This window comes from Equus przewalskii, chromosome 15, assembly GCF_037783145.1.
Source record: "Equus przewalskii isolate Varuska chromosome 15, EquPr2, whole genome shotgun sequence".
In the NCBI taxonomy this organism is placed as follows: Eukaryota; Metazoa; Chordata; class Mammalia; order Perissodactyla; family Equidae; genus Equus; species Equus przewalskii.
In genome coordinates this window covers 68,202,911-68,479,402 of record NC_091845.1, presented here as the reverse complement: position 1 = coordinate 68,479,402, position 276,492 = coordinate 68,202,911, and the positions used below count along the sequence as shown (strand labels likewise).

The window sequence follows — 276,492 nt, the reverse complement described above, 5'->3', positions numbered from 1 at the left end:
TCTCATAAGATAGGAGGTGAGTCTGAACTTGAAATAGATTTTTTTAAATCTCATTAGTACCCAAAACATGTAGACAATTAAATAAAGATCAGAGAAGAGCCATAGGGGCAAGAATTCATGTCCTTATTACTTGTTATTTGTCATCCTAATTACCATCAATATTGTTTAACAGGTAGCCTGATCTCTTAGGGAAGCAGGGTGACTGCATTCTGACTGGAAGTGGAAGAAATGTTCACTCCTGGGAGGTGTTATTTCTTTCGGCTCCCAAAGAACCAGCTGGTGCTATGAAAACAGTTAATTGGATTTTTCCACCTCCCTCAGAAAAAGCTTCTAAAAAAGCTCATTCTCTTTTCATATGGGAACATTTTATTCACAAAAATCTCCTTTTAGTATCCATCTATTCTAGTCTTTCAGAAGAGTTTGATACTCCATCTACTGGATACCCATGTGCCATTTTGACCAGAATGAATGCAAATGATTGTTGAATAATTTTTTGTGTTGGGAGGGAGAAGAAATGCTTTCAAGAAAATAAATACAGGGCTTTTTTTTTTTCGAGGAAGGTTAGCCCTGAGCTAACATCTGCTGCCAATCTTCCTCTTTTTTGCTGAGGAAGACTGACCCTGAGCTAACATCCGTACCCATCTTTCTCTACTTTATATGTGGGATGCCTACCACAGCATGGTTTGCCAAGCAGTGCATAAGTCCACATCCAGGATCCAAACCGGTGAACCCCGGGCCGCCAAAGTGGAACATGAGAACTTAACCCCTGAGCCACCACGCTGGCCCTCTTTGTAGTTTTTTTTAAGGTGGTTACTGGAAATATTTAAATTACATACGTGGCTTACATTATGTTTTCACATGTGTATTCCAAGCTTTACTGACATCTATCAAAACTACTACAGGGTATATGAAAACAGGTTGGCTGTAATTTTGTTTGAAGATAGTGGACTTTAAAGTTATTATGCTAATCTTGAAGCCTTTTTTAGTAGTGACTGTCTGAATCAGGCACATTTTAAAAAAATTATAGTGAAATATTTTGGAATTTGTCCTAAGAAAATATCAAAACACAGAGAAAGTTTTATGTAAGATGAAATTCATGGTAGCTTCATTTATCATCAGGAAAAATTGAAAATAATTTATATGTACAATGAAGAAAAATAGTTGAGGGGCCGGCCTGGTGGCACAGCAGTTAAGTTCCCACGTTCCCCTTCAGCGGCCTGGGGTTCGCAGGTTTGGATCCTGGGTGTGGACATGGCACCTCTTGGCAAGCCATGCTGTGGTAGACGTCCCACATATAAAGTAGAGGAAGATTGGCAGCAGATGTTAACTCAGGGCTAATCTTCCTCAAAAAAAAAAAAAGAAAGAAAGAAAAGAAAAATAGTTGAGTAAGTCATAGAATATTATCTTAATTTAATATGAAATTATTAAAAATATATATGATGTTCACATAGCAATATATAAAATGTCTATCACCCAATGTTAAATGAACCAGTACACAAAATTGTATTTGTATTAAAATTAGAACAAATTTTAAATTATATCTACACATAGACATGAATTGGGAAGGAACATGAAAAAAGAAAAATAGTTGATTTATTAGGCTGGTGGAAATGTGTGTGTGTGTTTGCTGAATGAAAGGGGGACATTGTTTTGTATAATTGTTATAAAATAAACATTATAATTGTTATGTTATAAACATAATAACTTATAATATTTGTATAATAAATATATGGTGGATCAGGAATATGATACAGTAAACAAAAATACTGTAAAATTTCTTTTAGTAATTGAAAATTGTCCCAGTAAATCACAGCATTTGGCTTGAATTGACTGGGTCTCTCCATGCAATATAGGATAAGCTTCTTTTCCTTCTAAAAGTGTACCAAGGCCAAATGTTCTTCTCAGGGTCACATAACAGGCAGAATCCTACTTACTGTATATTCTGTTGATGGTTTCAGAAAAAAAGAGATCAAAAAGACATTTGAGAATGTAAGGCTTTGATTGTTAGAAGGAAGGCCGGTTGAGACTGTCAGAAACATTTGCAAATGTGTGAAGAGCAGCATTCCCCTCAAAGAGAGAGGAAAAAGAATGTCACCAAGAGGATAATTTTGTGCTAATATAGGGTGACAGCACCATGACGCCTCCCTCTCTTTTCCTGACCAGATTTTTCATTTTTCCTGTTCCAGTTCATTCTGACAGTGGTGTGCAGCCTAATTACTTTTTTTGGCATGGCTTTAATTGAGGCTCTTTATCACTTAAACTCAACATTACATAATTGTTTGCATTTTTTTCTTTTTAACACTTTCCAATAATTTCTTTAGTCAGTGAGTTTCTATTGACTTTGAAAGCAAAGGGTATTCATTTTCTCATATTTTGAAATGTAAGTAACCTTGTCCAAAATCAGTTAATCGGCAAGACTTGAAGTAGAGTTATAAAAATTTAATTAGCATATGCAAATAACTAATCATTTCTCTATTGTAATCATTTGACCCATATCACTTCATAAATCTGGCTTTAGAGGAGAATTAAGTGACTTGGGGGGACACGTTTGAATACTGAAGGAACATAGTTTAATATATTAACTTGGAATAATTTTCAAATGACTGGCTTTCAGATACTGATGTTTATTCTTATATTTACATATTGTGCAGGAATAATTTTTATTCACCAAATATACTCAGCATTACTCAGGCTAGACTATTAGTGTTTTAAGAGGCAGGTTGGCTTAATGGAAAGAAAGTAGGCCTTGGAATCAGTGAATCCTCTGTTCTAATCCAATCTCTGCTGTGCCAAGTTGCTTAACCTCTTTGAACTTCAGTTTCCTCATGTTTAAAACATGGGAAATAACACATATCTCAATTTGTTGTTGTGAGCATTAAATTATCTAAAGTATGAAAACACACAGACTCTCCTGGCACACAATAGCTTCTCAATTATGGTGGCTAGAACAAGCATCGGGCTCCACTGACATTGTTACTCTGCATTAACAAGACTTCGAGAGCACTGAAGAGCATGTAAAGAAGAGAAATAAAAATCCTGAAGTAGAAAAATAGGCAATTCTCCAGCAAGTTTTAAGAAATAAAAGGAATTCAACTTATTTAAAATGAATGTATGACAATTGCCAGCATTATCTAATAGCCCTCTTCAAATACATGATGGGGTGCTATGAGGGAAAAAAGGAGTTCATGTCTTTCCAGCTCCATTCTGAATAAAAGAAAAATAAATCAGCTTAAATTGCAACAAGTGATGTTTGCTCAACGAAATGACTACCATTCTAACTGCGAAATGTTAGAACCAATCCCAGGAGAGATTTCAGATTCTTCCTGGTACATGGGTAGTTGCCTACACAGTGCTCATTTCCCGTGCCCCCTTCTTTAACAGTACCCAGATTCTCCTTTGCTTATCTACCCTTCCTTCGTGCAGCCCAAGAGTTTTGGGGAGAGAATCTCCCTCTTCCTCTAAGGGTGGATTCATAATTGCCTTATGTTAATGAACACATCCATCACACAGTGGTCATGGGAGTTAAGATACCCTATCAAAGTGAATTTTTTTTTTTTTTTTAAGGAAGATCAGCCCTGAGCTAACTGCTGCCAATCCTCCTCCCTTTGCTGAGGAAGACTTGCCCTGAGCTAATGTCCGTACCCATCTTCCTCTACCTTGTATGTGGGACGCCTGCCACAGCATGGCTTGCCAAGAAGTGCCATGTCCCAACCCGGGATCCGAACTGGTGAACCTCAGGCCGCCGAAGCAGAATGTGTGAACTTAACTGCTGCGCCACCAGGCCGGCCCCCAAAATGTGTTTCTTTGGCTTGATTATTTTTAGGAACAAAAGACTCAGGAAGAAACTTTGAACTTCTCCCTAACTGCCTAAAAGAATTTAAGATAGAAGGCCTGTTCCAGGAAGGAGCTGTCACCATAGATAACTATAGTATAATATGAACTAGGTGTGGTAGACAGGGAGGAACCTAGCAAGGCCCATTTATTCCATCAAAGTCCTTTCCACGTCCCATTATCTCTGCAGGACATGGCAAACGTTTGTTTACCAACCATTTGCTTTTCCATTGCCATGTGAATTGCCTTTATTCCCTTTGAAGTCCCAAAGCACTACCCCCAACATCCTCCTTTGTCTTTAGATGAAGATGGTATTTAAGGTGGTGGTTTCAACCATTTTGATGAGTTAGTTTTCCTGGGTTTCTCCCATGTATACATTTTACTAAGCTTTGATTTTTCTCCTGTCATTCTGTCTTACGTCACTTTAATTCTTAGATCAACCACAAGAACGTAAGAGGGTAGAGGAAAATTTCTTCCTCCCCTACAGTGGCAACCATTTCAGGATTATGAGAGAAGTCAGCCTAAGGGAGGGAGAATGGAAAGAGACCAGAAGAAATTAGGACCTTGGTGACATTGTAGAGCTGAAAAGTTAAACCAACTGTAGCCCACCTGATCTTTGAACTTTCCAGGAATATGAGCCCAAATCCCCTGTTTTGTTTGAATGGTTTTCTCTTATTGCAACAGAGAGAGTGCTATAGACACACTGCAGCCATCCATTCTGACATTTTGTCTCATATTCAAGTGTGTTTGTGTTTCTTCTCCCCCAAAGGGGCTAGAAACATTCTCAGGAGTAGCAGTTATGAGTTCTGTTTATTTTGGATCTACTACCAGACCTACCATCACGCCCTTTGTGCAGTAGACCCTCTGGAAATGTTTGTTTACTGAGAATCATGGCTGACTGGCCCATCTTCAAATCATATTGTATCATAGGAATCTCAGCAGGAGCACAGATTGGTTTTTAGGTTATCTTCAAACCCTTTTCCCATGCTGGGTTATCACTGTCATTATCTTTCAGACCGGGAAAATGGTTTCAGCAAATGAGTGTGCTACCTTTCATTTAGTTCTCTGCCACTCCACTCTTAGCCAGAACCCAGAGTCTCTGGGAAAAAAAATAAAAGGCGTTAGGGGAATTCTCCTAAAACCATCACAGCAGTTATAGCTCATTTTTAGGATGTACTAAATATCTATAGAAATAAAACTTGCAACTCCCAGAACTCTTGGAAAATTAATATTTTAATTCAACTTTATGCATGGCTTGTTCTTACAATATTACATATAATAGAAAAACTGAACCGTTAACTAATTCTCCTTCAAATAGCTCGCGATGTTAGCATTTGAAATGTGACTATGATAGGAAAAATTATGCATGGCATAAATGTGATTAGCATAGTTCATCACATGCCATGGGCTTCAAAAATCAGTGTTGGGTGAATATCAATTCCTGATCCTGTGTGCAATCCTACAGCGTCCTGCTATTCCCAGATGCTCGAGCATGCCTGCCATTGTTAAGTTTCTCCCAACTTGTCTTCTCATGAAGAAAAGCGATGAGAAGGCTTTCTTTTTCTCCTCTCAAATGAAAGCTCCTGACCAAAAGCTTTTGTAATTAATTTATGCACATATGTAATAATAATTTAGCTAATTCTTTTTGTTTCTCTGAATCCACTTTGGCATAACAAAAGCTTGTCTCCATCATTTCCCGTTGAAAAAGACAAACACGGTTTAAACCACAATTCCATCCTTTCCCCAAGTAGGAGGGGCATCTAATTCCAGGGAGGCGGCTGTAAGACTCAGGACAGGTTACAGAAAATGTCCTGGTTTGTAGGACTCATGGTATTAATAAAATTGAAGTTCTTTGTGTTTGCACAGAATAAATAAAGTGCAAGGGCTGACAAAGTGCAGGCTTATTGCCAAGTTCCTGACCTTTTAAAAACTTGCAAAGCCGGGAATGTGTTCTCAACATAATGAGGATTCAAGGCCACAGAGAAAAGTGAAGCCATCAAATCTGACTGATTTTTCATCACCATGTCTGATGCTGGCTTAGCTAGTCCAGGAGTCGAAAGAAAGATTATTTGGACTCTCAAGGTCTGGCAGTAGTGCTCTTTTATTCAGGGAATAGCATGGAGTAGCATGGGGACAGGACCCATGGGCAGTAAAGTGCTGCAGCATGGGGACAGGACCCATGGGCAGTGAAGAGTTGCAATGGGTTGAGGGTAGGGCTAGATTTAAGGCATAGGTATGTGAGTTATCTCTTTACAACCCAAAGGAAAGATTATGTAAAAACGTCATTAAAATGGTATCAGTGTAGGTGGAGTCTGGTTATTGGGTGGTCCTATAACTTTTAGATAAGAATCAGATGGGATCAGGTCAGGATGTCCTATGCTTCAGGAGGATGATATGGATCTGTATGTAGAGCAGGACGCCTTGGGCTTTTCTCCCTGGGGCAGCCTTGATCCTCATCCATGTCCACATCTTTTTCTGAAGCCGTCTAACAGCCTCTGGTAAGATACTATATTAATTCTCTTCTTAAGCATTTTTCTTAGCTTCCCATCTGTAATAACCTGCCTACCTTTGTGGCCACCTAGCCCCTCCACCCATACCAGTTGCAGCCTCCACTCTAAATAACTGTTGACACTTACATAATGTTTACCATGTACGAACCACTCTTTTAGCCACTTGGCATATATTAGTTCAATTCTCGTGGTAACCCTATGAAGTAGATACTATTATTAGCCCCAATTCACAGATAGGGAAACTGATGCATATGTCTAAGATCATACAGCTAGCAAGTGGCAGAACCAGGGTTGAACTCAGGCCGACTAGCTCTGGGAGTCTATACTTTTAGCCACTGTGCTCCACAGTCTCACAGCTGACCTCAGGGTTTGGGATCAAACTGGCCAGCAAAGAGGAAAAATTATAAGACCAGATCAGCAGCCTATCAGGCTTGCAGCTCAGACTTGATCTGCTTTGCCTTGGACCTCAATTTCCATGGCTAGTTCAGCATCTCAGTGTCACCTCTTGCTCTCCCATGCCATGGTCCCAACCCAATATAGCTAATCCTTTGGAACTAATGTCTGGGATGGAATCCCCAGGACCTGGTGTTAGAGGTGCCTGATCCTAGCCTGCTGAGCACTCTTTGCCTCCTTACAAGCTTGTAGACTCTTGGCTTGCTTCTGCCTGCTGCACATCACCGGACCTCTCTGGGCCTGCCTTGTCCCAGTCTTCCCCAGTTTCTTCGTTATCTGCCTTTCCCAGGGTTGGCAGGGTAGCTCTCCGGACTTCTTTTATGCCTGTGTTGGGACTGTCTTAGTATGTTGCCTGCCTAATGAGTCTGTATTGTTTATGGTCTTTGTCACCCTCGAAACTGACCCACCAGCCTCAGTTCTGACCCTTCCTACTATTTCTCATTTCTCTTCATGTGGGGGTCTTTACCCCCCTCCACTGAACTTTCTTTTCTCCACCTTTCCACCTTTCTTACAAACCACATCATTTTCTGTCTTCTCTCCATTTTGCTTACTTTCACAACTCTTCATAACATAAACTTCTTTGGTTTCTCCTACAAACTTCCTATTTTCTCTTTGAATATTCTCTTCTAATTCTCTCTGTGTCTATTTTCACATGCTCTTCTCCTACTGCTAACTATCTGGTTTGGAATCACCAGTTTTCTTAGGGAACAGATCTTTTACCAACTCTCTGTGTATATACTAGAGAAACATCCAGAGTTTAGAGTCATATTTGTCTTATTTGCAACTTTCCGAGCTTCAGTTTCCTCATCTGTGAAATAGAGACAATAACACTACCTCACAGAGATATTGTAAAAATTGCAGAAGATCATGTATTGGAAAGTGCTTTGAAGACTATATTACACTAAACAGATTTTCAGCATTGTTAGTACAAGGAACACTGTGGAGTCTTTAAAATATGGAAAGAGTAAGTGATTTCTACTCTGCATCATAAACCAGCCCAAGAATTAACCACTCTGTTCCCGTTCTCTAATCTTTATAGCAGCTGTTGATATATAGAGCAGAAAGAACCAAATGCATTAGGAAACCTAGGAGCTGAGAATTGCCAGGGGCATTAAATATACAGGTCTCTGGAGTCTCTCAACATCTTTGTCAAATTTTTCAGCACCTTCTTCAAGTCTCAGCTTTCTTCACTACATTGGAAATAAAACTTTTTCTTAGACTAAGCCCGAATTGCAAACTGATGGTTTACTGGCTAAATTTGGTTCTCTGATATAATTTGTTTAATGAATAATAGCCTTATTTAAAAGTTGTATGTGAATGCAGTTAGACAGTATTGTAGGTTGAGCTCTCCCAGAAGCAGAGTCTGAGCTAAGGATTCAGGTGCTAGTGATTTATTAAGAAAGTGCTTCCAACAAAAACTAATAAAGGGGTTGGGAAGCAGAATAAGGCAGAAGCAGAAGCCAAACAATGGTGTGATTTCCGGTGACATCCTGGACTCAGCCCGACACCTTAGGGAGTCCTAGAGCATAACTGATACCTCAGAGCTTATCCCATCTAGAGGTGGGGTAAGGACGTGGGCTTTTATACCCCTACCCCATTGGCTACGGATGGCCAGGAAATGGGGAAGACCTAATCTCTAGGCACTTCTCCTGTCTTTATCAGGGATTAACTCTAGGGCCCAAGAATAAACCTCTGAAGGTCACAGGAGTGAAACAGCAAAGCATGTAGGAGCTGGAAGATGGGCACACAGAGCTGCTAAAAGTGATCTGAGGGTTCCAGTTGGGGTATGAACCATTACAGATAGGGTACATGCTTCCCAGTTGGCCAAAGTCCAACCACTCCCAATACTTGTCCTGGGCTAGCTGCCGCTCCAGGGTTTCTATAACGGAGGGGCTCAGGCATGGCACTGTGGTTAGAAGTGGGGTGCTGGGGCCAGGGACCCTGACTTGAGGCTATGCTTGCTTAGCACTTTATACAAGATGAAAAAACATCAATTGTTCATATCTGAGAATGGGGAATGTAATGGAGATTATGGCAGTTGGTATTAACGTCCTCCCTTCTCAAGACTTCCCTTGTCTTCACCACCATATTTAGCCGCTTCATTTATTTGGCCTGGCCCTTGTAGGCATTTCAGTTTGGCAACTATATAACTTATGTGATGGAAGATTAATAGGATTATGGAATGTCAGCTCTGAAAAGACTTAGAGTTTTGGACCCCTTCCTTAACTTTACAGATCGTGAAAAGAGGCCCCAGGATGTTGTGATTCTCATAAGGCCACAGAGGTAGTCATGGGAGAGACTGCGGTAGCACGTGTGTCTCCTGTCTCCCGTGGGGTTGCTTAGTCTGGAGGAGATCAGCTTCATCTAGTTCTTCCACATGTGAGTTACTAGGCTCACTCCACAGGGAGACCGAGTTGGATAAACCTTAAATTGTTAGAGTGCAATGTAAACATTTAAGTGTGGTTATGACCTCAAGAAATATCTTGTCCTGCTGAAACTGATGAGTTTCGAGAGGCAGCAGCTACAGGTTATTACACAGAAAATGGAGGGCATTAAACCTAATTGTTGCTGTGAAGCCTTCCTAATATCTCCTAAATGTGTTTCATATCCTTAACGTTTCCCACAAACTCACCCACAGATGTCTCGCTTGAGTTTCGTCCACTGGAGGTGATGACTGAAGTAGCTTAGGAAATCGGCTTATACTTCACATTTTAAAAATGTAAATCATTCCATAGTTGTAACTTTTGGAACTGTTCCAAGCATGTATTGTTGAGGATACAGCCTTAGAAACATGGAAATGCCAATTCAATGAGATAATGCCCAAACTAACCTTTAGCACTGTGGTTGGCATAAAGAAAGGAGCCAATAAAAATTTTTTTTTTTTTTTGAGGAAGATTAGCCCTGAGCTACCTACTGCCAATCCTCCTCTTTTTGCTGAGGAAGACCGGCCCTGAGCTAACATCTGTGCCTATCTTCCTCTACTTTATACATGAGATGCCTCCCACAGCATGGCTTTTTGCCAAGCGGTGCCATGTCCGCACCCAAGATTTGAACTTGTGAACCCCAGGCCACCGAGAAGTAGAACGTGCGAACTTTTAACCGCTGTGCCACCAGGCCGGCCTCAAAGCCAATAAAATTTTTAAGCAACAGCAAAAATTATATAAAGGGCTGAGGACTTCTGATTTAGGTTGGAAGAATATCTTGAGATGCTTTTCATTTTAGTATTTTCCAGCATCTACATGGGCACAGGAAACTTGACTGGCTGCATATTGAGACAATTCTTTTTTTTTTTTTTTTTCTGCTTTATCTCCCCAAATCCCCCCTGGTAAATAGTTGTATATCTTAGTTGCAGGTCCTTCTAGTCGTGGCAGAGGATTCTTGAGAGGACATCCAGGAGGTGAGGCTGACTGGTGGACATTCTTAGAACCTGAACCAGAGCAGGGAAGACTGGTGACGAACTAGAAGACAAATCTGTGGGTTGAAGTATGAGGGTCCAGGTTGGGCTGAAGCTGGAGAGTGAGGGCACATGAGAACCTAAAAAGGCATTGCAGGGGATCAGAGAGAAAGGCAGAGTAGAGATTGGAGGTAGAGACTCAGAACTCTGAATTTCAGCTGTTTTGTAGCATGGCGGACCTGTCCTGCTCTGGGGAGAAGGCTAAGAGCAGCAGGCTCTAGCCTGAGCAATTGAGAATCATGCACTTTGAAAGCCTGGAAGTTAAGTGCAAACCCCAAGGTTTTCCCCGGCAGCTAACAATTAGCCTGGCATAAAAAGCTCTCTTACTTATCTATCTTCATGATTGTCATGTGATGGAGCCATTTGATTCACATCAAGCTCTTTGACAAATGATGGTGGGTATGATTTATTTGGCTCTTAAACAATACAAGTACGATTCAGATGTATGGTCTCCCTCCCTTCCCCTTTCAGAAGGCAGTATCCTCTTAGCTACAGGGACAAGCAGAAGATTTCACATTGCCAGGGCTGCCCTCTGCATCCTAGGTCTTTCCTTCTGTTCTGTTAGCCACTCTCCTCCACCTGTGCACAGTGCCGATGTTTTTGAGGTTTGGTGCACGTGATAGGCTGAGCCAGCGTGAGGATGGGGTGACACAAGCCTCCATTTATGGCCCCGTGGATCATTCATTTGTCCTGACACCATCATACCACGCCAATCAGGTGAAGGCAAGTTTCGTTTATGAAAGGGCTAAGCAATTTAAACACAAGTTTATAAGGAAGGAAGGTGAAGAGTCAATTTCTGCCTCCCTGGATGACAGGGTAATGGGAGGGAGTGGCTTCCTTTTTGCAATTTCCTGTTGAGGTACAGACAGACCACTTCCTTTTGTTAATAAGCCTATTATACCAAGTGCAGACATACCTCCCAAACACAGACATTCTCTTTCCAGCCTTAAAAAAACCCATTCTTAGGAAGGAAAGATTTCTTCAATTAGCATAGGGTCTTGTCCAGCTCTCGGAGTCAATAGGCCCCACTGACTGTGCGGAGGTGCATTTGATTTCTGTTCTGCTCTGTTCCCAGACCTACCAGAATAGAGAAGCCATCTTATTAGTCTTTAATGACTAATTTCTTTTTATGACATAAAGGGCTCTGGATTAGATTAAATTCTTTTGCTTCAGTGGTGGGAAGCTATTTTAACTCTTCTTTGCATCTGCACCACCCAAACGCAGAAAAGCTTCCATAACTGTTGCCTATGATGACAATGTGTAAGGGAGACTGACTGGGGTCTCTTTCAGTGATCGCATCTCTCATTTTGCCGCTAGTCTCTTTCTGGAGTGCATTGGTTCTGGATTGAATTGCAAAACAGATCAAGATGTCCTAAGCCATCTTTGCTCTCTGTCCTTGTTGCCTCCCAGGATCAGTGACAGAGGGGTCTCCTTCCTCAGACTCCAAAGGTTCTATTCCTCTCTAGTCAAACCTACTCTTGGTTACCTGTAATAGAATTAATAAGAGCTGAAAGAATTACCTTTCCCAAGCCTGTGGTTAGAACAGAGGTTACCAAATAAAATTTCCACTGGAGACAGACAGATGATGATTTGAATGAGGAAAGCTCCTACTCAGCTCCAGTCAACTGAGACAATGAAGTGAATACTGACCCAGTATTGCCAAATCTTTCAATTTTTCAAGAAAAGCAAGAAAACTCAATTTTATGTAAAATCTCCAGATTTTTTTTAAGTGAGATATACAACATGATACCATTTAGATAAATTAGACTACAAACACACAAACCCACTCCTAGCTATCTGCTTAAGAGAAATGGGTGGATACGTATGTACAAATCATGTACAAGAATGTTCACAGCAGCTTTATTCGTAAAAGCCAAAAATGAGAAACAAACCAAATGCCCCTTGTTGAATGCTGGCTCCCTAAGTTATCACCAAAATCCCCTGTTGGTAAGACAAAACTGAGTCAGGAACTACCTTGACAAAGTCTTTGTAGTGTCAGAGTGGGAAGGGCAAAGTTGAGATATTTATTGAAGTTCTTTTTTTTCCCCTTCCCAAAGCCCCAGCGCATGGTTGTATATCCTAGTCGTAAGTCCTTCTAGTTCTATTTGAGCCGCTGACACAGTATGGCAACTGACAAACGGGTAGCATGTTTCTGCGGCCAGGAAATGAACCCAGTCACCAAAGCAGTGAGAGCACTGCGCTTTAACCACTAGACCATCAGGGCTTGCTCTTTACTGAAGTGCTGCAGTCTGCTTTAAGGGGAGTCTTTCAGTGTAAGGGAGTGGGTGTTGGTTAGGACTGGGTAAGGGTGATGATATAATGGTTTAGGATCAATGGCTACAACAAGGCTAGGCAAAGGGTTTAAAGAGATTAGGAGTGTAAATTATTGTTCGATAAGTTTCTTTCAGGGAGTTCCCGGAATGAATAAAAAAGTGGTTTGCAACTTTTATCTTCCTGGAAAAAAGGTTCCTAAAATAGTAAAATTATACTGATGATGCCAATGGAATAATAAAGTCATGTTAATGTAGATAGTAAGCTGTGTGAATGTAGATGGTGTGGGTTCAACCCTCAACAAGAGAAGGGATAAATTATGGTATACTGATAAAATGAATACTATTCAGCAATAAAAAATAAACTACTCCTACACACGATGAATGAATTTTATAGGCATAATGATGAGCGAAAGAAAGCAGATGAGGAAGAGAACAGACTATATGATGTGTTTAAGAACATATAAAAAGTTCAAGAATAGGCAAACCAATCTATAGAGATAGATGCAGAATAGTGGTACCTCCGAGGGGGAAGGGCGGGTGATAGTTGAGGTATTGCCTGGGAAGGGGCACAGGGGAACTTTACAGGTGTCGGAAATAGTCTATATCTGGGTGGTAATTACCTGGAGATTCATTGAGCTCTATTCCTAAGATTAGTATACTTTATGCACTTTAATATATACGTCTTACCTCAATTAAAAAATGTATGAACACATTCAAAGAAAAAGATATGTATTATACACATCAAAATAATTGTCCATGGTGGAAGTAGGGAAAGAATGGGAATGAGATATGGGGGTAAAATGAAATTAAGAAACAAACAGGGGCTGGCCAGGAACCATGGCAGTTAGGTTCGTGCGCTCCACTTCAGTGACCCAGGGTTTGCCAGCTTGGATCCCAGGCATGGACCTACGCACTGCTTATCAAGCCATGCTGTGGCAGGTGTCCCACAAATAAAATGGAGGAAGATGGCCACAGATGTTAGCTCAGGGCCAATCGTCCTCAGCAAAAAGAGGAGGATTGGTGGCAGATATTAGCTCAGGGCTAATTTTCCTCAAAAAAGAAAAAGAAACAAACAAGAGAGGGATCTTGCAAGAATCAAAGATGACAATGTATCATGAACTACAATTGTGTATTCACTCAACTGTCTCCTCTTAAGATCCAAAAATATGTGTATTTAAAAGAAAATTTTTTAAAAAAGGTAAAATCAACTATAAAATGTACGTGTCAAATATTTTGTTTAACTCACTCATGAGGTAACCAGTAAGATGTTACAATCAGTTCAAAGGACAATTTAAAGCACAGAGACTTAAAGGGAATAAAGAATTTGGAAATGAATTTCCAGATAGATGCAAAATGGATCTATCCACATAATGGATCTATCTTTTCATCTATGCAGTAATCGATTGCATTTCATTGGAACACAATTAATTTACATTTCTCTGGACACAAAAAATTTATCTTATCAGTTTTCTACAACTAACAGAATTATAAAAAAGACCAAAGATAACGAAAGGAAGAGTTAACCTGGATGGGTGAGCTAGAGAGGATATCACCATCCAGTCTTTTCTACTTTTTTCTGTGTATATATATATAAATTCAGAAAAAATATACGCACAGAGACACATACACACAAATTTAACACTAAACATATATACAGAACTCTTTTAGTCTGTAAACTTCTAGTCTGCAAGTGCTGATTTAGAATATAAAAATGTTCTGGTGCAAAGGCACCTTAAAGGTTACCTATTTTAAAAATGCCTTAAGCTACAGGAATGGCACTTTATTGTAGCTTCTTGGCCACCAGTCAGCACGAGGGATATATTTTAAGAGGCAACCTGTTCTTCCAAATGTCCAGAAATCATCCCACTTCAGCCACATATCTTCCTGCTGGTGTGGCTGGCCCTGATTCTGAAACCTGGTTTCATTGTGTAATTAAAAAAAAAAAATCTTACATGAGAGGTGCTCATATGGATTTCTGATAGACCATCAAGATATCTTTTTCATGGTCATTTGTCTTGTTAGGTTTCTGTCTCAGGTGGTGGGAGAAGATGCAGCCCAATTCTTGATCCTGAGCCAGGAGGAAAGGCAGAGAGCTCTCAATTTCATGAAAGGAACAAAGCCTCATTTATACCACACCACCGCGCACGATAGAATTTCATGAGTCAGTTGATAAAGATAATTAAACAGCATAGGTCAAGGAATAGACACAACCATTCACCTCCTGAAAATCCATTAGGTAAAAGCTTGAGAAACGTTATTTAAAAGCTGCAATATTTAATTGTTGATGCATTTTTAAAGGTGTATTATTGCTGCTAATCAATGTTGAGAAAATAATAAAAGCCCAAATTCTCGGTAACATTACTTTGTCAAAAAAATCAGCTTCAAAGCATAATAATCCCTCCCCACCACCACCACTGGTAAATTCCCTACTCTTGTGTTTTGCTCCTGTGGTTTCTGGGCTGGCTTCTCTCCTCTTCAAAATCCTGGTTCCAGGAAGCCCTCTCTGGGGACAACAGCCTGCGCATTTTCCCCCCATCCTAATTCCTGAATCCTTTTAGCTTTTTTTTTTTTTTTTTTTTTTGGTGAAGAAGATTTGCCCTGAGCTAACATCTGTGCCAAACTTCCTCCACTTTGTATGTGGGATGCCACCACAGGGTGGCTGATGAGTGGAGTAGATCCACGTCGGAGATCTGAACTAGAAAATCCAGGCCACCGAAGCAGAGTGTGTGGAAATTTAACCACCAGGCCATGGGGCCAGCCCCTTTTAGAACTTTTAATACATAGTTTCTTCTAGTACTTAGAAAAAATCAACTTTATTGAATTATAATTCACATATAATAAAATGTACCCATGCTAAATGTAAGTTTGATGGGTTTGGACAAATGTCTGCACTGCTATAACCACCACCACAATCAAGACAGAGAATATTTCCATCATCTCAAAAAGTTTCCTCATGCCCTTTGCAGTTAATTTTCCCACCCCACCGCCACTTTGTTGCCAGGCAACTGCTGATCTGCTTTCTCTCGCTATACATTAGTTTTGCCTGTTCTAGAGTTTCATATAAATAGAACCATACAGTACATACTCTTTCTTGTCCAGCTTATCTGCCTCAGCATAATGTTCTTAAGATTTATCTACGTTGTCGTGTGTATCAATATTTTGTTGCTTTTTTTTTTTTTTAAAGATTGGCACCTGGGCTAACAACTGTTGCCAATCATTTTTATTTTCTGCTTTATCTCCCCCAATCCCCCTGTACATAGTTGTATATCTTAGTTGCAGGTCCTTCTAGTTGTGGGACATGGGACGCCGCCTCAACGGGGCCTGACGAGCGGTGCCATGTCCACGCCCAGGATCCGAACCCTGGGCTGCCACAGCTGAGCAAGCGAACATAACCACTCGGCCACGGTGCTGGCCCCTATTTTGTTGCTTTTATTGCTGGGTTGTAGTCTATTGTACAAATATATCACAATTAGTTGATCCATTCACCTGTTGTTGGAGATTTGGATTATTGCCAGAGTTTTGATACTATAAATAAAGCCAATATGAACACTTGTGTACAGTCTTTGCATAGACATAGTTTCATTTCTCTTTGGGATATACATACACACAAGTATATGTATATACATGTGCATACACACATACATATATCTGCACACATGTATGTACACACATGCACACACACATTTATATGTACACATATACACGTGTGCATATCTATACATATACATACATACCCATGTATATGATTGTATGGTAAATGTATGTTTAACTTCATAAGAAAACTGCTGAGCCGTTTTTCTAAGTGCTTGTACCATTTTACATTCCCAGCAGTTGCATATGAGAGTCTCAGTTGTTACACATGTCCATCAACACTTGATATTGTCAGACTTTTTGACTATTTGACTCTGGTGGAGGTGTAGTGATATCTTATTGTGGTCTTAATTTGCATTTGCCTCACTGCTAATGACGGTGAGCATGTTTTCATATGCATGTATCTTTTTTTGTGAAACTCTACATCTGTTCTGATTTGCAGTCTGGGGCCTTTTTTCCTGCTTCTCAAACATGACTAGCCGGTTCTTCCTCACCCCCTGATTTGCTGTGCATTTGCTTTGAAGTTCTCTCCCCAGATTGTAGCAGACCAGCTCCTTCTCACCGGTGAGATCCCGTCTCAAACGTCGCCTCTTCAGAGAAGGCTTTAATCACTCTGCATCACCTGGCTCTGTTTGGTTGCCTTTATAACACTTTTATAACTGTCTGAAGTTATCTTATTTATGTATTTTTTTTCTTTCTTATCATCTGTCTGTCTCCACCAGAATGTAAACTTCACAAAAGCAGAGTCTTTGGTTCGTGGTCAATAAGGATAATTAAACAGTATAGATCAAGGACTAGACACAACCATTCAACCTCCTGAAAACCCGTTAGTTGAAAGCCTGGCAAGACTATTGAAAAGCTGCAACGTGAGATGGTTGGTGCACGTTTAGAACCGTGCACGGAGCATTGTGAATGCTCAGTAGGTATTTGCTGAACAAACAGCAGTGTCGATTTCACAAAGTGCTCTCATGAGCCGCACTTCAATCATTCACATATTCAATGCACATTTACTGAAACCTATGGAAACGCACCAAGCATTGCGAGGATATGAAGAAGAATTATTCCTACTCTCAAGTCGCTTATGATCTTTTTAAAATGTTTTTATTGCAAAATTAATACATGTTAGTGAAAGGCAGTTAAACAGCACAAATGAGAAAGTCACTGCTTCTCCAAGCTCAAAGCTTCTTGGAGATAACCATTATCAGTAGTTTCTCTTGCACAGTTTAAGTTGTTTATGATCTTATGGTGGAGACTAGGGCTGTCAGATTTAGCAAATAAAAATACCGAGATCCTAGTCAAATTTGAATTTCAGGTAAAGAAAAACAAAAATCTTTAGTATAAGTATGACCCAAATATTGCATGGGACATACTTTTACTAAAAAAGTTACACGTTGCTTATCTGAAATTCAAATTTAACTGGGCACTCTGTCTTTTATCTGACAACCCTGGGTGGAGACAGATGTTCAAAATGATCGATAACAATACGATACTGTATTTGCAGTAACAGAAGTCAAGACACAAGTTGAGGAAGCACAGAGGTGAGGTTGACTAACTCTGTCAGGCAAAGTCAGGAAAAGCTTATAAAGCAGGCATTTGAATGGGGACCCAATATATGAATATGAGTTTGACAGTTGGAAGTAGAGAAGAGTGGCAGGAAAGAGCATCTGCAAAGCACAGAGCGGTGGAAAGAGTGGGCGGGTTTGGAAAATAGTATGACATTTAGTGTCATAGAGGTTTTAGTGCCCAAAAAGTTTGTGGGGATAAAATAGCTGGAGTAGGAAGAAGTTAGAGGGTTGGGGTCAGATTGTGAAGGATCTTATACACAAACTAAGAAGGGGAGTTATCATTCTATAGACCAGCATTTGCCCGACTCCTCCTACCTCTGCCTTCAAAAAAGAAATTCTGGAACCCCTTTCACAGAAATACACAATCTTGCAAATCCTTTTTGGATTTTTTAAAATCATTTTTATGGTGTATTATAATTGAGTGAACTGAAGCAAAAATATGTAACTATTGTATCATAAAGTTTATTTTAAATGCATTCCTTAAACTTAATGTTGGTAATATAGGAAGACAAATCTTGAATATTTCCCAATTAAGGATGAATGCATACTGTTCAATTTACTTTTAACTCTGTAATGTGTGACTTGTCAACTAATAAATTAGGATATGACATATTATACAGTGTTTGGTTTTGAGGCCAAGCATATACTAAAATGTGGAAGTGAAACAAGTTTGTTCTGTGGTGTCAAAAAGAGTTCAAATTTTTTTCATGACCTAACGTTTGGAATTCTTGCATTTTTGCAATTTATGATATCCAGAGATTTGTGTTTATCTTTTTATGTTTTGCTTCTTAATGACATGATAGGAGACAAAATTTCAGACTTCTCTTGGTAAATAACACATGGCTGGTATGCATGGTGTTTACATCCAGCAAATTAAATTACATCTCAGCCAAATGGAATATAATTGCCACTATACTCTCTCTCTCTCTCTCTTTTTTTTTTGGTGAGGAAGACTGGTCCTGACCTAACATCTGTTGCCAATCTTCCTGTTCTAGCTTGAGAAAGATGGTCGCTGAGCTAACATCTGTGCTCATCTTCCTCTATTTATATGTAGGATGCCTCCACAGCATGGCTTGATGAGCGGGGTGTAGGTCTGCACCTGGGATCTGAACCCGTGAACCCCAGGCCGCTGAAGTAGAGCATGTGAACTTAACCACTATGCCACAGGGCCAGCCCCCGTATATTTCCTCTTTTTAACACTGTTTTTGTAATTACTTGATGGGCTATCAGAGCTTTTGATAAGAAACATGCAATTTACTGATCTATTGAAGCTCCACTTGAGGCAAATTAGCAGTATTATTATTTTTTCTCCTCATGATTTGTTATATTTCAATATTTATGTTCTGTAGGCTTTGTGTCTTCCACCAATGGTCCATACAGCTTAATGAATTATTATAAGGCTAACAGCCTTGAAGCCACCAATCATGTCAGAAGACAGAGACTTTCCTACACATGTTCTGTCCGAGTCTCAAGCCATCCTTCCCGCCAGAGCGAGCACTATCTTGACTTTATAATAGTTACTTCCCTATCTTTTACAGTTTCATAACTTGTGTGCTACAATCTAAACTCAACTCTGTAATTCAGTTGTTTATTTTTAAGGTTTGCCTTTCGAGTCTCTCAGTTTACAGGTTTCCTCTTGATCTCTTTTTTTTCCTTGCAATTATTTGTTGTAGAAACATGGTGATTTCTCCTGTAGTTGCCCACAGCCTGGATTTGCTGGTTATACCCTTCCTTTAAGATGCTCCTCTGCCCCCCATATTCCTGTACATTGGTATTTGGATCCCGAGGCTTAGTCTGATTCAGATTTGATTGTTTCAGCAGGATTATTTCATTTCATAGGTGGAGGGATGGTCTTCATCAGGAGGCACACAATGTCTGATTCTCCCTCCTTTTGTGCCCTGAGCAGCTATGGATGCTTAGAGTTCAGATGGTTTCATTCTCTAGGGGTTGCAAAATGGTATAAGGTTTCCTTCTTCATTATTTATTGGAAGTCATTTATAAAGAGAAATTTTGCCTCATCTATAATTTGATTATTCAGTGATACAGTTCATATAGGAAAAGCAGGAGAAACAATTCTTTCCTTTTATTTATCAATTTTCAAAATGAATAGCATCTCCAAGGTGACCAGCTAGCTGTGTGTGTGTGTGATAACGAACACATGGATTTAAACACTATTTGAAGTGTTTAGATGTCCTACAGATATTACCCTTATTCCTACAAAAATTGTCCCATCTATGGGGCAACTCTTCATGTTGGCTCACGGGTCCTCAAAAGATACATTTTTAAAGTTTTTTAAAAAACAAGAATCTGGATGCCAGAAAAGACCACAAAGGAAATAAGAATTTTGCACCAAAAGGATTTGGTTTGGCTCACTTAAGGAAATCTGTTTTGTAGTGTGTGCATAACATATTTTACTGGAAACTGAATTTTCTTTAATATTGTTAGTCTCATGCTTGTATGGGTGGCAAGATTTACCAAACAGAAGCTATATTAGAATGTGAATCAAAGAAACTCTGATTTTAAGAGAAACAAAAGGTCATCTGATAGGTCCAAACTACCTTTCTTGCTGGGAAATAACCATGGCTGGCCTTGAAGAGGATCCTCCCTCTGCTCTAGGTGATGTATAACCGAGCTTTGACAATAATCCACTGTCTCAGGAGCACTGGTGCCATCTGGGTCCATTTTTGTCCTCAAGCCTCTTTGTCCTTAATTGCAGCTTCCCCTACTAGACTCTGTGCTTAACTCCTTTGAAACTCCTTAGTATAGGGAAGTATTTGGTATTTTACTGAAATATTTTAAGCATACAGAAAAACAAAAAGGGTAACATTACAAACCTCTGAATGGTAACTTCTGGAATTCACAAATTTTATTATTTTGTCATATTTACTGCAAGTCATTTTTAAAAAGAAAGAAAATATTAAACATATGACCCCTTTGTTCTCTTTATTAGTTCTGTTTACCTCCCTGACTGTAGAGAGAACCATTATTCCAATGTTGATGTATAGCCTTTCTCTGCATATTTTTATGCTTATGTTCCATGTGTACATGTCTATGGAAAATATTTAGAATTGTGTGTTTTCCAAGTTTATCTAAATGTTGTCATACTGTATGGCATCTCATCCCCAACTTGCTTTTCTCGCTGAACATTTTGTTTTTGGAATCTATCTATGTTGATATATCAAGTTTATTGACTTCACTGCTACACAGTATGGCATCGTTTGAATATATGTGAATTTATTTATCCATTCTCTTATTAATGTACACCTATGTTTCTAATTTTTCCCTATTATAACACAGCACTTCAAATAACATCCTTGAAATACATGTGGGAGAGTTTCTCTAGGGATATACGTAGAGGCAGAATTTCTGGGTCATAGAATATCATAAATCTTCCACTTCATTCAAGATTGACAAGTTGCTCTCTGATGTGCTTCTATTAATTTACACGTGCCCCAGCAGGGGCTGAAAGTTCTTGTTTCCCCTACTTAGTGTCATCAGACTTCAAAATTTTTGCCAATCTGATGGATATGAAATGGTACGTCACTGATGTTTTATTTGCCCGATTACTAATGAATTTGATATATTTTCACACGTTTATTGGCCATTCTTTCTTCTTCTTCTTCTTCTGTGAGTTGTAGGGCAGTTGCCTTCACATTGTCGGGGGTGATGACTGTACCGGGGATAGTCAGGGACAGGAGGCACTGACACACTGGCAGTCGTGACTATCCGCCTCCCCAGTTGACATCTTTTCCTTAAATCTATGTGTCTCTCCATTCTCCTGTGCATTTCTTGTGTCAGGGATCTGAGAAAATAATATAAGGCAGATGAACTAGAATAAAAGGGAAAATTAAGAAAATAAGCTCAAGGTGGACAATAAAAAAACAGATAAGAGAAACACAGGAATCCGCTTGCGCTTAAGCATTATAAGGCTCTCTCGCCCTCTATTTTGTCCACTGGATTGGGAAGACCACTAGGACAATTTTAACTAAAGAACTAGCAAGGGAGTCATAGAATTTAGATTTTAGGCTTTACTTTTACACTCCACAGCTTTGCTTTTCGGGGTCTTCACTTGTCTCTTCACAGTCTTTGAAGGTATGTCTTCATTGTTTTGGGTAGCTGGACAGTTTATTCCCTGAGGTGGGCTTTACTGTGGGTAAGAATGGGCCTCTGGAATCAGGTACTAGGTTGATTGCTGGCTCTGTCACTTATTAGCTGTGCCAACCTGGGAAAGTTTCTTAACCATTCTAGATGTAGTTTTTCAAGATAACAATAGTACCTACTTCATAGGGTTGTAGTAATGATTTATGGAGGTAGTACGTGTAAGTACTAAGGGCAGTGCCTAGGATGCAGAAAGTCCTCAGTGTCAGTTATAATTAATCATCTCAAAATATAGCACATAAATGAAACTATGCTATATAAATTCAACATTCTTATCTTCAGTGGAGAACTCTGAAAGTTCGTATGACATTCATAGAAGTATTGTGGATATTTTCCATCATAGATAGACATACCAGTAACTTTAGAGTGATTTAAATGGAGATAACTCAACTGCCAATTGAATTTCAGCTTGATGTTGGGGAAACGATGACGATGTTACGAAAGCATTCATTCATTCATTCATCAAGCATTTATTGAAGACTTACAACGTGCCATGAATGCCCTGTACAAGACAATAGGGAAATAAATTAAATGAGACTTAGTAACTGCCATTAAGAAGTTGAATAGGAGAAATAGCCACATAATTAATTAACTCAACAAATTTTACAACAAGGGTACAGTGGGAGCACAAAGAAGGGAGTGCCAATTCTACATGAACATATTAGGAAAGCTTCTATAGAGAAGTGAGTACTGAGGAAGGGGACCTCCCCAGTGCCTTTCAAATTACATCAGGCAGTTGCTGTTGGGCAGAGCCAGCGGGGAGCTCCATGGTGAAGGGTGGTTTTGGGAGGAATAGCCCGGGAACATAGTCAAGGTAGGAGGGTGCTTGAACCAGGTAGTCTGTGGATTTGTTGCCAGGCCAGAGATGCAAGGCAGTCATTGGGAGAATCCAGTTGTGACTAAGAATATGAAATCGTGGTTAAGTTCAAAGCAGTGCCAAGACCTACCTGGAAAATAATCAGAGAAGTTGGAAGTCCAGCCTGGAGACAGAAGAGGTTTGTTGTCCAGATCTAGCTGGAGATTCAGGCTCGTTCAATCAATGAGCCTCTTTGGCTGTGCCAAGTGCCAGCCTTGGATAGTGTAAAGTTATTTCAAGGAGTCCTGCCAAGATGAACAGATGCTGCCTAATTTGCCATCTCATAAGTCTGGTTTTCTGATTATTTTTCCTCTTCATTCTAGTTAATGTGGGTACTCTCATCCTTAGCACGATTTTTGCTAATATGTCCTAAAATTTTAAAATCCTGCTTAAAAAGAGTTTCATCTCCATTGAGCCATATTCAGGCAGTAAAATATCTGACTTATCTGTATTATGTGAAATGTGTCCTATGGAAATTGTGTTTAGTGGATTAGATATAAAATTACATCATCCCATTTAAGGGCTTACTGAGAGATTCCAGGAGAAGGTGACCAAACTGCGATGATTCAATGTAGAGGGTGGCCCCAAAGAGTGTGTTGCTTGATGTCCCAGCTATTGGATTAATGGGTCAGATCTAAATGCTGAAAGCATGTCCAGTACCGACATGTATCACCAAATGCATGCCAGAGCAGTGGCCCACTTGGCAAATAACTCGCATCATATGCCTTACCTTCCTACTTGTGCTATTAATTTGCTTTCCGTGGATCAATGAGTAAAGTGTGATGAGAATTCTGGCCAGATCAAGAATGATTTATCAGTCTCTACAGGAATGGCCAACTTTCTGGCAGGGCAGTAGCAGTTCTGTAACTTTGCCAAAGTTCACAACTAGGGAGAGATAATTCAACCCAGGCATGAATCTCAGAAGTCCTTGAAACTTTTGGCCTCAGGATTTGAGGCTGAATTCAAAGGTCGTCCTCTGAAACATCAGAAATCATCCCAACCAGCACATTTAAAATACTACTACTGATATAACCCCAAGACAGCTTTCTTATCATTAATTCAAGGGACATCTGTCCATCTCCCTTCACATCTTAATAAATTACTTTTGCCCCTAGACAAAGATATCCTCTGTCACTCTGCCAAGTTCTTACCTACACACTGGATCCACATTAATAGAGGAACACAGATGGATTTTAATTGCTGCCATAAGAGAGCTTAGCCTTCCTGGATATGAGGAAATTAGTTCCTTTGTGGTTTAGGTCTTTCCTGGAATTCATAGACACAATACAAAACTACCCTGAATCTAAGATATTAAACTGGGCAGGAAGAATCTTGCTCATACTAAGCATAGTCTTAAAGTTCTATATTTTCAATTTCTACCTGTGACAAAAAAGCTTAGGAGGGAAGAGCAAGGCCAGCCCAACTTTTTTAAGTCCCTATGACCTGAAAGATGGAGGCAGGTGGTGTATGTGCGGGTAGCGGGGGGCAATGGAAGGACATGATGTGGTGCTCAATGTAATTGAATGAGAATCCAGAAACAAAGAGGAGGATCTAAGTAAATGTCATTAGCAAGCATGTGAGAGGACATTACAGGAAAATCTTGAGGTATGTTGCTGCCAGTTGTGTGCTTTCCTTGCCCTCTGTGGGGCACAGGTAAGTCAGACCCATCTAAAGGGACAGCACGGGATGCATTTCCTTTGATTCCCTCTGTTCATTTGGCTTTACATGGTCTGTAATATTCTGTTTCCAAGGTGAAAGGCAGAATTCCATGATTGTTCTCTCAGCCACTCCCATACTAGTGAACCGAGCACTGGGTAAGCTTTGATGTCCTTGGAAACCTACTACGTCTTCTCAACCTTGGTTCACTGGGGCTTGGCACTGGAGTATGAAGCAGAGGATAGGATCTTCGCGGCCAGGAGAGAAGAGAGAAATTTTGGTGGAAGAGGGGTGCTGGAAGGAGGCAGACTACTTTTGCTATTCGGAAGTGTTCCTAGCAGAGGTCTTCTGGTCTTTGGCATTGGAGGATGTATTAGCAATGGAAGGGGAGTCAGATGGAAGCAACCAGCTTGAGTTTCTCTATGCCTGTTGACATGTTCTTTGGCATGCAGGACTTCTTGAACTGTAGGTATCTCATCTTGGTACAGACTGGCTCCTAATTTTTGTGGCAGGTAACAGTTACGGGCAGAGGTTGCTATAAACTGTATCCAAAGGTCATAGTAGTTAGATGAGCCTTTAACTCTAGGAGTGTTGTCTGAGCAGCTGTAGAAATGGAGGAACTCTGAACTCAAATTTTGTGTTCTATTAGGTTAGGTGGGAAGTGGGAAGGTGGATGGAATTTTCTGAGATCTTTGAGTACCATCCTACAAGATAAAAATATAAAGAGGCTGATCGAGTCAGTGATTGTGTGGTTGGCTCTTCCATGGATTCCCTTGATGATATAAGAGGCAGTAGCTGGTACATACAATGGAGGAGGACAATGGTGGAAAGGGGACATCTCCATTCTTTTTGAGGATAGTCACAAGTAGGAGTGTCCTTGTATTGGGGGTACAGTCTGAAATGAAGTTCATTGCCAGAAGGTCCCCATTTAGATTTAGAACTGGGAAAGGATATATCAGATCTTTACATGACTTTGCCCTATTCCTAGTTCCCAAAGTCTTTGGCGACTAGGTTAAGGTTTTACATGGAGTCATCTAGGATAGTTCCTGGATGAGAGTCTTTCAGGCTATGAAACAGAGCAGATCATCCTTCTAGATCAGAGGTCTTTGAAGCCCTTGACCCCTGGGCCTCCTTTGCTTTGGAGCCCTAATAAGAGCTACTGCATCTTCTTGGTCAGCTGAAAATGGGCTGGATGGCCGAAGATTTCTCATGCCAACTATTTCCCAGGACCCAATGGCCTCCTATCATCATCTAGTTTACATTGAGTTTTCTGCCTGGTGGGCCCAGATCTGGGAAAGGAGAAGCCAGGGATTCCACCCTAGGCTCTCAAGGACTTATTTCCTGGTCTGGCCCCACAATAGTCAGAGTGTCAATCAGTCAAAGAATAGTCAAGTCAGGGAGTTTTGTGATGTCAGGATTGGTGACTGTCATCTATGTCCCGTGGTGCTCAAGAATAGAGAATCATCAGAATCACCTGGAAGAGTTTTTATTTTATTTTTAAAGATTTTATTTTTCCTTTTTCTCCCCAAAGCTCCCCAGTACACAGTTGCATATTTTTTAGTTGTGGGTCCTTCTAGTTGTGGCATGTGGGATGCCGCCTCAGCATGGCCTGACATGTGGTGCCGTGTCCACACCCAGGATCCTAACCGGCGAAACCCTGGGCCGCTGAAGTGGAGCAGGCGAACTCAACCACTCGGCCATGGGGCCAGCCCCCAGGAGTTTTTAAATTCCAAGCTTCTGGAAATTGTTTTGTAAAAACAAAAAATTAACTTTCCTCAGGTGGTTCTTATTATCAGCCAGATTTAAGGAACCACTGTGTGCAATAACTTTTGGATCCAGAATATTGGGCAGAATCTTGTAATTTAGCACATTAGTGTTCTTGCTAAACTGGTCAAGATTGTTGGTGGCCTGGAGGTCCAGCTTTATGTAGGTCAGGGCTGCCAGAAGGGCAGGGATCAGGAGGTGATTAAGTTGAAGCTACTGAAATATTTTATATACATCAAGTTTCATATTCTTCTTGATACTTATGGGGCCCTTGTTTTCTAGAGTACACCCTAGTGATGAGAACTTGCCTTAGGATCCATTGGATCCCATTTGTAGTGGGCGAGTGCCTGGGAGGACAGCTCCTCAACTCCCTGCTCTGATGATATTTCCTAGTGGTGGTTGAGAGCCTGTTGTTCCAAGAGACTATCCTGTTTTAGATATGGAGGTGATTACCTGCCATCTGTGCCATCTGTAGTTTGATAAGAATATATTGCCATTTACACCTGAGGTTAGAATACAACAAGGTATGGGAAATCCCTAACCAATTTCCTTCCTCTCTGTTAACTGACCAGGTGGGATCAAATAAGTAGGGAGATGAAAAAAGTGTACAATGAGTTAATTAAGGCAGAGGAAGTGATGGTCATGGGGAAGATGTTGGTGATGGTGGGAATGGTGATCAGCTTGGTGACACTGGTGATGTCCCGCTGGGAGAATGGTAGTTATAATCTAGGCAAAAGCCTGGGATGGCAGCTTTGCCTGGGGCTGGCTTTTATTTGATGATCTTTTTTCACATGATGGGTGGTGGTGAGTCAGCTATTTTTAAAAGGCTAAGAACAGAATGAAAAATATATAAATCAAAGTTTTATAAATTAAATATTTCTAGTTTGACTCACACTATAATTTCAGAGGCATTAAATCTTTATTTCTGAATGACCTTTCACTGTCAGTGATAGACTATTTTAGCCTTAAGTTACTCTACCCTATTTGCCTTGGGAACATACAGTTACTTTGAAAAGGAACTCCTAAATGATTGCTGGAACTCATCTTTAAAGAATCATTTTGTAATGAGTAATTGGCGTATGTGACAATCTATTAAATATTTCTATTTTTCATCAGATAAAATTTTTTTATACTGAGAGTTCTAAGAGAAATATATTTTACCATCCCTGAGGGTACACAGCTCATGAGGAATAATATTTAAAAGGATTAGAAGACGAATTATCTATATATTCCATTTTTTCCTTGGGATGTTGGCAGATTAGTTAGGAAATGGAAATAAATAGCAAAAATGTGATAATGATATTCTAGACATTAAAATGACAAAAATAACATGTTGTAGCAACAGGAAAATTTTTCTCTTTGAAATTAAAAGTGCTTAAGATAGGGTATTAGAAAAAACAGAATGCTAATCAAAGAGAATAATTCACTCAAAGTCAATTAAAAATATATTCCACCACCAACTCTCCAATGTAAATTTCAATAAGATAAAACTATTCAACAAACCTAAAAACAACTCAGTCCAACAACTAAAATTACGTTAATTTTTCTACACTCTTTCAAAGTATTTTTTGTCATTATCATCATCATCCTGTTATTTTTTGTTATTGTTGAGCAATATTATATGCTTGGCGTCACATTAGATCCCTTTTATGCTCACAACAGTCCTATGTGGTTTCTATAATTGTGTCCATTTTACAGATAAAGAAACTAAGGCTCAGAGGTTTTTAAGCAACTCATTCAAAGACACATAGCCAGTAAGTGGTGATGACAGGGATGAATCCAAGATCTGAATAAGACGAAGATTGAATTCTTAACACTATGCGATACTTGTCCACAAACATATATAAGTTTTACAGAGTATCTGAATTCTAATTTTTTTCCCCCACTTAACACTATATCAACATTTGTCGTGTTTACTACATAATCTTAATCCAACATTTTGGGAACATTAGTCACGATCCTGCACTGGGATACACTGCCCTCTAGTGGAATTCTGTTCATAAAGAGCTTTCCCCCTCTCCCCAGCTCCCAGGGCGAAAAAGGATTTCTTATTGCGTACTGTCTGTTTTCATTATTTTATCTTAAGATAAAATGTTAAAAGATCTTTTTTTCCTATCTCCTTTAATGTAGAGAGATATGATTATTTCCAATTATGGGGGGGGGGGCGGTGGATCGAAAATAATGTGAACCCCAGATAAGTTCAGAAATGCACTCCAAGGAATGAGAGAAGAATCCATTGTTCTTGGCGTTGAAATCAACATGGCTGCTCTGTTCCCTGAAGTAACAGGATATTTCAAGCATCTCCCTTCAAATTAAGTTTAAAGGCTGAGGATACGTCACATTGTGTTAGGACCACCTCTGAAAGACAAAGTAGGCTCTCCTGGAATCCATAAAGAACTTGAAAATATATTTAAAACACAGAAAATTCAAACAGATCAGGATTTGTTTTCCTCCAAGCTTATATTAATTCCTCAGTTTTAAATATTTTTCTAATGAATCTTTTCACTTCGATATTGTTAAAAGTCATCATAGTGTTAAAGTAGGTAATTCGATGGCTATGGTTTAATCAGGAAGGACTTCAGTTAATACTGGATTGTTTTGGATAAAGCAAGAGGGATAGGTTTTTTTTTTTTTTAAAGTGAATTAGGCCATTATTTCTGCAATTGTTCATCAAAAGAGAAGCCCTGAGCAAAATTGCTGATGGTATCACATGGAAAAGGGCTGACGGGTGAGTTGTAATTGCTTTGTGTGCAGCCAGTGGGGCATACTGTGGAGAGGACAGAGAAACCTGCCAGTTTCATCTTTATTAGAGTGCTGGGGTCTTAAAAATTAGATCTCTTTTTATGCTTAGTGAATGATCAATATGAAAAAGGAGAAGCAGCAAAGACAGGCTTACATGGCATGTATAGTATTTAATAAGAGACAAGAGTTGTCCAAGGGTTCTTAAGGAAATTACATCTCTTCGTGCCCCACATTAAAATTGTTGATTTCCTCTGAGCTTAGATTTCAGGATAGGAGAGAGGATGGTCAAAACCAAACAAAAAACAGTTCTTAAGACAAATACTCTTCCAGATAGTACACAAATAAATTACCCACACAAAGAGAAAAAAAAGTCCATGACAAAAATGTCCTTTGAGTGTAGAAATATAAGATAGATATCCATAGATATCCGTAGATAAAATCATGGAATATGCATTTAATAAACTCATTTTGTTCACTGAGAGTCTTTTTTTCTTTTCTAGCTTTATTAAGATATATTTGACATATAACACTGTACAAGTTTGAGGTGTACCAGGTGTTGATTTGATACTGCGAATTGGTTACTTCCGTAGTGTTAGCTAATACCTCCATCACCTCACATAGCTACTATTTCTTTTTTGTGGTGAGACCATTTAAGATCTCCCTTAGCGACTTTCAAGTACATAACACGGTATTGTTAACTATAGTCACCATGCTGTACGTTAGATCCCCAGAACTTGTTCCCCTTATAACCAAAAGTTTATGCCCTTTGACCAACATCTCCTCATTTCCCCAAGCCCCTGGTAACCACCATTCTACTCTTTTTTTTTTATGAGTTCAGCTTTTTTAGATTCCACATATAAGTGATATCATACAGTATTTGTCTTTCTCTGTCTGACTTATTTCACTTAGCACAATGCCCTCAAGGTCCATTCATGTTGTCACAAATAGCAGGATTTCCTTCTTTCTCATGACTGAATAGTATACTATTGTGTGAATATACCTCGTTTTCTTTATCCATTCATCCATTGCCAGACACTTGGGTTGTTTCCGTATCTTGGCTATTCTGAATAGTGCTGCAATGAATATGGGGGCACAGATATCTCTTCAAGATCCTGGTTTCATTTCCTTTGGAAATATGCTCAGAAGGGATTGCTGGATCATGTGTTAGTTCTCCTTTTTTTTTTTTTTTGACAAACTTCCTTACTGTTTTCCATAGTGCCTGCACCAATTTACATTCCTACCAACACTGCACAAGGATTCCCTTTTCTCCACATTCTCACCAACACACACCTGCCTTTTTTTTTTTTTTTTTTGATGATAGCCATTCTAACAGGTGTGAGGTGATAACTCATTGTGGTCTTGATTTACATTTCCCTGATCATTAGTGCCGTTAAGCATCTTTTCATGCACCTGTTGGCCATTTTTATGTCTTCTTCGGAAAAATGTCGATTCAGTTCTTCTGCCCATTTTGTAACTGGATTGTTTGGTTTTATACTATTGAGTTGTATGACTTCTTCACATATTTTGGATATTAACCACTTAGATATATGATTTGCAAATACTTTCTCCCATTCCACAGGTTGTCATTTCATTTTGTCGATTGTTTCTTTTGCTGTGCTGAAGCTTTTTAGTTTGATGTAGTCGTGCTTATTAATGTTTGCTTTTGTTGCTTGTGCTTTTGGTGTCACATCTCAAAAACCACTGCCAAGACCAATGTCAAGGAGCGTTTCCTCTATGTTTCTATCTAGGAGTTTTATGGCTTCAGGTCTTATGTTGACATCTTTAATTCATTTTGAGTTAATTTTTGTGAATGGTGTAAGATAGGTGTCCAATTTCATTCTGCCTGTGTTTATCCAGCTTCCCCAACATTGTTTATTAAAGAGACAGTCCTTTCCTGATTGAGTCTTCTTGGCTCCTGTGTCAAATATTAGTTGACATGTATGTGAGGGTTTATTTCTGGGCTCTTGATTCTGTTCCATTGGTCTATGTGTCTATTTTTACGCTAGTACCAAACTGTTTTGATTACTATAGCTTTGAAGTACAATTTGAAATCAGGAAGTGTGATGCCTCCAGCTTTGTTCTTTCTCAGGATTGCTTAGCTATTCAGAGTCTTTTGTGGTTCCATACAAATTGTAGGATCGTTTTTTCTATTTCTGTGAAAAATGACGTAAGAGCTTTGATAGGGGTTGCATTGAATCTACAGATGGCCTTGGGCAATATGGACATTTTAAGAATATTAATTCTTCTGACCCATGAAGAGGGCATATCTTTCCATTTATTTGTGCTCACTGAGAGTTAATGTTCAATATATCATATTTGAAATAAAAATTTGCCTAAGTAATGACCTTTATTATTTGTAGACCATAAATAATACAGAACACCAAATATCAAGTACAATCTTTCTGTTGGAAGACTTTTAAGATTTTAATGTTTCCATAGGTTCCCTCTATCCTCTGTCTAATTATTCTAGATATTTGTAGAGTGTTAATACTCTGAGACAGCATTTCTCAACCTCTGTTGAGGCTAATTCTTTCTGTGTGTGTGGCTGTTCTGTGCATTATAGAATGTTTAGTAGCATCCCTGGCCTCTAACCACTAGATGCCAGTAGCAACCTCTGCCTCTCCTCCCCATGTGACAATAAAAAATATCTCTGGGGCCAGCCCCGGTGGCCCAGTGCTTAATTTTGGCACACTCTGCTTTGGGTGGCCTGGGTTCGGACCCTGGGTGTGGACCTACATCAATCGTCCGTTAGCGGCCATGCTGTGATGGTGACTCACATAAAAAAGGAAAAAAGAGGAACGTTGGCAATGGATGTTAGCTCAGGGCGAATCTTCCTCAGGAAAAAAAAAAACCACCTCTTGACATTGTCAGTATCATCAGAACACTTGTACATATGGCATGGCTATTCATTAAAGAGATGATGTAATAGTATAGTATGGTAGATTGTGTTTTCCAAAGATGCTTGCCCAAAATATATATATATATATATCCCATCCCATTTGCTCTTCTTATAATGTGACCTTGCCATGCCTCCACTGGGAAGTGCATGGACAGTGGAGGGGGCCTCTGTTCCTTTCCCTTGAACCTGGGTGGACTTTTGTAACTGCCTCACCCAATGTAAGTTGGTGGATATGACATTGCGCCACTGAGGCTAGATCATAAAAGGAAACACAGCTTCCCCTTGGCTCTATCCGGGAGCCTACCCCTGGAATCTATCTACCACGTTGTGAGGAAGCCCAGGTCACATGGACAGGCTGTGTGTGGGGATTACCGCTGACCACCCCAGCTAGGCCACCACCATGGCCAGCTCCAACTCCAGACACCTGAGTAAGGGAGCCATCAGATGATCTCAGCCCCGAGTCTTCAAGGCTTCAGCTGGGGCCCCAGATATCGTGGAGAAGAGACAAGCTGTCCTTGTCTGAATTCCAGATCCACAGAAACCGTAAGAGATAGTAAATGCTTTTTATTTTAAACCACTATGTTTTGAGGTAATTTCTTATACAGCAATAGATAATTAAAACGTATAGGTTAAATCAGGTACTTCCCTCTGATATATATGTAAATATATATAGATAAATAATAAAGAGAGTTAAATAGGATAGGATTAGCCCATAATACCGATGTTACCCCATCATTCCTTGCAATGCACAGGTATTCCAAAAAAAAAAAAGAAGTCTCAATCTTCCTGAGTTCCATTAAAAACAAACAAAGCAGAGCTGGCCCGGTGGTGCAGCAGTTAAGTTCGCACACTCCACTTCTGGGTGGCCCGGGGTTTGCCGGTTCAGATCCCAGGTGCAGACATGGCACCACTTGGCAAAAGCCATGCTGTGGTAGGCATCCCATGTATAAAGTAGAGGAAGATGGGCATGGATGTTAGCTCAGGGCCAGTCTTCCTCAGCAAAAAGAGAAGGATTGGCAGCAGTTAGCTCAGGGCTAATCTTCCTCAAAAAAAAAAAAAAGTAATAAAAACAAACAAACAAAACAATCAAAACAACCATACTTGTCCCATAACTACCAGATTCTTCCCTATAGCACTATCTTTATCACTAGTTCCCCAAAACATCATGGTATTGATTTATGGTATAGCAAGCACTGTCAAACTGAATCAATTAACATTTCAGGGGAATTTTCATTCCTACAAGCAAACTGCATTCAGCTGCTAGAAGCATATGAAGTAAAGGCCATGGGTTTAGTTTTATTTTTCAAGCCACATGGGCATATCCACCTGCTACAAACAAGAGACCTGTAAAGGTCAGACTGTAATAGAAAAGTCATCGCCAATATAATTGCAAACTCTGAACAGTGATGTCCTCTGGAATTAGGCGACTTTAAAGTTCTAGAGCAAGATAAATTAGTTAATTTTTTACAGTACTTTATCAGTTAAGGAAGGTTTTGCTTACAAGTAACAGAAAATCCAACCAACAATGGCTTAAACATGTTTATTTTTCTCTTGTAGTAAAAAATTTGGAGACTGAGGCTGGTGACATTGGTTCAGAGCCTTGACGATGACCAGGGCCAGCATTTCTGCGATCCTCCTTACCTTTTCCTCATGCCTCTTCACTCGTGATCACATTATGGCTACTGCTGCTCTGGACCTCGGTCACATCTGTGATCAAGGGTGGAGGAAGGTCAAAGGGAAAAGGATGTGTCAGCGGATTTCTTCTTACATCTCATTGGACAACGTTGGAGGAGGTCATCGAGAGGAGGTGACCACTGGTTGATCTGTGAGCTAGACCCAGGCAATCAGAGGCTCCTCACCCCCTCCTCTGTCCTTGCAATGTACGTCCACCTACCGTTCCCACAGTGGGAGCTGTTTTCAAGGACACAGCCTTGAGAGAGTAATGTATTATTGAGACCATCTGGAAGGTATACATGACTGAAGCCAGTTAAGGCCTCTAGATAAACTTTTAAGATTCTGGCAGCAGGTGTGGAGATCTACTCATCTTGAAGCCACTCAAGATAAGCCTTGTATATATGTTCCCTTGCTTATTAATTACTAAACCTGCCACCTACCAATCTGGAGTGGCCTGCCTCTTTCTTTGGTCTCTCCTTGCCCTCTATGTATGGAGGCTGTTTTCAGGTTTCACCTGGAGAAATTCCCCAGGTTGCACACCAACAGACAAAACATCCTGTGGCCGCTCCTAGTGGAAGGGAGACTGGAAAAACAAGTATTCAGCTTTTACAGCCTCTATAGAAGAGGAGGCAAGGGAGAAGGTGATTAGAACCGGGTGTTGGATGAGCCTGCTGTGTCTGAAATTACTACAAAAATGACAATTTGTCTTGGTCAAAAATTCATTAAGGGGGCTGCCTGGTGGTGCAGTGGTAAAGTTTGCATGTTCTGCTTCAGTGGCCCAGGGTTCGCCAGTTTGGATCCCAGGTACCGAACTACGCACCTACAGCTTGGCAAGCCATGCTGTGGCAGGCGTCCCATTATAAAGTAGAGGAAGATGGGCATGGATGTTAGCTCAGGGCCAGTCTTCCTCAGCAAAAAGAGGAGGATTGGCGGCAGATGTTTGCTCAGGGCTAATCTTCGTCAAAAAAGAAATTCATGAAAGCATTGACCAATGGAATGTATAGATCCATAGGGCCTTCTATACCCTCATAAACTCACCCATCTGATTATAACCTATATACATATATGTCTTAGTTTCGAAAACTGTGTGGATTTTTCATTGGTTGGTTAGTATGTACAGTATGATTCCATTTTTGTGAAACATAAATATGAACAAATAAGCATTTAAAACAATGTGGAAGGATACACACATACTAAAATATTGATGGAATAGTGCATCTTTCCCCATTTTATATTTTCTCACTTTTCTACATTAAAATATATTAACTGTGAGTAAGAAAGAAGAGTGATACATATAGAGAATTAGCATTTACAATTTTAACTTTTAAAAATACAAACTAATGAGAGATAACCTCTGTTAACAATGGTATATAGTCAAGTGGATGCACACACACATTTAAACATTTAATGTGTCAAAATCCTAATGTATCTTAGTATTATTTCATTTAATCTGAACAATTATGTTTTAAAGTTACTTCAGAGAATCTTCATTTTCTATGTATTTTTTATTTTTTTTAAAGATTGGCACCTGAGCTAACAACTGTTGCCAATCTTCTTTTTTTTTTCTGCTTTATCTCCCCAAATCCCCCCCGTACCTAGTTCTATATCATAGTTGTGGGTCCTTCTAGTTGTGGCATGTGGGATACCACCTCAACGTGGCCTGACGAGTGGTGCCATGTCTGCACCCAGGATCCAAATCAGCGAAACCCTGGGCCGCCGCAGCAGAGCGTGGGAACTTAACCACTCCGCCAAGGGGCCGGCCCGTCCTATGTATTTATTATCTAATGTCCAAAGTTACAATGTTGAACATGACAGCAACAATCGTTAAAAATTCAGGGGCCAGCCTGGTGGCGCAGTGGTTAAGTGTGCATGTTCTGCTTCTCGGCGGTCCAGGGTTCGCGTGTTCGGATCCTGGGTGCAGACATGGCACCAATTGGCAAAAGCCGTGCTGTGGTAGGCGTCCCACGTATAAAGTAGAGGAAGATGGGCATGGATGTTAGCTCAGGGCCAGTCTTCCTCAGCAAAAAGAGGAGGATTGGCAGTAGTTAGCTCAGGGCTAATCTTCCTCAAAAAAAAAAAATCATTAATGAGCAGACCACCAGTGAACTTACTGCCTGGTGAAATATTGCTCTCCACTCCACAACTAGCACATATTCTTGTCTAACACATCAATATCTTTGTGTTTCTCATTTTCTACCTTTGACTTACTAAGAACGTGATCTTAGGTAAGTTATTTACCTCTCTGTGCCTCTGTTCTATCATCTGAAAAATGGGGACATAAAGATATCTACTTCATGGAATTAATGGGCGGTTTAAATGAATTAATATCTGGCATATTTTAAGCCCCATACAAGTGATAGCTTTTAAAATCGATATTACATGCTCAAGTATAAAGGTCAAATAGATATTGGATACATGTGCTCAGGGGCTGGGTAAAAGTTCAAGGGGAAAAAATTCGGCATTTTCAGCAGACTGGTGATATTTAAAGCCATAGAACTGGAAAAATGTCACCTAGAGAGGAAGTTTAGAGGGAGATCAAGGACCTAGAAAACAGAAGATGCTACAAGGACATTATTGAATCGGTCTCAAGTGGTAGGCACCATATTTTCCAAACCATTTACCTAACTCTATAAAAAAACTCTGCTCATGATGCTTATGTAACGTGTTAACCAATGTCTTTTCTGTAAAGATTCAACTGAAAATATCCCACCTTGAAGTTGGTCTAGGGAAAAAGATTTCTTTCCATATTTATCAGTTTATTTCCCTTTACTGGACAAGAACTATGTAAGCCACAAATTTACCTTTGAGATTAGTTGCCGCAATTTCAAAGCTAAGTTCAAAATTCATCTGAAGTTCAATTCACTAATTCCAAGTACTATTTCTCTCCTCCTTTTAATGAATATTTATTGTTTCCATTTTCATTGTCCGATTAAATTTTGTAAAATCACTTCAGATCCTTTGTGGAAGAGCAGGTGGAGGAGCAGCAGTGGAAAACAGTGGCAGAGGCGGGGAAGGCTTTGGTATGTGGATTCTGTTTGCCCACCTGCCCCATCATAGCTGGCGTCACTCACGGTCCCTCTCAGTCCCCCACACTGGACTTCTCTTCATTCCTAACCTGTCAAACTTCTCCCCACCACCAGACCTTCACATTTACTCTTTCCTCTGCTCACAATACTCTTTCCTCTACTCTTTATGTAGCCAAAACCTGCTCATCTTTCAAGTCTCAGATGACGTGCCAACACTTCAGGAAGGTCTTCTCTGAATGCTCCCTGCTCCCCACCTGCCCACCAATTGTATAATCTCACAGACTCTGTCCTTTTTCTTCATAGCACTTATTATCGTTGAAATTGTTTGATTTGGGGCAATTATCATCTTTTTAAAAAAACCTTCATTAGTCCTTGCATTCTCATTTACAAGAACAGAGTTTCACCCAAGATTATACATTCAAAGATAACCGGAGTCTAGCTCTCTCTACTCCTTGCCCACCAATCCCTTAGTCTGTAATGGTGGAACAGCTATAGGTCAGGCAGCTTTGGTGTTTTTAAAGGACCCATAGAAGTGATAGCAGAATGAACTAATCACCAATTTTAAAAACGCTTTTGCCATTTCTTTCTCTCTGAGATATTCAGTCCATATTCAAACTTCCCCAATCATAGGAAATGCCTTTTACAGCTGTTTCTAATTCTGGATCACGTTGAGGTTCACATATTGCATTTAAATTTCTTGTCTTTTTAGAGTCTTTTGGTCTAGAAAAGTCTCTCCATTTTCTTCAGAGTATTGACTTTTTGAAGAATCCAGGCCAATGTTCTGTTTTCCGGATTTGTCAGATTGTTTCCTGATGGTATTGCTGAAATCACTCCTCTATCTCTTTTGTTTTTTATAAACTGGAAGTTAGGTCTAGAGCAGGGCTATTTAGTAAAAATATAGCATGAGGCACATATGTAATTTAAAACTATGTATTAGCCGTATTTTAGAAAGTAAAAAGAAACAGATTAAATTAATTTTAATATGATGTTTAACCCGATATATCTAAAATATGATTTCAACATATGATAAATATTAAAAAGACATCAATGAGACTTTTTAATATATTTTTGGTACTAAGTTCTTCAAATTCTGTGTTTTTTATAGTTAAAGCACATCTCAATTTGGAGTAGCCACATTTCAAGTGCTTAGTAGTCAAATGCGGCTAGTGGCTATCATATTGGACAGTGCTGTCTAGAGACTTGATTAGATTGATTCTTGGTAAGAATATTTCATGGGTGATATTGTGTACTTCCCATTGTGTTATATCAGGAGACTCATAATACCTGTGTTCTACTGTCACTGATGTTAAGTTTATCATTTGGATAAAGGGTTTAATGCCAGAGTTTTCCACTATACAAGATTCATTTTCCCCCCATTATTGTGTAGAAAGTAATCTGTAAGTATTCCTTGGGCGCCATGAGTCTGTCTTGTTGACCCACAACCTTTTGTGCAATGATTTTAGAATCCATTGACCATCCTTGTGGGAGCCAATTATTACACTGCAGTTTACAAAATGGTAATTTCTTATAATTCCTTTCACATCTATTAGCTGGCAACCTTCTACAAAAAGAGAAAATATTTACTATTAACTGGAAGGTGTTTACATTAGGGATTCTCTTTGCTCATTTTCTTTAGGATGCAGGGATTACAGAGAGTCCATGTGGACAGCTCCCAGGATTGGGAGTGCACTGGTGAGGTAAGCAGCCCAGGAGAGGTAGGGAGTGAGTAGAGATCAGGAAGATGATGCACTTGTTAAGGTAAGGCCAACTACTGTAGCAAATAACTGTCAACATGGCTGAACACATAGGAGTTTACTTTTGCTCATTTGAAAGTCCTATGTGGGTGTTTCTGCTTGACGGGTAGCCTTTCTCTACACTGTGATTCAGGGACATGGGCTCCTACCATCTTATGGCTCTGGCATTACCTAAGGCCTTGAAGTCCCCTGCATCTAGGCTGAAGAGAAAGAGAGAGTGAAGAAGGTCCTTCACCTCTTAACTGCCTTGACCTGGAAAGTGAAACACATAATGTCCACTTGCACTTCGTAGTAAGAGCTAGTCAAATGGCCCCACTATAAGCAAGGGGTGGGGTTGGGCTGGGAAATACAGGTTCTCTAATACAGTTACTTTCCAGAAACATCTATTTTCTGTGGAACAGACAGTAAGCTATCACTGCCACACTGCAGCTGAGAGGCCACTGGCCAGAGGATGGAAGAGTGTTTGCTGGCTCTTTCTTCTTTTTACTCCACTTGTGGCAGGCTAATTGTGTTTTTTTTATTTAATCTGAAAAGGACCACGTGAGATTCTTTTAAAAAAGCCTCCATGGGCAGCCATGATTGCTATTTAAAAATAGAAAAAAGAAAGAAAATCATAGAGCTGAGTATAGAAGGCATTGAAAAATACTTTATGAGTTATTTCACAAAATGTAGTGATAGGGAAAAATGGATGTAGGGAAAATGCAAGAGTAATATAAATTGAGACAGATTTATCACATTTCTACAGCATGAGTTTTCTATGGGAGAAGTGTTTAAAGCATTTACACACATGGCCTTCAGAGTCTGAAGTATAAACATAATCTTAAAATATTATCTGCTAAATAGCTGTGTGTGTGTACTAATTCATACATATATTTTAGACATTCCTAGTCCTGGGACTCATGATCTTGGCCCTAATGGTCACAAATGTGACAAGGCTACATCTATTGATTCAACAAATATCTGTTGAATGTCTACTATGTGTCAGATACTGTTCCAGGTGTTGAAGATGAATACCTGGTGACTAAGAATTACACAGTCACTCCCTTATGGAGTTTATGGTCCGGTGGGAAAACAGACATTAAGAAAATAGTTACCACCTCCCTCCCCAAATCAAATGAATTCAATGACAACAAGTGTTCTGAAAAAAACTTGAGGGTCCATGAGATTATATAATGTGGGGGGGAGGGGGGAGGATTCAGGGAAGATCTCCCTGAAGTGTTGGCACTTAATCTGAGATTTGAAAGATGAGCAGGTTTTGGCTATATAAAGAGTAAGGGAAAGAGTCTTCTGAGCAGAAGAAAGAGCAAATGTGAAGGCCTACTGGGGAGAAGTTTGACAGGTTAGGAACAAAGAGATGTCAAGTGTGGGGGACTGAGAGGGACCATGAGTGATGCCAGCTACAATGGGAGAGGCGGGCAGGGGTCAGATCATGCAGGGTCAAGCTAAAGATTTTTAACTTCAGCCTGAAAACAAGGGGGTAGAATCTGAAAGAATATAAACATAGGTGTCTTACGATTGTAGTTGTATTTCAAAAAAGATTGCCTTAGTAGTAGCCATGTTAGAGATTAAAATATTTTACAATGATTAAAACAGCACTGGCAGATGAATTAAATGGCAACTTAATGAATGGAGGAGAAAGTCCAGCAGAAGACCAAAATATATATAGTAAATTCATACATGGTAAATATGAAATTTCAAATAAGTGGGAGGGAAATGGTTTACTTGTTAACATTTTTGGATACCTGAGTATGCCTCTAGAGAAAAAATAAACTTGGACCAATAATTCAGAAATTTAAGAACACAAAATGAAGTTATAAAAGAACTAGAAGAAATCATGGTAAAATTATGAAAAATAACATTGTAAGTGGGGAATACCTTTTCTCAGTAGGTTTCAAAATCGAGACATCATAACAGTGATGGTGGCTTGGCCTAGGCCCTGAAGAGATGGCAGTGGATGGCTTCAAGGCATATTTTGGAGGTGGAATCAGCAAGAGCAGGTGATTATTAAATGGGGTGGACAAAAGAGGGAAAAAGCAGAAAGATGTCAAGGATGATTTTAGGGGCTTGCCCGGTGGCGTAGTGGTTAAGTTTGCGTGCTTAGCTTTGGCGGCCTGGGGTTTGCAGCTTCAGATCCCGGGCACTGGCACTGAACTAGCACCGCTCATCAAGCCATGCTGTGGCAGGATCCCACATAAAATACAGGAAAATTGGCATAGATGTTAGCTCGGTGACAATCTCCTTCAAGCAAAAAGAGAAGGATTGCCAACAGATGTTAGCTCAGGGCCAGTCTTCCTCACACACACACAAAAAAAGGATGATTTAAGGACTTCCAAAGTTTGAGGAATCCAGTGAGCGGAGTGCTGCCTACCAAATGGGAAAGAGGGAGGAGGGGATATTGCAGAATGATAAAAAAAAATTCAGCTTTGGATTAAAATATTTTGTGTTTCGAAGGACACCAACAAGAAAGTGACAAGACAACACAGCAAAACCCTTGCAAATCTCATAAGTGACTTATACCCAGAATATATACAGAACTCTTAAAACTCAATAATAAAAAGACAACCCAATTTAAAAATGGGCAAAGAATTTGAATAGTCATTTCCCCCAAGATATATGAATGGCCAATAAACACATGAAAAGATGCTTGACGTCATTAGTCATTAGGGAAATGCAACTAAAAACCACAATGAGATACTACTTCACATCCGCTAGGATGACTATTATCTAAAAGATAGATAATAATGTCAGTGAGGATGTGGAGAAATTGGAACCCTCATACATTGCTGGTAGGAATGTAAAATGGTGCAGCAACTTTGGAAGACAGTTTGGCAGTTTCTCAATATGTTAAACATAGACTTACCATATGACTCCACAATTTCACATGTAGGTGTTTATCCAAGAGACATGAAAACATATGGCCACACAAAGGCTTCTCTGCGAATGTCCATAGCAGCATTATTCATAATAAGTAGAAAGTGGAAACAATCCAAATGTCCATCAACTGATGAATGGATAAACAAAATGTGGAATATTCATGCAATAGAATATTTGGCAATAAAAAGAAATGAAGTACTGAAACAAGCTACAACAGGGATAATCCTCAAAAATATGTGAAGTGAAAGAAGTCAGTTACAAAGACCACATATTGTATACTATATATACATAAATGTCCAGAATAGGCAAGACTTAGGAAAAGAAAGTAGATTAGCGCTGGGAAGGAGAGGAGGTACGGGAAGAATGCAGAGTGACTTCCAGTAGTTACAGGGGTTCATTTTGGGGGTCATGAAAACGTGCCAAAATTAGATCATACGGATGATTGAACAACTCCGTAAATGTATAAAAAACCATTGATTTGTGTACTTTAAACAGGTGAACTTTATATTATGTAAATTATAGCTCAATAAAGCTCTCAAAAATTCAACTGGGGATATATTAACTTTCCTATATAAGTCTGAATTCTCTTAAAGAACTCCGTTCTGGTGTACTTGGGTTGAAGGGGTGTCTGAAGAGGTTCTGGGAGATGTCAGAAGCCTCAGAGTTTAGGTAACGATAGGTAGAAGGACAGGATGGGGAATAAATTGTTATCAGAGCATCTTATTTCCTTCCTCCTGTCAGCCGGAGCGAGGCCACGCCCCTCCCTCGTTTCCTAGCAACCAGCTCCCTACTGGTGCACTTCCTCCAGCCTCTCTCCTTCGTCACTTCCGCTCCGCGACGGGAAGTGAGGTCAGAGCCGGCAGCTTTCCCGGGAGTTCGGCGTTTGCGGTTTCTGCAGCAGCTGAAGGAGCGGCGTTTCGCTGGAACTGGCGGGCTCCCCTTCACTCTGGAATTCCACCTACCCCTCTGGGGGCGAGGCCCTCGAGGACTCTAGAGGGCTTCGAGGGCCCGGAGCTTCGCGCGAGAGGCAGCGAGGCCCGGGAACGCGTGGCTCCGCTGGCGGAGTAGGGGGCTGGCGGGGGCAGCTCCCTGGGCATCTGGACTCTTCAGCCTGGCGGCGTCTGCCTGCTCCGGCCCCGAGCGCTTTCCCCCTCCCCCCCGAGGACCACCGCGGGTTCTGGAGGTTGGGACTTCCCTGCGTCCCTCCCCCAACATCCCACATTCTGCCTTTGAAGGAAGACCCCTCAAAGAGAAGACTCACCTGGCCGCTGACCCCCTTCCCCGGCCAGCCCCTGAAGTGACCCGCCATGACCTTAGTATGAGCTAGTGACCGGCTTGTGACACTTTCCTGAGTCTTAGGGTAAATGTTTATACGTGCGCGTGGCCGTGTGTGTGCCTTTTATTTCCTGCAAAATCTGGGCTAGGAGAATTCTGGGCTATGTTTGCAAGCCCGATATTTGGGTTTAGTTTTCTTTAACGTTTCTGCCGGGTTTCTTCCCTCTCGTTGTTGCAAATGAGACAGCTTTATGCCTTCTGTTAGCCGGGTGGGAGGGCCCGGGAGATACTGATATTACGGATCTTAGTCTGACCTTTGAGGAGTTCAATTACCTATTTGTAGTAGGCGATTCTTAGTTTTAAGTGTTTAATGTGTTTGTGTCGTAAATGCAATACTGCAGGTTCTTCTTGGGTCGGATAGCAGTGTCCTGACCCTCATAGCCCTAAGCACTATGCTGAACACAGTAAAGGCTCGTTAATTTTTAAATTTAAATATCAGAAAATACACAATCTAACATTTTCAACTTAATGTTGAAGGGGCCTACTTAAATATAGCTCACCTCGTGGAAAGGACAACGTAATAAAATCTTTTTAGATAAATGTGTCTGAAATTTAGAGGCTGCCTAGAAGGCTAGGTACAGTGCTCTCAGTAGAAGAGAAATATGGTGCATCTCTCTTTTAGGAAGAGACCAAATAGTTGTGTTTCATTGCGTTTTTTCTTTTTCCTTTTGTTCTTTCTTTCCTTTTTTATTTTTTAATAGGTGTTGTATCTTAACTTACTGACCCAGAGGTGCTTGTTGCCATTATGGGAAATCAGCTCGCTGGCATTGCGCCTTCCCAGATCCTTTCTGTGGAGAGTTATTTCTCAGACATCCATGACTTTGAATATGATAAGAGCCTGGGGAGTACTCGGTTTTTTAAAGTTGCTCGAGCGAAGCACCGAGAAGGCCTGGTGGTTGTCAAGGTCTTTGCAATTCAGGATCCCACATTGCCTTTAACCAGCTACAAACAAGAACTGGAGGAACTGAAAATCAGGCTTCATTCTGCGCAAAACTGCCTGCCTTTCCAGAAAGCCGCAGAAAAAGCATCTGAGAAAGCAGCCATGCTCTTTAGGCAATATGTACGAGACAACCTCTATGATCGCATCAGTACCCGTCCATTCTTAAATAACATTGAGAAGCGTTGGATTGCTTTCCAGATCCTGACAGCTGTGGACCAAGCACACAAATCTGGAGTCCGTCATGGGGACATCAAGACTGAGAATGTAATGGTCACCAGTTGGAACTGGGTCCTTCTAACTGATTTTGCCAGTTTTAAACCCACTTATCTTCCAGAGGACAACCCAGCAGATTTCAACTATTTCTTTGACACTTCACGGAGGAGAACTTGCTATATTGCTCCTGAACGTTTTGTTGATGGTGGATTGTTTGCCACTGAGTTAGAATATATGAGAGATCCTTCGACTCCACTTGTAGACTTAAATAGCAATCAGAGAACAAGAGGAGAGTTGAAGCGAGCAATGGACATCTTTTCAGCAGGTATTTGAGTTGGTCAAATTTGCTAAGGGGGAGGCGCATGCATTTTAACTCTTGAACGTAAACGTAGCTTTTTTTAGATCCTCATATGTTGAAAAGTTAATTTCTTGATATGTCCTCATACCCTATTTCAGATAGATGAAGCTTGCTTTCATTGGACATTTTTAAGTGCCTAGAAAATGCAAAGAGCAGTTCATTTATTCAAACATTTAAGAAATATTTGAATTCTTCTGTGTGTGTCAGGCACTCTCTTAGGCACTAGAGACGTAGATGGGTACTTATGTCCCTCTTTTCAAGATGCTTACACTTCAATGTGGAGATTATGATATTGAAAAAGGACATTTTGATGCGGTATGCTTTGCTAAGATGGTGATGAGCATAGGGTGCTGTTATAGGAACATGTAGGCACTTAAATTAGTCTCCAAGGTGGTGATGGGTGGAGAGGCTGGATCAGGAAACACCTCTTTATTGCAAAGATGATATTTAAACTGAGACGTGAAAGATGATTGGGAGCTAGCTATGGTAAGGGGAGTTGGTTTCAGGCAGAGGGTGTTGCTGATACAAAGACTTGAAGACCAGAGCATGGTGCATGATTGATTAGGGCAGTTTAAGTAGTTTAGTGTATCTGGAACATAGGTGCGAGCTAAGCCAGGCCCAGATCGAAAAGGGTCTGGCATGGCCATGATGGTCTACAGGGACATTAATCAGATAGGTGTTTTAGACAGAACGCTGACTTGTGGCATGGAGGGTGGATTGCAGGGCACTACACTGGAGACGGGAAAAACAGTAAACTGCCACAATCCAGGTAAGACATGATGCTGACTGGCTTAAAGTTGTGACACAGTTGGAGAGGGAGTGGAGGGAAGTAATGCTTAAGAGGGAGGAAGTAGAATTGTTAGGACTTGGTGACTGATTGGTGTATGAAGTCACCAGTTTTTACCCCTTCTTGGAAAACTGGCTGGATGGTGATGCTGGTCCCTGAGATAGGAGACTCAGGAGGAAGAACAGGTAGGGGGTGGGAAGATGATGAGGTCTGTATTAGATATGCTGACTCGAAGGAGTTTGGGGGCTATCCAGGAGAAGATGTACAACAGGCAGTTGGTTATAAAGGTTTGGTGCATAGAGATCTAGGATGGAGGTGGAGATTGGTAGTTATCAGGGTAGGTATAAGGGAATGAGTGTGGAGCTAGGGAGAGTTCATAGAGAAGTGATTCTTAAGATTTTTTGGATCCCATTAAGGATTTTGATGAAATCAGTGGCCTCCTTCCCTGGAAATAAGTACCATGCATTCATATACATTCTTTCACATACACTGAGCACATGAAGCTGGGCCACGGATTCCAGATAATATATGAACTTCCCGGAGAAGTGGGCTGAGGATGGTATCCTAAGGAGTACCGTATAAACTCTGGCATCATTGCGACTTTTTGTAAATTTTGCAAAGGTTGAGTTTATGGGTTTACTACAAAGAAAATATAAATTGCACTGTATTTTAGATTACTTAAGAAAAGTAACATAATTAATGAAAATGTTTATTTCATCTAAGGGAACAAAAAATAATTGTTACATAGGATTGCACCTCTCTTGGGCTCACTAATCTGTGTCCCAAGGTAATACTGAAGGGGGTTTCTGTTAAAATAGAGTCAGCCTCCAGGCTGTAAATATAACAAGGTCGGAAATGTAATCCATCAAAGTCCCAACTTTCTTGATCAGTGAATTTATGTAAATTTCTCTTGAAGCATTTTTACATTTTAAACTTACTAACTGTTCTGTCAATAGAACTCCTTTAACTTAGAAATGTGACCACTTTTTAGCTTCAGGGCATCATTTATAGGTTTTTTTTAAAATTGAGGTATTATTGACATATAGCATTATATTAGTTTCAGGTGTACAACATAATGGTTTTATATTTCTATGTATTTTGAAATGATCACCACAATAAGTCTAGTTAACATCTGTCACCATACATAGTTGCAAAAATTTTTTTTCTTGCGATGAGAACTTTAAAAATCTGCTCTCTTAGGAGCTTTCAAATATGCAATACAGTATTATTAAGTATAGTCACCATGCTGTACATTGCATCCCCAGGACTTATTTTATACTGAAGTTTGTTAGGGTTTTAAAACTTCAGGGATTGATGAAGAGTTTATATTTATCCTTTCTGTTCTCATTATAGTATGGTAAAAACTTAACCAAATTCTTATCCAACATTTGTTTTTCCGGACTAAAGAGCCCTACCCTGTTTTGTCTGAAGATAGGCCCTTTCATTCCTTTGAAAGACGTGGGTGGGATCTGTCCACCTCCCAGGGCTCCCAAGATTTGATTTAGGCTCTTTTCCCCATCTTCATGCATATCCATGATTCCTGGCTGCTAGTTTGGCAGAAGCGTATATAGTCTCTCTCTCTGGTCACAGATATGGGCAGGGCCCTGTTTGCTGGAGATCTTTCATTCGTTCACTTGAAAAATATTTGAGGATCTTTTATGTGTGAGACACTGTATTGTGTAGATGTTGGGAATACAATTGTGAACAAGACTGACAAAATTTTTGTCCTCATGGAGCTTTCGTTCTAGTGGAGGACAGATAGAATAAACAAGTAAAAAAGTAAGAAAGTTAATTTTGGTTAGTGATAAGTGCTGTGACTTCTCGGTGCTCTGACAAAGGCTAGTAGGGGACTGCTTTAGATAAAAATGGTCAGAGAAGGCCTCTCTGAGAAGGTAACATTTGAGCTGAGATCTGAATGATCAGAAGGACTCAGTCAGGATAGAGGTAACTTGAACAAGGTGTTCTGTAGGGAAATACCACCCACTAACACCTCCTCCAGAATAACATTCTAAAAGTTGCAAGAAAAAAATCCTACATTCACTTCTGTATTAGTCTCCTAGGATGCCGTGACAAAATGTGTGAGACTGGATAGCTTTAACAAAAATTCTGGAGGCAGGCAGGCAGTCCCAGGTCAAGGTGCCCGCACGGTTGATTTCTCCTGAGGCCATTCTCCTTGGGTTGCAGGTGGCTGCCTTCTTGCTGTCTCCCCACATGGACTTTTCCCTGGTGTCCCTTCTTATGAGGGCACCAGTCATAATGGATTGAGGCCCCAGCTTTATGACCTCATTTAACCTTAATTGCCTGTTTAGAGGTGTTATCTCCAAATAGAGTCACATTCTAAGCTACTGGGTGTTAGGGCTTCAGCATATGAATTTGGGATGGGGTTGGGGATGACGCAATTCAGTCCGCAACAACCTCCATTTAGTTTAAATGGTCATGTGTAGCTATATTTCTTTCTGACTTTTTATTTGGAAATAATTTCAAATTTATAAACTTTAAAAACTTGCAAAAATAACTATAGTACATAGAGCACCCATATACCTTTTACCCAGATTCGCATGTTGTTAACATTTTACTCCAATTGCTTTATCATTTGTACCTTTTCTCTGCTCTCCCCACCCCACTCCCCCTACAGTCCTCCACCCCCCATGATTTTTTCCTGAATAAGTTACATACATCATGGCCGTTTACCCCTAAATACTTCAGTATGTGTTTCCTAAGATTAGGGATGGTTTCTTATGTAACTCTTATGTAACTGTATGTTGCAATTACCAACTGCAGCAAATTTAACATTGATACAGTGCTTTAATTTACACTTTTTGTTTTATTTTTTCACTTGACCCAGTAATATCACTTACAGCATTTTTCCTGCTCCAGGACAGGACTCAGTCTAGGGTCAGGTATTGCATTTAGTTGTCATGGCTCTTTAGCCTCCTTTAATCTGGAACATTTCTGTAGCCTTTCTTTGTCGTTATGACAGTGATATTTTTTGAAGAATACTTTTCCTTTAAATTTTTAAAATTATTTTTATACTTTTTATTTTGAAATGATAGACTCACAAGAAGTTGCAAAAATAGTGAAGAACGCTTCACCCAGCTTCCCTCAATGGTGACATCTTATATGGCTGTAGTACTATATCAAAATCAGGTATTGACACTGGTGCATTACTGGTAACTAGACTATAGACCTTATTCAGTTTTTATCGTCTTTTATCCGCACTGTGTAAGTGTGCACGTGACACCCCATCCCTTTGTTTTTTAATAGAATGTTCCTCATTTTGGATTTGCCTGCTGTTTCCTTGTGGTTAGATTCAGGTTATTTGTTCTCAGTAGGAATACTGCTAGCTGGTGATGTGTCTTCACATTATCACATTTGAAGGCAAATAGTGTTTGTTGGTGATGTTAATTTTGATCACCTGGTCAAGGTCTTGGCCAATTTCTTCCCTCTATAGTTACTTTTTTTAAAAAAATCCCTTGCAACTAATAAGCAGCCTGTGGGAAAAAACTGAAAAACCATGCAAATACCCTGCCAGTCATCATAATTTCCTCCTTGATTTGGCATCCATTGATGATTCTTACCTGATCCAGTTTTACTATGGCGCTTGCAAAATGAAGATTTTCCAACGCCAGTGCTTCCTCCACATTTACTAGCAGGCCCTCAGCAGTCGACTATCCTCAGCTGTTCTCTGTTTTCCCACATTTATTTATTTATTATTGGTATAGACTCATTAATTCCTGCAGTCAGTTTGCTAATTTTTTGGGGGGGGTTTGTCTATATTCGTCAGAAATATTGGTCTCTCATTTTCCTTTCTTGTGATGTCCCTGTCTGGTTTGGCATCACGGTAATATTGGCCTCATAGAATGAATTGGGAAGTGTTCCCTCCTCTTCTGTTTCTTTGGAGAATTTGTGCAGGATGGGTGTTAAGTCTTAACGTTTGAGAGGTTCCCCTGTTAGGCCATCGTGGTTCAGGCTTTTCTTAGAAGGTGTTCATCACCAGTTCAGTCTCTTTTTTTTAAATAAACGTTGGCACCTGAGCTAACAACTGTTGCCAGTCTTCTTTTTGTTTAAATTGCTTTTTCTCTCCAAATCCCCCCAGTACATACTTGTATATTTTAGTTGTGGGTCCTTCTAGTTGTGTCATGTGGGATGCTGCCTCAACATGGCCTGCTGAGTGGTACCATGTCCACACCCAGGGTCTGAACTGATGAAACCTTTGGCCGCTGAAGTGCAGCGCATGAAGTTAACCACTCAGCCATGGCGCTGGCTCCATCAATCTCTTTGTTTATAAGGTCCGTTCAGATTTTCTGTTTCTTTTTTTAAAAATTTTTAAAATTAATTAATTAATTATTTTGAGGAAGATTAGCCCTGAGCTGACATCTGCTGCCAATCCTCTTTTTGCTGAGGAAGACTGGCCCTGAGCTAACATTCGTGCCCATCTTCCTTTACTTTATATGTGGGATGCCTACCACAGCATGGCTTGTCAAGCAGTGCCATATCCGCCCCAGGCATCCACACCAGGGAACTCCGGGCCGCCGAAGCGAAATGTGCGAACTTAACTGCTACCCCACCAGGCCTGGCCCCTAGATTTTCTATTTCTTTTGAAGTCAGCTTTGGTAATCTATATCTTTCTAGGAATCTGTCCCTTTCATTTAGGTTCTCTAATTTGTTGGCATACAGTTATTCAAAGTATTCCCTTATAATTCTTCTCATTTCTGTATGGTTCTTAGTAATGCCCCCCTTTTCATCCCTGATTTTAGTGGTTTGAGTCATCTTTCATCTTAGTAAAAATTTGTAGTTTTGTTGATCTTTTCAAAGCACCAACTTCTGAATTCATTGACGATCTTTATTGTGTTTTATTCCCTATTTCATAAATTTCCATTCCAATTTTTATTATTCCCTTCCTTCTGTTTGCTTTGGTTTTAGTTTTTCTTGTTTCTTAACGTTAAGGTTAGGTTATTGTTACGAACTCTTCCCTTTTAGTATAGGTGTTTATGGTTATACATTTCCTCTAAATACTGCTTTACTTGCATGCCATACATTTTTATATGTTGTGTTTTCATTTTCATTCATCTCAAAGTATTTTCTAATTTCCCTTTGATCCGTTGGTCATTTAGATGTGTTGTCTAATTTCTACATATTTGTGAGTTTTTCAGATTTTCTTCCGTTATTGATTTCTTATTTCATTCCATTGTGTTTTGAAGGACATAATTTGTATGATTTCATTCCTTTTACACTTACTGAGACTTGTTTTATGGCGTAGTGTGTGGTCTGCTCTGGAGGATGTTTCTTGTGTACTTGAGAAGAATTTTGTGTTCTGCTGTTGTTGAGTGGAATGTTCCTTCGATGTCTGTTAGGTCCAGTTGGTTTGTAGTGTTGTTCATTTCTATTTCCTTCTTGCTTATGGTGTTTTTAATAGCTATTTTAAGTCTTTTTTTCTAAAACTTGACACTATATAAGTAGACATTAATTTAAGAGATTTATTGAGTGTTTATCATGTGTCAGCAGCTGTTTTAGTTGCGGGAGATTTTTCAGTGAACAAAAGAGGCAAAAAGTCCTTATCCATGGAGTTTGCCTTCTATTAGGCATATAGACAATAAAGAAATAAATACATAAAATAATATAATTTGGCAGTTGGTGCTGTGGGGAAAAACAGCAGGAATAGAGGAAAGGGAATCTGCCAGATGAGTATGGGGTAGTCGTGGTGAGGCTTGGAATTTTAAACTGGACTGTTAGGAAAGGCCTTACTGCTAAGATGACATTTGATTAAAGATCTGAAGGAGGTGGAGGTGTAAGGCACATGGATACTTGGGGGAATAGTATTCTGGGCAGAGGGACCAGCAAACACAAAGTCTGTGAACTAAGGTTATTTAAGGGTCTTTTTAAGTCTTGTTATATAGTGATTCAGTGAAACTGCATTGTCCTTTTGGAAATGTAGACACTTTTTTTATTCCTTTAAAGGAATAAAAAGGATTTGAAGATTATGTAAGTGCAAAATGATTGGGTTAGCTCTCCTTTGCTCTCTCATCCCACACTTCTTAGCACTTCTCATTTTATAATTGTATTTGTTCACTGGTTTATTTTATGTTTCTCTTCCTAGAATGAAAGCTTCATGAGGGCAGGGATTTTATCTGTTTTATGCACTGTTAGAGCCTAGTGTATAGTAGGCATTTAGTAAGTTTTTGTTTAATGATCAATAAGTGAGTTGTCAGATATGACTGTCAGTAGTTCCTTAAGAACTTAATGTCTATAAATCCATACTTTAAAAAAACACTGATGTTTTCCTGTGGCTTCTAATCTAGCTGTCTCTATATGTATGTGTATATATTACATACACACATACTCATTTTAAATTATAGAACTAGGAAGTAATTTTATTTATTTTTTTAAGAGGGAAAAATTAACTGGACCTTTTTTAACTTTACATTTTTAGAAACTGATGATTAGACAATAGACGTTTTCTCTAGCTTGCTTAGTTGTAGATGTATGTTGTATCAAAAATTTTGATTCAATTTATTTTGGGTTTTGCATTTTGAGTTTTATGAATTCTTGATCTATATTAGTGATATCTTGCATTTCGTTTTTAATGGAATTATGTCTGCTCTTTTCCAGGTTGTGTGATAGCGGAGCTTTTTACAGAAGGTGTACCACTATTTGATCTCTCTCAACTTTTGGCTTATAGAAATGGACAATTTTTCCCCGAACAAGTGCTAAATAAAATTGAAGATCGCAGTATCAGAGAACTGGTAACTATGCTACAAATGTTGGCCATAAGGTTTTTAATAGAATTATGTTCTCACTTTTGCATTAGTCAGCTCTCCGTAATGCAGTGAATTTGGAACAAAGCAATAAAGCCCCATAGACTAATACAAATAGCCTATTGTTTTGACTTTGTTAGGGAGAAATGTACAGTTTTTTTCCCCTTCTCAGACACAGGGCTCATTCGACTTAATTCTGTATACACACACACACACACACACATCTTCCCATTATAATCTTTAGCTCTGCTTTGGACAGTTTTGGAAGGAGGTAATACAGTGCTTGGGGGCTAGAGAGGTTGTGCAGGACAGAGCTTGCTAGTAAGAAGTGAAGACATATATCTAAAATGAAGGAGACAGGAAACATCACCTTGAATATAATACAGAAGTATAGGGTCATTTCATATAGAAGCAGTTAGCTTTGTAGCCTCCCTTGACCCAGATGGCAGTTCTGGAAGGGGAGAGAGAGAATCACAAATTAGTGTAGCGGAACAGATAGGAGGAATTCTGTGGGAGGTCACATAAGCCATATATCCACATTACTGTTTGAGGGGATCTTTTTTCAGTCAGTCAGTACAGTAACTGATGCTTATGCTGATGACTCTGAGGCATGGAAAGGTTATGGTATATTTAAAATATTCTTTAGTAAGGTGGAGAAACATGTAATACATTTTCATTTCTCTTGCAAATGGCGAATGTTAAAAAATAAGCTGCTTCAGAAGAAGCCAGTTTAGCTCATGTTCGATGAACAGTACACTGGTTTAGGAGTTGGCAACCCTGGCTGTTCTGCCTTAGGATGTGGCACTCATTTGTCATGTTACATTGGCTGAGTAACTTCATCAATTTGGGCCTACATTTTCTTAACTGTGAAAGGAGTGAATTTGACTAATCTTAAGGCTTAATCCAAATGTAAAAGTAGTTCTCTTAAGTCACAGTTCCTTGTTTATTGTACATTTGATTTCCCCAAGTTCAAGGCTAGGCTCCTATTGAGAATATAAACAGAAAGCTCAGATAACTAGGTATATTTTTATGATATTTTAAGTATAAATGTATGATGACTAATAGACTATATGAGGGTCTAGGAGAGATTAAACTATACTCTGTATATTAAAAAAAGTGTTTCCCTATGATGCTGGAAGACAAAAGATAAATTCAAGTTAGGTATATCATTTTCAGTGTTTGCAGGATTTAATGTCTCTTTAACACTACTTGAAAATTTTAAACGACTGATTTCCTTTTTGTCTTGGCCCTAGAACTACCATGTATTAAACCATGTATTTCCTTGGATTTGTGAAAATAAGGCTCTAAACCAGAGCTTTGATATGTAAACAGATTTCAGGGGTTCTGTGATTCTTTTCAGAATTGTGTATAATTTTGTATGCAAAAAGTATGTGTATACTTTTTTCTCTGAAGAAAATCCCATTGCTTTCCTCAGATTCTTGCTGGCATCTCCTGCTCAGAAAGTTTAAGAATCCGTGGGTTGTGGGCAGCAGTATGTCACTCCCCTGTCTCGATAAGAGGAGAATGGTGAACAGGGTGGACCTCCGCTTTATGTGTCTGATCATCTGTGATACATTAATACGTAATCTCCTTTCGCTTTCTAGGACAATAGTAGAGTCACATATTACTCAGTAGTCAGGTTCTGCAACTAGTGTGAAAGGTGAAGATTGAGAAGAGTCAGAATTACCTCAGAAATCCTTTAAATCATATGTAAGTTGCCCTGTTGCTTTCATCTGATTTAATTTGCTTTTCTCAAATCTGTCTTTTACTCCCCTCTCCCCTTGGTCTAGGTAACTCAGATGATTCACCGTGAGCCAGATAAACGTTTAGAGGCAGAAGATTACTTAAAGCAGCAGCGTGGCAATGCCTTTCCTGAAATATTTTACACTTTCCTTCAGCCCTACATGGCCCAGTTTGCCAAGGAAACATTTCTTTCTGCAGATGAGCGTATTCTGGTTATACGAAAGGATTTGGGCAACATTATTAACAATCTCTGTGGACACGATCTGCCGGAAAAAGCAGAAGGAGAGCCTAAGGAAAACGGGCTGGTTATCTTAGTGTCTGTTATAACGTCCTGCCTGCAGACCCTTAAATACTGTGATTCCAAACTTGCTGCTTTGGAACTCATTCTTCATTTGGCTCCCAGATTAAGTGTAGAAATTCTTTTGGATCGTATTACACCGTATCTTTTGCATTTCAGCAATGACTCTGTCCCTAGAGTGCGGGCTGAAGCCTTGAGGACGTTGACCAAAGTTCTTGCTCTTGTCAAAGAGGTTCCTCGCAATGATATCAATATCTATCCGGAGTATATTCTGCCAGGCATAGCCCACTTAGCCCAAGATGATGCTACTATTGTTAGACTAGCCTATGCTGGTAAGAGTTTATTGTCCAAGTAATAGCCACTCATATTTTTGAAGTTAGCCACTGTAATACCTCTTGTTTCTCTGATTTCTTTGGGAATTCCAAGAGTGAACTTTGGTCTTTGAATTGTTTGTGTACATTTTATTAATATTTATAGCTAGTTTGTTCCTGGGGCTCAGGTTTTGCGTTTATTCTCATTTTGAAGTGATCAGAATTACTGAGTGAAAAGTGTAATACGGAATCTTATGACTTGACTTGGAGTATTACTTTCAGTTTGGGGTTAGACTAATGTTCACAAGTATGTGCTTCAGCGGTAGTGTCTTTAGGTCTTTATAGAGTTTCTCTAACAAATACGCTTGCTTGAATAACAGTTTTAGGATGCAACAGTCTGTTGATGTTGAGAAAGATTAATTTTGCTGGGTAATTTGGTGCTTAAAGAACCTAGCCTACTAAGTTACTGAATTTTAAGATCCTTTCAGTCACTATAGTGTTTAGGATGTGTGGCTTCTTTGTGATGAGGTGGGTGTGTTGTATAACACACCCTACCTCTTTTGCTTGTGATTCTTACTCATAAAATCAAGTGATACAGATTCTTGTTTTTAGCTTCCCAAACTAATTCTGAATGCTTATTTCTGCATGAAAAATGTCATTGAAACACATAATTTCATAATTTATTTCTAAAATGTAATCTGATGGAAATCAGGGATTCTGTTTTGAAATCTGTGTAAATAGTACAAAATGTATGCTTGGTAGTGATATTGTCACTTTTAAAAGATTCTTGCTTAGTTCCTTGATTTTACAATTTGCTTGTCATTATTGTAACGGAACATGTGAAAAATGCCGTTTGGACTCTGGCCTTATCGCTGGGCGCATTCACAAAGTGATTGGTAGCTGTTGTTATTTTCCCTCTACATTTATTTTTATTTATATTCATCCATCTGCCTATTTACTTATTTGTGGTTTCTGGTTTCCATAACAGTATAGGTGTAAATTTCAGGCTTAGAAAATCCAGAATTTCTCTAGGACATATCCAAGTTTATCATTTGTAACAAGACATGTTTATAACTTACTTGACAAATATAAATAATTGAACCAGATAAAATTAAATAAAAGAAAAGTTTATAGGTTTTTAAAACAAGCTGTATCTTTCTTTAGAGTTTCATGACCTCCTTTTGGCTGAGTATATCTTAGTCTGTTCTCAATTGTGTTAAATAGGTAAGGTTCTGATGTGTAGGTGCCATATTAACTTACTGAAATTCAATTATTAATAGTCATAACATAAAAATAATAGCTACTGTTTATTGAAAGATCTGCTGTGTGTCAGGGCACCTGCTGCTCAAGGTTGTTGCAAGGGTTAGTTGCAAGAGATCTATAGATTCTAAAATAGATTCTAGATTCTAAGATACGTAGATTCTAAGATTTCAAGGTCTGTATATCTCTCACAACTAACCCTTGTAACAACCTTGAGCAGCGGGTGTTATACTGCCTTCGTTTTACAAGTGAGGCGGTTGAGAATAGGAGAGGCTCGATAGCATGATCCAAATGTGTTGACTGCTTCTTTCTCAGTTCTCAGCGCTGCTTGTCTGGACCTTGATTTTGAAGCACCTCTGCTTTTCTTTGGTCTTCCAGGTCTTTATGGGTGAGAGTCCATGATAACGTTAGCAGGGTCAGTGCCAGTACCTTGAAGTGTCCCTTCATCGTGGCTTAGTGCGTGATAGAGCTGCCTTTATTAATAGAGCCATAAGTCTGTTTGAACTTGTATAATTAACCACACATGTCAGTAATTATAAATGTTTAAAATCAATTTTTAAATTTCTTTTTTGTTTGTTTGTTTAAAGGTTGGTTCTGAGCTAACATCCACTGCCAATCCTTTTTTCTTCTCCCAAAGCCCCCCCCAGTACGTAGTTGTACATTCTAGTTGTAGGTCCTTCTGGCACTGCTGTGTGGGATGCCGCCTCAGTAGTTGCTTGATGAGCAGTGCCAGGTCAGCGCCCAGGATTCGAACCAGCAAAATCCTGGGCCGCTGAAGCAGAGCACTCCAGCTTAACCACTTGGCCCCTCAATTTTTAAATTTCTTTTATAGTGTTCTTTTTTAACTCAGAGATGCTGGTATAGATTTGTATCTTGTGTAAACTTTTGAGTGTCTTGTGGTTTATGAACTTAAATGGGATAATAAGCATAGATCTACTTAGACTTTAGAGGTGCTAGGAAAGTAAGAAACTTTTCCTAATGAAGATATGTTCATTAAAGTGGAAATTTCATCTAGGATTTTGACTTATTATCAGAGGATAGCCCATGTTTAGGGTGAGTGGGCATTACAGGGTATTAATATCTTGCTTACGTAGAGGTAAATTTTTGTTCTATTCAGAACAATGTTGAACCTGGCAGGGGTGGAGGGTGGAACTCCAAAATGAAAGGAATCACTGCATTTGATAGGCTCAAAAATCTCAATCATTTATTGTGAGATGCGTCTCAATTTCAGAGATACTAAAAAACAAAGAAAATGGGAGTCTTACAGTCAATAAAATAAGGTGGTTAAACTATATGTTCAGTGTTATTCACTGTGAAGAAGGAAAAGAGTGCAGTCTTTGGCTGGTATGGTCATATGTTAAGATGCACAGACATGGGAGAGAAAGAAAGAGACACAGGAGTAAATAAAAATGGAAGGAAGAAGAAAGTGTAAGCAAAGAGCACATGGAATTGATAGCAAATGTGACAGCAGAAATTAGAAATAGATATTTTCAGTGGCCAGGAGTGTCAGATAGTCTGAATAGATGATCAGAGAGGGAGAGAGGAGAAAATATAGACAACTGCAGAAGTGTGGCAAACAACCTCACACTTTGGTTCACTGAGAACTTCAGAGTATCACTTGTAAAGCAGTCTAATAATGGTGATTTAGTTTGGTAATGGCTCTTTGAGGTAGATGTGACTCATTGATGTGTGAAGAAACTGAGACTCAGATAGGTTAAGCAGCTAACCAGTGAGTATTAGGGTTGAAAGTTGAACCAAGACCTGTGTGATTCCAAAGCCAGCTTGATCTGTTATTTTAATGTGAAAATGTGTTTCTCTGTTAGTCTCATGCATTTCTCTCACCTGTTAAGATACTGTTTAAAGGGTAGGTCTCTGGAGAAGGATTAAGCTTTTTTTGTCTCAATAGATTGAATGTTGTATTTTGGGTTATTTTTGTATTTTTTTCCAGTTTTATTGAGATTTTATTGACATACATCGCTGTATAAGGTGTACAGCACAATGGTTTGATGTACATATATTGTGAAATGATTACAGCAATAAGTTAGCATCTGTCATCTCATCTATAGATAGAAGAAAAAGAAAAAGAAAAAGCAAAGAAAACAAAATTTTCTTTCTTGTGATTGAGAACTCAGGATTTATTCTCTAAACTTTCATATATATCATATAGCAGTGTTAATTATAGTCATCATGTTGTACATTTTTGTATTTTCAAAGAAACTTATGTTTTATTATTAAAACTTTGTTTGGGAATAGTTGTAGATTATCAGATTAGTTATGGAAAAATCTGATTAAGTGCCAAATTGTAAAGTCCTACTTTGCCTCCTTAGTTTTATGATTATTATTTATCTGTATAAAGACTTAGGGAGGAAAAGTTATAAGCATTACAAAAACTTGTGATTATAATTATTATAAATTTTCTCCTTTTTATAGAAAACATAGCTCTGTTGGCAGAAACAGCTTTGAGATTCTTGGAATTAGTACAGTTAAAAAATCTCAATATGGAAAATGATCCAAATAGTGAAGAAATAGATGAAGTTACACATCCCAATGGAAATTATGACACAGGTAGTATAATTTTCTCTTCCTGATTGCCTATTATTTAGATAAACTGCTAATGTGAACTTGAAACAAACTGTCATTTGTAATTTTCATGTAAGATGAAAGAGTACCAGATAGATAGATGGGAAGGATCCCTGGTGTCTGATTGTTCTCTCTATTCTCGTACACTGTTACCTACATAGAAAATGATCAGTTTGTCACCACGGATTCTAAACTCAATTGTTTTTAAGCCAGAATGGAGTTGTGTCAACAGTAAAGCTATCTGAATTATATAATTCTTGTAAGATAAAAAAAATTGGAAACATCATAGCTAAAGAATCTAAACCTTTTCTCCTCATGTGAGTATAGTCATACCTCAGTATTTTAGGGGGATTGGTTCCAGGACCCCCGTGGACACCAAAATCTGCAGATGCCCAAGTCCCTTATATGAAACGGTGTAGTATTTGCATATAACTTATGCACATCCTCCTATATACTTTAAATCATCTCCAGATTACTTATACCTAAGACAATGTAAATTCTTTGTAATAGTTATATTGTATTGCTTAAGGAGTAAAAGCACAAAAAAAAATCCATGCGTGTTCAGTACAGACATAACCATCATAGGCCTTTTGATCCGTGGATGCGGAACCTGCAGGTATGGAGGGTTGACTGTGTATTATGAGTATCCTCAATCAAAAACTGTGTTTATTTCGTATTATCTATGATTTACATACGAAAACCCACACCTTTTACTGTAAAGGAACAGATATGATGGTAACCTCTTTGAGGTCAGAGTCCCTGTCTTAAGTTTCTTCACATCCATACAACTATTAACAGGCTTTCAGCTGACGCTTATTGAGGTAAAGATTTAGAAGTAAAATAATATATTTAGACCTGTTTCAAGATGTTTCTAGTTCAGAAAAACTAGAGAAATCTGGTTTTCAGATTTTTATGCTATAGCCAACAGTAATGGCTCTATTACTTGTTAGAATGGCATCATTTTATACAGCATATATTATCTGGAATTGAAGACAGTGGAATAATTTTGAATTTATAGAAGCTTGTATCAGAAAGGAAATCCTTGCTTTTTTCATGGAATTATGTAAAAAATAATACTGTCCTACATTCTATAACCGTATAATTGGACCTTTTTAGATAAAGAATTTAGGCATTAAAACTTTCTAGGAGTTAAAGTTTTTCTTAATATGAGCATAGAGTTTTGCATATCAGACCACCTTTTCTCTTGACAGTGGCTGCATCACTAGTGGCCTCTGCCCTCATTCATTTAGCCAATGGCTAATTGTTAAGCATAAGCTCTGCATCAGGCTCTTGTGTACCTGCTCTGAGCAGTAAGGATATGGTGGTGAATAAGACAGAAGAGATCTCTGCTTTTGCACTTCATTTTAGTAAGGAAAGGACAGGCAACTAAGTAAATAAATAAATGAAAAGGGCAGGGTGGATAGGAGGTAAGGTCAGAAAAGAAGGTGGTAGCCAGATCATGTAAAGCCTTGAGAGGACTTGTAGTTATTTTCTGGGTTTCTAAAAATAAAATAAACTGACCTTTAAAAATGCTCTCTAAAACTATTGCCCTGTACCCCCTGATATATCCTGAACCTATCTAGTATTTCCAAGTCCTTGATTAGGTTAATCTTATTGGGGCAGTGTGATCTCCTTTCTGGTGTTTCCCCATAGTTTTCTCCTTCACCCTCATGAATAGAGCCATTTATTGAGATAGTAACTGTGCTTGTGGCATCTGTTTATTAGGATGTTTTCTAGTTTCTATTTCATTTTCCCATTTATCCTTCAGTTCTTTGAATAGTGGAAAAACTTGGTGATTATAGACTTTCTATGGTAGCTTCTGTAATCATTTTATTTCTCCAAGGAGTAAGAGAAATCTGGGTCTGTACAGATGGGGGAAAAAAATGATCCTATCTTCCTTTTTGTTTTTAGAGCTCCAAGCCTTACATGAAATGGTCCAGCAGAAAGTTGTCACTTTGCTAAGTGACCCTGAAAATATCGTGAAACAAACCTTAATGGAAAATGGAATAACACGGCTGTGTGTATTCTTTGGACGTCAGAAAGCCAATGATGTTTTATTGTCCCACATGATCACTTTCCTAAATGATAAGAATGATTGGCATCTGCGTGGAGCCTTTTTTGATAGTATAGTTGGTATGTTTTTTTGTTTTTAAATTCGTCTGTAAGATTTTGAATTATTCTCTCAAACAAATACTTCCATGCAACCTGAAAGGTGATACCACCAAGTTTTATTAATGATAAAATGAGTTCCTAGTATTTCTGTCTGTTTTCATGATGCTTGTAGGTGATAGAAGTATGTTAGCTGATCAAGGGATTGGTTAATTACACTGTGATACATCCATATGAAGGAATACCATGTGGTCATTGAAAACTTTGTGTTAAAAGAATATTTAATGACCTGAGAAAGTACCATGAAATGTTATTAAAGTGACTAAAGTAGGTTGTAAATGTACCTAGAGTATGGTCCCACTTGTGTAAAGGTAACAGTGACAAATCATAAATGTTTATAAAAAAAGACTGGAAGATACTATGAAGTGAATAGTGATTATCTCTGGGGCTGGGATTGCATGTGATTATTTTCTTTATATTTTCCATATTTGTCGAATTTTCTACAATAAACATGCATCACTTTTAAAATCAGAAAATAAAGTATAACTATGATTGAATGTCAACGTACTTGGAAAGAAAATTAAAATTCATAGACTTTGCTTTGTATAAACTGAAAATTTGTGAAAAATTAAGCAGCTTTTTTTGCTGTGTTTTCAAAATGTTGCAATTCTTGATTTTTAGATTTATCTAAGGAAGAGGGACATCTTATATTTTATCTGCATGACTTCTGTTACATTTAGATTCAAAATTAGAAAGAAAGGAAGTGGACTTTATTTTCAGTAGATTCTCATGTTTGACATGGGATTTAATATTTTCCCTTTTGAATAACAACTTAGCCTTTCCACCTGATCGTACTGATCTTTTCAATTTTAGATTTTGTCAGTTATGAAATATTATATGCTAAAACCATGTTATTATGATTAAACACTAATCCTTTTTATATCATTTCACACATGATCGTAACAGCTTGTCGGTTAACTCGAGGTTTAAAGACTCTTCTACGCATTGGAAAGCTTTGGTGGTGTCTGAACTTTCTCATGTAGTAGCAGAAAGCTATAGGGTTTAGATTTTGATTCCCAATAATCTGGGAAAGTAACTGCTGAAAGATTTGCTGTTGCATGGTTTTCCTAGAAAATAAAAAAAAGGAAAGAAACTCATATGGCAGCAGTATTGGTATTTCTGTAAACGCTATCATATAATGTTTTGGAGAAAAGGGTAGTTCTTACTTTGGAAAGCTTTGAAATTGTCTGCTGTTCTTGCTTTGTCATGACTGGAGATTACTGTACCTCCTCTTTTCCAACATCTTTACTTGGTTTTTTTGTTTTTGCATTAGTTTATTCATTTCATTCTTGCATCTCGGACTCCATCTAACTCAGTTCCTGAATTTAGCATACTTTACTTCTCACATCTTTTTGTCTTTCTTGTTCTCTTGTTCTTTCAAATCTGTTTTTATTTCTTTTCTTGAGAAAAGGTGGTTCTTAGAACTTCCTCCATCTATTGGTCAATTCATGTGTATTTTGAAGCATGCCTTTATATTAGTTCTTTTTTCATTTTAAAATCATTTTCATTGATTTTTTGTTGTTGTTTATAAAAGTAATACATGCTTGGTGTAGAAAACTTGGAAAATACAGAAACCAAGAAGCATCTCTAATCCTACAACCCATGTACAGTAACCTCTCTTAATGTTTTGGTCATTCTTTTCCTGTAGGTCCTCTTCCCTCCCATCTGTCCCATTCTGTCATATATGCTGAGAGGCACTATGGTGTACTGGTTAAGAGTAGGTACTCTGGAGCTAGACTGTTGGGTTCAAGTTCTGGCTTTGTCACTTAGTAGTTATGGTTTTTGGGGAAAAAATTGAATCTCTGATTTGTGCCTGAGTTGGCCTGTATTTAAAAAGAGAGTAACAATAGAACCTGTCTCACTGGTTGTTGTGAAGATAAAGTGAATTAACATGGAATAGTGCCTGGCACTAAGTGCTATGTATATATTATATTACCTCTTAATGTTATTTTATTATTTCTTAAACGTTTTTCTTGTAACATATGCTAAGCATTTTCTCATGTTATTAAAATTCTTTGAAACTATATATATATATATTTTTTTTTGAGGAACATTAGCCCTGAGCTAACTGCTGCCAATCCTCTTCTTTTTGCTGAGGAAGACCGGCCCTGAGCTAACACCCGTGCCCATCTTCCTGTACTTTATTTGTGGGACACCTGCCACAGCATGGCTTGCCAAGTGGTGCCATGTCTGCACCTGAGATCCTAACCTGCGAACCCTGGGCCACTGAAGCAGAACATGTGAACTTAACCGCTGTGCCACCGGGCTGGCCCCTGAAACTATAATTTAATAGATCAAATATTCCATTATATAATTTTGCCAAAATTTATGTAACTCTTCTTTTGGATATTTAAATTTTTTCTATCAGATAAACTTTTACCTAAATATTTTTTTCTGGTTATTTTCCCAGGATAGAAGTCTGAAATTTTAATTACTGAGTTAAAAGAATAAAAATACATTTTAAAAACTCTTGGCACGTTATAAGCTTTTCAAAAAGATTGTATCATTTTCCAGCCCAGTCACCATTGTTTGACAGTACTGTACCCCCTTCCAGCGTGCAGCAGGCTTCAGTTCATCTTTGCCTGTTGGTAGGATAAAATAACTTGTTTTGATGTATATTTCTATGCTTACCAGTGAAAATGAAAAACTTTCTTATGTTGATTACTTATTTGTATTTCTTATTCTCTAAATTTCTTTTTATTATTTTGGCCCATTTTTTCTGATGATGTTATGCTTTTCCTCTTGATATTTTTGAGCCTTTTATATCTTTATATTAAGAACATTAAATAACTTTTTATAATTTCTGTGGCAAATACTTTTCTCAAATAACTTGATTATTATTTTTTATGTATTTTTAAACAGTTGTTATGTTGTCTATTTGATCTTTTGCATTGTGATTTTTTTACTTTTGTGCTTAAAGTTTTTTCCCATTCCAGAATTAGGTTAATAATCTACTGTGTACACATCTTTTTCTTTTTTTTTTTAAATATTGGCGCCAGAGCTAACATCTGTTGCCAGTCTTTTTTTTTCTTCTCCCCAAAGGCCCCCAGTACATAGTTGTATATTTTAGTTGTGGGTCCTTCTAATTGTGGCATGTAGGACGCTGCCTCAGCATGGCCTGATGAGCGGTGCTAGGTCCGCACCCAGGATCTGAACCGGTGAAACCCTGGGCCGCTGAAGTGGAGTGCGTGAACTTAACCACTCGGCCACGGGGCTGGCCACCACATCTTTTTTTCAATACTTTATTTTTCACACTTAACTGTTTAATTTGGGCTGTGGTGTGAGATGAAATCTAAATTTTTCTCAGAAATATAGCCAATTTTCCCAACACTGTTTATTAAACATTTTATTTCTTTTCGATTGATTTGTGAAGCTTCTGTTGTGATCTGTTGCATGCTTATGTCTTTCATAGTTTTCTGGGTATTCTATTCCATTATTTCTCATTCTTATGCTCAATATTATACTTTCTATTCTTATAGCTATATCATTTTTAATTATTATATATTTATAAGCAACTTTAGTATCTGGTAGAATAAGTTCCCCAGATGTCACTCGTCTTTTCCAAAATATTTTGAGCTATTTTAGTTCATTATACATTTCAGTTTGTGAAGTTCCTAAGTATAATCCACTGGAATTTTTAGATAGTATTTTTCCTTTTATTACAGAAAAAATTCTAAAATTATTTTTCAATTATATGGTAAATATGCTTTTGTAAATGATTTAAAATTTATTCAGAATTTAGAGAGTAATGTATGGAAAGCAATAGTTGTATTTTCTAGAGGAAACTACTCTGATTTGTGTTTTTGGTTTGATGTCTTTAGGTGATTATTGCCATCTCTCTAAATAATATGTTCATATTACTATTTTTTAGAATTATCACCTTTAGACTTTATTTCTTGACTTTTTTCTATGACAGATGAAGATTTAACTCACTTGTATCATGCCCTGATCCCACTTCCCTTCTGTTTTTGAGATGTAGACCACTATTTTCAGTGCTTTACTTTTTAGTATGTAGTTTTTATAACTTTAAATAATTAAACCTGTTTCTTATTGATCTGCTTCGATTTGGACTACAAAATTCGTACTCCTTTCTCTCTACCTCTCCTTTTTTTTTCGGGGGTGGGTGGGTTGGTTGATCACTCAACTATTAATTGACAATTTAATTAACAGTTGCATTGTGATAGTTGATAATATTTACATTCTGTTCTGCAATCATAATAATGACTTGTTCTTTGTATAGACTGATTCTGAAAATTCGAAACAAAATTTACATGATTATGAGTGTGTAAACTTTTTAACTGTAGAGCCAAGTAGTGTACTGTTTATGTTTGCTTCACCACAATTCCAGTGCTGTGACTCCTTTATCACTTGAAAATTTTTATAGTTTAAAGGTCAATGAATTCTCCTTTCTATCCAAATTACTAAGTACATTGCACATTTCATTTCATATTTATGCCGTGTCTTCCTTCAACAATCTTTTCTTTGCCCTGGAGCTTCAGATTCCTTCGTTTTCCTTATAGAGAGAAAAGTTATATACCTTCTTCACCTTATCTATAACATCCAGCTGATTTTATCTATTGCTTGTAATCTATTCCATTTTTCTTCTTGATAACATTTTTGAAATCTGTTGGCTTATAGTTCTAATTTGGGCTGACTGATTTCTAGATCTTTGCTAGCTGGGGTTCTCTCTTTCTTGCCCTTGAATTCCTGGGTGATATCTACCATTTTGTATACTCTACATCTTTATTTTGCTACAGTGTGTCCTCAAGAAACTTTATCCGAAAGGCCTGCAGGGTAGGTAAATTTGTATAGTCTTTGCATGTCTCAGAATGACTTATTTTTCTTCTCTTGTTTTACTGACAGTTTGGGTATAAAATTTCTTTCATAACTTTGCAGGTCTTGCTGTGTTGTGTTCTAGCCTCCACTGTTTCTGACGAACATCTGATGCCAGTCTGATTCTCTTTCCTTTTTAGCAGACCTGTGTTTTTCTTTTTGTAAGTTCATAGGATCTTTTTTCCCCCTTGGGGTTCCAGAGTTTCTTGATGATTTGCTTTGGTGTGGGTCTTTTTCATTTATTGTGCTGGGTAGGAAATGCGATGTCCTCTCCTGGATTGTTGCTCAATGTATTTCGCTTTTGATTAATTTTATTGTTTTACTTAATGGCATTTGTACTTTCAGATGTTTCTACAATCATGTAATGTTGCTTCTCTTTTTCAGGTGTTGCTGCCTATGTTGGCTGGCAGAGCTCTTCAATTCTGAAACCCCTGCTGCAACAAGGTCTTAGTGATGCTGAGGAATTTGTTATTGTGAAAGCTCTTAATGCCCTTACCTGTATGTGCCAGTTAGGGCTGCTACAGAAACCCCATGTGTACGAATTTGCCAGTGATATTGGTAAGTTTCTGTTTCTTAAAATTAGGTCGGGAAAGTTAGGATGTGGGAAGAGAAATAATGACTGATACAGCATGGTAAAACTCCTAGGCAATATAGAGTCAGGTTTTCAACTTTATTGTCCCTAATGTGTGTGTCTATGTGTATACGTGTATTTGCATGCTTATGCTTGCATGCTCGTATGTGTGTGAGAGACAGACAGGCAAATAAGCAGGATCATTTGGTCCTCTAGTCCAGGGGAAATAGCTCTGTTTTAATCTGTAGTTAAGTCTTTGTGATCCTTGAAAAATGAAGATTTTGTTTTGAGTTTTGTTTTTTAACACAATGTGGATAAAGTCTTTAACTGCTCTGAATGGTTAACTTAGTTTTTTGGACACTTGACCACTAGTCCCGTTAAAATTGGATGTGGAGGATTGTCTGTGACATCTGTCATTGCACTGATTGACAGGAATTCACAGTATTGAAATTACTAATCTTAGTAATTTTATTAACTAATGAAAGGAATTAATTCCTTGATACCTTTATATGCTATTTCCCTCAATTTAAATTCAGAATAAGAGCAAACAAGTAAATATGACACATTCTAAAATTAAGACTATCTGGAACTTCTAGTCTTCTTAGCACTTGATTTTAAGAAAGTGAGCAATGTAAGATTGCAAGTTGGTTCTGTACTGAGAGGGCATGAAATCTTAGAAAATCACCTTCTAGGTAAAATACTTAGTTGCTGCTAAATGCTTTGCCAAAGAAAATTAATAGAAAGCCAAAACTGGTTAGATTTGGTTAATAGGTTTTCCTTGAGGCAGTCCTCAGAGAAAAAAAGACAAAGAGGAGTTATTGGTTATTTTGATCATTGAGACACTAGATGGTAGCTAGTTGAGATGTGTAAAATTTCTGGAAATTTTTTTTTTCCTGAGGAAGATTCTCCCTGAGTTAACATCTCTTGCCAATCTTCCTCTTTTTTGCTGAGGAAGATTCACCCTGAGCTAACATCTGTTGCCAATCTTCCTCTAGTTTGTATGTGAGCCGCTACGACAGCACGCTCACCAATAGACGAACAATGTAGGTCCTCACCGGGAACCGAACGCGGGCCACTGGAGCAGAGTGCACTGAACTTAACCACTAGACCACCAGGGCTGGCCCATAAAATTTCTGGAAATTTTTAGGACATGAGTGTAGCTTTTAAAAAACAAAATTGTGGAAAATTTAAGTATATGTAGGTTTCTGATTTTGCTCTCATATCTATAATCATTCTTTTAGTTTATAACCCTAATTTGGTTTGAATTTTTTGATGATTATGTTAACAATTATTGCAAATTTAATAGAATCTTGTTGAATATTGGCAACACAATCATGATGAGAATCTGTTACATTGAAATGTTTTGGATTTTTCATATAAGCCACAGAGTGCTGAAACTTGAGGGATTTGTTAGCTAATTTTTTCCGTTTGTTAAATGCTAATAACTAATTTTTTCCATTTGTTAAATGCTAATAATTTTTTCCATTTGTTAAATGCATAATTATTAACATTATAATGAAACAAAAGATATTAGAATATTTTTTGAATTTCTGGTCCTATGTAGTGTAAGGCAGATATAGAAAGCACCCATTTTCATAATAATAACAAGAAAATGTATCATCTTAACACATCTGTCTTGCCTGGAATGTTTTCCTACTCATTCTCATTTTCTGGATTCTCACCTCAGTGCTTTCTTTTTTCTCCTGTGAAAGTGGCATTACCTCCGAAGGGTTGTGTTTTTCTTGCTTTTGACTTTGGTCTTCTTAATTTTAATAAATATACTCTGTATATAAATATGGACTCTTTTTTTTTGTCTGAGGAAGATTCTCTCTGAGCTAACTTCTGTGCCAGTCTTCCTCTATTTTGTATGTGGATCGCTGCCGCAGCATGGCCACTGATGAGAGGTGTAGGTTCCCGCCTGGGAACTGAACCTGGGCCGCCGAAGTGGAATGTGCCAAACTTAACCACTAGGCCATGGGGCCGGCCCCTATAAATATGTACTTTTATATTCCAGTTTCACAGAATACATTCTTTCTGTTGCCTAATTATTGGATATTATTTTTGAGATTTAATGTAGCTTATAATTAGCATTTTATTTATCTGAAAAATAGATGTCCATTATTTTTAAGCAAAAATCATCATAAAGATAGTTTTTTACCCCTCAAATTTTGCAGAGATTTTTCTGGGCCCTGCTGTTTCTAGTCATTGATCATGGGTTGAACTTATGGGGTACTCATCTATCTTTAGAGTCAAAATAAATTATTATCTTTAGGTATAGAGTAAACCCAATGTGGTAAAACTTCTTGGATGGGGAGCTCCCTTAGAACTGGAACTGAGGTTAGTACCAGCTATGGGGTGGAAAAAGCCTTGCTGACAAAAAAATCAAGTAAACAGTCATTTGTTGGCATTTTAAACTATTTAAAGAAAAAAGTTTTTAGTAACTTAGAAACACTTAAGACAAATGATAAATTGTATACATCTCTCTCTTGTTCTGTCTTTCTGCATAGTCTGTGGTAGTGATTCTTAAAGGGAATGGTGGTGATGGTGATTATCATTATTTCTTTGGTAGTTCTTTTAAAAACTACACTGTTCCTACTTAGATATTATGAACACTCGCCTTCCCGTGTGCTTGCCCCAGATGATTGGAATGTATCGGATGGAGAAAAGACTTGAGTACACTGTTTTATAGGAAATCCTCTTGGTTCTGGTTTCTTGTTTTTTGAGTGTCTGAGTGTCTTTGTGTCAGTTAGCTACTTATTGATACAGTAATGCTGTACAACCATCAACCACAGAATCTCAGTAAATGCTTCAGTAAAGTTCTCATTCTGCATCTGCAGGCTGTATGGGTGACTCTCCTTTAGGCTTTGCATCTCCAGATTGTCTGTGGTGATTGTGACCATGTGTTTCATTCTGGGGCCCAGGTTAGTTCTGGGTGATGGGAGAAGTATGAGAAAGCCAGCCTAACTATACAGCACGTTTCAAGCTTCTGTTTGTGTTATATCCGTAACCTCCCATTGGCCAGAGCCGGTAGCACAACTGAGCCAAAAGAAAGGGGCAGAAAGAGTCCTTTGCACACCATGAGTGCAAGGCAAGAGTGTGGTTGTATAATAGAGATAACAAAGAATTGAGACCAGTAATTCAGCCTTATACTATGCCTAACTTCTACCAGGTCATTTTGGGTTTAGTTACTTTTTGGAAATTTTCCAATGTTTTTCCAGTCCTTGTTTTTCTCTGTTGTTAAAGGGAAACTACCAGTCCTCCTTTGTTGGATGTATCAGAAGCTGAAAGATGTTTATGAAATAATCAAAACCTTCTCCATGTGTAATTAGAAGAATTGGAAATGGGAGAACTTTGGAGACACATATTTTGAACAAATCTTTTCTCCTTCCTCTTTTTTATATAAGTAATATTAACATGTGACAGTATTCTTATTTCTCTCTTAGCATGGATTTCTTATAAAATTAGTATCCTCTAAATGCTGTTATTTTTGCATACTCAGAACTAATACACTTTTTTATTTTTGCTTTTAGAATTTGAATTTTATTCCAAATGAAGTTAGTTTAGAAGTTTGAATTTTTTCCTGTCTTACTTGGATTAGTTGAAATCATTGGTTTTAGGTGTAATACACAAAATAGTTAAGAGGGGTGAAAGATGTTCGTTTAATTTTCTTGTTTAATCTTGTATTTTAGACTCTCTAAGAATGGGCACTATGTTTTCTGCCTTTTAGTTTCCATTCATGATACCTTGTGAATGAATTTATGAGTATTGTATTAGATTTGATCAAACCTTTGCATTAAAAAGAATGTCAGTTAGGTGATATTGTTCCCTTAATCTTAATGCTATGGCTTGGAGGAGAAACAACTTCTCAGTGTCTTTGGCCCTTATGTGGTAGATGGTATGTCCTTGGAATTCTGTGCGTTAGTGGGTGGGAGAGTAATAATTTGCTATGTACTGTTGGATTTTTTATGTCTCTGTTCAGTGGTTTTTAACCCAGTCTTAAAATGAGTAGATGCCCACCCGTCTTCAGCCCAGACTGAAAAATATATCTTTAAATTCTCAGAAAGGAGGCAACTTTTTGTTCTTTTATGGTATTGCTGATATTTATGATAAGGCATATTATAATATCAGTATGTTCCGTTGGTTGAGTTTATGACTCAGGATAATTGAGTATTTGAAGGCACATGATGGTAACATTTGGTAAAATCCCTTTTTCAATGTGTTATAAGGTCAAAATTTATTTATCTTGATGGTTTGAAACTATTTATGTACATGATTTAATACATACCTTTTTTTTTTTTTCCTCTTTAGCCCCCTTTCTGTGCCATCCCAATCTCTGGATACGCTATGGTGCTGTGGGATTTATCACAGGGGTAGCTGATCAAATTAGCACGGCTGATGTCTACTGCAAACTGATGCCTTACCTTCACCCGTATATTACTCAACCAATAATACAGGTACGGTCTTCCAACAGGGAGTCAATCCTCTCTCCAAACTGTGTCCCTTTAAAAAAAGGTTGAGAGAGTCCTATTTTTGTTTAAACTTTTAAAGATTTAAACTGGGCTATAGCATTTTCACATTCCTTTCAAGTTAGTTAATGTTAAGGGAACAAATGCTTTTGAAGGTGAGAAAAGTTCGAGAGACTTTTAGTCTCTTGCATGGTATATGCATAGTATAGCACTCAGTAGTTCATACTTTTTTTTCTTATGTGTAATGTTATAAAGTGTCTGCTGTTAAAGTGAAGTATAGCAGAAATGTATGTTGATAGACCTCTGCTTTTATTGTAAAAAGTATGTCTGATTTCAGCCCAAGTCAGCATTTATAATAAATTAGAAAAAGCCTTTTTCAAATGTTTGTTTTTCAGACCGCTAACTGATTCTTTTCTTTTTGTTAAAATCTAGTGACCCGCCCCTTCCTCCCCAGCGGTATAGCACTTGATAAATTTTGGGTGTTTGTTTTTTAGACCACTAACTGGTTCTGATTTCTTTTCTTTTCTTTTTTTTTTTTTAAATCTAATGACCACTCCCTTCCTCCCCAGCAGCATAGCACTTGATGGTAAACTTTGGGTCTTTGGTTTGCACAAAGCAATTGTTTACCCAACTTGTCAGTATTTATACCCTTCATTTTGCTGGACAGCCAACCATCAAAATAGACATTTGAATGGAATGGACTGTTGAGAGATTATCCTGGCTGTGAAAACATCCTGAAAAATCCTATTTTTACTAAAACTCTATTTCCCTTTTGCAAATTGACGTCCCTCTCTGGCTTCCTCCTCAATTTCTATCTGTGTGCCTTCTCTTTGGTTGGAGTCAGTGGCCTTGGATGTCCTCTGGAAATGAGGAGGCTTTGGCCATGTCTTCAGTCCTTACTTTTCCCCACAGATTCATCCATTTCTGGGTTCATCATTCTTTATTTCACAGAGTTTGTTCAATTTTTTGTTTTTACCCCAAGAACAATTTATATATATGTGAAAGATGGATAATATTACTAGGAAATATGCCCCTTTTTTTGAAATTTATGAAAGCTTTCTTGGAAATCAGGTCTAGGGATGCTACTACTTTTGACTCCTTATTCTTTTGGAAGTTTGTTTATTAAACTCTTTTATAACACAATGTGGAGAAAGTCTCCCCGGGATTTAAAAATTGCATGCGTTTGTAATAACTTTTAATTGTGGTTTGCTAAAATAAATCTGACATATAAATGGTTTGTTAGATATCTGCACCATTCTCTTTGTTTTGTCAGAAATTATTTCTGTTATTTTTTGTTTTTATCATTGTTTTATATTTTGAAAGGCCAGGATCAGGAGTTGAGAGGCTAATTATCCATATGCTTCATAAATCTTATCTTTCTACAGTTTGGATTAGACAAAACATACCCTTTTCTGCTGTTTTCTCTGGCCAACTCACCAGGCAGTTAAATATATCTAAAGAAAGTCCTCTTGGTTGCTGTTAGTAGTGCTCATCCTTTTTATTATGTATGCGTTGACAAGGGGAGTGCTCTTAGGGGAAGTGTAAGGAAGGATGTTATGAACTCTGTGGAGACAGTAATGTTTTTTAGAAGTGTTTGAAGCTACTGGAAAAACCTGATGACTGAAGGGAAGCCCTGTGGCTGTTGAGCGTCTTTTCTCCTTCAGTACCGATGGGCTGTGTAGACCCGTGAACTGCAGGTACCTCTTAGATCTAGGAAGTCAGATGGCGTTTTGGGATCTTGAAAAGGCTCTTTTTTCTTTTTCTAAACTTTTCTAGCCTGGGTATTTATTATTTGTCTTCCAGTATGATAAACACAGATGTCTGTGACACAGATGTCAGATGCTGACAGTGAAAAGAAGAAATACCTTAGCTCTTTAAAGGGTGCTAGTATTCTTTTTTCTTCTAGGCAAAAATTGCAGATGTTGATATCTCCCATTTTCTTAGAGAATAAGTACATATATTAACTTTACACAGGTTGTGTTTATTGAATTTGAAAATAACTGTACTATATGTTGTATCTTTGGCTGATTCTTTTTATTTTTCTAATATAGATTGAAAGAAAACTTGTTCTACTCAGTGTTTTAAAAGAACCAGTAAGTCGTTCTATATTTGATTATGCTCTGAGGTCTAAAGATATTACCAGCTTGTTCAGACATCTTTACATGCGTCAGAAGAAACGAAATGGGTCTCTTCCTGACTGCCCTCCACCTGAGGACCCTGCTATAGCACAGCTTCTGAAGAAATTGCTCTCACAGGTTGTCTCACCTTTGAAATCTTACATTTAAATGCAAATTTCATAAAAATGTTGAAGCATCTATGTGGCTATTAAAAATATTTTTGGTTGATTAGGGTGCATCATAACAAATGAGTAAATAAATCTGGCAAATATGTTATGCATTTGCTTTGGTATCTAGGAGATACTAGGATGATAAGGCATTGGGTTGAGCTAAATAAGGAATCTTGGGAGACTTGTTAAGGTTCTTTTGATTACTGGCTATATAAATGAGGGAAAGTAGATGTAACTTTTGATTTAAGTAGTATTCTTGTTTTTTTTACAAGATATGCTGTTATTGGTGAGGAAGATTGGCCCTGACCTAACATCTGTTTCCAATCTCCCTCTCTTTTTTTCTCCCCAGAGCCCCAGTATGTAGTTGTATATCCTAGTTGTAAGTTGTTCTAGTTCTTCTATGTGGGATGCCACCACAGCATGGCTTGATGAGTGGTGTGTAGGTCTATACCCAGGATGCAAACTGGCAAACCTTGGGCTGCTGAAGCAGAGTGTGCGAACTTAACACTCAGCCATGGGGCCAGCCCCTAAGTAATATTCTTGATTCATTTCCATATTTCACCAAAAATATAATAAAATTCAATGAGAAGAAACATTACAAAGCGCAGATATGATACAGGAAAATCCTGGTTTATTCAATCTAAATTTAGAGTTTTCTTACTAGATGCAAACAGCTAAAATACCTGAGATTTGTAATACATCTTAGATTGAATATACCAAGAGTTTACTGCTATATCGTAAAAGCCTATGAATTTGGATCAATTAAATCTTATTAGAACTAGGATGTAATCTTTTTATTTTTTAAAATTTTTTTATTTATTTTGTTTTTTTTGAGGAAGATTAGCCCTGAGCTAACTGCTGCCAATCCTCCTCTTTTTGCTGAGGAAGACTGGCCCTGAGCTAACATCCATGCCCATCTTCCTCTACTTTATATGTGGGATGCCTACCATAGCATGGTGTGCCAAGTGGTGCCATGTCCGTACCCGGGATCCGAACCGGTGAACCCCGGGCCGCTGAAGTGGAATGTGCGAACTTAACTGCTGCGCCACCAGGCCAGCCCCCAATCTTTTTATTATACGTGATATTTATAAGGCCTCTTTAGAAATATTGTCTAGGTTCAGCATCCTGTTTTAAGAGGGATGTGTGGAATCTAGAGAAGTCAAGATGGGAATTAAAATGGTTATTTTTATTGTATAAAGAAGACAATTTCTGAATAAATGCTCTGTGAGCCATAAAGCAAATACTGAGAGACAACTTTCATGACTGTCTTTAAGTCTGCAGGATATTTAGTTAAGAGAATGCTTGTTGGGGCCGGCCCTGTGGCTGGGTGGTTACGTTTCCACACTCCACTTTGGCAGCCCAGGGTTTCCCTGCTTCAGATCCTGGGCATGGACCTAGCACTGCTCTTCAAACCATGCTGAGGCAGTGTCCCACATAGCAGAGCCAGAAGGACCTACCACTAGAATATACAACTATGTACTGGGCGACTCTGGGGAGAAGAAGAAGAAGAAAAAAACGAAGATTGGCTCAGGTGCCAATATTTAAAAAAAAAGAGAATTCTTGTCAGTCATATCTTGCCTAAGAAGAAAAGATGAGAAAATGCTTCAGTTGTAGGGAGAGAATTTGATCAGCTTTGGGATGTAGGTCTTTTCATGTATTTTACTTGTTAGTAAATATCCAGTGCTGTTTGATGCCCAAACATTGCTTTGAGTTATTAAATATTGAAATAGGTTCCTATGGGAGGCTGGTCAGTAACCATTTTGGTTCTTTTAGGTCTTAAAATTTTCCTGGAGGCTAGAGCTGCCTCTGAATGTCCCTTCTAGGCCAGTGGTTCTGTTTCCTATATTTTAGAAAACTTAATTTGATGTGACTTGAATTGCCACAGAGCTTTTTCTTTGGATTTTCTTTTAACCTTAGCTTGTACATGAGATGTATTTTATATTTTAGAAAGTAATTTATGGAAAATTGTGTATTGAGTCACATTTTTCTGTTGTTTCTCCTGAGTAAGTAATCCTTATCAAAAAGATTTCAGCATACAGTAAAAACCTTCCAGTTTAGATGTTTCTTCAGGCTTGGTTGGTGTGATTCTTTGTATTCCTGTCTCTCCTTCAAATCCTGTGTATTAGATAAAAAGCCCCTCTACTGAACTTTCCTTTTCATTCTGTCATTAGTTACTTCGTGGAGCCACCCTAGCCCCTAGTCCTTACCTTTCCCCTTGCTGTGGGTGTAGGTTTGCCACTGCTGTGGGTAAAAGGAGGGGGAGGGATGGAGCAGTTTCCACAGCCTTTCTCCTTCCTCCTTTTCTCCCAAATGCTTCCACGCTGGCTGCTCCACCAGTGCCAGCCTCCGTTACTGGCTGCCGGGATGAAATCACTAAAGCTCACTGACTTGTATTCCTCTGAAATGTCAGTGCTTGAAGTATTCATTTGTCTTTCATTTCTCCCTTCATTTATGTGAGTGGGAAAAGAGGAAAAGATAATCCCCTGTTTTATGTTGTTTGTGGAAGTAATAGTTGTAGAGATTCCTAAGGGTTAGGAGTCCCCTGTTTCAAGGGACAGGTGCTGCTCGTAGAGGGGAGAGCAGGCCAGAATCTCTGAGGTTTTCAGAGGAAGTAACAGCAGAACAACACCAGCTTCTGTTTTGCGAGGACCTGCAACAAGTCTACCACTGTAATTAGTGCTTTACATGTGTTATGACTGCCCTTAAAATAAACTGGAACAACAGGTGTTGTCCCCTGTTTATAGATAAGGAAACTGAGACTCAGTGAGGTAGTTAACTTGCCTGTGCTCACACAGTTCAGTAAGTTTCAGAGCTGACATGGGAACCTAAACCTGTCTGACTCCAAAGCCCATGCTCCTGCACTGGGTCTTTTTGCCTCTCAAAATAAACAGGGGAGGAAGAGCTTGCTTGCGTTTTATATCGACTTAGGAAGAAGTCCGTGTGCAGCTCATCTCCTCCAGCTCCTTGCAAGCCTTTTCTCTGCCTTCACTTCTTTTTGGTCCTTGTACTACTGGAGTTTCTTGGGATTACTAGCAGGAACTTGGAGCCAAGGGAGGCTTTGGAGGTAGGAACTGAGTCCTTGTTCTTAATGTCAGGGATACAGAGGGAAGAGATGTTTTTAGCCTTTGCAAGTGGGAATTCTGAACACTTGTACAGAATTGTTTTTTTCTTGAGATTCTACAGTGCTGTTTTATAGGACTACACTTGAGATACATCATGGGTAGAATAGGCTTTTCTAGACCAGCCTAACATTGTTTCCATGGGAAGATATGTTCAGAGTTCCAGATAATAGACTTAAAGTACACTTTTGGAACATTATCCATGTGGATGTTGGAATCTGCCTGAAATCCAGATTCTCAATAGGACTTACCATCTGGAGATGACACATGGCAGGGCTGTTTTAAATAGATATCATCTGCAGGAGCTGCCTGTTTTATTTGTATCCATTTAATCAGACACTAATACAGAATACAAGATGATTTCACTCCCTACTTTAAAAAATGACATACATTTTAAGCTTTTTGGTGATTTTTATTTTAATAATTTTTGACTGAGTAATATAGACACAAGGCGTAAAATTGAAAAGGTATAAGAAGCTATATAGTAAAATGTAAATTTTTCTCCAGTCTTTGCTCCCTAGCCACCCAGTTTCTTTCTCTGTTGATTGTGAATTTTATGTCGTTAGGTGCTGAATTCTTATAAATTTATACGTATAGGATTTGTTCTGTTGTATAGTTAAATTACTTGGAATCAGTTTGATTCTTTAAAGCCTCGCTTTTAGGCTTTGTTAGGACAGATCCAGAGCAGCCTTTGGTCAATGGCCAGTTTAGCCCGGCTGCTAGGGACTTGTGAGGACGTGATGCTCTGTGTAGTAAGAGGTCTTTCACCTCTGGCTGGTGGGAACATGAATGATTTTCAGCCCTGTGGGAGCTCTAGGAATTGTTTGGTTTACTGCCTTCTGGTTGCTTTTTCCTTGCCCTCACGTAATTTCCTCTCACACATACGAAGTTCGATATTCAGTCAAAGACTTGAGGAGACCCCTCTCTAGTTCTTGCTGTGTACCAGATCCCTCTTCTCCAGTTCTCTGCCCCACACATTTAGCCTTTGTGACTTCCGTGAACGCTGATGTGTCTCTTGAATTCGGCTCTACTGGACTCTGTTTGAGTCTTCTCCTTGTGCCATGGCCTGGAGACTCTCCAGAGGATGCTGGGACAGTCGTAGGGGATCACAGCCCTGTTTGTTTTCCAGTGCCTTAAAAGTGTTGTTTCATGGTTTTTTGTCAAGTGTTAAAGTTGTTTAAAGTGGGAGGGTAAATTTAGTCGTTACTACATCATGGCCAGAAGTAGAAGTGTGTGGATATGTTTATGGACTTACGCTAGTATTGCCCTTTCTTAGGCTTCATCTCTGGTTAGAGCAAAATCTCTGAGCTTATTTTTCTTTTTCAAGATTGTCTTGGCTATCCTTGGTCCTTTGCATTTCCATCTACATTTTCCACATGATGTTTCTAATTCAGCTTGTCACTTTATACAAAAAGAATTTTTTTTGGTATATTGGTTGAGATTGCATTGGAACCTTTAGGAGAAAATTGAGGTCTTGACAATATTGAGTCTTCTAGGCAATGAACATGGTATGTGTCTTTATTTAATTAGATCTTTAATTTATTTTAGTAATGTTTTATGATTTACTTTGTAGAGTTTTATACATGTTTTATTATAAATATTTTGGGTATTTGATTTTTTAAATACTATTAGAATTGATATATATAAAAAGTTATTTTTGTAGCTGGTATATAGAAAACATTTTTTATACTAATCTTGTATCCAGCAACCTCATAAAACTTACTTATCAATTCTAATAACTTGCTTGTATGTTTCTTGTGAATTTGTACATTCACAGTCATATCATGTCTGAATAGTAACAGTATCATTCATTTTTTTCCATTCTGAATACTTTTGTTTTCCTTTTCTTATTTAAATGACTAGATCTTCAGGATAATGTTAAATAGAATTGGTGATAGTGAGCATCCTTGTCTTGTTTCTCATCTCATTGGGAAAACTCTCAACATTATACCATTTAGTGTGATGTTTACTAATAGCTTTTTTATACAATCTTTTTATCAGATTAAGGAAATTGCCCTCCATTTCTGGCTGGCTAAAAGGATTAGTATGGAAGAAAGTTAAATTTTATCAAATGTCTTTTATCTCCTGAGAGCATTGTGTAGTTTTTCTCTTCTGTTAATGTGGTGAACTATACTGATTGATTTTCCCATGTCATCAACTTTTTATTCCTGGATTTTTAGGCTAAGTACAACTTTATCATATTGTATTTATATTTAAGTAATTTTTATTATAAAATACATAAATATAAAATCTAGAAAATACAGGGATATAACTATTATATAAAATTCATTTTCATTTAGGCTAGATTTGGTTTGCTGCTACTTTATTGCATTTTTTATTTTTGCATTTAGGTTCATGAATGATTTGTCCTTCAGTTTTCCTTTCTTGTAATGTCCTTGTCAGTTTTTTTGATGGTACATTTCTAACATTTTTTATTGAGATATAATTCACATATAATAAAATTCACTGTTTTAAAGTGTATAATTCATTGGTTTTTAGTATATTCACAGAGTTGTGAAACCGTCACCACTATCTAATTCCAGAACATTTTCATCATCCCAAAAAGAAACCTCATGCCCCTTAGCAATCATTCCCCGTTTGCTTCTGCCCCCCCCCCCCCCCGCCCCCCCGAGCCCCCGGCAACCACTGAATCTGCCTTCTGTCTCTACAAATGTGCCTGTGTTGGATATTTCATACGAATGGAACCATATAATATGTGGTCTTTTGTGTCTGGCTTCTTTCATTTAGCAAAATATTTTCAAGGTGCCTTCATGTTGTGGCATATGTCAGTAGTTCAGTCTTTTTTATGGCCTTTATGATGGCCTTCCCTTTTGTGGACTGGAACAGCCTTTCTCTTGTGAACTAAAAGCTACACTAACAAAAAGAATAGAACTCTTAACTATAGCTATAAAATTGTCTACTTTAAGCAAATTTTAGGAGGAGCAGTGAAAATAAAAGAAAAATTTCAGGTTAATATTGGAAAAAATTCATTCAAGAATTCTATGATTATTGTAGTTTAATGCAATTTTATTTCATTATTTCTTAGCTTTCTAACTTTCTAGGGTTTGTGTCCTATTGTGCCTGAGGATTGTGAATATTAATTTAAATTCCAAGGAGATTCTAGATTGAGGCCTCAGGGGAATTGCCATTTTCTTAATTTCTTTTCATTTGCATAATCACATTCTAGAGGATTCTGTGGATGATTGGAAAGTTAAGAAGAAAATGCAGAAATGTTCCGTTTACCAGAATATTTAAGTGCCACCTTGACTTATTTAGTATTTATTGGCTGTCAATTTCAAGTGTTCTAAGTCTCTTAGGTGGATTAACTTATTAAAATTTTATAATAACCTTATAAGACAGTAATAATTCTCATTTTATAGATAAATAAAATAGAGATACAGAGAAATTGGGTAACTTGCTCAAGGTCCTACAGATAGTAAGTAATGGAGCTGGAATTTGAACCTAGGCAGTCTGACTCCAGTCATGCCATTATCTTAGACTGCTAGTGGGTGTGTTGCTTACATTTGCAGTTGAGCCAGCATGCCCATTGATTCCTGAGGCGTATAGAATGTTTTATATATCATATGGCGCCTTCACACACAGCGTCTCATTTAATATTCTCGATACATCTAGGAACAAAGTTGAAGTAGGTAAACTTCCTTTTGCTTAATATTGTATTTCCTCAATTTTTGTTTATATACTAATGTTTGTTTATTCTAAGTTATATATTAAAGATCTCCTAGATACCATGTCCTGTATTAAGTTCTTTGAATATTTTGAAGATAAATTATACCTTAATGCTCCCATTTAAAACGTTCAGATGTGAATCATGATCCAAAGTAGAAAGTGCCCTACTGGAGTTCAGGGAGATCAGAGCAGTGAGATGTTCTCTATTGATGCTTTCTTTTTCTCTTGCCTTTGCTTGCTTCGTTTTGCCCTTCTGACTCTTAGAATTTTAAATTGGGTGATTTGACCCTTCGTTTGTTAGTCATCCTGAGGCTTGTTGTTTTTACTTGCGAAAGTAACCCAGAACATACGGGGTTTTATTTGGTTTTAGGGAATGACGGAAGAAGAGGAAGACAAACTTTTGGCACTGAAGGACTTCATGATGAAATCTAACAAAGCCAAGGCCAATATAGTGGACCAGAGCCATCTTCATGATGGTAGTCAGAAAGGTGTAATTGACTTGGCAGCCTTAGGCATAACCGGGAGACAAGTGGATCTTGTTAAAACCAAACAGGAACCAGATGACAAGCGAGGTTAGTATTTGTGTGTGTCTGTTTAGCTTGTTATTATTCATTATTTCATAAGGCTGGTTTTAGCTAATTAGTAGTAAAATAAAAAATCACATTTCCCAGATATAGAACTTTCAAAATACAGTGAGTGACTCCATTACATAGCAGGGAGATTTGGGGGAGGAAAAGTGGAGAAAAGAACTAACAGTTAAGAGATTAAGTAACCTGCCAAAATCATGGCTCTGTGTCTGTCGGAATCAGGATTCAAACCAAAGCCTGACTCTAAGGCCCTCCTCCTATAATAAAATCGTGTTGCCTCTGTGGAGGTGTATGATTGAAGATGAAATTCTATTTTTTAATCCTTTAAATGCTGACCCAAGGCCAATAGCCTAAGTAAAATGAGATAAAAGTTTTCTAGTTTGTTATTGCTAGGTAATGCCTAGTGAATTGAAAAGATTAGTCTTGTTATTATGAAATACAAAAGAGTAGAAATCAGAGAAACCTTAACCATTTGAAATCTCGAGATTTAGAACTGACAGCTCTTATGACAGTGACATTGACATTGATAGTGTGAGGATTTTAAGATCTTGTGTTTTCCTCCTTTAACCCTTTCTGGAGATGTACTCCCTTCGAAATACATGCCTTTATAAATCCCCCTATTCCAGTATCAGATTTTGAGGGCAACTGATGAATTATATTTAAAATAAACCTCTGCCAAACTGGGCATAAAGTATTTGCAACTTATCAGTGGTTTACACCCATAATATGTAAAGCACGCATACAAATTATTATTAAGAAAAATACAAGCACCCCAAAAGAAAAATAGTGGAGGATTTGAACGTACAACTTATAGAAGAGTAGAAATGCAATATTTGAAAAGGTAAATAAGTGCAAATTAAAACAATGGATGCGATTTTCTGCCTATGTGGATTAGCAAAGACTGAAGATACATAGTGTTAGCAATGTTTTAGGGAAATAGGGATTTTCATACACTGTTGATGAGATTATAAATTGAATGTATTCTTTTTAGAAGGCAATGTCCTTACTCTTTGACTCGCTGTTTTCAGTTCTGGAATTTTCTCCTAAAAACACTGACAGGAATGTGTAGAAATATGTATAAGAATATTCTCAAAGAAAACAAAGGAAATACAGTAATTCCCCCTTGCCTGCGGTTTCCCTTTCTCTGGTTTCGATTACCCACAGTCAGCCGTGGTCCAAAATAATAGATGGAAAATTCCGGAAAGAAACAATTCATAAGTTTTAAATTGTGTGCCATTCTGAATAGCAAAATGAAATCTCTTGCTGTCTTGCTCTCTCCCACTCAGGATGTAAATCACCCCGTCGTCCAGCGTATCCACACTGTATATGCTACCTGCCCATTAGTCACTTAGTAGCCATCTTGGTTATCAGATTGACTGTCCTGGTATTGCTGTGCTTGTGTTCAAGTAACCCTTATTTTACTTAATAAATGGCCCCAAAATGCAAAGTAGTGATGCTGGCAATTTGGATATGCCAAAGAGAAGCCTTAAATTGCTTTTTAAGTGAAAAGGTAAAAGCTCTCTACTTAATAAAAAAAGAAGAAAATTGTATGCTGAGGTTGCTAAGATCTATGGTAAGAACGAATCTTCTATTTGTGAAATTGTGAAGAAGGAAAAAGAAATTCATGGTAGTTTTGCTGTTGTACCTCAAATATGTACATATAGGATAAAACATAGTATATATAGGGTTGGGCATTATCTGCAGTTTCAGGCATCTGCTGGGGGTCTTGGAATGTGTCCCCCTGTGGATAAGGGGGGACTACTGTAATTGTCCCTTAATAGGGGAATGGTTAAATAAATGTTCAGCATATTTAGTTAGGTAGGAGAAAAAGCAAGTTATGAAACAGTATATATTATTTTATTTTTGGAAAACAATACAGTAATAAAGCATTAAACTACTGTGTATTTTATGAGGTGTACAAAGTTATGGGGGCAGTTTGTGTTATATTTTAGTAATGCTAGAACTTTGTGTTACTTGATGTACTTTTTGTAATTAGACAAAGATTAATAAAATAAAGGATTTCTCATCTCTTTATAGTCAGGAGGTAGCTGTATAGCAATTGCTATTTTATTTCTTCTATTTTTTTGTTTGTTTCCCATGTAACTAATACTGGAAATAGAGAGGTCCTACTTAGCATTGTGGTCAGCAACATTTGAAAAAGTTGTTTCTGTTGTTGGTTCTTCAGACAAAGAGGTTACATGAGATGGTGCTAGCCTTGGGAAACTAGGAAGCAGTTATGTCTAGTTATTAATACCATTGAAAGTGCATCTGTTTCATCTGCCCTAGAGATGCAGTGAGAGTTAATGAGTTGATATATAAATATAGATAAATTGGAGATCATAAAGAACCAATAGGATGTGAAGTCCACTGCTGTTCCTCTCCCACCAAAAAAAAAAAAAAGCAATAAAGGTTTTAGAGGCTTCCTACAGACTAACTATTCTGAATCTGTTTTCATAGCTAGAAAACATGTAAAACAAGACTCAAATGTAAATGAAGAATGGAAAAGCATGTTTGGGTCATTGGAACCACCAAACATCCCACAGGCCCTACCTAAAGGGAGTGACCAGGAGGTGATTCAGACTGGGAAGCCTCCTCGTTCTGAGTCCTCTGCTGGCATTTGTGTCCCTTTGTCAACTTCTCCGCAGGTACTATCATCTAGGCAGTAGTGTTCCTTTCGTCTTTCAATCCCGTTCTACTGTTTTGGACTTTTAAAGGCTGTGTTTATACCAGAAAAATCAATATAGTGACTTGTCCTTTAGGGAGGACATGTTTCTTTCTAAGGCAGGTTTATCTTTAATTTTATAGCCAAATGGATATGTAGTTATTGAAAGAACCAAAAAAGGTCTCATTTTCGGGGCTAGCCTGGTGGCATAATGGTTAAGTTCACATGCTCTTCTTTGGCGGCCTGGGGTTTGTGGGTTTGGGTCCCTGGTGCGGACCTACACACCGCTCGTTATGCTGTGCTGTGGCGGTGTCCCACACACAAAATAGAGGAGGATTGGCACATAGCTCAGTGATAATCTTCTTCAAGCAAAAAGAAGAAGATTGGCAAGAGATATTAGCTCAGGGCCAATCTTTCTCACCAAAAAAAAAAGAAAAAAGTAAAAGGTCTCATTTTAGAGTACTCATTGATAAAGTGATCTGAACAGGGGGTTGAAGACTTCATTATGAATTGTGATTATAATTAGGCTACAGTGAACCTTTTAAATTTCATTTTATTCTTCCTCTAATATAGTTATATCTGTAAAATAGCAGAAATACTTCTGGAAAGAGAAGTCCCAAGTTTGCCTTGTGTGAGAAATGTCATGATGACTTTGATATATTTGAAATAAACTTGTAATTTAAGGTAACTCTTCCTTAGCAAATCATATTTTAAATGAAAAATATTAACTCAACCAAGTGATAAATTTGTACTTCTTTCACTTAAATTAATGAGGATTTTTGTTTAATGTTATCGATGCACTGATAATTTTTTTTAATAATGTAGAGGTATGGAAATATAATGTTTGTGGTTAAGCTTCATTTTAACTAGGTTTTCATTGAAAAAATGTCATTGTATTTAAATGGGTTTAAAAATGAATACATTAATAAGGACAGAAAGTTGATATAATGAGTAGAGAGAGCAGGAATACATTTTTATCATCAAATATACTTTGCTTGTGACATAAATGCCTATAATTCGATTTGTTTTGCAGATTCCAGAAGTGACAAATGTCCAAAATAGAAAACCAACAATACAGGTTTTAAGTAGTACAATTTTACCATCCACCTACCAGATTCGGATCACAACTTGTAAAACTGAACTTCAGCAGCTCATACAACAAAAGCGGGAGCAGTGTAATGCTGAGAGGATAGCTAAGCAGATGATGGAAAACGCGGAGTGGGAGAGTAAACCACCACCACCTGGTAAAGAGCTGTTGCTAGGTAGTTGTATCCCAGCCTGGGGGCCGGAGCCTAGGATACCAGGCAGAGGAAGTCAGAACAAAACTGTCACTTTGGAAGCCCAGAGGAAGAAGCAAAATAAATGAGAAATCTTAAGTCATTATTTCTGGAATTTGGATCTTCTTAGCTCTGGGGGCAACTTGCAGTGTCTTGTTTAGACCACTTACTATTTTGTATTTTAGCCTGTCTCTGTCCAAAAATGGACCCATGTATAGTGCTTAGTTTTACCTGCCTGCTTAGTGTCATGTCACTTTCTCATTGAATGTCAGGCTTCTTGGAGTAAACTCTGGCTTTTAATTTCTGAAGGGTTTAACATCTATTAATTTCCTTTAAAAAAAGATAAATTTAGAAAATAATGGATACTTTTAAAAAGAAAACAAAATCATCTATAAACCCACCATCAACAATTATCAACATTTTGGGGAAAATCTCCTACTTTCTGAGAAAATTTAAAAGAAATTTAGAGGTATTTAAGATGAAGATGTGGCTCAGCTGTGTTAACAGACTTGCTCAGTGTAATGTGGTAGAGTTAGTCTCTGATACTTGTAGATTTTGAAAAACATTTTAATGAGTTTCTGTATATAGATTTTAATAATAAAAATTTAGCTTGAAAACTCTGAGGGGAAATGCATAGTGTGCCTATGCATAGAGATTTAAAAATTATGTGAATTCCCATGGGCTTCTATTGTGAACGTGGGGAAAATGCTGATAGAGATCAGTGATTTAAAGATTTAGAAAATGTAAAGCGGTAAGTGTCATCTCTAGTCACATTCTTTCTTATCAAAATAAATATCCTGGAATATTTAAATTGTTTCTGTAATATAGTTTGATATTATTTACCAGCCCTGCTTTAAAAACAAAAAAAGTTGACCACAAACTGTCTACTTTATTTTATGATAGAGTCTGTCTTCATAAGTGGCATTTTATACTTAAGTGGAGCTATACGTTTTATTCAGTAATCACAGAAAAGGTGTCAAATTTTGTGGTTCAAGAAATGTGCAATGACTGTTGGACTCTTGATTTTTTCTTTTTACACTTGAGTGATTGCATGAAATTGGTTTTCTCTAGAGGGAAGTGTTCAACCTAGCCTGGTGGATTATCTAGGCTTCATGGCAAAGTGTTTTTGATCACTTTCAAATCCAGCATATCCTCCTTAAAAATTGTATTCAGCTGTTCTTCCCACACATGTGGGCTAGAGATCCAAGAGGAAACAATGTATTTTTTTATCTTAGAGTAAGCCATGCTTGGCTGTAGTCTGGGTTTCAAAAATGTTTCTTGGTGAAAAATAATTTCATCCTAAAATGATATTGTTGTCACTTAGTTAGGCACAGTGCTGACTCCCAATATAGTATTATCTTCAGCATAGTTTTCTGTTTTGTTTTAAAATAGATTAATATTAAATATGATTAAATGTTACACAATATAAAAGTTTATTCAGCAAACATTGAAGACAATTATATGCAAGGACATGCTAGATAATCAGAATGGATAAGACATGGTCTCTGGTCTCAGGGAATTTATCATAAAGGAAATTAATCATATACAAAAATAATATGCATAATGAAGCAGAAGGGTATAGATGTCATAAAGAAAGTACTAGAAAATCCATGGGCATTCTGAGGCTGTAATTTGTAATACCATTTATACCAACATACTGATACCATAGAATAAATGATGGCAGATAGGGAAGAAATAAACATTTGGGTGTTTACTATGGGCCTGGGACAATATGAGACTCTTTATACATCTAATTAACCATGTAGTCACTCTTTGGGTTAAGTAATACTTTCATCATTTTACTTTTGAGGAAATTGAAGCTCAGAGAGTTTCAATAAGTACCCCAAAGTCACACATTTATGGTGTGGTGGATCTGGGTCTTTGAGACTTGGAGCCTCTGGCTGCTTCCCTAGCTCCTGCTTTCTCTAGGTCAGGATAGTCATCACCTCTCACTACTGAGCAAGTAGTCAGGGTTTTTCTGGCTAGCAAGTGACTATTGTGCCTTCTCAGATGCTAGAGAAGGTCCCAGATTCAGTCTTTCTCAGTCTATTTGAGCAACAGTTAATTGCTGTCTTGGATGTCTTGCTCAATAGATAATAGTATCTGTCATGGTTCCAGTAGACCACTCGGTATTGGCTAGCTATTGGTACCCTTCATTTAGTTCTTATAATTGTTCTCGTGCTGGTTATTGGTGACTGTAGCTGGGAGGCTGAGGGGAAGATTGTATTTGTAAACTATAGTTTAAGACACATTCCTTTGCTTTTGCTTAGGATGGCGTCCTAAAGGGCTGCTTGTTGCACATCTTCATGAACACAAATCTGCTGTAAATCGAATTAGAGTCTCTGATGAACACTCACTTTTTGCAACATGTTCAAATGATGGCACAGTGAAAATCTGGAACAGTCAAAAGATGGAGGGGAAAACCACCACTACCAGGTAACATATGCTTACAAGGAGAATCCATTCATTCAGTCAGTCAACAAATATTTATTCTTAGGTGCCAGGGGTACAGCAATGATAAATGGACAAAAATACCTCTTCTGTGGAGCTTTCCTTCTAGTGGGAGATGACAGACAATAAACAATATAAATAAGTAAATCATATATGTTAGATGGTAAATGTTATGAAGAAAACTATAGCAGGAAAGAGGGATAGGGAATGCAGTATGGTAGAATTTCAAGTGAATTGGCTAGAGAATGCCTCACAGAGAACATGTCATTTGAGGGAAGACCTGAAAAAGGTAGAGAAAGAGCCATGTGGATATCTTGGGGAAGAGCATTCCAGGAAGAGGAAACAGGGATTTCAAAGGCCCTGAAGCAGAAGGATGTTAGGTGTGTTTGAGGACTAGGGGAAAGGTCTGTGTGGCTGGAGCAGAGTGAGCAAGAGGGAGAAGTAAGAGAGGCCAGATGACCGAGGGCTTTGTAGGCTGTGGTAAAGGACTTTGACTTTTGCTCTGAGTGAGATGAGGAGCCTTTGGGGAATTCTGAGCAGAGAGACATGATCTGAGTTAGATTTCAACAGAATTGCTCTTGGCTTTTGTGTTGAGAATAGACAGAAAAGGGGCAGGACAGAAGCGCTAGAGGAGGCTGCTACAGTAATTCAAGCAAGGGGTGGAGTTAGTGGGAAATGATCGGATTCTGGATGTGTTTCAGTGGTGGAGCCAGCAAGATTTGTTGAGTGCATTAGATGGAGTATGAGCAAGAGAAAAGTAAACAAATGATAGAATGGCTGACTGTGTAAGGAAACACATACTATACTGTTGCCCCACTGTTTTGGTCAAGATGGAGATAATTTGTGACTTGAGATCTCTAAGACTCCTTAAATACGCATAATGTGATTTTAAGTGTGATTATAAGAAGTATTTTAGATTTGTACAACTTTATAGCTATGTCCCTACTTGATATGCAGTCTACTTGTCTGCCCCCACCCCATTCTCCCTGTCCCCACCATCCCTATCAATTCTACCATATTTATATTTATTCTGTGCCTAGTTTGGTCTGAGTCTGAAAGGAAAGCTACTAGAATTAAAGCTGAATCTCATGGACATAAAATGACATGGGGGCTCTCTGGTGCTTTTCTTGTTACCAGTTCATTGACTGTAGTTAACCACAAAATTGTTAAACAACAAAATATCTTTGATAACTAAAATAATTCAAAAGTATACTCCTTACTTACCAACTTGATATGATTTTTGCTGTTTATTTTTTAAAAGAGCTCTATATTTTTACACCATGCTTAATTACTGTTTTCACGTTCATTCTCTCTTGGCATTGCATTGGTCAAAAACTAAATCAAAAACTAATGAAAGAATCCTGGCTCCATGTAGCAATTTTTTGTCAACATTTTATTATGAAATTTTTAAACCTATAAGAAAAGTTGAAAGAGTTTCACAGTGAACACCCATGTACTTGCCACACAGATTCTATTATTAACAGTTTTACTGTTTCGCTGTGTCATGTAATTATCCATCCTCCTATCAATTCATCTTTTTAAAATGTATTTCAAAGTAAGTTGCAGACATCAGTACACTTCCCCTAAAAACTTCAGCATGCATATCATTAACTAGAATTCAGTATTTGTTTATAGTTATTTTTTTCTTTTTTGGCATAAAATTTGTATGCTATAAAGTACACAGATCTCAAATGAACCATTCTATGAGTTTCAACAAATACATATACCTGTGCAACTTAAACCGCTCTCAAGATACATAACATAACCATGACAACAGCATGTTCGCCTTATATTTTTTCATGTAAAATCCTTGCCTCCTCCCTGCTTGCAACCATTCTTTTGATTTTTTCCCACCCTCATTAGCATTTTGATAAGTATTTTAGACACCTCTTCTGATAATTATTTTCCAAATGGTTCTTTGTTATCATCATCATTGCATTCATCCTTTCTTTTATTAGGAGAAGTTTAATTGATACGAGTAAACTTCTCAAGTAAGAACTTGGAATCCTCTGTTAGCTTTGCAAAAACCTCACTTGTTAATTCTCCAATAATTTTTGTCATAGAGTCATGCCTTCTATATCCCAGTGTCACATTTCAGACAGTGGTATCCCAGAAAATGTGGCAGTTTAGCTGACTGTATTGTCTTTGAGAAGTTTGTGTGATGATCAGGAGATTGGATTTCCTCTGGATGCAGCTGCTGTCTTATTGTGGGGTGCAGTAGGCCTTGGCTTGGAGGTACTTCATTCCAGGTCCCAGGGTGGGGAAGAGGAGAAGGGAACAGAGTATGTTCCCCTCATCACATGCCTTCATGAACTGATGAGGGGAGAAGGAGGCCATTATTATTGCCAGAACCAAGTGGGAACAGTTGGTGACTGGGAAAAAGCAGCAAAACTGATGTGTTTTCCTAGGAAATGTTACTAGTACATTCTGACTACTGATGCCCTTCCCGTATGTATTCAAAACTGATGTTGGAACTGGCTGACCACGCAGTTCCAAGTCCTAACTTTCTCATTGACTTATGATGGTAATTTAGGCCATCTGGATTTGGCTCTGCTATTTTATTCTTTCTTATTTGAGGTAAACTTTTAGTTTGTCCATTGGGAACTAGTTCTAGAGAAATTGCTGTTTTTCTAAACTTTCACAAAGATTTTTCAACTTTATCTTTTATAGTATTCTAAATTATATCTTTCACATATGCTTTTTATGCTACCCTATTTTTGGCTTATTTAGCATCTCAATTTTAGGGGAGATTGGTGCATTTGGTACTTGTTGAATTTGATGGTAAAACATCTAAGTGGAGTTTTGTCCCAATGAAGAATTGAAACAATATGAGAAGTGTGCAAGAAAGTCGTTAGTATTAGGGTTACATATTTTAGAGTGACTGATAGTCTCGGAAGTCAGAGTCTTTGAGTAGTGAGGCTACTCTGAAGAAAAGGGAATGTAAAGGGTTATAAAGGCTTGAATCTTGGGAAATTGAATTTTGGGGACCGGAAAAGAGAGGTCTGAAAAGGAGAGAGAAGAGACTATTAGACTTCAACAGAAGAGAGAGTTTTGAGAAACGGACTTATAGGCAGCTCTTAAATGCAATAAGAAAAGCCAAGTATCCTGAAAACCTAGTAGGGCTGTTGGGCATTCTCATACATTGCCCTTTGGTGGAATGCAGTTGATGATACATCCGTCATCCCTGGAGGACTTTTTGATGATATGTATCACGAGCCTTTATGATGTCCATATCCTAAGGAAATAACTAAGAATAAGCTCATATATTTAGTTTTAAGGCTGTTCAGATTGGCTTTTTTATAATAGTAAAAAATTAGAAGCAAACTAAAGGTTCAGCAGTTAGGAGTGTAGTTAGATAAATAAGTGATGGTGCAAAAGTAAAACTGATGTTGAAACATATATATCAGAGACTTCCAAAAATCTTCTCTTCCATAAAAACAATGAGAACAGTGACAAAAACTGTCAAAATCAACTTTTTCAGAACTCTAGAAATTAACTAAAGTCCTGCATCAATCCGAAGAATGTTATTCAAGAAAAACAGCTGACTCACAGAACAGTGAGCCCTGTGGTCCCTAATTCCATCCTCTTCTACCAAGCTCTCTGGTAGCTTTGAAAACTACCAGTCTCACAACTGAGAGAGCCATGAAAACCAGCAGCTTAGTAACCACTGGAGGGGTCATTAATGGGCTTGGAACTCCCCAAAAGCCCCATCTCCAGAGAATTTTCATTAGTTGACCTTTTGCCAGCTTGCTGAAAAGTTCCATTATCAGGGCTTGTATTTATTTAACCTGACTCATACCTTGTTCTTTGAGAAAAACTCTACCACAGGACATTTGTTGAAATTGTCAGTGTTCTTTACTTAACATTGCATCTGCCAAAGGTGGCATTAACAGTTGTAACTAGCAAGATGCTGACAAAAAACTTAAAAGGAGGAACTAGGGAATGAGGTGGCCATAGGGGCCTTTGAAAAGTTTGGATGTATTCATAGGCATCTGCAAGGCTACATGCATGTGCAGGGTTGTGCACATGTTCAGGAAACTGAGAAGAACCTGAATCCTCACTTCTGGCTAACCTTGAGACTCTGCACAAGCAAGAAATAAAGGATAAGGCAGAGTTGTAAGCTGCTTTGTTGAAGGTGCACCACAACACAAACACAGAGAGCCCCAACAAAAACTGGAACACTCAGTTCGAGGCTTGTAAGGAAACATCTTTTCAGTCACTAGCTGACCACCAAGCTAATTGAGCAAGGACTTCAGTGGTGACACTGAAGAGAAAGAATACAGTCTTTATGGAAGCAATCCACATGTGAGAAAGAATGCAGATTTTATAGAATTAGTCCAGGAAAGTCACTAAACAAACAGCAGCAACACTAGAATAATCTTATTTCTAAAATTGACACGTATTAATTAGAATGTCCAGTTTTGAATAAAAAATTACAAATTGTGCAAAGAAACAGGAAACTATGGCCTATACACAGGAAATAAAACAATCAATGGAAACTGAACCTCAGTAATCTCAGACATTGGATTTACTAGATAAACACTTTAAATTAGCTATTAAAATATGGCATAGTGGTTAAGTTTGTGCACTCTGCTTCAGTAGCCTCGGGTTCGCAGGTTCAGATCCTGGGCATGGACCTATACACCACTCATCAAGTCATGCTGTGCTGGCATCCCACATGCAAAGTAGAGGAAGATTGGCATGGATGTTAGCTGAGTGACAATCTTCCTCAAGCAAAAAGGGGAAGATTGGCAACAGATGTTAGCTCAGGGCCAATCTTCCTCACCAAAAAATAAATGAGTCCAAAGAATTAAAAGAAACCATGTCAAAGAATTAAAAGGAAAGTATGAGAAAAATGTCTCATCAAATAGTATCAATAAGGAGATGATAAATAGAAATTCTGGAATTGGAAAGTATAATCACTGAAATGAGTCACTCGAGAGGCTGAACAGCAGATTTCAACTGGCAAGAAAATAAAACAGAGACCTGAAGATAAATCAATTGACATTATTGTTAGAGGTACAAAAACTAAAAAAGAATAAAGAAAAATGAACAGAGCCTCAGAGACCTGTACACCACCATCAGGTGTACCAGTGTACACTTAATAGGAGTCCTAGAAGGTGAGGAGAGGAAAAAAGAAGCAGAAAGAATATTTGAAGAAATAATGGCTGAAAACTTCCCAGATTTGATGGAAAACATTAATCGGCACATCTAAGAATCTCAACAAATTCCAAGTAGGATAAAAATCAAAGAGAGCCATCCAGACACACAATAAGCAAACCATTGAAAGACAGAGAGAGAATCTTGAAAGCAATGAAAGAAATGTGACTCATCATGTATGAGGGATCTTCAGTAAGATTAACAGGTGACATTTCATCAGAAACGACAGAGACTGGAAATCAGTGAGATGGCATATTCAAAGAGTTGAAAGAAAAAGACTGTCAACCAGTAATTCTATATCCAGCAAAACTGTCCTTCAAAAACAGAGGCAAAATCAAGACATTCCAAGATCAATAAAAGCAGGGGATTTATTGCTAGCAGATTTTTCCTGAAAGAAATACTAAAAGGAGTCTTTTGTGTTGAAAGAAAAGGACATGAGTTAGTAACTTGAATCCACATGGAGAAATAAGGGCACTGGTCAGGGTAAATACATAAGTAAATATAAAAGACAGTACAAATTGCTTTTGTTTGAAACTGTTTTTATGTGCTGTCTGATTTAAAAGATAACTTATAAAGAAATAATTATAAAACTCTTTTGATGGGCTTATATAAATATGTCATTTGTATGACAATAATAGTACAGACAAGGGAGGAAGGGAGAGAGAGATTGAAGCAAAGTTTTTGTGTATTATAAGTTTGTATTAATCTGCTCATTTTTTGATGTTGTTTGTATTTCCCAGGGCAACCACTAAAGAAAACCCTTAAAAACGTTTAGTAAAACTCAAAAATAGTAAAAGAAACAACAAGGGAATTAAAATGGGAAAATATCTTTTTAACACAGAAGAAGGCTGTAATGGAGGAATACAAGACGAACAAAAACCTGCATAAGATACGGAGAAAACAAGTAGCAAAATGTCAAACATAAATCCTATCTTATTGGTAATCACATTAAATGAAATCAAAAGGCAGAGTTGGCAGACAGGATGAAAAGACACAATATAGCTATGTGTTGTCTACAAGAAACATACTTTAGATTCAAAGACACAGATCTAACAGATATCAACAGAGTACTCCACCCAACAACAGCAGAATACAAATTCTTCTCAAGTGCATATGGAATACTTTCCAGATTAAACCATATATGAGGCCATAAAAGAAGCTTCAATACATTTAAAAAGATTGAAACATACCAACATGTGTGTTCTCTAACCACAGTGGAATGAAACTAGATAACTGTAACAGAAAGGAATTTGGGAAATCTACAAATGTGAAAATGAAACAACACATGGCTAAATGACCAATGGTTCTTTAAAGGGAAATTAGAGAATACTGTGAGATGAATGAAAATGAAAACCAACATACCAGAGCTTATGGAATGCAGCTAAAGGAGTGTTGAGAGAGAAATTTATAACTGTAAACATCTCTATTATGTAAAGGAAGAAAGATCTTAAATCAATAACTTACCTTAACCTTAAGAAACTAGAAAAAGAAGAGCAAAGTAAACCTAAAGCAAGTGGAAGGAAGGAAATAATAAAGACTAAAGAGGAAATAAATGAAATAGAGAATAAGAATAAAGGAGAAAAATCAACAAAAGCAAAAGCTGGTTCCTTGGAAAGATCAAAATTGGCAAACCTTTTCTACAATAACCAATAAAAAAAGGAAGAGGACTCAAATTACTAAAATTAGGAATGAAAGAGGGGACATTACTACTGACCTGACAGAAATAAAGGAACTATGAAGGAAATACTATGAATAATTGTATGCCAACAAATCAGATATGCTAGATGAAATGGCCAAATTCCTAGAGAGACACAAGCTGTCAAAAATGACTCAGGAAGAAATAGAAAATCTGAATAGACCTAGAATAAAAAGAGATTAAATTAGTAATTTAAAAAATCTTCCCATAGAGAAAAGCCCAGGCTGAGATGGCTTCTTGATGAATTCTATCAAATGTTTAATGAATTAACACTCATCCTTCAAAAACTCTTTCAAAAAATAGATGAAAGAACACTTCCTAACTCATTTTGTAAAGCCATTATTACCCTGATACCACAATCAGACAAATACATCACAAGAAAACAACAGACTAATACCTGTAACTATAGGCATAAAAATTCTCAACAAAATACAAGTAAACCAAATCCAACATGTTAAAAGGATTGTATACCATGACCAAGTGCAATTTATCCCAAGAGTGCAAACCTTGTTCAACTACAAAAATAAATGACTGAATATATCATATTAAGAGAATAATGGATAAAAACCACATGATCATCTCAGCAGACTCTCAAAGCATTTGATAAAATCTAACACCCTTTTATAAAATTAAAAATAACCAACTGGTAAAAGATGAGAAGTGATAAAGAACATCTACAAAAAACTCATAGCTAGTGTCATACTCAATGGTGAAAGACTGAAAGCTTTTCCCCTAAAATGAGGAACCCGGTAAGAATGTCCACTCTAGACACTTCCATTCAGCATTGTACTACAGGTTCTAGCCAGGGCAGTTAGTTAAGGAAAAGAAAGAAAAGGCATATAGGTTGGAAAGGAAGAAGAAAAACTATATTAGCAGACAGCGTGATCTTGTATATAGACTCTCTTAAGCAATAAAATAACCTATTATAACTAACAAATGAGTTCAGCAAAGTTGCAGAATATATCATGCTGTATTTGTGTATACAAAAACCAATTGCATTTCTGTATGCTAACAATGAAGAGTTCAAAGATGAAATTAAGAACACAATTCCATTTATAATATCAAAAAGAATAAAATATATAGGGATAACTTTAACAAAAATGTCCAAGATTTGTACACTGAAAACTACAAAACATCATTGAAAGAAATTATAGAAGACCTAGATAAGTGGAAAGATGTGCCATGTTCACTTCAGTGGAATGCTCGACATTGTTAAGATAGACATACTCCCCAAATTGATCTACAGATTCAACACAATCCCTATGAAATTTCCAGCTGCCATTTTTCCCCCAGAAATTGACAATCTGATACTAAAATTCGTAAAGAAATGCAAAGGACTGAAATAGCCAATACAATATTGAAATAACCAAGTTAGAGAACTCACACTTCCAGATTTGCTACAAAGCTATAGTAATCAAGACAGTATGTTACTGTCATAAGGATAAATGTATGAATCATTGGGATAGAACAGACCTGCAGAAATACATTTATGGTCATTGTTTTTGACAAGGGTGCCAGGACAATTCCATGGGGGAAGGAATAGTGTGAACAAAGGGTGCTGGGATTACTGGGTATCCACAGGCAGAAGGATAAATTTCCAGAGAATTTTTTGGAATGGATCATAGACCTAAGTGTAAGAGCTAAACTATAAAACTTTTAGAAGAAAACATAAGCATATAACTCTTCATGACCTTGGATTAGGGAAAAGTTTCTGAGATATGCTATCAAAAGCACAAGTGATAATAGAAAGAATAGGCAAATGAAACTTCATCAAAATTATAAACATTTGTGCTTCAAAGGACACTATCAAGAAAGTGAAAGGACAACCCACAGAATGAGAGAAATATTTGTAAATAATGTATCTAAGTACCCAGAATATCTAAAGAACTCTTTCAACTCAACAATAAAAAGACAACTCAATTAAAAATTAGACAAAGGACTGAAATAGATGTTTCTCCAAATAGGACCAATAAGTATACAAAAAGATGCTCCACATTATTAGTCACTAGAGAAATGCAAACCAAAACCACAATGACATGCCACTTTGAACCTACTAGAACGGCTATAATCAAAAAGACAAAATGACGTGTTGGAGAGGATGTTGAGAAATTGAAATCTTTGTACCTTGCTGATGGGAATGTAAAATGGTGCAGCAATTTTGGAAAACAATTTGGTGGTTTCTCAAAATGCTAAACATAGATGACCCCACAATTCCACTTGTAGGAATAAACCCAAGACAGTTGAAAACGTGTTTACACAAAATCTATACACTAGTGTTCATAGCAGCATTATTCATAATAGCCAAAAAGTGAAAACCAGAGTGTCTTATCAGCTGGTGAATGGATGAACAAAATTGGTGGTATATCCATAAAATGGGTTATTATTTAGCCGTAAAAACGAATGAAATACTGATACATGCTACAACATGGATAAACCTTGAAAACATTATGCTAAGTGAAAGAAGCCTGATCCAAAAGCCAGTGAGGGTATTGTATTATTCCATTTATTTGAAATGTCCAGAATAGACAAATCCGTAGAGACAGAAAGTAGATTAGTAGTTGCCAGGAGCTGGGGGGAGAGAGCATTGAGGAGTGACTGCTAATGGGTACAGGATTTCTTTTTGGGGTGATGAAAGTGTTCTGGAATTCGATAATGGTGATGGTTGCAAAATTTAGTGACTATACTATAAATCCCTTTAAAAGGATGAATATTATGGTATGTAAATTATATCTCAATATTAAAAGGGGGGGGGGGGGAGAGAAAGCAAGCAAGCTAGAGAGACCAGGCATACTGGCATTCTCATCTCTCCCATTGCCTTGTCCCTGGTACTCATCTGCCATACTGGCTGGGCCCTTGTAGGCAGTGTGTTTGAGACATTTGTCCTCTTAAAGACTTATCTAGAAATGTTTATAGCAGCATTATTCGTAGTAGGTAAAAGGTGGAAACAGTACAAATGTTTATCAAGTGATGAATGGATACACAAAATGTAGTATATCCATACAATGGAATGATATTTGGCCATAAAAAATGGATGAACCTTGAAAACATTATGCTAAGTGAAAGAAGCCAGATACAAAAGGCCACCTAATGTATGACTGCACTTATATGAAATGTCCAGAATAGGCAAATTCATAGAAAATTTAAATACATTAGTTGTTTCCAGGGGCTGGGAGGAGGGGAAAATGGGGTGTGAAGGCTAATGGATGTGAGGTGGGGGTTTTTTTTTGTTTCTTTGGAATGATGAAAATGTTCTGGAATTAGATAACAATATCTATGCAGAATTATGTTAACATACTAAAAATCACTGAATTGTATACTTTAAAATGTTTTTATACTTTGTTATGTGAATTTTATTTCACCAAAGCTGTTATTAAGAAAAAGTGAGCTAGAGAGAGATGATTAATAAAGAATATAAAATATGGTTCCATATTTATTTAAAAAGCAAATATGGATATATATGAATATATTATAATATGCATAGAAAACCCTTTGAAAGGATATGTAATAAAATGTTGAGCCAGCCCTGATGGCCTAGTCATTAAAGTTTGGTGCTCTCCTCTTTGGTGGCCTGGGTTTGGTTCCTGGTCACAGAACCACACCACTTGTCTGTCAGTAGCCATGCTGTGGTGGCAGCTTGCATAGAAGGACTAGAAGGACTTACAACTAGGTACTGGGGCTTTGAGGAGGGAAAAAAAAGGAAGATTGGCAATAGTTGTTAGCTCAGGGCAAATCTTTCCCAGCAAAAAATAAAATAAAATAAAAATAAAATAAAATGTTAATGGTGTTTCTCTCTGGGTGGTAGAATTATAAATGTTTTTGCTTTTATATATTCTTTTTTGTATTTTTATAATTTTTGTTTATTTAATGAATATTAACTTGTATACTAAAATGAAATCAGTTACACAAAGTAGAGATTAGGGGCTTGTGACCTTTTATAGGTATGACCCCTTGAAAGGGTGAGTATGCAGCTTGTGTGGAGGGTAGTGAAGGAGGGAATTGATGATAATGGGGGGCACCCTGTGTAGATTATATATTCAAGAAGTTTGGCAGTGAATTTAAGGAAGGAGAATAGACAGCTTGAGAGGTAAACGTGTGTGAGAGAGACTGAATATTGTATAATATTTTGCATTTATGAATATTTTATGATTTATATATTATTTGAGCTTCACTATGTCCCAGTTGGAGAAGTTGGGCACTCCTTGTTTTATAGATGAGTAAACTGAGACACAGAGGAGGTGAAGTGCCTTGACCAGGATCATATAGGTAGTCAGTAGTAGAACTCAGCTCTTTGGTTCCAAAGCCAGTGATTTTCCTGCTGTGCTAGGCTGCATCTTAGGGATTATAGAATAACTGAAGGGCGTAAGAGTAGGCTTTAAGGTTTTGCAAAAGTGGAAGGAGAACTGGATCAAAACCACAAGTATGGGAGTTCCAGCTGGAAAGGAGGATAGACCATCTTTCTGTGATAGGAGAGAAGTTTGTGAAGATGGCCATTTGAAAATAGAAGACAAGATGATTTTGTACCAGTGCTTTTGAGGGAGATTCTTGTTTTCCTTATGAGACCAAGGAGATGAAACAGACCTCCTAGTAGTAATTTTGTTTTTTAATAGTCATGAGGATATTTATTTAATATCAGCAATAATAATGCTCTTCTGGCCCTTTCAGAAATGCAATCTTATTTTTCTTTTGTGCAGATCTATTCTCACATATAGCCGAATTGGAGGACGTGTCAAAACTCTTACATTCTGTCAGGGTTCCCACTACTTAGCCATAGCGTCTGATAATGGTGCTGTCCAGCTTCTTGGAATCGAGGCTTCTAAGCTACCCAAGTCTCCAAAAATTCATCCTCTACAAAGCAGGTATCTATCTTTTGTGTTTTTTAAACTGCATTTAGTGCACTAGGCTAATTTAATCCCCACCTCCTCCATGTAGTTGGGATCAACTGAGGGCCTATTACATCGTGCTTCTTTTTTTAAACATGTGAAATGAATAAAGCTGCATTTCCAACTCAAATCTATCACATGTAGTTTCAGAAAGCTATGTCTGTATATCTCATTTTCTGCCAATTTGTCAGTAGGTCAGAAGGGCAGCTTTGAACTTGTGGCTCATTCCAGTCAGGAACCTGTCTGAATGACTTAATTATCAGTTATATCTTCTGTCTCAACTACTAAAAAGCACAACTCTGGCTGGTTGATTTTGAGAATATGTGTGTTCTTCATTAAAGAAAACTCAAACGTTGTCAGCATTTTGTCACTTGGCATTAAAACCTCTAAGTTGACAGGAAATGGAGTGGAGCGTTTAGTTAGATGATTTGCTTATCATTTTAAAACAAAATACTGGCTGGTTTTATTTAAGAATTTCCTTCACTTCTTACAAATTGTGGTTGCCTACAGATTAAATGCACACAAGGTAAGATATTTAAAGATAAAGCAGAACAGATCTTCAGCTGACCAGTATGTGCTACACACCGAGGATTCCAAAGGCAGATAAGATATGTTATGCTAAGAAACTACAGTCTAGTGGGAGAAACAAGCCGTGATGATTTCAGTGCGGTGTGATAATGTGCCATGTTACGGGGAGAGGGGAGCCAGCTAGCAGGGGGTAGAGAAGAAGGCCCGGAGGAGGGGAGATCAGCTGTAAGTCAGTGGGCTGAAGTAGAGCAGTCAAGTAGAGCGTGGCGGGCAGAGGCGGTGGACCCCACAGGAAGAAAGCAGAATGAGCAGATGCTGATAGTTAAGTGGATTGTAAGTCGTGGCCATTGGGTAGCTAAGGCAGAAAAGGATGTTTGTTGGATCACCTAGAATTTTATTATTTGTTTGTATTGTTTGTTTATTATTTTGTTTTGCCTTTGCAATTAAAAATGTGTTATTTTTAACACATTCACTAAATAGATATGGGCAGCTTTTGTCCAGGTCGTATTATGTATGGCTTTTAACTAAAAAACCAATACCTGCCAGTTTTCTTTAAAATTGTTTCAGCAGAGGATGACTGTACTGTCTCTATACCTGTTGAGTTCCATGTAAATTAACAAAGAGCTATTGGCAAAATTGTTGTGTGGTGACTGCTGGCAGGACACACACACACTCAGACGTGCACCTTCTGTGCATAGGTACCTCTCGGGTGACAGCGCTTTTCACTATGGATGTTATTATCTTTACCCTAAGCAAACATTGATTACCTAGATTAGGAACCTGCGCCAGGATGATTAGATTTTGCTCTGAGTGAGCTTCCCATGGCCAAATTTGAAACAACTTGAGCAACAAAATAAATAACAATAGTATTGGGTTATAACTCAAAGAATAAAATAAATATCTGAGTCCATACTGATATATAAATAAGTAAATGAATAAATAAATTCATGGAGAAGAGGTGACAACTCGTTCTTACAGAAGAATTCTAATAAGTGTAGAAGGAATGAGGGAAATAGAAAGTGACCATTAGAACGCCACAGGCATGATCTGTCAACAGATCCTAAAATTAGTGAACAGAAGAGTAATCAGAAACAGGATTTTTGCATAGTCTGAAAAGTATTTCCCCTAAATGTTGAGTATTTATAAATGGAAAGATAATGAGTTTACAGTGGAGAATTCTGGCAGACACCACCTTAACCAAGTGATCAAGGTCAACATCACCACTAATACATTTACGAGGGCGTGCATACCCTCATATACGCACTGAGGAATGCTCGTCACTTCTGTGGTCTCCTTCTAATTAGGCATAAACTCAGTCTGTTTGTGAGAACACATGAGGCAAAACCAAATTGAGGAACATTCTGTAAAATAACTAACCCGTACTCTTCCAAAATGTCAAGGGCATGAAAGACTGAGGAACTGTCAGATGTGAGGAGACTGAAGAGACTTGACAGCTAAATGCCATGTGGTTTCTTGGTTTGGATCCTGGAACAGTAAAAGGACACTAGTGGAAAAACTGATGAAATCTAATGTCATAGTTTACTGGTATTGTACCAAGGTTAATTTCTTAGTTTCAATAAATGTTCTATGGTTATGTAAGGTGTTAACATGAGGGGAAGCTGGGTGACACGGATATACAGGAATTCCATGTACCATTTTTGCAACTCTTCTGTAAGTCTAAAATAATTTGAAAAAAATGCCTCAGCTATCATTGTCTTGATGGGTCACAGAGTTTTTGTTTCTTGACCATGATTAGAATATAAATGCATCTTAAATGGAGACTGGTGCTCTGTTTTCAGTGACTAGAAAAGTCTTTGCCTTTTGCTTTGTGTATTTCTTTAGAACTCTAGACCAGAAGGAGGATGGTTGTGTCGTGGATATGCATCACTTCAACTCTGGGGCGCAGTCTGTTCTGGCCTATGCCACTGTGAACGGCTCTCTGGTTGGCTGGGACCTCAGGTCTTCAAGCAATGCGTGGACATTAAAGCATGATTTGAAATCGGGTCTCATAACTTCTTTTGCTGTGGACATCCACCAGTGCTGGCTCTGCATTGGTAAGCTGACTTTCAAGTCATTGACCGGGTTTTGAATACCATTAATGCCTGGAATTGCCTTCTTGTGAAAGCTTTTCCTTTTTCTTCATTGGTAATTTTTTCCCATCTCCTTTTTTTTGTATTGTTGTAATCACTTGCAGTTTAATTTTTTTTCATTAAAAAACAGATTTGGAAGAGTGAAATTAGCATCCCGATGCATAAAACAGTTTTGTCTTTCTCTTGTTCTTAAATGAGCCTCTTTACTTTGTAAGAATTATAGTGATCAGATTTGCTGGCATTCTCTTATTCTGCCAGGGAAACAGCAGGCTTGGTTTATGGATGAGAGCATTTGAGTTTGGGCAGACTAACTTTTAAATTCCTGCCCCTTGAGAAGGTACCACATCTTATTTTTTTTCTACTTGGCATTCTTTTTCAGAAGCATTATAATCTGTGTTGCTTGAATTTTGTTTTCTAGATTCCTTAACTTGTATTTGTGACTTTGTGTATAGTTATATGGAATGTATTATTTTTTGCCTTTTGTGTGAATAAACTGCAGGAAGGTACAGGAAGATGTAATGCCAGGCCTAGAAGAGTAGATATTATACATTTAGCAAATTAGCAAATGGCAGTAATGGCTCTCAGGGCCCTTGATCAGCTTTGAGGAGGGCAGCCGGTACTACCTGTGGGTTTTGAACCATTGTCCTGGAGTGGGTCAGGGTGACAGAGGGACCCTGCTGCCCCTTTTGTCGTTTCCCACTCCCAGTCTCTCCAGTGGAATTGGAGACCAATCCAAGAACATGCTCTGTGCCTCGGTCACAACCAGCTGCTCATTGCTAGGGTAGGTATTATTCTTTGGGGATGGAGGGCCTTCTCTCTGTGGGGTTTCAGTTGTCATGGGCATGTGTGCAGGTACTCACCCCAGTTCCTGCTTTGATTTGGCACCCATGCCTGTCTCTAGAATGTTTTGGAGAAAAGGGCACACAGAAATGATTGAAATCTGTTGATACCTACAAAGCTGTTGCCAGTTGAGATTAGTAAAGTGATCATTGAATGTCAGTAAAATATCTCTGGTTATTTAAGGCATTCTGAACGTTTTTGACTTGTCAGATTCAATTTATGTCTTCTCTTGACCTTTTGTTTTTTGTGGCTGCCTTTGGCAATTAATAACAGTGTCAGTAACTAATGAATTATTCATTTTCAATTTCCATTTGTTAGACACTTCTGTAGTAGCATTGTGATAAGCACTTTATATCTTTGTTGTTTAACAGCTAGAGGTGCTGTTTGAAACTGGGGAGACAGCTTCATGAGAACAAAGGCTTTTTCTAAGTGACTAAGTCAGTTTTAAAATACATTCATATAAAGCTAATGCTGTTTACTGTTTGTATCAATGTAGCCTGATGTGCTTTAATCATTAGATGGTAATCTTTTTACTTTTTTTTATTCAAGGTACAAGCAGTGGTACCATGGCTTGTTGGGACATGAGGTTCCAGTTGCCAATTTCCAGTCACTGTCATCCTTCCAGGGCTCGAATCCGACGCCTCTCCATGCACCCTCTGTATCAGTCCTGGGTGATTGCAGGTAAAGTGGAGGGCTGGCGTTTTCCGGTGTTGGGGGATTTTCTTGGAAAGTGCATAATATTCTGCTGCTGAGATTCATATTCTTAGGGTTTTTATCCTACATATGAACCGAACACTTGATTTTGTTCTGTTCTTATCATGGAAGTTCCCATTTCATGTTTATTCTGTTTAAAAATGATCTCATCAGTCACCACCATCACATTCCATTCCTGTCTACCACCGTTTCCCCTTCCATTTGTTTCTTTCTCCTGTATTCCATATTTTTGTTAAAGCTGCCACCACTTCCTAGAACTCTAAGTTAGAAACCTTGACTCATCCTTGTCAGTTGCTATTTCTTGTTGATCTGTCTCTGTTGTGTTTCTTGGAAGCTTCCCTTCCTTCCCCTCATTGGCCATTCACATTTTCTTGTACAGATTCTTGGGCAAGACACTTGGGCAAGTCTTCGAAACTCACTTTCCTCATTTGTAAAATGTGGTTAAAAATACTTACCTAGCAGAGTTGTAAAAATTTAAGGTAAAACATACAAAGCACATGGCCCAGCACACCATTAGTGCTTGATAAATAGTAGCTGTTGTTGTTCTTATGTTTCCTCATTGGTCCTCTTGCCTCTAGGCTCTTTCTGGTCCTGTCTCAAACACATAGTCCATCTCATGCACTGCTGCTGTCAAAGTCAACGTGTTGCCAAATTTGATGGCCAACACTCAGCCCACTCCTTATGTGACTCATCATTTGGTCACTTGATTGTTTCCTCTTTCTGACATACTTTCTTTACCTGATTTCCAGGATAGCACTCTCTTGGTTCTCCTATTTAGTGATTTGCTGGTTCCTCCTCATCGTCTGACTTTTCACTTGTGGCCTGCCTCAGGGCTCAGTCTTTGGTCTTAACCTCTTCTCCGTCTACACTGGCTTCCCTGTATGATCTCATCTAGTCCCATGCTTTAAACACCAAATTTATTCATATTTTTATGTCTACTTAAAATCTCCCCTAGAATGTCTCATAGCCATCTATAAACCTGGCATATCCAAACTAAACACTTGGTTTCCTGTCTGCCACTTCCTTCACCACTTCTTCTTATCCCAAGACAAACCTGCTCTTCCTACAGTATTCTCTAGTAAATGGCAGCTCTTTTATGCTGGATGCTCAGGAGGAAGCCTGGTGTTGTCTCTGATTGTTGTTTCTCTCTCATCCCACTTCCAGTCCATCAGCCAATCCTATATGTCCTATCTTAAAATATATTCAGAATCTGACCACTTTTTACTATCTCCATCACTGTCTCCCTAGTCCAAACCACCATAATCTCTTGTCCCTATTAATGCAATATCCTTTTAACTCGCTGCTTTTATCCTTAGGTCTTAAGACTGTTCTTTCTTCTGCTCAGTTCCTGCCAGTGTCTTCTCATTCCAAGTGGCAGCTGAGCTCCTCACTATGACCCAAAGGCTTTCTGAGATCTGCCCCTCCTACCTCTCTGACCACCTTTTTCAGTCGTGGTTCCAGCAGTAAACAGATGGTGTACCCAAGATAGGATAATTTGAGGAGGATTTATTTTCAGAGGAACTATTTACAAAGATGTATCATCATAAAAGATAGTGGCATCATAAGAGAGAGTGCAATAAAATACAGCTAGTACCAGCAGTGGAAGGCAGGAGGGGAGGGATGGTGACTGGAATTTAGAAAGTTCAATAGAGAAGGCCACCTTGAGGGGAGCAGTGATTCTGAGATGAGGGACACAACCAGCCTGAGGTGACTGACTTGACTTTCACCTCTCTCGTTAATCTCCTACTGGGCCTTCCACAGGCCCGTATTAGTTCCTATGACTACTGTAACAAATTGTCACAAACTTGGTAGCTTAAAACAACACAAATATATTCTGTAATAGTTACGGAGCCCAGAAGTAGGAAATAAGTTTTGCTGAGCCAAAACCAAGGTGGCAGGAGGCCCACATTGTCCCTGGAGGCTTTAGGGGAGAATCCCTTCCCTTGTCTTTTCCTGCTTCTAGAGCTGCCTGCTTGGGCTCATGGCCCCTTCTTCCATCTTCCAAGCCAGCAGCATAGCATCTTGCTTCATTGTTACATTGCTTTCTGCTGCTGCCAAATCTGCCTCCCTCTTATAAGGACACTGGTGATTGCAGTGAGCACTCACCTGGACAATCCAGGATAATCCCCCCAAACTCAGGGTCCTTAGTTAATCACACCTGCAGCGTCATTTTACCATATAAGGTGATATTCACAGGCTCCAGAGATTAGGACCTGGTTATTTTGGGGGGGACATGATTTAGCTTACCACAGGCCAAACCCATCTAGAAGCCAGAGGGCACAGGAGCCTGTTGATGTGGTCCATGTGCGTCAGCCTTAGAGTAGCGAGTGGAAAGCAACCAGCCCTGCTGCCCTTTTCCCGGCTACTCGCCCTTGCTCAGTGTGCTCCAGCCACACTGGCGTCCTGGCTTTTTCCTTAAACTAAGCACATTCCTGCTGCAGGGCCTTTGCAGTTTTGGGTTTGTTGTCCCCACTAGAATGTAAGTTCCATGAAACAGGAAATTTTTTGGCATTGTCTTCTTTTCCTCAGTGCCTAGGACAGTGACTAGCTCACAGTAAATATTGTTGGTTCAGTAAATATTAATGAAGGAATGAAGCCTGGGGTATTGTTACTCCCCCTGCTCAAAAATACCTAAGAGATAATGTCTCTGTCTCTCAGGCCTGCAGTTTGTATTTTCGATAATCTTTCCCCACCCTTTCCCTCTCTCTGCCTTCATCTCCCACTCCTCCCTGTCACAGATAAGCTTCGGTCAGACCAACGACTTGTTTCCCCAAAACAGCCACAGATTTTTGTTTTTGTGTTTTTGTTCATTCCATTCTTTCTGCCTGCAATAATTTACCTGTATGCCACCTGTATCTGTCCAGTGTACTTGTTCTTTCAGTCCCAGTGCAAACATCTCCATGAGGCCACCTTGCTTCTTACCCACTGGCTGTGCGCTTTCCCTCGAGTTCAGGTGGAGCTTTGCAGTTCCCTCCTTTTGCTCTCTTTGTCTTAGACTTTATATACTTTTTCCCCCCTGCTTCCAGATTGTCGGTTTCTTGAGGGCAGACTCCATTTATGATTTGCTTTCCACCCCACAGTTCTCTCCAGGTGGTTAGACACCAGCAAATATTTACTGGTAGGCTATTAAGAACATTTCTTTTTTGCCCTCCAGTGTGGTGACAGGGTCACAAATGTTACCTAAAAGTATTAGTGAACATTTCTTACGGGATGGGAAGAAATGGAAATGGGTATAGGTAAGTTGGATTATCTAGCAAGATGTGAAAGCTCTGAGAGCAGAGTTCTTGACTGAGTAATGGTTCGGGCCTTGCTTTCCCTTAGCTGTTCAGGGCAACAATGAAGTGTCTATGTGGGACATGGAGACTGGTGACAGAAGATTCACTCTCTGGGCCAGCAGTGCACCACCACTTTCTGAGTTACAGGTTTGACTCTGGTTTTTCTTATAAAGGCCAATATAATTTCCCACATCCCAAGCACTTTCAGGCATTTTACCAAACATGGTATCTGTTGGGCTTTTGGGTTATGTTTTAAATAAGTACTAGGTGGCCCTTGCTGCACGGGTGCTTTCCAGTTCTTACTAATGTCTACTTCATTGGGTGTTCTGGTCTCTGGCTCCATGAGGTTTGTGATGTCTCTTTGGAACCTCAGTAAAAATCTGGGTTAATTAGGAAGAGCCCATATTGAAGTTTAGATCGTAAACAGACAGAACATGACCCTCTTACATTCTCTTTTGAATTGTCATGTTACCAAAGGTGCTTCATTGTGGCAAAAAGTAGGAAAGATTGTTTTCTCCTTTAGTTGGGGTATTTCTCATTGCAAATAGAAAATTTTAGGAAGCTGAACTGGCTTTGCCTCTTTTTTCAGAATGATATAAAGCAAATGCATTTTAAAGTCCCATAGAAGGAAGTATATCAGACCTACGTAATCACACTCTCAGTTTTCAGTTAACCGGGTGCCCCTAAAGTCACTGGCAGTTAACTTGTCTTTAGAAGTGGCACCATCATTTGTGGAATACATTGCTCTCTTTTGACTCGGATTTCTTTCTTTTAAGCCTTCTGCTCACAGTGTCCATGGTATCTACTGTAGTCCTGCAGATGGAAATCCTATCTTGCTAACAGCTGGCTCAGACATGAAAATAAGGTACAGTATCTAATAAAGAATACTTAATATGTAACACTTAAAAGTAGCAGGATAATAAAACGTGGATGGATACTCCAGTTAACACTAGGGTGTTATTTATTATCGATATTAGCAATGTAGTAATGTTTACAATCATCCATCTTGCAGGGACAGCTGATATTACTTCATTTGTAACTAATTTTATGCTAGTTTAGAAAAATCTCTTTTCCTAATGTAAAAGAAAATAAGCTGTGCATTGATGAATGTAAGCCAATGATCATTAGTTCCTCCCCGCCTCCTTCAGAGATTGTCACCATGCGTTTCCTCTTCCCCAGGTTTTGGGACTTGGCTTACCCAGAGAGGTCCTACATTGTTGCAGGAAGTACCAGTTCTCCATCCGTGTCCTACTACAGGAAAATAATTGAAGGCACCGAAGTCGTTCAGGTATAAGCAGTCTTTTTGCTTTCAGCTTTTATAGGCACAAAAATGCCTTTCATAAACATCGAGTTGATTAAAATAAATGGCTTTTGTCAACAGTGGCAGTATTTCTTTGAGGTTAAGAAATATGTTTATTTTATCTTGGCTTTTCTGTATTTTTTAAAGTTAACTTATATGTGCACTTTATTATATACCTTAATAAAAGTACAACTCTAAAATAATTACATTATACATTTGCTCAGTCCTTAAAACTATTTTATAAGGAAGTACTTTATTATTTTCCTTCTACAAATAAGAAAGTTAAGCACAGTGAAGTGAAGTAACTTGTCTAAGATCACCCAGCTGGTAAGCAGCAAGCTGGGATTCACCCCTGGCTGTTGGGACTCTAAAGCTGTGATCTTGAGTTTGGCAAAAACTTCAAATGAGATAACCTACCTGAAAGTGCCTGGGCCGTGTAAGTGCTCAGTAGATGAAAGCGCACATCCTTCATGACAAATAACAATGCACTTTAGAAATGCTAGACCATCTGATATGTATTTACTTCCATATTCTGGTCATTTATCCCTCTAAATTACATGCTTTCTTTTCTTTTGATGTTAACAAAAGGTAATTTGTATGGATTATTGGCCAACTTTTAAATTTTCCATATTTGTAAGTGGCTCCTCATGGAATCCAATAATTGGAAACCTAGAATGTCATTTTGGACTCCCTCTTTTTATTCCTTTTGCTCAGTGTATTTGTGGAAAGCACGACTACTTCACGAGAGGTGTTAGCTTAATAATAACATATCCCAGAATCAAGAATACTGACAAGAGGTAGAATGTGGTACAAGTTTTTAACTTCTGGCTTTCTCCTTTAATTTTAACCATGAAACAGGAAATTCAGAATAAGCAGAAGGTGGGACCAAGTGATGACACCCCTCGGAGGGGCCCAGAGTCTTTGCCTGTGGGACATCATGACATCATCACGGATGTCGCCACGTTCCAGACATCACAGGGCTTCATCGTAACTGCTTCTAGAGATGGGATTGTTAAGGTGTGGAAATGAAAACCTAGTGATTTGTATAATTTGTAATAAAGTTATAAGTATACTATAACTCAAGAGAAAAGGTATTTTTAGAGAACAGAAGTGAGGACAGATTCATTTGCTTTATTTTCAAAATCATGTCTCTATATTACTGTTTCATGATTGAACAGATCCCACTGACGGTGGTTAAGGAAGTTGCACTCGACTGGTACGCTTGTGCATATCTCTGCGCGAATCAGCCAGATGACAGAATCTGGGACTTTTTTATTGTGTATGTCACAGAGGTGAGGAATTTAAAATGCTAAGACTTATATCATCCCAGTTTACTTTGTATTGAAAAAGATGGTTGTAAGCTATTATGATGTAAACACATTTTTGCTATTAAAAATGCTATTCAAACCAGCCAATAAACTGTACTCAAGCGTCTAAAGGGGTTTTTTTGGTGTTTTTAACAGTAAACTTTAGGAGAAGAGTAAACTCTCCAGCAGCATTTGCTCTGAAGAAATGGACTCAGTGTCACAAATCAGTGACAGAACTAGGCCTTATGCCCAAATCTCTGGACTGCCAGTATTATGCTCTTTCAGCCTTATCTTATCTTTCTTCCTGTGTGTATTGCAGTCTGCCTTAACACTGGGGAATTGATCTCCTGTGTATCAGTTTTGGCCATCATTACTCATTTTTATAGGCTCAATTATAAATTCTGAAACTTGGCCTATCAGCTTGCTTTTATCCAGTGTAGATTATTTATTAAATGCATGAAAAAGAAAAAAGGATTAAGCTGTTAAAAAAATGCCAAAAATTTATATTTTCAAAAGACCAAAATTGGCCTTTCCTACTAAAACAAAACAAACCCTTCAAGGTTATCACTTATTGTTGGTACATAAACGTAATTCTCCATATTTAATTGTCATCTACTTGTGGAAGGGTTTATGATGTTCAAAATATTTTAGTTTGAAATTAGTTACATGAGTCTATAGAACCAAAAAGTTGAATAGATAATCTGAGCCTAATTGTTTAAGAAATACTCCAAAAATTTAATTTTCTGAGCACCAGCCTGGTGGTGTAGGGGGTTAAGTTCACATGCTCTGTTTCGGGGGCCCAGGGTTCGCTGGTTCGGTTCCTAGGCGCCCACCTACACACTGCTCATCAAGCCATGCTGTGGCGGCATCCCACATAGAACTAGAATGACTTACCACTAGGATATACAACCATGTACTGGGGTTTGGGGGAGGGAAGAAAAGAGGAAGATTGGCAACAGATGTCAGCTCAGGGCTAATCTTCCTCACCAAAAAAATTTAATTAAAATTAAAAAAAATTTAATTTTCTGTAATATTCAGTTACGGTACATGACAGTTTGCAATGCATATATCTGGCTTCATGATTCAGTACACTTATGTTTAGACAGGTAAACAACAAAACTATTGAAAAAACCCCATCATTCAGAAAGGGCCAATCAGGAGTGAGGGACTCTGACTAGGCCACGTAGCTGAGTGGATGAGTAGAATTTGAAGATTTGACATTGACATTGTGGTGTTGCATTGCCTCTGTCTCCCTTAAAGTCTGCTAAGACCATATTGAGAGAGTTTGTAGCTACTCAGTCAGGTTTAGAGTCTGCAGAGGTTGGGGGAAATCTTTTTGAAACAAACTCTTATGCTGAAAATGGGCTTCAAGCCTGGAGCCATTAGATAAGCCACAAGCCTGATAACCATGGAAATAGCTGAGGGAAAAATGTAGTGGGCTGAGGGAAGCATATCCTTTTCTGCTCTTATCTTCCTAAAACCCATTCTTCTCTCCCTAAAAAAAGTCCACCCCCTTGAGAGGTCATTTGGTTGAATTGTTACCAAGTATTACAATCTGATGCCGTGTTGAGTTGCAGCTCTTTTTGACTTAAATATTGTTTTTCTTTAACACAGTTGACTTGTCGTTCAGTGCAGAGATAATAGGAACGTCCTTTATAAAAGTCAATTAATTTACCTTTTTAAACCAAGAAGCATCACTGCTTATTTGTGTGATTCTTGATTTAAATAGGTTTTCATTTAACTTACACTCAAATTTTGGTTCTTTCCCCTTTTAGGAGAAAGGGATTTATTTTTTAAAAGGAACTTAATATTTGAAGCATGCTTCAGGCCTCTCACCTACTAATGATTAAAAAGATGACCCAAAATGCTAACATAATCTCAGTCACCAAGGGAGTATTTGTTTGGTGTACTTTACTTACCAATGCAGAAGAAATAAAAATAGACAAACACATTTTCAAAGTATTTCCAACAGTAAACAGGGAGTTTTTGCTTAATCCAAAGTTAACCAGAAAAATCCCTTTTACTAAAATAGCTCCTAAATATTGCTCAATTTCCTGTCCTGGAAACGTAAATTTTTCCTGAAGCCCTAAGCACCACTTAGGATACATGAAGAAACCTGATGTGCCGTTCTTCTCATTACCTGAGTATGCATGGGACATTTTAACTCCTTGCTCCTCCAAAGACCTTGGGAGCTCGCTCTCTGGAGTTGCCTGAGTAAAGATGGCAGAAGTGGTTTAAAAAACCACTGCAGATGGCCCTTGTTTGCTAGATTTTATGAAGAGAGGTATAGAAAAGAAAATCAGGCCATACCTCCTGGTCTTTAGTGTCAGCAACGATCTGCCCGTGCATCCAGGCAGGGCGTCCCTTCCTTGCTGAAGAGAAGGGGCTAGCAGGGCCACGGCTACCAGCTGTGGCGCCAGCTCTTTGAATTTGGGGTAAGGTCCAAACATTGTGTCTAAAGTGAATAATGCTGCTTTGGTGTTTAGTTGTTGAAAATAGCCCCATCATAAGATTAAAAATTACTCACTTGATTGGATGGGGGTGAGGAGAGAGAGCCATCACTGAATGCTTCCAGAAGTTAGGCATTTGAAGACCTTTCCTGCTTTAACACTCTGATCTCTTTTGCATCTCTGCAACCTTAATTTGTAGATTAAAACATAGCAGCTTTCTTATCTTTTCCAAACTCAGTGTGCTTTTAAGGCTCTGTTTAGAGCTCTGCCAGTCCTGTTTGGTGCTATTCTCTGTTGACTAAATAGCTACCTGATAGATAAAAGTCTCAGAGCTTCACCCATGACAAGTTTTGTCTTTGCTATCCTTGTCTAAAGAATATATGGATTAGTACATAATAATAAACGACAATAATGGGAAAGAAAGAATCAAAGTCCATCAAAGTAGCCAAACAGGAGGCTCTATATATTGATGAAAGAGCTTCCAGCTCAAAAGCAATGATTTCTGTTCTGGAGGGATTAATGACTTTCTCAGCGAGCTAAGGAGGATTTGGAGCTGGGGAAAATTTCCCTCTGCTTCTCCCCTCACCTGTCTGAGCAAACAACTGCAGAAGGTGGAAGGAAACCTTCCAGCATGAGCCATTAAGTAAGTTCTGGTCAGTCCATACAGAGAAAGTCATGTGTTTAAATGGAATCATCATGGAAGGTCAGATTTTCAAAATTACGACATACAAACAGCATCAGTTTCTAGGGTGAATGTTGGGGTTTCCCTACACATGAACCTTTGGTTGAACAGATGAGCATTAAACAGTACTAAATTGAGAAAGAAATTTGGTTTGCAGCAAGTAGACTGGACAGAGACCTACAATCACATGTATACACTATATAAATTTACCTTCAAATTATATCTCCATTAGACTTTTCAAAACATTTCTTTCATTCTTCCATCTTTTAATGATAACAGTGCTTGAACATATCAGTCTTAGAGTGCTGGAATTGTCAGGAATGTTCAAATAAATGGACAAGATATATCTTAATACCAGTGAGTGCAAGGGGTCAACTTGCCTGATAATCTACAACGTGTGGCTTGTTCAACCCTCCAGAGTGGACCTCTGGATACAGGCAGATATCCAAATAAAAGTTGCCCATAGTTATGGCAGTGAATTTATTTAAGTCCAGAGTCTTACCGTGGTTCCTAAGGCTAAATTCTTTGAGTACTTCCTTTATCATGTTGTCTGGGAGCAGTTTTTATCACCTTTCTTCCATTTTTAAAGGTGTAGAATGTATTTCTGGTAAAAGTTTGAACAGTATGATCTCTGCTGACTCTTGCTACACTTGAAAGATATTTTTTATCTTGAAAGAATTTTGCCTTCTGTAACACATCTTCTTTGAGGGCAGCTCTGTGTGGTCCAGGAACAAAGCTATACAACAAAAGAGAGAAAAATCATAGAAAATAAATGCCGTTTCAACTTTAATAGACTGTCTGTCAGTCTGTCTTTCTTCCTAAATTGATTGTTACAACCATTCCTTGTCGGATCCTTCCTTCAGGGTAATTAAGATTACTAAACTGGGGATTTACTCTGGGCAGATACACCAGAAGCTGACGAATAAGACATCTTGTCAAGGTATGCAAAAATATAACTTCTAACAGCAGAGTTTCTTCTTCACAGAACATGTTCCACCCAGAACTTCATATGGTTGGCTCCTAATTATTTCAGATTTTGGTTCAAATGGTACTTCATTAGAGAGCACCATATCTGTAGTTTTCTCAGTCCCGCTCCCACTTCCAGTCACTCGGCACAACATGCTTTTATTTTTTTTCTCAACACATCACTATTTGAATTTTTGGTTACTTATAAACTTTTTTGTGATCCATTCTCCACTCTTCCACCCTCTCAGACAAAAAGTAAGTTTCACGAGACCATGTATGGTCACCGCAGTAATCCCCGGAACCTAGAAGAATGGTTAGCACATAGTAGACACTCCACAAGTGTTTGTCTAATGAAAGCATGAATGATTGCCACTCCCTTCTTTTCTCCCTCCCTCACTTTCACCCATCCATCTATCCATCCATCCATCCATCCATCCATTCTTCTATGCATCCATCCAAATGTTTACTATCTGCTCTGTGGAAGGCACTGTGTTAGGTTCAGTGGGGGACACAGAAATAGTGCCCAGTCTGGCAGGCACATAACAAGTTTGATTAGGAGTCATGAGTGACCCAATAGTAAAAGAGAGCTGGAGTCAGACTCTGGAAGGCCTTGAATGTCATACTGAGAAATCAGGGAAACATAGAAGCCAAGTGCTGACTAGAAGTTCTAGCCTGTACAATAAAACTTTCTGTGCTTATGGAAATGTCCTGTTATCTTCACTGGCCAGTATGGCAGCCACTAGCTTTCGAGCACTTGCAATGTGGCATGACTAAAGAACTGAATTTTTAGTCTCATTGAATTGAAAGCTGCTGGCTACTGTGTTGGACAGCACAGGAAGAAAGCCGTCTCAGACAACGTTATTGCACAGGGAGGTGGTGGAAAGAGCTTTGCGTCCCAAAACATTCTTATATTCCAGCCCCTCTACTTAGTGGCTGAGCAGCTCTGAGTAAATCACTTGAGTGAGCCTTGTTTCTTTAGGTATAAAATGGGGATAAAAACAACTTATGTTGTTGTGAGCAACAATTGAAGCCCCCTAGACTAGTTGCCATGGTGCTCTGTTGGTTACAGATGAGGAAACCGAGGAGCATGGGGGTGAAGGTCAGTGACAGAGCTGAGACCATTACCCAACTCTTCTGATACTAAGAGTCCAGTGTTACTTCCATTGAATGAGGTTTTTATTCAGGACACTGTGGAGAACTATCAAGATACCTGGAATAAGAAAGTACAATGATAAATGCCACACTATCAGAAGCAGCTGGATCTGGGTGCAGAGCCACAGGAAGGCAGATGGCCGGGGGCAGGACAGTTAAGAAGGATGAGGAGCCTGGCACATAAGCTTTCCATAAATATTTTTAGAAGAATGTGTGAGAGACTGATGGCAAAGGAAGAGAAGGTTTATTAATACTGATAAACCTCAGAAATTTGCTGAATTGTGGTCAAGGGAAAATTCAAGAGAACTCCAAAAAGTTGAGACCAGGAGAACAGGGATAATCTCCACCATGATCTGTTTCTTCACATTTGGATTTTTCTGCTTTCACCAGCAATAAATCTGATCTCTCTCACAAAAACGTCAATGCTTAGAAAATGAGTAAGTGAGATATACAGGAAGAATTTAAGTTATTTCTCGTCTCTTTCATGCACACGTGTACATACATGCACACATTCACACGTCACATATTCCTCTTTCATCTATAAAGAGAGTTAGGGGTGAAGGAGACATCAAACCAAAAAAGAGAACCATGTCATTCATGTTACATAGACCCTGAAGCCTCCGTGCATTATATACTATATGTCTGAGCTTCTGAAACTCAAATCCCAAAGTGTATCTCAGTTGACTTCCGTCAGTGCTATCAGGAATGTGCTAAGTTGATCAACAAACTTCTCCTACTTACCAAGAGCAGCAGCCATGCATGGCTAAATTTCAGTGCAAATATGATTTCCTCACATCTTCCTCCATTTTTGTTCTTCCCTGTTTTTTCTTATAATTTCCAGACTAAATATGAACTCAAATTCTCCAAAGTCCTAAGTGTCTGTAAGCACAGAACATGGCTCCGCTGATCATGGAGAGTGCATTCTTTTAGGTCTGGAACACACTGTTTTCATGGCTTGAGTTTATCTCATCTATACTGGTCTCTTCCCACCCCCCACGCCCAGCCTCTTTTCCATTGGATCCTTTTTATGGTAAGCTTATATCTTTAGATATCTATAGCATGGCATTGCTAACTTTTTTTTCCCCTCAAATATTTTTCTCAAAAGTGTTGAACATGATAAAAACCATATCTGAATTTCCCTTTTCTCTTTTCTTTTTTTTTTTTTTTTTACCATGTTGTAGGTAAGAGTTTGTACTTGATAAGCATTTGATAAGAATCCTTTGATTACCCTGTTTGGGAATCATATAGACTTTATATTGTTCAGATACTTCTTTGCTGACTGGTAACTCCAACAATAGGTAGTCAAGAGAAAGAAGCAGCAATGAAACTCAGTCAATTCGTTTTGCAACTTGTGCCCAGCCCCAGAAAAGCTTGTGGAAAGAAAGATGTGGCAAGTAGATAAAATGAGGTGGGTGGGACTAATTGTCCATTTCAGTTCTCTGTGCTCACAGATTTCTCTGTCTATGCAGATAATCAGGAGTCAGCCATGCTGCATTTACTGGTTGACTGAATGCACTTGAACAGAAAATGCAGGCAAGATTGTTTCTATTTCGAGAATTCTTTTTATCTTAATACACATTTTGTGTATCCAGAAAACACACTTTGGAAAGCAGAATTACAACAGATGTATTATTCATATGGCATTGGTGACTGTGTCCATTTTTACAATTCAGTTGTTCTGGCCTGTCACCGCTTTAAAGTCTGGCACAAGTGCTCTCCCGGCTGGATGAAGCAATAAGCAGGTGGCTTTCTGTCTTTTATCATCTCTGAGTAGATCTAAGTGCTCACAAAGAGGCTGCCCTGCGATCTCACCCTCACAGGCCATCTGTCTCCTTGGTTGCTTGTGGTTTGGTTCAGTTCCTTTCTTTTTAATCTGATAAGAACCAGCTTCTACCTGTAATTCTCAAAATATCACCATGGAATAACCTAGTTCTTTTGCAAGTCACTCGGAGGACTTGGCAAGTCACCTAATGGCCAGGCTCTTGCCTAGCAGGCATTCTCACCTCCCTCAATCCTGTGTACTCAGTTCTGCCTCACTTCTCTTGGAAGGCTCAGGCAGGGAGTTTCAGAAGTGGCTGTGTGGCATGTTACCTGTCATTATAGCCCTTGGTCACTTAGAGAAGGCCTGGGGAGTCCAGCCTAGCACACCATCAGGGAGTTCACTGTCAGCGGTATGGATTTCACGTCTCAATTTCTGGTGCCCCAGCCATTTCCTGACATTCGGCCATTTCAGATACATAGGAGAAGCTGAGCCTCCGGCATATCCAGAGCAATGTGGAGAAGAGGGAAGAAACTTCCCGTCCCAAAGCACTGTGAATTCTCTCCCCACTCACTGCTCTTCAAACAGAAGGCAGGGTGGGAGGGGTTTCCGAAAATGCCTTTTAATTTGTATAGGCTGGCTCCCGCATCCGCCCTCGCAGCCAGGGCCCGCTACATAATCTGTGAACCCCATGCAAATGCAAATGCAAATACGAGGCCCCCTTCCACGCTGCCAGACACCTGCGGCAGGGGGAGCCCTGCTCTTTGTAGACCGACCACGCGGGCCTGTTTTACGCTTGACTTCAGGCAGCATTTGCTGCTGGACAGTTCCCTGCCTCGCAGCAAGGTGAGGAGCGAGATTCCAGGCAGAGCTGGGCCTTCTGCAGCGGGAGTGCTTCTCCGGCTCTGACCACCACATGGAAGTGCACACGCTGCGCAATAAAAGTAGGCACGCTGTCAAAGGCATTTGCCTAAGTGTGATTCCCGGGGGCTGGCGCACGTCTGATTTCAGTCAGCCGTGGGACACATACGTGTGTCTTAGTATAGCATGACTTACCACTGGAACGAAAACACTCTCCTAACTACTTGATTTCAGTTATTTCTACTTTTAAAAAATACAAGTAATATTCATACATGCAAAAGATAGGACATATTTATATTATTGTTTTAAAAGAACAAATTTTTGCCTTTGTTGATACTGTTTTATATCTTAGTTTTAAAAATATTAAGTTCTACTCTTATTCCTCTCTTTGGGTATATTCTGGGTTTTTTTTCCCCTATAGTACCTTGAGAGCTATGTTTAGAGTTTAAAAAATTTCCTTAACACAAGGCTTAAGACTATAAACTTTCCTAAATTACGAATTCTAACGCATCCCACAAGTTTTGACATAAATCATTTTGATTATTATACAGTTCTAAGTATTTTTGTTTCCATTATGATCTTTTGTTCCATTAGTTATTTAGAAGTGTGAGTTTAATTTTAAAATGTATGAGCTTTAAAAATATTGTTTTTATTCATTTCTAACTTAATCGCATTGTGATCAGACAATTTGGATTGTATGACATTGGTTCTTAGAGATCTGTTATACCTGCTTTATAAGTTAAAAATTATTACAAATCAAATTAAATTTTAATTGAAAATTAAAACAATGAACACCTGTAAACTCTCCACCTTGATTTGAGAGTTGTTACTGTTCCACGTGTTCTTCAGAAGAATGTCTCATTTTCCTGTGCAGGGTTCTATATGCGTCTATTAAATCAAGTTTGTTACTTGTGATTAAATTTTATATCTTTACTAATTTTTGTCTGCTTGGCCAACCAACATTCAAACTGGCGTAGTGAAATCTCCAACTCTGATGATAGTTCCGTGGCAATTTCTCCCTGTAGTTTTTCACTTTCCACTTTGTATATTTTAAGATTATTTTATTACAATGTTATAAATTTGGAATTGTTATATCTTCTTCATGAATTGAACACTCTGTCATGATGTAGTGGCATGACCCTCTTTAACTCTACAAAATGGTTTCATTTAAAAGTATATGTTATCTGATATTAATACAGCTATTGCAGCTTTCTTTTTAAAATATTTGTGTGGCATATTTTTCCATAATTTTACTTTCAACTTTTCCATTTCCTTATTTTTTAGCTGTGTCCCTTGAAAACAATTATAGCTAGATTTTATTTCCTTTCTTAAGGCCATCAGTCTCTGATTGTAACTGGCATGTTGTCCATGTATTTTCATTATGATTTCTGATATATTGAAATGCATTTGCTTCTGCTGTCTTACTTGGTGCTTTCTGCTTGTCCTTTTTTCCTTTCTTGCCTTTTTATTTAAAAAAATTTATTATGTTTGTTTTTATCCCATTTTCCCCTCACTACATCTTTGGTAGTTGGCTACCTTCTATCTATTTTTATTTGTCATATGTGCCCTCAAAATTTTTACTGCATTTTTATAAGAGTCTAAAGTTTTTCAATAGCCTAGCTACCAGCCCGACCAATACCAGTTCCTGGAACCTTTGACTCCATTTCCCTCCCCAGGACTTACGCTGTCATTGTCCCTTTTTCAGTAAAGCCTTCTTCCCCTTAAGGCTCAAGGCTTCATTTTTTTTTAATAACAAAAGATGATTTTATTGGTCAATATCTTTTCTCATGTTTAAATAATAAAGATTTATTAATATTTATAGTCTTGATACAATGTTTTTTTCTATAAAATGACCAGATGCCAAATGTTTTATTTTCATAGCCTTGTTAACAAGTCCACCTTTTTGTAACCCTACAAATTAGATGTTACTATTATTTAAAAATACAACAGTTAGTTAGATTTACCTAACTATTGACAAATTTTTATCATTCACTATTCTTGCATCTCAGCCCTTCCTGCTGTGGTCATCTTTATTTTCCTTACAGTACATACTTCTGAAGTTCCTTTAGCAAAAGTCTTTGTGGTGAACCATTGTTTTCTGTTTATCTGAATTGTCTTTGTTTTACTGTTATTTTGGAAAGACAATTTTTCTAGGTTGACAAAAAATTTTCTTCCGCCCCTTTAGAGGTTCTCACTAGTGTTGTCGCTTCCACTGTTGCTGTTGATCACTCACCTGCCAGCCGGATAGCTTCTTTGTAGACGATCTGCTCTCTCTTTCTGGCTGCCTTTAAGTTTCCTCTGTCTTGGGATTCTGCATCCCCTACACTCTAACTGCTGCTTTCTCTTTATTTACCCTGCCTGCTATAGCTTGTCTTTTCTTCATCGTTTAATACATGTCTTTTATAACTTCTTGAATATAAGCATCTCTTTATGTCTTTGAACATTGTCTCTCATTTATATTTCTATTTTATCTTTCTAGGATTCCAAATAGATGTAGGTTAGATCTTTCCATTCTGTTCTGTCTCTAAACTTCTTATATTTATCTTCTCTGCATTCTGAGTAATTTTTTCAGCTTTATTTTCCAGTTCATTATGTTTCTCTTCAGATGTGTCTATTATTGTTTAATCCATCCACGGAGTTTTACAAGTTGTTTTTTTTTATTTTGAAAACTATCAAACTCACAGATTATTGTAAAGAATAGAACTATGAATAAGTACCTGTATACCTTTCACCTAGATGATTCTCCAGCTATCACCATCTTGCTATTCTGTGTGTGTGTGTACACACACATACCTGCATATACATGTATAGACCAATATCTGCATATATGCATATACACACATATGCACACATATACACACACATTCATATACACATATATGCACACACACACACACCTCATCCTACTTCCCCTTAGGGAAACCACCTGAAAGTAGGCTGCAGTCTTCACACGTTACTCTTAAATACTTCAGCATACCTCTCTCAAGAACAAAGACCTTCTCTTATATGAACATGATAATGTTACTACACATAAGAAAATCCACATGAATCAATAATATCATTCAACACACTGTTCATACCTAATTTCCCCAATTGTCCCCCAAATGTCATTTATATAAGCTTTTCTTCTGATCTAGGATCCTGTCAAGGTGCACACCATTACATTTGGCTGTTATGTCTCTTTAGTCTTTCCCATTCTAGAACAGTGCTCCCATATCCCTCAGCTGTTCATGACATTGAAACCTATGATGAAGTTGGGCCAGATGTTCTGAAGAATATTCCACCTCCTGGAATTGTCCACTGGTTTCCTCATTGTTAGACTTGGGTCATTTCCGGCAAGAATCTCACATAGGTGATGTGTCTCCCCCTGCATCACCTCAGGAGGCACATAATGTCAGATCTTGGTTAAAGTGGGTACTACCACATCTCTCCATGTAAACACACACTTCTCTCTTTGTAATTGACAAGTAAGTAATATGTGAGTGTTCCTGGGAGGCTGTGTAAATAGCCAGCTCCCCAGCAACCTGTCACCCAGCAGTTTTAGCATTCCTTCACCCTTGCTTGACTCAATTATCACATTGAGGATTACAAATTGGTGAATTTCTAATTCTACCATTTCTTCTACAAATTGGTGAATTTCTAATTCTACCATTTCTTCTACATTTATTAGCCAGCATTCTTCTATAAAAAAGAGCTTTTCCTCCCCTACTCCCTTTTTGGGTCTCTATGTAGGCTTCCAGATTTTTAAAACTCAATGTGTTATATAATCCATTACCATCATTATTCTTTCTGATGTTCAAATTGTCCAAAATTGGGCCAGTGGGAATCCTTTCAAGACATCTCTTTTGTCCTTTTGACATGACACTGTTAATTTTTGACTACTTTCTTCCTGTCTGGCATAACAAATGTTCTAGGCTCACATTGTACTTTCCCTGCTGCAGCTTAGAATTAGCTATTTCTCCAAGAAAGCCTATTTCCTTTTAGTGGGGAATGATGTTTAGAAACCAAGGTCTGGTCATTAGGTACACTTGCTGCCACTGGTGTATCCCATTGGTTGTTTTATTTCAACAATTAGATTTCCTTTTTTTTTCCCCAACGAAGATTAGCCCTGAGCTAACATCTGTTGCCAATTCTCCTCTTTTTTTTTTGCTTGAGGAAGATCTGTACCAATCTTCCTCCACTTTATATGTGGGTTGTTGCCACAGTGTGGTGACGAGTGGTGTAGGTCCTGTGCCTGGGATCTGAAACTGTGAACCCGGGCTGCCAAACTGGAATGTGCTGAAATTAACCACTACCCCATGGGGCCAGCCCCTAGGTTTTCCACTTTTAAAAATCTCTATTTGGTGGTTTTTCAGATCAACTTGGTCATTTTTGATTATCCCTTCTTCCCTTAAATTATATTTTAATATCATGTAGCAATAGATTTCTGTCCAAATAGGATGGAAGAGGAGGAGGAGGAAATTGGAGAGAAGGAGGAGAAGGAAGAGGGGGGCATATTCATTTATCCGGTAACACCAAGCAGATAATACCTCTGCAACTGCTGTGGAGGCTGCTTCGGGTCCGTAGAGCTGAGTCTATTGCACTTTGTTTTGAAGTGTATTGGTGGATATCTGTTGATTGCACCTAGGAAGAGAAAAATCCATGCTGAGTTTCTTATTCACGGCTATTAGCATTACAGCAATCTGCTCTGTATGCAAAGCGATACTTTACTGTTTTCAATATCCAACAAAAGAAACACCAAGTAAGGTGGCCATATGAGAGGAAAGGAGATTTCTCAGGGGAATCTCTAAAACTGGGTTTCAAAAACATATCTCTGGCAAATTATAGGTGGAGAATCAACTTACTTTTCAGTAGATGTCTTTAGCTGTTAACATCAGTCACGCATTAGAGGAGATACAATGAACCAGTCCTACGAGTCTGGCCTCTAATTGACATGAACTAGTCAGAATAGTTATTTTTTATTTGCTCCTTTGGAATATCAAAATGCAAAGGGAGAAGGATGTTGCCTTGATGGGCTCTGTATCATAAACAACAGTAGCAAAAGCGCCATCTTGGGTTTAATTCATCAGTGGTTCATTTCATTTGGACGTATATTAATTTTTCATAATAATAAAGCATGCCTCTTCCCACACCATTTAAACACTTAAAAGCCACTTTTTGATGGGAAACTTTAAAAAATGTGTTATTTATTTCCTCGAAGCGTTAAACAGAACAGACGTGTTAAACACAATTAAAACTCATCCTGGTGATCCAGGATCATCCTAAGGAGCAAGTCTGTCCTGGGCTGTGACGCGGCAGGCTCCAGAGCTGCTGTTGGAGATGAGGCTGTGCGCATCTAGTCTCAATGGCCCAAGACTGTGAAGTTTCCCTTACTGTGCATCTGATTTTTAATTTTGTATATGTCTCATCTCTAAGCATCAGGTTGTTTGTCAGCAGTTTCGCTTCTCTTAGAAAATATGTCGACTCTGACTTGGACTGTGCACAATAGCCAACTCCATCAGGGCAGAGTGTTAAGGAAGAGTCACAACGACTTAGGGATCTGGACGAGAATCCCCAGGAGGGCAGTGACCATGTCTCTTTTGGTCACTCCCTGATACCCCGCAGCTGAACAGTGAGTGGCTCAGAGAAGGTACCTAACAAATATGTGTTTATGTTGAACGGACATGTGTGAAGGCCATGGGCCTGCTATGGAATTAAGTATGCAGGTTTGAATATGATTATGTCAAAGCCTTTTCCAACTTCCTGTACTTTTATAGCTATATTTTAAAGACTGGAGATTTCTAGATACTTAAGTCCTGGAAAAGTGGCATGTAACTGTGTCATAATTATAGTTTCCCAAAAGCACTTTATATATCCCTCACTCACCCCAAGTAATTCTTCTTAAAACAGCTCTTCCCTTTCCCTGGGTGGTGGTGGGGGTATCATTTATCTAATCATATAGTTTGAATAATTACCATGAACACCACTAAGAATTTTGGGGGACTGGGGAAGGAGATTTCTTCTTAAACTTCCTGTCAATTTTTTGCCTCATAAGGAGTGTTTCTTTCCAAGTTTCTCAGAGTCTTTCCAAGCTTTCTTTTGTTTTACTCTTACAAATGCCTCGTAATTATTTCCTTCAGAATGACCCCTAGCCTCCATTTTTTTTCCCTTCTCTTTTCTAGCTCCTCTTTCTGGTTCCTATTCCAGAACACACCCACATAAATTTCATCCCTAGAGCTTATGCTCCTATATCAGTGTTTTTCAAACCGTAATGTGCATGTGAATCACCTAAGAGTTTTGAAAAAAGCCGATTTTGGTTTGGAATGTCTGGGGTGGGGCCTGAGATTCTGCATTTTTCACAAGCTCCCAGTTGATGCTGACACTGTTGGTCCTAGACTCACACTTGGACTAGAGGACTGGGGGACACGACGACATCAGTCCCATCGACAATTTCCCGGGGCTCCTCAGACCTTGCCTGTGCTGACTAGTCGGTGTCTTTGCAGCCTTAACTGGTGTCACTGTGTAATGTCAGTGACAAGTTTGAGACACAATTAGAATCTCCCTTAAGCTACACTCTTTAGCCTATGTGTCTACTTTTCTTTATCTGAACTCCAAGGTTCATTCACCATGAAAACGTTCAGGAATCTGAGTGCTTTTCAATCCCCGGACATGCCTTCTTTTTATCCATCCTGTTGCACTCAAAATCAATTGCATACTTTCAAGGCAAGCTCACTCCAAGAAATATAGCCCATGGTTTTTTTTTTTTTTAAATGGGCACCAGTTACACTAATTACTGGCATCATAAAAAGTCATTAACAAGGCTGAGAAAGTTTTGCAAGGATGTATCTTTCATTCTGACAGGTAAAATGGTACCTCCTGCACTTCAAACTCTGCCTTTGGAACTTGTAAAAGCAAAGCCAAGAACTGTTGAATTTTTCTTTGGCTCTCTCTTTTGGTGTGTTAACTGATGAAACTTTCCATCAAAGGGCAGTGTGCTAATGTTACATGGCAAGGGTTTCTACTTTGTAGCCAAAGTCCAGGCTGTGACTTCACACTCCCAGACTACACTGCTCCGTGCAGACAGATGTGTGAGCCGCTGCTTGTTATGATTGCTTCTCCATAGGAACCAGAGGCATAAAAAAGATGAGCCAGAAAATTAAATGCTTAGAAATCAGAGGTTTCCTCCCTCCACCATACATCATTACATATTTTCCTTTCTGACCCTGCAGTGCCCTTGAAGACAGACAAGAGTTTTCCAAGAATCTATGTCAACTCATCAACCCTTCTTTTGGGAATACCAAGGATACTCTTAATGTGCAAGAAAAAACAGATTTTACAACTTACGCCTGATTGAGTTTATAAAGGACTTCACAAACTTCACACCATATCTGTGGTCAGGTTTATGAATTCGGCCAAGCTGGACCAAGTGGTGATCCAAAGGGTAGCTGGCCAGCTCTTCCAGTTCCTTGTCATTCCAAGCAGGGCCAAGGGAAAACACAAATAAGGCATAACCTTGACATTTGGCTCTCAAGGATTCTTTCTTTAAGGTTTCCCTGTCCAAATGACTGGTTTCCCCAGTAGATATCACAAATATGACTTTGTTTCTTCTCAGATTGGGTGTGTTTAAAAAGATATTGTCCAGAGTCCACTGTAAGGCGTGACCGATGAAAGTGTCTCCATTTAGTTGTCGAACTGATTCTTCCATGTGCCTCTTCATGAGGCGTTTGCTGTTGTAGGTGGTAAGGTTGAACTCAGTTCTAACAGGACTCCTCTGAGTGTTGGGTAGGAAGTTGGGGGGAGCGTGGCTTAACAGGGCCACCCGGTCTCCAGTGACAGAGGTCTTGGGCTCTGGGGTGATTTCAAAGTGATCTAACAGTGCTCCCAGAAAGTCTCTTATGTCTTCAAATTCAGCACTTCCTACATGCCGAGAGCCATCCAGAAGGAAAGCAGCATCCACGTAAGACTGCACAGGGGGTGGTCCAGCTTGATCGCAAGAAGCATCCGGTTTGCACACATCTGCAGACCAAAAGTCATTTAGGGTTACAAAACAGAAATGGATGCGGAAGGAGAGATGGCATCCCAAGTATTTCAACATTTGGAAACTGCATAATCTTTGATGTTAAAATACAAACTAAATGACTTTCATATCAACAACAGGAAGATTTCCTTGTACGTGGTTTGCATCTATATCTAAAAAGTACACATTTTATACCCAGCATGTGTCTTTTTTTTCCTGAGGAAGATTAGCCTTGAGCTAACATCTGTTGCCAATCTGCCTCTTTTTTTTTTAGCTTGAGGAAGATGAGCCCTGAGCCAACATCTGTACCAGTCTTCCTCCAGTTTATATGTTGGTCGCCACCAAAGCATAGCTGATGAGTGGTGTCAGTCTGCACCCGGGATCCGAACCTGTGAATGTGGGCTGCTGAAGTGGAGCGTGCCAAACTTAACCACTATGCCACAGGGCTGGCCCCCTCAGCCTGTGTCTTGAATTCTATTCACCAATGCTATCTGATTTTTAAAAATTAGGTTACTTTCAACAGAAGTTTAATCCCAGTTGTGTTTTACGTTTATAAAGATTGAAGTGGACAATTTATCTCATGCTTCTAAGAGTTTACTGTACAACATGACATAAAAGCTAATACTCTCTCTAGATTGACAATATACAGGTTAAATCAATGGCCCTTATCTGCTCACACTGTTCTACCATGAAAAGTAATCTGCTTAAAAAGTAAGAGTGAAAAAAGCAATGAATCTTTTACTTCAATTTCAATAAATGTTTATCACTCAATGTCTAGCTGTATATAGACATGAAGGACAAAGCTACTGCTCATGTTTGTATCTCCATTGTGCTTCTTAGGTGAAAGCTCCCTACATACTCATTAAATGAATATCAATACTGCATGTTAACAGGCTTTCATAAGATATGAGGCCATTTTTATAAATACGTATATCTCATTTAACAAAAGAATGTGCAGTAACAAAAACAGAGAGTGAATTTTATTGAATCTGACCACAACGAATAATCAGAGGAATAAAAAAATCTGGAAATGGAAGGATCTTAGAGGTCTTGTAATCTTTTAATTTTACGGAAGAGACTGAGGGCAGGTGAGCAAAATCATTCTGCCAAAGGATAGACCCGTATTGCTAGAAGTTTCTGCATATGAAGTCGGTGTTCCATTGTTAGAGCCAAGGCCAGGTGGCGTGGCAGTGGGGAGGCCCCATGGCCTGACAGCCAGGATGACTGGGTTTTGGTCTCACAGTAGCCAGTAACGAACATGCTGTGTGCCCCTGTCAAGTCACCACTGGGCCTCAGCTCTGCACAACTGAGTGGTTTGGTGAGATTCACCCAGACAGCCCTTCCAGGCTAACATTCCTTAATCCTAGGTTTTCAGTAATAGTTGATAGTTAAAGGACGAGAATGGGCTCTTTAAAAACTAAAGAGAAGAAAGAGAAATGGAATAATGTGTGCGGATGGCTGGCACTTAGATAGGGGCCTGGGCCACAAATAAAAGCAGTAAGATGAAAGGTTAATGACCAGAATGCAGATCTAGGGGCTGTAGCACACTTCCTAACCTCAGCCTCACTCATGGACTCAGTACAGATACGGCTCCGGACAAGTTAAGTTTCCCTCACTGAAATTCAGTAAAATTTTATGACCATGTTTAGTGGGCAGATGACGGAATAGTCACCTGTGTGCAGGGCAGTTTCTAAAATCAATGACAGCAGGCTGCCCATTTGCTCAATTTTGTGGGTTTTTTAATTGCAGGGAACGATAGCCAAAATATCTTCCATTGTATGCCTAAGAGAGAAAACAAGGGTTTAAGCCAAGAAATGGAGCCAAAATCTATCCCCACTCACACATGTGCAGCTTCTGACAGTGCAACATACCAGCCGGCTGCTGTAACAGACATGTCTGAAAGCGCAACCGTGAATAGAGAGGGTGGGCTGCATCTCCCCCCAGCACGGTTAGCGCTGTAACTGCTCCAAGCGACAATGCCAGTGCCTAACCCACTGATGGAGAGAGGGTAAGTGGGCCGGGGTGGGGGGGTGTGGGGGGATGGACAGACAGATAGACGGGGATGGAATGGAGGGAGAGTAGGAGGGAGGAAGGGAAGGAAAAGGAGGGAAGGCAGGCTGGGGGGGGCAGTGGGGGGAGGTGGGGGGATGGGGGAGGTGGGGGGGATGGGGGGAGGGAGGGAGGGAGGGAGACGATTAGAGGGAAGCAGAGGGGAAGACAGAAGAGAGGTTGTTAGAAGAAATCCTACTTTTCCCAAAGAGTTACCACCTCCCTGTGAGGTCATTTATATGGCAAGCGTTAGCATCTCATTGATACACATGGAGAGGGAGAGGAATTAAGCACTTTCTTCAAGGCCAAATACACAGTTTCAGGGAGGAGAACAATGGGATCTCTGTTACTCATAAATCGCAGGCGTTTTACAGCCAGCTTTCTTGGGTTCGATCTGGCTGTGGGCAAATTATTTCATCTGTCTAAGCCTCATTTTCCTCATCTGTAAAATGGAGCTGATAATTGTTCAAACGTTTTAGGGTGATGATAAGGATGGAATGAAACAATTAGAAGAGTTGGTCAGAACACAATAAGCACAACAGATTAAGCATTAACTGTCACGGCCGTCATCAATGTTACATGGAGCAAGGAGAACAGTGCATGGCTTACAATAAAGGTTTGAAAACTGTCAGCTATCACACCCACCAGTAATCTCATGGCTTCCACTGTCTCCATACTTAGCAAAACACTCAAATTATTTGCAGACTCAAATACAGGTCTAGCCTGTTCTCTAGCTAGACCTATAGATTGTACATAAAACACAATAACAGACACAAAAAACAGCACTGCAAATCTGTTAGATGCTTAACATTTGAGAGTCCAAGAAGCCTCTTTCCAATGAGAAATGCATGAATTTCTGCTAATTTCCACTTCTCCTGTAAAGCACTTCTTTGGGGTTGTGAACATTTGTTATTTAGAAAACGCATAAGTATACTTTGCAGCATGAAAAACTTGGCAATGAGACAGGCTAAGTTTTTCTAAAAATCACTGCTGTTTCCTGGAAGCTGCAGAGAGGTTGTCGTCCTCCTGCTGTGATACCCAGGAGACCTGCTCGCTGGGCTGAGAGACTCCATCTGCGGATGAGGGAGTGTGATGAGGTGAGCCCAGAGCCACAGGGACATTCTCCCAAGGCCACTCATATCCTTGCTGCCAAGTCCCAGCTGCTCCAGCCAAGGGTGACTCAACGTGCTTGACAGGCCTGATCAAATTATGTTCTCTCTGTGGGTCTTACCATAGCAGAAAGTGCACCGCTGGAGTCTCTCTAAGGCTGGCGCGGAGTCAGCCCCGGGTGGGATCATTACTACTTGGAAGGTGCCAGTGTCACCGATCTGCAAGAAGCAGAAGCAAGAGAAAGACAGCTTAGTGGGTGGGGCTGCAAGAATCCCCCAGGATTGTTCAGAGCACTGCGATCTGGAGAGAGCAACACTGCTCCTTCCAAGAAGGTCTCGGGGAGCTGCAGCAGGTCAGGGTGGCTAAGAGCCCTGCTGGGTTTAAACCCTGATGCTTGCTTTAGCTCTGTGACAAGCCTCTCTGTTTCCTTGTCTGGAAAATGGAATAATCACACTACTACCCACCAGGGCTGCTGTGAGCATTAACTGAGTTCTTAACTGAAAAGCACTTACTGGCACAGGGTGGTACCACGTGGGTCGTTAGAGACCACAAAACACTTCCCATCTGTTATTCCACAACACAGTGGGTTTGTTCTTATGTTCATCACCCCCGTTCAACAGATGAGGAAACTGAAGCTCAAAGAAAGGTTAAAGCATTGATCAAAAGACACTGAACAAGGAAGCCGTTTAAGGAAGAGATTCAAAGACCATCCCCTTCCTCCAGTCCCAGAGAACCAGATGCAAGCACATGGGGCACTGTACAACTATCTTTGAGTCCCCACCATGACCAGGCATTGAAGCTGGCTCTGCAATGCAGACCCAGAGCCACGTCCAGGCAGCTCCACACTGAACAACTCCCAACTCTTTCCAGTTGGCCCCATTGTTAGTAACCAACCTGAGGCTGGAGAACAGGGAGAAGATAAGGAGGCCCCAAATAATGAAGAATAATCAGCTTGTCACTTAACTGATTCAGAGGTCATTGATGGTTGAAGAAAAATTGTAGATATGATTCTACTTAATGCCTAAGAGATGGGACAGACGACATTTAGTTTCCCCTGTGAATCCTACTAGCTTACTCTCCTCTTTCTTCATGGAGATAGGACTTTGGCCACCATGTTTATATGGGGTGATTCCATCTCTCTAAGCAGAGCGGATTGCACCAGGGATGGACATCGGAGCCAATCAGGTCCATTCTCTCAGGAATTTGGAACTGAGGTCCTGAGGGCAGTGAGTCTCTCCACATTAGTGGTAAGCACTAACAGAGCTGTAGGCTGCCCAGATTCCATCTTGTGGACTGAGGAGCAAGGGAAATGGGAACGAGGGAGGGGAGCTTTCCCCGAGGTTTATCTCTGTTTCTGTCCGCCTTTTATTTTGTGTATAAGAGATGGAGAAGTCTGTACTCGCCAGAACTCCTCCCTGGGAGACCACTGTGTTTGCCTTCATAAGCTGTCTGGGTTAGAGGGAGAGACTCGGAGGGAACACGTGGCAATGGAAGCTTTTAGCTAAATTTCTAGGCAGAAAGATACAGAGAAAAGAACATGCGGTGCCTGGGAAAGACTGAGAGGGAAGAAACAGAAAGTAGGGAAGGTGAGCATTGTGTGGTATGAGAGAAGAGAAAAAAGAAAATAGCCTGTGATAGGAAGGCAGTGGACAAGGGACAGGGGCAGTGGTGACAGGAATGGAGACGTTTTGTAGTGGAATGCTGTGCTCTGCATAACGGTCCTCTCCTTCTCACTCACTATCCTCAGTAAAATCTGCATTGCTCACTTATTCTTTACGCAGATGGATTCTTTGAAGAAATGCTGAATTTTATGTGTGTATCCAGGTGAACATAGGGTGAAAACAGAGGCTGCTTACCTGGACTCAGAGCCAGAGGACACCTGGCTTATATCCGGATCCTTATAATAAGTTCACTTAGGGTACGTAATGAGTGTACTTAGGCTAGTTGAAATTGGTTTTGCTGATCTGTAAACAAAGAGTCTTGACTCTTCACTAATACAACACCAGAAACAATTAGTCTGTATTATTAATGGCTTTTAGTAGGTATCTGGGCAATGTTTCAAGTGAATCATGCCTTCACTTCATCAGGATTGTGATGAATGACTAGAAACCAAACCCAGAGAACGTGGATCAGACCACCTGGTAGGCGCAATGTGCTTCCTTATTGCCAACTACAGGATCCAGGAAAAAAAAAAAATCACAGAAGGTTTGAGCTAGAAGAAATCTTAGAAATCATATAATCCAATCCCAGCATTTTACAGATAAGGAAAGTCAGCCCAAAGAGGGATGGAATACAGAAGGCTCCAGTTTAAATTTTGCTCTTGCCAAATAAGATCTACCTTCCATCTTCTGCACGAGCTACCTTTGTGATGACAGTTTCATGTCAGTGGGTCCTAACAATTCAGAGTAGTGTTTTCAAGATGCTGTCCAGGGATTGCTGCAATTTGTTAACTAGTTTGTGTTTTGTATGTCTACAATGTGACAACTTCCGTATTTCTGGCAGTGGCACTAGTTGACAATTTAGACTTCACATTTCATCCTGTGTCAACATGTTGGTGTCAATCTAAAACATCATCCTTCTCATCGATTCTAGTGCATTCCTTTACTGGGAGAACGGCACAGGTGTCTGTGCTCTCCCTGCCCCCACAAAGGAATCTCCTGATCAATCAAGTTTGGAAGATGTGGTTTTAGAGATCTCTCATCCTACCACACATCACTGGAGCAACTATAGTTAGCACATTACAGAACATTCCTTAAGCTGAATGTGGGCTGGGATTTAAAATAAAAGGGTCCTACGGTTCACTTCTCTTCTCGCTTTTCTGTGGATTCAAAGCAGGACCAGCTTGGATGGAAGTGCAGCTATAAAGTCCACAGATGGGTGATAGATGGCATTCAGCAAATGGTTCTGGATGATGCCCTGTTCTTTCGTTTGTAAACATCATGGGGCTCCATAAATTGGTGCATTCAAGAAAAGACGCAATCAGTGTTATGCGTAATCTTCTTTCTTTAGACAATTCTATATTAACAAAGGAAATTCTTTTAAAAATGAAAAGGTTGGGTGCTTGAAGTGCTAGAGTTTCCCATTAAAATTCTCCTCATTTCAGCTCTGTCTCCAATCATCAGAATAATCAGTAATGTCAAATATCACACAATGTTTCTCTCATCTTCAACGCTCAACAGGAGAGTAAAAGAACAAAATTAGGCTAGGTAAAAAGGGGACATTTCTTATAAGTATATTAGAAAGGGAGACCCACTCTATATTAGAATTCTTAATGTGTAGCAAGTCAAATTTCACTAGAAAAGGTAATCACCAAACAAATTTAGAGGAAAAACCTTAGTGATAAAACAAAGCTGAGACTGAGGTTTTTCTAGTCAAAAATGGTCTTCCATTTCAGAAGGGATGAGGAGCTTGTTACTCAGCGTCATACCATCATGAAAAATTTCCAAGATAGTGATCACAGTCCGTTTGTGAAGGAACATAGGGAAATCAGCCCATGTTGTTGGAGCAGCTGCTTCTGAGTCCGGCCACATGTGTCTGCACAGGTCCCAAATTTCACAGTAGACCACTGAATTCGCAGATACATCGAGATTTAGAAAAGGCATGATAATTATGAAATAAGCTAGGGTTTTAAAATATGGCCGCCCAAATAAAAATTCGTTGAGTCATTAAATTTTTGAGTCTGTTCTTAGAATAATAACACAGAACAGTTTGAGTGTAGGTAAGCACTACTGAAGAGAATGGACAGAAGAAAGAAAAAGAAGGCAAATGAAGAAGTAGTAACGTAATTTCTCTTTTGTAAAGTCAGGTGTTGGGTTCTCCCCAACTTGTATATACGCCTCCGTTTTGAGCCCTTGTAGACAACACTGCTTAGTTCCATCCTCTGATGGCAGCTCCATAAGGGGATGGGGGTTCTTTTGGTTTCCGACTCTACTCTTGGATCCCCAGGGCCTAGGCCAGCACCTACTATATATGAGGTCTCCCTAAACGTTTGTTGGATGAATGAACCTTGGGACCAATTCTGACTTCTGTCTACATCTCTAATTCTTCCGCCCAAGGGGTGTTTGGAGCCAACGCTGCTCAGATTTATAAGGGTCATTGTCAAGAATTTGAAACTTCATTGGTGCTCTTTTGAGACGGAGTCCTTCAAGAAAGGAGCGGAGTCTCTAGGTGACTTGGGTAGAAGCTGTAAATGAGAGTAACACGCAAAAGGCTTAAAATAACAACAAAATACATTTTCTTAAGTTATGTGCTGTGCACATACCTTCGAGTGGATGGTAGAATGGCGTCAGTTTACGTTTATATCACAAGTACCATCAATTATTTGCATTACGATACTAAGTTGCCTCTTGTTTTGTGACTAAATATAGCCAAGGGACAACGGGGGCTCTCAGTAAAGAGAGGGACTTATGAGGACTCTGTGTGGATCCAAATCCACTCATAGAGTTTTTGAGCTGCTGCATTGTGTAGCAGCTTTATTTGCATAGCACCACCCCGGTCTTTTCTAGTTTATGTGCATTTTCTTTTCTGGGCTTGCTATGTCCGCCTGTTCACTTGCATAATTCTGAGTTAGTTCAATGATGCTAATAGCAGTTTCAGCTCCTTTACAACCTAGACTTCAATATTGTTCAACAGATTTTAGTTCGGCGTCAAGCAAACAAACGGTAACAGTAATAATTAAAGGAAAAGCTGCCATCCTTGAGTGTTTGCTGTGTACTAGGCACTGATGCACACATCACGTCATTTCCTCTTCACAACTCTAGGAAACAGAAACATTTTCCACATTTTACAGATGAAGTTTCTATTTCAATTCTGTTTTGCTTATTTTAACACCTTCACAGAAAATTATGGAGCTGGAAAGGGCCTCAAAAGGTCACTTAGTCTTAGCCTCCAGTCTCTAGGAAAGACAGACAGAAGTCACCCTTAACAGGTGAAGTGACTGCCCCTGTGAAAGGCCTTCAGGAAAAGTTGGCATCTTGACCAACTACATTTAGCCATTTAGTTCATGTCAACAGTAAATCACTCTGGCCTTCAGAAAGTTCTTACTTCAGTCTACCCTGAGGTTCCCTACTGCTATTACTCCTACTTTCTCTACTATGAGATTTTGCTAAGCTGGACTTCAGCTGGCTAATTTTCTCCTGTAATAATTTTTCACACACTCGGGTGCTTCTTATTTTCCTTTCTCTAAGTGAATAATTTTCAAATGCTTGGCCTGTTCGTTCAGGTTGCATTTCTAATACCCTTTTGCTGCTGCTTGGGGCCCCTCTTCATGGTTTCCACATAAATGGAGAACAAAACACCACGTCCAGTCAGCACAGATGACTGGAAGGACACTTTGTGGGTCCTGTGGTTCTTCTGTAATGGAGCCCTGCCACCGAGCCACTATTTACAGGGCGTTTAAAAGGTTAGGATGGCTATTATCAAAAAGGCATGAAAAAACAAGTGTTGGCAAAGATGTGGAGAGAAGGGAACCCTTGTGCACTGTTGGTGGGAGTGTAAATTCGTGCAGCCACTATGGAAAACAGTATGGAAGTTCCTCAAAAAACTAAAAATAGAACTACGATATGATCCAGATATTCCACTCCTGGATATTTATCTGAAGAAAACAAAAACACAAACTCAAAAGCATACTTGCACCCCTATGTTCACTGCAGCATTATTTACAATAGCCAGGATTCAGAAGCAGCCTAAGTGCCCACTGATGGATGAATGGACAAAAAAGATCTGGTATATATACATATATATGTATATACACACACACACTGGAATATTATTCGGCCATAAAAAGAAAGAAATCTGGCCATTTGCTATGTGGATGGACCTTGAAGGCATTATGCTAAGTGAAATAAGTCAGACAGAGAGACAAATACCATATGATCTCACTTATATGTGGAATCTAAAAACAAAAGGAAAAACAAAACCTGAGCTCATAATGAGAACAGATCGGTGGTTGTCAGAGGTAGGGGGTGGGGGGATGGGTGAAGGGGTCAAAAGGTAGAAATTCCCAGTTACAAAGTAAATAAGTCATGGGGCTGTAACGTACAGCTTGGTAACTATAGTCAATACTGTACCACATATTTGAAAGTTGCGAAGAGGGCAAATCTTAAAAGCTCTTACAAGAAAAAACATTTATAACCATGTGTGCTGATAGATGTTAACTAGACTTACTGTAGTAATCATTTTGCAGTATATACAAATATTGAATCATTATGTGGTACACCTGAAACGTATACAACATTATGTGTCAATTATTCCACAATAAAAAAAAAAAGGTTGTCTTGTTCCCAGGTGGCTTATTTAGGAACGCTACACAGTAAGATTTTAATCCTTAACCTAAGAAGCTAGAACCAGAATGACGTTTCCTTTAGAAAATTTGGATAGTTACATGACTGGTGAAGTCATAAAATCAGTCAATTGGTGTTCATCATACAGCAACGATTACTACTCTGCTCATTTAAGTGACCTCCAGGAACGTCTATTGGCCTTCCTCCTTTAGTATCTTTACGCCCAGAGGCAACTCAGAGAGTCCTTCGGAGAAGCACTAGAACAGGAAACCTGGGTTCAAGTCCCGACATTGCCACTTCTTAGCTGTGTGAACCTGGTAATAATGGTTAACTTCCCCAGGCTCAGTTTTCTCATGGATACAAGGCGGATAACAATTATACTTATCTCGCATATACTTCTTGTGAGAATTAAACAAGATAACGCGTATTAAGGGCTCAGCATGTTCCTGGTACATGGATATGAATAGCAGAGTTCTGCACTTTGTTATAGACGCTTCTGAATATAGGCAACAAAAAAGATATGGAAAGGCTTAACCCTCTTACCATAAATGCACGCTTGATGGAGGGCACGTTGCTGAAAGCAATCACGACTGGAATGATGTCAAGGGCGCTGAACTCCATGGTGGCTGTGGCAATGGATTGGGCATCGGCAGATTGACCACTGCTGAAAAACGCGGCGATTCTTCTTGTGTGAGGCCCTGAGAGGGTCCGCTTGAAGACATTCCTGGAAATAAACCTCATTGTTTTGCCAATCTCCCTGCCGGCTGAGGATCTCTCATATGGAATAGCTTCAATTTCCCTGAGAAGTTGGTTCTTCTTGTAGGTGTCTGAGAAGCGGATAAGGTGCCTGGTGTGGGAGTTATAGGAGAGGATGGCGACGCGCGCCCCTACCGGGCAGCTGTTCTCCCGGACTCGAATGCCTCTCACGAAGGCAGATACTATCTCCTTCATCCGCTCAAATTCCTGCTCGGTCACATCCCGGGACTGGTCTAAAGCGAACACCAGCTCTGTTGGATGCACGGGGCATTCTGGTTTTCCTAAAGGCAAGAACATGCTCCTTATGAAACCAGAAAAGAGTTACCATTGATGATTAAGTAGCTAGGAACTAAAGGGTTTTTTCCTTCTTGCAATTACTGATTATAGCTCGTAGCTGTTTAACCCACCCATTGTTAACTGTGCTGTTTAGGCAACATGCTATCGGACTCCCACTAGTTTCCTATAGATAGCATTTCCCTGGTGCCTGGTCACTATGGTAACGGATGTGTGAGCTGTTCTTCAGGAATTAGAACCCCTTTGGCCACTCCAGGCTGGTTGAGACCACTAACTCATCAACTGGACGCATGCAGATGTCCAATAGGCGACCTTCTGACATCAAGAGGCTAAAAACTCCACCCTCAGCTCATGCTAATGCCACCATTTTGTGAGCATGCGTCCTATCAAGAGGCGTGGAGTCTGACTACGCTTGCGCAGATCATCAATGACCTCACCTCTCCTCACCTCCAATCACCTCTCTCCACACTTCAGACCACATTGTCCCTTCCCATAAATATCTCTGGGTCCCTATTTTCAGGGAAGCGGATTTGAGACTCCTGTTCTCGCTTCCTCACATGGCTGCCTTGTGAGTAAACCCTCTCTCTGCTGCAATCTCATCATCCTGGTGTTTGGCTTTCCAGGCGGCGGGCAAAAACGAACCTGGTGTGTTAACACTTATCATGTAGCGTGCTTACTTTAAAAAAAAGATACATAGAAGCCAAAGTAATTTTCAACATTAAATATTCAAATATTTAAATGTCAAATAATTATTTATTTTAATATTAAAATAAGCATTTGAAATATTAAATATTTAAATCTTGAATAATTAAAAATGTTATTCTAAAAATTGAATTTGTTCTTTTAAATGAAGCACAAGAAAAAGTCTATAATTCAATTTGAGGTTTAGTGAAATTTGTAAGTTAATTACCAATTCCTTCCAAATAATAATGAGCTGATGGATATGCCCTTTTACCTACAGAGATTGGATCAATGGTATCATGTTTGTGGCTGGAATTTCACTCAGCTAAATAAATTAAAACATACCTTTTTTTACTTAATGATGAATGTAACATGGATTAAAAAAAATGAGTGGGGAAACTGTGTTGATCATTTCAGAAAGATTGGAAGAGGACTGACATACACTCCCCAGAATGGCCCATTAGATACAAAGAGAGTCGGCCCTAGAGGGAAGTGTTTAGAGCCGTGGCCCAGCTACTTCCTGCCATGCGACCTCGTCCAGGTGACTTCTCTCTGTGCCTCAGATTGCTCATCTGTAAAATGCCAGTCGTAAGAGCGCCCACCACACAGGCATTAAATGAGTCAACACAGGGAAAGCACTTGGGACAACAGTGCCTAGCACATAGTAGGTGCTTAGTTAATGTTAGCCATTGCTATTATGATTATTGTTACAGATGTTTTCCTTGTGAGAGAGAACCACATATATCACTTAGAAGAATGAGGAAAGCTTTAACTGATAAATTTTTTATTTAACAGTTAAAAATGCAAGTTTAACCAATCAATATGCCTTATTACTTAGAGATATTTTGAATTACGATTGTTAAACTCAAATATAAATAACTTTAGATTTGCTCATTGATCCCAATTCATTCACTCTAATCTCAGTACCCTGTACTTATCACAGTTGGCAATTTATATTTGTCTAATTATCTGATTAATGTTTGCTTCTCCCCTCTAATTTGTGAAGTGCGGAGACAGGGGCTGTGCCATTCTTGATCTGCTAGATTATTAGTTCCTGCCATCTATCAAGGATTTAGCAAATGTTGACTGCATAAAAAAGAACCAAACAGAGAACAGTTCTTTGCAATAGGTACAGGAGAAAACAAAATTTTAATAATGGGTGCAATGCCTGGTGTTGAGATGTAGGTTGGGAAAAGGAAATCTCAATGATGAGTTTCTCTTGGAGAGGTGGCCCCTCTCATTCAGATGCCCGCAGGCTGGATTCAGAGATCATAAACACAGCGTGAGGCCCACCGGCTCCTCACAGGGAGCTCAGACTCTCAGAGCTGTTGGGGCTGGTCCAGGAGGGAGTCCCTCTGCTGTGGCCAGGTGGGCCTCGTTCCCCCTTAGTGCTAGACCATTATGTCCTTCTGGTCCCAGACTCCATGACTTCACAAGCAATAATAATATTGCAATATCATATTGCAATGATATTGCAATAATAACAATATCACCAGTAATAATAAACATTCAACCCCAAATCAAACTGTGCGTCTCAGTGGAGACAGGACAGAATTTATTAGCTTCTAAATTGAATTTAGAAGGCTGAGCAGACACTTAAAAAAAATTGAGGTCACATCAATTTTACAATAAAAAATGAGTGGAATTATGACCAAACATGAAAGTGGTTCTGCCAGCTTTTGGGGGGGCTGTTATTTGCATATGGGAACAATTGCAACAACAACAATGCAGCTCAGGTGTAATTTAGAGATAAAGAGAATAAAAGATTCACAGCACTGGCTGAAGATACGGAAAATGCAAGTTTTCAGGGAAAAACACCTAAGGGCTAGTTTAACTTGACAAATACATCCTTTGAACTCTATCAAGCTGCCAGGAACCAGAGGATTCTAAAGGCTGCTAGGCTGGACTGGATTGTGGTGGCATCTAGGAGGCCATCCTCAAGGCAGGGAGGGCCACATGAAGACTTACCATGGCCGCACGCTGTACACTGATGGTTGCTGCCTGGCAAAGAGCCGCAGGTGATGATGAGGACAGAGGAAGGCAAACCAAACCACTGCCATGTAATTAACACACAGCAACGGCAGCCCTCATCCGGGCCACCACCATATTTGCCTGGAATGCCACAACACCCTCCTAACTCGTCCTCTGGCTTTTATACGTATCCTCCCTATAATCCACTTTTCCATAGCAGTCCAAATAAGCTTTAAAAAACTGTTCATCAGCTCATGTTTCTGCCTTAAATACTTTCAATGAACTCTTTAATACCCTCCCAATCCAACTTGAATGAAGTCCAGCCTCCTTATAATCGACAAAGCCCTGCCTGATCTGGCCCCTGCTGACTTGTCCATTTTTTCACATGTCAATCTCCCCGTCCCTATGCCTCAGTCACGCTGGGCTTCTGTCACTTTCTAGAAAATGCTTAGGTCTGTCTTGTATCATGACCTTTGCACTTGCAGTTCTCTCTGCCTGCCTCTTGCAAAGCTGGCTTCTTTTTATTCTTCAGTCTAAACTTCAGTGTCATTATTTCAAAGAGGAGCCCTCCATCCAAAAGCGTTTCTCCCCCCTCAACATTATTCTGTGACAGAGCATCCTATTGTTTATCTCTTTCACATCAACTATAGGAATCTGTAATTCTTTCATTTGTTTATTAGCTGGATCCTCCACTGGAATGGAAGCTTCTGAAGACAGGAATTATGTCCATCTCACTCAGCTTGGTGTCCCCAGTGCCTGGGAAATAGACTGGCACATAATGGGCTTTCAATAAATATTTGTTGAATGAGTGAACAGGCAGTCAGAGGGCATGGATTGATAGTTTTATACAAAAGGTATAAAGGTATAAGAGCGTGATGATGGTGATAATGTGTGATATCATATAATAAGCATTCATAAAATACTTGAAAACTGGCACCCAATGATATTAAGCCAACTTCATAATTAACATCAGGCAAGAGCTCCACGCATTTTAGCACAGTCTGGGCTACACATTCAGCTTGCTTGCTATCTGATTGTGCCTACGTTTATTCTCCACACTTCACCCTTTAGATCTTAATCCCTTAGTGCTAGACTACTAGAGACAATATAACAAATGAAGAGAGAGAAAATGAAGGGAGCAAGAAAAATTATTAAAAAATCTAATGGTAATGTTAGTCATTAAAATATTAATAAACAATCAAACCACTGGGTGGGGAGCTAGCTGTGAGACTTGGCTAAAACTGAGTGATTTATTGGGGGCAGGTCTGTGTTACCAGGATGAGGCAGCAACGATAGTCCAGAGAAAATGGATATCATTTGGCAGGGAACACAGTTCTAACTCATCTTTCCAGATGTACGACATTTTGGAGCTTGTTTATAATACGCTGTAAATAAAGATTACTCACCACGTCCGCCAGCTGGGGAAGAAGAACAAAGGAGATTGGGTTATTGTTCGGTAGGAGGACGGAGTCCTGCACTATGTAGGAAAGTCAGGGCGGGCGAGGCTCTGTCCTGTGTGCTTTTGCAGATGACTGAAAACTCAAGGCAACAGGGAGGGTTTGGAGAGCATGCAGGTGGATCTCAGCATCTTGGTAAAAGTACTGTTCCTTCCATAGGGAACAGAATGGGAGAAGTGGGACAATACTCGGCCATAAATCAGCAGCCTGCAGCCAGCTGTCAGAGGGAAAGAACCTTTGCCCGAGAGGGAATGTCGTGTCACAGAGAAGGGCAATGAGTTTGGAAAGCTAAAAAGTCCTACCCTCGCTTTATTCTAAATTTTCCCCGTGTAGATATCTACAGCTATCAATATCACATATACATATAAATGTGTACCTATGTGTATTTACGTGCGTGTGTGTATATGTAAACGTCAGAGGTGGATTTACTCCAAAGCAAATGAAGCTTAAGCTTTAGGTCTGCACTGTCCAGCATGGAAGCCAGTAGCCACAAGTGATTATTTAAATGTTAGTTAATTAAAATTAAATGAAATAAATTCAGCTTCTCAGTTGCACTAACCACCTTTCAAGTACTCAGAGTCACAGGTGGCTAGTGGCTTCCACGTTGGACAGTACAGTGCAACACTTCCATCACTGCAGAAAGTTCTACTGGACAGCACTGCTTTCAGTTGCTCGCCTGCAGGGGTCTCTTGCAAGGCCCCGAGAAGGGCCCCAGCCGTGTGTTCACGTGATCACGTGCTTTTATAAATGCAGAAGTCACTGGTTGTGATTTCCTCTCTTGTTCTAAATAACACTTACTTGAAATAATTCTGTACCTACTTTTGGATTTGTAATTTTGTATTGAGCCCCTCAAATTTTAAAAGATCAGGCCTCATCACACTCAGATCTACCCCTGAGTCGTCATAGTTCACACGGCTCCCATGTCAGAAAGCCTGCTGTCCTAATTCAGCCCCAAAGCAATCAGCCTTCACGACCTAATGTGTATATATATTTTTTGTTTTTGTTTTTTTGTTTTGCTGAGGAAGATTCACCCTGAGCTGACATCTGTTGCTAATCTTCCTCTTTTTTTTCTTTTTGCTTGAGGAAGATTAGCTCTGAGCTAACATCTGTGCCAATCTTCCTCTATTTTTTGTATGTGGGATGTCTCTACAGCATGGCTGACAAGTGCAGTAGGTCCTCACCTGGGATCCGAACCTGCAAACCCGAGCCACCCAAGCAGAGCACGCAGAACTTTAACCACTCAGCCATGGGGCCAGCCCCCCTAATGTATATATTTTGATTCCCACCATGGATGGTTTCATTCTGCTATAAAAAGGTAAAGTTAAGATCAATATCTCATTTAAAGCTTTGAAAAGTCTGTGTCTTTGACACAAATGCTCTCTACAGAAATGGGCCCTGATTTGCCTGTTGTTTCTCCCTGAAATGCCTTGAGGGAACTTTTGACATTCTTTTCAATCACAGTGTTTATTTGGGGGAAGTCATTATGCGTTTGCGGATGAACACTAAAAGGTCGGCTCTCTCCTCATCTTGTACATGAATTTCTTTGATGGCACTAACACATATTCTGATGGAAGATTGGCAACGGATGTTAGCTCAGGGCAAACATTTTGAAAGCAAATTCAAAACAGCATTTGCCAAATCAAAATGCCTTTTTGCTTTAAAAATTCTGAGAGACAGAAAAGAAAATGTAGGCAGAATGAGTAATTTTACAAGCAAATCAATGAGCCCATTACTAGTCCAGTAATCAATGATTACTCCAAGTAATCAAGCATCCCTCTCTAGGAAAGGAGCAATAACAACAAACCAAAGTCAGGCCTCCAACCTCCGGGACACCCGATTATCATGCTGGCTCTGTCACGCCAGATGAATTCAGTCCTGTCAGTTACTGTCAGGTGTTAATAATCATTTAAAGACTTTCCATGTGACTCTACACGGGTTGATTTCCCCATCAGGAGAGTTCTGACCTCATGTCTCAATTTTCCCTAGATTCAAAGCACCAGATATTTTACTACTTGGTGCCTGGAACAGGTTCCAATAGACATGCTGGCAGCCAGAGAGGGAGTTAATAGTCACCAGTCTATGCTGACTCAAAATATATGCAGTGACATTTCTAATTTTAAGAAATGGGCTGGTAAATTGTCTCAATTTTGAGTACAGAATTTGCTGCTTTTCTTCTATGAATGCTGACAACTTGGGTGATCATTTTAAACAGGGTACTTACGACCGTGGTCCCGCACATACTGAATGAGGTCACATGTCTGCAGTTCAGAAATAAAACAGAAGGAATTAACCAACAGACTGCCAGGTGCTGAAGTTTAAAAGTAAATAAATTTTAATGGAGTGCTAAGAGCACTCTCCTGGAATCAGGAGATACGTACGGAAAACAAAGCCAATCCTTTGGCCCCTTTCACACCCTAGGAAAAAATAAAAGTGGTTTTACCGCTCTAGACACACATATCACTAGCCAGAATGTGCACCAACATTACCCTCAGAAAGTGAAAACTTTAAAAGGTTCTTATTCTTATTAAGTTAGCAGGGAAAAAAGGAATCCATGTAAGATACTCATCACGTAGTTAACAGTAACAGTCTAAGGGGAATAAACTCCAAGCAGCAAGCTTGATGCATACAAGCCTCCAAAGGCCACTTTCCTCCAGCCTCATCTCTGGATGACAAGGGTTGTCTAGGATCTAAGGATGGAGCCGACAACTTGACAATGGCATGGAGAGCTTTGGAGCAGGCTTAAGGCTTAGAACGAGATCAGGCTGAAGCATCCATGGCAGCTGCCTCTCCTTAAGGCAGAGGTTTGGAGTCCCTCAACCCCAAGCTTTGCCTTGGCCACGGAGCAGCAGCTGAGCTGAACATTAATCTGGTCCCATCATTGGTTGGATGACAAAAGGACCAGACTCAAACCAAACATCTGGAGGGGTAATCCCAACTGTCTTCCAAATATATATATTTGTATATATTTGTGTGTGTATATATATATATATATATATATCTCAATACAAATATACACATACACACACACACACACACATAACTGCCTCAGTTGGGGATAGAAAGGACAAAGTGGAAATGTTTTAATTTCATGTATTCAATCCCATCTTTGGAACAGAAAAAGTCTGGCTATTCTCAAAGAGAGACACCCAACGAAAAATGCAGTGGAGCCCCACCCATACTCTCGAAGAAAATAAGTTCCATATGAATGCAACTTTGATCATTTATTCATTATTTATTAATTTCCCCTCACTTTCATTCATTCACTGGTCACTTGTTGAATGCAAGAAGAGGCAAGTACTGGACAAATAAAATTCACTGATAATTGAGAAATCTTATTTTAGTCTAATACTTTTCATTTCCTCTCCCAATTCCCCCCACCTCCCGGGAAATGGCAGCTGATATTGAATCACTTTTTTCCTCCTCTCTCTGAGCACATAAAGGTGGAAAAATAGTGAAAATTGTAGCCAAGCTGCAGACACAGAAAGCATGCACATTTGGACAATGAAGACTCCATGCAATGACTTTCAGTTGAGAAAAGGAGCTAGTGTGATTTATGGCTTTTCGGCTTACCTTGCGTCCGGGAGGTCCCAGCTCCCCGGGGGATCCTGGTTCTCCTGGCAGCCCCGTAGATATCTCGAAGCAGAATTTATTTATTTTAAAATTATATTTATACATATATGTACGTGTGTTTGTGGTTGTGGGTGTTTTAAATTTCAAGGGCAATATTCTTTCCTTTTAGAAAATTGAGAAACTTCCAAAAAAGCACAAAAAAGAAAAAAAAAATCCTCAGCAATCCCTTCTCCTTCAAATAATGCTTGCTAACATTTTGGTGTCTTTTCCTCTAGTCTTTTTGTTTACTCATTCTTTTGGAATTAATGTATATGTTCTTTTTAAATATAATTTTATACTTTTCCCTGTTGCCTTTTAAACTAAATATATATCTCTGGATATTTGTATGTTACTAAATATCCTTTTGCAAAATCAACTTTCATGACTGCATAGTATTCTATTACAGGGATATACCGTGACTCATTTAATCTGTGCATTATTGTTGGCATTTAGGTTTGCTGTTGTTTTAACAAGAAATGCCTTAATAAAGTCATTCCCTGTGCAATTCTGATTATTTCCTTAGGGAAGATTGCTAGAACTAGAATTTCTGGGTCAAAGGAGAACTTTTTATCCAAATTCAGTAGGTGACTAAACTAAAAGACACACCAATGAACAAAAACCCAGAAAAACAAAAATTTAAATATAAAAATCTTGAAACAACAACAATAAAACATTTAACCATTGACTGGAAATAACTGTAGTGAATTGGAGAATAACAGCAGTAAGAAAACAACGGTTGTTGACAACTTATTACATGCCAGGAAGTTTTCCATGGCATTTAACAACATAGTTTATCATAAAGAAAGGTAGAATTTAATTTAAAAATTAGGGCAATATTCCTTTGTTCATTCAAAATGCCACTGGATTTATAAGCTGTAAAAAAAAGATGAAGTTGTCTAAAATCAACTTAATTTGTAAAAGTATTGCCTATGGAACAGCAATAATTATTGATGTTCTTTAGATATTCCACAGTGTGCTGGGTTGAGTGAAAAAAAAACTTACTGATCATATGTTATATAGAAGATACAGATTAACTTCTCAGGAAAAAAATAGCAGGTTGAACAAATGCATTTACTTTTGGTCCCTCTCAATATCTTACTAAAATGGTGGTGAATAGATTTTTTTAAAAAGGCAAAAAATAGACAAGGATGGGGAGAATGAAAAAGGAGACAATAGCCATAAACCTTCAGAGGTTGGAAGGCAGATATATAAGTGTTAAATGACTTAGCAGATCTGAAAAAGTTGAATCCTAAACCAGTGCCAGGGAAAGCCAAGAATCGATGTGTTTTATAACACATTCCAAGAAGCCTCAGGAATTGGCAGCACCAAGCGCCTCTAGAATTGGAGGTGAAGGGAAGAGTCTAAATGAGGAGGATTGGTTGAAAATCATTTTAGGAACCCCCAAATCTCCTCCACATTCTTTACATTTGGAAGAATGTCCCTTCTCTCATCTCAACAGAAAGAGGTAAAACAGAGGTGTCTGCACAAGGGAACTCTAAGCAGAGTGGAGGGCCAACAGTGCCATCCTGAAAATGGAGAGGTTTAAGAGTGATGTCAGCATCATGGCAGAGTGAGTTGTTCCTTTTGTCTCTCCCCTCTAAGTCACAACCAAACAGACATCCACTGACCAACAGAGGATTCCCTACACAGCACAACAGGATGCCTAAGAGATCCAGGCTTCTATACATCTGAAGGTGGGTGGGCTGGATCCTGGGGAAGCAGTGGAACTAGGGGAGCAGCTCTCTCCCCTCCTACTCCCCTAGTGGCAGTGATCCAGGGTACAGATCCTCACCAGCAGCCCAAGCAACTATGAGTGGGGGCAAGCCCGGCCCTGTGCACACATGAACACCTATGGAGCTGCTACGGCCAATGGCATCCCTGCATGCATGATAGTTGGTGGATTGGTGGTCCAACCCACACAACTGTGAACAGATGGCACAGGAGAAGAAAAACAGCTCCTGCCCCACTCCCCTCCACTGGTGGCAGGTGGAAACTGCAACCAGAAGCATCAGGAACCACAGCAGAACCAGTGACCCAGCCCCCAGTGGCAGCACCCCTGACACCAGCAACAAGTGGAGGCTGCATCAAGTCCCTTGATCCCCAGGCCCCCACCAGCACCAGTGACACCTGTGAACCCAGCACCCCTGGCAGCAATGCAACCAGCACCCCAAGACAACTTGGGAACAGCAGTGCAGGTGGTGCACAGGACAGCAACATCCAAGCCTGCAGACAGCCAGTGGAGGACCACGAGACCCAGGTGACCCTGGAAGCAGCAGAAGTGCTCACAGCCTAGTGACCCCAGTGGCATCACCTGAGACTGCAGTGGCATATAAGCAGCAAAACACCAGCAACCCCAGAGGCACAAGCAGCACAAGGAGGGCTGACTATGCTTCTGGCAGAGGCAGTGGAGGGTGGAAAGTGCAGGCTCTCAAATACTATCAGAAGCAGCTCAAAACCAAAGTAACCAAAGCTATACCCAAATAAGAAAAGGTGATTACTACCACAAATGCTCCAGCAGAGGATCAATTCATCAAACACCATGAAGAACTAGAGTAACATGGCAGAATAGAAGGAAAATGACAACTCTCCAGAAACCAAACCTGAAGTCACAGAACATTACAATCTAACTATAGAGAATTCAAAATAGCAGTCATAAAGAAATGCAACAAGTTACAAGAAAACTCAGAAAGACAGTTCAATGAGCTCAGGAATAAAATTAATGAACAGAAGGAATACTTCCCAAGGAGATTGAAGCTCTAAAAAAACCAAACAGAAATTCTGGATATGAAGAACACAATAAATGAGATAAAAAAAATAATACAGAAAGCATTAAAAATAGAGTAGACCTTATGAAAGAGAGAATTAGTGAGCTCAAAGATAGAAACCTAGAAATGCTTCAGGTGGAGGAGAAGAGAGAACTAAGACTTTTAAAAAATGAAGGAATTTTAGAAGAAATATACAACTCAATTAGGAAAAGTAACGTAAGGAGTATAGGTATCCCAGAGGGACAAGAGCAGGAGAAAGGAGCAGAGAGCTTATTCAAAGAAATAATAGCTGAGAATTTCCCAAACCTGGGGAAGGAACTGGACGTGCAAATACATGAAGATAATAGAACTCCCAATTACATCAATGCAAAAAGACCTTCTCCAAGGCATACAAAATTAAAACTGCCAAAAGTGAATGACAAAGAAAAAATATTAAGGGCAGCAAGAGAGAAGAAAATAACCTACAAGTGAACTCCTATCAGGCTTTCAGTGGATTTCTCAGCAGAAATCTTACAGGCTAGGAGAGAGTGGAATGATATATTCAAAATACTGAATGACAAAAACTATCAGCCAAGAATACTCTATCCAGAAAAAATTTCCATCAGATATGACAGAGAAATAAATTTTCCCAGACAAATAAAAGTGGAGGGAGTTTATCACCACTAGACCTGCCCTACAAGAAATGTAGGAGTGAGCCCTCCTACCTGAAACAAAAAAGGCAAAGGTTACCAAGCTTTGAGCAAGGATATAGACAAAATCAGAACATTGCAGCTCTATATCAGAATAGGTTAGTAAATATTTAATTATAATATAGAGGATACAGGGAAAGAAAGCATAAAAAAAATAACTATAAATACTTCAATTTGGTCACAAACCGACAATACAAAAAAGAATAATTTGTGACAACAAAAGCATAGAAGGGGAAGAGGAAAGGGATAGAAACTGCACAGGTTAACAGAGATTAGAGGCTGTCAGAAAAAGGACTATATCTATGAGATCTTTTGTACAAACCTCATGGTAACCACAAAACGAAAAATCAGAGCAGAGTCACAAATCATAAACAAAGAGAAAACTGAGAAAACCACCACAGAAAACCACCAAAATGAAATGGCAGGCAGAAATACGAGGAAAAAGAAACAATAGATATATAGAACAACTGGGAAACAAAAGATAAAATGGCAGCATTAAGCCCTCATATATCAATAATCACTCTAAATGTAAATGGATTGAATTCACCAATCAAAAGACATAGAGTGGCTTGATGGATTAAAAAACAGGACCCAACAATAAGCTGCCTCCAGGAAACACAGGTCTAAGGATAAACATAGGCTTGGAGTGAAGGGATGGAAGATGATACTCCAAACAAAAAGCACGCAAAGGAAAATAGGGAGATTCAATGAAGGCTTGCAAAATAGATGTGAGACCCCTCAGCTCTCCTTTTCCATGTGACTCCTAGAACGCTGGCAGCCAGGCCTTTAATCTCAGGCAGGAAATTGAAAGAATGTTCTCAGGAGAATCTGACCAGACAAAGAAGAAAGACCCAAAGATACTCATATCAGAGGTTTGCTAAGTAAAGAACTCAGCCAGATCACTCTACAGTGAAATGTGTAGTTGACCAGCTCCATCCATGTCCTTGGACTTCCAGTCTTTTTGCCCTCAATTCTTAAATAGGAAGAATTCCCTAGACATGTAAGAAATAGAGAGCAAAACAGAAAAGCAACAACAATAACAGGGAACAGACCATGTTGGGCAAAAAAGACTTAAACATTACTAATTTATATCCTTAGAGAGAGAAAGGATGATGTTCCAACCAGGAAACAAGAAGAAGATAGTAAAAAAAAGGAATATTCAGAGAACAAAAATGAGCTCTTGAAAATTAAAATAGGAGAAGAACTTTGTAAAATAAAGTCAGAGAAATCCCCCAGAATGTAGAGCAAAAAGACAACCTGGAAAATAAGAGAGAGGAGAGAAGGGGCAAAGGGATTGCCATTTCTTCAAGACAAACTTTGCACAATTATTTGACTCTTTAAACTGGTGGTCTCAAGTGGGGGCGGCGAGGAGGGTGGAATTTTGTGCCATCCCCGGCCCCTGAGGGGACATTTGACAACGTCTGGAGACATTTTTGGCTGTCACAATGGAATGGCGGAGGGAGGGATGGTTGATACTGACATAGTGGGTAGAGGCCAGTGATGCTGCTAAACATCCTACAATGCACAGGGCAGCCCCTGCAACAAAGAATTATCCAGCCCAAAACGTCAATTGTGCTGAGGTCCAGAGCCCTGCCCTGAAGTATGTGCATGTGTAAAGTCGATAAAAAATATAAACACGTTCAAATATACGTGTATCCATAAAATAAGACAGGTTAAAAATCATGGCAAATTTTTTAAAAAATGCTTCAGTTGGGGGGAAAAATCAAGGTGAAGATTTAGAAAACTTAAATTAGGAATTTAATCATTTCAAGAAAACCAAAGAGGCATTCAAAATTCAAGGCAAAGCTTTACCAAAATCTTCCAACAGAAACTTCAGCCCTTTCAGAGGGAAAACCTGGAAGTTTTCAGGGTCTAAACTTCAACTTCAAATTCACAACTACACAGATGTGGAAAAAGCAGCTTGGCAGGTGAAATGAGCAAGTCGTAAACGATGATAAATTGTCCAATGTGGGGAAAAAAAACTTCAAGTAATCAAAGGCCAAGAGCAAAAGTTAAATATTTCCCACTAGTTCATTGTTTTTTAAGAATGATTAATGTGCCTCTGTGGGGAGGGAACCCAACAAATAGCTGAACTTGTTAGCAAGCTTCCAACGTTGAAGGGTAAACTACTTCATTAACAAGCCGAGGGAAAGGGTCCAGAGACATCCCAATGGAGACGACATCTGGATTAATTTGAAAGTCTTTTACACTTATCTTTCTAATTATATCAGTCTTCTTCTTTTTCTTTTTTGAGAGCATAATGTTAAAGGATAGTCACCCAAAAACATGTATGAGGAAAACAATTACAGCTGGGAAGCCGTCCTCTTGGGACAAGCAGGATAGAAGGAAAGAATAGTTTCTTTATTCTGTATCCCTTTAAAACCCAAATACACAGTCTCTACACATAAAGTTCTAATTATACTTTATAAAAAAAACAGAATAAAATTAACTGTGATGACAAAACAGGAAAACCACCTCAAGTATCAAGTTTTATCAGACTGTGTTTTTCCCCCTGCTAATTGACATGGTGTTAAGATCAGTTTGCCTGATCACTGCTGGTCTGAAGAAAAGAGACAAATGTATCGAGAGAGAATTATCATAAGATTGTCTCTTTCATAAAACAGCTCGCTCATTTATACACAGTCTAAGATATATAAAGAGTCAGCAAATGGAAAAATTAATTCCAAACCCACTGGAACCCAAGGATGCTGATGTCTATGAGATGTGCTGGAGACTGGTGTTGCTACCAAGTGATCCAAAGCATTGGACAACATCTAAGCCCCTCTGTGAAATACCAAGAGCACGTTCAGGTACAGAACACTAAATGAGAACTTCGCCACAAAGTGAAGGAGGGACCCCCTTGAGCTAAGGGAGGAGAGGATCTTTCAGGGTCCACCTCATTAAAAGCAGTTTAACAAAACCTTAATAGTGAAGGCAAGATACAAGTGGGCATTAGGCTGCCCTGAGTCTGCTAAGGAGATGGGATTAAACTGACCATATTTTGGCCTTGCAAAACTGTCTTGAACCACAAGGATTCCTTAAAAAAAAAAATTTATTTCTAGTGCTAATAATGGTACCTTGACAGCCAGAACAGGTGAACTTGTTCACTAAAAGCAAACAGTTCAGTGCCTTTTTGCCCACGTTGAAGGATGAGTAATACATGCACTTCCCTTCCCCAAGTTTGCCATAAGAAACACACACACTTTACAAGTCTTTGGGAACAAGTGACAACTCAAATGATTGTAAAGGCATGAAAAACGACTTCCCAGAGTAGCTGAGGTTGTAAGGCACTGGAATCTAAGAAGCTTACCGTCTTGCCTCTAACTCCCTTGGGTCCAGTTTCTCCTGGACCACCAGGGTCCCCAATCTCACCCTACATAAGTTCAAAAAATAAAATAAAATGGTTATTAAAGTCAAAGAGATATATGTCAATGTGTTTTTAAACTGATTCCAACATGAAGACATTTTTCATATACATTTTTATCTTTAACAGTTTTCTTTGAAGTGTGCCCCCGCCCCACCATTTTTATCGCTCTCTACACAGTACACTGAATCCTCATTGTTCCACTCTCTGTCACTCCAGCCAGAACACAGCCTCCTTGGAGATGTGAACTGTGCCCTTCATTGTGTCCTCTGATCCTATCACAGGGCCTAGCATTTACTGAGCTCAGTGAATGTTTCTAGCAGAAGTGAAAGCCTTAAGGCAGAGGACGTGGTTGCTCACATTATCTGAAGGTGACTCATAAGCACATGGGGAAAATTGAGCCAGGTAAAATCAAGTAATTTCAGTTTTCCTTACATTTTACTTACCTTTGAGCAAAGAAGAAAATATATATGATAGAGGGGAAGGAGTACATGTGAGGAGAAAAACAAGGATGATTTCTTCCTCTACCTATGAGTTGAAAGACTAGAAATGAAATTTTAAAAAAAGTTCTGCTTCTTTCTTCCCTCCTTTCCCCCATAAAGCTTTCTTTCTTTTTTTTTTAAAGACTGGCACCTGAGCTAACATCTGCTGATGATCTTCCTTTTTTTCCCCCTTCTTCTCCCCAAAGTCCCCCAGCACATAGTTGTATATTCGAGTTGTAGGTCCTTCTAGTTGTGGCATGTGGGACGCTGCCTCAGCATGGCCTGACATGGTGCCATGGCCATTGCCAGGATCCAAACTGGCGAAACCCTGGGCCATGGAAGCGGAGCGTGCAAACTTAGCCACTCGGCCACGGGGCCGGCCCCAAGGTTTCTTTTTATTCATTTATAATTAACCATCCTTCTATCGTCCTATGATACATTTCAGACCCCCAGCAGTATATCTGACTGATCTCTAGTCAGTATGAAGTACATGATACCTTAGGTCCACTTTCTCCAGGGAATCCTTCTTGCCCCTGTAATTAATAGGAGGGAAAATTAACATATGCACATATCACTGAGGGAGGTTTGTATTGACTCCAATTTTACCTGAGACCTTAATTAGTTTTAGTACCTCTGAACCAAGGAAGGGCCAAAACGATTGAAAATGAAACAGTACAGCACTATTTGAGTGAGAACTCCCAATTCTAAATTAAACTATTTACTGGTTTCACCAAAATATCATGACAACCTAAGATAAGTGGATAAATGTATATATCTGAGGAATTACAAATCAGGCCTATAACAGGATAGCTGGTGATTTGGCCACATGTCTCTGAAACAGCCCTCTGAAAACGGATTTCAGTGGAGAAATTCGGACAGCCTGGCATCTGAAGCTCATCAGTGTCTGGTCCTCTGTTTACCTTACTTTGGCCACAGACTATGGTTGAAGAGCTATGTTAATCCTCATTCAATGAAAAAAATATTTAAAATAAAGTTTATTTTTTTCTTTTTTTTTTTAAAGACTTTATTTTTTCCTTTTTCTCCCCAAAGCCCCCCAGTACATAGTTGTATATTTCTCGTTGTGGGTTCTTCTAGTTGTGGTATGTGGGACGCTGCCTCAGCATGGTTTGATGAGCAGTGCCATGTCCGCGCCCAGGACTCGAACCAACGAAACACTGGGACGCCTGCAGCAGAGCGCGCGAACTTAACCACTCGGCCACGGGGCCAGCCCAAAAAATAAAGTTTATTTTTGATTATTAAAAGTAGTATCTCCTTAAACATATACAAAATACAAAAGAATAGAAACAAGAAAAATCACCCAAATCTCACTACCCAGAACTAACCATTATAAATATTTTGTCATACTTTTTCTAAGCTCTTAAAATGTAAGACAATTGGGATAAAGGTTTTTTTCTGAGTTTTTACTTGATATTGTCACATAATTTCTTTACATAATTATAAACTTCATTTACATTCATTTTAAAGAATGGCTAATATTCCAATGCTATAGGATACTTAATATTTCTCTTTTTACCAGCTATTAAGGTTGTTTTCAATTACTCTTTATTCTAATGAAAATTTCACTGTAAATCCTTGATTCACTAGTTGTTTCTTTTTCAAAGAAATTTTCGCTTTTTTGGGTCTGTTTATTCTTCCAGACAGCCTTTTGCATCATTCCCGTTGGGACTTCCCTTGGAATCCTTTATGACATTTTAGACTTTCCAATAAGAACTTGGCATGTCTCCACTTATTGAAGTTTTATATCTCAGTAATTTTTTGTCATAGATATCAAACATTTTGCAGAAACAATATCCTGAACTATACTATGTTTTTGTGGACGTTATTACGATTTCTAAGTGGTTACCGTTGGTAGATAAAAATCACTGATTTTGGTAAACTTATCTATCTCACTTCCAGACACCTAAATATTCAGTGACAATGGAAAGTTATCATTCTGATGTAAAGATACAAAGTTTTATTTTTAAGTTACTGCTTGGCCAGATGCATTTCGAAAGGCCCTGTAAACCCTCTCAGTAACGGCTAAAGGAATCCTAGTGAGACGGGGGCAGGCTTTGGAGCGCCTCCCCAGGGCAACTGGAGCCCAGCGCTGCTAGGACTAGACGCACTGCCCGGGCTGGAACAAGTCGTCTGGCTGCACATCTCTGCAAAGGACAGACAATTAATTTCCAAGTTTAGATTGTTGCCTGCAATTTAAACCATCCAGTTGTTTTTTCCTCTACCACATTCCTCGTGGAATATCAGCAAATAAATTATTGAAATCTATCTCCAAATGTCCAAGACTGCCTGAATCACTGCTTTCTATTTTTTCTCAAATGCGGGGGAAAAAAAGCAACAAAAATAAATGGAAAATGTCCAGCTTCCCGTCGATGTGTCTTACCTTTGCTCCTTTACTCCCAAAGCTACCATAACCTGGGGCGCCATCATCTCCCTGTAGACAAAGCAATTAGTTACCAACATCCCAGACCACAGATAGAGTCAGCCCATTCCCAAGAGAGTGAGACAGCCAGGTTTTTAGTTTGATTAGGAGAAATTAGGAAGCGGATTCTCCCTGTGAGGCAGGCCACTGACATTTGGTGATAGTAGTAGTAAAGGCAACTCCCAATAACAGATACAGACAATGCTAGTCCTACTTGTCTCATCTGTAAAGTGGGAATAATAATTATACCTACTCAGGGATTTTTTATGAGGATTAAATGAGAAAATTTCAGACATATAGTAATCTCAATAAAAGGAGGTAGTAGCGTTATCTCTTCCGAATAACACTTGCATTTTCATACCTTAGCTCTTATCTTTTTTTTTTTTTTTAAGAATTGGCACCTGGGCTAACTGTTGCCATTCTTTTTTTTTTTTTTTCTGCTTTACCTCCCCAATCTCCCACCTCCCCCAACACAGTTGTATATCTTAGTTGCAGGTCCTTCTAGTTGTGGGATGTGGGATGCCTCCTCAACGTGGCCTGACAAGCAGTGCCATGTCAGTGCCCAGGATCCAAACCCTGGGCCGCCGCAGCGGAGCGTGGGAACTTAACCACTCAGCCATGGAGCCGGCCCCTATAATCTATTTTCAGTTTGCTAGATAAAAATAAGACCTCTTAAATGTCTGGGCACTGGCTAATGTCAGACCCTTGTGGGGGCCTTAGTGAGAAGTCCTGAGCGCTGGGGGAAGGCTGGGCTGGGTTTCTGATGAATGGATTCTGAGGTGAGGAAAGAATGGAAGAAATTGTTACAAGGATGCTAAAGACAAGTTTTATCCATTTTATTATTTGGCTTCAAAAGCATCCTGGTCAGGATATTTGGTACCCAGGAAGTTGCCACCTTGGAAAAGTTGGCCAAGGAACTAATCAAAGATGAGAATAACATCTCAAGTTCTAGAAAGCTATAGAGCTAGATTGGGATGGTATCTTTAATACTTTCTTCGGAGAACCACATCCGATATTCATTGACCTAAAAGATTCCAAGGGCCAGATCAAAGGCAAGGACAAAACACAAACCGGCAAGCCTCGAGGACCAGGAAGGCCCGCAGCTCCTTTTTCTCCCAGGTCTCCAGGTTCTCCCTGTCAAACAGAACAGTGAAACGTGTCCTTATTAGGGTGTTTTGTAAAGGAAATTAGAAACGATGGCACTAAGACAACAATTTTCAACTGCTTCCATGTGTATCATACACAGTGACAATGGGTTCGTGGCCAAGACTGTGAGTTGTGCAAGCAATACAGAGGAACTGGGGCTGTTGGCTCACGAGGTCTCCTCCATTGATAAATGAAGCCTCTGAGAGTCTGATGTATCGTTTAGTGCGAGCTGCCATCCAGGCAGCTCGGTGCCATGAACCGCACCCTTGGAAATATCTTACCGTGAGTCAAAGAGGAAGCTCTGTATTGTTTAAAAAAAGTAACAAAACTGTTTTCCATGATGATCCATGCAAATCATCTGGCTGCTGCAAAGAGGACAGACTTCTTAATCTCGTTTTAAGGTTTTAAGTGTCACTCAAGATAACCAAGGTGGCAGGACATCCCTGGCAATAGTTTCTCCCTTCTGACTAGTACAACATCTACTGTGGGTTATACATCAATCTCAGTACCATCTTGAGGGCAGTCTGGCTCCTCAGGAAAGTTAACACAGCTTACAAAGGAAGGTTAACTCCTCTTCTCAAAAATAAAAGATCGATTGTTAAAGTTTCAGATTTTAGATTTAGAGATTGTTGTGAAGATAGTACAGGGAGTTCCTCTGTAGTCCACATCTAGTTTCCCCGATTGTTAACACTACGTTACATTAGTTACATCAGTAGGGCATATTTGTCACCACAAATACATGAATATTGATTCATTGTTACTAATTAAAGCCCATAACTTTGCCCAAATTTCCTTAGTTTTTACCTAATATCCTTTTTCTGCTACAGGATCCCATCCAGAAGACCACATGTCATGTCTCCTTAGGTTCCTCTAGACTGACAGTTTATCAGGTTTTCTTTGCTTTTGATGACTTTGACAATTTTGAGGAATACTGGTTAGGTATCTTGTAGAATGTCTCTCAACTGGGTATTGTCTGATGTTTTTCTCAGGATTAGGTAGGGTTTTATGGGTTGGGGACAAAGACCGCAGAGGTAAAATGCCATTCTTGTCAGATCACATCAAGAATGTATACTATCAACATGGCCACCACTCGGATGGTAACCTTGATCATCTGGCTGAGGTGGTGGCAGTCAAGTTTCTCCACTGTCTAGTTACTCCTCCCTGCCCTTTCCATAATGTCATCTTTGGAAGAAAGAGAGTGGAAGTGTGCACAGTCCACACTTAAGCAGTGGGAGTGGTTAACTAATTTTCAAGGACATAAAGGCAACACAGTAGGTGTGAGAAGTGCAAATGGACAACTGTCCAGCAGCACTGAACTCTGGGGGTGAAACAGAATAGGGCTCCATGGGAGGGAAGCAGACCACGGGCCCTGAGGCCTTTCTTTCAGGGCACTGGCTCTCAAAGCGTGCTCTGGGACCACCAGCCTCACAATACCTGGGGTCCACATGCAAAAGGAAATTTCTGAACCTCATTGGTATCAGTTTTTTGTAATTGAGCCTAAGAATATGCCTTTTAAAATAAGCTTCTAAGCTGATTCTTATGCACACGGAAGTTTGAGAACATCTGCTTTAGGGTAGAGAAACAAGGGGAGCCATATGGTTTGTGCAGGGTCAAACTCTTTGTTACTCGTACAGCTAGGTATTGAGCCCAGGAGTAACTGCAGGGTTGCTTGCCTCCCTGGGAGCTTGAGATTATTCGAGTAAGGTAGGAGTAAGTGTTTGGGGCTCATCTCAGTTAATAACGAGTCTAGAGGGCTCAGTCCATCTTGGGCTTGTCAAAAGGGTTTGGGTTTGCTTTGAGGGCATTCATCTCCCAAATTCTTGCCCTCTCCCCTTTAAAAGTTCTTCTTATTAACAAAGATCTTCTTTGGCACAACTACCCTGCTCATATCTATCTCCTTCCACACTCTCACCTATATCCAGCTCTAGAGGCTCTGTTGGCCCCTTCTATCACACCCCACAGAGTGCTTTCATTTCTCATGCAAACCTTCTCTATACATTCATGATATCTGCCCACACACATCCTTCCTTACTGTAAGATAAACTCAGTTCTCACCAGTGACACACACCACTTCCCATGTAGCCTTCTCCAGGGCAAGAAGGCAGCACTGTCTCTGCTCCAAACTTTCCCTTCTAGACCATTACTGCTACACCACATGCTCTAGTAGTCTTCTCTCTTCTTTTTAGGAAGATTAGCCCTGAGCTAACTGCTGCCAATCTTCCTCTTTTTGCTGAGGAAGACTGGCCCTGAGCCAACATCCCTGCCCATCCTCCCCCACTTTTTATATGTGGGACGCCCACCACAGCATGACCCACCAAGCGGTGCCATGTCTGCACCCAGGATCCAAACCAGCGAACCCCGGGCCGCCAAAGTGGAACGTGCACGCTTAACCGCTGCGCCACCGGGCTGGCCCCTCTAGTAATCTTTTCTTTTTGGAGATGATTATCCTTGTCATCCAGGTACCTCATTTCACCCTCCAATCACTGTCTTTGCAACACTCCACTGCTGGCCTCCATCATTTCAGCCCTTCTTAGCAGTTCTGCATTACAAAGCTAGCCCCTCCTCTTATGCCCTCAATCTCATCCTCTGTGTCAAGACATTTCTCCATTAATTATTTCTTTCTTACATCTTCAACCTCCTTCTGTCTTTGTTTTCTCTTCTCTGCTCATAAATATGCCATAGTCTCTCCTATCATTGAAAACAAAGAAATACCCCACTCTGATCTATGCTACACCTTGCCAGGACTAGTAGTTAATGTCCTCCTCCTCCCCTTCAATGCCTAGTTTCTCCAACGCGGACGGCCTCATATCCATTTCCTCCTCATCAACACATTGTTCAGTCTGTTGCAGCCTGTTTCTCTTTCTCTCTCCTCTTCTCAAATGCTACATTTTTGAAGCTGTTCTTTGGAGCATCTTAGCCACCGGATGCAATGGCTTCTCCACCCCTCCCTTCCTTGTTGTTCTACACCAGCTAATACCCTTGACCTCTCCTTCCTGAACTTTTCTCAGCATCCAGTGAGCTTTTCTGTTTCTTTCACCTCCTTTCTAATAATTCATTGCCTGTCTCCTCTTATCCTTCTTACAAATAGATATCACCAAGAGTCTTTTTTAAAATACAAATGACTCTGAAACCTGCATCTCCAACCAGCCCTAAACCCTTTCTTCCATCCCCCAAACCAAGTGATTTTCTTCACTCTTACACCTGCTCTTCCCATTGCCCTTCCTGCTTCTGTGATGATGTTGCCACTCATGTTGGAAGCCCATGAATCATCTAGTCCTCTTCTCTCTGCCTCAGTTCCCTATTGGAAGAGTCCTACAGAGTCATCACGAGCCCCTCCTGTCCTCACCCTGTTAAGCCGTTTAGTCATTGCTTGTCTTGGACATAGAGCATTCCAGCTAGTCTCCTAGCTTCCAATACCTCAGCCTTCAAAATATTTCCACACTGAGTTGTCTATTTAACATCTTCCAAAGTCTGGCTGTGTTCATACACTCCATTCAAAAATTGTAAATAGCATTGTACTGGCTACCTAATAAAGTCAGTCACCACAGACTTTCTTGTTCTTTATGTGCCATCAGACAGGGTCATTTTTCATTCCCCAAATACCAGCTCCCAGGTTCTCCAACCCTGTGCTTTCCTTCACACTATTTCTTCTACCAGAAATTCCGCACGCCCCCTTCTCTGCTTGCCAAAATCCTTTTCTCCTCAGATCCACTCAAAGTCTGTGTCCCCTGTGATGCCTCTTTTCCCAGCCCAGAATTATTTCTATTAATACTAAGTTTAAAGCTGCATTTCAGTCCCTTATCCCTAACTACTTTATGTCATAGATTAGCGGCTTGAAAATATTCTAAATTCTGTAGGGTTGATTCCATGTCATTTTTATCATTATACAACCCAGAAAATCTTTCCTTAAACAAATATTTACTAAGTACTTACTACATGCTGGGTACTGTTCTAAGCACTAGGGATGCAACAGTGAGCAAAGCAGACGAAGATCTCTGCTCCCCCGGAGCCGACTTTCTAGTGTAGCTGAATGCAGTACGGCGCCTTCATCTCAAAAGGTGTTCAGCAAAGGTTTTTGTATGAATGGAGGAAAGAAATAAAGGAAGAAGAAAAGATGAGAAGGAGGGAGGACAAAAGGGAGGATGGAGGGAGGGAGAGAGAAAAGAAAGCCTGCCCAGAACAGTCCCCCTTGCCTCAGATCCCTCAGCTTAGATTGGGTGTAGGCCCTTGTGAGATTATGCTGAGCTGGAATTCCTGACCTCATCCTGGTCCACACCCATGTCCTTAGATGTTGTTGGCTCTGTAAGAATCAGGCCAGGGTGTTGGGGCAATGAGATATGCTCTCCTTTGTGTTGAAAGGGCTCTGGCTAATGTAACCAGACACCCTTCCCTTGAGGAGAAAACTTCTACCTTAGTGGGTGTAAAGAATGTGACCTACTTTATTGCCTTGGCTTCCCAGATGGCCTTGACTCCCGGCCTCTCCTCCTGGTCCTGGAGGCCCCTGAAACAAAACAAGGATTGTAAGTACAGCAGGGCACACGGCAACCTTCCTATAAACCCTTTGTGTTTCTTCCAGGGGAAAATGAGCCACAGACGGGAAAAGAGTTATGGCTTTATCGATTACTGCTCTGGAAAAAGCATCACAGCTGTCAAATAAAGACTAGTAAATAAAAGAAAATTAATCAAGTAATTCATGCCAGATGTTGCCTAAATGATTGTGCTTCCTTTTGAGTCTTCTCTTCCAAAGAGATTTTAGGTTCTCACTGTTTTGCTGTTAGAGCAGATGTTGCTCAAATGTCTAACATTTAAAGAAGGCAGTCCAGATGACATTTACCTTGAACTGTGTTCTTCCTGGTTCCTTGCTTTGGCAGAAAGCATTTTTTTTTTAAAGGTAAACATCTTTATTTGCAAATAATATGATTTAAACAATAGAAAGCTAAAGAAACTTTACTAAAAATAATTAGTATTAATGACAAGATATGTTCAGGTGGTACAAGACAAATAAATATTCTGAAATAGTTTTCTTTTTCCTAGTGATAAGTTAGAAAAGTAAATGTAAATAAATTCCCATTTGCGAATGGAGACAAAAATGTAAAATACTTAGACTACATTTAACAAGAGAGATACAGGACCTAAATAAAGAGAGTTTTAAGATCTTATTGAAGAACATAATAACAAAACTTTAACAGATGGACACAGATACCACGCCTCTATATGGAAAATCTATTTGATATAATAGAAGTCTCTCCAACATCCTAGAAAGCATGTTTTATTGGAACACGTTTAACGCCTAATGTTTTTTAAAAAATCCCAATTCAGAGACAGCCCAACGGCCTTCCTATGTTATTGACACTTGGGATCAGATTTTTCTTTGGGATATCTACATGCATGGCAACACAAATCTCTTTTGGTTAAACTGTTTACAGGTATTTGTGAATAATCCCAATACAAGTGAATGGAAATCATTTTCACAATTTTTTTTGGTGTCGTTACTATAATTTAAAAATAAATAAACCAAATCTTCATATAAGCATGATACTCAGAAAACAAATTTTGTTGAGAAGAAAAAAAAATTATGACATTAACCTTTTCATATTTTAAAAAATTTAAAATGTAACCAGTTGGACGTAAAAATTTTCCTAATAGCAAAGATTGTTTAACAATGAATTGGTTACAAGGGAAGATAATAATGATCTTTCTACAACAGTCTGTCTTCTCCCCTCCCTCTTTCATCTTAAAAGAAGAGTCTCAATTTCTTCATCCTTCATGGTTCTCAACGCTTTCTGTTCTAACTTTCACTTCTACCATTTCATGGAGCTATGTCCTGTGAACTTTGTGTTCAACCTAGTTGACTTTTTTTCTGTTCTTACCTTATTTGAGTTTCATCATGTATTTTTTGAAACTTTTTCCATTAACTTCTGTAACACCAAGTTATCATGGTCTTTCTGCTCCCTCTCTGGTCTCTTCTCAGTAAACTTCCGAGACTCTCCTTCTTCTATTTGCCTCTTAAATTTCCATGTGTCCCAAGGCTCCATCCTCTAACTCTATTTCCTTACTTCATCCCTCTTCATGAGCGATACTCCCATTGATTCCCATACCACTTCTACAAAATGACTCCTAAATATATGGATCTCTAGTCCAAACCACTCAACTGAACACCAGACTCATAATAAAATGCCTATTGGATATCATGTAGGGATTGATCACCCAAAATAATTATATTTACCATAAGTCATGCTTAGTCTCATATTCTTTTCATTATGGAATGGTGCCACCCTTTACTCCCCCTGAAATCCTAGCCAGAAACCTAAGAATCATTCTAGACCCCTCCCTCTACCTCATTTCTCAAATTCAATCAGCTACAAGTTCTACAGGTTCTGTCCCCTTTCTGTATCCATCTCTCTTCCATTCCCTTTGCCATCATCTACCTTCAGGCCCTTTTAGCATTCTGCCTAAATGCCTGGCTTCCCTGACTGTAGCTGGCCCCTTTCTAATCCATTCTCCGTTCCTTTTTCCTTTTGATTTAAAACATCAGGCTGATGCTGCCACTTTGTCTGAAATTCTGAATTCTGAGTAGCCTTCAGAATAAAGGTGAAGGTTTTATTAATGTGTAAAATCCCCCAAAACGTTGGTATAGCATGCCTCTGAAGTAGTCATCTGTGACTACTTTAATCACTGTACGATCATGCTCATCAGACCATTTGAAGCCGCCAAATACTTCTTGTTGTCTTCTGTCTCTACACTGTGAAGGTTTTTTTTCTTAGCAGGTCCATTTTTCTGTTTGGGGAAGTGTACAATATCCCTCTCTTGAAAATCTTACTTTTAGCATCACTGTTTCAAGAAGAATACCTGAACTCTCTGGCTGTGTTGGGTCTAACCAATTATTCCACAGGTTCCTCTAGTCTATATGTAAGTGTTTATTTATTTCTCCTCTCATCCACCAGATACTAGCCTGTACATTCCCTGAAGGAAGGGGCATATCCTATTGACTTCATATCTCTGGAACTTAGTACAGTACCTAGAACCCATCAATCTACCCATGTATTCATCTATCTATCCATCCACCTATCCAGGAATGGTCCCCAAGAGGAGTGAAATAATGTTGAAATTTTGTTTTTCCATATGACATTTTCATGTACTTTACAGAAGGAGATGAAGTAGAGAGATTTTAATTGTTCTTGACACTAAGGAGTAAATTGGAAATCTTGCCTAGGAGCTCTCTTTCTGTGCTTCCTTCAGATAGAATAAGCTCTATGTGATGTAGGAGATTTCTGGGAGATTACTTCATGTGTAGCCACCTCAAGCACACACAAGTTCAATGATATTATCCTGTTTGAAAGCCCTCCAAAATAGAAGATTTCTTGGGTGGACGGATGGATGCAGACAGGGCTTTGTCATTACAAGATCAGAAAACATGATTCTGTTTCCTGTGCAAGACCACACGAAGTACCAAACTGGGGTCTGTGACTACTTGAATGGGGCTCAAGTGTCAATGAATGGTTACCCAGATATATTACCTACTCAAATACTGCTGGTTGTATAAGGGGCCATGTTTCTAAAGGAAAGAAGAAAAATTCCCTGCTACACCCAAGATATCAGAGTCAAAATGTTGCCTTGATCTGAGGTCAAGAGCAGCTGTGGAGTATACAGAGAGGCTTAGGGCATTTAAAGGGAAAGGGTATTAGCTAGAGGTCAAATGTCCATTGGCTTTGTTGTAACAGCGGCCTTTTATTGAGCATTTATTTTGTGCAAGGTTATGTATAGACTTCATCAATCCTTACAACACCACAATGAGATACATATTATTAACACCACTTTACCAATCAAAGACAAATTTTCAAAGCATTTAACCCAAAATCATTCAGTTAGTAAGAGAATGAGATGAGAATTGAACCTGATTCTGACTCTAAAGACTGAACTCCCAGCCACTCTGTCTGCTGTTCTGAGTCCCGTGTCTGGGACAGGATTCTCAAACTCTTACCATCCATGCACCAGCTGAGATTGGAGTTTTAAAAATGTGAATCTCCAAACTTGATGTTGGAGGCTGGGGACAGATCTAACCTCCACTACAGGGACTTGGGCTGGGGCCCTTTTGTTCATGTTGAGACTGTCACAGCGTCCTTGGCAATCACAACCGGTTTAGTGTTAAATGAGGTTAGAAAGGAGATGTTTAGAGTTTAAATGTTTTAAAAAATTGTGCTTACATAGCATTCTATCAGAAGGGATTGCACTAGGAGTTTGGGATTGATGGCTGGGGCATTGCCAAGGACACCTTGACTTGGGATAGGATATGGCAGGATGGGGGCAAGAGGTGTGGGTACTTCTCACATTTAAAAGGAATTTTGTCACTTACTGTTTTCATGAGAGTAAAACCTTGCCTACACCCACAACCAGCAAATATCAGGCTGGGGTGAAATAATCCAAGGAGATTAAATGCTCAGTTTCTATAAGAGTCAAATATGAGCTAAGTCTGAGAAAACAAAAACCAAGAGGTCAGCAAGGGTGGGCTAATATAAGAACAAACCCCAGGATACTTGGGAAGATGTTAATCTGGACATGGCTAGTCTATGAGACAGCCCCTAACCTCAACTTCTAATCCTTCATGCATCCTACACTTCATTCATATTGAACTGTTTATGGTTTCCCAAACTCACCTCGACATCTCTTTTTATATAACCTAATTCATTCTCCTGAATGCCTGCCTTTCCCTCAGTCAGCTGGAAAACACTTCCTCAGCCTGCAAAAGCTAAGCCAGTCTTCTTCTTTAACTCCATCCTTTGTTCCACCACACTACCTTGAGTATAATTCTATTTTAACATTTAGCACATCACATATCAATTATTTGGGTTCATGAGTCTCCCTCATGAGACTGGGAGCGCTTGAGGGTAGGGTCTGTGTCTGATTCATCCTTTTATCCTACTACAGGGCCTTACACACAGGAAATACTCAGTAAATGTTTGTGAAATGAGTAATAGGAATGGTTGATGGATCATGCAACGTAGACTATGCAGAATTATGAAATCCGATGATTGCAATACAGATTACATATTGTTATATTGTTATTATTATTATGGCCTTCCCTGGATTGGGGACTAGCATGCTTTGGGCATAAAATTTCCCTGTTAAATTTGTAATGTTGATGCAATATTGTAGTATTAAACATTTATATAGTGCTTACTATATTGTGGGCACTGTTCTAAGCACCTACATATATTAAACCATTTAATTTTCACAACAATCTGATGAGGTAGCTACTACTACTACTCCTACTTTACAGCAGAGAAAATTGAGGCACTGAGAGGTTAAATAAACTACCCAAGCCCACACAGCTAGGAAGGTACAAAGCTGGCAATCAAACCCAAGCAGCCTAACTCCAGATTCTATGCCCTTGACCACTACACTATGCTTTGTAAAGATGACAATAGAAATTTTACCTTGTATCCCAAATTTACACTGAATAACTTCAATCTTTCTTGATATTGCATATGACACTAGTGATTATTTCACTAAAAAACCTAAGTATTTAAAGAATTATTCCAGCTCTAATTGGAATTTGTATTTTATGTCTGATTTTCCAGTCCTTTTCTAGGCATTGGTTACATTAGCATAGGACTTTAAGGTAAACCAAACAAGAAGGGAACAAAGGAAGGTACAAAAGAATATGCCATTCCTTTCAAAGTTCTTTCTCTTTCATTGTGCCATGGACCATATTTCTTTTATATCATAGCCATATACTTGGCTGGATTAGCACAAGTTTGATTTATGCAGAATGCCCCAGCACTGCATAAATTAACAAGCCTTCAGAACACTGTCAACAGAAATTACATCCCTTTTTCTAAATGTGTATCCTAAGAAAAAATTTAAAGCCCACAATTAGAAAGCACTCATGTTATTCCACTCAAATGGCTGGTCCTTGTGTGCTGTAAGACAATGTGAAGCCTATGTTAGTGGATTTATAGAGCCAATAAAGTATAACACTCTCTTGTATATCTGATTGTGCTTGTCTCCTGTGGTTTTCCTTTGAAAATAACAATTTTGAGATCTCATTTGTCATGTCCTGAACATAGAAACTTCTACATATCTTTGAAATAGCACTTTTGCTGTGTTGACAAGAGTATTTCAGAAAAAGCAAAGAAAGAAAGAGACCATGCCTTCCAGTCAGATAAATGGAAGAGCTAAATAAGAGAGAAGTGGTACCTTTTGACTAACTCTGGCAATACCAAGAGGTTGAATGATTTATGACTATGATCAACCTTGCCAATGCAAGATTAAAGGGGACTTACTCATAGAAGGACATTATAGAGCAAATGGAATAAGTTATTCTAGTAACAGGCACTTGGATATAATTTTGGATTACGGCAAGGGAATTAGCAAGCTCTTTGATTTCCACCCATGTATATCTCAATATTTTACATAAACAGATGAGATAATCATCAGATATGTTTCCCTTGGCATTTACCATTTTTTAAAAAGTCTCAATTTGTGGTGCCAGCAAGCTTTTAATGATTCAAGGGTGTGAATGCAAAATAGTTACTTTTCATCAATTTAATCCTACCATGAAATTGTAAAGTTTTCATGCTTTTTGAAGGAGCACATTCATCAAAATTGGGAAAAAATATCCTCATGAGCAGTAATTAATATGCTTTAAAATATTGTGTCATGAGATACAAGTTTATGCAAAAATTTTTCAATATTTCAATGATGAATACATCCACTTAAGTGTTGGACCACTGCCCAGTTTAACAAATGGAGACAAAGTAATGGATTCACTTCATCCTCATGTCAGCCGACAGAGCGCAAGTCCCAACTGTGTCTCTTTCATTCATTTACCTATTGATTCATTATCCAAATATGCATTGAGCTCTACTGCGTGGCAGCATTGTCTTTCTGGGCTTTCGGATATAGCGTAAGCAAGATAAAGTCCTGGCCCTCATGGAGCTTACAATCTAGAAGGGGAGACAAACAGCTAAATAAATAAATATATACTATGATAGCAGACGGGCAGGGCCAGATCATGTAGGACCTTGCTACTCCAAGTGTGGTCCAGGGACCAGCAACATCAGCATCACCTGGCAGCTTATGGGAAGTATAGAATCTCCACCCCAGACCTACTGAACCAGAATCCCGCATTTTAATAAGTTCTCTAGGTGATTTTTAGGTGTTTTTTAAGCACTTTGAAGTTGGAGAAGTGATTTTGGACGGTCATTCCCGACACTGGGTGTGTATATCAGAATCACCTGGGGAGAAATTAAAGTCGCTGATTCCCTGGCCTCACCTCCAGAGATTCTGATTTAAGCATTCTGGGGAGGGTCCCAGGTGGTGGAGTGTTTTACAGTCTGCCCAGGAGATTCCCATGTGCAGCTAGATTGAGGACCACTGAAGTATGTTGTATTTTGGGTGTGATGGGAAGTCCCTGAGGATTGACATCAGGGGAGTGACGTGGCCTGATTTACACAGAGGAAGAGTTCTTAACCTCACAGTAATGGCTGAGCTGCTGAGGAAAAGAGGACTAGAAACCATCTTCCATCTGCTGTCTGAGAGAATGACAGCCCTCCCTGCAAGGTAGAATGTGACGTGGCTACCACGTCGAGCACTGAAGACAAAGCTAACACTTTGCTGGTTCACAGGTAATAAATAGCTCCACCTGCAGGGAAGAAACCACAGGACATCCATATTAGAGCCAGAATCAAAGTGAGAGGCAGCCACTTTCTCTCGTGACATACCTGGGGACCTTTACCTCCCAGACTTCCTTTATCTCCTTTCACACCAGCCTCTCCTCTTGGACCCTATGTACAGAGAATTAAAGCATTATTTTCTCCCTAAAAGAGAACACTTGAATATCAACTTGAATATTAAAAGTGGAAACGTCGTCAGTAACATGGACAGAAGTTGGGAAAAGAACTCTCATGCTTTGGGTTCCGTCTTGATCTGTTGAGCTCTCCCTCTGTGCAGAGGATACAAGGGTCCAGTCTGACATTTAGATGGTTGGGCATTTGTAGTCAAAGTGAAAAAATACCAAACAGTTGAATTTTTCAGTATTGTTTTCTAATTATCCTAAGCATCTTTATACTCCAAATGTATACATTTCTTATGTTAAAAAGAAAAAATAATCCTTAATTACATAAATCTGAACCTAGAATATTTAAATGGATTTTCTGTTCAAAAACCACACCAAAGACTGGTCATAAATAAGATACAACATGCAGTAAGATAAAATTTGGATGTTTCAACTTCTAGAATATTATATTGCTTATTAACTGTGGCTTCCATACATTTTGCAGAGAAACCTTCATTCTGTGTTTGGTTTTACATCTCCTTTTAAATTATGTCATGAAAAAAGGGAGAGTCTATAAAATGGAAGAAGGGGTGTTGTAGTATTACTTGTTTAGCATGGAATAAAGCCAGCCAATCTATTGAAATTCTTCCCTACAAGCCCAGGGGCAAGTATTTCTTCACTGAATGTAAGAAAAGGGAAATTTCCTCAGCTGGCAAGTAAGACAAAGAAAAGCAATCAAGTTAGAAAGAGAGAGAGGTCCAAGGAGAAGACCGTCCACTCTCTGAAATCTTGGTCAAACGTGGACAAAGTTTCTCTTCATGTCTAAGGATATTTTGCCCACTTTCCATGCACTGAGCTGCCAACATATAATAATTACTTTAATTTTTTAAACAATGTGGATCAAAACTTTGAAAAATTGCAGAACCACTGTTTATTGTGGATTTGCCAAATAGCAAAATGATTTCTCAAGCTTTCACAACGAAAAGTTTGGAGAGAAAAAAATTATGTTCTAACTTTCTGTAATTTGACCTTCTTCTTTCATTTCAGCATTTTCTAGGACTCCTTTTCCCTTCTCACTATTGTCTTAGGGTAGATTTTGCCCTTTCTGGCACATGCTTCCTTTACCCTCATGTGATCAGGGTAAGAGCCAACCATGGCTTGCTCCTTGCAAAGGAAAAAGTACTTAAGGCAGCTCCCTGGAGAGGTGAGCTAGAGAGAACAGGCTGAGTGCCACGCTGTAGGCCACCCAGCTGAAGACTTCAGCTGTATGTGGAATAAATCTTTCCTAGAGCAGAGCCAATTTTTCTATATCATGGGCATCCAGATATGTAACATTGAGCTCTTACTGTGCTAAACGGACCAAAATTCCCAGTTGTGAGGCTCAAGGTCTGCCTAGAATACCCTAGCTTGCCTGAACCCATCACACAGGGGACCACTGCCCAGCATGTTCATTCTCTCTTCATCTCTTGACTGGGACAAAACTTAGATAAAAGAGATCAAATGCTGTATAAGTCAAGACTACACTGCTTCCTCACTTTATTACCCTGAAAACACTTTAAACCTCTGCAATTCTGCAAGAGGGTGTGAGCGGTTCTATCAAGGATTCAGATTCTTCTTTATGTTCTCACACTCTGATTTGTCTTGATACATACCTGAGGGCCCTTAAGTCCCAGTGAGCCTTCAAGTCCATCTGGGCCCGGGATGCCTGTTGTCCCCTGTGGTGAGAGAGAATCAACCTGTTAACACTGTTTCCGGAGAATTTTGTCTCCTTTATATGCAAGATTATAAATATTTTTTCAATTACAATGGCAGTGCAGGATCTATGCAAAAATACAAAAAATACAGGAAAATACAAAGAAGGAAATAAAAATCTTCTATAATCTCATCAAGCAGAGATAACCACAGCTAATTATGTTGGTGTATTTGCTTCTAGTCTTTATACATATGGATGCACACACACATACTCCCTTCTGTTCCTAAAACATTTGCAATATTATAACTAACTTGGGTATTTGGCCTGAAAAAACTTACAATTTACTTCACATTTTCTTCAGGCATCTTACAACGTTATATTTATATTCAGATAGATTAACTATCTAGGGATCAAAAGTTGAGCATTCTCTTCACATTGTCCTTGAACTCTTCCACAGATAAGAACTCCAAAAAGAGTAAAGAAGGATTAAAAAGTTTAATTTAGGCAACTGTTAGGATAGCCTAAGTTTATGTTTCAGTTGTTACATGGTTAGATGTAATTAAATGTCCCTCCCTGATGTCTTTTCCTAGAAATCAGAAAGAGGAAATTTCTCAACACTTTCTCTTCCCAATTTCATTTGACTCATTTTGTGCTGTCTTTTGGACTTGCTCTCCTTTGAGTTAAAGTCTAACCTTGAAGTGTGTGTGATGGGGGCAGGGTACTGTCTGTGGATGGTAAACTTTCTTGGTCTTTATCTGAAAATGTCTATTTTATATCCACTCATAGTTTAGTTAGGTATAAAATTCTAGGTTAACAGTTATTTTTCTTCTGCACCTGCAAGATACTACTTTGCTGTTTTCTGGCATGTATTATCATTGAACAGAAGTCTGCTGCAATCTAATTTGTTATTCCTTTTATGGGTAAAACTGTTCTTTCTGTCTGATAGTGTTTAAGATGTTTTCTTTAAAATTCTGGAGTTTCAACGTGTTGTGACTGAGAGTGTATTTATTATTTACCCCTTAGTATTTTTAATCTGAGGACGTGTGTTTTTTGTAAAATTTTGTAAAATTTTAAGTCAAAACTGCTCTTTCATAAATATTGGAAGTTCATGAAACATATATAATATATCACCAACATATACAAAGGGGATAAGATATGACATTTGGTATAGTCAACTTTTGAACACAGCATTCAGAATATCCAATTTGGATTAGAGTTTAATGGTACTCTTGGTTTAAAAGGGGTTTATGCGAATTGTGAGCAAGGTTTCAGAGTTAATTGAACAAAAATCTAAAAGAAAGGTTACCCACTGAGTTATTAGAGTTTATATTTGAAATCCCAACAGAGTTAAATTTGACAATGATTGGGCCAAATACTATGTCTTTCTCATTAATTATAAGAGTTTTGTTTTTGTTTTTGTTTTTGTTTTTGGTGAGGAAGATTGTCCCTGAGCTAACATCTGTGCCAATCTTCCTCTATTTTGTATGTGGGACACTGCCACAGAATGGCTTGATAAGCAGTGTGTAGGTCCCCACCTGGAATCTGAACTTGCAAACCCCACACCACTGAATTGGAGTGCATGAACTTAACCACTATGCCACCAGACCAGCCCCTAATTATAATTTTTGGTTAAAGTGCCCAAATTTTCATTTTCTTTTAAGATTTGAGTTCTTGAAATTGTAGCCTAACAGTTTTCCATTTTATTCCATAATCAATAGCATCAAAAAGTGAAAGAACTTTAGATTTGGAAGAGACTTTCTAGAGCCTTCCTTCCAGCTCCTCGATTGGACACAGAATATTTATCACTTGGAGTTAAGAAAAAAAATCATTGTACCTGGGGGCCTGTATGTCCCCTTCGGCCATGAGCTGCCTAAAATAGGAGGAAAGTGTAGATATTATTAACCCTGAAAATATGCTTTTTATATTTAACTTAAATTAGTAATGGACACCTTAAGGTATGGACACTTTAAAAATAAATTCCCACCTATTGCTTAAAACATTTAATCATCCACTGCACCATGAAAGCAAAATGTTGCCATCTCTGAATTTCTATCCTGTGGCAATAGGTAATTAAAATCATAGACAACGGAAATCTATAGATACTTATGAGAACAGATCGTGGTCAATAATTCACCCCACACTAAACTATTACTAGAGCTGGTCACAAGCTCCAAAATTGACTGACTTGAATTTTATTTCTTTTCATTTTTCCAAAGTACTACCAAGTAAGCCAGAAATCAGGAGTGGAGTGGCCAAAGGCAGGAAGCCAGAGGGAAAACTGGGAGAACTGACTCCATGAACTTTCTTATAGATTCATTTCAGAAGCTAAAGATAGCCAAACTAATTTTATCCCCTTCCCCACAAAAGCCAAATCATATGCTTATCTGTAAAAAAGGAAAGAATCACCCCAAGCATTCAAAAATTACTCAATTCAGCATGATAATAAAATATCCAATCAGAATAATGGCACTACATAATCAAGTGGATTTTTCCTACTACTCTCATATGTAAGGTTAGGGTCTGGGTATATTCCAGATCAATATTTCATAGATCTGGAAATCAAGAGACAAAGACATTTTATTGTCTAACTTAGGATCTCTTGGTAAGGTTATAGCAAGACTGACATTCAGGATTTGCAAAATTCAATAAATATCAGACAACATTTTCTTGATGGAAATTTATTCGAGGTATTCAGGTCAAAATTCTATGTGAGGCCAGTCCTGTTTTGCAGACTTTAAATTCTTCTAATCATATTTCAGTCAAAATCTGTTGTTATCCAGGAAACAGGCTGTGTATCTGGGGAAACGGTTGGAGGCCTATTTCTTTAAAACCCTGATGAGTCATCTTGGATGAAAGTCTAAATCATATCAGAGGGAGGAAAAGAAGCTTTCTCCACTCATTTAGCACAAAGGTTTCTCTGTTCTGGTTCAGTTCGCTTCAGTTTCATTCAGAAAAATATCCACTAAGGATCTACTACCCACGAAGCATATTGATAGGAACCATAGGAGCATAAAGCTGACACGCACACAGTTCTTGACCTCAGGGGACTCTCACTTTTTGGGTTCGGGAGGAGAGAAATATTACAAATATTTACAAGGCAGAGTATGGCAAATGCCAAAAGAAAGGGAAGATAGAAAGACGGGTTTCAAAGAAAGCAATCATATCTAGTTGGTCAAATCACAAAAATCTTCCTAGAGGAAGACATTTTTGAGATGGGTTTCACAGATCGCATAGGAACTTTACAGGTAAAGGATGAAAGAAGTCTCTTTAGTAGAGGGTACAGCCTAAGTAATGAAGTAGAAGCAGGAAAATAGGAAACATATTTGACAGTGGCAAGTCTGGGTCAAAAGTGTGAGAACAGAGAGGAGTAGTAGGGTTACTAGGCAGAAAATACTAGGCTGAAGGGTCCATACACCATTTAGCAGAAACCACTGGGGTTCTTGGAGCAGGAAATGTACATGACCAGACCTGGGCTCTAGGTGGATACATCTGGTTGTGGTAGGAGCAACTGAATGAAACCTTATATTCAGACAAAATAAAGAGCTTCCTGCATGATATGATTTAAGGGATATGAAACATCCAAAGATTTTTACATCCAAAAATCTTTCTCTGATCCACTGTCACAAAGTCTGAAACATCATCAATAAATGTTTGTTCTCTGTGTCTTGAAGGTTTGATTTTGGAAGAGCTTGATTAAAATTAGTCATCTCAACACTGTTTATTGAGCTCCTGCTCCCTGTGAGGCACTAGCATGAGTAGTGGTGAGCAAAAACTGACTCCTGTCCCTAGGCAGGAGTTTATGGGCCTAATGGAGGAGACAGACTTTGATTCACCCTACACACAAATAATGGAAACATCTCCAGAAGTAATCACCTAGCAACTTTGTTAATAGCTATTTGAGAATTAAACTCTAAATGAAAGTCATGGGTTTAGATACCTTGGGTAGGTGTGAAAGAAAGAAAACAAACAAATAGGGGAGATAATTTTACAATTTGGCTTCAAATTTTCAAATATTTCAGATGGGAAAGATTAAATCACAAATGTCTTAATGGTTTTCCCAGGGGCTGGCAGTTGTCTGATAACACACCCAGACAGCCTAACTTATCTGTGAAACTGAATGCGAATGGTCACATCAAGGAAGACAATCTCTGCAAAGAAAACCTGAGAGCAAGAAGACCCAGAACAGGATACTCAGTCCCTTGGTCCTCCACAGCCTGGCATTCTGGTGGTTTACCAAGGCCTATTTCCCTGGATAGGTATGGACTGATTTGGGACACAGAATCCCCAGGGAAAAAGTGGGACACTTTCAATAATAAAAATCATATTAATATTGACTCTCAATGGCAAACTCATTCACAATGATGAATGACTGTCCTACAGCACTTCAAGCTGCCCCTAAAGCTGCCAAGAGAGATGAAAAGGGCACAGCATAACTAACAGCCCTCTGGACCAAATAGGACTGGAGGCCATGCTTTAGTTTGAGGCTACACTTGCTTCTCCTCATCCATGGCACAAGAATAGATTCCAATTCTCAATAAAATTTGGCTCAGAAAGAGCCAACCCCCATTCCCTCCAAGCCCCAATGGCCAATCCATTATAGACTCCCGGCAGAGCACCCGTAACAGCTTGTTATCCCTACAGGTCTGTCCCTTCTACAACAGTAGTTTTCAACTGCAGGAGGGGAATTTAGCACCCATCCTTCCCTCAGAACATTTGGCAATGTCTGGAGACATTTTTCATTGTCCCCAATCAGGGGTGCTACCAGCACCTAGTGGGTCAAGGTGACGGATGATACTAAACATCCTACAATGCACAAGACAGCCTCCCACAACAAAGAATTATTTGGCCCGAATGTCAATAGTAAGTCAGACACTATGCTCTACAACCTGATTCTAAGTTCCCTGAGAGCGAAGATTATGTCTTATTTGAGTTTGTAGCTCTAGCAGTTAGTAGAGTTGCAGGTACATTGTAGGTGTTCGGTAAATATTTGCCAAATGAATGAAGGTCAGATTTGATTTCCCTGCATGCCACACCCTACCACTGGCCATCCTTCATCACTTAATCAGTTCAGCAGAATCTTGTTGCACTGAGGAATCCTCATGCTCATTATCTACCTACATTTTAGAGTGTTTCAGTCAGTGGTATAGATTTTTCTTTTTTCTATAAGGATTGTGACTTTACTGTTATTATAAAAATGGTACATGTTGATTTTTAAACATTAAAATGCAGAAAATACACAAAATAAAAACTTAAAAGTCATCCCAAATCCTTCATCTAGAGATAACTAGCATTAACATTTGATAATCATGATTCCTGACATTTTTTCATGCATGGTTACAGGTAGAGTTCTAAATAGTGGCCATTTTGATTAAAAAGGGATCGTGCTATTCATGATATTTTAAAATTAAAGTATTACATTTAATTTTACTTGAATTTAATAGAAGAAAAATTAAAACTGAAAGAATTGGAAGTGTCAGATAGTAATATTTCTTAGCAATAAGAAATATACACTCCTAAAAGAGGAGATAATGATTATGAAAAAAAAATTAGGAGTTTAGGGCGTGTTTGTAATACATATTTTAGCTTAAGATGACTGTTAGATATTGACTCTCTACAATGAAAGATGAGGACATAGTATATTGGTACTTTTCCTGCTTTCCTATTTTCATGTGATTTTTGGATTGTCAAATGTATAGCATTTACATTTTGTTCTGTAATCACAATTTCTGTGATTTAGTCTTATCTCTATACTTAAAGGGATTCAAATTATTATCATAAAATTTTAAATAAAGGATCATGGGAGCTACATTGCCTGAGTTTTTGAAGGCTTGCTCATATTGTTACTCATACGCTTTAAAGGACACCTTGGGTGGGTATAAAAATCTTGGGCCACTCTATTTCCCTCAGAACTCTGTAGCCATTCTACTGTTCGCTTTTGGCCCGGAATTACAACATTCAGGCTAAAGGCTAAAGACAGAGTTTTCTATCTTTTCTGTTTGGAAATTCTCGTGATTCTTTCTTTACAAAATAAGTTTGGTAATTTCACCAGGATGTGGCTCAGGGTTGATATTTTTATATCAATTTTTTTCTGAGTCAGAGTATGCCTTTTCTACCTGCATATTTGAGGCTTTGTTTCAAGAAGTTATCTTTTAATACATTTCTGAATCTTTTTACATTACATTTGGTTTGTTTAATTTAGTAATGCAAATCGTACATTTGCTGGCTCTCCATTGTAAATATTCCATTTCTATCATTGCTTTTGTGGCTTCTTGATTATTTATGCCTGACTACTTTTAGTCATATTTATTCTAATTTTTTTTCACTTCTAATATATCTTATTTTCTACATTTTTTCCTTTTCCATTACTCCCCAAACACTACCAGCTTGCTTTCTTCACTTTCTATTGTCTTGACAGTTCTTTAAACTCTTTTTTTTAGGGCAATTCATGTTGTCTCAATTTTTTTGAGACTTTGGAGAACTATTTGCCAGAACTGCTCTACTTTTTCCTTGAATAGTTCCTCTTCTAGTGAGGGTTTACCTGCCCTTTGCTCACATAATTTTTTTCCTCTTCTCTTGCAATTTCTATGCGTAGTTCCTGATTAGCAATCACCTGATTAATTAATAATGAAGATTATTACTGACTATTAATCACTTTTGAATAGGGCCCCTATTTGCTGAATAACTGTATGGGGTGTAGCTGGACTTGAGTCAGTAGTTTTCATGTAGACATGCTGTCTCAAACAGTTTCTCATCATGAATTATTTCTTTTACCTTATGGCTACCTCTCCTTTCATATTTTGGCATTTAAGAGATTCATGGAACTCACACAAAGCCCTTTCAGTCATAGTTTCTCTGTGTTGTGATAGTTATTGTTTCTTCTCCTGTCTTTGCAGCCTCCATGGCCTAGACTGCTAAGTTGTAGATATTAAAAAGGGAATATCTCTAGTTTCTCATTATTTCTGCCTCCTCTATAAACTGTGTTTCTATCAGTGTTTTCCTTGATATTCTCAAAGTCTACAGTGCTCCTGAATTTTCTTCACGAGCTTTTTCAGGCCTGTGGCAGCTACTTTTAGAGAAATCTGATGCAAGCTTGAGGTCTGAGGTGGTGTGTGTCAGTTCTCGAAAGCCTCTCTTATTAGGATCCAAGGTACAAGATCTTAAAATAGTTGGCCACTATTTGTCATCATGTGTGGCTTGAAGTTGTGATCATTCTTTGTTAATCTATTTTTAATTGCTCTCATTTTTGCTAAGTTGCACAAAAGGGGAATAATATATTAAAAAATATCTTGACTTTGCCATCGTTAGCTAGAAATCTAACTTTTACTCCTGAATGACACTGCTGAATCTATAACCCAAGATGGGGCCATATTTCTCAGGAGTCGTGCAGTTTAAATAATACATGGTGATACTGCATTAGCATCTAGAGAGAGTGCAACCTCTATAAAATAATAAAAGTACCTCTCCCATACCAGGATTTCTTGGATGATAGTCTTTAAGTTCTAAATATTTTCCTGGGCTATGTAAGCCGGCTACACCCTTTGAGAAAGTAAAATGAGTAGCAAATGTATTTATCTTTAGATGCATTAAAACAGCAGTAGTAAAGCATTCTTCCAGCAAATTCAGCACATTGAAAAAGTAATCTCTGTTCTTATTCCCATTTTCTCTACTTTGTAAGAAGAGGAGTGTGTTCCAAGGTACAAAAATGTTTTCCTGATGGAGTATCATAGCTGGTTTTATGAACTTCTGCTCAGAAAACACAGTGAAAAATAAATTTAATATATTAAACTAGTTTTTATTTGTGCTCAATTTTAAAACATTATATATTTTTTGGAGGGAGGTGAAGGAAGTTGTGGAAGGTTGGATAACTAAATAAGGAGTGGAAAGAAAATGTTGCACAAGTGAGAAGAGACAGGTCTAAGTTAGAACATAATGTAGGCGTTTGAGTATATTTTATTAAAGTGACTCTTCTTATTGGATAAAGATTTTCTTTTATAATCTCTGTGCTCTTCCAAGAAGTCAAGCACAGAATCTTTTAAAAAAGTACTCATTGAAAAAATAGCAAAAAAACAAATAAACAAAAAAGACCCCAAAATGTTCCATAAGCAAGTGACCTAATTTCTCTCTTAGATATATAAGTTTATATGCAAAAATGTTTTCACCAATATGGAGGTTACTCAAAAAATTAAACATAGAAATACCATATGATCCAGCAACTCCATTTCTGGGTATTTAACCAAAAGAAACAAAAACATTAACTTGAAAAGATATGTACCTCTCCCATGTTCACTGCAGCATTATTTACAATAGCCAAGACATGGAAACAACTTAAGGGTTTATCAATGGATGAATGGATAAAGAAAACTAGTATATGTATACAACGGAATATTATTTAGCTATGCAAAAGAAGGAAATCTTGCCATTTGTGACAACATGGATGGAACTTGAGGGTATTATGCTAAGTGAAATGTCAGAGAAAGACAAATACTATATGATCTCATTTTTATGTGGAATCTTAAATAAAAAAAGAACTCACAGGTACAGAGAACAGATTAGTGATTGCCAGGGGTAGGGGGTAGGGGACAGTGAAATGGGTGAAGGGGGTCAAAGGTACAAACTTTCAGTTATAAAATAAATGTCATAAAGGTAATGTACAGCATGGCGATTATAATTAATAATACTGTATTGTATACTTGAAAGTTGCTAAGCGAGTAGATCTGAAAAGTTTTCATCACAAGAAGAAAAATTTGTACCTACATGTGGTGATAGATATTAACTAGACTTATCACTTAGGTGATCATTTCACAATATATACACGCATCAAATCATTGTCTTGTACACATGAAACTAATATAACGTTATATGTTAATTCTATCTCAATAAGAATATATATATAGTGCTTTGAAATTGAGCACAAATAAAAACTAGTTTAATATATTGCATTTGTTATGTATTACATTTTCTGAGAAGTTCATAGAGCCAGCTATTATACTTCATCAAGAAAATATTTTTGTATCTTGGAACACACTCCTCTTCTTTGCTAAGGCAGAGAAAATGGAAGTAAGAACAGAGGACTTACACCAGGACTGACTTCTCTGAGTAGTCATATAATTTGGCAGAGGAATGGAGTTTTGGATTAAAACGACATTGCTGGCAAGCTCAGTTAGTGAGTAGGCCAAACTTTGACCACTCTTCCTCCAACTGGCTGCTTTTTTGTTCTGTTTGCCCGGCTCTCTCTCCTGATTGGTAATTTCCCCTGCAGCCAGCACCTTTCTTCCTCAGCTTCAGGGGCTTTCCCAAATCCTTTGCCAGCTCTGTTCTCAGAGGCGCCCCAAGTCAGTTTGCCCAAGAGAGTGAGCCCCAGTGAAACCATCCTGCCCAGTCCCCACAATCAGCCATTTTCATCACAAGATAGGCCACTGGAACAGTGGGTCTCCTTGTCCAGAAGGGCTCTTACTGTCTTTCTTCTGGAGCCTGGTGTCCCAGGGGGACCTGGTGAGCCTCTTCTACCCTGTCAAAGAACAGACAGATGTATGACAAGAATCACACAGTGTTGACACATTTCCTCTTCAACATCAGCTTGCTGTGCTCCATGGAAGGGGGATGGGAACATGCCAACTAGAGAGTTATCCTCCCTTTGGGATGCAGCATTACTTCCGCTGGTCAGAAATCACACCTCTATGTGGGTAATGAAGAACTATGGGACAAAATGCTAATGACATGGCTTCATCTATTCACCACTATCTAACTTGTGTTTAGGGCACAAGTTAGCGTACTTAAATCAAACTATCCCCACTGTGTTGCCACAGAGTGGATCACTGAAGCATGCCATGTGTCAGCTATGGCTACTACTGGTTTGATTTCCACCTTGGGACATGTTCTGTTTGGCTAACTTGTGTAGATTAACACCCTAATGTGAATAAAATCTCACAATACTCACAAGTCTTCCCAAGATAGAAAAGGAGGGAATAATTATGAGTCTATAATGGGACACACATTTACCACTTAATAAAAGCGAAAGGTAACATCTACTGAAGGTGTACGATGCGGCAGGGTCAGTCATTAAATTCCCATCATGACCTTCTACAGTAGGCTATTCGTCCTATTTTGCAGATGAGAAAAATGAAGGTTTATCCAAAGTGGCCTGAGGCCGCAGAGCTGGTAAGCGGCAGAGCATGAAACAGGACCTTAGGCTTGTCCCCAAAGTAAAGTTCTTCCCCCCATAGCAGACCTCTCCCCATGGTGGAGTCAACCAAGGGAACTTCCTCATCAAGAAGATACAGAGACACACATTTTCCAGATCAAGATTTTTAAAAATTCTGAAAAAGAAGTTAAGATGATCAAATTGTGACTTGTGAGATTTCATGAGATTAATCCCAAGAGACTTGCCTTGAGAGTGGGGGCTGTACGGATCTGTCAAAGCTTGTTCTTTTTATCGTGTACTATGAATAATACAGCATCTTTTTAGGGTATGTGTCTCCCGGCTCCCGGGAAGGCCAACAAGTCTTCTGCTAGTTCTCTCTATCGGCTGACCCTACATTTTAAGTTAGACTTTAGATGTCCACATTCACAGCTGAAGACCTCAAGGGTATGGCTTGGTGAAGAGTCACCCCAAATTCAGAAGAAGAAGAGAATGTTTCTCGAATCCCAGCGTAGCAGATAAGGAGGAGTAAAAGATCTTTTTGCTCCTAAGAAATAGCTTTTCTGTATCAAGCATATATACTCTGATTCCAAATTCTTTATATGCATTTTATATTCTGTCACCAAGAACTTGAGCCTCACAGTTGTGACATCATTACAAGTTTACTTTCAAACGCCCACATAATTACTTGTCTTCCACGTTCTCCTTTCAAGCCCTTGGGTCCTTCTACACTATTGTCAACTCCAGGAAACCCCTAAAAAATAGAAGAAAAAGAGAAAAATTAATAGGTTTTGAACAATTTCTCCCTAAAAATGTAACTTGTGTATAACACATTTAGTCACTCCCAAAAAAGTTGACAAGAGAAGCCCAGCCCATTTGAAAGGAGAAGTAGGTTAAAATTATAAATGGCTTATAAGTGTTTTCTTTTCCTCCTGTGCTTTCCATGATCAGATGAGAGTGGAGACCTGAGGTGAGTGTGTGTGGGGGGAAGTGAGAGCTCACCTCAGAAGGCATAGCTGAGGGACGCCAGGGTGGCATGACTTGTGTTTGTGACAGCTCTTATCCTGGGTCTGGAGGTACCCCTTCTTGCTACTGCCATCCTTTCTCTTAACTTGTACTCTTCCTTTTTGGGGCCTTGGCAAGTTTATACTTGAGGGTTGGTAGATTTTAATAACCCCTATCTTTGGGAGAAGGCAAATGTTTGTAATGGGTTCCACCACAAGAAGACAAGTACACCAAGCAGTGCTGAGAACCGTGCGTGCCACTCACTGCTTCTTTCTCCTCCTGGATGCCCGGCTGCCTTCTATCCCTAAATGCTCACCCCTAATTTTCATGTTTACTGAAAATCCTGGAATCTTGAGTTTTTCCCAATTTTCATACAAACGTTCCAGCAGGAACTCATTGAAAACAGGCACACCTGTGGGATACATATTATCCTTAGCAGGCCAAACTGAAAGCTTTCTGTCTTGGTTAGTTAGGACCACAAACAGAGCAGTGTCACCATGTTGCTGGAACGATCAATTGAGCCAGTCAATTCAGTCAATGCTCCAATAAATTGAGAGGGGACAACAATTATCCAGTCCTTCTGAGTGCCAGCTGCCGGGCTGTTTGGCTGATAGCAGCCCAGATTACCTTCATGAATCAATAAGTAATTTGAGATCACCAACAGGGATGTGTCATTGTTCCAGATACTTAGTCAGCTTTTAAAACAAGTAGTTTCCACACTTACAGAGCTTAGAGGCTAACAGAGTGAAAAAGATGGGCTTAGAATTGACTTTACAACTGGTATTACTAAAACTTACACAAAAAATTATTTCTTTCCCTAGCATACCAAAGCCAAGGATTATTTTCTCCATTTTCTCTTTTACTCTCAAATTCAAATATTTGTCTAAGTTCTCCAACCAGGGTATACCTAAATTACAGTATTAGAGAATTGTGTTTTGGTGAGAAAGGAAAAGGAATGTAATGTAAAGTCCAAAATTTTATTCCACTCAATGTATAAACTTCTTATTGTAGTCCAACTCTGAACTATTCAATTGAAGACGTGACATTAAAAAATCACATACTAGCATATTCTACAGAATAGAACATCCCAGTTTGCACATGGAGTGGTTTAGTCAGTCTGAATTTGATCTCATCCTGTCTTTCAATTTCTATGCAACCGGACAAAAGAGTATCATCTAACACAAATTTATGATTAAACATGAGCTCCTAATAATGATGAGCCTTACTAAACTCTCTTGCTCAGACAAATGATCTAGCTCAGTTTTTCCCCAACACTGCATGAGATTTAAAAAATATAGTTAGGTCAAAATGGGAAGTTCTAAAGAGTCAAACTAGCTTTCATGTGATCAGAAATTCTGTCTGAATAAGCATAAATTTTCAGGAATTTGTGCCATTTGCATGCATTCCTATGAAAAGTCTGATCATATGTGTGTTCTACGTATTGTATCAATCTTGCTCTCCCAAATTTTTCCTGAAATAGTGAACCACAAAAACCACTTGTAAAAAGTACAGAGAGGGGCTGGCCCAGTGGTGGAGCAGTTAAATTCGCACGCTCCATTTTGGTGGCCTAGGGTTCACCGGTTCCGATCCCTGGCACAGACCTGTGCATCTCTTATAGAGGCATCCCACATATAAAGTAGGGGAAGATGGGCACGGATGTTAGCTCAGGGCCAATCTTCCTCAAAAAAAAAGCACAGAGAGTTGTCTTTGATTTGAGATGTATATTCCCAAGTGGCTGGGAAGTACTGCTATGCATTGAAAAACCATCTAAACTTAGTACAGTGACAAACAGCACGTCACAGAGAAGATCTGGTGGGTTGAATTTTCAGCTGTCTTGAAGTCATAGAACAAATCTTTTAAAATAAAAATCCTTTTACATTATTCAGATTCTTTTAAAGGCATTACATAATCATACAATTTCGCTGAAAATTAGGGAGGAATTCTGATTGAAGTGAATGGCAATTTTATAGCAATATCCCAAGTGGATTTTTGGTCATCATATACAGATGACTGAAATGTCTTTGATTTGACCCACTATTTCTTAGTTATCCTTATTTGTGGATAGTTTTTTGTTTCTAATTAGATCCTTTGAAGTTGTTTGAAAACTCTCAGGTCATCAGACTATTAATCAGAAGATGTCACTTAGTAAACAATGTTTACTTCAAGTGCAAATTCTTCTGCTTTTTAAATAGAATTACCTTCAGTGCATACCTAACATTTACATTTGTCAATATACATTGCACCAAATTCTTTCTCTGATCAACCCGTTGCGTACTGGAGGGGGAGTTATTAAAGACGAAGTCCTGTGACAGTCCCCGTTGCCCCACCTCCTTAGCCCTTGGTATTATCAGTTTTTATGAGTTTTAGCCATTCTTATGGGTGTGTGCTACAGTGCTCTGGTATTCTGGTGGGGGTGTAAATTAGTACAAACTTTAAAAAAACTTTTTGGCTGTAAATACTTGAGCTGAAGGTAGAAGTTACAAGTTATTATCCAGACATCCTAAAATATAGATCCAATAGAAATGTGTACAGAAGTTCACAGAAGACATGTACAAGAATGTTCAGAGCAGTATTATTTATAACAGCAAAAACCAGGGACAACCCAAATATCAACAGGAGAATGGATAAATAAATGACGTTATGTTCACACAATGGAATACTACACGGCAATGAGATTGAATGAACTATTGTTATCCATGACAATGGGTGAATCTCAATAAGCATAAACTTGAGCAAAAGAAGCCAGAAACAGAGGAGTGTGTCCTATATGATTCCACTTATTTAAAGTTCAAGAACAGGTAAAACTAATTTATGGTCCTAGGATAGTGATTACCTTGGGGACGGTTGGGAGTGACTGGAGTGGACATGAGGGGGTTCCTGGGATGCCCTATTACTGGCCAATGTTCTATTCCTTTACCAGGTGCTGAGTGCACAGGTGTATTTACATTCATCAATCTGTGCATTTGTAATTTGTGTACTTTTCTGATACATGTTACAGTTCAACAGTAAGTTCTGGAGATCGAATGCACAGACTGCATAGTGATTACAGACAACGGTACTGCATCGAATACTTCAAAGTTGCTAAGAGACTAGATCTTAAATGTTCTCATCACAAAAAAGAAATGATAATTATGTGATGTGATAGAGGAGTTAGCTAACGGGATGGTGGTAATCACATTGCAACACATAAATGTATCAAATCAACACCTTGTACACCTTCAACTTACACAATGTTATATGTCAATTATATCTCAATTTAAAAAGTTTTAATAAGCATTTTAAAACAAACCTAAATCATAATTCATCAAAGTTTTGGAAACCGACTGACATGTGAGCATGGTGATGGAAGTCCTGTAGTCCTGCTGTTCCATCAGATTTGGCACATGCCCTACATAGGTGTGGGTCATATCTACTCAACTGGATTGTGTCCCTGTGAGAGCAGGCGCCTTTGTGTCATAAGTTTTGCCTAACATAATCTTAGTTGACTCGGATTCAAGGAGATGCAGCTAATGTTCTCAATTGAGAAAGACGCTTGGAGCATACAAAAAAAGAGATGGCTTTGTTACTTCCATTCTGTCCATATGTTGAGGTACTCAGAGGAAGATAGTAAAGTGGACTGGATTCCTTCAGAGCTCTGAAGCACAAGGACAATTCTGAATATGTGTTCTCAAAAAATACATGCTGGCCCAGTGGCGTAGTGGTTAAGTTTGTGCACTCCACGTCAGCAGCCTGGTTTGTGGGTTCGGATCCCAGATCCCGGGCATGGACCCACACACTGCTCATCAAGCCACGCTATGGTGGCATCCCACATTCAAAGTGGCGGAAGATTGGCAAAGATGTTAGCTCAGGGCCAATTGTCCTCAAGCAAAAAGAGGAAGATTGGCAACAGATGTTAGCTCAGGGCCAATCTTACTCCCCAGAAAAAGAAAAGAAAAAGCACAAATGATGTGCAAGGCTTCTCACTGCCCATACTCACCCTGAATATGAATAGGATCTAGCACAAGGGACCTGCTTTTAAAATTCGACAACAATTGTGCCTGTGATGATTTAAACTCAGGATCGCTACCATGGTACCTTTAAGTGGGGGTCTCTCTCCCTATCAGAAGTGCTGATGGGAACCAAGCCCTGATGGAGTTCACTGCCCGCACAGCCCTGGTACTTACAGGGTCTCCCCGCCAGCCCTTTGCTCCACGGTCACCAGAAATCCCCCTCCTTCCTGGGCTTCCCTATAGTTAATATAAATCAGAAGAAGGACAAGACAAGAATTTTTAATAACATTAATAAAAACGAGTTTATCTTCTCCCTGATTTGAATAATTAAATATTTTTCTACTAAAGTTATTTTTAAACTAGAAAAAGGAACAACCAAAGAATGGTTTCAGGTATCACATGAATAATTTAAGAGCAACCTCAATTATTTGTCACAGTGGTGAACTCTGTGTTCCAGACACATTTGTCGTCTTCTTTAGTTTTTACAACTACTTTGTGAACCAGGTATTGTTTATTATCTTTCTTTTAATGAGGCAGCTGAGATTCAGAGACATTATTCATTCCCTCCAAGGTGACTGCCTCCGCTAGAAAGTGGGTTTCTAGCTCAACTGTTCTGACTCAACTGTTCACATTCTAAAGACCAATAAAGTAGATGATGGAAGTCTGGTTGCTGTTGGTATCTGTTCTAGGCGGGAATGAGTGGCACACACCTTTAATGTGCTGCCCTGCACCGTTCTTGTGAATACCTTGCTGCTGCTCTTCGTGTGGTAGCTGCGTTTCATTAATGGCCCCAATTCTTCACTCCTCTCTGTATCTACACCCTTTGCCATGGAACTCTGCAGTGCCTTCCAACTGTAGTGGGCGAGATTCCCTACTGCTGAGTTTGGTCATGACTTGATATGGCCAACGGAAAGAGATGGAAGTGTTGCTGTAAGAGTTCCAAGCTGAGGCCTTGAGAGACTGTATGTGTTTCTACTTGCTCCCTTGTACTTCTGCCATAGCCACGAAAAGGTCACAGCCAACGTGGCTAGGCAGTTCTCTGGTCTCAGGAGGAGGATAAGAGACATGTGGAACAAAGCCCCAGGCAACAACAGACACATGAGCTGAGGTCAGCCATGCTCATCTTAGATCAATTGCACCTCTCAAACACAGTAGAGGTTTATCATTAAATGTGATTGTTTGTCACAAAGCAATTTTGTGGCACTAGCTGACTGACACACAGAGGGTAGCTGTTCTACTTTGTTAGTCACACCTTTAATTCCCAGTGCAGTTTTCATGTCGTCTCTTTATTGAATCCCTACCTGAGAGCCTTCATCACCTTTTTCTCCTTTTCCTCCAGCAAGACCATTGTCACCCTAAGAAACAGAAGAATAAACTCAAATTCCCATTTTCCTAATGAGCAATAGCTCATAAGGGTCTTTATGGTACAAAGAGAAGGTTCTACCTGTTCTCCATTTAATCCATCAATTCCACTTTCCCCAATGTCTCCCTGAAAAGACAGATGTGATCAGAATAGAGTGCATTACATTTATGTGGAAAGAAGTCAGATACCAAACAAAAAGTCTAATTTTGTGTTCCATATGCAGCCTCCTTGTTAGGCTGGCCCTGGGTAAAACAAGGATTGCTGAGTAATAGGAACTGTCAACAGATAGTATATGTTGCCTGCAATAAAAGATAGAAATAAACAAAATGAAATGGTTGACAATAAAAAAAGAAGGTCAACAGAAACTTCATTTGGACGATCTACTGGTCAATAATCTCAAAAATAAAAATATTTCCAGATAATGATGGGCAGATAAATGGATATGTTTTGTACCATACCTCCTGTCCATTTAGTCCCCTGTTTCCCTGGAAATAAAAACGATAGGAGTGGTTAGTGTGGGAACGTGGAATAGATGTTAGGAAGACTTTACAATGTCTTACGCGACCTTACCTTAGGACCTTTGGCGCCATAACATCCCTTCGTACCCTGTTCTCCCACTGGCCCAGTGGCTCCTCTTTCTCCCTGGGAAAGAGTACATACCCAGATCAGCTTTTTCTATCATAATCTGGAATCTGTTTTGGAAATTTGACAAGTTTTATATTGGAAAAAATATGTGTGACCGCTTGTGGTTTACAGTCCAGAATGCGTGCTATAAAACTAAGAACAGAAGTAAATCAGAGCTACTCTGATGACAGCCCTTTGCTTTGGATCCCACTGGGATACTGCCCTGGGTGGGGTAGCATCTAAATAAAATAGACAGACCAACAACTGGCAGCTAAAATGCATTCTCAAGATTTTAGGAGATATTCCAGGAACAGAAAACTAAGAATTGATAAGACATCAGAGAAGGATGCTCCAGGTATGATCTAAGCAGGAGGCATGATTTCTAGACCAAAATGCATCTTCCCTCTCTCTTTCTTTCTTAAACCAAATACTGCCCCTGCAGTCCTTGTCTTGGTAACCTCACCAGTATGTGCAGTCTTGTGAACTGGAAACAAAGATGTCATCCTTAGCTTCTCTCTCCCCAAGTGGTTCCAAGTTATGTCACTGAACCTCCTTAACATATCCATTCATATTGCCCCAAACTAAGATTAGGACTTCTTTGTCTTGCACCTACCATTGCCAGACTTCTACCTGTAACTTCTGCCTTATCACCATCCATAATATTGCCTGACCATGCTTTCTAAACCCATACCCCCATCAGTTTTACTCCTGTGCTAACACTATTCAATGACTGCCCATCGACTGGAAGACACCATCCAAATCTTCTGCAGGGTATTTAAGGCTTCTAATAATCTGGGTCTTGCTTGCCATCTAACCTCCTCTCACTGTGTCCTGGGTTCCAGCCATGTTGACCATGTACCTTTCTGTAAATACACAATTCTATGACTCAGTTACATACCCTCAAACACACTATTCTCTCTGTAATAGAATGTTTTTCTCTACAAACTTTGCCTGGAGAAATTTCTGTTTGTCCTTCAGATGTCTGGCCAAGCATTATCCCTTGTTGGTGGCCTTCCTTTCCCAAGCCCCAACTGCCACCAAGGCTGTTACCTGAGGCTGTTAGGTATTTTTTTTGCCACACTCTGTCACACTGCACTTCATTTTACCTCTAGTATAATCCTTGTATATAACAACTGGAATCGCTGTTGTCTGATTTGCCTTTGAGATAGGAACCATGTTTTTTCTTTTCTTTCTTTCTTTCTTTTTATTTCTAGGGCCTAGCACTGTTCCTGGCACATAGTAAGAAGCCTTAATATACATTTGTTAAATGAATAAATGAATGGATGAGTGCATTTATGAGTAAGGTCTTTGATAAATAATGTGTAAATGGTAAGATGCTTAATATACAATTATTACGTGAACGGATGCATAGAAGGAAGGCAGGAGTGATAGAAGGTTGGACAGACAGGTGGATGGATGCAAGAAAGAGTGAGGTCCTTGATAACCAATGTAGTGAGTTGTTTTACCTGTGCAAAATGGACCAGCAAGGGGGAAATGGCAGTGATTTGACTCCCCTGGTGAAGAAGATAACTTCCGCATTGAGTTCATTGTGCAATGTTGGTGGATAGTCAAAGAGGAGACAGTAGGTCAATAAACCACTAATGACTACCAGAAGCAAAGTCCAGTGAGGATTAGGAAAGACCCCAGATTTTGCACACAAATCCTTAGAATCTGACTTTTCTTGCTTCCTTCTGAATTGACACAAAAGATTTCATATTGTTGGTGTGTTCTTAAGAATAAACGGAACTGAAAAAAACCCTTGACTTACAGCAATGCCCTCCTCTCCCAGGTAGCCTTCACTGCCTTTTAAACCGAGGGATCCCTGGAAATAAGGAAAGCAGGAACACATTAGTACGCCACACACCGAAAACCAGAGGTAATCAAGCAAAATTCTTCAACTTTACAGTTTTACTTTATGTAGAACAGTAAGAGTTTGGAAAAAATAGTCCTCCCTCCACAACCTAGGCTGCATTTATTCACATAAAAATAAATAGAATTTGGAGCCAGGCATCCAGAGAACTCAAGGGTGTGTGCATGTGTGAGTCATAATATTGTCCATAAGTCTCTCTGGGGTTATATATAGAGCTAGGGTTTTTTTTTTTTTCCAGACAAATGTTCAAATGAACTCAGCTACATTTGTCCCGACAAACTAGAATTATCCTTTTTTCATTAAAAAAATCTTTTTTGGGATTTAGGCTGAACATGGAAAAAGAGACCACACAAATTTCTTTCTATTCTTTCTGAGCCCTGTTAAAAAAAAAAAACTACCATTCTCTTTATATGAAGTTGAAGCATTCAGGAAATAATTAGTCCAAAAACTTTTCTTCAGAGACACAGCAATGGTGATTTGGAAGTTACAGTGCTATCTACAAATTATTCAAAAGTCAGATACACATGTAAACAAGCAATACTGAAATCATTATTAAACATATCCACAGTCTGTTTATACATTATCTGAACACTTCCTAAAGCCCCAAATCATATTTTTACATAAGGGTACATAAATTTCTTTTGGTTAGGAAATATATGAATCTATTTTTGGTTACCATTTTTATAATTGGTCTGTTTTTACGTGTACATCTGCGGCAGCATTTTGGTCTGGCTAAAGCTGAATGAAACATCTTAACATCTTTTGCTATGATAAGGTGATCTGATGTAGCTTAATTTTCAGCAGACTACACAAAGTTTTTCCTACTTGATTTAAACGACTCTGCAGTCATTAAAAACGGGAATTGAAATGACTTATTAGTACTCAGGAGGTTTTCATTATACAACATGAGAGAGCAGTTGATTTTTCTGCATCATTGTCATCACTGCTAGAACCCTGGATAACCAAGGATCTTAGCAGTTACTTCTCCTGAGACTTGTATAAAAAGTTTTTTAAAAAGACTCCAACTTAGAAGGCCAAGGAAAAGCCATGACTATCTAATTTGACATATAAAAATCATAATAAATGGTTCCTCAGAGGCTCTGCCTAGAAGTTAAAATCACTCCTTATTTCTACCTAAACCCATGCCTGAAAGACCTCTACAGTCAAATAAAGTGAGCCATAGATCTTAACTAAAATCACCTTTTTCCCTGGTGGTCCAGGATCTCCCATTGCGCCATCTCCTCCAATGCACTTGCAGAATAAACAGCAGCACGTCCTTTCAGCAACATTGACCTTGCAGGGGAGGGTAGGAAATATGTTGCATTTGGTGGCATTGCTTCCCAAATCACACACACAAGCTCAATGGTGTGATTCAGATGTCTACCACAGTTTCAGAAGCCTGACTGCTCTAGAGAGAATGCATGAGACATTCTTTAGCTTCCATCTTTCCTTCTGTGAAATGCATTCTCTACATATGAGGAATTCGGAATTAACTCAAAGACGTTTTTGTGTTCTCAAAACGGTATCAGTTTAGCCATCAAACTCATTGCATACTAATTTATTAATGTGATTTCCTGTTCCCACCCTGTCCCCGAATTGACCACGGTGTTTTTGATTACCCTATATAATTCTGCCCCCAACATTTTGTTCAGTAAAATGCACGCATGCTGTTTTCTCCTTTTCCTGTCTTGTGAAATCTTTGTGTGCTAGAGATTTTAGACAGCGCCCAATGTCACACTACTTGGAACCAAGTCTGGTCGTAAACACTTCCAGAAGACTTTGCATGTGACAGGATTTCAAAAACACCAATTACATGTTCAACATTTCAGAAGCAGTTGCTGTAGAGAGTGGCAGCATGGTGAGAATATTCTTCTTTATTCTCTGGCCAAAAAACCATATTACATATTAAAAAATGTGAGTGAAATTCATCCTGGACCTAGTTACTCATCCCCTGAATAATTGACATATGCCACTGTATTTTTACAATTAACCTGCAAAATTCGTTTTTAGGAAAATTTTGTTTGCAGTAAATGCCATGCTTTGCCTTAGTGCGGTAGAATCAATCTTTATGTTGAGAAGTTTCCCATCAAAATTCCAGTGTAATGAAAAACGAGTCTCCATTTAGCAATTTCCCCTCTTTAGTTGTTTCTTATTATATAATGTTTCTTTTCTGACATTAGAAAATTCTCCTTTTTTCTGAAAATCTCAGAAAAACCAATAAAACTTGAAATGTGTGAAAACCAAATAGTAAAAACAAATTGAATTCTGTGATTTCATTTTAGATAATATTAATTTTCTTTGGATCACCAAAAACCTACAGCATCAAATCTTTTATTATTAACATTAAAATTGATCTATTTCTAAAATTAGATTTTTCTTATATACTGTTGCATTTACATGATATCTAAAAACTTACAAGCTTGTTCTGAAGACTAACTTCCTCCCTCCACAAATTACCAATACAGATTTCAAACAGTAGTAGATAGAGAAAAATATACTTTGTAAAACAGATACTGTCTTCCCACAGAGAAAGGAATTCCAACAACTTCCATATTCTTTAAGTAATTATTTTTACGTAATTACTACACTGAACAAACTGTGTTCAAACATCTATTTATATAAAAATTCTACAGGTAGAAAATAGCAGGAGCTAGCACTTTATTGGAAAGTGTCCTGATATGCTGATTATAGATTTTTATAAATTATAAGCAAATTACCAATTATTAGCCATTTATTACGGTGAAAGTAGTGCCACATAACATGGTAACACTTCACCACTCTAGTTTGAATTCTGGTATGTTTCTGAAGGAAATATGATTGAGATGCGTGTCATACAGGTGTTAGGTTCTAAAAATACATCATGAGGCGAGAATCTCAGTTGGTCAAGACAACCTTTAAAAATCTTTTGGTTGCTCATAAAGTACGACATATGAGGTCCATTGTCACGTCACTGGTTTTTCTTCCAACACTGGAATGGATTGCTGTTTCTTTAATTGAACTCTAAACGTAATTGGCTCTCATTTACAGGTCATGTTGCAGGGAAAATACATATCTTAAACACTAGAATCATACTCAGTGTGGTGAGCTGTGACACGTAGGATCCGCAAGGGATGTGAAAACTGGCTGGCTGAGGGAGCAGCCAATTTACCCTTAGATCTCAGATTTTCTTTGGCACTTAATGTTCATCGACTGCAATTCAGGCAGGATTATAGGTGCTTTTTAATTTCTCCTTCCTTCTTCTTTTTTTGCCAAGTATATAAATTAAATATGTGTTGACATATCTCTACTATATTACATTTTTTTCAAAACACGCCCCTATTTATGCTGTTCACTAAATTCAGAAAAGGCTTTCTTTGCTCGCAAACAGATTAGATCAAATTCATAAGCATAGGTATTACACCTATATACAAAACAAATAGAACATTTAAACTCAACAGCCTTTTCTCAATAACTTACCAGATGCTTTGACAGTCGGCTCCCAAGATCCCTCATTCCAATACTGAGCTGGGTCCTGTACTCAAATCCTTTCCCAAATTCAATGTAGAGAAGATCAGCCAGGTCACCCGAGTCAGGGGCTCCATCCAGAGCAACAGTTACAAGGGCATTCAGGCCTACCCAACACAGTTTAAAATTCTCCAGGTGAGATGGGTTTGATTATTTTAATATTTTTGCATCTGTATTTAAATTGTCATTCTAAGAAAACAGTTGCAAGAGAAACACTCATTTTATTGTCCACTTCCCCCAACCGAACAACGCAAAACTAACAACTGACAAGACTATAATCAGAGAACAAAAAGAATTACCTTTTTCAAAACTAATTAAATTGGAGACTGGGGAAATTATAATAGAACTTCCAGTTCCCTGATGATCTGAAGTGAGACAGTGAGTTTAAGAAGGTCCACAGAGCATGCTAGAGTACACAGGAATTCATAGATTAAGAAAGCAAGTTTTGCCACTCAAAGGGGGATCCTTGGAGCAGCAACACTGGCATCACCTGGAAGTTTATCAGAAATACAGAATCTCAGTTCCCATCCCAGACCTATGGAATAAGAATCTGTATTTTAATAAAACCCCCAGGTGATCTGCACACACATTAAAGTTTGAGAAGCACAGCTCTAAATGACCTCACAAAGAATTGACAATCCAGGGGTCGGCCCTGTGGCCTACTGGTTAAGTTTGGCATGCTCCACTTCGGTGACCCAGGTTCGGTTCCTGGGTGGAGACCTACGCAACTCATCTGCAGCCATGTTGTGGCAGCGACCCACAAACAAAATAGAGGAAGACTGGCACAGATGTTAGCTCAGGGTGAATCTTCCTCAAGCACAAAGAAGATGATTGGCAATAGATGCTAGCTCATGGCGAATTTTGCTCAGGAGAAAAAAAGAATTGACAGCCCAGTTGGACTTATAGGTGGCAAAAGACAGAAAGAGAGCTCTTGTCAGGCAATTGGAAACAAATGACACAGATTCATCCAGAGCTGTGGCTCATAGGCTTTGGGATTTTTATAGATCACAATATTTCAAAGAAAACTTTTAGTGACTAATAGAGGGTTGACTTATTTTGCAAAGCAAGAACATTAAACGATGGTAGGAATAAATCTGGCAATCGTTATGGTAGAGGTAACCATAGCAACAACTGTGCTCTCATTTATTAATAGGTACTATGTGCCTGGAAGTTGGTTAAGTGTTTTGCTTGCGTTATCTTATTCATAAGATACAAATACAACCGTATAGGAATGTGCAATTGTAGCTCTATTTTACAGACAAGCAAACTGAGGCTTGGAGAGGTTAAATGACTGGCTCAAGTGACATTTTTAGGTTTTCATCAAGACAGCCCGATTCCAAAGCCTACACTCAAAGGACATTTTAATAACAAAACTCTACTAAGGACATGGAATAAATCTGGCTTTATGAAACCTGACTGCACTGGCATGTTTTCTCATTTTATTACGGATGAGTGAAGAATTCTTTGGATGGGACTTGGAAACCAACGACCTAGAACAGATAAAGAAATGTTCAAGGACTTGGCTGAATGAAGAATGCCTTCTTATACAAGTTTATATATGATTTTGAATGAATGATTTTGAATGAGAGGAAGAGGACAATGAAGAGAATAAAGTTCCAGGGACATAGGGGAGGCTTGGGTTCTAGGAGAGGAGAACAGAATGGTTGGCTGAAGTGGAATAAAGGAAGAAACAGCAAAGAATCGGGTGACCAGCTCACCCTTGTTTGCCTGGACTTTCTTGGTTTTAGTGCTGACAGCCTCTGGCTTGTCTCAGGGAAACCAGGACAGTTAGTCAGTCTTCTAAGAATTAGAAGGAGGGGGAGGAAATGGATGGTGGAGTGGGCTGGGATAGGCAATGAGGAATGTGGAGCCCATCAACTGGAGTTTAATGATCAAGAGAAGGCAAGCTAATGGGTTGTTAGTATAGGCTTATTTCTAAGGGAAAAAAATCTCACATCTGATTTTTCTTAAAAGTTCCAGGAAGTGTAAAAATGTAAGAGTTATGAGAACCATGGGATTGTTGATTTGAAAGAAATATGCATACAACTATTATTTATTTATATTTATATTTATATTTATATTTATATTTATAACTGCTTTATATTTATATTTATAACTGCTTTTCTCAGGATGGGGGCCTCCAGTCCTGTTCCTTTCAGAATTATCCAATAAATGAGTCATATGATCTTAAACACAGTGTCTTAAATTCCTAAAAATTAAGGAAGAAAAGATTTCAAAAATTGGGAGAATAAAGAATCACTGGGTAGACTCTAGAATATTAGATTTAAAAAAATTAAGAAACCAATCCAAACCCCAATGCACAGGGATTAATTATAAGGCAACGTCGACCACTGTGGATCCGTTTCTCCCGGTCTCTTGTTGTTCTGTGGTGATTGCACAGTTTACATATATAGACATCTGGCCTCAAGTTGGGGAGGCTCTCCTAGGTGAACAGATCACACGGCCCAGCAACACCTGAAATCGTATATGTTTAAATATGGGAATCCAGAGCTAGAGGTTCTCCTTGTCCATATTGAGAGCCATTTGATACTTTGCAAAGAACATTATGGTCATCATTCCTTTATCTCTTTCATTCAAAGATTTTGAATTTCTGAGGATATTCGAAATCAAGCTTCTGAAATTGAAACTCATTTACTAGTTTTCCTTTGGTAGGTGGAAGAAAGAGGACTGGTCTTAGAAATCTGGGTGTTCCAAGAGAAACTTCCTGGAGAAAACTCTAATGTTGTCTGCAAGAGATACATCTTTGCCCTACAAAAGCAAAGTTGAAATCAAAAAACTCCTACCCACCCAAACTAAACAGTCTAGGGTCTTGTTCTCAGTCTGCACTAATCTCTACACTATGGATCATTAAAAAAGGCCAAGACTTCATAGAATAAAGAGAAAGCAGCTTTAGTAAATAAAAGGCAAAATAAAAATCCTTGCTTTCCAGCTGTAAATCCAGTGAACTTTGTAATTTGTTTAAGATTGAGGAGAGAGAACCAAACAGAAAAGCCAAAATCCAGTCAGCCTCTGATAGGTAACCTAGGAGGCAGATATTTATGGCAGGTTCCCTAGAAGCAGAGTCTTCGAGAGCGATGTGGATGAGCACAATTTATTGAGGAAGCACTCTCAGAAGAAAGGGAGTGAGGGAAGCAGCACAGGGCGGGGGCAGGAGCTGAGCAAGACGGTGTTTCAGTTGGAGGTTAGCTTCAGCCTGACCCCATGGGGAACTCTGGAGCATAAATTAAACCACAGAACTGGTGCCACTTTGAGGCAAAGATTCAACTATTTGTACTCTACCTGCTGCCCAGGGGTGGGGTAGGGAGTAACCTTCCAGGTGAGGCAGATTCCATTGGCCAAGGGAAATTCCTCAGAGAGACGGGAACCTGTGAGTTATTAGCAGTCAACACTCACAGCACCTGGAGCATGGGGGAAGCTGACTGGAAAAGGGGGTCCGGGTGGGGCACCAATAACATTCACTTACAGGGAAGTATTTCTATTCTTAGTCAAACCAGAACATGTGGTTGCATTTTTCTTCCACTGATTCATATTTTAGTAAGAACTGACAATAAGTCAGACAGGGCGTTAGTTCCTGAAGCCAAAAGCCTGGTGCCAGAGCTTTAAAAACTCATCAACACCATGGTTGGTCCATCTGTGGTCTGAAGGAAGGAACTGATTAGAGAGTCCCAAAACATGAGTAAACTTGTCCAACAAGTTTGCTTGCAACTCTGGAAATTCTGAGTGTTAGAAGAGAATAATCCAACTCTCCTATTTCTTGGTCAAGGAGAAATAACACAGTTTGCTCCTGCTGACACTGAAGAAGTAGTAAGATTAGATAACGCAGGCTGGGGAGACAGGCACATTCTCCGGGAAAGCTTAGAAAGAAGAAATACAGTAATATGATAGAAAGAATAGGACATTGTATTCAGTACTGTTTCATACACACAGGGCGTGAGAAAAAAAGTAGATGCCAAAATGTTCTGAGAGCTCATTTGCTCTGTCAAGTGCATACAAAGTGGAGAGGTTGGCGAATTCAGGGTTATTTGAGTGCCTGGAAACTTAAAGAGCCAGAATTGAATTCTGAGATTATAAAATTAATAAACACTCTTTTCCTACTCATCCCCCATGCTCAGTACCTTCTTTTCTAAGTTCATCAGATTTTTGTTCGAGTTTTTCAATATCATCATCCAATCCATCTGAAAACAAGAGAACCACCTAGGAAAGTGTTCAAAAAAGAAAAATGAGTAAAAAGAAGGTCATTGCAACTATAGACCAACAAATAAAATAAAACCAAGTTACCTTTCCTCGAGCGGCCGATTTATTCTGAAATGCGTCCCATAGAGAACTCAAGAGGTTGGCGTTGAGAAGAGATGGTCCTTTAACCGTTATATCCTTCAAGCTGTTCAGTATGTTTTCACTATAGATCTCAAACTTGGGGGAATATTTTTCCATAGCATTGGTCACTTGAAAAGCCACACTAACCTGAGTCTCTGTGCCCACCTCACAGCTTACCCCATTGAGGGAGCTGATGGCACGTAAGATGTGTTGAAGGTAAGTTTCCATCCAAGACTGACCTTCAAGAAAAGTCTGCCCACTCTTCTGAGTTGCGATGTCAAATCCCACTACAACGTCCACAAAACAATCTAGGATTCAAGGGAAAAGCATATTTTATTAGATTAACAAATACCTTTATTTGACTTGGATTCTAAGTCTGAATCAAGGGACTTGAAATTCTTATTTCTATTTCAGTTATAAGTTGGGAAATAAGGAAGAGCATGAGCAAATAATGGAAGATGCTAAGAACCACTCTTTTATAACCAATAAAATTATAAGCGTATAGTATTATTCTATTTTTAGTTGGTATAAAGTTTAGATGATTTTATAACAATTAAAGTTCTGACAGATTTTATTGTGGCCATGGGAAAAGCCATGTAGAATCATTTAAACATCCCTAAAATATATTGTGGAAATGTTAATAGTCTAAAATAGGAAATTCATATCATACTACTTAATCAGTTTCAGTCATTCAACAAACATTAAATTATAATAATTATAAGGGAAATATAAAAACATTTGAATGGAGAAAGTCATTTAGAAAAAAATAAATCACAAAAGCCTTATCTAAAGGAAGGGTTTTGATGATTTATCTTTGTAGAAAGAATCTCTAATTCCTCTTTTCTCTTCTAACATCCATTCAGAAAAGAAAAAGTGAGAAGAAAAATAAAAAATAAAAAATTCAGGAGATCCTTTGAGATCTTACTTAATTTAAGTCCTACAAGTGAAGAAACTGGGCACCAAATTACCCATATTCAACCTTGTCAAAGATGGCGCTGCCTTCAGAGCTCAGCCCCGCAGAAGCCAAAGCCACTGCCATTTGGGGGTTCAAGAAATACTGAGAGTTATTTGCATTTAAAGCGCTTCATTCTTATCCTTATTAACTCCAGGGACATTTAAGCATTGGAGAGACTAGAAGGGGCTTGATATTTTAAGCTAAGCCTCCTAAATGGCAGATAATTAGAGAAGGACAAAGTCATGTGACATATACACTGTTCTTTCAAGAAATTTTAGGTTGGCTAAAAACTTCGACCTTTTCTAGTAAATTCAATACATATTGCTTGCTTGGTAAAATAAGGGGGAGGAAAGTTTATTTTTAATTTACTTTGTTTAGATAAGCAGTTTTTCACATATTTGTTGTGTGGCCGCTTACACTACCTCAAGAGACACTGATCAGTTGGACATTGCAAGTCTTTGAGAGCAAAATGTCAGTTTTGATTCTCAAAATAAGGGCCAATATCTTGATTCATTTTTAATGAGAAAAGAGTTGGGTAAGAGAAAAAAAGAGACTTATTTGATAATCAGTTTTCACCAGGAGATTCAAGGTAAATCAAGGTTATCAAAAAATCTGAAAAGGTGGGTCTTATTTTACCATATTTACTTTATTGGAAAATCTCTTCTCTGATATTAAGAAAATGTAATGAAGAGACAGAAATTAGTCAGAAGGAAGCATCAGAATATGTCCTTTCCAAAATTCTTCTTGAACCTACATCCTTTCATTTCTATCTTGAGATGGAAAGTTTCATTCTTGGATGAATATTCTTTTAATCCCTAAACAGAAAACCATTCAGTAACCAAAATACGTTACTGCCTTTAAGGAAAACAATCTCTTGTGAAAAAACAACCACTGGCAGAAATGCTAAAATGACACTGAGTGATCCTGGAAACTGTGTCCTATAAAAATCGAGTATTTTACCTTTTTGTCTAGACTACTGAAAGCAAAAACTCTAGGAAATAAGTTTCCTGTGTTTATTTAACTACTGCAAATTGACAAATGATTCCCTAATAATCTGATCAAAGGAATGGAATTTGGGGAACAAGTCCGGAGTTCACAGCCACGTGTCTAGGTACAATTAGAAAGACGAGGCCATATTAACCAAGCGGCTCTCACGTGATGGCCTTGCTAACCCTACAGAGACAGCTGCCCTGCAATCAGGAGCCCTTCAAAGTTAACGAGAAGCAGGGCTAGCTTTGGAATTGAGCTGGGGAGAAAGCTACAATCAGATTTCCAAAGAGAAATGATGAATGATTAAACAAGAAAATATGAATAACTTGGATTTCCAAAGAGAAATAATGAACAATAGAGGGTGAGAAAAAGAAGTCAAACTAGTGTTCTGAGCCTCTGCCCAGTCCTCGCAAACAGCAGTCGGGAAGCCTGGAGGGGGAGGCATAGAGTTTGGTGTTAGTCACGCAGCAGTCCTGACACTGTGGCTGCTAAATAACTTCTGGCAAACCTCTTAACCTCTCTGGGCATTAATTTCTTGTCTATAAAAATAAGGAGATTGTACATTTCAAGATAAAAATACAAAAGAACAGAGTGGATTGGACTAGACAGAGTCTCATGGTTCCCTGCCAGGCCCAAAAGATGATTTTAATTATCTGACTTACAAAGAAAGTCCTTAACTGGAGTTGATGATGGCAGATCCTTAGTATCAACAAATACTGTCAAGAAGGCAAGAAGGTAGGGTATATTAATAGGATTGGAAGACAGATTTCTTGAGAAAATACTTCAAAGAGGAATGTCAGGCTGTCGGCAGTTATTAGCTGGGATAGAACAGAAAATTGTTTGGGGCCTTTGAAAGAAGGGGTATCTTAGATGAAAAAAGAGAAAGAATGATCTAGAAAATATAGTTAGATACCATAAGAAACCTAGTTTATATACCTCCTGGATTTACTTGGATCCTCCCGCCCCCTCCCCGCCCCCCTCCCCCAGGACCTAGACATTTGTCCAGTGGACAGCTTCAGCTGCCACCGTTGTCTGGTCTCCCAACGCTGTGGTGGGGTGGACCAGGCTTTGACATAGCCTCTATCATGCTCACTGCAGTGGGGTCACAATGACTCTTGTGCCCACATCCAACCCAACTGAACTCATGGGAGTTCCAGCTCCTTCCACTACTTCCAGCCTCAGATACATTGCACTATGGGTCCTGTATCTGGTTTCCCCTAAAGGGCTGAATAACACGATGCAATAGGGTGGGAGAGTTAACTCTCCACGTGGCCAACTCTGACCAATGAGAGGCAGTAGTTGAGAAGGAATCAGAAGATTAATCCCCTTGTGTATTTCCCCGATGGACTGGTCTATACAGTGGTTCTATATGGCTTCCTTGGTAAGGTTCTGCCTGACCAACGTACTGGTTATGTCTTCTCAAGGAGCTGTAGCTAGCTCGGTAACATACCGTCTCATATTTACTTTCCCTTCTTTCCTGTATGGCTTCCCTTCCACCCACCCTTGCTTCCCTGGGATTGTACTCCCCCTAAAGTATTAGCACATAAACTTTGTTTTGAGCTCTATTTTCTAGAGAACCTGGTTGAGACAGGAACATACAGAGATCCTTGTCAAGAAAAGCTTAAAATGACCATCCATTTTTTCCCCTTATATTTCTCACATTCCTTAAATCAAATCCTGAGGGTCTCTCTTACTTCGTCCTAACCAGACTGTGCTTTTGCCTCTTCTCCTTTTTGATTCATCTATCCGTGATGATGCATAAGATGAGAGGTGCTCTTCATTCTTTTGCTCTCTAATCATAGCTCCATGCCAAAAAAGGCAGGACTTCCCTATCCTGAAAACTGCCTGAAGTCTCCTCTGGGTGCTCGGAGTAGCCAGGCTCAAAGAAAAACCAGGAAAACAAGCATAAATGAGGTAAGAAAGACTTTGCAGTTTAGTTACTTAGAGGAATTTGGTGTATGTGGACACATTAAAGTTGAACATAGCTCTGAAACGTTGTTAAAATATTTAAGTTCCTAAGCCAAAGAACTTGGTAAATTGTCCTCCTGTGAACTGATCCCATCACTGCATACATTTGCATCTATAAGATGCCTCAAGGTGCCCTCTGCAACACTCTATGATGGGAACTAATACTCATTGAACGTTTACTGCACACTGTCCATTCATTAGCTCACATGTCTTCAGGAAACAGAATAAGGAGAAACTCTTCTAATATTCATTTTGCAGAAGAGACACTGTGTCTTAGAGCAACTGGCCTGAGGTCTCACCCTTATTACTGTGGATCTCACATTGGAGATTCAGACCCAAGCTTGTCTGGAGTCCATACGCTGAACTACCTTATTTGACCACTTCCTGGGTAGCCAGTGTGATAGGTTACTAGTTCTGCCACCAGCTTGTGACGTGGGCAGTGCTAGCTTAGCAGCAAGTGGTTTCCACAGGGAGCAGCAGCCGCGGGAACAATGTCAAGATACAAACCCATGATTTCTTACTAAGTCCCAGCTATTAATTCATGAAGCACAACACTTAGACACTAGCTCTTTATAACATCAGCATCAGATAACCTAGACATGCTAAATAGGCATCCTAAAATAGGCAGCATGATTTAACCAATAAATGGGTTGGAGTCAGACAGACTTTGGTTTCAAGATTCTGTCACTTCCTGTATCCTCTGGGCCAGGTTATCAATATTCTTTTGAGCCCCAGTTTCCTCATTTATAAATGGGAATAAAAATACAAACCACACAGGATTTGGGAAGAATTTAATGAGATAACACATTTAAAATGCTTAGAGTACCAGGCTCGACCCTTCATAGATGCTCAAGAAGTATTCTTAGTCACTTCCTTCGTATCTCCACACAGCTGACCTTCCTTTCACACATGTTGAGTCATAATGTAGAATCAGAGAAACTCAGAGATGACGCAACTTTACAAATGGGAAAACGAAGAAAGGATAGTGACTTCTCCAAAGTGATGTATATTTTAATAAGAAACAAAGCTTGATGTTCAGGCTCTAAGTCTGGTTTTCTTTGAACCCCACCAAGCTATTGTCTGATTTCTTTGACTTGGGGGTTCAGAGTTTAAGAAGAACTTGCATCCTCTAATATATCTGCACAGGCCTTTGAAGGTTTATCAGTGTTCATTCCAGCCTCATCTGTCCTCAGCCCATGGCTTGGCTACAAAGGCCTCACATTCTTGCTTGCTGCAGTAACGACTTCGAGTTTACCTCACTACAGCGTACTTTCCTGATTTACTTATTTATTTTTACATTCATGGCTCTTTCCTTTAAAGATAACTCACTCCCTACTTGGAGTGCATACTCCTGGTTTTCACTTTCCACGTGGTTTTCTTTCGCTCTCTCAAGCAGAGACTAGATGGTTCCAAAATAATTTTTCCCTAATAATTGGAAATGGGTATTTCATGTGACATAGGAAATTAATGTGGAAGCTTTGGCTGAGCTCACCGGACACATTCCAAAACATGAGGAGATCCTGAAGCGGGATTTATAAAGACAGTAGTCCCCAATCAATTATAGGATTCTTAAACTTCAGCCTGCACATCGGGTCTTATAACAGGTTTGAGCCCAGAGTTTAGAAGAGCATTTTGGAGAGAATGGTTTATGTGCTGTGAGCTCTCCCACCATGTGCACACATACACACACATACAAGGAGAGGTGGCAATTTCCTCTTTAAGCCAGGCAAGAAGAGCTTTAAAGAGATGACTTGGAGATGACCCAAGCCTAGGAATTCTAAGGAATAAGACACAGGATGGCAAGCTGTACTCTCTGCAAAGGAGAGGTGGCCACACTGGGGGGCCATAACTTCCACTGTTTATTGGGGCAATTGACATGTTATTGTTTCCCATGGGGCTGATATGGCCACTCATAAGAAAGAGCTGTTGTGGGTTCTTCTGATCTCCTGTCCAAGAAGGTTACCTGGAAGGGCAAAGAGACGGCAGAATAAAGCTGGAGGCAACACCAGATGTCCAGAGGCTGCAGAAGGCATAAGGGGACATCTGGAATTGAGGACATACTTACCTTTCTCAAGGGAACAATGGTTGAGAGATCCCCCAACAAATGTGCTTTGGGCGGGTGGAGACGGTGGGAGGAAGCAGGGGAAGCCTTTGAAGGACCCATGAATGGACCCAGCTTTAGACATGGGCTATCGTCAGAGAAAATCAATTCCTGACAAGCACCATCAAGTAAGAACTTTCCTGTACCTCTTTAGCTCTTTTCCCTTCCCCAGCCGATTCTGGAGAGGCCAGAAATCATCGTTAGCAAGAAGGGGGCAGGGCCTGGGAGGAGAGAGTAGAAGTGAGAAGTGGGAAACAATGAGTAAAACGCCAACCACGTGTGGCCTCTTCTCTGTGGCAGGTGAGCAGCCTGTGGCAGGCTGGGAAAGCAGAGTAACACTGAATGAGGTTTGAAGTTTTAATAGTTACATTGGATGGACACATTAATCACCAAAAAAAAGTTCACTTATTTCCTGAAGGTGGCTAAGGGCAAGGGGATAGCCGGCCCCCATGAATAAATTTAATGGTTCAGTGGAAGACGAAAATGAAGTGACTTTATAATTACATGCCAGGTGTCATGCTTATTCAAAGGAAAGTTTAAATACCCATTTTCTCATTTAATCCTCACAATGATCTTTTGAACTAGGTGCTGCTATCATTCACATTTTACAGAAGAGGAAATTAAACTTAGAAAAGTTAAGCAACTTGTCCAAGAAAAAATGGCCACCGAGCGAGGCTTTGTAGCCAGGTTGCCTGGCTCCAGAGCTGCCTCTTAGTAACCAAGCAGCTTGCCTCTCCCTGGTGGAAATACAGGGTTAACGATTACTGTGGATAGTTATACAGAACCACAGCCAAGCTGTCAGGCACCTTTATAAAAATACAAAAAGTTATCCCTCCTTCAAGACCTTCCCTTCCACCTGCTGGAAAAATGTCAAAAGGTGCTAATTTGTAAGAAGCCATTTACTAATTTCTGCAGTAAAGTTTCATAATAGAGATATAAACCTCCAGGGATGTTCCTTACGTACCAATATGCAGCACTAGACAGGCCCATTGCCAGGCAACCAAAATTGGCAAATAGTTTATTTCTTTGAGGCATGTTCTCTAACCTCTGAACCCAACCTGATTGTAAACAGTGGCCTTTTTCACACACCTTCTCAACTCGAGGCATTTCCATTCACAAAGGGGGCATGCGCTCCCAGGAGACAGGGAGAAAAGAGAGATAAGCTCTCAGATGTCCTGTTTCTCAATCCCTAAGTCACAAAAATTACTTGATAACTGTGAAAAGTTCAAGCTGAAAGCCAGAGGCATAAATCTAAATTCTTCACCAGCCCCAGGGGATGTAAACAGAGCTTGAAGAAAATGTCAATAAGACAGGGAAAGATAGATGTTGGAATCCTGGATTAACAGCAATTCATCTCATAAAAATACTTAGCATTTTTAGTAAAAACGCATCTTAATGAGAATACTAAGGAATTTTAATAGACCGCAATCTCCCTTTGAAACAAAAGTGTAAAATGGCAGCTGAAGGGCACATGAAATACTTACTGCTCTCTCCCCCCGTGGTACAGATGTTGCGAACTATCCTCTTCTTGACCTTTCTCAGTTCATCGAAGTCATGAACCGTCAGTTTTTTATCTGCCGTCCCAGTGATCTGAACGAGCTGCTGGTCATCCACATCCCCGATGCCCACGGAGTAAATGTTGATCCCTTTGCGTCTCAGGTCCTCAGCGGCCTGAGCCACCTCATCTTGGGACTGGCCATCTGTGAGAACCAGTAACACCTGTGGGGTACCTGCATTTATCCGGCTGCCCATGTCTGGTCGGAAGTAATGCCCCACCCGCCGGAGCGCAGCGCCGATGTGGGTATATCCAAAGATCTGCTGGATCTTTTCAATCTGAAGTGATATCTCCTCTTCGCCTATGAAAGTTCCCAGTGGAAACTCTGGCTGATAGTTATGGCTAAATTGGGCCGCTCCTATACGCACTCTGTTGACAGTGACATCAAAGTCTTGAACAACGGATGCCAAGAATGCCTTCATCTTCTTGAAGTCATCTGGATGAATGCTATTTGAACCATCCATGAGGAAGACAAGATCTATCTGTCCAATTTCACAATCTACAAAGAAGAGGAAAGGGAAGAACAACAAAAAATCAGATCATTATTCCTTCTTTAACCGAGCAAGAGTTAATTAAACGTTTGCAGCTATACAGAAGTGATATTTCTGAAGGTAGTTTCTTATCTTTTGCCACCCTGTGGTCACATTGATTGAAGAGGAAATAAAAACAATGAGTTCATAAAGGCAGCACTAGGCATGAACGAGGTCACACAGCCTTTTATGTTTCTCTTGGCTTTTCCATTTGGTCTTGATGAGGATTTTTAGGCTGCTTAATTTTAAAATGGTTTATGATGAGGATTTTTAGGCTGGTTACTTTTAAAACTGCAGACAAGAAGCAGGCTCCGAGGACTGGAATTTTGCTTGCTCTTTTGAGACATTTGCGTTCGTGAAGGAAGGGGGTATGACCTTGTAGGGACCTGAAATTGGCCACCCCGGGATATGTCTCTTTGGCATCAGGATTGTTTTGGGCTGATTGCTTTTGATGGGCTGGGACAGGGAAGGAGGCTCTGGGGAATGGAACTTGCCCTTGTTGGGACACATTTACATTTGTAAGGTAAATCTCTACCTGTAAAACGTGCCTCCCTCTCTGTACCAGGAAGAAGAGGAGAGATGACCTTATCCCTAGAAACTCTTAATGGGGAAGGCAAGAACTTAAAGTTGGTTGCTGTCTGGCAATCTCATGTAACTGGTTTAGGGTGGTGGCGTCTAACCTTTCTAACCTTTACTTAATCGGATTTGATTCTTGTCTAAAAGTCATGGGATCACCCAATGACCAGACCCCACCTGCACTGATACCATTTTAACTTTTTTTCATGTTCTTTCCTTTGACTTCGTAAAGAGATGACTCACATACCTATGCCTTAAATTTAGCCCTAACCCTCAACTCGGGGCAGCAGCAGGAGCTCTGACTGCCCGTGGGTCCTGTCCCTACGCACCAGCTCTGCCTGCCCATGGGTCCTGTCCCCATGCCAGTGGGGGCAGCAGCAGCGGCCCTGCCTGCCCATGGGCCCTGTCCCCATGCTATTCTATTCTCTAAATAAAAGAGCACTACTGCCAGATCTTGACAGTCCAAGAAATCTTTCTTTCGACTCCTCGGCTCACCGACCCCACATCATTTCCACACCATTTTCTTCTCCGAGATGCCAGAGAATTGGGGGTGGTGCTACAGAAAACTTGTTCTCACCTGCAATCTAGCCTTAACCCTTCCAGAAAGCCTAGTGATAGTAGTAGCATAGCAAGAAAAAACAAAATAACATACATCCATTTAGGGATTCAAATAAAGAGACAGATGGTCTGTATCATTGACTTGGCCACCTCTGGCCAGTTGAGCCAGTAAGCACTTTTCTGGTTTATTAAGGCAAACTGAGGTTTTAAAATCATGCCTTCTGGCCTATATTTAGTCAGTTTTTCTCTTTATCAGCCTCCTTTCTGGTGTATACAGGCAAAAGTATCTACTTGAGAAAAATATTTTTGACAAACAATGCAGTACAGTTTAGACATGCTTCTCCTGTATTAACACAGCAAATACAAAACAAAAATATGAAAGACCATTGCCAATGAATGAGTTATGCTTGGCACATGCTCATGTGTGTTCCTTAGCCTTCTGGTAACCATTATCGTTTCCTTGAATTCCCCACAGATTTCACCACTGACCCAACTTAATTAATTCTCATTTTAGCATCAGAAAACATTAAAGTATATGAGATTCCTGTGGTCAAGATGAGCAAGGAAGAAATAAAAAGAAATATGGTAAATAGGTCCTTCAGGAATTGGTTAACTCATTAAATTCATTTGTTTCAGATTCAAATAAAGGAAATAAAGTACTGTTTTTCTATTCAAGGGAGAACTTTCAATATAAAAACTCAATGTCACCTTCTACAGTGGACTTGAAAAGGCCAGATAGAATTTCAGGCATTGGCCAACCAAAGGTAAGAGATTTGTCCCAGTTTTCAGTAAGACCTAGACAAATTTTGTTAGTTTTGTGAAAGAAAAAGATAATATGTAGCTGCATTCTAAGGAGGCAAGGCATATATGAAAACCAGAAAAGTTAAATAACTTTTAAAAGGAACTGCACCAAGATGTTGGAATCCTAGATGAACAGCAATTCATGTAATAAAAATGCTTACTATTTTTAGTAAAACACATCTTAATAAAAATACTAAGGAATTTTCATTGATCACAATCTCCCTTTGAAACAAAGGCGTAAAATGGCACCTGAATGAATGGATGAATACATATGTACATACACACACAAATAAATGTGGCAATGCAATCTCCAGCTGCTGAAATAGAAATACAGCAACCAGGCCAAACTAGATCTCACTGTCCTCTGCTCTGGAAACATCTGAGGCTGGAACACAGTGATTAATATTGGGCTCCATGTTTTAAATAAGCTTGTGCCATAAAAGAAATAGGTGAAGGAACTGGGGGCTTCTAGCCTGGAGGAGAGAAGACTTCAGGCAATGATTGCTCGGTCTGAGGAAGAGACGAAATTTGATTTGTGTAAAGAGCAGGAAGAAGAACCAGTGGGAGGAAATGACATGCAAACAAATCTGTGTTTCAATAAAGACTGTACAAAAATGGTGAATTCCCCATCACTAGAAGAGTTTAGGCAGAAGTGAGTTGGCATGTTGTAGAAGGTATTCCCCTTTGGGGAGGAGGCCAAATGAAATGTCCTTGAGGTCTTTCCAACCCTGCGGTTCTATAACATGGAAGCTCTATGAAACAATTAGCGCTTCTTCTCTCCTCTCTGGAGAACTTGCTTCCGAAGGCTATTGCTTTGGTTTCTCCCTCATTTGGACCTGTGCTGATAATTAAGAAAAACTTAATTGACAAATCTTACCTACTTTTGAAGAGTTACACACACTAGCTGACACATCTGAAAATATCCCCTTTAGGCCTCCAAAAGTCTCCACGAAGAAGTACTTGTCACTCGATCCTGCCATGGCCAGCAGCTCCACGGGATTGGCACCAGCAATTCCCACGGCCAGGACAAGAATGCCTTTGTCCCGCAAGGCCTTGGCTGTGGCATTGAGCTTGTCTGCATCATGCGATTCCCCATCAGTGATCACAATGAGGACTTGGGGGACGCCCCTCTGCAGGCGGCTGCCCCGGGCTTCGGTGAACATGTGGTCTGAGAAGGCTAGTGCCTCAGCGGTATAAGTGTTGCCCCCCATGGGCTGGTCATTCTGGAGCACGGAAATCACCTCCCACTTTGTGCCAAGGGTATCCAGATAGAATAGCACTTCTGGGTCATCAGCATACTTCAGAGCCCCAAACCGGACCTGATTCTTGCCAACATCGGCTTTTTTCACCAAGTCAGTCATAAAGTCCTTCATGATATTATATTCATCATAGTCAATGCTTCCAGAGCTGTCAATCACAAATACAACGTCTAAAACTTCAATCCGCTTGCATTCTAAAAGACGGGGAGAAAGAAAAACCATATGAGGTTAGCTTTGGACATCATGGGAGACACCCCTCCCCGACCTGTTTTTTAATTACTGGTGTCTCCTCTCCATGAGGTCAAGCTGTATATTAGAATGTCTGTTCCCTGGATAACAGACACAATGCACATACATTTGTGCTGCCAGTATGTAATAATCCTCAATTAGGTGAGCTTATAGGATAATGCAGATGTGAAGTGAAGCCTATTGTAGGCAGCAGGAAGGGGGAGGCAACAATCACAGGATCATGAGGAATAACCATTTCAAATGCTTCTGGACTAAAAAAAAATCACAATTCTGTGGAAATTTTCCTGCCTAGCTGGTTCCTTCAACATGTGCTTTCATTTATACAAATTTGTCGACTTTTTCCAAGCCACAGGGATCACGCGGTGTTACTCTTAAGATAAACCTTGGGGAAATGACCAAATGAAATGAATTTGGCAACACTGTATATTTTTCTCATGGTTATATGATGGCTGACTTTTCAAGGTTACATTTTCTCCCTTTCTGACTTTCTCGAAACATTATCTATTTTCATTATTGGGCCTCATTATAGAAATAAACCCATTTCACACTTGGCCCAACTAAGTCGTCCTAGCATGACGTTCCTGTTAACTTTTAAAACTTTGGGTCAGTGCCATGGAAAAGTAAAGCAGGAAAGACCCAATTACTACTTAATCCGTGTGTGTGTAGCATACTTTATCTAAAGGTGCAGACTTCCAAATTCGAACTCATTCATTCAGGAGAAATGGAATTGTAAGATGGTTAATAGTTTAGTCCTTATATAGCACAATCTCTCTACAGGCCTTAGAAAGGTATGTTTTAAATGTTAACTCACCCATTCTGGAGGAACGGAATTGTGAGAAAGTACCCCCTCCAAGAGCTTACCACATTTCCTTCTTGCGCCAGCTACTTGCTTACTGTGTGGCAGGGTTATTGAAAATGTACTCACCTCACTAACTAGAGGCCATGCGTATGGAAGTTACAAACCCAATTCTCAATTCCCAAATCCTCTAAAGGCTGGTTCCACAAAAAAACAAACTACCTCTCTCTGCCCTGGGGAGCCTGCTTGGATGACCCACGGGCCCGGGGGCCAGATTGCTAGTGTTGGCACCCTTGAAAGAATTCGGATTTGTTCTGGGTGGAATCACCAGGAAATACAATCCAGATGACACCTCTTTCCACAAAACACAGACCACAAGCATGAAGCTTTCTAGTGGGAGTTGAACAGAACTGTTCTTTGAATAGCAGGACATGTTCCTCTCTTTCCTCGAAACTCCGTTAAGATCCATCTCCTTTAGATCCATCTAAAATCCACAGAGATTCTTCTGAATGCCTCTGTCACCAAGGCCCGTGAATCACAGTATAAATCAGTTCCTTGTATTTGCTGAACTTTCGTTTTATCACTTCCATTATTCTGCAGTTTCATGGGAGGAGAATGGCGACTATGTTATTACTTCCTTGGAAGCATCCATTACTCAAGTTCCCATACTATATTCCTCCTTTATAGGATTTAATAAATATTAAAGTGTTTCTACAAACATTATCTCATTTTATTTAAGTACTGGATTTTTAAAAATTGTAAAATAAGCATATGTTGAATGTTAGGTCAAAGGGGGGCCACCTTGCCCAGGAGGTTATGCCCCTCTACTGCCTGCCTCAGCAGCCCACATGGAGCCCAGGGACTCAGGTTATATGAGGCTGGGCCCCTGGCCTCAAGGAGGAACCAACTCTGATGTACTTCATGCTCTAGAGTTCCCCCTGGGATTTGGCTGAAGCTAGACTCCAGCTGAGACCACATCCTCGCCTAGCTCCTACCCATGCCCTGTCCTGCCTTCCTTTCCCCCTTCTGGAAACACCTCCTCAATAAATGACTTCCACAAGAACCCCTGACTCAGCTTCTGTTTCTCGGGAACCAGACCTAAGACTTGGTATGATACTACTTTTCTTAAATAGAAGATTCATCACCCTAGTACTCTTTATCTACAAAAGGGAAAGAATCTTGGTGGGTCAAAATTGTTCCTTACTGTCTAATTCAACCTTCTGTGGAAGAAAGTTGCATTTTGTATTCAGTTCAAAAGCCACTAGGATAAACATTTCAATTAAACAAAATGTTTACAATATTCAAATAGTAGTCTACTTAATTCAAGAAATAATGATTAACATGGACATGTGGTGTTTGGATAGTCTCCTTAGTGGATATGCCCATGCCTACCTTCACGGGGGCTGCATATTCCAAAAACAAGATCATCTTCAATGTGCTGTAGAATGTCAAAATTCTCAACATAAAAAACCATCTCCGGCCTCCCGCTGATCTCCTCCAGCTGGGTGACGTTGGAGCCAAACACCCCCACAGAATAGATGATTATGCCTTCTTGCCGAAGTGCTACTGCTGGGTCCTTGACTATGTCCTGAGCTTCACCATCTGTGATGAGGATGAGAAACTTCCTGACGTTTGGCCGGGCCCCCTTGGCAGGGCTGAAGTACTGAGACACAAAGGTCAGGGCATGACCAGTCAACGTGGTTTCTCCAATGTGAGCCATTCGGTCTATCGCGTCTGAAATTTCACTTTGGGACATGTATCTGTTGAGCTGAAACTCTTCCTTATTGACGTGACTGAACTGGACTACACCGATTTGCACCCGATCTGCCCCAATCTGAGATTTGCTCACCAGATTTTTCATAAATATTTTCATTTTGCTGAAGTTTTCAGGACCTATACTGCCAGAACTGTCCACCAGAAACATGATGTCAGCTTTCATCTCTTTGCAGGCTGCATGGGAGAAAGTGAGATGTTTATTCAAGTTGGCTTTGTGTAAAAACGAGTGGACAGGAAAATTCAAAACACGAATAATTCTATACTGAAGTTAAGTGTGTGCTTGGTAAGGATTGTTAGCAGGTAAATAAAGCATTGAAGACAAAGAAAGTGAGACTATTCTATCTGTTATTTAGTAATTTGCTTTAATATATAACTCAGGGTTTCTCGACCTCGGCACTACTGACATTTTGGACGAGATAACTTTCATTGTGGAGGGCAGTCCATGCACTGTAGGATACTATAGGATGTTTAGCAGCATCCCTCACTTCTACCCGTTAGATGCCAGTAGTACTTCCCCAGTTATAACAACCAAAAATGTCTCTAGACATTGCCAAGTGTCCCCTGAGGGGGCAACATCATCCCTGGTTGAATACTACTGATCTAGCTCTACAAGATATCATAAAAGTTTTACAAAAAGGTAATTTAAAGATTGGCACCTGAGCTAACAACAGTTGCCGATCGTTTTTTTTTTCTTCTTCTTCCCAAAGCCCCCCACTACATAGTTGTATATTCCAGTTGTAGGTCCCTCTGTTTGTGGTATGTGGGACGCCGCTTCAACATGGCTTGATGAGTGGTACCATGTCTGTGCCCAAGATCCGAACTGGAGAAACCCTGGGCTGCTGAAGCAGAGTGCATGAACTTAACCACTCAGCGATGGGGCTGGCCCCTAAAAAAGTAATTTAAGTAAACCTGAAGCACTCCTTGTAATCTGAAATTGTTGACTGTATTACACATGCAGTGTCTAATCACATATCTATCCTAGTGGGGATTTGTGGGAGGAAGCTAATTAATACTTATTTGGGAGAGTGCCTCCAAATATCTTTAATATTATCTTCACATATTAACTAGAGCAATGCTATAATCGGCCCTTAGTTTTGTTCTGGAGAACAAACATAGTTACACAGGTTCACAAATCTCAACTTGGAAATTTATCTTGTTTCTCTAAACCAGCAGTATCAAATATTGCAGGAAGGCAATTTGTCCGCTGAAGTGAAAAGGTAAAGCCACCATTTCTCCTACCTTCTTGAGCACAGATTTCTTGCACCACTTGGTTTCTTATGTCTTTCAAAGCGTCAAAGTCATGCACATAGTACATCCTCTTTTCCTCGCCTGCGATTTCTCGCAGTTGTGTCTGGTTGGCCTCCCTGACTCCGATGGCGTAAACGTGGATGAGCTCTTCTCTCAGTCTGTTCGCGGGCTCCACAATGCTATCCTTGGACACACCATTCGTCAGGACAACAAGATGACATGGCACTTTGTTTCCGCGCTCCTTCTTTGCTTTTTGCAACAGCCCCAGTGTGAAGTTCAAGGCCGCTCCAGTGTTTGTATTCCCTCCCATCTGCCTGATGTTCTCAATGGCCTTTCCCAAATCGTGCTTGTTAGAGTATTTATTGATCTCAAATTCCAAGTCCCAGCTGTCGGCGTACTGAACGGCCCCAAATCGCACCTTCTGGGGAGCGATGTTGAACATCCCTACGAGCTCCGACAGGAAGGTCTTCATTTCGTGGAAGTCTGTGGCCTGGGTGCTCCCGGAGCCATCGATGAGCAGGTAGATGTCGGCTTCTTCAGTGTCTACACAACCTAAAATGGAAACAAAAAGTTGAGTGTGGCACTGGGGCAAATGTGAAGAAGAAATGGAAGCAGATAGAAAGAATAAAAAAGACGAGCCTCTTCAGACAGAAAAATAGGAAACAGCTTCCAGGCTTAAAAGACATGGTCTGCCAGTTTAAAATGAGGAAATCTTCGCATCAGTTGGGCCAAATGAATTGCTTCTGACAGTTTAAGACTATTTGGATCATTCTCTGCTGTGAGTCAGGGTAGATCTGAATACAATAAAAGGCTAAGAAAGAAAACTTGAAGATGCTTTTTACAAGTCACTTCTCTCATTAGTGAATAAACTGCTCAGCACAAGGTCAAGTGGTGTGTTGTGAAATAGAGAAGGTGTTTAACTGGGCTTGTGGATATATGAGTTCTCTTTCCTGAAATTTTGAACAAATTATTTACTCCTCATCCACTCCTGGTCAATTAACAAAACTAGAGGTATTGTCAGTAGCCTCATTTGTGTAGGACAATGATACTTTTATAGTAAACATGGTGTAAATATTTGTTGAAGAATGTATATATGTCTATGTATACACATACATAAAATATTCAATAGCATACACGTGTGTATATGAAATATATAAAACACATTGCTCTCTGTCTCTCTAAACTCAGATACTAGATGGTACTACACAACAAATTAATTACTTGGTCCTCAATCCAAATCATGCTTCCTATTTATTCTCTAAATCGGAATTTGAAGATGATGGGAGAAGAGAAAGGAGAGAAAAGTACAAAAAGAAAGAAAGGAAAAAGCAGGCGAACATGAGAGGCAAAGGAAAGAAAGAAAGAAGTGAAGGGAGAAAAATAACAAAGGATGGTATTCTGGGGTATTTATAAGTATCGTAGAATCCAATTAAAGCTGCACGAAAGAGGAAATAAAAAGGGAAATCCCTTCTCCTCATCCAACACCTCAATGGCTTTTATTCTCCTTCAACCTACACTTCATATGCTCAAGCTAACGTAAAAAACTAGAAACTTATTCTCCCAACACACATCATAGCCCACCAATCCCTTTTGTACCTAAATACCTGAAAGACAAGAAAAGAGAAAAAGGGTCTCAATAATCCTTCCCTCAGCAAAACACTTTACCGGATTTGAGCGTTTCTGTCCGTTCAGAGAAGACAGAGAGTGTGTGTGTTATTTGGTTCCGTAGCTTCTTCAGAAACGTCTGGTTGTGAGCGGCCAGGTCAGAGAAGCTTTTCAGTTTGGAGACATACTGCTCGGCGGGGTGAGATGCTATCTTTTCCAGCTGGGTGTCGCTGGCCCCCTCTATGCCCATGGTGAAGATGGTCACCCCCTGGCGCCGGAGGTTGACGGCCGCCTTGGTCACGTTGTCTTCCGATGGTCTGTGGGTCACCAGCACAGCAATCTGGGGCACCCCTTGATTCTTCCGACTGCCATTCTGGGCACCGAAAACTTCCTTCCTGATCTTTCGGATGGCAGCTCCAGTGTAGGCGTTCCCAGCCTGGGGAGAGAGGTTCTGTATATACTGGAGAACCTCTGACTTATTTATGCCCCTGCTCAGTGAATTTATCACCTTTGTCTCATTGCTGAAGGCCACAAGGCCAACTCTCATGCAATTTTCCTTTATGTCAAGAGCAGATACACTTTCTTCTAGGAATTCTTTAAGATAGTCGAAGTTCTCCTGGCTGCCATTGAGCGACACATCCAACAGGAACACAACATCTGCCACAGAAGGGCCTTGGCAAACTGTGAGGGCAAGGGATGAACAAGCACAATTTTAGCTGGAGGTTCAGCATCTCTGCTCAGCATTAGAGGGCATGAAGAACGCTACCAGAGCTTGGTTATGCACTTAAAGAAGGAAGGAGTTCTACAAAATGATTATGAGGCAGAGATCAGAGGGTCCTGGTTCAAATATTGGATCTTAGGTAAACTCCCAGCTTCAATTTCCTCACTTGTAAAATGAAGATAGTACCATTTGTCTCATAGGGTTGTTATGGGGATTAAATGAGATAATGTGCTCAACACGGGGCCTGGTACATAAGAAGCACTCAATGAATAGCAGCTGCTGCTATCACATTAACATCATTTAAGCATCATCTCTGCTAAAATAAGCAACTATACTTCAAATATTCCTAAGGGATGCTAACGGAATAGTAATTGCATTTTCCATTATTTTATTTGGGAGAGATGCTAGAATAATAGGATTCATATTTTCATAGGTTACTGGAAGAAAAGCATTCTCTATCATCAACAGACAATTATAAACGTCATGTCATTCAAACTGAACCAGAAATAATGTGCGTTTCATATGTTACCTATTTTGACTTGTACACTTTGAGCAAATTGTTTTTACTAGTTCACTGCTGCCCCTCATTTGAATGATTTTCATAAACTCTTGGCCCTTCTTCTTAGTTAACAGAATAGTACAAGGGACAGACCAGGACAGCAGTTTGGAGATGGTGCAGAACACAGGGAAGCTAATTTAAAACAGAACAGCAGAAAGAGAGGCAGCGTGGGGCTGAAATGACGTGGGCCTGGGAATCGAGAGACCTGACCCAGCTCTGACTTCAAACTGCAGCTGGCCCTGGGCCAGGCCACATCACCTCTAAGGATGCCTGCAAGTTCCTCTCTGCAGAATAGGGGGTTTGGACTACGTGAAGTTGTTTCTAGCATTAACATCCTGTGATCACATTATGTGGCTTCAGAGGTCAAGGATTTCTTTAGGAACAAATTTACCTTTTAAATTAACTGTAATATAACTACATAGCAACTAAAGTCCAGGGAGATAGCGCTGAAGTAAGCTGGGTGGCAGGGAGAAGGCATCCCTGAATTCTAAGAAGCCTGTAAGTGATGTGTAAGATGGATAAGTGCAACATGGCAAACCAATGCTTGTGGAGTTCACTGGATTTAAAATGGCTGCAGTCATTGGGCCCTTTTGAACACATGGATATTTAACATCTGAAAATGCAGCCTGGCTTTTGGGGAAAGAGATGTTCACAGAGTTTCAAGCCTTTCCCCATGTTGATTTTTCAAAAGCATTTCACCATCATCGTTAAGCCTACCTTCTACAAGAATATCATTGACCGCTCCGTCCTTGTACTGAGCCGCATCCTTGATGATCTGTGTCATGTTTTGGGAAAATGTGCTGAGGTCTCTGACCGTCCGAAGGTTGAAATGAAACTGAGCCGTGGCCATGGCCTTCAGGTTCTCCTCAGAAGCTTTCTGCACCCCCACGGAGATGATCCTCACCCCGTCTCTCCGCAGGGCCTTGGAAGCCTCTTCCACGTCATCCTCGGACTCAGCTGAAGCCAGGACCACCAAAATCGGGGGGAACTGTTTTTTGTCTCTACTGTTTGCATGTCCAGAGAAATAGGTTCTGTGAGCCTCCTGGAGGGCATTTCCTATCCGCAGGGAGCCACCAGTGAAGCTGACATTCTTCCTGAGGTGGTTCAGCATGGGGTTTCTGCTCTTGAAAGTGCCCAGCTGGAATTCACTGTGGAATTTGTCACTGTACTGAGCCAGGGCCACGCGGTATTTGTTGGCCTCTATGGGGAGACTGCTGATCAGTTTGGTGATGAATATCTTCACAAGAGGGAAGGACTTAGTCCCCAGGTGATCAGAGCTGTCCACCAGAAACACCAAATCTGCGTACTCAGGGCCTTCAAACCGACAAACAAACATAAAAACAAAGCAAAGACTTTAGAAATTCACCACCATGTTTAATGCCAACCATGAGGAAAAACTTACTTTCCTCTTCTATTCGTATTTTTAATACCTTTCCAATAAACCGAAAACAACAACCTAAAATTACACACTCTCTCAAGAAAAGAAATATTATTTCTTGGGCCGATTCTTTTATATACCCTCTCATCTGAACTGATCACAAAATTAAGCATCACCTTTGCAAGGAATTAGTTAATCAGAAATAGGTAAACTTAGAGAAGTAACATCCTGGATTTTTATCCCCTTAGTGCATAATTTCCCCCTGTGTCTTTTTGTTTGTTTTCAGAATTTGACCTCAATTTATAATAAAAGGATAAAATTTTTAATTGAGAATCCAACTGTTTCAAATTTGTTTGAATGGAGAAATCTGAAAGATTATCTTTCATTGTGATTTCCTTTTAAGCAAAACAACGAGTGATCTGATTACAACATATTAGTTATGTATTATAAGGCATCAAATTGATGAAGTTTAAAAATAGCTAAAAGTCATAGAAATATGGGGTTGCCTTAATCTATTTTATAATTATTTATAATATGTTTTGATGAATCACAAGTGAGCATTATAATGGATGAATTATATGAGTGAGCATTTTAAATTTATTCTCACATAGGATAGAAACCATATACCTTAAGCTAGGAAAGGGATTATAGTTTTAGTTTCTATTAAAAATACAATTTTTATAGAGGAATACAATACTTTGCTGAATTTTAAGGCTCCATTCAATGCTAGGTTCAGTGCTAGGTATGTAGAATTACATTTTTATGTGACAGACAATCACTGGGTTCAAGCAGAAAATGTCACTTATTGGTGGCCTGCTGGTTTGAATTCAGAGCTCTCACCACTTTGGTATAAGATCCATTTCTTATCCAGAAAAGGGAGGGAAATGTCTGGATGGTGTATGTTTAAGAAAATACAGGGTAATTGAACAAGTAATGGAAATCCTGACTCTGTTATCAGCTAACTCTACCAGCTCTGTCAAGTCACCCAATATACTTGGGCCTCAGTTTCCTCACCTTTAAAATGAGTAGATTCAACTAGAAAATACCTAAGGTCCCTCCTCACTCTGAGATTCTGATATCTGCAATGGTTATGAGATATGCAATGGTTATGATTCAAATTAAATTAAAATAACTTCAATCTTTTCCTATCTACGAGTGCTAGGAAGCCAGTTTTGGTAACCCTGCGTGTTATTTAATTCTCTTTATAGCAGTCTGATCAAGGAGTAGTGGATAAAATCATTCCTTCTTATCTTCTAAATAATCTAATTTCAACCAGTTCGAGATTCCTTTGATGATCATTTAGCCTGCAGCATCTCAGGGGAAGAAGTCAGTGAGTGTGAATCAACGTCTTCCTCCATAGAAGACTGGGACGCCTACAAGGACTGTCAGGTGAGCCCTGCTGGATGGCTTGACTTGTGACCAAAAGTGGCCTTTACATTCACGGCTAAACCCTCACATCTTGTGTGGACAAAGAAAATGTAGACACTTGTACATGTGGTAGATTCAGGTTCTGATAAGGCCCATAGCCATGTGTAAATCAGGGACAATTGGGGGAAAAGTGTTGCCTCTCTTTGAAAAGCTCAATATCAGGCCTATAGAGACCTCAAAGGAAGGTGTTTTCAGAGCAAAGTCTAGTTTCTCTCTTCAGAAAACTTGCTTCCAAGGTCAGAGTCCTTGAGAAAGCTGTAAAAGCCAACATAGGTGGCCCTGGACATGAAGTGACCAGTATAAGAGCCAATTATTTAAGAGGTGGTAGAGGCAGCGAAGGGTAGGCCTGGATTTTGACTCCAAGTCCACTGGACACAGATTGCTGACAGACAGTGGACAACTATAGAGCTTTCTCTTCAGGATAAAAGTGCTTTCTTTACGATAAGCAGACAAACAGTTTAAAGTGAAGCAAAACCTGGATGCTTAACCAAGACAGTGTTTTGGCTCAAACAAATTAAGAAGAGACATTCCAAATTTTCCAGGCCTGAACCTAATATTAAGAGAGAGAATTTTCATGCAACCTCCCAGAAGACCTAAAGAGGGTTGAAACTGAGGACAAAATAACAGCTCTCGTATCTTTCTATCGTTAACAAAGGATAAGGTCCAGAAACAAATGATCTTCAAAAGAACACAGGGTGACATCAAAAAGAAATTGAGCTATCACTCCCACCCTTACCACCATGAAAATCAAAACAAAGCAAAACAAAATTCTTAATTTTGAAGTAGGTCAAACTCATATGTTACCTATTTTCTATAATGAAAATTAAGGAAAATAATCCTTTCCACTTTTTTTTTTCCTTACCAGAATCTTGGTTCACAGAAACATGGGAACAAATTATCATGAGGAGCAAACTCAGCAGCATTTTCATATTATGACCTGAAAAATCTCCAACTTGAGATCTGAAAAGGGAAAAACATAAACATCTAAAATTATTGTGGATACTATTTGGGAACGAAGACTCACACATAAGAAGGCACAAAATTCATAAAAAATTGGGTACAACAGGGGACATGGAATTTCTGAGGTTCCCTGACCTTCTGATCTGAGAAGTACCTTAGAGAAAAATGAAACACCGACATTTACAAAATCATAAAAGTTTCTCCTGATCCCCGGACCCTGTACAAACATGATATTTTGGATTGTCACTGGAGGTAGCCAGATGCATTCTAGTTCCAACAATATTATGTGTTCCTATTAGTCATTTCCCCCTGTACTGTAGTGTCATCCTCTGTTCACTCATTGCTAAGACAATTCAGAGGTCACGGCTGGGACACAGTCTAAGAGTTGACTGTTAATTTCTCCATCATGAACATGGAGGTGTGTTTCATACTTGAGCAATAAGTATTTGTAGATGTGGTCGAAATTTCACTTTTTTTCATTTGCCTACATAATTAGAACGGTACCCATTTCCTTTTGTCCTTAATTTTGAGAGAAGACATAAAAAAATAAGTAGTGATGTTCCATATTCCATACAATGCCTTGCTCCTCAGAATGACTCAGTTTGCACCATTTTGCTTCCACCTACCTAGAACTATAAGAGGTAAAGGTTTTCCAATTCTAGTTTGGCCTAAAGCATTTTCAGCCACTTTTTTTTTCCTGCTTTTTCTCCCCAAACCCCCACTGTACACAGTTGCATACTTTAGTTGCTGGTCCTTCTAGTTGTGGGATGTGGGACGCTGCTTCAACGTGGCCTGACGAGCGGTGCCATGTCTGCGCCCAGGATCCGAACCCTGGGCTGCCGCAGCTGAGTGCTCAAACTTAACCACTTGGCGCACGGAGCCGGCCCCTCAGCCACTTTGAATTATTCATTTCATAGAATGAAATAGGATATCAAAGATATTGAAAATAAGTATTTTAATTAAGCACGTTGGGCTCATTCACTCATTCATCCATTGACTGAATGCACTGATTGATATTAATAAACTATTGTCTCTGTTTCTTGCTTAATTCCTACCCAAACGTGTATTTGCAATATTAGATCTGGCTGTCTCCCTCCTTGTCAGGAGGCTCCTAGGGCTTCATATTTCATTCCTTCAAAAAAGGGACCTTTGCCACGAGAAATTCCTTCCCCATTTCCTCACCTACTCCCTAGTCCCTCTGCCATTCTGGAATTTGGGACTTGGTTCTGTTGCTTCATAGGAAGCCTAGATGAAATGACCTTTTCAGATCGTAAGTCAATCTATCAATCCTATTCCAGAGGTAATTAGCAAGCTGGAAGGGGTTCTTAAGAGGCTGCTTTTGGTCCAATCCATTCATTTTAGAAGAACTTTAGTCCCAAAGGCGATTGCCCAAAGTGAAAACCATGCCACACCATTGCACAAATTTTCTGCTAACGTGTACAACAATAGCACATTCCACCATCTGCTGAGCCTTTACCGCGCGCCAGGCTCTGTGCTAACAGCTTTACTTTTGTTCTCCTGTTTGATGTTGATAACAAAACTGGTAGCAGGCAATATTACTGTTTCCATTTTGCAGATAAGGAAACAGAGATTCCTAAAGGGGAAGTAAGTAACTCACTCAAGGTCACATGGATAAAATGGGCCACAGCTGAGTCTAGAGCCCGCATCTGTCTGACTCTAAAATCTGTACTTTCAAATTCAGTTACCTTGTATCCCAAACTCAGTTTTAGGAACACAAAAGTGTCTGTTTTTTTGCTCTACATCTTTTTTCAAAGTATTAGGAGATACTGGGACTTGTTTTCATGCATTTTTATTTTTGCTTTTTGAAACCAGGGCTTTGTGCTATTCACTTCTTTTCTGTTTATATTACGAGCTTTGTAATTAAGTGCTATCCTTAGGAGTTATGAAAGCTAAAAGAGAAGATGCTTCAGGAAGAATCCATAGGATCAATATCAAAGATGGGAAGAAAACAGTACTGAATGAAAGTTAAAACCTGGATAGAAAACTGAGGATTAGGGAAGACCACAACAGTCCCAAAGCAGCATGCGGCATCTGGAAATTTCCTCATGCAGATGGTCAGTACCACTGGGACATTAAAAGTTGAGTTCTTTGGGATAGTGTCTTGTGAAACAACTTTCTCGCAGCCTTCAACTGGAATCCAAAATCTGGTGTGCTGTACGGCTATACAATGTGGAAGCCCAGTGAAAGAGTCTCTTGAAGCGCCTATGTGCCCTGCTCTGTGTGTGTAGTAGGACCAGTGGTGGGACTACACTTCTAAATCCATGCTTAGGAGGCTTGGGTTCATTTTTACCACATCAAAACCTAGATGAACTGCCTATAATCTGTTTGTTCAACTACCAGACACGGCCAGGATTTACATACTTAGATTTTTTAAATATCTGAATATTTAAAATAAATTTTAAAAATACCCAAAGACGTGAAAGGAGAATGAAGGAGATATTTACTTAAAGTAACAACATAAAATTCAAATTCATGGTATACTGCATCTTAATATAACAATATCAAGATTGATTGCTTCTCATTACAGAAGCGTTGAAAGGTACAGGTGTCTAATCTGAATTTTGTTGTACTCCATTCATTTGGAATCAAGCAAGCTGAGGTTAACACTTCTTTTGGAAGTTATAGGCTATAAAAAGCCTTTTAAAAAATCTGGATCTCTGTAAACTTTCTGTTGAGAAGGAAGAATGTTTCTAATTTAAACAACAGCTGCAAAAGCAGCACAGCCACCCAACGCTTGGCTTCCAACCCAGAATGTTTAGGACTTGTGCAACACCTCTCTTGAAGTTATTAGGAACCAGGAGTTTTGGGGAGACCTCTGCCGCATACAAGCCAATTCATCTAGGACATGTCTTCAAAAAAAATTATTAAGAGCCCAGAAGGGATACAAAAGAGGCCTCAGCAGAATTAAAATAAATGACACTTCTTTCCTTTAAAATGCACGTGCAGGATATGTCATTTCTAAGTACTGATTTTATTTTTCTTCAGAAATAAAAATATTGCCAGCTGTTGCATTGTAAGAAACAATGCTGGGTCTGTGCCACAAAGTTCAAGAGAAATGGTTGCTTGTTTATTCAACCCCTGATCTCATCCTTAGTTCCCTTCCTCAAGCCATTCTACTTCTCAGAAGTCTCAAGCTAGAAAGAAAAATACACGAGGTGAGACTTAAGTTCATGCCGAAACGCTGCAGGATAAATCCTTGGCACACAACTGGAACAAATAAACATGGAATCAACGATGGCCAGCAAAACAAAAGACGCAGCACTCGCGGGGCAAGCAAGTTTCATAGCTTAATTGTTAATGTCACACTTTCCCCCAGCTGCATTTTCTGGAATCACAAGAAGTGGCCATATATGTTGATTATATTTGAACAAGGTCCTGCAGGTGACCTTGCTACTTTGTAAAATAAACACTCTTCTGCGTTGAGGAGCGCTTGGCTCGGTGGAGGCTATAAAGCCTCGTGACCTAGGTTTCACTCTGTTCCTAAACTATAGTGTGACTTTAGACAATACCACCTCACTTCCGTACCTTCCTAATCTGAAGCACAAGGGGTTATATTCTCTGTAAATTCTAGTAGCACCACACGTTCACAGTCCTTTGAGCTGACAAAATAGTGCTAGAAGAAAAAGAATGATGACCAATTAAGCCAAGAGCACACCGAAATATTGAGCACATGTTTGAGACAGCCATAGGAAAAACTGCCCCTCAGACAACCACCTGTGCAGGTCCTCTGTGGGAGGGGCTAGAGACAGCAAGAGAAGGAGCATGTCTTCACCACTGATCCTTTCTGGGTCAAAAACTCTGCTGGAATCCTTCCAGACCCAACTACGTGAACTTAAGGGGACCAAAATCTCAACAAGGCAAACCCACTAGGAATTAAGTGCCCAGCTTAGAAATTAGAAAGAGTACAGAATAAATCCAAAAGAAATATAGAGATACTAAAATAGTAAAATTTCAGCAGAAATCAGCAAACTAAAAGACAAAGATAAAGAAAATTGTTTTAAAAACACCAATCTCACAGTAGACTGATCAAAAAAAAAACAAAGAGAGAGAGAGAGAAGACACAAACAGATAATGGTACGAACGAAAAAGGAGACGTAACTATAGATAAGGTAAAGACATTTTAAAAATTGAAGCAGTAGTTAAAAATATTCACTGAAAGAAAACTCCACGCCTAGATGGTTTCAGTGGCGAGTTCCACCAAACTTTCAGGAAACAGATCATCTGAATCTTTTACAAATTAGAAAGCAACGAATACTAGCCATTTTTATAGGAATAGTATAACCTTAATATGCAAACCAGACAAGAATAATATGACAAAGGAAAATTGAAGGCCCATGTTACTCACGAACATAAATACAAAAAATTCTAAATAAAACATTAACAAATCAATTCCATCAGTGTCTAAAAAAGATAATACACCATTATCAAGTTGAGTTTATCTCAGGAATGCAAGAGTGTTTTAAAATTAAAAATATATAAATATAACTCACCACATTAACAGACTAAAGGAGATAAACTACAAACACAAAAGGAAAATCACCCCATTAATTCATAACTTTTTTGAAAAACCTGGCAAACTAGGAGAAGGAAACTTACTCACCCTGACAAAATATATACATTTAAAACTTCAGTATATGTCCCTAATGGGGAAATATTAGAAATACTCTCTTTAAAATGAAGGGCCAGCCCTGTGGCCGAGTGGTTAAGTTCACACTCGGCTTTGGCAGCCCAGGGTTTCACTGGTTTGGATCCTAGGCACAGACATGGCACCGCTCATCAGGCCAGGCTGAGGTGGTGTCCCACACACCACAACTAGAAGGAGGCACAATTAAAATATACAACTATGTACTGGGGGGATATGGGGAGAAAAAGCAGAAAAAAAAAAAAAAGAAGATCGGCAACGGTTATTAGCTCAGGTGACAATCTTAAAAAAAAAAAAAATGAGGAACCAGAAAAGGTGGCCCTCTTTTATTCCTGGGTTCTAGCAAAATTAAATCTACAAGGACTGAAAAAGGAGTAAGAACAAATAAAACTGTCATTGTTTGCAAGTGACATGATTGTTTACATCTATATACAAATTATTGAAAATAACAAGGAAAGTATTCAAGGTGTCTTTATATAACATCAAAACAGAAAAGTCAATTGTATTTCCATATATCCATAACAAGCAGCTAGAATATTTAACAGTCTCTTCAGAAGTCATGTTAAAATAGCATCAACATATCAAATACCAAGAAATAATATTAAAATATGTAAAAGATTAAAAATAAACATGAAATCATTAATTATAAAACATAAATAAAAATAAATGTTAAAATACGTAAAAGATAGCAAAATTTATAAAACTTTACTGAAGGACAAGGCAGCCAAAGGAATGAATAGACAGCCCAGAGACATGTATGGGTGCCATGGTAGACCAGTAGGGTGGGGGGTGAGTGGTTATTCACATGGAAATAGGTGAAATTGGATCTCTCCTTCACACTGTACACAAAAGTCAACTCAGATGGATAAAGTTCTTGAATGTTAAAAGCAAAACTTTAAAATATTAAGTAAAACCCATAGGGGGATATATTTCTGACCTTGGTTAGAGTGAGGGAAGAATTTCTTAAACGAGACACAGAAAGTACCAAAATAAAAAAAAAACAATAAATTTTTGCAATATTAGAATGAGAACTTCTGTCCAAAGATATCATAAAGAAAGTAGAAAGACAGGTTACATATTGGAAAAAGATATTCACAATACTGACAAATAATTGGTATCAAAAAATATATAAATGTTCCTAGAATTTCTAAGAATAAATAACTCAAAAGAAAATGAGCAAAAACCACGAACAGGTATTTCATAGAACTGAAAAACATATGGGCACTAAATGTTTTTAAGGAGAAACGTTCAAACTCATTTGTGATCAGGGAAATACAAATCAAGATCACACTGAGATATCATTTTATGTTCATTTAATCGGCAAAAATTAAAAAGTCTGACAAAATCAAGTATTGGAGAGGATGTGGATAAACAGGACCTCGTATACATTGTTGGTAGAAATGTAAATTGTCACTGCCACTTTGGAAAACAGTATGGCTCTATCTTATAAAACATTCTCATGCCCTGTGACCTGGAAATTCTATTTCTGGGGAAGTTCCTGCATACATAAGGCAGGTGATGTGTTCAAGTATTTTCACAGCAACACTGACTGCAGTAGCACAGACCTGTAAACAACCCAAAAAGTTGCTGGTAGGAAAAATGAGTAAATCAATGTAGCATAATTTCACAAAGGAATATGATACATCAATCAATTGAATTAACTACATCTAGGTACAAAAATGTGAATGACTTAGCAATATAATGAGTGAAAAAATAAGTTCCAGAAAACTACATGCAGTATGATATCCTTTTTAATTAGAAACAACTAAAATTAAGTTATATAGTTTTAAGGGAATATAAATTTGATAAAACTGTATTTGAAAAGCAAAGGGATGGGGCTGGTCTGGTGGTGTAGTGGTTGAGTTTGCACCCTCTGCTTCAGTGGCCCAGGGTTCGTGGGTTCAGATCTCGGGTGCAGACCTATACACTGCTCATGAAGCTATGCAGAGGCGGTATCCCACATACATAAAAGTAGAGGAAGATTGGCATAGATGCTAGCTCAGGGACAATCTTCCTCACCAAAAAAAAAACCAACCAAAAAAACAAAGGGATGGTTTCCAGTCCAGCATGTAAGAAGCTTGGAAGTTGCCACTTAATCCCAACAACCAGTAAAAAGCTGAACAAATTTAAAAATCAACAATTTTTCTTAGATCTGTAAGAGAAGTGAGGTCACAGGGTAAACAACTGCCCCCAAAATTGGAGAGACTGACAGGCAATTACAGAGAATTACAACTTACCAGGGCAAAAACTGAAGAGCTGAAACCTTCACAGGAACCAGTGCTGAGGTAGGAAAACCTGAACTATAATTGATGAATTGCTGGAGGCTCAGTGTGGACAAGTCTGAGACGTAAAAACTCTAAGAGGACTCAGTCTCTGGGGCCCCACGCTTTTGTGAGTTTTACCTTGGAGCTCTATCAATTTCTCACAATGACTATCTGAGAAAAATACCCTCCTGCTTCTGGCAGGGATAAGGAAAAGGAACCATTCTGAAATATATCAGAGCATTTTGTTCTTCTTAAACAAGGTCTGCCCTCATGAGAAACTATTTAACCAGAGCCTAATCAGCTGGTTTCTTTCTTATTAGAGCCTAACAAACGTGGGAGAAGGAAAATATCCAATTCCAGCCCCCTGTAGCCAATGCTATTCCACCTAATGGGGGGGGGGTGGAGATGAGACTCACTTGTAAAGTTCACAGTCCAGAGGCACAGGCTCACTAAAAGACTGAGACCTAATCACAGGGCTATGGAGCACTTCCCTTCCCCCCACACCTTACCACCATGTTACTAAAGGCCTATTTACAGCAGTTCCTTTACCCAGTACATCATGTCTGGCTATCTAGAAAAATTACAAGACATACTAAAAGGCAAAAAACCAGAGTTTGAAGAAACAGAGCAAGCAGAACTAGAGTCAGATATGGCAGGGATGTTGGAACTATCAGATCATGAATCTAAATCAACTGTGATTAATATGCTAAGGGCTCTTATGGATAAAGTAGACAGCATGCAAAACCAGATGAGCAATGGATGGAGAGAGATAGAAATTCTAAGAAAGAACCAAAAGAAATGCTAAAGATCAAAAACATGTAATAATAATGAAGACTGTCTTTTTTTTCTTAAAGATTGGCACCTGAGCTAACAACTGTTGCCCATCTTTTTTTTTCTGCTTTTTCTCCCCAAATCCCCCTGTACATAGTTGTATATTTTTAGTTGTGGGTCCTTCTAGTTGTGGCATGTGGGATGCCGCCTCAGCATGGCCTAATGAGCAGTGCCATGTCTGCACCCAGGATCTGAACCGGTGAAATCCTGGGCCACCAAAGCGGAGCACGTGAACTTAACCATTTGGCCATGGGGCCAGCTCCCTGAAGACTGTCTTTAAAGGACTTATGAGTATACTGGACACAGCTGAGGAAACAATCTCTGAGCTTGAGGATATCTCAATAGAAACTCCCAAAACTGCAAAGCAGATAGAAAAACTAACAAAAACCAGTAATCCCTAGAATATCCAAGAGCTGTGAGACAGCTACAAAAGATGTAATATATGTGTAATGGGAATGTCTGAAGGAAAAGAAAGAGAAAAAGGAAGAGAAATATTTGAACTAATAATGACTGAGAATTTTCCTGAAAATATTGTCAGATTCCAAACCACAGATCCAGGAAGCTCAGAAAACACCATGCAGGATAAATACAAAATGAAAACAATAACAAAAAAACTACACCTAGGCATGTAATTTTCAGACTACAGAAAATCAAAGATAAAGAAAAAAACCCTGAAATAACCCAGAAGAAAAAATAGCTTAACTATAGAGGAGCAAAGATAAGAATTACATCAAACTTCTCAGATACCACGTAAGCAAGAAGAGGGTGGAGTGAAATATTTAATGTATTGAGGTAAAAAATCCACCAACCTAGAATTCTTTACCCTGTGAAATTATCCTTCAAAAGTAAAGGAGAAACAAAGACTTTCTTATACAAAGAAAAATTGAGGGAATTTGTTGCCAGTAGACGGGCCTTGAAAGAAATTTCTTCAGAGAGAAAGAAAATGATGTAGGTCAGAAACTCAGATATTCATAAAGAAAGGAAGAGCATTGGAGAAAGAATAAGTAAAGGTAAAATAAAAACTTTTATTGCTCTTTTCTTTAATTGATCTAACAGATAACAGGTTGTTTAAAATAATAATAGCAACAATGTATTCAATTATGTATGATATATGTGCTTATGTATGTGTGAAATGAATGACAGTAATGTTACAGTGGATAGGAGGAAGTAGGATTATTTTGTTATTGTAAGGTACTCACACTACCTATGAAGTGGTATAATGTTATCTGAAAATGTACTTGGATTAATTGTAAATGATAATGCAAACTCCAGTGTAAACACTAAAAATAGTAAGAAAAAAAGGAGTATAACTGATATGCTAAGAAAGGAGAGAAAATGCAACCTTATAAAATGATAAATTAAAACATCAAAAAGCATAAAAAGGGGCCAACCCCATGGCCGAGTGGTTAAGTTTGTGCACTCCGCTTCTGTGGCCTGGGGTTTCACCGGTTTGGCTCCTGGGTGCAGACATGGTACCACCCATTAGGCCATGCTGAGGCAGTGTCCCACATGGCACAACTGGAGGCACTCATAACTAGAATATACAACTATGTACTGGGGGGCTTTGGGGAGAAGAAAAAAAAGATTGGCAATAGTTGTTAGCTCAGGTGCCAATCTTTAAAAACAAAAAAAGGCGTAAAAAGAGTGGAAGACAAAAATAGAACATCAATGGTCTAAATGCACCAATTAAAAGACAGAGATTGTCAGAGTTGATCAAAAAACAAGACCTAATGATATGTCGTCTACAAGAAACCCACTTTAAATATAGACACATATACATTAAAAGTCAATAGATATAGAAAAATATACCACACTAACACTAATCAAAAGAAACCAGAATTAGCTTATATTAATTTCAGAGATCAGACTTCAAAGCAAGGAAAGTTATCGGGTATAAAGAGATGCATTACATAATGATAAAGGGGTCAATTCTTTAAGAAAAACATAATCCTCAACATGTATGTACCTAACAACAGAGTGTCAAAATACGTGAGGAAATAACTGATAGAACTGCAAGGAGAAATAGATGAATCTACTATTATAGTTGGAGACTTCAACACCCCTCTATCAGAAGTGGACCGATCCAGCAGGCAGAAAATCAGTAAGGATACAGTTGATCTCAACAATACCAATCAATTGGATAAAATGGACATCTATAGACTATGTCATCAAATAACAGTGGAATACACCTTCTTCTCAAGCTCACATTGATCATTTACCAAGATAGACCACATTCTTGGCCATAAAACACACCTTAAATTTAAAAGAATAGAAATCATACAATGTTTGCTCTCAGATCACAATGCAATTAAACTAGAAATCAGTAACAGAAAGATACTTGTAATATACCCAAATAGTTGGAGATTGAACAACACACTACTAAATAACACTTGGTCAAAGAAGAAATCTCAAGAGAAATTTAAAAATGTTTAGAACCAAATGAAAATAAAAACACAACTTATCAAAATTGTGGGATGCAGCAAAAGCATGACTTAGAGAGTAATTTACAGCATTGAATGCATGTATCAGAAAAGAAGCTAGATCTAAAATCAATAATCTAAGCTTCTTAGGAAACTAGAAAAAGAAGAGTAAATTAAATCCAAAGTACGCAGAAGAAATAATAAAAGATCAGAAGTCAATGAAATTAGAAACAGAAAAATCAATCGAGAAAAATCAACAAAAGCAAAAGCTGGTTCTTTGAGATTGATAAAATTGATAATACTCTAGCCAGGCTAACTTAAAAAAAAGAGAGAGAGAGAGGACACAAATTACTAATATCAGAAACAAAAAAGGGGACATCACTACTAATCCCATGGACATTAAAAGGATAATCACAGAAAGCTATAAACAACTCTATGTCTGCAAATTTCATAACCTAGGTGAAACAGAACAATTCTTTGAAAGACACAGTCTGTCAAACTCACACAAGAAGAAATAGACAAGCCGAATAGGCTGGTCTTAATTAAAGAAATTAAATCAACAATTAATAACCTCCCCAAATCGAAAGCACCAGGTCCTGATGGGTTCACTGTGAATTCAACCAAACACTTAAGAAAGAAATGATACTAATCTCTATAATCTCTTTAAGAAGACAGAAGCAAAGAGAATAATTCCTAACTCATTTTATGAGGCTGGCATTAACCTCAATACCAAAACCTAACAAACACATTACAAGAAAAGAAAACTACAGACCACTATCTCTCATGAATGTCAATGCAAAAATCCTCAAAAAAATTAGCAAATCCAATCCAACAATGTATAAAATGAATTATACACCACGACCAACTGAGATTTACTCCAGGTATGCAAGGCTGGTTCAACATTTGAAAATCAATTAATGTAACCCATCACATCAACAGACGAAAAAAGAAAGATCACATCATCATATCAATAGATACATAAAAAATATTTGACAAAATTTAACACCCACTCATGATAAAAACTCTCAGTAAACGAGGAATAGAAGGGAACTTCCTCAACCTAATAAAGAATAGCTACAAAAACCTACAGCTAACATTATACTTAATGGTGAGAAACTCAAAGCCTTCCCACTAAGATCAAGAACAAAGCAAGGATGTCCCCTCTCACCACTGTCTTTCAACTTATACTGGGAGCCCTAGCTAATGCAATAAGACAAGAAAAGTATATGGTATCAATGCAATCCCTATCAAAATTCCAATGGCATTTTTCACAGAAATAAAACAATCCTAAAATTTGTATGCAACCAAAAAAGACCCCAAGTAGCCAAAACAATCTTGAGAAAGAAGAACAAAGCTGAAAGCATCACACTCCCTGCTTTAAAAACTCTTTCATATAGACTCTAAAGTAATTACAACAGTATAGTATTGGCATAAAAACAGACACATAGATCAATGGAACAAAATAGGGAGGCCAGAAATAAACCCATAAATATATGGTCAATTAATTGATGACAAAGGAGTCAAGAATATACAATGGGGAAAGGATAAAGTCTTTTCAATAAATGATGTTGGGAAAACTGGACATCTACATCCAAAAGGATGAAACTGGACTACTATCTTACACCAAACACAAAAGTTAACTCAAAATGGATTAAAGACTTGAACATAAGACCTAAAACCATAAAACCCCTAGAAGAAAACATAAGTGGTAAGTTCCTTGACATAGGTCTTGGCATGATCTTTCGAATCTGACACCAAGAGTGAAAGCAGCAAAAGCAAAAATAAAGAAGTAGAACTACATCAAATTAAAAAGCTTCTGCACAGCAAAGGAAGGTATTAACAAAACAAAAAGGCAACCTACTGAATGAGAGAAAATATTTACAAATCTTATATCTGATAAGGAGTTAATGTCCAAAATATATTTTAAAAAACTCTTAAGAAAATAGCAAAAGAAAATCCAATTAAAAATGGGCAAAAGATCCGAATAGACATTTTTCCAGAGAAGACATATAGATGGTCAATGGGTACATGAAAAGATGCTCAACATCGTTAATCATCAGAGAAATGCAATTCAAAAGCACAATGACATATTACCTCACACCTGTTAGAATGGCTATTATTAAAAACACAAGAAATAAGAAATGTTGGTGAGGATGTGGAGAAAAGGGATTCCTTGTACACTGTTGGTGGGAATGTAAATTGGTGCAACCACTACAGAAAATATATAGAAGTGCCTCAAAAAATTAAAAATAGAACTACCATATGATCCAGCAATTCCACTTCTTCTTACCTGAAGAAAATGAAAATCCTAACTCAAAAAGATATATGCACCGCCATGTTTATTGCAGCATTATTTACAATAGCCAAGATATGGAAACAACTTAAGTGTTCATCAATGAATTAATGGATAAAGGAATTGTACTATATATATGTGATGGAATATTATTCAGAATAGAGTAGTGTGGTCTGGGAACCAACAGCATCAGCATCCCCTGTAGCTTGTTAGATATGCAGACACTCACACTCCACCTCAGACCTATAGGGGACCATTTTTATAAGATATCTAGCTGATATGTATGCATAGAAAAGTTTGAAAACCAGTGGACTAATAGACAGTGTTTGTGTTGTTTATGGAATATGATCTCAGGAAAATTAAATTTGCTCAATTAAAAAAAGGAAATGAAATGAAGAACGCAATCTTGCTGTTTGCAACAACATGGATGGACCGTGAGGGCATTATGCTGAGCAAGGTAAGTCAGACGGAGAAAGACAAATACCATATGATCTCTCTCATGTGGGAATCTAAAAATCAAAACAAAGCAAAACAAGCTCATAGATACAGAGAACAGATTGGTGGTTGCCAGAGGTGTGCAGGGTGGAGGTTGGGAGAAATGGGTGTTATCTTTTAAGAATTTTAAAAACTAAAAAAATGACAACAAAAGGAAATAAAAAGTCTAAATATTGGGGAAGAAGAAATCAACTATTTTTGTTCACAGATGACACAATTATCTATGTAGAAAATCTGAAAGATTTTCTTTCAGAATCAACAAAATGCCCCTGAAACTAGTAAAAAAATTAGAGCAAGAATGCAGGATACAACGTTAATATACGAAAGGCCAAGCTTTCCTATATGCCAGCAGTGAACAAGTGGAATTTGAAATTAAAGACACAATACCATTTACATTAGCACCCCCCAAAATTAATAAGTCATATATATAACAAAATATTTTCTTAACATACAACAAAATAAGTATAAGAAAATAACAAAATAAGTATAAGAAAACTACAAAACTCTGATGAAAGAAATTACAGAAAAGTAAATAAATGAGGAGATATTCCATATTCATGGATAGAAAAACTCAGTATTGTCAAGATATCAGTTCTGGGGCCAGCCCCATGGCCAAGTGGTTAAGTTTGAGTGCTCCTCTTCCGTAGCCCAGGGTTTCGGAGGTTCCTGGGAGCAGACATGGCACTGCTTGTTAGGGCACACTGAGGCGGCATCCCACATGCCACAACTAGAAGGACTCACAACTAAAATACACAACTATGAACTGGAGGGATTTGGGGAGAAAAGGCAGGAAAAAAAAAAGATTGGCAGCAGTTGTTAGCTCAGGTGCCAATCTTTAAAAAAAAAAAAGATATCAGTTCTTCCTAACTTGATATATAGATTCAATACAATCCTAATCAAAATGTCAGCAAGTTATTTTGTGTATATTGACAAACCAATTCTAACGTTTACATGGAGAGGCAAAAGACCCAGAATAGCCAACACAATTATTGAGGGAGAAAAGCAAAGTTGGAGAACTGACACTATCTGACTTCAAGACTTACTATAAAGCTACAGTATTCAAGACAATGTGGTATTAGTGAAAGAATAGCTCAGTGGAACAGAAATGAGAGCCCAGAAATAGACCCACACAAATATAGTCAACTGATCTTTAACAAAAGAGCAAAAGCAATACATTAAAGATAACATTTTAAACAAATGGTGCTGAAACAACTAGGCATTCACATGCAAAAAAACAAGTCTAGATGACAGACCTTACACCTCACACTTCACAAAAAGTAACTCAAAATGAATCACAAACCTAAATATAAAACACAAAACTATAAAACACTAGAAGACAACATAGAATAAAACGTAGATGACCTTGGGTTTGGCAATGACTTTTTAGATACAACAACAAAGGCACAATCCATGAAAGAAATAATAGATAAACTGGACTTCATTGAAGTTAAAAACTTCCAATCTGTGAATGGCAATGTCAAGAGAATGAGAAGGCAAGCCACAAACTGCTAGAAAATATTTGCAAAAGACACATCTGATAAAGGACTGTTATCCAAAATATACAAAGAACTCTTAGAACTCGACAATAAGAAAAACAACCCGATTAAAAAATGGGCCGAAGACCTTAACGGACACCTTAAGGAAGATTTACAGATGACAAATAAGCACATGAGAAGATGCTCCACATCACATACCATCAGGGAATCGCAAATGAAAACAATTAGACACCCCAAATAGCTATTAGAATGGTCAAAATCCAAAACACTGACACCACATACTGGAGAGGATGTGGAACAGCAGGAACTCTGACAAATTACTAGTGGGAAGGCAAAATGGCACAGCCTCTTTGGAAGACAGTTTGGTTTCTGACGAAAGTAAACATATCCTTATTAAATGATCCTACAATCATGCTCCTTAGTATTTACCCAAAGGAGCTGAAAAGTCATGTCCACACAAAAACCTGCAAATGGATGTCTACGGCAGCTTTATTCATAATTGTCAAAACCTAGAAGCAACTAAGATGTCCTTCAGTAGGTGAGCAGATGAATAAACTGTGGGACATCCAGACAGTGGATGGAATATTACTCAACACTAAAAAGAAATGAGCTATGAAGCCATGAAAAGACATGGAGGAAGCTTAAATGCATATTACTAAGTGAATGAAGCCAATCTGAAAGGCTACATGCTGTATGATGCCAAGTCTATGACATTCTGGAAAAGGCTAAACCGGGGGACAGTAAAAAGATCAGTGGTTGCCAGGGGTTGAGGGGAAAGAAGGGACGAATAGGTGGAGGATAGATGAATTTTAGGGCAGTAAACCTACTCTGTATGATACTGTAATGGTGGGTACATGTCATCACAAATTTATCCAAACTCACAGAATGTACAACAACAAGAGTGAACCGTAATGTAAACTATGGACTTTGGGGGGTAATGATGTGTCAGTGCAGGCTCATCGTGTACTACTCTGGTGGCGGATGTTGATAATGCGAGAGGCTGTGTATATGTGGGGGCAGAAGGAATATGGGAAATCTTTGTATCTTATGCTCACTTTTGCTGTGAACTGAAAACTGCTCTAAAAAATTAAGTCTATTTTAAAAAAAAGCAAAGGAATAATAAATACAAGATCCAGGAGAGTGCTTACATAGGCGGTGGGAGGCAGGGGATGAGACTTGGAGGGAACTTATCGTAGATATAAGTTGTTGTTAATGTTCTCCTTTCATATGGGTAGAGTTTCATGGGTTTGTTACATTAAGGAAAAAGCAAATAAATAAGTAGAAAGTCTTGCAAGGACCCATAGATGAGAGTGTGCAATAAACTAAGGATTAGAATTAATCCAATTCTGTGTACCTGAGATCCAATAAATGTATAGAAAAAGAATAACCAATTTTTTTGATTAATTAAATACAGTTAGAGGAAAGAAGAAAATCAAGGAATTAAGCCAAGAGCCCAATGACATGCTGAGGACAGGTATGGAACATTTACAGGGAGAAAATTTGTCCCTCTGAGACTGTCATCTGTGATAAGTTTTGTATGAGTGGGAGGGGAAACAGGGAAGCGAGACCAAAAAACTTTCCCCAAGTTCATAACTCCCCCTGGAATCCTGAACAACCCAATTAAAGAAACTCAAATAAATAAAATTTCACCCATGATAAACCACCTAGCGTAATCATGATTGTAGTAGCAGACAACTCTATTTAACTGAAATTTAGGCTGCCCACTCCACATTGCAGAGTTGTCACTGAGCAGTGGCTGCTAGCTGGGGACTATATGTCACAGACTCACTTGGAATGGCTAAATGACAGAGTTCTAGCCAGTGGAATATGAGCAGAAGTGATGTCACCCGCTTCCAGGCCTGGCCTTATACCTCTCACAGGACACTCCTCCACCTCTTTTCCCTTCCAGTTGGCTAGACTGGAGACAATCTCAAAAGCCAAATGCTGAAGATGGCAGAGCTACTCTCAGCCCGAGGACCTGAATGACAGTGTGGAGCGGGGCTGCCCCATGAATGTGTTTATCCACACACTTCTTTTAAATCAGTAATAACGTAACTTATTATTGTGCTTTCCAGGATACGTTTTTGGGTTCATTTGCTACAGCAGCAAGTGTCACCTAAACCAGTGCAGCCCCCAACACCTGTGATGGTTGGATAGCATGAAATAGTAGCGACAGGAGAGGAATTGTGAGCAGGGCACAGGAGGAGTAAAACAAATTCCTGAGGCACAGGGGGAATCACTCCGCTGAAAATGACTTGGCAACTCCCAGCACTGAGGTCACACTCCAGTTAACTCTGATCCAGCTGTAGGCTGTGTAGCCTAGTAATTAAATTCACAGGTTCTGGCATCAGATTACCTGATAAAAATCCAGCTTGTGTGGCCTGCTTATGGCAGAACCAGGCAAGTAAACTAATCCCTTTGACCATGTTTCTCATCTGTAAAATGGTGTTAGTAACCACATCCACTTCAAGGAAGTGTTGTGGGAGTTAAACTGATACATATAAAGGAGTTGGCGCAGCATCTGCTTTGCAGTAGATATTAAATGTTAGCTGTTATTTTCATTCTTGTAATTGCCATCTTTACAATGGGACTGTTTGTGAGTAGAGCAATCTAGAAAAGACGCTGGCTAAGGAATACCGTGGAAAGGAACTGTACTTACTTCCTCTCTTAAAATCTTTCCCCAAAATGTTTCCAAACCTTAATATTTGTATAGGCTTGCATACGTATAGCATTGCTTAGGTATAACATTTTGCAACTTTCCAAGTCCTTTCATAGCCATTATCTCCCTGAACCCTGATAGCACCTCTGTGAGGTAAATAGGAATTATTATTCCCATTTTACAAAGGAAATATCTGGGGCTTAGCAAGGTCGAGCATTTCCCCTGGTCACAGCCAGTCCCAGTGTTCAGAGTCCAGTACTTTTTCCACTACATCATATTGCTTTCCTTGAGGCAAAGCTTTGCACGCTATCCAGTTCTCTGAGGATGAAGGAATTTTATCTAACATGTTAGAATGTACCAGAAAATCTATGTTTGTAATGATTTTTTACTGGAAATTATTTCTTTAAATTCTCTGTTTTTTCAATGAGTGAGTATCAACAGCTGTGAATTTATGCTGTTTAAAGCTGATCCCATTAAGTCTGAATAGAGGCTCCTCATCTCCAAGTGGCTGTTTTTCTATTTGTCTAAAGATACAAAAGGGCAGCCATACTGACACAATTCACAAAAGCCAATAATATCAGCTAGTCTAAGATCTGTCCAGCAATACCCAGAAGGACCAGAAAAGTAATGAAATATGTTGGGTCACTGATAAAATATTTATTCATTGCAGCTAAATCAAAAGCATACATGGCTTAGGATGGCAGGCAGTAGGTCTAACTGGTCCTCTTTAATATCCTAGCAGTACAGCCCAAAGTAGACACTCAACAAACATCTGCTAATTGTTGATCTTGTAAGTTTCGGGTTTAGAAAGGAGGTAACTAAAGAGATTGAGTCACAGAAAAGCATTCTAAAGTTGGCATGGGTTTTCTCTATCAGCTTTTAAAAATATTCTGACCTTGCATTGAGCAACTAAAGTAAAGAGTAACTCATAAGATGCCTGGTTTGACTGACTATAGTTGAGGGGAGGGTTCCGGGAATGAGTAAGAAGAGCCAATACTAACTGAGTGCTTAGTATGTGCCAGGCATTGTTCTAAGGGCTGCACTTAATCTCCTCAACAACCCAATGAGTATCAATAAATACTAGACTCATTTTACAGATGAGGTTGAGTCAGAGGGTTAAGTAACTTGCCAAAAGTCACACAGCTATTAATTGATAGAAGTGGAATTAACTAATCAATCAAATGTGAGTATAGTGTCCCCAGCTGTGTTTGCCTATGTTGAGTGACATAGACCTACAATCACATTGTTGAGCTGTGACAACTACACTAAACCATGAAAGAAGAGTTAACAGTTAAATTATGCACAGTTGACTGTAGCTGTCATCTCAGTAAATGGTACCATCACTACAAAGTTGCCCAGGCTAGAAGCATAGGGGTTATCATTGATTCCTCTCTTTCACACCCATGAGTAAATATTGTTGGTTTTATTTTACAAAGTAGATCTCAGATCCAGCCATTTCTCAACACCTTTTTTACTTCCACCCTAATCTAAGATGCCATCTTCTCACCTGGGTTTTAGCAAAAGCCTGCTAATTAGACTCCATGCTTCTATTCATGCCCAACTACAGATTTTTCTAGAATGCTTTATTTTAAACTAAATACTGAGAAATCACACATTTATTGAAAATTTCTTACCATGTCCATCAAGGCCCTACATGGTCTGGCTCCTACTAATCCTCATCTCCTTATCTCCTTATCTCCTCCCCCTCCCCACCCCCATCATTCCAGCTTCACGGACCTAGATTTTTTTGAACAGGAGAAGCTTGTTCTATCTCAGATCCTTTGCATTTTCTGCCTCCTCACTTTGCTTAGGTGTTTGTTTAAATATCATGTCCTCCTTAGACCTTTGGTTAGCACCCTATTGAAAATAATTTCCCCTTAAACGTCCCCCATCCCCATGACAGTGTTGACTGTGGAAAAAGTAATAATTTGGGGTGTTTTAAAATAGAGTATAACTAAAATATTAGACAACAATAACGTGGAAGATGAGAGGGGGATTATTCAAGAAAAACATAGCTATTTATTAAAATTAATCTCTGATAAAAGAAAAGACCCTCCAAAAGCAATATGTCAAAATACAAACCAAAATCATTATGACTTTGGAAGAAATTCTTAAGGAAGATACCATAAAGCACAGACTGTAAAGGAGTGAATGTAAGTACATCAAAATGTTAAATGTTGACAAAAGACATCATAAGTAAGAAACAAGCAATTAGACTAGAGAAACAACAAAAATAAACCAAGAGAAGATTATTATCCAGAATATATGAAGTATTTCCACAAATCAATAAGAAACTGCTACATCCAATAGAAAAATGGACAATGGATATGAATAGGCAATTCACAGCAGAGGTGATATGAATGGTCAATAGACACATCATTTCCCTCCTATTAGACTAGCAAAAAAGAGAGTCTGACAATACCAAGGGTTGAGAAGGATGTAGGAAAATTAGAGCTCATGTACACGGCTGGTGGGAATATGATTTGACACATTCACTTTAGAGAGCAATTTGACAATATCAATTAAAATTAAAGATGACTCAGAAATTTCATTTAAAGTAAATGCCTTAGAGAAACCCTGGTACAAGTGCACAAGAATACTTCTATGAACACTTGTAAAAATTGCAAATCGTCTAAATGTTCGTGAAGAGGAAACAGAAGTAATTAAGCTGGTGTATACTCATACATGAAAATAGTGTTCAAGCATTAAATGAACAGTTTAGCTCTACATGCTTTAATAAGAATAAATCTCAAGACACATTGAGAAAACTAGTTGTAAGTTGATATGACCTACCCACAGTAGGGCTCCTACCCCTCGATGAAAGGATCAGGGAAGATGTCCCAGAAGAAGTATAATGTCATCCATGTAAAACTATTAAAATATATCAAAATACTTTTTAAAGCATATTCATATTAAAGCAAAGCTGGGAATAACACAAATTAACTTAAGAACAGTGGTCCCCTCTGGGAAGTCAAAATGGAAAATAGGATCAGGGAGGGGGACCAAGGGGACTTCAACTTTATCTGGAATATTTTATTTCTTTAAAAAAGTCTGAAACAAACATTGCAAGATGTTAGCATAAAATCTGATACGGGGTATTTTTTACATTATTCTTTGTAGTTTTCTGTATATTTCAAAGACATCATAAATAAGGGAGGAAAAAAGAATATAAAATGATATAATGCAGGAAGTAAGAAGGAACCAACAGAGGCTCTTGAAAAGGGAGTGTTCATGTCTCATGAAAACCAATCTGGTAGGGAAATAAGTATCCCAAAATAGTGAATAAATGGATTTCTATTTTCATTTCAATATGTTCCCTTTAAAAAAATTCCTGAGATGTAAGGATACAAAAGAATCATTGACAGAGACAAGAAACTGCACTTGTTAGAAAATATGGTAGATTAAATATGTCCATGACTTCTTTGTTACTGCTCTCATTGAGAGGGGCGTCCGATTTCCCTCCCCTTGATCCTGGATTGGCTTTATGACTTACTTGATCAATAGAATGTGGCAGAAGTGACGTCTTGAGACTTTCAATACCATGTCATAAAAAGCCTTGAGGCTTCCACCCAGGCTCACAGAGCTACTGGAGCATGAGAAGAAGTAGCCAATCAGCACATAAGAAGTTCCACTATTCTGGGATGGCCATGTTATGAAGAAATCCAAGCTAGTCCCATGGAGGGGCTTTGTGGAAAAAAAGAGACAGATTTCAGACCAGCCCTCTGATGATCGAGTCATCCCAGCTCAGGTGCCAGACGTGTGACTGAAAAGCTTTCTGATAACTCCAGCCCCAGCCACCATCTGATCGAGACCCTGGACAAGGACTGCCCAGGGGATCCCAGTCAACCCACGGAACCACGAAAGGGACATTGCTTTTAGGCCACTGAAGACAATTGTGTTTTGGAATGGTTTGTTTGCAAAATTAGACAACTGGTACAGGAGGAAAGATCCAGGCTTCATGTTTTTTTTTGAAAGGCTGGGTTTGAGGTGTTTACATGCCATGGAAGTAGAGACACCCTGCAGGCAGATGGACACATACTCTTGGAGCCCTACTGAGTCACCATCATACTCGTGAATGCAGCCACCTGCTTTGGCCAAACAGCACATCACCCCTGGGAATACAAACTCCAGTAAACACAGCCCTCAAACTCAGGAAGTCACAGTCTGCTGGGGGAGTGCGCAGGGAGGTAGATTTGTGCTATGACGCAGGGGGGCAAGCCCAGAGGGCTGTAGGAAATCAGAAAATAAGCATCTCAATGCCTTGGCACGGGAGGCGGGGTGAGGGGCACAGATGATTTTTGGAAGAGAACTGCTTCAGCCACTTCTAAAGGACAAATATTTGGTCTCAGGCTCCCTGAGGAAATGAAGATGTAGACAATGGGGGTAGGTTGGAATTATTGATGAGTGCCATCATCCCAGGAACTTGAAGTCAATAACCAGGCAAATTGCATTGCCTTGGCAACTGCCCCACTAGGTAATTTATACATTAATCTCAGAAGGACACAGAAAGGACTCTGCCTACATTACTTTAAAAGCTATCAGAAGAAGAAAATAAATTAAAACAAAATGCAAAATATGATATGCAAATTCATGTACTCATTTGTTCCTTTAGCATTTTCCAAGGGCATATTTCATTCCAAAAGCCCCTGTACTGGCTTTCTCTTACGAAAAAATAGGAAAGCCATGGTTTTGCTTTGGGGGGAAAATTGTATATTTTTATAGTTTAAAAAGTACTTGTGCTTCATAACCACTCTATAAAATAGACTTAACTATTCCCATTTTGTAGCTATTAATACTGAAACTCAGGAAGAATGAATGACTACCCCAAGGTCGCAAGCTGGCAACCAGCAGGATTTGGACTCAAATAAAACGATCTGCTCCTCTTACCAGGGCTGCCCCTTCCCCCGAGGAGGTTCAGGGGAAAGTACAGCTATGTGAAGCTATGAGAGGACAGTTGGAAAACAGTGTGATCAAGAGAAATGTGCACAGGGAAAGACAGGCATAGGGGCGGGATCTGAAGGAGGGGGGGGACCGTTGGGGCCACCTTTGGTGGGGTGGGTTTTGAGCCAGATTTTTGTGGAAATTGTTGAACTCGTCTTGAGGAGGGAAGGAAAGAGTGTGGGGCTCCCTGAGCAGCAGGCCAGCACAGGTTTAATGGTGATGAACTAGGGAGAAACGGCTCCTGCATTTTCATAGTTATTTATACCAGTGGCTCTCAACTGGAGGAGATTTTGTCCCCAGGGGACATTTGGCAATGTCAGGGGATATTTTTTATTTTTACTGCTCGGGGGAGGGGGTCAGTGCTACTGGCATGTAGTTGGTAGAGGTCACAGATGGTGCTAAACATTCTACAAGACAGCTCTCTACAACAAAGAATTGTCTGGCTCAAAATGTCAACAGTTGGGAAACTATATAGGTTGAGAAATCCTGATGAACGCATATTTAACAGATTGTATTAGGGGCCTCAAGAGAAATAGAACCCGTAGCATGTGTATGTATATACATGTTGCATATATAGAGAATATATCTATATCTGTATCTGTATAGATACATGGAGTGGGAGCTTTAAGGAACTGGCTCATGTGACTGTGGGGATGGGCAAGTCTGAAATCTGCAGGGCAGGCTGGAAATTCCAGTAGGAGTTGATGTTGCAGTTTCGAGTCTGAAGGCAGTCTTCTCTGGAAACTTGGGAGCCCTCAGTCTTCTCCACCTTCAACTGGTTGGATGTGGCTCACCCACATTATGGAGAGTAATCTGCTTTACTCAAAGTTCACTGATTTAAATGTTAGTCGCTTCTTAAAAATCCATTCACAACAACTTCTAGATTGGTGTTTGACCAAATACCTGGGCACCATAGCCTAGCCAAGGCGACACATAAAATTAACCATCACACACATTTAACTTTCAAAACCCTGTGAGGCAAAGATTTTATCCTTGTTTTAAAGATAAAGGAAGTAAAATTCAGTGAAGTTAATGAATTTTCCCATAGTTGCACAGCTAATACTACTAATTAACCTATTTTGAGCACTTCCTGTGAGCAGGAGCTGTGCTAACAGCTCTGTGTTGTTAATCCAATTGAGGTAGCTACTATCATTTTTGTCATGTCCACTTCATAGACAAGAACACTGAGACACAGAAAGGCAATGTAAATTTCCCGGAGGCAAACAGTTTTAAGCTACAGAGGCAGGATTTGAAACAAGGCAGTTTGGCTCCAAAGCCCGTCCCCTAACCTGTGGTCCTCACCCAGAATCACTGGGGGGGCTAATTGAACCAAATTGCTGGGCACTACCCCCAGACTGAATCAGTGGGTCTGGGATGGGCCCAGAGATTTGCATTTCTAGCAATCTCCCCTGTGATGCTGATGTGACAGGCCCAGGTACCACACATTGAGAACAAATGCTCTAAACCACTGTGCGGCCCTCTGCTTTAACTAACAATAAGCAGGACTGGGACAACGTGCATTGCTGTTGTTAGTGCCGTGGAGTTGATTTTGACTCCTAGCAACCTGTGTACAGCAGAGCAGGACCCTACCTGGTCTTTTTTGCATCATCCTCTCATCTTCCAGTGCTACATCAGACAATGCTCTGCTGCTATTCATAGGGTTTTCCCCAAGTGCTTGCATTCCACAAATACTCCTGTGCTCCTGCTATACACAAGGTATAGCAGTTCTGGTCACCAATTCCAATGTGTGTGTGGGGGGGGTGGGGGGAGACAGTTCCACACCTCCACACAATTCTCTAATGCCAGCTGGCTGTCTTCTACCTGGAGATGGTGTCAGATCCCACAGGTTAAGGGCTCAGTCCCACAGGACACCCCTACCCCAATTCAGATGCCAATACAAGTCCAGATTGTCACCTGTGCTTCTGACCGAATGGCTATAAATCAGAGGTTCCCACGACCCCTCCTAGGGTTTGATTAATTTGCCAGGGTGGCTCACAGAACTCAGAGAACCATTTTACTTATACTTACTAGATTACTGGCTTATTATAAAAGGGTATAACTGAGGAACAGCCAGATAGAAGAGAAACATAGGGAAAGTTATGGGGAAAGGATGCAGAGCTTCCTACTCCCAGCATCTCCATGATGGAAGGTCTCCAAACCCTGTCCTTTTGGTTTTTCACGGAGGCTTCATTACAGAGGCATGATTGATTAAATCACTGGCCATTGGTGACTGAGTCAACTTCCAGCCCCCACCTGGAAATCAGGGGGTAGGACTGACAGTTCCAACCCTCTACTCATGATTGGTTCCCCTGGTAACAAGCCCCCATCTTTAGGTGCTTTCCAAAAGTCACCTCATTAACATAAATCCAGTTGTGGTAGAAAGGGGCTCACTATGAGTAACGAGACACCATTTCACCTTTATGGCTCTGGAGCGATTTCAGGAACTGAGGACAAGAGACCAAACATTATAACAAAAGATGCTCCCTTTGCTCTTATGGCTTAGGAAATACTATGAGTTTTGGGAGCTATGAACTAGGAACCATGGACAAAGACCAAAATATATATTTATTATAAATCACAATATCACACCAGGTGCTGGAGCTAAAATGATGACAAGGCAGTCATGAACCCACCCTCACCACTTCTCCAGGGCCTGGAGGATAAGTCTGTGTAAACAGGAAAAGATGAGCTTTCCCTAAAGGATGGAGAACCTCACAAAGGGCAGGAGAGTGGAGTCAGGAAGACACCCCAGAAGAAGTGGATGGCTAAATGGAGACCTGAGGAAGAAGCGCGAATTAACGGATTCTCAAGAGGAGGTGAAGCGTGGCCAAGGCCGGGAGACCAGCACATACCTGCAGGGATGCAGAGGAGAAGGAAGGGCTTGCACATTTGGGGAACCGAGGTGGTTCAGCAACCTGAGTCACCATATTTTACCTATATCTCCTTGGCACATCATCATACAATCTGTACTTTATGTTTTCTATGCCTCATTTTCCTCATCTGTATAATAGGGATGAAAATACCATATTTCCTGGATTTGAAGTACACATTTACCCCTCCTTTTTAACGTTCATGAAATCAGGTGGGTGTTACTATAGATTTGTACATTTCCTGCTGTTTTTCCCCCTTCCTTGAAAACTATTGGGCAATCGATGGTGTCTCAGAATCAAAGTAAAGTGGAGTCTCCTAGGGCTGAGAGATTAGGGGACTATCAAATGAGATTAAGGCCCACGGTGGGTCTCAGCCCAGGCTGCACCTTAGCATCACCTGGGGAGTTTCAAACTCTACCAGTGCCTCGGCCCCATCCCCAGAGATCCTGACTTTATTGATGTGGAACAGGGACTTGGTGAATATTTTTGAAATCCAGGTGATTCTACTATACAGCCAAGATTGAGAACTGATGCCACCTGATCCTACAGCAGGGGTCAGCAAACGACCACCTGTGAGCTAAATCCGACTCTGTTTTGTTAAATAAAGTTTTATTGGAACACAGTCACACACATACATTTACATGCTATCCCTGGCTGCTTTCACATCCCAATGGCACAGTGGGACAGTTGCCACAGAGACAATGTGACCCACAGAATCTAAATGTTTATTATCTGGCTCTCTACAGAAGACCTTTGCCAGCCCTTGCCTATACTGATGCTGCTCAGGATGTGGTTCTTAGCTCAGCAGCATCAGCACCACTGGGAGCCTGTTGGAAACGCAGAATCCCCACCTTAGTGAATCGGTCTGCAGTGAATAAGATCCCCAGCTTGTTTGTGTGGACATCAGAGTTAGAGAAGCCCTGCCCTGTGCCCATCTGACCACTGCCGCCCTCTCTGGCCAAGTTCTTGCCCCTCTACCTTGGCTGCTGCTCAGCCCTCATCCTCCGGGTCTTCATTGCAATGCTACTTCCTCAGGGAGGACCTCTCCTGTCCTCATAAATTAGATCTGCTTTGTGACTTTTCTCTCACGGCGCCTTATTATTTTTCTTCATAGCACGTCTCAAATCTGTGTTTAAACGTTCACTTGAGTGTTTATCTCATTAACGTCTGTCCCCTCACTAGACTAGAAACTTCAGGACAGTGGAGACTGGGTCTCGGGGCATGAGAAAGAGCTCTGAAAGGCATAAAACACACTGGGTGCTGCTTCTAAGAAGGGGCAATGACAAGAGGAAAGGTCATGGTGGAAATAACTTGATGGGAAAGAACAGAACCAATTACTATGCAGACCAGGGAGGGTACAGCCTAAAAGGCCCCAGATGATGAGCAGCTAGGTTAGACTAATTTCCTCTTCTTGTATTCCAGGGTTAAATATTAGCATTCAATCACACGGAAACATTGAAGCGCTGTGGTAAATCTCCACAGAGCCAGGATCCAATTTTACCAGCTGTTCATTAAATGAAATATCCATATATACATATCAGGAATTTAATTAGAAAGGCAGAGGGCCAAGGATGTGATCATTTCTTGAGAAAGTTACATTTCAGTCAGCATTTCCCTTCCAAGAGAACTGAGGAAACTCTTAATTGCATTCTATTCTTTCTTCCCCCGCTTAATCACAGCTTGCCTCAACTAATTTTTTTCTCAAAATGCCCTTGGGGGTGAACAGTTTTGAATGGTTAACTTTTTGTATGAAGATTAAGCACACCGGCTGCTCTTGTCTAAAGCTGTAGTGTCCTTCAGAACAGAACACAAGTCTCCTTGGGGTCCTAGGCACACCAATCACCAAGTGATCTTAGCTCAGTGATTTTACCAGAGAAGAAAAGAAGATTGAAGAAGGAAAGAAGAAATGTCACAGACTCAAGGTGCCCCAATAGAGCCTCAGAGGTGATTGGAATAATGCTGGCTGGCATCTGTGGGTGCCTGGCTAAACAGATGGGTCACCCATTAGGAATATTTGGAGTACATTTTGGTAATCCCTTCCTCCCCCAAACAAAAGAGGTTAGTGTTTGGAATGGGTTCCACTGCAAGAGGAAAAGAAGCCTGAATGAGGAGTGTGGAGATGTGGACTCTAGTCTGAGCTGATAGGCTTTAGGTCAGTCCTTTAACTTAAACTCTGAGACTCATTTTCCTCATCTGTAGAATAAGTTGGTTTAGGTTATTTATTTATCCTTTGATTTATTTATGCTAGGCACTGTGTATGGCAGGGGGTAGGCAATGAAAAGTGAAACCAGACATGGTCTTTGTCCTCATGGATCTTACAGTCCACTGAGAGAGCAAGGTAATTTTGAAAGAATTACATCAACAAGTGTAATGTTACAACTGTGTTTCATGCTGTAGAGTTTTCTCAAAGACTGCACAGCCCATCCATGAGTATGTCTTGTCAACAGTACCTTCAACATATATTCCAAATCTAACCACTTCTCACCACCTCCCACCCACGTCCATGCCACCAGTGCTTCTTGCCTGGGTCACTGCACCAACAGATCTCCCTGCTTTGACTCCTGCCCTTCCTTTTTTCCCCTCCCCAAAGCTGCAGCACATAGTTGCATAGCCCAGCTGTAGGTCGTTCTAGTTCTTCCATGAGGGATGCCGCCACAGTGTGGCTTGATGTGCGGTGTGTAGGTCTGTGCCTAGGATCCAAACCAATGAACCCCGGGCCAGTGGAGCACATGGACTTAACCACTTGGCCACAGGGCCAGCCCTCCCTACCCTTCTTAATGTACAGTCTGTCCTCCATATCTGCGGGTTCCACATCTGCAGATTCAACCAACTGCTGATCGAAAGGCCTACCAAGGTTGCGTATGTACTGAACATGTACAAACTTTTTTCTTGTCATTATTCCCTAAACAATACAGTATAACAACTATTTACATAGAATTTATACTGTATTAGGTATTATAAGTAATCTAGAGATGATTTAAAGTATACAGGAGGATGTGTGTAGGTTATATGCAAATACTACGCCATTTTCTATAAGGGATTTGAGCAGCCTGGGCCCCCACGGGTATTCTTTGAAGACCATAAATTAGATCAATATTCTCATATTCAAAATCTTCAATGACTTTCCATCAGACTTAAATGAAATTCCAATACTGTATGCATGGCCCATAAGGCTCTACTTGATGTGGGCCATGCCCCATGATCTCTGATCGCATCCTCTTTACTCTCCCTCTCATTCTCTCCCCTCCAGCCACACTGCTCCTTGCTTTACTCTGAACATGCGAGAGCTGTTCCTGCCTGGAAATGTCCTTTCCCTCCAGGTAGCCTCATGTTTCGCTCCCATGTTCACTCAGGTCTCTGCTCAAATGTCACCTCCTCAGAGAGGCCCTCCTGGCCACTCCATCCAAAATAACCTCCCACTCCATTACCGTCAGTCATTAACCCTTTAAAAAAGGCTGTTTTTCCCCTAGCATTTAACACCACCTGGAAGTTATTTCCTGATTTCTCTATTGTTCGTATCCTTCTTGGAGGTGGGACTTTGTCTATCTTGTTTTCCAGCACCTAAAATACGGCTTGTACATAAAGAAGTGCTTATTAAGTATTTGTTGAATTATTATATACGGTGATGACATATAATAAAGAGAACTGATTAACTTGGAGAGTCAGGAAAGGCTTCCTTAAGGAACTGCGGTTTGAGCTAGTATCTGGAGGAAGGGTGAGAGTTAACCAGGCCAGGAAAAGTGTGGTATTCCAGGAGGGAGGAGAGTTTGTGTAAAGGTCCTGTGGCAGGAAGGAGAACAGAATGGTCAGGAACCAAAGGAAGTCCAGTATGAATAGAACATGGCATGAAGGGGAGCATGGCACTGGATAGGCTAGAATAGAAGTGACCAGGCCATGCAAGGCTTTGCAGAACCTATTAATGATTTCTCTCTTTATCCCAAGATCAGTGGGAAGTCATTAAAGGATTTTAATTGTGGGGAAGGATGGGGGACAAACCAATCACTTTTGTTTACAAAAAATACTTAGTATGATTTTTAAGACCTATTTTTGCTCTGAAATTCTAGGATTCTATAAAAAGTCAAACAGCAAAATGAGAATAGACTGTTGGAAATATTAACCGAAGTTAATTTCAATGACAGAGATTCCAGCTACAGAGTTTTGTAGCTCCTCAAACATCACCATTTTGGGACTTGATGTTCATGTTGAGTTCAGCATTCTCCCTTCTTCTCTCTCCTAAAAAATATGAGTCAAAATATCCTCTTACCATGAAAAATATGATTTCTGAACTATTATTCTGACCATACAGGGATCTAAGTTGAGCATCAGCATTGGAAGCTTCTAGGCTTTTGAAGCACACATTTCCCAGCCTGCCAGGTAGAATGGACAAGTAGCAGTGTCAAGGCCTGGGTTTTACCACACTCTGAATTCAAGTCCCCTCACTGGCCCGCTGTGGTTTTGAACAATTGATGCACCTTGAAACCTCAACCCTCATCTGTGGAAGGGGGATAATGACATTACTTTCCCCACAGGGTTGTCATTAGGATTAAATGTGATAATGTATATAAAGTGCTTAATAAATGCAGAGTTAATTAATGTAGAAAACTCTCTGAACTGGAGTATTCAAAGATCCTTCAGGTTTAAGGGAGAAAGCAGGCAACTATCTAAAGTATTCTGCATCTAGGCATACATATTTATGGATTTATGAGGTAGGTCTCTAACATAGACAACACTATCAACCACCAATTTGCCTATTTTTCTTAGTGTAATGACTATTAATTACAAATGACTGTGTGTGCCCAAATTGTTGGGATATGTAGAAACAAAGGGGGGTTCCAAATTTTGTGTGCCAAAGTGGGGCGGGGTACCCATGGCCCAGTCAACTAGAAAACTGGATTGCCATAGACTTAAGTAAGTACGCCAAAGTAGTAACTGAGCAAATAATACCTAAAAGTCTTTAAAGTGTGCAGACAGCTCCTGGAGGTGCTATTATCCTCATTTCTCCACCAATTATGTACTTAACTTGCTCCCCACTACAAAAATCTAAAAATTCTTTGCCTTATTCATTGACCAGTACGCGTCTGTTGATGCGTTTAGTGCCTCCACCCAGTTAAATCCCCTACAAATGTGTACCAGGGTTTGTGAGCATTGTCATGACAGGTCCCTGGAGGCCCAATCATTAGATGCTTAATGGTGCTATTTCAGGACGATTACAGTAATCATGGAGAAGGGGGAAAACCGAGAAGGAACTGCAGTTGAGAACAATTTATTAAGGCAAAACTCTTGGAAAAATCTCCTCAGTGTGGAAACTGGATTCGTGGCATTAGTCCAGGGAATGCAGATGTTGAAGCTTAAGGAGAAGTATTGTTTGGAAGAAACTGTGTGAGGGAATTAGACACCATTATATGTTATTATATCACATATTTCCAAAAACCCACTCCATGCAAGGTTTGAAAGGACATCAGAAAAGCAGGATGCTTTTAGCTAAATGACACTTTCCTCCCTCTGGGTTCCACCCAACGCCCCTTTATAAAAGTGTCCTTTTAACTTACACCTTCTAGAATGTTGCCTTTACCATCTCAAAACATCACAGGATCAAGTCAAGCATAGTGTTTATCTTGCTGAATCCAACAGAACTATCATACTCTTCTAGGGAGAGGAAATGCCAAATGCAAATGGCAGAAGCTGAGAGATAGCAAGCTCTCCTTAAGGAACCGAAGGATTGAGAGTGACGGCAAAGAAAGAGGAAGGCATAAGGAAGGACAGGTAGATAAAGGTTGATAGTGGGAGGATTTTCAACCACGATAAGGATTTTGGATTTTATCTAAGGATTAGAGCATTTTAAGCAGAGGAAAGTATGAGGAGACAGTTTTAGGAAGCTCACTGAGGCTGAAATAAGGAGAATGCTAGAAGAGGAGCAAGACCAGAGGCAGGGACTGGACTAGGAGGCAGTTGTTTTCTGGGTGAAAGAGAGAATGGAGTTTGGGAACTAGGAGCAGAGATGATGGGGAGAATGGAGAGAAGTTTACAGAGATCATTAGGAAATTAAATCGTAGGACTTAAAGAGTCATTAGGTGGGTTGTTGATGAGGGCTAGGGAGAAAGACAGGGCTTTAAGGCTACTTCAGAGTTTTCTGGTGGGGCCATTGGGTTGTGCCATTTACAGCAAGAGGGGAGGGTTTGTGGAGAAGATAACGACTAGCATGTGGGATTTCTTGGGTTTGTGGTGAAAGATGTTCAAGTGCCTGGTGGGCAGTTAGATATCTGGATCTGGAATTCTGAGGAAAGTTCTGGCTTGGGGGTGGGGTGGTTATGAAGTAATTGGTAAATGTGATGGTTAATTTTATATGTCAACTTAACTGAGATAAGGGATGCTAAAACATTATTTCTGAGTGTGCCTGTGAGGGTGTTTCTGGAAGAGATTAGTATTTGAATTGATAGAATGAGTAAAGAAGATCATTTTCACCAACGCAAGTGGGCACCATCCAATCCATTGAGGGACAGAGTGGAACAAAAAGGCAGACGAAGGGTGAATTTGCTCTTTTAGCTTGAGCTGGGACGTCCATCTTCTCCTGTCCTCAAACATCAGTGCTCTTGGATCTCAGGCCTTTAGACTCAGACTGAACTATACCACCGGCTTCCCTAGTTCTCTGGCTTGCAAATGGCAGATCATAGGACTTCTTGGCTTCCATAATTATGTGAGCCAATTCCTATAACAAATCTCCTCTTACATATACCTCTATATATCCTATTGATTCTATTTCCGGAGAACCCTAATACAGTAAGTAAATGGTGACCAAGCCTGTGGAGGGGATAGGAACACCCAACAGAATATTGAGAGGCCAGTTCCATCTTTACGGAGCATGTGTTTGAGCCACTCTCATAACCAGAGAAATGTGCTCTTTCTCTAATGATGAGGTCACCCTGAGTCCTCACTGATATCTCCCTCCCTGTCTCCATGACATAGTTCTCAAAGAGATGATGGGAGTTCAGGATCAGGTCATGACCAACAAACTAACTGACCCAGACACAAGTGAAACAGCACTGGGTAGGGACAAAATTCTGTTCTTCTGTGTAGAAAGCAAGAATTCCATTCTGATTCAATTTTTGGCTAGGACAGAACCTACGGTATACTTATAGCTAAAACACGGCATTTACTGAAATAGCTAACAAGCTTATGAGAGGTTGAGTTTCCCCAAAAGCACTCTGGACAAGAATTTGTGTAAATAGTTTATTTAGGAGGAAGCGCTGTAGGGGAGCAGGGAAGTGAGACAGGGAAGCGAAGGAAGTCAATGCAGGATTGTTAAGGAGTAGGCAGGTTACCCTTCTGGGCAGCTGGAGCTCATTGTCTCTGGCCCCTCTGGAAGAATGGATACATCATACCTCAAGCATTGCTTCCCCCAAGGTGTGAGAAAGCTGGGATATTTATTCACCAACTTTCATCTAGTCTTGGGTGAGAGTTGTTCCCAGGAGTGGTAACTCCCAGGCCCTTCTGGCCTTATCCACTTAAGTCAGGCATGCTCCCAAGACCAGAGAAAGCCCTCATGCCTTCACAGGCACTTGAAGGAAGAAGTCTCCAGCACGCACTGAAACAGTGCACGCAGAGGGAACGTGGGCAGGGCTCTGACATCATCTGCTGGCCCGCAGAGAAGAGAAAAGCCTGGACATTAGGGAAGTCTGCTACAATGTACAACATCATCTTCTTAGGATTACAGATTCTAACCGTCCCAGAGAAATGTGGAAGCAAATGTGATTATAGAGTTAACTACCGAAGCTGGCCTACAGTGAGGCAGGGGTACCGAAAGATGGCACACGGACCATCTGACACCCTCTGGGAGTTTTTCCACCAAACAATAGTAGCCAAATGTGACTATAACTTGCTCATGATCTTCAAAGTTCTATTGTATTTGGACTCATGTAATGGAGACTTGCAGTCAGAATTTCTCGCCAAACATTAATCAAGTTGTTTTTAAAGGACTCAATGAGTGATTAGCTTATGTTTTTTTCAAGCCAACACAAACGCCTTTGCCAACTAACTCTGGCAAAATCTTTCCTCTTTAAAGTCTGGGATACAGTACTTAGAGTGTTACAAAAACATTTTAGAGTCAAATCAGTACCCAATTCTTAATTGTAAATGGCTAAAGAATGGTTAAACGTCTATTAATTATGTCTTTGCGGTTTGGGGGAATGTTGAGGTTTATATTCGTAAGATTAAGTTCGTATGCTCCATTTTTCTTCCCTCCCCTCTACCATTTGAGCACTTGGGGAAAACTCTATTCATGGCAAAACTAAATCAGTGAATTTCCTTAGACTTGTTATTTGGAACCATAAAAAGTATCAGCTTTTAGGGTTATCCCAGTCAATCAGGACAGCTCATAAGGTAAGATTTAGTGTCAGTAAAGGTAGACAGCTGTTTCTGCTGCAGCAAAAGGGAAGGTCAGAAGCCCAGACCCAAGCAGAGGTGACACCGCCGCCTTTATCTTGCCTGAGATTTTGCATGTTTGTGCGTCTTCTAAGTGTAACTACTCCAGATTTACATGAGAAGAAGACTTCAGCCAGACTTCTGAGGTTTTGAGTCATTCATTTATCAGATATTTATTGAGTACCTACTAAGCACCAGGTACCATGTGGGAACTTGTGAGAGACACAAGAGATCTTTTCCTCTGCACATGGTTTATGTTAACTAAACAGTATCCATTTCATTCATGGCAATCCCTTCCAAAGTCCCCTGCCAGCGCCTTGGGGTCACCCTAAGAAAAGACAAGTCTGAAAGGAGGGTAAGGAACCAGGAGAGGGAGTGAGACCAAATCTCTATATTATTTCTTCACTTAAAAAGTTTGGCCTTTAGGGCCAGCCTGGCGGCGCAGCGGTTAAATGCGCATGTTCCACTTCTCGCGGTCAGGGGCTCGCCAGCCCGGATCCCCGGTGCGGACATGGCACCGCTTGGCAAAAAGCCATGCTGTGGTAGGCGTCCCACGCATAAAATGGAGGAAGATGGGCATGGATGTTCGCTCAGGGCCACTCTTCCTCAGCAAAAAGAGGAGGCTTGGCAGTAGTTAGCTCAGGGCTAATCTTCCTCAAAAAAAAAAAAAAAAGTTTGACCTTTAATTAGTCACCCTTTTCTGAAGGATCCCCTATGCCTTTTTTTTTTTTTTTTAAAGATTTTATTTTTTCCTTTTTCTCCCCAAAGCCCCCCAGCACATAGTTGTGTATTCTTCGTTGTGGGTCCTTCTAGTTGTGGCATGTGGGATGCTGCCTCAGCGTGGTCTGATGAGCAGTGCCATGTCCGCGCCCAGGATTCAAACTAACGAAACACTGGGCCGCCTGCTGCGGAGTGCGCGAACCTAACCACTCGGCCACGGGGCCATCCCCTCCCCTATGCCTTTTTAACTCTCCATTCCCATGAAGAACTTGATTTTTGGGCCTTTATTTTAAAATTCTGAAAATGTAAACATAATACCTTTCTGCTGAAAGTAGAAAGATTTTATTATCATTCTTCGAAGACACTAAAATACTGAGTGCACTTTTCAAAGCCTTCCACCTGCGGGAAGAAATTGTCTTCTCTGGGAAAAGAGCCCCCCCACCCGCTGTCAAGCATAAGATAGGAAGAAATCCTTAGTGAAATCGGAATGGCCACACTCCCAGCGTCTCAGCCAGCATGCCTGAGTGACAGGCCTTTCCTTAAATGATCTCTACAAACTGCAACACTTCCAGGGCAAAAGGGAGATTACAATATTTGGCAGCTTATGCATTTCTGTGAATCATGTGTGACACTCCATGGAAAGAAGGTATTTCAGGGAGGTCAAAACATGGAATAAAATTGGGTTCAACATTAACTGAATTATTGGGAACACTTCCGTTTGCCTTGATCCTTACAATTTACCACCACCATCCCCATCACCTTCATTTATTGAGCAATTATGCCCGGCATTTTATAAGGATCTTCCTATTTTTTCTAACACTTTGTGAGGTAGGCAGTATCCTTGTTCCACGTGATAGGCGAGAAAAGACTCAGGTTAAGTGAATATGCAAGCTAGTCTGTAACTTGAACTTAGACCTGTTTCAGAGCAAAGCTAAACCACGTCCTACTTTATCAACAACAACAACAACAAGGTCAGGAAAGGAGAAGAAAGATTCTGGCCAACATTTGATCACCCTGGAAAAGTCTTATATTCACGATCCTTATAAAAGTAGAAACATAGCAAATCGAATCTTCATTCTACTTTCTGGGGACTGTAGAGGGAGCGATCTTTGGTTATAAGCACGTACTCCTTAGTCTGGACCACTTTTATTTATTTGCAGAGTGTATAGCTAGCAATCACATATTTTTTGAGAAATTCCAGGGGCAGGAGATATTTACTGACAGGGAAGAGTTTTTTCAGTCATTTTTAAGACCATTATATTAGCGAGACGATGTAGCGTACTGCGTACATAGATGAGTAAATAACGCACCAACTTTTATTCACAATTCTTGTAACCTGACCGTCATTTGGTGATTTAATTGTGCTGTCTGTGCAAATAAATAATTCTTTTCTTTACAAATATCCCAACTATTCAAACTTTTCTGAAATCCGACTATCTGAAGGAAACGGGAAAAGTGGAAATTGAAAATATATTATATTTAACAAGGGTCTTTTTTGAGAATTGTTTCACGAGAAGATTTGGTAAAATTAATAGGTTTTTGTTACCAAAAAAAAAAAAAACTAAAGATGATTCTCCAATGAGTGCTTAAAGTCTTTCACGTACATCACAAAATTTAATTTCACATGGCACAAAGTCCGAAACACAAGTACTTTTGGGTGGAAGACAAACTTTCTTTTCAAGTTCTCCTCTGCACTTCTAATGTTTTGGAATAAAATGAGGAGGAGGGAGGAAATTAAGGCCATGTATTTTAAAACACTTTATTTAGATTCTTCAGGATTTTTATGTTGGTGATCCCCTTTATTGAGACACTAAACACTAAGTTTAGCATTGTAACTTCAAAATGGAATACTTGAAAATTTTATATTGAAAATACTACTCATCAAATAGATCTTTATTTTAAAAAGCAACATGACTGCCGACTCTGTAACCACAGAAATTCTCCAGACTTCTGATATCCTTGCTGTCTCCCCTTGTGACTTTCACCCACATCTCAGACGGTGTGAGTGAATCAATGCCACCACCCTTCTCCCCTCTCAAAACTGCTTCCCCCACTGGCAAAGATCATCTCTAAATATCTCCATAGATAGACTTCTACAAAGAGAAGCGAGAAATCTCTATCACAAAGGGATACAGAAGAAAAGAACTCACTTCCTAGTTCCAATGCCTTTCCTTCTTCAGCCTGCCTCCTCCCCTCATCAAAATCATTTGCACAGCTGACACTCAGCCAGGTAGTTAGGGTTCCACTCATTGCAGAATGTCACTGGACATTTATAAAAGGGCGCCTTTTTTCTGTCTTCTTCCCTCCCCTCAGACAACAATAAACCCCTACCCATCTTTAACAGATTTGGGCGAGGTGCAGAAGCACAAGCACAGGCTGGGAGTGACTTTTCCTGCCCCAGGCTAGTTAACCTCATTCATCCGTTCCAGTGTAGTCCCGGGTGCCTACCACATGCCAGGCCCTGGGCTGGGCATGAGGACGCAGTGGTGAGTCAGGCACCTCTCAGCCTTTGAGGCACTCGGGTGTGCGGTGGGGGACACCGAGCCCGGAGCAGAGAGTGGCAACAGAGTGTTCTCCGACAAAGGGATGCAGGAAACCAAGAGAAAGACGGGGTGAGGGCAGCTAACTCAGACCGCAGGAGGTGAAAAACGGAGGGAGGCGATTTTGAGCTTCTGAAATTCAATTCTCTCCTTCGCCGCAGTCTTCACGCAGCCCCTCTATCTGGCTCGTCCCTGCCATGCAACTACCGTCCACTTGCAAACCTAGTTCTGGCTCTTGCCGTCCCAGCGGACTTCGGTCCCAGGACTTACCTCGGGGAAACTTCCACGCGGTCCCCAGCCCTACACTTTCCAAGCCCTGGGCGGGTTTCCTCGCGGCGCGCACTGAGCGGATAGAGCTCACCCCCCGGGCGCAGCGCCGAGCGCCGCGGACCGTGGGGACCTCGGGAACCGCGGAAGGGACCGGAGGCAGCGCGGGCAGCCCCTCGTCTCCCGGTGTCCTGCGGGCGGGAGGGCGGCAGCTCCCTCGCCCCTTCTTGCCGCTATATAAATACTTCTCCCCGCCCAGGGCCCGATCCTTCCCCGCCCCGGCGGCCCCGGGCCCAGAGCACGTCCCCCAGGAGGGGGGCGCAGCCATAGGGAGGTGACGGAAGCTGGAGTTGGGGGATTACGGGGGCTGTAACCGCCCCGCCGGCTTCTCCGCTACGTGGAACCTCTATCCCCAGCTCCAGACCCTCGGAGGATACTGAGGGCGGGAAAATCCGGGCGTTCATGGTGCGCGCCCTCTCTGCGCCCAGCAGACAGGCAGGGCGCGCGATCCGAGGCGCACGGAAGGTTGCAGCTCTCCTCCTACTCTTGGAACTGCGGTCGCTTGGCGGCTTTGTCTGTGTTCTGGGGTCTTCTTGCAGAAGGCAGGGACTAGCAAGGGAGCCCAAGAGTCTTTGGGTGGTGGGAACTTATCCTTCATGCCTGGGAACCGAGACCAGCCACGGTGCACCCCATGATTGAAGTCAAGCGCCACTGGGGACCCCGGCTCGGAATTCAGGGTCCAGAAGAGAATATCCTTGATTCTTTGGTCTACTGACTTTTTCTCACTGACTGTCCATTCCTTTATCTGTCCATCTATTCGTTTCACAAATAGTTGAGCACCTAGAATGTGCTACTATTAGGTCCTTGGGATACAAAACTAAGTCTGGCTGTTAGCTCACGGTGTCACTGGGGAGGCAGACATGGAAGCAGGAGCGGGGTGGTAATTGCTGGATTGGGTAAGCGCTGCCATGGGAACTCAGAAGACAGGATCCTAACTCAACCATGGAAGGCCCAAAGAAGCTTCCTGGAGAAAATTAAGTCCAAACTGAAATCTAGAGTGAGATAGGCGTAGAAGTAGGGAAAAGAGGGTCCCAGACAAATGGAACAGCAGCTGCAATGGCTGGGAAGACAGAGGGAGCACTGTCTCCCTTCAGGGGAACCAAGAGGGTTTGTTTTTAAAAATTTACTATTTACTGTCATACTAAGTACAGAAAATTTTAAAAATCTAAAGAAAATTAAACTTGTAAGTGGTACAACTGGAATCCGGATGCGGGCATTCTAGCCCTGGAGCGTGCTTTTATAACATGGAGTGTCAAATTGGCAAATGACAAGTTCAAAACCGAGATGGTCCCCATGGAATGGGGATCTTTCTGGAATCTGGGGCATAACTTCAAGTCTCAGCTAGACCATCACCAACTGCAGCTTTGGCCAGGTCACGAACCTCAGTTTCTTCCTCAGCGGAATGTAAATAAGAAAGACACTGTCTCGTGTCCTTCATTGAGTGTCGTGGATATGGGACTTCATGTTCTGGTTCACAGACTTAGCAGAGCAGCACTGGGACAGGTGGCTTCAGAATGGTGACTTCTCGATGGGTTCCTTGGTTTTGAGGCAAGGGAGATTGGGAGAACATTAGAACAGAAAAAGAAAAAAGCACACATTGAAACTTCTCAAATTATTATTGCTTTTACCTAAAGTGGTTAAAATTAAGTAATTCAAGTTCTCATATTCTCATATAGTATTATTATTTTTAAAAACACACTTCAAAACGAGGCATACTTTCCTCATCCCAGGGTCATTGTTGAAAGAGGCAGATGTGATTCCTGGTGGCAGGGATTCTAGCCAATCGCCAGCCCCCTCGAAGCTAGTTTTAGAAGTGTACCATACATACAAACAATGCCCATTTTATTAGAGCCCCTTAGGAAATATCAGTCTGATAGAAGAACTTCTGGGATTCATACGCCTGTGATCCATGGCCCAGCCAGGCCAATGACCACGTCAGTTCAATGTGAAGCCTTGATAGCACTGCTTTAACAAGCTGAGTCACCTTGACATATTGTTTTGGGGCATCTAAAAACACTCCATCTTATGTCCTGGATCTTTTGATGTCCAAACCCATTTTCACAACTGGATCAAACTTTGACCAGCACCCCTTAGCCTTCCTTTCACCTAGACTAGAGCAAAAAGGCAGAAAAAGAAGAAAGATCCTTGGATCTTGTAAATGCAGGTGGTCGCCTAAAGTGACCCTAGTTTTTCCCATTATGCGAGCCTTCATTTCTGGACCAGAGAGATGATAGGCAAGTAGCCAGTAGTCTTTGCTGTATTTCCAGAGGTTTTTAGGAACATCTGTAACTTAGGTGGAAGTGTGGGTGCCATTTGCTTGAATGGGTTTTTGGAGCCCATGACAACCTCATCAAACTGATCATGAATTACATCGGAAGATAAGGGTAACCCTTAACCTAAGCCATACATATGAGCTGGTCTACTGTGACAGTATTGGGACTCTGAGAGCCTTGTCCATTCATAGTTCAGCCTTTGGGAGAAAGTCTGCTACTTTGGAAGATCCATGTTGACTTCTCAAATGTCTCCAGAACCCAGCCTAGCTAGACCTTCACCGTTCAGACTCCCAAGCTACTGAAGTGGCCTTCTACTTGATCTTCCAAAGTCCACCCCACCTGATTCTTGCCAATTTGTCCTGCATTCTTCTGACAGAGGGATATTTCTAAACCATCTGATCGATCACTCTGCTGACTTAATGCTATAAAGGGTTCCCCACTGCCTGCATAACAGAGCCCAAACTCAAGGCCCTTTATGTCTCTCCCTATTCTTCCTTCTTCCCTCATATTCTGCCATCCTGCCACACTTCCACCACTAATCGTGAGCTCCAGTGCCCCAGAAATGACCCACATTGCTGGATCTCATATCTCCTTGCCATTGTCAAGGCTGTTTCCTCTGCATTTATTTATTTTTCATTCAGCAAAATATATATTGAATACTTACTATGGACCAGGCACTGGAAAGAATTGGAATCATTTTTATAATGATAATCTATATATTTTTCATCATAAATTAAAATAACATACTTAACCCAGGTATCTTATTTGGTTTACTAGGATCTATTTGCTTCTCAAACATATTTTGGACACCTCCTGTATGGTAGATACTATGTTAGACTCCAGGATGCAATCAGCCATGGTCTGTCTTTAGGACCTCAGAGCCGAGTGTTGGAGATGGATAAGTAAGCTAATTATTAATGTGATAGGGGTCTGTAGGCACTGGGCACTATGGGAGGAATCCTGGGAAGAAGGTGATACTTGGGATAAAAACGTCGGACCTGGGGTTGAGTGGGGAAGGTTGAGAGAGGGACAGAATAGTAAGACAGAGGGAGCAGCATGTATGAAAGCATGGAAGTCAATGGTGGCTGCACAGTGAAGGGGCATGGTATGAAATGAGGTTGGAGAAGCAGGTGAGGGTAGGTGATAGATTGGATGTGAGTGAATGTTTGGGTGAGCAAGAGAGGGGTCTGGGATAACTCTTAGGTTTCTGGCTTGCAATTATGGAGGGGCAACACCATTTATTGAGATAGCGAACACAGGAGGAGGAGGTGGCTTGAGGAGGGAGGTGGAAGAAAATAATTCTACTTGGGATATTTCGCATTTGAGATGCCTGGGAGCTGTCCAAGTCATGATGCTCAGTGGCCAGATGGAGACATCTAGTCTGGGGCTTGGAAGAGAGGCCTCAACTAGAGATATGGATTTGGGTTCGTCGTGAAACTGATAGTTGAAGCCAGAGGAGTGTATGAGGTGATATAAGGAGGGTTCATTCATTCATCTTTCATTGAAGAAGTATTCATTGAGTACTTATGATGTGGGAGGCACCGTTCTAGACCTCAGGGATACAGCAGGGAACAGAACAGACAAGGTTCCTGCTCTCCCAGTGTTTGAGGAAAGAGGATTGGGAACACATTATTGGATGGCAGAGGAAGATGGCAATTTTAATGCAGTGAGAGGTGATTTGGGACAAAGTCTTGAATAGAGATGAGAAGTAAGTCCTGAGAGATATCTGAAGGAAGAGTGCTCCACCCAGAAGGAATAGTCAATGCAAAGGCCGTGAGGCAGGAGCATGGCTGGTGTGTTTGAGCAAAGGGAAGAGGCCAGTGTAGCTGAATCAGGCTGAGTACAGGAAGGAGCAGGAGGACATAAAGTCAGAGAGATAATGGGAAGGGGGCAGTTCGTGGGAGCAATGGAGGGTTTTGAGCAGAGGAGTGACGTGGTATGATTCCTGTTTATAAATAACAGACAATAAGGGGTCAGGGATTGAGAGCAGAGTCTGGGAAATAGCTGACATTTAAGGAATGAGCAGAAGAAAAGGTTGTTCAGGGCAGTGAGAATCTTGCTGAAGGGTCAGATCCAGGTGACCTTACGGAATTTAAGATCTTAAGACTCTCCAGGACATAATGACTAGATGTGAAAGAATAGCCAGCAAGGCAAGAGGAGACCAAGGAGGAACGCTGTCTCGAAGCCAGGGAGGATAGCTGCGTAGGAAGAGACTTGTGGATGGTGCCAAGGGTCACAGAGAGGTCAGGAAGGAAAAGGCTTGGGGAGCGTATTTTTTGCATTTGGCAGTTCAGAGAGGCCTGTGGCTGCTGCTACGGCAAGGCGTAGGTAGGAGTAGGAGTGAGACCTGGTAGTGCATAGAGTTAATCGGAGAGGAAGGAGTTGCAGGAGAGCCGAATCTTTCAAGAAATAGGGAGGAGAAAGAAGAGTCAGGGTTGTACCAAGGCCTGGTACTGAGGGATGTTCTTCTTGGTGGTGATAGCATAGCTTTGCTCTCTTGGAGACAAGCGGAGGAGGACTTTTGTGCTCATCAAGAAGACCAGGAACGGGAAAAGCAATGTGCAGAAGATGTCCACACTGCAGGAGTTCTGAGTCCACAGTTTTCAAGGTTTGCCATCATTTTTATCTTTCAAAGGAACTCTAAGAATAAGAACACTAACTAGGCTTATAGCAAACAGTCAGGAAATGGGGAGAATTCTATGACAGTTTCTAATTGTACCTCAGGGATTCTGAAGTAGTGCAATAAAACCCCAAGTAGGGTAGATGAATTTGGGTCTACCACCATTGATAGTTGACTCTTGTCCCCTACCCATCCTCATTCTCAGACAAGGGTGGGCTTAAGTTCTTATCATGGATGGTAGGGAGGGAAAGGCCAGTTACACAGTCATTTGCATACAGTGTAAATTTCACTGTCTTCAATTTTGTGCCCTCTGAGACCAGATAGAATATCCAGAAACATTGGTTTTCATTAGCCTTGCAATAATGCAACACTGAATTTTATGCAATTGGTTTTCAGACCCTGCTTACCATATCATGGCAGGAGTATATTGGTACCATTACTTACTTAGGGTATGTGTTGAATCAGTCAAAGAGAGCTATCTTTTTTCAAACTCTGAGATTTTGCACCAGTTGTGAAGTCAGACTAGAGGAAGACTTTTCCCCCATTGAGTCAAATAAATACTAAGAAGCTGGAGACATTGAGCCAGATTCTCTCATGTGTGATTTACTCCTCAGCATCAATTCACTTTTATAGGTCACTAGGGTGTAATTAGGATTCAGCAGAAATTTTCTAAATCCTCTTCTCAAGACTGAATGGTATTCTGTCTTTAAAGGGATGGGAAAGAAAACCTATGATGGAGTGAAATTTCTTTCATCTTCCATAAGAAACCCGCTAGCTCCAATAATCAAGCCAAACCATAATTCTCTCAGGATGGCAAGGGAGGGGCAGCTGGACTTTGTGACTGACTACTGACCTGGAAATTTACCTTGATTTTGGGAACTTTCCCTCATAGATGTTGCTATCACTGCCAAATATCATACCTTTATCCCTTGGCCCAGGACGAGGCTCACAAGCTTTCCCTTAATTTCTAGATCACAATCAAGAAAGCCAAGACAGCCACAGGACTGTCTAAAGACTCTGTTGGATAATAACAGAGAAATAATAATAACAACAACAACAATTAGTCAGAAGTAGGTATCTTTTACGGATGAGGAAAACAGGCACAGAAAGTCAAGGAGGGTGCCCAAGTTTAGTTGTGCAGCTACTAATTGTTGAAGCTAAGACTGAAACTCAGGAAATGAGTCAGGAAGTGAATATGGGGTAATATACAAAAAACCAAGCAACCTGACCTGCAAGGTATGGGTGATAAATGGTGTTTCTGAAAATGGTTGCAGCACCATCTCTCATGTTTTTGTCTCTGCAATTTGAGTAAAGACCATTTCACTGTCTTCTCTGGGCTAGACATGGAGACTGTCCTAATTTTCCCTCCCATTCCCACTCAAATGCAGACCCCCGAGACAAAGATTCATGTGCTAGTAGTTTATTTGAGAAGTGATCCTAGAAAACACTGCTAAGGCCACCAGTGAAATGAATGTTATCAAGCAAGTGACCACCATGAACAACTGGGGCCCAGTCCTACTGAGGAATGCTGGGAAACAGTGCAGAACATGTCTCAGTTATTTATCCACCAAATCCCTATGTGTCACTGGCTGAAGGATGCTTACAGAAGGATTAACTCTCTGGCACTTCCGGCTCAGCCAGGGAGAGGGCAGAACAGCCTTCAGCATATAGAATTGAGTGCTGAGAGGAGGGCGGAGGGCACCGACAACATCTGCTAGAGAGACTTTGCAGTGTGTATGCTTGGGTCTGTGTGTGAGCTCGCAGGAGAGTGGAACGGCAATAGCAGAGAAAATTAAGGCTCGCATTACCCAACTCAAACAGAATATAAAATCCTCTTGAAGCTGTGTGCAGGCCCCTACACTGGCCCCTGTCACTGTTCTCTCTGAGTCTTTGCCTGCCTCCAATGGTTCTCCCACTTGGTTCCCATCTGCCTCAGACCAGTCCTTCAACGCTCCTGGTGGCGGTGCCCACCCAAATGTTACTTTATTATTTGTTTAATTGAGGTCACATTGGTCTATAACGTTATATAAATTTTGGGTATCCATCATTATATTTAAACTTCTGTATAGACTGCGTTGTGTTCACCACCAAACGTCTACTTGCCATCTGCCCCCGTACCCATGTGCCCTTTTACCCCTTTTGCCCTCCCGCGCCCCCTTCTCCTCTGGTAACCACCAATATGGTCTCCGTATCTATGTGTTACTTTAGAAGGGTTTACATCTCTATTTGAGGAATATCAACGTGGAGGAAGCATCCCTGTATTGCTCAAAGAGGCTGTGTCATGTGCTTTGTGCAGCATGGGGCTTGTTGGGGATTGTTAACTCTAGCTGCTGCTAAGTTATTTGAAAATTATTGAAAAAGCACACACCAAAAGCTAGTTAAGAATGTGATTTTCCTTTATCTGACCAGGTTCTTCTTGGTTACATCTTAAATAATTTAATACGTTGACTGAGTGCCCAACTCAGATGACCAAATCTCTCCAAATTGGAAATTAAATAAAAGCTTTGAGAAAGGTTTAAACTCATAATCTGAATGCCTTAATATGTATGTATTTTCTTTTCACAAAAAGGAGGACTTATCTCTGGATGAGTGGTGTAGTAGTTGGGTTCATGTGCTCCACTTTGGTGGCCTGGGGTTCGCAAGTTCAGATCCTGGGTGTGGACCTGGGACTGCTCGTCAGGCATGCTGTGGCGGCATCTCACATAAAATAGAGGAAGACCAGCACAGATGTTAGCTCAGCGACAATCTTCCTCAAGCAAAAAGAGGAAGATTGGCAATGGATGTTAGCTCAGGGCCGATTTTCCTCACACACACACAAAAAAGGTAGGCTTATCTATCATAGTGCATTTTCCAAAGTTTTTCATTTTTGAAATGAAAATGCCAATAATTGGGTTCTATTTAAATGATATGGGATGATTCTGAGGTCCTCAAGAGATTGTGAGGAAATCCCTCAGTCAGATACATGATACTCTCTTGAGGCAAATTTCGTTTAAGTTTTCTTGTCACTTTCCAATTATGTACGAGTTTAAGCTCAGGCAGACTGTGTTTTTATTCAGTGACCACAGGTACTGAATTTTCCAAGGCTCCAGTTTCAGATTAATAAGGAGATTTCAGATTTCAGACTTAAGTATTGAATAGCTACGAAGTGTAATCTCGCCATCTACAAGCATGTCTTTTAACCATTGCTTAAGGAAGCACGGGACAGGGCTGTCATACTTGACGTGGGCGGCACAGCTGATCATACTTCACGCTGAGCTTGCAGTTACGTAAGAGGCGTGTAAAGTAGAATTTGGAGGGAAGCTTGTTGTGGTAGGCACGTAGTAAGAAGAGTTCAGATAAGTTTCATGAAAGTTTTATCCTAGGTTTTTCATAGATTTAGAGGTGGACGTCCCGCTCTGAAGAAGCTGTGCTCTGAACTTTCATTCAGCCAGAAGAGATGGCATTATTTGAGCTGCCTGAACTAAAGCCCCACTTTAGACAACTTGAGAAGCCACCAGTCTCCGTCATAAAAAAATAAATAAATAAATCAGGATTTTCAGAAAAGTATGATTCCTCTACTTAAGAACAATTAACTACAGTATTTAGGCATAAATTTTGAGTCTTTTGGTGTAAAGCATAAATAGCAATTCTATGTTTCTACAAGCTTTTAATACTCTAATAATAGGTTGGAATAAGACCAAGAAGGACTATTAATAAATTGAAAACTTCAATGGACTTTGTTACAGGAGCACCAGCAATTGACATTACACAACTGGTAATTTTTCTGTAAGACAGCTTATTGAATAAATATGTGTAAACATCTCAGTTTTTTATTTCATTCAGGAAAGACCTTTTAAGGAATAATTTTACCTTTTTCCCCAAAAGTCCTACAAAACTACTCGCTTCTTGTATATTGTTTCCATTCCAAGTCCCTGGTGTTGGACTTCATTGTTATTAAACATTGGCTGTGGTATTCCTCTCCCACTCTTTTCCCCAAAAGTGCTGAAGAAGTTGAGATTTATTGTGATTAATCACCCATCCTCTGGGATCCCTGAGGCGGAGTTACACATATTCACACACACTTGCACGCACACACACTCTCTGTGGAGATTCATATACACATTCTTTCAGTTTGCAGAGGCTGCCATTTCTGGGGACCAAACCAAAATTTCTCTGTACAGTAGTTGCAGGAGGGATGGGAAAAAATAGTTATGGCCATGTATGCAATACAATTTCTCCTAAAGAAATGGAACATTTGGTAAACACATGCAAGTGTCAAAGGTTTATTCCTATGACTTAAACTTGGGGTTTATCTGGTCAGCATTTCACTGGGAGCAGGGCCTCTGAGCCCTTTTCTGCATCACAACTTTGAGAGTAGATGCGGAACTTGCTTGCATAACTCCCCTGCTCCACACACGCTAGGCCCTTCTCACCTTTTTAGCTGATCCCTTCAAGTTAAAACTTGGGGGGTGAGGAGGAAAGAATACAGGCACATTTCTCCTGCTGAAATTGTGGACTCACGTGAATTCTAAGCTGTGAGTAATTTTCTCTTCCTGGGAAAGAATTCTAAGACACGTCTCTTCATTTATTGTCACTAACCTTCAGAGCAGTTTCTGTGGTTCTTGTTGCTAAGGGAACACAATGCAGAGGTGGACAAATCCATGGTTTCCACTCTAAATTTTTGAGGAGTGGATTATTTAATAGGGGAGAACACTAATTAGCAATCGGAAGTATATATCATGCCATCATTTCCATCTTTCCAGGAGTGAAGATTTTTTATATTTGTGCTCAGACTTACAGATGATGAACTTAAAAAATACTTCAAGATGATCTAGTCCAACCTCTTCCCTTTTCACCTGAAGTAAGAGAGGTGCAGGGAGGGCAAGCAAGGTCACACAGCCATGGGTGGCAGAGCCAAGTCTCAAACTATTGCTGCTCTGACCTGTTCTCTATGACCTGCTGTTTCTCACTTTGAGAGCTGCCATGCTTTGAAATATATAACCCAAACTAGTTTTTCTTTCCTGAGTAATCTCCCTCTAAGATTCCTGGAAATTGATTCCTTATTGGGAAATTCCTTAATTTCCCATAAACAAATTCATAGTCCAGAAAGATAGATTTTACTATTTATTTTAAAAACAGTGAGTCACAACTAGGCTTCTATATTTTCACATATTTTGTCCAGAAATAAGCGTCTAGAAGAGACTAATAAACAGGGTGAACAATGAGATCCTTCGAACAGAAACAACTAGTTCTCTTATTTCTTCGGTCTCCAAAGAAGAATAAAGTTCAATTTCTTTGATAAGTGAGTGTGTCAGACAGCTGGTTGTTCCACCAAAGTTCTGTGCTCCACCTTCCACAGTGTGAAGTCTTTACTGAAAAACTAAGAACCACAATTTCCAGAGTCCTTTGCATCTGTATGCAAGCATGTGACTAGTTTTGGCCAATAGAAATGCAAGTGAAGGTGATGGGTTATTTTCAGACCGAAAAGCTTAAGAAGTAAATTTTCCTTTCACACTTACTTTCTCCCTTACTCTTTCCCCATAGAGTAACTGAATCCATAAGGGGAGGGTGGAGTCAGAGACGGAAGACACATATATCCTTGATGCCTCAAAATTACCATGCAGAGGGCTGCTCGCTAACCATCACGTTAGTACTGGATTATGAATGAGAAATAAATCTCTAGTATGTCATGCTCCATCTGTTATCTATTGCTGTGCAACAAGCCACTCCAAAACTTAGAGGTTTAAAACAACAGCAATCACTTATTTTACTCACAAAGCTTTAATTTGGATAGGGCTCTGTAGGGACAGTTGTCCCCTGTTCCACATGACAGCAGCTGGGGCAGAGCCACTGGGGGCTGGCAGACCTTCTTTCAAGGTGGGTGACTTACATGGTTGGTAAGTAAGTGCTGCGTTCAGCCAGGAGCTCAGCTGGGGCTGAGGAAAGGAAGCCCCCAGTTCCTCTCTGTTCTGGCCTCTCCACCAACTGCTTGCCTTTCTCATGGCATGGTGTCTGGATTCCAAGAGCAAATGTCCCATGAGACAGATTGTAGAAGCTGACACTTCTTTGAAGTTTGGGCCCAGAAACTGACACCATATCACTTATGCCATAAGTTATTGATTAAGCAGTTTTACAGCCCAGAATCAAGGTCACAGGACATGATCCCACTTTTCAAGGGGAAGGATGTCAAAGAATTTTGGAGCCATGTTTTAAAATCATCACTTAAACCCCCGTGATTTTGAGGTTTCTACGTTAAGGCAGCTAGTGTTACAGTTACAACCACCACAGAGAGAGAGAGAAGAAAAAGTGCCAGGTCCTTAACAGTCTTACATATTTTTTAATTACAGGTCACCAGCCAATAAAAAACAACAAAACCTGCAGAGGGGGGCCTTTAACTTGCATGAATTACAAAATGAGGGATCGTTAGGGGTTTCTGTAAAGTCCTACTGAGTTCAGCTTTAAAATGTACTTGCAGATCTCTTGTAAGTCAGCAAAACAAAACAACGACGAAAAACACTGCAGGAGAAAAATGGGCAAAGAATCTGAATAGATAGTTCACAGAAGGAGAAATGAACAGTCAATGCAGAAAAAAGCTGTCATAATCATTTGTTGGGTTGGCTGCCCTAGATGGATTTCCCCATCCGAACAATGCTCTGATTTCCCTTGAGAAGTTATCACTTTCCCTCTAGTCGTGGTTCAGTTGGATTGTAATCAGGGCTCTGCTAGCTCCTAGCCTAAGGGCAGCCATCCGGCCTAAGCTAGGTCACCTGGAACTTGAATCTTACGAGAAGAATAAAGAGATCAAAACTGTTTGGGTTCCATTTCATTCTTATGATGGTGTCTGAGCGGACCGGACCCAAAGATACCCTTCTCCACTGAATCCATTCCTGGGGTGCCTGCTTCCTCATCTCCAGAAATGCCCTTGTCTTCCTCATTCCTAAGCCTGGTTCTACAGCCTCCCATTAATTCTGTGGTCTCTAATGTCCTTCCCTTGCATTCCTCTTGATTTAACCCACCCAGAATTGTTTTCTGTTGCTTACAATGAGAGAACACTAATTCATGCAAGTGTTCACTCACAACAGTAATGAAATAAATCTATCTTAAAGCAATGAGATGCAATTTCCTTATTAAACTGGCAAAAATTCTTAAAAATAAATGATACTATCCCAGTTTTGTTAAGATTTGGGAAAAATAACTACTTAATTGCTGGTGGGAGTGTAAATTGGTACAATCCTTCTGGAAGGCAATGCCTCTTCAGTTTTCCCTACTAACTCCTATTTATTCTTCAGATCTCAACTCATCACTTCGTCACGGATGACCAAGGCTGATGGTCCAGACTAGATCAGGTCTCCCTAATACATTCTCTCAGTGTACCATGTACGTTTACTTCGTTGCATTTACCACAGTCATAATTCCAGACTTATTTGTGTAGTTATGTGACTAATGCCTGTCTCTCTCACTCATCTGTAAACTTCATAAAATCTGAGAACTTGTCTATTTTTGCTCACAATGGTATATCCAGCACTTAGTAAAGTGTTAGCTTGGTTGATGCTTGCCAAGGACTTGTTGAATTAATTAACTCCATAATCTTATCATTAAGCATGATGCTGCTCATTTTTCTATTGCATATTCTATTGCATTTTGTCTATTTTCTATTGGTGCTTTATTCTTGAGTTTTAGAAACTCTTTGAGATTTTAATTTATTAACTGTCCAGAATTGGAGTGATGGCCCCCAATGCTCATATCGTGGGAAGTCAGAGCTGCCATTCAAAAGTCAGATTAGAGGCTTGGAAGATTTCCCTTTGAGAGCTACCATCTGGGACAACGTGGCGTGCACTGAGCCATGGAGTGGAAAGTGCTCAGTCTTTGCCCTTCTGAGATTGTTTTTGCCAGAATTTCCTCCTTTTATTTCCGTATCACTTCCTTGAGAAAGGGAATTCAGTGCTGGGTCTTCTTGTGACCTGGTCTAAATTCCACTGTCTCAAAAGTCCTTGAAGTTGGGGCAGCAACTGGCATCACTCTCTACCTGAGCTCTCACCGAGTATCCCTCCCCTTCCCTCTTACTCGTTTATGCTCATCTCAGTTCTTCAGAATGATGTGCAGTTTTGCTCGTAAACATCTTTCCTGGATGTTTACTTGTGAAAGTAATTCCAGATCCTTGCAAGAATTAGTTTGAGAATAAACAAACTCATAAATAGCCAATTGAATGGAAATAATACATCAATGAATGCCAATAATGTGTCGCCACTCTGTAACTGACTGACAAATCATGTAGCCTTGCTGGGCTTCACTTGTCTCCTCTCTGAAATGGGAATTATAGCAGTACCTACTCAATAAGGCAGATGTGAGGACTAAAGGAATATGCAGAGCTTAGAACAGTGCTTGGCTATTATTATTGGAAAGATCTGGTGCTAAAGATTCATATTAAAGGGATGTTTCAGGAAATAACCACAGTTATACATGTGGATCTTTGCACAGGAGGCAAGTGTTGGAGGAAGGGGCGTTATAAGAGTAGTCTCACATTTTGGAATAAGTATTTTGGAGGATTCTTAATCTAGGAATCCATTTGGGAGCATCCCTGACATTCATCACCCTGTGTTGGCTTAAATACTTTCTCTGCAAGGAAGCTCAATACCTTTCAAAACCTCATTGCACAGTAGAGATCTAACTTTAATATTTCAGCACCAAGTATGTCATATTTGTTCAAATAGTCTCCCCAGCCTATCATTTGCTTTTTTCCTCTATACAGATTTTCTTAAGTTTTGTAGAATTGAATATAATAAACTTTTTCCCTTTGTGATTTCTTCATTACTTTTTCCATAAAAAAGATTGGCAAAAAAATAATGAATAGACAATTAACAGAATAAGAAGTATAAATGGTCAACATATATGAGAGAATGTTTAATCCTATACTAATCAAAAGTATATAAATTAAAATTACGAATCTTTTTGCATATGGAATCAGCAATGACAGAAAAAAGAGAATATTGATTATTTGCTTGTTAGGGTGTGATATGATGAGCTCATATATTGCAGATGAAAATGTAGACTATTACCAATGACTTGGCAATACGTATCAAAAATCTAAATCTTAATGTGATCATTAATTTTATATGTCAACTCGGCTAGCCCACAGTACCCAGATAGTTGGTCCAACATTATTCTAGATGTTTCTGTGAAGATATTTTTTAGATAAGCTCAACGTTTAAATGAGTAGATTTTGAGTAAAGCAGATTACTCTCCGTAATGTCGGTGGGCTTCATCCAAACATTTGAAGGCCTTAATAGAAAAAGACTGACTTTTCTTGAAGAGGAGAACATTCTACCAGAAGACTGCAGACTCAATCTGCAGCATCAACTCTTGCCTAGGTCTCCAGTCTACTGATCTACTCTGCAGATTTTGGACTTGCCAGCCTCCACTATCACATGAGCCAATTCCTTAAAATAAATCTCTTTCTTTATATATAAATCCTGTTAGTTCTGTTTCTCTGGAGAACTCTAATACATTTGGTAATACTTAATTTAAACTTAGTAATACCATTTCTAGGAGTCTATCTTGAGGGAATAACAACAAATAGAGTACAAATTTATACAGCAAAAACAGAGAAAAATTAGTAAAAAACGAATGTTCAAAGTTTTATAATTAAATAGGTATATTATGCCATATATACCCATAAAAGGAATGATACAGTCTGCAACTACTGAAAGTCGTGTGTTGGAATAATATTTGTTGATATGGGGAAATGCTCATATGTGACATATTCCTCTCCCAATATCTATGCACCTATCCATCTAAGTCTGTGCTGTTTAATACAGTAGCCACTAACCATGTTTGGCTGTTGGGCATTTAAAATGTGGCTAGTCAGAATGAGGAACTGAATTTTTAATTCCATTTAACTAAATTTAAATTGAAAAAACGTATGCCCAATTCAGCTATTAGAAATACTTGAAGTGTATTTGGAAGAATTTGGGTATTTCAACCTACTTTTCTTAATTAAAACTTTATTTTTTAAGGCAGTTTTAGGTTCACAGCAAAATTAAGAGGAAGGCACAGAGATTTCTCATATACCCCTTACCCCGAAACATGCATAGCCAGCCCCATTATCAATATTCCCCATTAGAGTGGCACAATTGTTATAATTGATGAACATACATTGACACATCACAATTAACCAAAGTCCATAGTTTACGTTATGGTTCATTCTTGATAGTGTACATCCCGTAGGTTTAGACAAATGTATAGTATGTATCCATCATTATGGTCTCGTACAGAATATTTTTCACTGCCCTAAAAATCCTCTGTGTTCCTCCTATTCATCCCTCCTTCCTTGATCTAATTTTTTAACTTTGAATTTTATGAAGTCAAAATACAGATAACGTATTTTTGATGAAAATTGAGCATCCAAATTGAGACAAGCTTTAACTATAACGCCAGATTTTAGCGTGAATTGCATTTTTGAAATTTGCTATAGTGGACACTTTGTTTTTATAATTAGAACAATATTAGTTCAAAAAGAAGATATAAAGTCATCTTCAGCAGCAAGAAATAATGAAAATATCTCCAAATGTGCCTTTCATGACATTCATCATACAAATATTCTACTTTTCAGGAATAAGAGTCTCTAGACTTTTGGGGAAATAATATTTCATCTAGCAGTACCTAAAATTTGAGGAAATCAGTCGGTCTGGATCTACTTGTGGGAATTTGAGAACATGTGTTAATATTTCATAAACAGCTATTCAACACATTTTGTGAGAACTCTTTTCTTGAGCCATGAATAACTTGTTACTATTTTTCTGAATTCTGGCTCTAAGTTAATGTTTTCTTATTCTTGAGGGATTTTACAGTTAGATTTTGAAAAAGATAAACTGTCTCTGGAAACTATGTAAAAGACTAATATCCAATCAGCCTTATTCTTGTGGAGAAATCATGCTTTGACCAAAGGAAGAGAGAGCTCGTAATTTTCATTGATGTTTTTCTTCCTTTCCTTTGCAATGTAACAGTTTGTGAGTTATCCTTGAGATGGTTCTCTGTCGGAAAATCTCTGAAACGGGATGCTTCTGTTGTTAGTTAAGTGATCATTGCCCGCTGTCACTCTTTTATTCCACACCATTGGGCAAAATGCTGAGGGTCTCCAGGGATTTCAGGAATTAGCCTAAGCTATTTGTGACTTTCTTCCTACTTTTGATGCAGGTAACACTAAGCAATCCCCAGAGTGGAAATCATGAACCTCGATGCACTGGCATTGAGTACTCACAGGTGGGTATTTCCATCTCTTTTTAAAGACAAGAAAGCTGAGTTTCAGAAGCACTAAGTGCATAGTAAATATCAGAACTGGGTCTACTCATTTCTCTCAAATTCCAGTGTGAATGTTCTTATTTAACTGGAGGTTTCTAGATTAAAAAAAAAGTAATAGTAGATATATTTGTTGTGTGTTGTATGTTAGAAAATAAAGAAAACTTCTGCTTCAATGTGGTGGATGACCATACACATCTATCTCTTCTTCTTGAAAATGCTTTAAATGGCAAAAGAGAGAGAGAGAAAAGAATATTAATACACAGGCACAAAGAGAATTGGAGAACACACAGCCATGAATGAGAATCAACACAAGTTTTTTGAAAAGACACATTTCTCAAAGAAAGTGGCAGCTTTGTTAGTAGAGTAGAGAAAGCTGCAGGCTGTGAATGTCTAAGACGGGGATACTTATGAGAAACAATTTGATTCTTGCCTTAGAATCTTGGAAAAGCATAGAATTTAAAGCAGCAGGTGCAGCAAAAGATGCAGATGAGGCATGAGACCACAAGGGGAGTGACTGAAATCTTTCACGCAAAGCCTTAGTTCTCTTCCTCTCTCCAGAGTTGGCTGACTAGTCTTTCCTTTACAGCTAGTTTCCAGTCAGCCATTTGCCACCACACTCTGAAATACAAACAGTTAGGATCACTGGGCATTTGAAGAAAGCTTCCAATATGAGAAAGACCCAAACAAGCAGAAAAATTAACATGGAGAAAATAGAGGACATAGAGCCTTTCTGTTAAGAAATTAGAACAAAAGAGAAGAGAATAGGAAACAGGACAAGAAATTTAGGGGGGTCATTCTGGGAGATTTTAATTTTCAGTAAATAGAGGAGAGGAAATTTTCAAACAAAAAAATGTAAGAAAATTCCCAGAACTGAAAGACTTGACTTTCCAGGTTGAAAATGCTGTCTGTGTGCCAATCTCAACCAATAAAAAAAGAAACACGCTAAGATCGATCTTTATGAACTTCAGGATATCAGGGATGACAAATATCCTAAAAGCTTGTGGTGGGAGGAGAACTTCACATACAAAGAAATGGAAATTAAAGTGCCATTGGACTCTTCCAACCGACACTGGAAGCACTAACGCTATGGAGCAGTGCTGTCATAATTTGGAGGCAAATTATGCTCAAGTCTATGCTCAACATCGAGTTCTTTTTCAATTATTTTATTAAGGTCACATTGGTTTATAACACTGTGTAATTTCAGGTGTATATTATTATATATCAATTTCTGTGTAGACTGCATCACACTCACCACCAATAGTCTAATTTTTATCTGTCACCATGCATATATGTGATCCTTAACCCCTTTTGCCCATCCCTTCCCCTCCCCTCTAGTAACCACTAATCTGTTCTCTTTATCCATGTGTTTGTTTATCTTCCAAATATGAGTGAAATCACATGGTGTTTGTCTTTCTCTGTCTGTCCTATTTCGCTTAACATAATGCCCTGAAGGTCCATCCATGTTGTTGCAAATGTGAATATTTTGTTCTTTTTTAGGGCTGACTAGTATTCCATTGTATATATATACCACATCTTCTTTATCCAATCATCAGTTGATGGGCACTCGGGTTGCTTCCATGTCTAGTCCATTGTGAATAACGCTGTGATGAACACAGGGGTGCATAAATCTCTTTGAATTGTTGATTTCATATTCTTTGGATAAACATCCAGTAGTGGGATAGCTGGATTGTATGGTATTTCTATTTTTAATTTTTGAGAACTCTCCATACTGTTTTCCGTAGTGGCTGCACCAGTTTGCATTCTCACTGGCAGTGAATGAAGGTTCCCTTTTCTCCACAACCTCTCCAACATTTGTTGTTTTTTGTCTTGGTAATTTTAGCCATTCTGATAGGTGTAAGGTGATGTCTCATTATAGTTTTGATTTGCATTTCCCTAATAATTAGTGATATTGAACGTCTTTTCACATGCCTGTTGGGCATGTGTACATCTTCTTTGGAAAAATGTCTGTTCATATCCGCTGCCCATTTTTTGATTGGGTTTTTTTTGTTGTTGTGTTGTATCAGTTCTTTATATATTTTGGAAACTAACCCTTGCCAGATGTATGCTTTGCAATTATTTTCTCCCAGTTGGTGGGTTGTCTTTTCATTTTGTTCAAGGTTTCCTTTGCCTTGCAGAAGATTTTTAGCCTGATATAGTCCCATTGTTCATTTTTTCTTTTGTTTTCCTTGTCTGAGTAGACATGGTATTCGAAAAGATCCTGCTAAGTAAGACTGTTGTCAAAGAATGTACTGCCTGTATTTTCTTCTGGGAGTTTTATGGTTTCAGGTTTTACGTTCAAATCTTTAATCCATTTTGGGTTAATTTTTGTGTATGGTGAAAGATAATGGTCTACTTTCATTCTTTTGCATGTGGTTGTCCAGTTTTCCCAACACCATTTATGTTCCTTTCCTTTCTCCATTGTATGTTCCTGGATCCTTTGTCAAAGATTAGCTGTCCATAGGTGTGTGGTTTTATTTCTTTCAACTCTGTTCCATTGATCTGTGTGTCTGTTTTTGTGCCAGTACCATGCTGTTTTGATTACTATAGCTTTGTAGTACATTTTGAAGTCAGGGATTGTGATGCTTCCAGCTTTGTTCTTTTTTCTCAGGATTGCCTTGGCTATTCAGGGTCTTTTGTTGTTCCATGTAAGTTTTAGGATTCTTTGTTCTATTTCCCTGAAGAATGTCATTTGGGATTCTTATTGGGATTGCATTGAAACTGTAGATTGCTTTTGGTAATATGGACATTTTAACTATGTTTGTTCTTCCAATCCATGAGCATGGAATAGCTTTCCATTTTTTTAATGTCTTCTTCAATTTCTTTCAATAATGACAGAGTTTTCGGTGTATGGATTTTTCACCTCCTTGGTTAAATTTACTCCTAGATATTTTATTCTTTTTGTTGCTGTTGTAAATGGGATTGTATTCTTGACTTCTCTTTCTGCTAGTTTGTTATGAGTGTATATAAATGCAACTGATTCGTGTAAGTTGATTTTGTACCCTACAACTTTGCTGTAGTTGTTGATTATTTCTAACAGTATTCTGGTGGATTCTTAAGGGTTTTCTCTCTCTCTATATATAGAATCATGTCATCTGCAAACAGCAAGAGTTTCACTTCTTCCTTTCTGATTTGGATACCTTTTACTTCTCTTTGTTGCCTAATTGCTTTGGCCAAAACCTCCAGTACTGCGTTGAATAAGAGTGGTAGGAGTGGGCATCTTTGTCATGTCCCTGTTCTCAGATGGATAGCTTTCAGTTTTCCCCAGTGAGTATGATGTCAGCTGTGGATTTGTTATATATGGCCTTTATTATGTTGAGGTACTTTCCTTGTATCCCCATTTTATTGAGAGTTTTTATCATACATGGATGTTGGATCTCGTCAAATGTTTTCTCTGTGTCTATTGAGATGATCATGTGATACTTATTCCTCATTTTGTTAATGTGGTGTATCACATTGATTGATTTGCAGACGTAGAACCATCCCTGTATCCCTGATATAAATCCCACTTGATCGTGGAGTATGATCCTTTTAACATATTGCTATATTCAGTTTGCCAATATTTTGTTGAGGATTTTTGCATTGATGTTCATTGGCAATATTGGCATGTAATTTTCCTTCTTTGTGTTGTTCTTCTCTGGTTTTGGTATCAGGGTGATGTTGGCCTTAAAGAATGAGTTATGAAGCATTCCATCTTCTTCAATTTTTTGCAATAGTTTGAGAAGGATAAGTATTAAATGTTCTTTGAATGTTTGGTAGAATTCTCCCGAGAAGCCATCTGGTCCTGGACTTTTGTTTCTTGGGAGGTTTTTGATTACTGTTTCAATCTCTTTACTTGTGATTGTTCTATTCAGATTCTCTATTTCTTCTTGACTTGGTTTTGGGAGGTTGTATGAGTCTAAGAATTTATCTACTTCTTCTAGGTTATCCAATTTGTGGGCATATAGTTTTCCATATTATTCTCTTACATTCCTTTGTATTTCTGTGGTATCTATTGTAATTTCTCCTCTTTCATTTCCAATTTTGTTTATTTGAGCCTTCTCTCTTTTTTTCTTAGTAAGTCTGGCTAAGGGTTTGTCAATTTTGTTTATCTTCTCAAAGAACCAGCTCTTAGTTTCACTGATCCTTTCTACTGTTTTTTTTTTTTTAGTTTCTATTGCATTTATTTCTGCTCTAATTTTTATTATTTCCTTCCTTCTGCTAACTTTAAGTTTTGTTTGTTCTTCTTTTTCTAGTTCTGTTAGGTGTAGTTTAAGATTACTTCTTTGAAAATCTTTCTTGTTTGTTGAGATAAGCTTGTATTGCTATAAATTTCCCTCTCAGCACCACTTTTGCTGCATGCCATAAGAGTTGGTATGTTGTATTTTCATTTTAATTTGTCTCCAGATATTTTTTGGTTTATTCATTGATCCAATAGTTGTTCAGTAGCATGCTGTTCAGTCTCCACATATTTGTGACTTTCCCAGCTTTTTTCTTGTAGTTGATTTCTAGTTTCATAGCATTGTGGTTGGAAAAGATGCTTGATATGATTTCAATCTTCTTTAATTTATTGAGGCTTGCCTTGTTTCCCAACATATGGTCTATCTTTGAGAAAGTTCCATGTGCACTTGAGAAAAGTGTGTATTCTGCTATTTTTGGATGGAATGTTCTCTCTCTATATATATCTATTAAGTCCATCTGATCTAGTGTTTCATCTAAATTTGCTGTTTACTTGTTGACTTTCTGTCCGGACGATCTATCCACTGATGTAAGTGGGGTGTTCAGGTCCCCTACTATTATTGTTTTGCTATTAATTTCCCCCTTTAGGTCTGTTAATAGTTGCTTTATGTACTTTGGTGATCCTGTGTTAGGGGCATATATATTCATAAGTGTTATGTTCTCTTGGTGGAATGTCCCTTTTATCATTATATAAGGCCCTTCTTTGTCTCTCACTGTCTTTTTTATCTTGAAGTCTGCTTTGTCTGATGTAAGTATGTCAATGCCTGCTTTCTTTTGTTTGCCATTTGCTTGGAGTGTCATCTTCCATCCCTTCCCTCTAAACCTTTGTTTGTCTTTAGAGCTGAGATGTGTTTCCTGGAGGAAGTATATTTTTAGGTCTTGTTTTTTAATCCATCCTGTCACTCTTTGTCTTTTGATTGGAGAATTCAATCCATTTACATTTAGAGTGATTTTGGTATATGAGGGCTTAATACGGCCATTTTAGCTCTTGTTTTCCAGTTGTCCTATATTTTCATTATTTCCTTTCCTTGTATTTCTGACTGCCATTTAAGTTTGGTCGTTTTCTGTGATGGTTTTCTTTTTATTTATGATTTATGGCTCTGCTCTGATATTTTGTTGAGTGGTTACTATGAGGTTTGTATAAAGGATCTCATAGATGAGATAGTCCTTTTTCTGATAGCCTCATATCTCCATTAGCCTAAGCATGTTCCATCCTTTTCCTCTTCTTCTAAGTTATTGTTGTCACAAATTATTCTTTTTTGTGTTGTGATTTTTTGACTAAATTTAAGTGTTTATAGTTATTTTTGATGCATTCCTTCTCATTATCTTTTATGTTATAATTGAGTGTTTGCTAACCTGTTATGATTGAGAGCTGCAATTTTCTGATTTTGTCTGTCTATTTATCTCCTTGCTCAAAGCTTTGTAAACTTTTGACCTTTTGTTCACATAGGAGGGCTTCCTTCCTCATTTCTTATAAGAAAAGTCTAGTGCTGATGAACTCCCTCAGCCTTTGTTTATCTGGGAAAGCTTTTATTTTTCTGTTGTATCTGAAGGATATTTTCGCTGGATAGATTACTCTTGGCTGAAAGTTTTTTACTTTCAGTATTTTGAATATATCATTCCATTTTCTCTTAGCCTGTAAGGTTTCTGCTGAAAATCCACTGAAAGCCTGATAAGGGTTCCTTTGTAGGTTCTTTTCTTCTGCCTTGCTATGCTTAATATTTTTTCTTTGTTATTAACTTTTACTGGTTTTACTATTATATGCTTTGGAGGTCTTTTTGCATTGATGTAATTATGAGTTCTGTTGGCTTCCTGTGCTTGTAAGTCCAGTTTCTTCCCCAAGTTTGGGAAGTTCTCAGCTATTGTTTCTGTGCATGAGCTCTCTGTTCCTTTCTCCCTCTGGAATACCTATAATCCTCATGTTGCTTTTCCTAATTGAGCCCAATATTTCTTGAAGAATTTCTTCATTTAAAAAAAATCTTCATTCTCTCTCCTCCTCCACCTGAAGCATTTCTAGATTCCTGTCCTATGATTCACTAATCCTGTCCTCCATAACATCAGCTCTATTTTTTATGGTTTCTAGATTATTTCTTATCTCATTAATTGTGTTTTCATATCCAGAACTTCTGTATAGCTTTTTTTAAGGGCTTAAATCTCTTTGGTGAAATATCTGCTAATTAATTTTATTCCTCAGCTCACTGAACTGTCTTTCTGAGTTTTCTTGTAATTTATTGTTTCTTTATGACGACTATTTAAAATTCTCTGTCATTTAGATTGTAAATTTCTGTGACTTCAGGATTGGTTTCTGGAGACTTGTCATTTTCCTTCTGCTCTGAAGTGTTACTGTCATTTTTCATGGTGTTTGATGAGCTGATCCTTTGCTGGTGCATTTGTGGTAGCATCAGGTTGCAGATTCCACCTGCCAGCACTGAGGGGGAGCAGGAGCTGTGTTTCTGATCCCTCCCTTTCTGTGGAAGTTGTGCAGTTATGGCTGTGTTTGCACATTGGCTACAGCCACTCAGCAGGTTTCTCTCATGGGGGTGGCACCTTTGTGATCAGCAGATGGGTTGCACATGCATGGGCTAGCTCTGTGCTTGCAGATGGTTTCACTGAGCTACTGTGCTTGGTGGGTGGGGTGCCCTCACAGGGACTGAGCCACCACCAACTTGCCACTCAATGGGGAGCAGGGCCACCTCAGCATGGTAGGTGCTCCCACAAGTTGGGCCCCAAAGGCATTCACATGCATGGGCTGTGGCTGCCCCTGCCTCCTCTTACAGTCATGCTGGTCACTGTGTGAGGACCTGCGGCTTGGCTCACTGCCACCAGGGAGGGGGGTGGTTCCACTTACCTTGTTCCACTGCTTCCTGGGGATCCAATATACCCACCTTCAGATGCATGGTTGTGTGGATCTCTCAGGCTTCCTGTTGTGCTGTGTGGGAATCCTCTGTTGGTTAACATACATCAGTTTAGTTGTAACTTAGAGGAGAGAGACAAGGGGAATTGCTCACTCTGTCACGGTGCTGACATCACTCTCCAACATAGAATTTTATACCCAGAAAAGCCATGTATTAGTTTGCTAGGGCTGCCATAACAAGTACCACAAACTGGGTAGGTTAAAATGGAAATTTATTCTTTCACAGTTATGGAGACCAGAAGTCCAAAATCAAGGTGTCGGCAGGGTTGTTTCCTTTTAGAGGCTCTGAGAAAGAATCTGTTCCATGTTTCTCTCCTGGCTTCTGTGGTTGTCAGAAATCCCAAACATTCCTTGGCTTATAGATGCATCTCTCCAGTCTCTGCCTCTGTCTTCACTTGGCCTTCATTCCTCTATGTGTGTCTCTGTGTCTTCACGTGGCCTTCTTATAGAGACACCAGTCATTGGATTTAGTGTCCACCTAATCAAGTATGATCTCATCTTAACTTAATTATATCTGTGAAGACCCTATTTCCAAATAAGGTCACATTCTGAGGTTCCAGGTGGACATGAATTTTGGGGAGACACTATCCAACCCAGTACAAATCATCAACCAAGTACGAGGGCAGAATAGAGACATTGGGGGCATGTAAGGACTGAAAAATGATATCTTCAATGCACTGGATCTCAGGGAGTTTACTGGAGGATGTGCTTTCCCGAAATAAGTAAACTAAGAAGGAGGGAGACATGCAGCCAGGTAAAAGGAAATAGAACAGGGAACGCAGAAATAAGAGTCCACCTAGAGCAGAAAAACGTGGTGCTCTGGCTGTGACGTGTCCCAGAGCAAGGGAAAGACAATGCCAAGTATTTGATACCTTTGAGTTTTTGGAAAATAAAATTTACATTTGTTTGACAGAGCTGAAATTCGAAGATAAAACAGAAGTTGAATAAGAAAGAGATATTTGTAGTCCCTTCTTGGCTCAATACTAAGCAATCTTTACATAGTGATAAAATAGCAACCCTAACTTTTGATTTAACAAAAACTTAAGGGACTATATCAAGAAGGTAAGAATGGATAATTATGTTGGATAAATTGCTAAGTATTCAATCAGCAGTCAGCAGATAATGTATAAAATTAATATGACATAAAATTGCAATGTTAGCACATTATTTAGAAATAGGTAAAAACGAGAAGAAACTAATAAAAGTGTATATGGTAACTTCTGGGAAATGGATCTGGGCAAGGGAGAGGAGGTGATGGCTGTCTTTTATTATGATCCTTTTAGTGTTATTTAATTTTTTAAATTTTGAGCAAGTAATACTTTTATAGCCATTCAAATTAAAAAAGAAAAGTATAATACAATATGCATAAGGATTATCTATGAATGTGTAAAAATGCAGCTTCTGTGTTTACATCCAGAGTCTAATTTAGT

At 39.4% G+C, this 276,492-nt stretch overlaps 2 protein-coding genes across 3 annotated transcripts; one reads left to right on the top strand and one right to left on the bottom strand.

Annotated features, from left to right (window-relative positions):
* Positions 1-41,821: 41,821 nt before the first annotated feature.
* PIK3R4 (phosphoinositide-3-kinase regulatory subunit 4) lies at positions 41,822-107,690 on the top strand. 2 transcript variants are annotated; one of them, XM_070576024.1, is made up of 21 exons: positions 41,822-42,440; positions 43,117-43,893; positions 51,323-51,456; positions 53,259-53,841; positions 57,511-57,645; positions 59,572-59,793; positions 65,047-65,220; positions 69,542-69,687; positions 71,751-71,954; positions 79,163-79,364; positions 81,837-82,024; positions 83,075-83,285; positions 85,589-85,754; positions 97,317-97,481; positions 99,876-100,087; positions 101,513-101,644; positions 104,999-105,099; positions 105,729-105,817; positions 106,132-106,240; positions 107,111-107,269; positions 107,431-107,690. In XM_070576024.1, the coding sequence occupies exons 2-21, from the start codon at positions 43,161-43,163 to the stop codon at positions 107,563-107,565; spliced, it is 4,200 nt and encodes a 1,399-aa protein (XP_070432125.1). In that variant the 5' UTR covers positions 41,822-42,440; positions 43,117-43,160; the 3' UTR covers positions 107,566-107,690. The 2 variants fall into 2 exon arrangements, with proteins under 2 accessions (XP_070432125.1, XP_008518087.2); XM_008519865.2 differs by lacking the exon at positions 107,431-107,690 and having other exon boundaries at positions 107,111-107,424.
* A 1,763-nt stretch (positions 107,691-109,453) lies between these two features.
* On the bottom strand, positions 109,454-251,929 carry COL6A6 (collagen type VI alpha 6 chain). The gene is made up of 37 exons (XM_070577739.1): positions 251,707-251,929; positions 214,729-214,826; positions 211,778-212,374; positions 209,841-210,461; positions 208,167-208,727; positions 206,544-207,101; positions 203,725-204,300; positions 200,312-200,881; positions 192,778-193,121; positions 192,615-192,693; positions 188,431-188,585; positions 186,175-186,267; positions 184,873-184,926; positions 183,051-183,122; positions 182,939-182,965; positions 182,562-182,606; positions 182,419-182,472; positions 181,292-181,354; positions 176,812-176,877; positions 175,440-175,493; positions 167,820-167,855; positions 165,945-166,007; positions 164,240-164,302; positions 156,955-157,017; positions 152,442-152,504; positions 151,332-151,382; positions 149,431-149,466; positions 148,398-148,460; positions 141,595-141,657; positions 140,403-140,438; positions 140,246-140,282; positions 137,974-137,985; positions 133,409-133,941; positions 126,706-126,802; positions 122,753-123,424; positions 119,959-120,052; positions 109,454-111,427 (listed from the first exon to the last, which is right to left on the bottom strand). The coding sequence occupies exons 2-37, from the start codon at positions 214,793-214,795 to the stop codon at positions 111,208-111,210; spliced, it is 6,858 nt and encodes a 2,285-aa protein (XP_070433840.1). The 5' UTR covers positions 214,796-214,826; positions 251,707-251,929; the 3' UTR covers positions 109,454-111,207.
* Positions 251,930-276,492: the final 24,563 nt, after the last annotated feature.

What these genes read in the sequence shown, in the direction of transcription:
- PIK3R4 (XM_070576024.1), top strand. Translation starts at nt 43,161, where the DNA reads ATGGGAAATCAGCTCGCTGGCATTGCGCCTTCCCAGATCCTTTCTGTG. An exon ending in CTTTTTTGATAGTATAGTTG is followed by an intron (nt 59,794 to 65,046) that starts GTATGTTTTTTT and finishes TCTCTTTTTCAG; the next exon opens with GTGTTGCTGCCTATGTTGGC. An exon ending in CTAGAGATGGGATTGTTAAG is followed by an intron (nt 107,270 to 107,430) that starts GTGTGGAAATGA and finishes ATGATTGAACAG; the next exon opens with ATCCCACTGACGGTGGTTAA.
- COL6A6 (XM_070577739.1), bottom strand. Translation starts at nt 214,795, where the DNA reads ATGAAAATGCTGCTGAGTTTGCTCCTCATGATAATTTGTTCCCATGTT. An exon ending in TTCTGTGAACCAAGATTCTG is followed by an intron (nt 212,375 to 214,728) that starts GTAAGGAAAAAA and finishes GTCGGTTTGAAG; the next exon opens with GCCCTGAGTACGCAGATTTG. An exon ending in CCTCCACAGCAGTTGCAGAG is followed by an intron (nt 111,428 to 119,958) that starts GTATTATCTGCT and finishes TTTGTTGTATAG; the next exon opens with CTTTGTTCCTGGACCACACA.